Source organism: Melospiza georgiana, chromosome 3, assembly GCF_028018845.1.
Source record: "Melospiza georgiana isolate bMelGeo1 chromosome 3, bMelGeo1.pri, whole genome shotgun sequence".
In the NCBI taxonomy this organism is placed as follows: Eukaryota; Metazoa; Chordata; class Aves; order Passeriformes; family Passerellidae; genus Melospiza; species Melospiza georgiana.
The window spans coordinates 102,009,253-102,297,610 of record NC_080432.1 but is presented as its reverse complement, the minus strand read 5'-3'; the positions used below and the strand labels follow the sequence as shown (position 1 = coordinate 102,297,610).

The 288,358-nt window shown below is 39.6% G+C and overlaps 1 protein-coding gene across 1 annotated transcript; it reads right to left on the bottom strand.

Moving 5' to 3' along the window:
• Positions 1–113,026: 113,026 nt before the first annotated feature.
• On the bottom strand, positions 113,027–281,916 carry RNGTT (RNA guanylyltransferase and 5'-phosphatase). The gene is made up of 16 exons (XM_058021363.1): positions 281,836–281,916; positions 276,214–276,323; positions 270,545–270,648; positions 270,323–270,411; positions 265,622–265,697; positions 262,292–262,541; positions 256,664–256,773; positions 255,821–255,922; positions 239,931–240,066; positions 234,662–234,733; positions 220,070–220,234; positions 203,423–203,491; positions 176,496–176,596; positions 146,947–147,013; positions 118,713–118,836; positions 113,027–115,859 (listed from the first exon to the last, which is right to left on the bottom strand). The coding sequence occupies exons 1-16, from the start codon at positions 281,897–281,899 to the stop codon at positions 115,696–115,698; spliced, it is 1,803 nt and encodes a 600-aa protein (XP_057877346.1). The 5' UTR covers positions 281,900–281,916; the 3' UTR covers positions 113,027–115,695.
• Between the last annotated feature and the right edge of the window lie 6,442 nt (positions 281,917–288,358).

The following is a 288,358-nucleotide window of genomic DNA, read 5'->3' as shown; positions in this document are numbered from 1 at the left end:
CACCAAAATGCACAGACCAAATAAATCATTCAAAATGGATGGTGAGAGGAAGGAAAGGAAGCAATGGAGAGAAGGTAGAGGGAAAAAGTCTTCTCTAAATCCTAAAAAGGCACATTTTTCAGAAATATGTTTACACCTACAGTTTTGGCATCACCTGTGGCTGCAAAAACATGAGTTAATCTGTAAGTCACCTATCTGCAATTCCCTAAAAATAAAGCAGGGAATTCCCTTAAAGTGAAGTCAGGGACACTCCAAACTATCCACAGTGACCAGAGGCCCTCCTCAGAGTGAAGCATTTGTTAGTAAACAGGAGTATACAGAAACAACAAGGGGAGTAGTGCTAATTTTAATCTTGTTTAATAAACAATTATCTTCCACATAGGAAACTTGGCTGGTCCAAGTTTCCTGGGGCTCACCAGTGAGCAAGATGCTTCCACACATCTTTCCCTTAAGCAGCACCCAGGCTTTTTCCTCACCAACGTGGTCTCTCTGCCCCAGAGCTGCCTCATTGCAGTGGGCCACTCCATTATACAATAACTCTTTTTCACTGACAAATCACTTGCAGAACTTCACCCACTTTTGACTCATCAGTATTTATAGATTAGCACACAGCACCCATTCCATGACATTTGGTACTTTGCTTTTTAACAAGCAAAACAAATCCAACATGGCTGAATTTTATAGTTTGCTGCTGTTAGACTCTATCCTGATGGGAGCCTAAACCCACTGGTGCTGTTTGGACCTGAGCTGCTTGGCAGCAGAAGGGGATGAGCAGGGAACAAAGTAGCCCAAATGCAAGATGCTCAGATGTATGCAGAGAATGCAACATGACAAACTGCTAGGTTTGGTTAAATTGGGACTGTTAATTATAGCAGTTTAAATTGGGTTCTGACTCAGATTTTGAATTTGTAGTGGCAAGATGACAGCCTGGAGAAGGTGGTTGTAAATGGCTGACTCAGAGGATGATGATCAGCACGACAGAGCCTTCTGCCTGTGCTAGTACTATGTGTTTATAGGAGAGATGTTATAAGGTGACGGTCGCCAGTTCAGCTCCACCCCTTGATCTGTTCACCAGGCATTATGGAGACTGGAAAGACCAAGAGAGCAAATGGAGGAAGGAGCATATTAATTGGGTGAGTACAAAATGGCAATCTGCCATCTCTTCGGTGCTCTCTCCTCTTCTTTCCATATGTAATGCTGGTTTTCCAGATTCTTCTGTAGGCATTCAGCTGCTTCTGACTTGAGTTGATGAAATGGCTTCTAAGGGAAGGATGACTGGGAGCTTGGTGTCTCCATGCAGACGCTGCCAAGAGGATGGACACTTGGGAGAAAAGCTCTCTGATAAGAGGGTTAGAAAACCTGCTTTAATTTCTGAGCAAATTATGCAAAATTTGAACACTGGTCCTAGAAATACCAGATGCTGACAACTCCAGTGTCTTTCCCCAAACTGCTTTTTTTCCTACCAGTTGTCCTTGAAGTACTTTCAGTCCTGCTTTTATGCAAAATGCAAATGTCCAAGATTCCTTTCCCTGTGTACTAATATGGATTAGCTCAGCTGTTCAATTGTTGAAATTCATTTGCAAGCATTGTAGGTGACTAAGTTTTGTAACTGTGATTTGTGAGTTACAAACGCGGGTCAAAAATCTAATTCCACAAGATAAGTGTAGCTAACCCATGCTTTGATCTTAGAAATCCTTACACCAGTGCTTGGCTGAGGACACTGTCAGCCAGCCTCCGAACAGGGAGTGGGGAGGATTTGTTACCAACTACTTGTGACTGAGCTAGAAGCCAGGAACTACATGCACTAACATCACTTATCAGTTGCTTGTAGAAATTGTATATAGAACCTGAAATTATTGTCTACAGATCTCTAACTCTGATCTAATAATTGCTAGAATTGAGAGACTAATATATTCAATAAATTACTTTTTTCATCCATTGAATAGCTGAGAACAGATTGTGATTCCCCAGTCTATTTGCTATTCAAATGAATTCAACAGATACCTTTTCTAATCTTTAACACTGTGGTCTGAGAGCAAATATCCACAGCATGTAGTGGCTGGTGCTCTGATAAATCATATGCATCACTGCTGTTTTCTGACAGGAACACTGTGCAGATACCTCAGCTGAATCCTTGTTTATGCAAGCATACAACTGGGTTTTCAGAAGAACTTCCATATGAGGCTTTAAAAACTGTTTCCTCTTGCCTTTTTTGTTGTTGTTATTTTGTTACCAAAGATCTCTTTTCCAAACTGTCACTGAAAACAGAAGGAATTTAGATGTGGCCAAAGCAAACTTATTTTAAAATCTTTTTTTTCCCATCAGATATTTATTAACACGCAGTGCATGATGCAGAAAGGTGATTTATGATAGGCATAGCTTTCAATGTGCTGTCATGCTCCCATTTAATTCTGTGTGACTGTGCAAGCAAAAAAAATGAAATACAAGCATTTTTTGGGAAGATCAGGACCTAAGCAAAGATTATCTAAAAACTTTCTGAATCATTCAGCTCCAGTAATCACTATTTGAATAGTACTCCTGAAAGAACTAAGTCAACCATCACAGTTTCACTGTTCTGTAAAAAAATGGAATGTTGACACTATTTCCCTGTGCAAACAAAACAACAAATACGACAGTGAGCATCCAAAAACATATGCAGCCTGTAAGGGGACATGCCCAAGAGACACTGACCCTGGACAAAGGAACAGTCATTGTGAATTTCTCAGAAGTGCCAATGGGATTTTTTACAGTGTAACTTATTTCACCAACCAATGCTTCCTTTTTTTTTTCAGAATAAATTTTACATTTTTTGGAAATAAGCAAGAACATTTCTCAAGGGCTTCCAGGAGGATTTCACAGAGTTTGGACTGCATGTAGCTGAGAGGAGGAGGATGGGAGAGACCTATCAGTCTGAGATCATGTCACCCTATTTATTAATCCACAGCAGAATTCCTGCAGGTAACACCAGGAAGCCTGACTGCTGGCAAAAAGAAAACACTGATCTTCAAGTGTTAACTGAACTGCAATTATAATTTCCACAGCAAAACACACAGCTTCCTGGGAACTATTTTTGTGTCAGGTGAACTCTTCCTGGTGGTTTTTGTGCCACTGCTTTCCAGTCTGGAGTCCATTCCTACAACCAGAGATGCCCTGCCTTCAGGTTTATGTGCCTGCTTTGTAGAGAAGCCATACAGATCCATCACACAATCCAATTCTCAGTCTCTGCTGTGATACAGATGTTCTGAAGGTGGGGAGAAACCCTCTAGCAAAGGAATAAAATCAGTGGAGTGCCTTTCCCCAGACACAAACGTATGCGTAGCCATATGAGAAATGTTCTAACCTACATTTGTGCCTGAAACAACTCAGTTGGAGGAAGGAACAAGGCATAGGTACAGAGATCTGCAGTTTTTGATGTCCTCCAGGGTAGAGATGTAGTGACAGATTGCCTAGTCAGAGAGAAGGCTGGGAGGGATGGAAAGATGAGGCAGGGTATTAGCCCCTTCAGATCAGCCTGCAGTCTGGGTGAGCAGCTCTATTACTGACTATTGCCATTTGTGTATTTTTCTCCTTCACATGCTTTCCATCGAGTTATGGTATATTCCACTGGCAGGTTGTGGTGTATCACCTTCACTTTTCCCCCACCCCTCTGAGTACATTTGTGTCTCTGTTTGCATCACAGAAGACACTCATAGGATATTATAACCAGAGAAAGCCAAGCTCTTCCTCTGGGAAGCTACAATCAACATTGCCAAACTCCAAACTGCAATGCTTCCACCACAGTCGGTAGTTTGAAGGAACCTGGGAATGTTTCCCTGTGCCGGAGCTACTCCTGCCCAAACTCTTTCCGTGGTGGAGAGGGTCCATGTGGTAGAGACCCTTAGAGAAATCAGTTTCTACCTCCTTACTATGGTGAAGCAGCGCAGTGGATGGAGGAGGCTGGATGGTTCCAGAAACTGAATGCTTCTCTGTAGAATAAAAAAAGTCAGGGGGCAAATAAAATAAAATTACCCCCAACACACAGGCGGGCAGTAGGCAAATGGAGAGTAAGTGGCAGGAAGGGCTGGCAGGTGCTGCGGGTCCTGTGAGTGTCGCTGGAGGGCACATTCTCAGCTTTTTTGCTTGTTGCACCTTCTTGGGGCTGATGGCCTGCAGCAAAGCAGCCATAAAACCCGGCATTGTTTCAAAGCAGTTGCTCGGTCATGCTTGAAGGGTTTGTACACTTTTGTTAGAGGTTGCAAGAAAAAAATGTGACTGAAAAACATAAGGCAAGCCCTCGGGGTAGATGTACTCTGTGAGACAGTGTAATCTTGTCCTGCTGCTTACCAGCTTTGCACCTGGTTAACTCTAGGTCAGAATGAAACCATATAGTCAGAAGTGATTATTTGTGACCTCAGACAAGAACATGACCTTTCTATCTATAGACTCCATTGAAATGGCAATACCCTGATTATGGAATATTTCTCAGCTAATTAGGAATGCAGGCTCTACAGGTCACTGGGAGTTCATACTATTCCCTTGGCATAAGCAGATGTGTTCAAGATAAACTTGTACTAAACACATCAACAGCTCCACACTATCTCGTGTGCACTGGGGAGGAAAAAAAAAAAAAAAAAGAAAAGGAAAGGAAAGGAAAAGAGAGACAGCATCTCACCAAAGCCTAAAGAGCCAGATGACTCCAGGAGCTAGATAATAATTTATGAACATTAAGTAAATAATTGTCTTTCGGGTAGTGGCTCCTGGGCTCTACAGCACATGGCTGCCAATATGTAAGCAGGACTTACTGAGGAGGTGCAAATCTGAGGCCAGGAAGATATGCTGCACAGCCTGTAATTCCTGCAGAGCTGTGCAGCATTCGTGCAGGGCCAACGTGAGTATCTGTGCTGTGCTCCCAGCTTGGAGGAGTTAGGGAGCACAGCACATAGGCACTCAGGTAATCATCATCACAAGAGCCTGTGCAAACTTGGTGCAGCGACAGCTTCATTTCTGTTTCTACCTGTTTGTACCTCTATTTTTGTCTTTTTCTTCACTCTATTTCCCCTCCCAGACCCACTACAGGCTTCCTGATTGCTTCCCAGCTGCTAGCTAGATTCTACATTCCGCTTTATATCTCCTTCATCTTTCCTTGCAAACCCACACATCTTCTCTATCTTCTATTGCTCTGCTCTTTGCCTGATCTATTTTCCCATTTCTCATTCAGATGGATGCCATATTCCTGTTGCAAGTTTGTCCAAGATTCTCTTCTACTCATTGTTCTTGCTATAATTTCCCCTCCTATAGCAAAGGACTGCTTTCCAAAGAAAATTGATCATGTTTCCTGGTGAACTTACCTGCCTCTGCCCTGCCATCAATCTTCTCTGTACCAACAGCTGTGATTCAGCTGGCAAGCACCATGCACTCCTCAAATACATGCTCAAGGGAGGAGAGTCCTGCTGGCATTGCAGGGCCAGCAGAGAAGCTGTGTGACAGCCGCTCTCTCTCTGAGCAGCCGCTATGGCTCTACTGTCCCAGAATGACACTCCTACTTTCCCAAAAAATAGCAAGTGTTTTATTTTGTTGGCCAAGCAGGAGAGCTGAATCTTTCTCATGCTCATGACTTATAACTCTTCATGTGACAGGCCATGATGGTGAAGGCATCTGCTTTGCTCTTTGGGAAGCAATTGAATTTCATCTGCTGTATTACAGAGTGCTGTTCAACAAGGTAGCTGATGTTGGAGCTGCTGTCCGAGCCATTTTCCAAGAGGATGATGTACTGCCTAGCTGTGCCTAGCCTGCACAATGAACACTGTAAGCACAGCCCCCTTGTGTGGCTTTATCCTGCAGGACCTGGAAGCACTTGCAGCTGATAGAGATGCAGGATAGCATCAGTGATCCTCATCAGTGATCCTTCAAGTGCTGAGCTGGGATTTTGTCCGCAATGCCCACCTCTATTTTCACAGGAAAAGAGGTGATAAATAACAGCCCTTTATGTGTCTCTGCCTGGAGAGATTCATGGGTGAATCCTCCCCTCCTGTCTGTGGCACTAGTGAGACAGAGATAAGTAGGGGGATGCATGAGAAGCCCCCGAGGGTTAAGGGACATACCTAAAGCCAATGTTGGTTGTGTGCAGTGGGCACGGTGCTTGTGAAGTGGGAAAGAAATTGCCATAATGTTGGAATTAACATTCCTGCTTGAGCTATAAAGCAACCAGGACCTTATGACTTTGTGTGTCATAACAATCCAAATGCTCCTGGTGGAGCTAGGGAAGCTGGCAGGAAAAGATAGGGGACTGCAGAAAGCCATTCACTGCTGCCAGAGTTGAGGTCAAGCAGGTTTGTACAGGCTGATCACCCCAGGATGGATACATGCACTGCCCTTTCCCTTTCCCATGCAGAAAAACCTCTTCCTCAACACAGCAGATACGTCTGCACAGAGCTGGTCGGGAGACAGGAGGGTCAGACAGGGACTTGCAGTGGTACCTGTATTTTCCTTCTCATTAGCAGAAGCACCATCTCTGATTTCTGTTTTATTGCCTTGACTTCCTTAACACCATTGCTTGTGTGAACAATCACATTCTAATGCCAGCAGTATTAAGGCACTGCAGTAAATAGGGGCATTTTTAACTCAGAGCCATTTTTCTCTCTTCACTAGAACACTTTATGTATTGTTCAAAACTGAAAGACTGAAAATACAGTTGGAAAACAGTTTCTCAGTGGCCCCTGTGATGTCTGTGTTAAAATGTGTACTGAAGGGGAAATATCTCATCTGCCATGTAAAAGAAATTCAAAGATACCAGCCTCTGAAAAATATGATGCAGGCATTGAACAGGTCTTATTCTATACTCTCAGATACCTACACAATACAGTGTAGGGGCAGGGCCTTTCCCAATTTTTCTGTCTACATATGCTATCTCTTTAAACATAAACAAATACCTTTCTGCAGAAGATGACTGTGCCTTTCCTTCTTTACTGTCAGCAAAGACAGAGATATTTTGACTGATGGAGTCATTCAGGTGGGGAGGGAACTGATGTTCCAGAATGTGTCATGATGTCCTCCTCACAGTGACAGGTGGCTCCTAAGCGCCCCCAAAGTTGCCTCTTCTCTAGGCTGAGAAAGTGAGGTCCCTCAGCACATCCTCATGGGGCCAGTGCCCCTAACCATTTTGCTGGCTCTCTGAATTTGTCCCATTTACCGGTGCCTTTCCTACGTATCAAGGAGCTCAAGACTGGATGCAGTAACTGATGTGGTCTCACGAGTAAAGAGGGATAATCCCTTGCCTTCAGCTCCCCAGCAGGGAGACACTCACCTGCATCACATGGAAATAGATTTCCATGGTATATGCAAGTAGCAGGCAGATAGATAATGATGTCCCAGTGAATTACTTGTTCCAGTTGTGCCCTCAATGGATTTCCACTTCTCAAGGTCTCTACATATTTTGGAGGAAAGCATAAATGTTTTCTTCCAGTGTCATGTTGGCCTTTGGAAGTCTGACATCACCGTCTGGTCTCCTCTGAGACAAAGGGAAACTGTCTATAAAATCTCTCTCCTTTCTGGTAATAATATCTTAAATAGACTTTGGTATTACAGCAGTAAAGTAGGTTACAATATTTAATATCATTTACCTTTCATAGTGGACCTGTGAGACAGAAAACTAGTTTCATCTTGAGTTTATGAATATGTAAATGAGGCATGGCAAAATGAATAGATTTATAGGTAGAAAGGCTGTCACAGAATAGGAGCATGAACTCATATCTGCTCAGCTATCCTGCTCTGCGTTCTGGCTACTTCTTCTTTCCTGCTTCTATTTTGGTGCCATGTTGCCTTCATGGATGAGGTGACTTGTATCACTGCACTCTGTCGAGATGTGCAGCAAGATGTAATCTGATCCCACACGTCCATAGAAGTGGGAAAACACTTGGGTTAATCTATCAGCTCATCAAAACAGAGAGCCCCAAGGGTTCCTGAACTTTGTCATCTCCTTTTTATCTTATGCTGCCCTGAAATGAGCTAATTTTTCATGCTATAAAATGACAACACAAAAGAATGCAGAAAGTTAATTCTTCAAATGCTGATCCAGGAGTACTAGTGGAATAAACACAATCTTCCTTTTATCTATTTTGCTTCTCTGTTTGGTTTTAGCATTGAACAGTCTCTGTCCCTCATTGCCTTGTTCCAGCGCATGAATCATACATGGATCTCTCCAGCTCCCACTCCCTATTTCATTAAAAAATGGAATATGAAAGGTGTGCAGAAGCCCTGGAGGGAAGCGACACAAACCCAGATGTTGTACGATCTATGTCCCAGCTGCAATGAACCTGCATGTGGCAGCTGCCTTTGTACAGCCATCAACAACAGCAGCTGGAAGGGCTCTGCTGTTAATGGCTCATCCCCCAGGAAGGAGCCAGTGTGAGGGAAAACAGCAGGCTTTATGTACAAGGTATCACATGGCTACGCTTTATGTTTTGGTTTTGTTATAAAACAAGCAAGAACCTAGAAAAAAAGAAAGCAAAATTAGATATGGTCTCTTGCCCTAAAAGTGCCATGAGATTACTCCCTGCCCCCTGATTAAGCCCTTCCCTTTCTGATTCATTCCATAGGAGATCAAGGTATTTATTACTGTATGAACTATTCTAAATACCTTTTCTAAGGCAATAAAAAATAAAAGTGTTCTAAAAGCAAAATGAAAATGAAAAAAGAATCACGAGTTTTAGAGCCTGTCCTGTGAATGCATATTCCTACTGGGATTTTTTCTCATCCTTGAAGAAAAAGGCATATTTTAAGACAAATAAAACAAAATAAAGGTTTATATCCTCACTAAAGATAAAGTAGTTTCCACCTTCATTGTCACTGTGTTTTGATATATGTTTAGTTGTGTTATATCCTAGGATCATCTAATTTCCATATAAAGTATAGCTACTTTCAGTTTTACTATATAGTGTTCAGGAGAGACTTTGATTTGTGTGCCCTAGGGTAGACCTGAGAAATGCATAATTTTCTTTAAGTCCCTTCTGTCATGCACCATCAGTAAATTCCTGTGCAGATTATAACATGGATGTTTAGTCAGAGGTCTGCACTCCCACGGAGGAGAGTGGGAGGGAAAATAATAAATGTGTGGACCGAAGTGGAAAAAAAAAAGGTAAAAGAAAAGAGAGGAAGAGAGAGAGAAATTCCATTAAGAAAGGTTACTGAATCAAGAAGAATTTATCAAAAGTAGACTGGTGAGAGTGGCTCTTGAATTTTTATGAATTTGTGGGGGCACACTAGTCAGTCTGCTTTGGACTGTAATTTCAGGTAATAGCAGAATTGGGACCACTAGGGCATAGTCTGTCACTGTTTCTAATCTCCACTGCTCTGGAACAACAGTTACACATCAATTCAATTAATCACCAGTGATAACAAAAGTTGTTTTTTTCCCACTTTAGAAATATTATTTTTTTAAATTCTTTTTTTTTTTTTTAGTGCAGAACTTTATCAGACACAATTTCTTTTTCCCTTGCGAAGAAAAGCTTATGAAGTTCATTTATACAGAGAGCATAAATCCTATCTCCTACTGTTTTCCCCTGTAACCTAGCATGAAATATGGCTTATAGATCAACTAATTCTCAACATTTAGTGCGAACTGATGAAAGTAGTTCATCACTCACAGGGATGCACCAGGCTTGCAGCAGCACACACAGACCAGGAAAGGTGCATACAGCAGTGTCATGGAGTGACACATACAGTCTCATATATAGCAAAGCAGCCAGGAATCTTCATGATATTCATTGGGGATTTATACCATTAAAAAATGAGTGCTTCCCATTTTACAGCAGCACTGTTTCTCTTCCTTGTCACTCTTCCCCCTCCCCAGATTTATCTCATTTTCTTAATGACTCCCTTTTTTCAATTTGTGTCTCTCTCTGACAGATAATACTTTGTCTCCTTGTTCTCCTGGCTTGGTTTGTGTCTTGCCTTGTTTGCTGCTCATTATTTGCACTATTTATTTGCAGGACGTAGATACAAGAACTTGCCCATAATCAGTTCAATAATTCCACTTCAAAACAAGCCATTCTGCTGCCACATATAATCCTGACAACTCATTATCCACCAGCCCAGGTAGGTCTGGCTATTGCATATTAGCTGTGCTGCAACATCAGCCTGTTTCCCTTGCCTCCTACACTTTAATTCACTATTAAATTCCCCTTGCCAAGTTTTACCTTCAGTTGCATTACTGCAATGGGAAGGGAAGGAAAGGAGCACAGCAATGCAGCAGGGATGGCCACTCTTCCTGACTCCCAAATTACCACTTTTTTCTGGTGAGTACACTTGAAACTGTGTTTTCGGCTTGTGACATATAAATTATTAGAGCTGACATTTTCAATACCTCCCATCTGAAGCCTGAGACATAACACTTGCCAGCCTGGAGGCAGGCAGGCGTGATCATCCCATGTAATGGAAGGGTAAACTGAGGCATAGTGTGAGGACATGAACTTGCCAAAGGAAGTCAGCCCTGCACCTTAGATCAATATGTGCATCTCCTCTATCAGTTGGATGAATGAGACAAAGCTCTGTTGAGACACAGATGCACCCCAGGAGGAATGACTAGGAGCAGAGCAGAGTGATGGCCCCAGGGACCCCAGAGACTCCACGGGATGGGGAAGTTTTCTTGCTGCTGCTTGCACGAGGACCTCATCTTAGAAGATGAGATGGGGGATGTCTCCATGGTGAAGAGTAGTATCTTGCTATGTTCCAAGAGACAGGAAATTCAGACATTTGTCTGTAAGGCAGACAAGGACCTAAGCACATCCTTCACAGAGAGGCAGGAGCATTCAGGTACAGTTCCTGTATCAGTGTGAAAGGAAAATGTTATGAAGTTTACCAGGCACCAAATAGGTCTGTCTTGTCTCTCCCTCTCTTCATCAGTCAGGAAAGAGCAGGTCTATTTCTAGTCATGGAGACCCAACTAACCAGAATGTTTCTTCTTGCGCAGTGGAGGACAGGGAAAATTTCACAGCCTGATTTCTTTCAGATGGTTTGTGTAAGAGTCAAGCATGCATTTGAAGCTGAGCATTCACGTATAGCTCAGAAAATGAATCAGAGTTTTGGCTCTGGTTCCTCTGCAGAGACAGCAGCCCCAGCGATGACCAACGTGGTGGCTCTTGCATCAGCTCCTCAAAGTGACAAATGTCTCTGACTCAGTGCTTGTGCCAGGCCATACAGCACCACCTGGCTCAGCCTTTCAGGTACTGTCACAGCACAGTGTGACCAATGGAAACAGTGGAAAGAGGCTCTGATTTTTTTGGACACTCAGTGGAGCAGTCAGGTAAGTTCATCCACCACTGCCCTGAGGAAGGTCCCAGTCAGGTGTTGTGCACTCCAGCACCAAAAAACATTCAGTGCACACCAAACTGCTCCCTTTTTGTAGCACTAATCTGTGTCCCCCCTCCACATCACTCATTCACTCTCCTGCCTGTAAGGATGTGCTGTTTATTCAGCACCATTCCACACCATCCCCAAAAGTGCAGCCCACACAAGTAGAGGCAGCACTTAGAGCCCCATTTTCAGTGCATCACTGATATGTGACCTCTGCAGCAATGCCGGGGGTGACAGGAAACCTCAACATTCTGACATGCCAGTTCTGTGCAATCCTGAAGGAGGTAAAACAAGCTCCAGGCTTGCTCCAGCAAGCTTTGGGAGAGTGGATGCAGATGGCTTTAGGAGACTTCTTCACACCTCTTTTATATCTTTGCCTTCTGTTTGTTGGCTGCTTCTGGCTGGGTTTGGTGTCAATGCTTAGGTCAGAGAAGACCTGCTCCGGCTGAAGAAATATTCTCAGCTCTTTTGCAGTGATTCAGTTCCCAGCTGATGCCCCCCGGATGGGAGGGTCTGAGGGCACAATAAAACTGATAGCTTGAACAACTGGGCAAGGGGGTGTGTGCACTCAGAATGCTCTGAGGACAGAAGTGCTCAGAGGACAGAAGTGTCTCCTGCTTTTCTGCTTCTTGTCTGTCTTAATCTTTTTGCACCATAGGGCTTTTTTTTTTTTCTCTAATCACCTTCCTAAGTTGTGCCAACTGACTGCAATTTTCTCCATATCATCCCTCAAATTCATAAACCATGTTATCCTGGGTCTCTCTTGTGGTTGCACTTGCATGACCCTTACAGAAAATTTATGCAACAAGAAAGGGCTTTACACAGGAAAAGAGCTGCCCACAGCAAAGGGCAGAGAGTCAGAAGGCCTTGGATGGTCAGTGCAGCTTCACATAAAAGCCAAAGAGGGATATGAAGCAGAGAAGAGAGCAGCAGTGACAGCTGCCTGCAACGACTCTAGCAGGGCTCAGTATGGAGTGGTGGCTGTGGCTGAACATCAGGCAGGCTGAGAGCACTTCACTGTGAGCTGCCCCTGCCTGGCCCAGCCTCTCCTTTCCCACAGGAGCACTGCTCTGTCCCACCCTCTGCTTATGCTGTGGGGAGAGCCCTCCCCAGAGGGACAGGGCTGATCACACCACCAAGACACATCCCTGGCTCTGTGGTTTGGGACCTGCTGGCTCTGTGCAGCCCCAAGGCTGACCACACCTACCTTTGGCAACTGGAAGCTTTTCTGGCACTTTTGCTCTTGTCAAGTCAACAAAGTATATTTTTATGGAAGGGTCAGAACAGTGCTGATGAGCACCCTTTACCACCCCTTGCACATTTAGCTTGCTGTATCTCTTGGTGAAATGCCTCTATCCTACCTCTGTGAAAGTGGTTTCACTAACCTTAATGTCTGATTGAAAATCTTGTCTCTTAAAATCACTGACTGCCTCTGCCTTCCCTGTGCCCCATTCCTGCCCAAGGCTGGGCTTCACAGAGGCCTGGTGTTTTTTAATACATTTAAGAGAAACATACTGAAAGGAGTGGAAGAAATATAAGTACAGGGATGACCCAACACTCTGGGACAGTAATTAATAATCTAGGATCTAGTGCAATAATGGATGAATTAGGGGAGCTATCAGGAAAGAATGAAATATGACAAGTATAGGCTCAGCACAGTTAAGAGAATTGCAGATGCAAATACAAAACAGGTTATCCATGAGTGGACAAGAGTAGTGCAGGGAAAGAACCTGGGGCAATCAGTCATGAAGAAATAAAGATGAGTAGTTAATGAAAAGCCATAATTAAGACAAGGCAAATATGCTCTTGGGATGTATGAGAAGGAAAATAATATGAAAAATATTACCCAGAGTGTTTTGTCAGAGCAGCTACCATCAGCTGAGGTGCAGCTACTAGCAGTACTGGGTTTGTACCTCTCAAAGGTGAAGACAGACATTGATCTTCAGGTTGAGAATACTCAAGAGCTCCCTTCCCTCCCTGGGCCAGCAAAGCCTCTGTTTGTTAACAAACATCCATACAGTGCAAGGTCAGTCAATTTTCAGGCTGTTTCAGGAGCTGAAAGAGCAAGGAGACCTTAAACCTTCCTTTCTGGATCAGATGGCAGTTTTCACATCTTTATATTTGATGGTCATTTTTAAAATCTCTTGTTAGTACACAGTGGGGTGATTCCTAAAGCTATAGCAAACACATGTGTGTGGACGAAGAGTTTATCTCCTGCTCACAGCATGCTCTTGTACACACTGTAGAAATTATACACAATGGTGGCCAATGCAAAAGGAGATGTGACATTGCTGAAATGCAGGTGAGTCTGCTGAGCTGCAACCAGGCAGCATCTATTGTCTGACTAAAATCACATGGTGACTTCTTCACTTTTTCTGAAATTGCTGCTTCCAGCAGCTCCCATTCTGTATGGCCAGCAGCATGAGGAGAGACAGGAGGACAGCTGGCAGTAGGCAGGATGCCAGGCCTCTGAAGATAGCTGATGGCTGGAGGAATTAACAGTGCTCAAAGGTGGGATGTCCAAAGGTCATAGTGGACTCATTGCAAGTGCTTGCCTGCCTTATTGCTTTTGGAAATTTTGTCCATCCACAGGAACAGCTACCCACCTGGGCTACCCAAGTCAGCACTCTGGTATGGTGGGAGACTGACCCATAGCAGGCAGAAAAATGTGACTTAAAGAGAAGATAGCTGCTAAATTCCAAAAATTACAGGGTTATCATGAAATACAAATCACTTGAGCTAAACTGAAAGCAGAATGTGTTATAGAGAATGGGTAACAGGCAAGACAAGCTCTGACTGTGTCCTAAACATGAATAGATAAGGTAGTCTCAGAATGCAACAGAAATGAAAATGCCAGTGGAAATGCCAACAAACACAATGAGCAGAGCAGGAATCTGCTGTGGTTCTTAATAATGGCAATGGAAAACTATTGCTGCCATCAGAGTACATTTCCCAGATGTAACCATGTTGGGCCATGTATCCCTCATGTTTTTCCTCCATGGTGGAACATGAACCCTCTCAGCCCTGTTCCCTGGGCACCCTACCCTGGTCTGACTGTGTCTTGACCTCCCATCCATCACTTGCACTGGAGCTGGGAGGGCACTGGGGCACGGTGATAAAGAGAAGGGCAAGGGTACCTCAGACCATCTTGCAGGGAGGCCCGTGGGGCTGATTTTACTTGGTCTCTTCCTTCCCCCTGTGTTTGCCTTGTCAGGGGGCTGTCCTCTGAGGAGACTGATGGATTGTATGTTGGGATGGGAAATGAAACAAGGAGAAAAACATTCAGTGCTCAGGAGAAGAGGAAATTATGAGGAAAACAAGGTGACTACCTACCCAACTTCCTTAATCCTATAGAGGCAAGAAGTTACTTTAAAAGTCAATATTCCCTCTGTTTCCTCACCTACCTGTCTTTGAAGTGAGCTCTTGCCTGAGTTCCTTTAAATTCTACAAGGAAAGGGGAAGGAACAGGGGTTGTCTTACCTCAAGAAAAACCATCCATGCTGATAACTGTCTGACTTCCCTTTGATGTAGTGAAACTTGAGTCTCTAAGTACCACCACAGTAAAACTGGACATGCTGGGCTCTATGCCCATTTTATTGCCTTGGTTTGCCTGAAGCTGTGGAGGGACTTATATGATCAAAAGTTTGCTGCTAGTAGAGAGGAGGTTGGTCTTGTGCTTCCTGTCCCAGCTGGGCTAGAGCAGCTGACATTGCCATCTTAGTGGTGGCTTTTTGCTCGTTGGATGCAGTGAGTCCCTACCCCCTCTGACACACAGGAGAGAAAACTCCTGTAAGTGTTTGCACATCTAGAAAGCAAATGTGATTCATTATTAATACAGACCTGTTAAAAGTGTGTTGCACTTTAGAGACTTTAACTGATTGACAGGTCCCTGACCTAAGGAGATTTCTTTCTATGTTTAAGCATCACAGGACAGGTAAGCATGGCAAACAAAGGAAGGGTTGGATGGAAGAGGTTGAAGGGCCACAAAATTAATATTACATGCTAGCATGGTTCGTTACACAAAAGTCTTACACACGCTGAAACTTTGCTGACACTAAGAAGTCTGTAAGGTTCAGAAAAGAATTTGGTATTTTACTGTTATGAGTAAGTTTGAGTGGTTTCTAGGGACTTACCTAACTCCAAAACCTTACTGAAACCGCTGGAAAAAGCAGCAGTTTTCCATGAGGAGGTGTTGAGTAAGTGTTCCTTTACTCAGCAGTAGTTATGGGCTCATGTGAAGATCAGGACACATAGCGTGGGGGTTTTAATGCAAATATTTGAGAGCCTACTTTGGGGCTGTGAGTCAGAGGTAAAAAGATGACAAGAAATCCTTTCAGAAGTTATAGTCTAGAAATAGCAGGTGGAGCAAACTGCTGCATGGCCTGGGGCCAAGGCTACAAGTCAGGCAACCTCTTTGGGCAGTATTCTGGCTGAAAAAAGAGATTTCAAATTTTGCTAGAGGAAAATGCTTCCTCTAGCATAGTTATTGGTGCCTAAATAAAAAAAGGTGCTTCAAAGAAATATCTGATCACATACTGATAAAAGTCACAGTAAAGCACAAATACAAGCTGCAGGAATTAACCAAGGATATGTCCAGCTAGCAAGGTAATAAATTCTGGCTGAAGTTACCCCCACATTGCAGCCCCACCTAGGGCTCTTAATCATGCTTTAGCTCCAAATTCCCTAATATTCATATACCAAATCCTTTGAAATCTGACTTGAGCTCTTAGGCTTTCCATGCCTAAAGATATGGCTTAAAGGGGTTGGGCTGCCTCAGACAGCTGGCGTTGAATTGGGGAAACATCTCCTGTCCATATCACAGACTTTTGTAGTGATCGGTGGGGTAACATTGACTCTGATCCTTTCAGTTCTTTCACGCTCCTACCTTGGAATGCATGAACCAGCCTCTGGAGGGGCTTTTCTTCTCTTCATACTGAGACCCGTGGGTGCTCAGCTCCAGTGTCCAATTAACCTTTGCTAATTTGCAGGCCTGTCAGTCAAATAAGGCAAATCCCATTGGAGCTTGGCTGGCAGTGGCCAGGAAACCTTAGTGAATCTGCTGAAGAGAATGTCATGCACAGGGGTGCCCTCTTTCACCCCATTCTGTACATTTTCTGCTCTCTCTCTATTTAGTCTTCTGAGACATACAAGGGCATGTTTTGTTTTCATAAGCACAAACCACTTTTATCCAAAAAACAAATTTACCTTTTATTTAGGTATCCAAAGAAAATTGCACTAGATAATTGTGGTCCTGATTGTTTTCATGGGCAGTACAAATGTGTCTTCTTTGCTTGTTTTGTTTCATTTTAGTTCATTTTTTCTTTTCTACATGCCTATATGACGGGGAAATATTGAGCCTGCACAATGTATGCAAACACAATTCGTGGTTTGAGCAAAAGGAATCACAGTAGGGTGACATTCTGTAATTCATCAAGAGGTCTGACACTGTTATGAAAAGACACTTTTCTGTATTTTGGAAAACCTTTTTCTCAACAAACATTCAAGTACATTGTTTGATAAAGCAATAATAACACTTTAATCTACCTTGTGTATTCTCTTCAAAATAAGAGGTCAGAGAATAATAGTTCTCTCTGGCTTTAAAATGAATCCTTTAAAAAATGGTTTTAGATGCAAAGATATGGTGAAAGGATTTTTCTTCCCTGGAGAATTTAATATTTTACTGGAAGAAAAAACATGTCCATGTAGTCCAAGGTGACAGATAATGGGACTTATTCTTTTGGTGTCACAGATGTGTATCCCACACAGATGTACGGTTCCCCTGCTCTTCAGCAGAGGCACTCTCGAATCAAGGTCCGATGCAGTTACTTCCTCCACTGCTATCAATCACCTCTGGATTAGGCCTTCAGAGGATAAAGGGAGAAGTATCTTATTCTCTTTATTTGCATCCTTAGCCCCTCGTTGACTCAGTATGAAGAAAAGGAGACTTGGCACATGGTAGCAGAAGCTCAGTACCTTGTGCAGAGGGAGTGACACAAGCTGTGAGGTGGGTAAGACATGTGTAGAGCAGCTGAAGCACTGTGGAGTTCACAAAATTCGGCCTCACTCACAGCTCAATGACTCCAAGTGATCAAACTGGTACAGGATTCTCCTATTCCTCACCTGCATGTTCAACTCCTGACCGTGATTGCCACAAAATATTACTGATCTCAAGCACTGATTTAGGAGCACCTCAAATACCTGGATGTTTCTATCAAAAGCAAACAACTTTGAGCAGTGCTTCTTTCTCTTACCAAAAATTAAACTTGTGCTGGGATCCAGTGCTCCAAGATTTGCACCCTGAAAAGACAAGTGCCAGTTCTATCCTAGTTTTCCTGGATATCTTCTTTTGCTACCAGGCAGAAATGGATACTTCCATAGGCCAGTCCATCCCACACATCTTCCATACCTTCTACAGAAATGTAAAGTGTGGGTATTACACCATGCTTGATCAGGATTTTGTTCACTGCACACTGTTAGCTCCAAAACTGCATAGCAAAATTCTTTTCTGTCTTGGCTGTTCCTTTGAAAAAGATTAGATGCCTGGCTGCTTTCAAATTCATTTAAAAGTCTAGAATGCAGCCAGATAGCACAACAGTCAATCATGACTGTTTTTATCAGGACCTCATCTGTTTCAGGATGTCAATGGAAGTTCTGCTTAACCAGCCAGAGTAGAAGTTGCCCTAAGCATTCCCTCCTCCCTCTGGCTGTTATGTTGCTTTGCCAGCAGTTCCTGTATGTCATCTATAGTTTTAGGAACACCTTTTGCTGGAAGTTAGAGAAGTGAAAGCAAAAACTGGAAAGTTAAATTCAATAATAATAAGGATAAATAGGCAATAGTGTAGAAAGACCATTTGTCTGAACACAAAGCTCTGGATATATATGGCCATGTTAGAAAAGGCAACAGTCAATATCATAAGGACTTCTGTAAAGCTAAGGGGTCAAAGTGGAGAGTCAAGATGATATTTTTCTACCTGCAATTTTTAAGCATTTCTAATGACATGGGACTTTCAGAGGAGATGGAGAAAAATGTATCTTTCAAGTTTGCCTGTTTGGCAGACAGTAATTCAGCTGAGCTAAGCAAAATGGAGCTGACAAATGCCACTATCCTTGGTGATAAGGGTTTTTCTCCTTTATTTTTAGTGAATACAAGAAGGACCCAAAATTTTTCCTACAGAAAACCATATCTGGAGATTTGCCAGAAAACTCAGGGTCACTGCCTTGTTTAAGATGGAGCAAAATAGAGCTACCTAAATTTTTAATGAGAAAGTAAGACCTGAACAGAGCACAGCTCCAACGTGCCACGCTAAGCTGCAGCCAAGGCTGGCCATCTTGAGGAGCTGCAGCCATGGGTTAAACCTCTGTGAGCCTTCAGGGCTTGGTGGTACACGCACAGCAGAACCATGAAACATCAGCCTTGGCTGATGACTCATGAGAAAAATCAGATGTTTTCACTCAAAAAGTTCTTCTTTAAGGTGAAACCCAAGTCTGCAAAATTATTTTTCTCTTCATATCTTTTAATAGAGATGAGTAACATTTTTTTTTTCTACTCAAATGAACAGCCATAATTCTAAATTCCCTGCAGCATTTTAGGTAAATTTCCATTCCTTCCTTTTCATGGAATATATACTCCTGGAAGGACCAAGTGGAGATAAGCTAAATAAGTACAATGAATAATTTTATGAAGACAAAGGTGATTAGAAAACAAGTCCCAAATGTTTGTGAGCCTCAGACTAATTTCCACCTCATTGATGCTGATGCAGCACATTGCAATTCTGAGATGGCCTCTCATGTCTCCCTGATGTTATTGATTGGAGAAGGTGCCAAGATGAGAACCAGGCTCTGCATTTCATATTTTAAGGTCACTTTTAACAAATGAGCTCATTTCACACCAAGCTATCCTAGAGCATCTTACCATAATAAACACAATAATTAACAAACCCTCTTGAGGCTTGTAGAATAAGCAAGCCCTCTTGAGTAATTTTCAGGCATGGGGCAGTTGACCTTTTGTAAGAACTTCATGCCTCTCTGCTAGCCCATCCCTGAGGGTCTGTCACAGCCAGCTCTGCCCACAGCCCTGCTGAGAACCTGCTCCTCCTCTTCTGCCCTGTGCTGCCTTGGGCTGCATCCACTTCCTGCTAGCCAGGCATCCATCCCATGGGAATGGGAAAAAGAGAGCACCGAGCTGCCATCTGGAGCTGATCTCAAAGCTCATAAAGCTTCCCCACATGTGCAGGGGCTGAGTAATCACACAAGACCTTGCACGCAGACGGTGCAAAGCAGAAAAGCCCCATGGCACCCAAGGAAAGCCAGGGTTTTTTATATTTCAATTAGTTTATAAGAGCACAGGCATTGTTGAAATGTCATAAATGATGAAGTAATTTGTGTTTAACTCAATTATTTTGTTGTGGGATTCACCAGAGCTCTTCAATTCAGGTGACAAACTGTGTTTTGCTAAACAACCAGGATAGGCTGCGTGTTAGTCACCAGTTTGTCTTGTGGGTGCTTCAGCTTGGCTGGAAAAGGAGGGGGATCTGCACTGTAGTGCCATTGCAAGGAACACTGCCAGCACGATGAGGAAGGTGATCCTTCCTCTCTCTGTGCAGCCCTGGTGAGGTGTCTGCAGTGCTAGGTTCAGGTCTGGGCTCCCCACTGTACAAGAGACTTTGACGTACTGGAGTGCATCTGGGAAGCATCTTCATGTCCCTCTTCTGGACTCACTCCAGTGAATCCTGGAGAAACAAAAGCATCTTATTCCAGCTTCTGCTACAGGGAGGGGGCAACCCAGCCTGAACGTCAATACAGTTTTCTAGAGAGCGTGGACCCTGGAAAGTTGTTTGGTATAATGAACACAATCCCCATTTCCCAGACGGATGGTAAAGACAGAATAATGACTGCTGCCTAAGGAATTTAATTTTTTAGAGCTAAAGGGCTGTCTCTGTTGACAGAATTCTACTCCTCCACCCTCAGCCCCTCAGTGATGCTCCAGGAGAGACTGGCTGGCAGCAAGAGCCCTGCTGCCTCTGCGATCCTGAAATGATAACCTTCTTCCAATGCCAAGATATTCCCAAGCTAGCAGTCATTCAGCTGGGCCTTCCTAGCAAATCAGAACCTCTGAGGTATCCCAAAGCTGCAATGGCTATAATAAACATTCAGAGAAAACTTCCTGGATGTCAGCAGAGGATAGAGCAATATCCTTGCAGTGCTATGACAATTTACCACATAATACTAGCTCTTTCCTAGTACTACTAGGTACTAGGAAAGAACTACAGGTATAGTGGGATGATGGAATCACTGTAAGGTTGGGTAGTGACGTGCAATCTGAACACTTGACAAGACAAATGTTGTCTTATTTGCCTTTGGTTAAAATTATGATGATCTCTATATTTGCTGTATCACGATGAACTTTTTTCCAGTTTCCACTTCCACTTTAGAAGGTGGTCAGTTAGCTGCATTTAAAAAGTGCCAGTCATCCTTAGCTTCAGAAGAAAAAATTCACTGCTAAATTAGTACTATCATGTCCTCTCTTATTAGAGGTTCTGCTATTTACTTGTATTTCTTTAAGATTTCGTTTCTCTTATTGTTGGAATTACTAGAAATATCTTACCTCTATTTGGTATTCCCCAGTTTGGTAATATTAGATTATAGTTGTGGAAAAATATATAACCCCTTGTTTATAAACCTAGAGTCATGCATGTAGGCAATGTATCATCCAATAAATTTATTTGTTTATATTTTCCCAGTGGTGAATCACTTTCTTCACACCACTGTACTCTAACTTCATAATGGCATTCATTATCATAACATATTCAAAGCCTCTGCCTGTGCATGTAGTAAGGATTTGTTCTTATAATCAAGATAAATGGGATGGGAAATCTAGTAGTTAGTGCTGAGTTACAGTCACACTTTAGAATAAGAGTTCTACATTCATTTGTCCATTAGAAGTTTATACATAATTTGGATTAAAACCAGGTATTAGCTTCTGGGCTTTCCCAATTCTGTTCTGAAGGACTGCATAGAATCATTGATCCATAGAAGGGTTTGGGTCAGAAGGCACCTTTAAAGGTCATCTAGTCCAACCCCCCCATGCAATAAGCAGGGATGTCTTCAACTACATCAGGTTTCTCAGAGCTCCATCCTGCCTGTACCTAAGTGTTTCCACGGATGAGGCATCTACAGCCTCTCTGGTCAACCTGTCCCAGTGTTTCACTGCCTTCATCATAAAAAATTTCTTGTATCTAGTCTGAATCTGCCCTCTTTTTGTTTAAAAACATTACTCCTTGTCCTGTTGCTGTAGGCCCTACTGTAAAGCCTTTCCCCACCTTTCTTATAAGCTCCTTTTAAGTATTGAAAGGCCACAATAAGATGTCCCTGGAGGCTTCTCTTTTCCAAGCTGAAAAATTCCAACTCTCTCAGCCTGTCTTCATAGGATAATTTTTGTGGCGCTGTGGCACGGTGCCCCCAGCAAAGATTTTTTTCATCCCAAACTCAAACTTTTCTCTGTCTTGGGCTTTGAGATGTGTCCTACCATGCTAAAATGATCTCTGTGTTTGCTATCTCATGATAGCCACATTTCAGCTGCTGACATGCCTTTCCTGCTGCAGATATCAATAATCCTGTGATTTTTAGCAAAGTAGAAGGGGAAATAAAGGCAAATCAGGCTGCTGAGAGGCTCACTTAAGTAGAAGGGTTTGTTTGTTTGTTTGTTTGTTTGTTTGTTTGTTCATTTGCTGTAAGGAATTGGCTTATGCTGAAGATGACGCATGGAGTGATTTGTTCTCCACCCAGAAAGGGCAAACAGCTTTATTTCAGCAGAGAAGTTTAAGCCATCTTTGTTTTAGCTGGGAAACAGATTATAAAAGATATCAATGCTTAGTAGTTAGGGATGTGTACAGTGTAAGTTCTGGGATCATTTTGCTTTAGGGAATTTTGGTAAGACATTTGCAATAGTAATATAGCAACACATACATACAATAATGATGATAAGGTAACCATGGCAATGATGATAAGACAGAACGGATTCCAATACACACATGTCAGCCACAGAGGAGAGATCCATGAACATAAACAGTTTAAGAAAATGAGTATGTCAAATGCATATGCTCAGGCCTAAAAGCCACTTTTGCAAAGCATAGTTGCTTCACCCATTAGCATATTGTCTGCCCTCTTGTTTCTTTTTTTTTCTTGTTAAACTAGAGACATGATTAACCTGGAGGGTATAAAAGGCTGTTTGATAGATTTGCTTCCTTGATTTTAGCAACAAAGTGAGTTAATAAGGATTTGGGCTTCTGAGGCAGCCATACAAATATACAGTAATAATTTCTGTTTGATTGGACAGGTAAAGCAAGTACAGGACAAAATGTTTGAGCATTTCTACTTTTATCTCAGAATAAACCTGAAGTCAGACTCAGAATTTATTTTAAAATTAGAGGCAGCAGTTTCTGTCTGAGATGCCTGTATTACCATCAGAGGCTGACAATGGAGTGGCAGGTCTGGGAATGGGGGTGATGTGCAGGCCATGTGCTGTGCAGGCCAAGCTCAGGCACATGCACAGCCTCTTGCTTGTGCAGTCACAGGAGCCCAACCAGGCTTTACAGCTCCACTGTTGAGTCCCAGTCTCTCTCAGTCATGCACGCAGCATGTCACCATCCAGGTAGCACAGTGATCTCATGGATGTAAAGAAGAGGAGCCCATCAGGGAGGGTCTTTAGAGATGAAGAACAGTAGTTTTTCAAGCAGTAACCAATCTCATAAACCTGATTCAGAAAAAATTCCCATTGATTTTAGCAGGAATTTTCCTGTGTTGGACTTACAATATTCAGCCTACTGCAATATATTTCACAAGCATTTGATTGCAAATATGGTTCACAGGTCCATAGGCTTGGATTAGCATTGTTAAAGACACTGAAATTTCCACTCCTCCATCTTTCAGGCTTGCAGCTTCATGGCAGTATCAACTGTTGCTTTTTTTCTGCCTCCTTGAAGCAGAAAGGAAAAATACAAATTTGCAACATTACAAATCTGTTTTGCATAAGTCCTTGGGCCAAAGCCATCTCTGATGGAACTCTGTTGCCTGGAGTTGTATATATTTTCTTCCTGCATTTCATTCCAGAAGTGTCATCACTGTAGGCAGTAAGATGATTTGGTAAGAACAATTGCAGAGATTATCCTGATCTCAAACCTAATCCAAATCTCTGTCTAATACTCTTCACATTAAGTCCCAGTTCAATGTACTGTGCAGTAAATGATGCACTTGGCATCTCTTGGACCAGGCAGCAGAAGAAAAAGATGAATGCATAAAACAGGAAATGGATCATGGCCAATTAGTGGTGCAGCAACCATGGCGGGTCATTTCCAAATAACAAATGAGCCTGGCAGGCTGGCATGTATTTGTGCAGTGACCTGGATCAGGCAAGTGTTGAAGACCTTTTCTGTGTGGGCTGGTTTTGGTGCTGCAAGATGAGCTTAGGAGGCCTTGCTAGTCTGCAGGCACAGAGCAGCTGTGTGAGGGAAAGAACAAGAAGAACTTGAGATATAAGTCAAACTTGTCACTGCAAGACACTTACAAATCATCTGAACTGTGGTCCCCATTACTCAGAGCCTGATTCTGTCCAAGAGAGATATCTATCCAGCAGGGAGGAGGAGAGGAAAGTCAAAGCACAGATACCAGCCAATTCCTTTCGCTGTTTTTTTTTTCCCTTCAGTTTTCAAGAGGGAGAAAAGCATCTGAAGAGCTGGCAACTTCTAATCAGGTCATTAGAGATCCATGAGCCTAACTGAGCTCAGAGCCCACCCGGACAGGCAAAACACAAACAAACCATACAAGATGCCCCCTGCTGGAATGGGGATGCAGGATAAAGAAGGGAAAGGCTGGAAGGGGGAACAGAGGCAGAGAAAGATGATGGGATTTGCCTTGGTTTGCTCTTGACCACAGCGGTGGGCACTGACCTCCTAGGAAGAGGTTAGTGACACAACATGATGCCCCCAGCTAATGGCTGTCCTGGTGGGTACCCCCTGGTTGATCAGGGTGGACCCCCAATGTACAGAGGCAAGATTCTGTTCTGATGTAAAAAAACCAAACCACCTAGTAACAATAACACTAGGGTTTTGATGTTTACAGATGTCACTGTTAAATGAGAATGATCAAATTAGTTCACTGAAACTTGATCTCAAGGTGAAATAGAACAAAAGATAAAAGGACCAGAAGCTATTTTTTTTTTTGTGACACCAGAGAGCACATTAGAAGAGGCAAAAAAAAAAAAAAAAATAAAAGAGAAGAAAACAGGGAATAAAGACATTTGAAAAGCTTTCCACACAGCTTTGTTTAAAGGAGAGCTAGGTACTTATATGTACTTAATATTTCTTACTTGTTTTTCAGGCAAAGAACAGGTGAGAACTCAAAGGAATTGCTTCTTATGTCCAATTGTATTTTCTTTCTGTTTTTTAACCTCACTGGCTTTGTTAGGTGACTCAAAAGCATCTCACATCAGTTGTGCTTTAGATTTCTTTCCATCATTAAGGCCTTCAACAAATCGTTTTCTCCACAGAAACATTTGGGGGCTGGATATTAAAAACGGTAATAATTTCTGGAACCTGATGCATCAATTGATGAATAGGTGAAAATGAAGACAAAGACAACTTTCTTGAAAAAGAAGTAGTTGGAATCACAGCCGGGAATTAGGCTGTACAATGTGTATTCCTGACACCACACAAGTTTTACTCATTCTTCTTTCTGAGCTTGTTACTGATGCTATTACAGATAAACATGTTGACAGCTTATCTTAGGAAAAGAAACATCTCATCTCTGTAGAGAACCACCTGCAGGATAGGGTGTGTGTCTGCATAATCTATAGAAATCTTTGGGCAGAAAAACTGCATCTGTCTAGACAGACAGGCAGAAAAATCTTCAATATTATTTTCTAGATCTTCAAGTCCTCAGTAAGAAACCAACCCAGGATCACCAGCTACAGTAGGCTGTGCTGAATTTTTGAGCATTTTTATGTTGAGATTGAAGCTGTGCAGAGAAAAGAAATTCTGATTAATGTGAATTTTCAAGGTCTTCCTGTAAGTTTTCACATGAAACCCTTACGCTTCAGAATTCTTCACAAAAACTTTTTGAAGATTTAAGCTGCTCAAAATACATTTCAGCAATGATACTTCATTTTTATTTTATTTCTTATAAATGTTGTTACAATATAAAGTAGAATACACAAATAAACAACTCAAAGGAACACAATGCCTTTAAAACTAGAAACATTGATATTTAATTCCAAAAAACAGGATAGTTCAAAAGAGGATAGTCTGATATCAGAGCTACTTTTGGTGTTCAGACGGAAATTTGGTGAAATTGTCATGGTTATATAATAGAAAATGGTACTGCTAGGTTTTTTTCCTGTCCAGTCCTCATGGACATCTGCTAAAATGGGTACAAATTATTAACTATTTATCAATATTAACATTTTTCCTTGCTGTGCAACAAAGTTTATCAAACAAGTAATGTAGCTGGTTCTATGCCATACTTTAAAGGGAAAACAGCACTTTGTTTTATATGGAATTTTATACTCCTTACAAACTAATTTTTATTTTACCAACACACCTTTTAAAATTGTACTAAAGGCAACAAACTATTGGCAGAGGACACAAAAATATCTGATTGTAATAAATAATCAAATGACATTTTTAAACATCACACATGTATAATAGGAGATTGACTACTATTCTGTAATAGGGTCATAACACAATTGGTCCTATGGTACAATTGGGAAGTGACTATCACATTGCATGACCAGCCTTGGACATGATAACTGTGTAGACAGGGTGAATGGAAGCTTTAGGAAGAAAAAGATCATTTTAGAGTCCAAAAAAATGCATGCAGAAACCCTAAAAGTTGCCCTTTACCAGGTAGACCCAAGACACTGTTTCTTATGGCCAATGGACTTACAGCTACAAAGGAAGCCTGGGACCCCTTGTGAAAGAAGCTTTCTGAATTTGAGATGGTCATGAACTGGAGCTGTACAAAGGCGCTGAACTTCAGAATAATACAAGCGCCGGGGAAAACAGGAAATTCTGTAAATCAGGAGCAGCAGGGGGGAATATTAGAAGCTGGGAGGCATCACCCTAGGGATGAGGACTGGGTCAGACTTCCAAAGGAGTGGAGGGGCTGTGTTAACTCATGGGCTAGATGAATAGAAACAGAAAGATGTGCAATACCACGACATATGAGTTTATCCACTTAAAAATAAGGCAGCTGTGAGTTGAAGCTTGCTACAGTCGGTTGACCATAGCTATGATATTTCCATAGGTAAACAGGCCAATGGAGCTATTTCCACTGAACACAAATGTTTTGAAGACTTCATCTGGGCTTTTGCATGCAACTGTAATTATTCATGTTTCAGAAGGTAGCTTAAAACTACACCAGGCAAATGAAGCACTCGTAGGAACATCCAGGGAATGGAAACAGCTACAAAAGTGAAGTCTAAAAGAAGTTACATTTATATATATATAAAATATGGTAATGAACCATAAATTCAGTGCTTAAAGTTACAACAACATGATGTTTTCTCAAAAAGATTTATACCACTTCCTGCAAGTTTGGTATCTTTAATCCAGCTGTTTTTACACTGCCTTTTATCAGTCAGCTTATGGCAGAGGTTGGCATGTATAAACTCAGAGAGCAAATGCTGAAAGCGAATCTGATTTCTACGCATAAATGTACTGAGGGTGGGAAAGGGAAAGAAATAGAGAGGAACAGGAGCTAACGAAGCTGCAGGACTACATTGTCACCTGGACAAGAGATAAAATCTGGTCATAAGCAAATTCAGCCAGGAATTCTGAAGAAGGATTTTAACTCTCCAAGTAGCATAGCTGGAGAATGGCTGTGCCGTAGAAAAAGAAGGCTCAGAAAACTTAATTGGTTTTACAGTTTCATCAAACTGAAACTCAATTAATATTTTAAAGGGATTTCATGGCATTGCTCTCTGAAATAATTGAGATCTGGATTAAGTGATCCAGAACATTGCTTCTAATTCTATTTTACTAAAATACAGCTGTAAATAATACGCCCAGAAAACATGAAAGGCAACAACAACAACAAATTCTCTGAAAAAAGCATAATAGGCAAAAGAGAAAATAGGTAAAAAGGGCAGTGTCACAGCTCCAGGAGAAAGAAGAATCTGAACTGGAAAGCAAAAGATACATAAGGAAGGGAGAAAGCACTAGGCAACATATTAAAGTCATCTAGTAAAAAAATACAAAACCACAATGACATTGTTCGTGTTAGAAACACTGTGATTTAGTGTCCTTATAAATATTATAGGCAATATGAGCTGTACACAAAGGGCTCTCACAGATGACCCTGGCCTGGGAGGACTTGAAAGGTGAGTCAGAATATGGAAATAACAGAGTGACCTACTGAGTCTGGGGACATTATGTGAGAAAATAACAAGATGAGATTCCACTTGTAAGCATGAAAATATACCTGAGGCAAAATCCTCCAAAACACTTGTAGTCAATGGCAAACTGCTAGCAGGAATACTGAAACACTTTGCTATGAGAGTGGGTGGCCAATTGAACATAAGTGCACATAACAGTTTAGCTGCAAAAATGCTGATGCAATTTTAGGGTGAAGTTCCCTTGATATTTGAATCAAAGGCAATAGAGATCTATTTTCTACATAATTTTAATGCAAATGCATATGGAATAACACACCCAGTTGGGAGTATGGACTGGGTGTATGCTGTGTATGGACAAATTGGTAAAAGGAGAGAAAACAATAAAAAATACCAGGAATCGAGACAGATAGCCTTACAAAGAAGATTTAAAAGCTCTTTGTGTATGAACAATAAAGGTCCTTTCAGCTCTGTTTTTCTGTGACTCCATGCTAAGCAGGTATAGATTCAGAAGACAGGAGTGCCAAAGGGGAGGTAATACTTTGGACTACTACATAAAATCAGAAGTGCCAAATGGGGGGAAACTAGCAACATGGAACCATAGGCTGAGTAGCAGGAAAATCTTTCAAGATGTACTCAGCTGTAGAAAAGCTGCTGGGGGACCTGGTGGAAGCCTGGTCACTCAGGATTTTTACAAGGCTGGACAAAACATTAGAAAATGTACCATAGGGAGCAATTCTCTGCTGGCCAAGAGCAGTGGAGCAGATGATCTAATAGGCTTCTTCATCTCTAACCTCTACAGTTGTATGATTTCTTACTGTAAAGCACAATATTTCAAGAGGAAAAAGAAATAAATACAAGGTAAAATATTGGATGGTAAAAATCCCCAACAAACAAACACAAAACAGATGGAGAATGAATCAAGTTCTGTCCTTTTGCCTTTCTGTATTTAAAGGAGTTTGCTTCTGGCACATTGTTTCCTTGTCAGAGGCACTTCATTTTCTTTCGTCTCTTACCATTTTCTCTCTCACTACAAAAGCAGAAATAGCCACTTGGGACTGCTGATGTCTTTCTAAGGAAGGATGCTGCTCTCATGCTGTGGAACAGCATCAAGGCTTTGGTCAGTCAAAACATAAAAATCTCATTGTTTTCTTTGAAAACAGATTTCTTTTTAAATCAAGGCCCAATCAATTACATGCATCATGGTATATTCCCCAGCATGGCAGTCCTTCTCACCTTCTGCATTTCCTGCCTCCCCCCTTCCAGTACAGACTCTTATTTTACAACCTTCTCTACCCATTGCTTTTGTGGAAGCTGAGCTTTCACAAGTCCATACTACCTTTAGGGAGAATTATATGTGAACAGCACATCCAAAAAAAAAAAAAAACCAGGGGCAGTAGTTCAGTTTTTTCGGTGTGTATTCATTTGTCCCATTCATCATTAGTGGGGATTGTGAGACCTCTGGTGACTTTGAAATTTTGATCAGCACGCAGGTCCTGATGACAGGCAAATGCACTTTCAAAGGGAATAATAAACTGATTTTCAGAAGTCATGACAGCTTTCACATACAAACATGTCAGCTAGATAGACACGTAACACAAGACTATGCACCTCGGCTGTTACCTCTGTCTGCCCTGGGGCACCTTCACAGCACGTGGTCCCCCTCAAACACCAGGGTACAATCCACATGAGATCAACAGGGTTACTGAAACCTTGAGGCATTGTTTCAAAATGCTGTTTGAGCAGGGGTTTCTTTGCTGAGGTTTGTTTGTTGGGAGTTTTTGTAGAGAAGGAGCATGGTAAATAAAAGAGGGCCATTTGTAATTGTGTGTGTCAGAAAGTTTCCCAAAGCAGGAGCTTCAGCAACACTTCCTAAAGACAGATGCACAATATTACTTCCTCAAAACCTACTTTCAGGTGGCAGTAATAATCTGTGATTTTGGTCATGACAACACCTTTAAATTGGGTGGGGTTTTTATACAGGGAAAAACTCTTTCTATTTCTTGTGCAAATCACACATTCTGTATGCAGACTACAAGTACTTTATCTGTCAACAAACTGCAGCCAGATTCAAGTGAATAGCTGTGATTTACCACAGACCAAGGCTGCACTTGCACCATGAGAAGAGAGCTATTCAGCCTGAATCAGACTGAATCCAGGATCTTAGAGCTTCTGCCTTAAATTGCCATGCACATGCTGGGATAGTTAGCCTGTCAGGACCAGGCATTTCCTAGGGGAATGTCCTCCAGCACATGGCTAGCTTTCAGAAGGTAAGCAAACCCAGCAGAGATGCTGTTGAGTAGCAAGTGGTCTGAAGGTGCTTTGCATCCCAGCTTCCTTCTTCTTCCCTTTGCCATGAGTCAGTCCTTCCCAACCTACTTCAGTCCTTTAACGTTTTGGCTTCTGGAGCTGGTGCCAGTCCCATTGCAGCTCAGAACATGCTGGGGGAAAAAAATAGAATTAAAATCAATCAAAAGTCTGAAGTAGCCTTAACACAGGTTGTGGAAGAGTAGAGCCTTTCTAAAGGCAAGCTTGTGGTCAGAGTATACTTGCCTGGAGTATCTGAGGGAAGGGGAACTGGCTGAAGTGACTGTCTTACAAGACGTGGGGGGAAAGAGATTCCTGTTTACCTTATAAAACTACTGACAGCACATACAGATTTGTCATGGTTTGTGATATTAATGATAGCGATGGGATGTGGGACTTTCAGATTTTACATCTCAGATTCATATTGCTGACAGCTCACTGCTCATCAGTTCCAGTTTGGGGCATCTTCTCATCTATTTTTAACTACCTAAAGATCTGGCATATGGTCTGAGCTTGTCATTTCCCTTCCTTTTAGAATCAGTGGAAAGGGCCATGACTAGGTGAGTTGTCCCATCCTGTCCTGCAGGACTGTGAGCTTGAATGGGGATGTCAAAGTGGGGACAGCAGCGCTGTGCTTTGCTGTGTTTCAAGCAAAGGTGCTTGAAACATACTGAGAAATGGCTTTGCTTACACAATTAGGAAATCTGGTTTTGTGCTCACCTAAAGCACTGTATGTCAGTGAGAGAAGATACGAACCATGTCTTCACACTCAGGCCCAATGCCTTTAGAAATTACAATAGGCTCTCGGATATTTTTATTTGGCATGTCAGTGAATGAACACCCTTGCTTACACAGGGTAATCATGGGGACATAAAAAACAATACAAGCCAGGAACACAGAAACACTTGCAAACATCTCTTCAGACAAAAGAGAAAAGTCAGAGTACTGAGCTCTGCCTGACTTTTAAAACCCTCATTTCCTCACTCCTGACAGGTGTGATCAGGACACCATCCTGTTTGGGAACTGTTTTCTAAAGGAAACACATGCAGTAAATGAACCTTGATTTAAAGTTAGAGAATGACATGAGTCCAAACCATCTGGCTTGTGATCCAGCTTCAGCTGTAAACCCTCTTTACAAAACTCAGGTTCAGCCTTTTTGTGTTGCTTTGAGGACTGCCCTTTGCTCCTCTTCAGGCTATGTGGTCCTTGTGTTCATACAGCCCCTGGGGGAAAAAGAAAATTAAACCAAAGCAAAACAGGCCAAAATTCATCCAAGGGTTAAAAGGAATATGTTGGTGGCTCGTTACGCCATGCCAAGTGCCCATTACTTTTGTGGACTTCAAGGCCGTAGTCACTCACAGAGAACGGGCCGATAATATTTACATTGGGATTTCAAGGAAGACTGCTCCTATAAATTAGTAAAAGGCATGAGTCATCCCAGCACAGTGTTGGATCCAAGAGATGCAGTTATCAGCCCAGCATAACACTCTAGCATCTGTCCAAAACACTGCACACCCTCATTAGCTCGCTATTCCTGGGAGCTAAGCAGGCTGAAGGTTGCAAAGAGGTGCTATTGTTATACCAGGAGTAATTCTTATGTTTTATTGATACCCAATAAACTGTGCGTTAGCCTGAAAGCACAGAGAGAGAGAGAAAAGGAGCAGAGGGCTGGACTAGTCTGTTATATAACACTCAAACACAGGGAGTGGAACTGGACAAATCCTTTTCAATTACTTTTTTTCAATAAATGTCAGGTTTGGGGAGGAGGACCATCTGAGCAAATTAATAATTAATAAGAATACATTCATCCTGCTGTACAGCTGGACACATCACCTATGAATAAATCCCCCAGATAATATATTTGTGGATCTTTATAATATTTTTTCATTCTGCTTTTTTCACCTTTTTTTTTGGTGTCAGTCAAGTCCCAGTTGTCCTAGGATTTTCCTGGAAATCAACTAGCAAGATAACCACTTGAGGGAAAGGGAACAAGCATGTGGACCTCAGGCTCTTGGCTGTTCAGGAGCAGAAGTGATGTTTGCAATTATTAGGGCTCCTGGCAATGCAGGGAACCTGGCTGGTGAGCTGCACAGATTAGGTGATGTGACAGGACTCTGGAAAAGATAGACAAATATGGGTGCTGTGCACAAGCTGGGAATTACTGTGGGTGTCAATTAACCTTGCAGATCACAGGGTTTATTAGGCTGAATTATTTATCCCGAAGATAAAGCACTGAAAGAAAGTAAGGCATCATTAAACAGCACAGCCTTGCACAGAGTTTAGGCAGTGAACCAAGTTTCCGAACAATTTAATTTATTAGGGACCTAAATTGTGCTAGATTATCAAATCAAGTGGAATAGAGGGAGGCAATGCATTTTACGTTCAGTGTTCAGAATGTAATAAGTGTGTTATTCCATTCATGCCATGTCTCAGCCTGAGTTATGAAGAGAAAGGGATATTTCCTCTGTAGGGTAATTTTCCATTTTATATCCATTTTTAAAAACTGTCAAACTGTTGTCATGAAGGAAAAACATTTCTAGTTTATCACTGAAGCTTGAAACCTGTTAAATGTTAATGTAAAATGGAGCACTACATATAGTCCCAATACAATGGGAAGAAGCTTAACTGTTTGAAGTCTGTCTTTGTGAAGATTATACCCTGGCAGAAAAAGACAATAGGAGAGTTTTGCCTTGGGAAAAGGGAGATTGACAGGTCTGCATGTTTTTCTGCAATCAATATTGTAGACAGAGCTCTTCTTACACGGTGGGGTTCAATTAAAGAAAAAAACACTAGAATTTGGGGGAATTCCCTAAAGAGTTCAAATCCTTTCTGAGAGGAGGGAATGTTTTTTTCAAGATGAGCTTGCATGAAAAATTCATGCAGTGGATGGATACATTCATACAAGAAGAAATTTGATAAATAAATAATTGTTTTAATAGTGAGTCACATAACAGTTGCTTATCCATATTGACCACTTCAGTTGCAAAACTAGTCCTTAGTGTAAACATGTGTAAAATTAAATCATCCAGAAAAACAAAATAAGGCAAAAGGTCATACATGTTAACTGAAGCAAGTAGTTCATACTAAAGTCTCTCACAACATCCAAGAAATAAGAAACTGCCACATGCAGACAAGAAACCAGTACAGGGATGAACACAAAGAGGCAGACAAAACACAGCATGAAAGCGGGTGATAAGCAGAGATTTGCAGGCATCAGGAAGGAGAGAAGAGGAGGCAGCTGCAAAGACAGGAGGCCGGAAAAGATAGACGAATTGAGCTGGAAATATATACAGTTACGATAGCGGCTATGAAAGCAATGACATGAAGCTGCAATTAGCTAGCTGTACTCGACTGCTATTCAGCCATACTTGCAGCCCTCTCCTCATTTTCCCCTGTATTGACTGCATGAGAGTCAGTTATCTTTGCTGGAAAAGAGTTATGTATAGAACACCTGGGATGGGCAAATAAAGCGCCAGCCTGGTCTAAGGTCTCTGCATCTCCAGGCCATGGAGAAATTCAAGAGTAGGAGCTCAGGGAGAGCTCATCAACAAGCACAGCCTGCATTTCTACTGCACTCCTTCCCCACCAGGAAAGCAAAATCAAAGAGGGAAAACTGCGATGCTTTTTCTTCTAGTAATTTCTGTGTCTTTGGCACCTGTCAGTTTCTCTCCCTCACCTTTTTTCCATCTTTGCATGGTTGTTTTCTGTGTTGTCTCATATAGTTTTCTTTCCTCAGCCAGTTCTTCCCCGAGATATCTACAGCTCAATGAGCAGTCCTGTAAACCTCTTTCCCTTCCTTTTTTGCACCTTTCTCCACCCGCCTTCTCCCCTACCCACACCCCTTGCTACAAGAAACCCTCTTTTGTGTTTCTTTCACAATCTCTCTCTGCACAGTCATATTCTTTGGCTACGTGATTCTGTCTGCACCAAGGGAAGCCCTTGGATGTAAGATTGAAATGGCCTTTTCTTCAGTCACAGGGTAAGCTCCAGTGCTGGCATGATCCTGGCAAATTAGATTAAATATTCTGTAAGAAGCTAGGAAAAGTCTCACAATCACTGGCCCTTGATCTTACAGGGGACTTCAACTTATCAGATGCGTGCTGGAAATATGAAACAGCACAAAGGAAGCAGTCTAGAAGGTTCCTGCCACAACTGGTGAGTGTGGCAACTAGGGAAGGCAATCATGAAATGGCAGAGATTGTTGGAGAAATAAGGAGGACCAGCAGAACTGCTAGCTGGGACTTCCAGGGGACAGACATTGGCCTGTTCAGGAGCCTGGCTGAGAGAGTCCCTTGAGAGGCAATACTAAGGGACAGAGGAGTCTAGGAGAGCAGGACATTCTTCAAGAAGGAAATCTTAGAGGTGCAGAAGCAGACCACTCCCATGGGCCAAAAGACTAGCTGGTGGGGAAGACCAGCCTGGCTGAACAGAGAGCTTTGGCTGAAATTAAAGAAAATTACCTTTGGAAGAAAGGGCAACAACTTAGGAGGACTACAAGGATGTAGTATGAGGTTGTGCAGGGACAAAAAAAAGGGAGCCAAAACCCAATTATAATTTAGGGCTATGGTTTACTGGAAGACTTGGGGGTGCTGGGTTAATGGTTGGGCTCAGTGATCTTAAATGTCTTTTCCAACCTAAATGATTCCATGATTTATCATCTTTTCCCTTCTCTGAAAGGGACTCCCAAAGACTTGCTCTGAGCATTTGTCTTGAACTGCTCCCCAGTGACAATGAGCTTGGCTTCCTAAGCAGACCAAATAAATGAGAAGAAAAGTCATGCCTCCCATCCTTCCCCCTGTAACAGTAATTATCTTAGAAAAAGAAAATTTTTCCCATTTTTTTAGAAAAGAAGAGATAATTAACTCTCCCTCAGCCTATGGTACTACAATAGCCCATGCTCTGCTTTGACTCATGACTGGATAGTCACCTTCAAGTAAGAGAAGAGCAGAGCACTATGTAGTAAAAAATACTAATTTTTAAAGAATTAACTAAAAACTAGAGGCTGGTGGTTTTTCTTAGTTATAGGATACATCCAAACTGCATTGCTTAGCCACAAACTGTCCCTTACTACATTACATGTTTCAACAAAAAAGAGCCCCTCTGTGAGAGAGGCTGGTGAGCAGACTTGTGCATTACAATGGTGAGGACAGCTTTTGGCAAATAGTGCTTGGCAGACAGCTAGGTTTATGCAAAATAACCTGAATCTCTGATTTATAAATCTGTAAAATTCATCCTTGCAGTAAAAGGAGAAAACTCATGTGCCTGTGCATTTTAAGGTCTTGTCCAAAAGACCCTACTACAGAAAAGTCATTTAATCTACCTTAGAGGGATGAAGGGCTGAGTCAACCCTGCTAGGATTTGAACCTATCACTCCAGGGAGCCTAATTATTGCAAATGTGGCGTTTAAACCACTAAAACCTTCCCTCCTGCTCTAATCACTTCTCAAAGAGTCCGTTTTGATCCCCAAAGTTTACACAGCACCTGTGATAAAGGCAAAGTATTTAACAAAGTCTCTTTAAGCTGAGTATATCATTATTCATATTACAGCAGGTTTAAAAGAGCTGGGCAAGGATGAGAACATTGTGCTGCAACAAAGATCACAGTGGCAGCATCACGAATTGCTTCTCAGCTCCACTCTCACTTTTCTTTCTGCTGCACAATAGAAAAATAGAGAGCGAGGAGAGCTGAGACAAACTGTGTGCGCTCCCTCCGTGCTGCACCCCTAACCACAGGTTTACTTGAAAGAGGTTTCATGTCATGTGTCTTGGCCACAGGCTGGTGCATGGCTGGAGGGTGACAGCTGAATGAGCCTTGCTCCCCTCTGTTCCCACGGCAAGTGTCACCAGGAGCCATGCACTTGGGAATGTTCATGTTCCTGGCAGGGGCATGGCAGGGGCTCCAGGGCTGCAGGAGCATGGGAGCCTCGGCGTGTGGGCATTGGGAGGGCATTGGTGCTGTGGGGTAGCAGGTGATAAAATATCCGTAACAGGAAATGCTAATGACAGGTCCTTGAGGTTTTTGCTTATCTCAGGATGTTGGTAGTATTTCTGCACAGTTTAGAAGGCAGAAGTGGAAGCTGAAGAGACTCTTTTGACAAGGCCCCTTGTTGGAGGTGGAAGGAAAAGCAGAGCTGAAGAATAAAAGGAAGACTTTTTCTTTTCAAACTCTGAGCTTAAAAACAGCCATATTCCATGTTCTTCCTCAGAGATAACATTGCAGCTAATAATTTTGCCTTTTATTCCCTAGGAGAAAAGGGAATTTTTGTCCCCCCTTCCTCCTTCCATTACCTGGAGGGGATGCATTTTTTTCTACTGACATGCAGAGAGACTAAATCTAAAATGCTAATGGACTGGCAGTGTTTGCAGTGGGGTGAACAGTTTTCTGCTGGAAGGCTGGTTGGCAGGATACCGTCCTGCAGTCATTGAATCATTGCACTGAATCACAGCCATGTTGGCAGGATCCCATTCTGAGGAAGTTCACAGTACTGTCAAACACCTGCTGTTGCCATTGAATGGTATTATGCAAGATCTGAAATTCTATTTATCGAAATCCCTATTTGATTTTTTCCCCCTCCTTTTCAGTCACTAGTCTCAAATGACTGCAGCAAAACCTATTCCCAAGAGCATTTTAATTCAGCCTGATGCCAGGATACCAGTTCTCACAGGGTGAAAATCTGCTCTTCTTTGTGCTGATGCAGAGATTCCAAGGTAGCACAGGATACAAAGACACACAATCATTCCTGCAGCATGTACTCTGCACAGTTCCTCAGGTAAGGAGATCAAACAGACTGACTCACAGAAGCCAACAACCTTTTATTTCCCTTGAAAGTCCTAGTTGTACAGCCTGGTGGGAGAGTCCACTGCTATAAATAGGTTTTATCTCCTAGTCTTCTTAAAGATAGTGGTTGTTTCAAGTTTGAGTCACCATTATGAGAAGCTTGGCTTACACACAACTAGGAAGTGAACAATGCCAGGTTATGAGAGCTAGAGAGCAAGTATGCTCTTCTTTCTCTTAGCTCATAAGATACAGTAATTTAAAGGGGTATTTCACTGGCATAACCCATGCCTTCTGTCCTGCTATACATCCCATTTCACCTTGATGTTTTGGGGACCTTCCTCAAAAGCAGTAGCTCTACTCTGTCTCTGACTTGACTCCCAGCCCAGCTGGAATCAAGCACCTCTGGCACATTCCTGCCCCAGGGCAGCCCCAGCCATCCCAACTCTCTATGCAGCCACCTGCATCATGACCAAATCTTCCCCTTCTTTTTATTTCTATGGACCTGCCATTCTCTGTCCTGCAATCCTCTAATTTTGTCTGTTTTGCAAACACCACTCTCTGACTGCCTTTCCTCAACCAGGAAATCTGCTCTCTGTGCAAAAAAGGTCTCTTCTTGTCCAAACTAAAATATCTACCTGGTTAGCAATTCATGAGGGGATGCCAGCAAGTTATGCCAGGCTGCAGCAGAGCTCTTCCTGTCAAAGCCCAGTCTTTCCTGCTGGTTCTTTCTTAAGCAATTGAATAACACTGTTACCTTGCATCAAACTCACAGTGTGTGTGTGAGCCTCTCACACTCATCCCCTAGCTTAAATTTCACCTTTTTAAAACTAAAAATAAAATCTAACTTCCTTATCCAGTTACACAATAAAAGCCTCGACCAGGAGCTCATTACCTGGGGTCTCAGTTCTTGCTGCATCCTTCACTTGAGCACTAACACAATCTTGCCTTGCCAGTATTCCTCTGAGCACCACTGCAAAGATCATTTTTGTAGCCTGTCTGTTTGCTCATGTCAGCTCTCATTGTGAATCCCTCCACTGGCTGCCTTTTCTCTGTTGTGTAAAGATATTGCTTGTCCCTGTGCTGTCATTTTCTTTTTAGCACTTAGAAGATGATTTCTGTCTCCCATTTGCCCATGGCTCTCATCTCTGCTGCCCCTTTGAATCTCAGACAAGCCCATTTTCTTTCATACCATATTCTCCTCCATGATAACACCTGGAGTTTCAAACAGCATGTCCCCAAACAGGTGTAAAAAATGCCTTGTTTTTGTCCTTGAAATCTTCCCTCTACTCTTGCCTTGCATGGGAGAGTTACAAAAGCCTTCATACAGTTAGGCTGGCAATAAGTTCTTCACGATGACCCAGAGTCCTTCTCCAGCTTCCTTCCTTCCACAAGAAGTCACTGTCTTTTCAGCAGATTGTGACACAATAGGATTTAACAACAAAAAAAGAATTCAAGTAAGTTTCTTTAGAAGAAACCAAACCAACAATCAAACAAACAAACAAACAAACAAACTCTATGAAAAACTGCAAACCACACACAGTTTTACACATGTATATTTGAACAGAGCCCAAAAATTAGTTTATATTTGTAGGAGGAATGTGACAGAACCTGAAACTGGGGTAACAGAGATTAGCTGCTGGGATAGCAGTAATGCAGAACTGTACAAAGCCACTTTCTCCCCCCGGTCATGTTCAGAGCCCATGGCAGTTCCATCTGTGTGGAACCCTCTCACACATCCCCAGTTAGAGCCAAGCACTCAGGCATTAATCATCTGCACACTTGCTGTCTTCAAGCTGATACAAGCTATTCACTTCTAAACTAAGAGCTTGGAAGCAATGGCTTTTAAAACCAGGAAGCAAGATAGTAATTAATATGACCTGTCTATCTCCCAGATTATTAAACTGCATTATGAATGCTTTGTTGCTGAAGATTAATTATGTAAATCTTCACAGGAGTCTCACATAACTGAAGGAAATATTAATGTTTGTTCATCAGCTCTGATTTTTAGCTCTCAGCTGATTTCTAAAGGTTGTTGGAGTTCTAGTCTGCTATCAACATCAGACAATTACCATTAGCAGTAGCCCCAGTGCTTTGTGCTGCATGTAGCTAATAGCTCTGTATGCATGTGGTTGACTAGAGCTTGTCACAGGGATTCACATAAACACTGTCTGAACCTACGGAAATGGGAGGTCTGGAGCTGCAGATCTGGCTGTGGTCACATCCACTGTAACCTGCTCCTAATTCCATGACCAAGAGTTGCCAGGTGATTCATGGAAAAAAATTGTTTAGTGAAAAATAAAAGATGAATTTTTAGGACCATTGGAACATTAAATTTCTTTTATTACTTTTTCACTGTGTAACACAGATGCCATTCTGAAAAGCAACTTTTAAGTCTTGCATGGATTCCTTGGAGGTTTTTATGTGCTACTGGCAAGCAAAATCAGCTAAGTATTATTTCTGCTGAAATTTTCATGAAGTTCAATGAAATTACTTTCAGCATGTCCAAAACTCATAGGCTCAATAGAAAATTATGTTTTGGCAAGATGATATTTTGTCAATAGCAAGGTGCTATTGTGAACCTGTGTCTTGAGGACTTTGTGGGAATGTGGTCATGTGTTCAAGCTCCAGCTTTAGTTTTTGTTATCAGCATCTCCACTGCTCAAAGTCACAGGATTTTGCCACCCAAGAACTCTCCTGGACAGAAAGGAAGCTGTAATGCAGGTGGAACACCTCATTACAAAAGCACGGTAAGAAATTAATTTTAAACAGGGAGCAACTCTGCATTTTAAGTTTCAAGGAAGGTGAGCATCCTTGGCCACACAGTTTCAGATTCAGGATTTCTCTTTCGTACTTCAGGCCTCATAGCCATTTAACAGTTTATCTTTGCTGCAGAATGGAGATTTTCTTTTAAAAAATTAATCACTTTCACTAGAGCTAACCATGGGAAAATTATATGGCAAACCTGTGTCTTGTTGATCCCACATATCTCAGTACATTGTTGACCCTGAAACATAAAGGCAGAAATAAAAGATATCATTGATTTTCAGTCCTTCCCTAATGATCATGTTAGCAGAAAAATTCAGCTACCTTGTTTGTTTTATACAATCTCCAAGCACCTCTGTGCCTCCTCAGGAGCCAAACCCAGCACTTATTAACACTCTGTTGCCCCGGGCTCCTTGTGGAACACTTGGTTGCTGCTGCTAGTGGCTTTCACGCACAACTGCACAAAATTAAAAAACAAGCGTGTTAAAAAAAAAAGCATGCAAAATTAACATGTGAACAAACAACAGGAGCTACACAACTGATTATATTTTCACTGTCAAGTTGTATTAATTAAAGGTTCCCATCCCATAATTAAAATGAAGCAGCCAGAGAAACTCCACCATGTTATGCAGGGTTGCTCTTAGGGGTTTACAATTATGCTGCCAGGTAGTGCCCAGGGCTTTGAGTGAAGAGATCATTCTGATCAATGGCATTCAGAGCCTGGATCCCAGGTTTCATGAAGTATAGGCTTGTGACCCAAGGTTTTGTTCTGGCCCCATCTTTAATTAGAACCTGCTTTGGCTTTCCCTAACTCAGCTGCAATACTTGGCATGGACCTCCTGCATATTTAGATGACAACTAATGAGGATTTTTATTAAACTTGAGCCTCGGCTGGGTGGGAAAAGGGAGCAGCTTTTTAGCATCAGATGGAAAATACTTTTGCCTCTGGAATATTTCTCAGCACGGAGCAAAGAACTGGGGGAGGAGATGGCAATAGGAATGCTGTCAGTGCTGCCACTAATGGGGCCTGCCTGGGGCACACTGTTTGGTGTCCCTTGGAAGGTGACCTTGGCTGCTAACATTTACATTTTAGCAGCCATTTGGCATATTTGATTGTGTCTACAGCAGAAAACAGCACAATTCTCTGAGAGACATGTAGCTCAGATCAATGTCTTCAATGCCACTGTCACCCTGTCCTGCCATTCTCTGATCTTTGCTAGCTTGTCTGAAAGTGCAGGCCACAAGAGCACCACGGCACTGCCCCTTCTTATTATGTGGGCAATTGATTCCCTACATCAAGCACTGTCCATACAGGCTGACTCAAGGTACAATCTGCAAATCAGAGCCCTTCTCAAAACAATAAGTGATTGAAGTGGGTAAGAAAAGCATTTGTTGTCCTATGAACCAAACATCTGGCCATTATTATTTGCATTTGGTGTGATTTATCAGGCTTGGACATGTGGGACAGACTGTAGGTGTGTGCCAGAGGTATTGCTGGGTCAGATCCCAGAAAGCTTTGTGACTGCAGCTCCTGTCATTTCCTTACCCCACAGGATCTGTCTTGCAGAAGGTGGAGATTTGACAATAACTCCCAGTCCTTTCTGCCACATGTTTCAGAAGTTCAGCAGATGGCTGTGTGCTCCTACCACGTGGCCAAAGGGTGCTGTCACCCTTCCAAACACATGGCATTAGCACCTCTGAGGGGCAGGCCAACCCACTGATGCTGATGTGCTTTAATTCACAATATCAGGATGGCTAAGAGCACACATGGGGCTAGATAGGATGGCTTACCAGATGGGTGGTAATTTGTTAAGCCGCAAAAGCTTTCAAATGAGTAATCATAAGTAAGGTCTTCAGCCAACATAAAAGTCATCTGGTTTGTCTTTAATATAATTGCAGAAAAAAAAAAAGGAAATTAAAATTTTGGGCCATAGTGTGTGCCAGTCCTAAAAATCTCCCTCTGCCTTCCCTTTCTGCTGCTGAAAGTTCAATCACTTATCAAAATAATGATGCCTTTTGTCCTGGTACATTAATGTAATGCTAAAACATATGTTATATTAAATATTAAGCAACTGCTAATTGCAGCATCATTTGGCCACGGAAAGAGGTGGCTCCATATCATCAATGGTTGTTTTCAGTCTCCTTAGAGATAACAGGATAAGCTAACTTTGCTCTACAGTTAGCTTTTCCTGTTACTACATCAGCCTTGAGCTTGAGAAGCATTGCATGATATCCTGATATCAGTCTTGTGCTCCCTTTTTCACCACAGTTTATGTACATTGGGAGTCTCCATTGTGGGCAATATTGCACAGAGTATGAGCTGATGAAGTGAACACTGGATTTCAATGCAGTTTTCCAACTGTCCTCCCAGATAAACACGGGAAAATCACTTAATTTACCCTGTTTCTCTTTCACAGGTATAAACTACAGGATGAAAACCACGGACGTTTAAGTTATTAAGGTTGTTTTCTCACTGCAGGTCATAGGAAGAAATATACATTGTAAAATCCCATGCTGGAAAATCTATGTTAAAGTCATTGCATCCAGCTATACTGTTGACAAATTCTTAAATATGAAATTGTTTAATTCAACACACCTGGAGATGATGAGTGGCTTATAGCTACAGTTACAGTGTGAGATGAATAACTGTCTGATTAATTGAACGGCAGTGATTTTTCAGAACAAGATGTGTAACACACATTCATTTGCATGGCATGAACCTCAGGCCTTAAAATATTTTCCAGATTTCTGAGCAAAACCAGCTTCTCACTGAGAGCTGCAGCTGGGGCAGCTGCAGGGAGGGACCAGTTGGAAGATCTGCATAGCTTAAGGAACAACAGATGCCCAACCTGCTAGGGGACAGGACAGTGTACACTAGAAACTCTGACCATACTGCAGTTTGGTCACTTTTTATCCTTCCAGCAGGGACAAGATGTAAAAGTTAGCAGTTGGATTAATAATTAACATTCCCCAAGCTTCTTGGATGTGGTCTGGTTTTTGCAGCTTCAGATATACCACACTGGGCAAACTCCAGTCCCACAGACCTGGTCCTACAGCCCATGTTTCCCCAAAATCCTAACGGTACTGGTAAAAACTCTGAGGCTTCAGAGCAGAAGTCAATCATTGGCAACTCAGAGCTGGAAAGAAGCTTTCTCAATAAACAGTTTGTCCCCTGAACTGGGAGTTCTCCTTAAAAAACATTAGGTACTGTCTTACCAAGTTAAGTGACTGGGGTGGATGATTGTTCTCTGTTCCTGCGCTCTTCAACGCCTTCGTGAATGTCTTGGATGCAGGACTGGAAGGAATTCTAAGCAAATTCACAGATGATACAAAACTGGGAGGAGATGTTGACTCACTCAAAGGCCATGAGACCCTGCAGAGAGACAAATTAGAGGACTGGGCAATCACAAACCACATGAAGTTCAACAGGTGCCAAACTCAGTATGTGGGATGGGGCAACCCTGGATATACAGACAGAGCAGGGAATGAAATGCTGGAAAGAAGAGCCACAGAAAGGGACTTGGCATTCTTGGGCAATGGAAAGTTGAACTTGAGCCAGCAGTGCCCTGGCAGCCAGGAGGGCCAACCCTGTCCTGGGGGCATCAGGCACAGCATCACCAGCTGGGCAAGGGAGGGGATTGTCCTGCTCTGCTCTGCACTGGGGCAGCCTCACCTCGAGTGCTGGGGCAGTTCTGGGTGCCACAATATAAGAAAGGTGTTATTACTGAGCATCCAAAGTAGAACTACACAGATGATGAAGGGTCAACAGCTGAAGCTGTATGAAGAGCATCTCAGTACAATTGGTCCGTTCATGCTGGAGAAAAGGAGACTGAGGAGAGGAGTCTAAAACTTCTCAATGAGGAGAACAATAAGCAAATACAAAAATCCCATATTTGTGGTGAAATAAATAGCAAAGGCTGATTCAAAGGAGAAAGCTGAGGAGGGAGCCATGTTTTGACAGTTTTGTGTTCCCCTTGGCATGCCTTTTGCAGCTGCAGTGTGCCTGGAGCTCTGGGCTTTGTGGTTTTCACAGCCCTAACCCTAGGCACAATCCTGACCCTATGTGATGGAGTAAACGGTTCATGGACTAAAGGTAACAGCCTGATGTTGTGTCCGGGGACATTTAGCTTTAATATCAGATGTTTACCCAGATGTTTTTTCTTAACCCAGATGTTGTTTCTACACTGGAACATGGTCCTCAGGGAAGTGATCACAGCAGCAAGTCTAACCAAGCTCAAGGTGTGCTTGGATAATAGCTTTGTGCACATGGTATCATTCTTGGGCATGATGCTGTACAGGACTGGGACTGTGACTTGATGATCTTTGTGGGTCCTTGCCAATTCAGCATATTTTGTGATTTTGTACAAAGTCCTCTACCTCTGAATTAGAAGGAACAGGTATAAGCTGAGCCTCTTTGTATTCACTTCCCTTCTTGCTGCCTAAAGGATGGATGAGAGAAGAACTACTGAGGCACCTGTCTTTGGGGCAGGAGCCAGGGCTGACCCTCCTGGCCATACAGCAAGCTTGGCTATCAACTTTAGAGCTGAGCCAAGGAGAAATGCTGATGGCTGCAGCCAGGAAACAGTGAGGCAGTATGGTCTGAAGAGTTAACTCTAAAAGTTAGAGTCACCAAGGAGCAATCTCATCCACAGAGCCTGTGTGGCCAGATCCACCATTAGTGCGTCTCTAGATATGCTTACTCAAGCTGTTACAGGAGTGAGACATTAAAGATTTGCCTGGACAAGTGTCTAGAAGACTTGTTTTTTCCCTGTCTTAAAGAGCTCAAAAGTCCTGCTCTGTTTTGCAAAGAGTTAATTCTCTGTTAAGAAAAATAAATGCATTAAAAATATTTTCATTGTGCAGGTTTTTGAGATGCTTCAGTGGGAAGCATCTGGGAACTCTCTTTAGGACTGAGTCTGGCTGTCAAATTGACTGCTAGAGGCACAGCTGAGTTTCAAATGGACGAGCAGTGTGCGTGCAAGACGCATCCCAGAAAAGGAAGATGTTTGACAAGTGAAATGTTTTTATTTTATGATGGAGAACGAGCAGGAACATCAGACAGGTAAATCGCCTGCCAAGCATGAGAGTTCCTGACTGACAGGCTCATCACCAGCCCTGCTTGCTCCAGAGGATCCCGCATTCATTCTACTGAAAAGCAACCATTTAAACTGTTATTTGCTGACTTTTCATTACTGATTATAATTGCCATGTGCAGGTTCAGAAGAGCAAAGGGAAGCCTTTGCTTTGCAGGCAAGGGAGAATGGGACGTGATTCTTCTTGAATCAAACAGAAATAAAGGAAGCTGGAGCAAGTGAAAAAAAGCCTACAAATGGTCAGAATAAAAATCAAACAATCTGAGGCAGAGAAGCAGGACTATCACTGATGTTTATGAAAATTTAGTCATTAAAATCACAAAATGCCAATTAGAATATATGTCAAGGATTGACTCCTACTAACATGCTCTAGTAATGTATCTTTTATATAAGAAATTTTGAAAACATAGCCCTGTAATTTGAGATTATTTACTATCATGTTACTATACAAACATGTCTAATTAAGCATTTTGCTGAGTGCTATGATAAAGATGTTCAAATAAATAAACAGACTAGAAGGACAGCATGAGGACATTGGATAGTGTGACATAAATTGTTTACCCATCTGAATGTGAAATGCCTTCTTTAGTCACAAGTGCCAAGGCCACTAGTGAATGTGTCCTTTCATCCCTGAATGGGTGGAGAAAAAACCTTGCAATACAACATCATGTATTTTGTATGGACTCTATTCAGTAAAGTGTTTAAATGTGCGCTTTAATCTATTACTATTCAACAGTTAAGTACTTAACTTTTACTGAAATCCAGGAGAAAAGATATGCTGAATCAGACATTATAAGCTGAATATTTTAAAGCAAAACTATTTTGGGAATGCTTGGAAACACTTTTAAAACTTTATTGGGAACATTTTGAGATCTCTGTACTTCTCAAGCTCTGGTTACTGTAAGGTGAACTGTATGCAGACCATAAGGAAAAACATATTAAACTTAATTAATCCAAAGTGATTCATTAAATGTCTGGAATAACTTTCCCGTACCTAGGAAAAGGTCTCAGCTTTGAAGTCTGCTATTTGGAGAATACTCAGGGCTAAAGACAAAAGCTAAAGATCTTGGCAGAAGTCTTTGATGTTCTCCCTTCCACCACTGTTATAAAGTTCACAGTTCTAATCAGTAAAATTATAAGGTATTTGATCCTCAAGCAAGGCTTGGCACGAAACTGATCCCTGCATACAGCAGCAGTGAAAACAGAATAACCCCAGGAGTGAGAGCAGGGAGGATCTTTGGAAAGAAATAAATAGGCAGGATATCCAAAATGGCAGCAGCTGGAAGCTGCTCAGAGGTGGGATGTCAGGATGAACCCCCTGGGAGATGCGATACTGCACACAGGGCAGGGGAGGAGGTCAAATGTGCAAGGCCCTGTAATTTGTCAGACGGCTAACACCATCATTACCTGTGTGTGTGTGCATGGGGCATGCTTGACAATAAATTACAGTCACAGATTTCCAGGCTAAATGCCCTCTTATTGGCAGCACAGAGCACTGCACCCCCCCTATTAGGACATATTGTTTTATAATGGGCAATAAAAGTTGGCTCACACAGCGTGAGCCTGAAAAAGTCACTGCTGAAATTAGCAGCAATGTCAATAGTTTGGTTTTTTTCTGCATGTTACATTTTTTCCTTTTTCTGACATAGCTGGGAGGAAGAGCATAGGAAGAAGAATGGGCTTGAAAATGGATGTAGAAGTGGGGAAGGAGTCTGAGGGTAGAGCAAGGGAGAGGAACAGCAGAGAAGAAAAGGTCCCTTGTTACCACTGTTACCCAGTATCAGGCACACCAGCCTCCAACAGCAGGCATCAGTGGCAGAAGCCAACATCTTGGCAACATCAGTGGAAGAAAGAAGGTAAGAGGACACAGAAAGGGGAAAATTAGAGTCTTCCTGTTCCCCGTGGAGACAGGATCAAGCCTGTGAGGAAGGAAAACCAGCAGCCACTTCCACAAGGTGACTGTGGGGAGATCTGCCCCATCACCCTGCTTGGTCCAAGAGCAGCATGTGACTTATCACAGTTGTATTGCCCCAGCTTTCCCACAGCCATCTCTGGCTCAGGATGAAGGCTCTCCTTTGCAGCTGACAGGTGCCACTCCCAACACTTTCAGGGCTGGGAACCAAGGAATAGCAGAAGATGCCACTTCTCCAAATTAGATGAAGCCAGAATCCTTGGCAGTGGCACTCTCCCTCCTTGTTTATGGACGCTGTTGTGTTTCAGTCACAGTGAGCCTGCCCAGAGTGGGAATAGGAGAGCAAAAATAACAACAGTGTGAAATTTAAACATGCTTAAACTTTCCTACATAAGCTGTATCTAGTGCTTTCCTAAGAGTTCAATACTCCTGTTTCTCTAGACCCCTGCCTTGTTACTCCCAGAACAGCCATCTCTTTAAACCCTGTTGTAAAACATCAGCTGCTGCACTGGTACCTCCTCTGATAATCAGCGAGGAGAATTGGCATTGAGATGGCAGAGAACAACTGCAAGGTAATGCACGCTGAAAGATACCATTTGAACTACCCATATGCATTGTTGGGTTCTGAATTAACTGTAACCATTTAGAAAAAAACAAAGGTCCAGGCAGATTACTGAAAACTTTGCTGTTTTATGCTGGTCGATATCTCAGACTCTGTGGGGGAGAATTTTTAGTGTTATTTCTGTTCCATTATATAAATTGAAGACCTTTGCTCCATTCTGGTTATTTCAGATTGAAAAAGAGATATGGTAAGAATAACAGAGGCCTGGGGACAGGTGACAAAGAGGATTAGAGGGATGGAAAAGCCAGTGTGTAGAAGAGATTGAGACGTAGGATTTGTCACAGTTCCAGGGTTAGCTGCTCCTCTGACCTCTTTCTACTATAGAGGCATGCTCTGCTTCTTCAGGCCCCTGTGGGAGTCTGTCTATCTGCCTGCTCTTTCCCTGCTAACAGCTCCCTGACAGCTTAGTGAACATGTCTTTCAAGGAACTTGCTTTTTAATGACCAGCATGCTTGGGATCTTTTTACTCCTGGCCTTGGCAAAAGAAATATATAGCTGGATTGTGAAAATAGCATCCTTCCAACTCTGGCTGTTTTGTCATGACCCCTACCATGCTAATTGCTAATCTGGAGGCACTGTGCAGCCTTCCAACTAGTTAGTTCCCTGCTATTAAACTGAGCCAATGTTTACATAGAGTAGTGTCCACTGCCACTCCATCACGTAAATTGTTCTTAGTGACTTAAAAGCAGCCCTGCATCCTCCACGCTCTGGCTCAGTGATGGTGACACACACTTGAAGCTTTTTTCCCTTTTTAAAAATGAGGGTTATGTTTCTTCTTTTCCAGTCATAGGAAACTTTCCCAGACTCCCATGACTTCTCCTCATATGTCAGACTGTGACCTAGCAACTTCCTCCACCAGTTCATTTACGACTCATGGATGCATCCGATCAGTCATGGACTGAATCATGAAATCATAGAATGGGTAGTTTTTGAAGGCACCTCAAAGATCACCTAGTCCAAACCCTCCTGCCACGGGCAGGGATGCCATTCACTAGATTGAGTTGCTGAAGGCCCCATCTAGCCTGGCCATCCCTTCCAGGGATGGAGCATCCACAACTTCCCTGAGCAACCTGTACCAATGCTACACCCTCTGAGTAAAGAATGTTTTCAAAACATTTTCCTTACTCTTTCTTTTATCACTGATGTACCAACAGAAGCTTTTCTTGTTGCCCTTGATGTCCCTTGCCAGATTCAATTCTATCAGGGTTTTAGTTTTCATAACCTGATACCTGGCTGTTTGGACAATTTCTTCTTTTCCTCTCAGGTATCCTTGCTTCCTGTTTTGTGTTTGAGTTTGCTCAAGAGAAAATATTTAATCCGTGCTGATTTCCTGGCATTTTTGTCTGACTTTCTCTTTGTTGGGATGCATCTCTCCTGAGCTTGGAGGAGGAAGTGATTCTTGAATATCAACCAACTCTCTCAGGCCCTTCTTCCCTCCAGGGCTTTATCCCACAGCGCTCTATCAAGCAGATCCCTGAAAAGGCCAAAGTCTGTTCTCTGGAAATCCAGGGAAATGACAGGTAGTAGCAAGGGAAATTGCTCTGCTCTTCCCCACTCAAAGCTGCATGGCTGAACGAGCATGATGAGGAGAAGCTCACTTGAGGCTGTTCTGGTCCCCAGGGAAGGTGGACTTAAATACTCCTGGGACACTGAGAGAAAGCCACTAGGCTTGTTTCAAGCTAACCTAGAGGGCTGAATCAACCCACGTAGTGCCTCTTATTTCCAAGGATGTTTCAGGTTTGCCCACTGCCATCAAAGGTAAAGCAGGCATTGAAGAGTGAAGAAGTGATCAGCAATTTTGCCAATATATGAACCTTCTAGCTCTAAATGCCCTGGTCTGTGAGTGATTTTGTACCCTAGCTTGGTGTCAGTTGGTCTCTCAACTGCCCAAGAGAAAAATCAAAGTGACATAGGTCCACTTTTGGCTCCCAGTTGCTTACACATATCAAACAACAAACTGATGTCACTGAGGTGTGAATGACTCTATTCCTAGAAAAGCAACTAAGAAAATAATCAAAAAAAATCTCCTTGTAGGGGCAACCAACCCCTGTGAACAGTTAATGGAAAGAGCTGTTTCTGTAAAAAAAATTAAGAATTAGTTCTGCCTTCAAACCTTCTCAACTATGGAAATGTAAAAATATCCTCATTTTTCATTTTTGTATTTATAAGCCTGTTTTGCAGAACTGCCCTTCTTTTACACAAACACCACGGTACATACCCTTCCTTCCTTTGCTGTCATAAATTATCTTGTGGATATGCTCTCTGAAGTTACTAACTGTACTTTTGCTATTAATCATGGCTCTAACTTTTTCTAGACTTCACCTCCTCACCAATCCATCTCAGGCAAGAAAGAGAGAACTTTGGTCAGGGCTCTTCTCCCCTCCAGGGAGCACCACTCTGTAAAGTGTCTGAAACAATGCACCTTTTAATGATGCTCCCCTTTGGCTTTTACTGGGCTCATTGCAAGGCTTGTACTCCATTTTCCTGTAATAACTCAGCTGCCACCAGGTTGGTGCTCCTGACAGTTACATCCTTTCCAAGACTTTTCTGACTTGCCCCATCTGGAGCAGGGAGATGCAAAGCGACTGCCGTGCTCTGGGGAAGCGATAAGGGCTCACCTCTTCAGTGACCTGGAGGATTTCCACTGGGGATACGATCAGCAGCAGCCAGCAGAAGAGCACATGAATTAATGCTCCCTGCAGCTCCCTGGGGTGGTGTTATTCACTCGTTTCCCTGCGCATCTTTCTGCAGACCTGAGCACATGTATAGTTTGTGCCATGTTTACCACCCTAACCTCTTCCTTTAGTGGACTGTATCAAAATAGAGTCAAAGAAAATTCATTCCCCATACTAGATGCTAATACAAATAAGAGAACTCTTCAGCTGAGTGAGTTCTGATGGTAAAATAATTGGTGTAACTATACTCAGGATGAATATATGCATGCAGGATGCAGTCAAGACATTTATGTCCTCTACCTCCAAAGCACACAACTCTACCCAATAAAAGCATTTTTGCAGGCTCAGCCAGTGGAAAGAACAGATAAACACTTGAGCGATCCTCATGTATATTTAATCTGGTAGGCAAGAGTGATGGGTGCACACACACACACACACACACATACAAATCCATATGTACCTTCCTCTACTGCTATACAGTATTTCTGATGTATTTTAAAATATTAGAGACTACACAAGCACCTCCCTACCTTGCATTCCAGAATAGGAGGGGCAAGGAGGAGCAGTGCGATAAGGCAAAGGTCATGCATGAAAATGCAGTATCTGGGATTCTGTTTTATTTTTACAGGTCAGCACCTGATTTTGGTAAAATATGTTAGGAGGCTAGTGCCCTCCCACTCCCAGATGGGCTCAGGCATGCCTGCTTCAGAGATGAAGGCAACACCTGCAGGGTAGGATGCAATTCAACAGCAGCTACATCAAGAACAGAAACCAGTATCTTGTTGAAAACAGAATAAAGCCAAACGAAAAATCCTTCCTTGAACAGCAGAACACAGAAATGTGAGAATATCCCTTCCTGAGGACATTCCCTTCCCTTCCCTTCCCTTCCCTTCCCTTCCCTTCCCTTCCCTTCCCTTCCCTTCCCTTCCCTTCCCTTCCCTTCCCTTCCCTTCCCTTCCCTTCCCTTCCCTTCCCTTCCCTTCCCTTCCCTTCCCTTCCCTTCCCTTCCCTTCCCTTCCCTTCCCTTCCCTTCCCTTCCCTTCCCTTCCCTTCCCTTCCCTTCCCTTCCCTTCCCTTCCCTTCCCTTCCCTTCCCTTCCCTTCCCTTCCCTTCCCTTCCCTTCCCTTCCCTTCCCTTCCCTTCCCTTCCCTTCCCTTCCCTTCCCGTCTTGTCCTCATCCTGAAAATTCCTGAATCCACAAGTTTAGTACTAGCAGCCTTTCTCCCCCTCTTTTCCTCTCTCTCCATCATTTTATATAACAATTAATCACCTATATTGCAGGGCATGTTACATCTGACATGATGATATTTTATATATTGATAAAGCAGGTATAACCACATAGATATTCCACCCCTTCCTGTTTCCTTAAATATGAGCTCTCAAAAATATTGAAAATTAAAGGGGTGGGCTGAGGCTGTAAGACCACCATGGCTGACACAGAAGTGCTGTGACTGACTGAAGTCAGATCTCCCTTGCAAGGCCCAGGCACCACCCTCCCCTACTGCATCCTACTAAGCAAGGAAGGTAGTCAGCCAAAAGGGAAATCTAGGAACTAAATTCTAAATACTAAATACTAAAAACAGATTTCCCACTAACAACAGATGAGCGCGTGCAAAGCTGGTAGCCTTTAAAACTAAAGGTGTGTATCCTTCCTGCCAAGACTCAGTTGGCAGCTACAAAGTGCAAATTTTAGGAAAGTGCACCCCAGAAAATTTAGGAAAGCCATTGTGCACTTTGTCATGTTTGAAGAACTTAATTCATTGCAAAGAGGGATCAAATTGCTGATAAGCAATATTCTCACTTAAGGGAGAAAAAACCCCAACACTCTGACAAGGTAGAGTTGCAATAAATAATTGGTAAAATATATTTACAGCTCAAACAAATTGCAGTCTTCTGGGGGAGGCTGGTGGGTTGCTTTTCCCATCACACTGTAACCTTCCCTCTCAGTCTGAGACTATTAACTTCTGACAAGGTGTGAGGCCTGATTTAGACTGATCTGATCTGATGGAGTGACCTATTTCTATTACCTGCTCCCTCTCTCCTCCTGCTGTTCTCTTCTCTGATGGCCACTCTGGCTCACTCCCACAGCTCTGCAGCAGCTTTTGTATTTCAGCTCTTGGAAGAGTCACCATAATAATGAGAACTGGACATCGTTTCTCAGCTCACAGGAATTTCTGAAGCTATTTCTCCTGTCTCACACACACCACAGGGAAATCTTACACAACCCTTTTTCCTTTCTTTGCTTAATGTCATCACTGCTATTGTAGCAGAAATGCCCCTCAAACATGTAAAAAGCTGGCTGCATGCTAGCCCACTATTTCTTGACACTTCTCCCTTCTCTCCATCTGATGCCAGCTGAAGGTCACTTCTCCTGTGGGATCCCCATCCTGGGAACACGGAAGGGCTGCGGGAAGCAGAGTGGAATGGAAGTGTCTTCTCTCTTAACTTGGACTACAGAAGGCTGCACATATTTAGGTAAGTCTTTTTCTAGAGCAACTATGCAGCATCCTCTCAGGTTCTGAACTTGTCCATTCTCGGAGTTCTTTTATGACTCACTGTGAGAAACAAGCCAAAATCTCCAGAATTTGGGGGATTTTGCACATTTTTTTTTTTCTTCAAATTAATATTTTTCTTTTATTTGTTGGTGGGTTTGTTTTTTTTTTGTCTGCACTCTGCAAGCTATTGCCCTTTTCAAACTGCTTGACAGAACACTGCTTCATGACACAATGTCGACAAGCAAAATATTGAATGGTTAAATGCTATTTTCTAAAACAATATGGGACAGCTCACCACTAGGAAATGTGCCATGGCCAGAGACATTGGGAGAAAAAGCATCACGACCTCAAGCCAGTGCTGGCACTTGAGATAACATTAGGGTTCTAATTGTCTTAAACCAGGATATTGTGACCCAAGAGAAATAATGAAAATGTTTAGATTTTTTTACAGCTAGTCTTTATACTAGGACAAGCTGAAAGAACTTGGAGTTTTGCTATTGATTCTGACCTAAAGTGATATTGATATGCATTTTAAATGCGGGTGTAGATAAAGAGGGTGCAATGATCAGTTCAAATATAGTCTATTATTGCTTGTTCAGGCAATTTTGTATTGTGTAACATGAGAAAAATTGGACAAGACCTTATTTGGTTTCTGTGTTTGAAGCTTTATCAGGTATGTGTCCCATGTCTAATCAATACATCCTGGTTTTTTGGATGGGCCCCAGAGTCACTGCTTAAGGACTGATGGAGCTTAAATGCTGGGACTTTTACTTCATTGTGCTGTTTTCCCTTCCATTTCTGTATAATCATTGTCATTCTGGAGAGACAGGTATTGTATATCAAGGAGCATATTCACGGGCCTTTTGTGCTGGCTCTCATCATGATAACAACAAAAGTACTGGTAGTAGCAATAATACAAGCAGGAATAAAAATATACATGTATGTCCTGAATTGCACCCTATTGTGTAGGAGCACAAATCTTTGTAAATGCTGATAACCATTTGTCTTCCTAGAGCTATAAGATGCTTTACTGTTTCAAGATTTTCTGCACAGAAACTCTTTTCAAGGTTGAGGCATTGTTGGAAGCTAACAACATTGGCTTTGAAATATGTCATTTAAGCTGGAGAGCGACAAACACCCTACCCTACTCCTGAGAGAGTAGCTGTGCTTTCACTTAATGAGGTAGCTGAAGACATCTCTGGTCCTTTTCCTACTTTGAGCCCAAATGCCAGAGGCAAAATGGCGAGCTTTCCTTGCATGTGTGCAAAGATTTCAAGCTCTGTGTCTCTATGCACTTGCAGCTGTTGTCACCTTACTGGAAAGGTCACTTTGACTTGCGTAGTTATTCAGTCCTGTCTCTTTTTTCTACCCAGATCAATCCTAGGCCAATGCATCAATGAAGCAATGTCTGATTCTTTGTAAAATGAGGCATGGTGGCAAATGTCATTGGTAGGCGAAGGCAATTTAAGCTTGACTGTATTCTGCATCTCTTGGTGGCAGGGTAGCTGGGTCTCTGTGACCATTATGCCTTTTAGTACCATGAAGGCTAGCAAAGCAAGAGTACAGCTGTACCAGCTATGATAACCACCTGGTTCAGTGGCACCAAACAGAGGCAGACAGAGAAGTATCACTTAGTGATTTTTGCATGCATGGTAACAATGAACTCTCCTTCTACCCCAGAAGATGCCTCAACTTGGAAAGCTCATTTGCTTCATAACAATGGCTGTGTCTTCTGCACTATGTTCTTTACAATATACACTTCAAAAAGGTTTCTGAAAAGAGACCCCATGTAGCACCTCTATATGTTATATTCAGAGCACATGCTCAAAGAGAATTCTTATAAACTCTTCTTCTTGTAGCACTTGGATAACAAGTAGGCCCAACATTCTAAATATAGTGTAAATGTCACATACACATGGAAGAATTCATCCATGATACACATTACAGATTTATGATGCACAACTCATTAGGTTTTGCTATCTGATTCACCAAGTTTTCAATGAAGACAGATTGCCAAACAGGAAAAGAGGCGAAGAAAATCCAGCCAATTTATTGTAAAGGATCCATTCTATCCACGGGACATTGTTTTGGGAGAAGTCTGCTTTAAATCAGGATGTATGCAATTGGTTAATGAAACAGCTTGATTTGATGGTACTTGGTTGTCCTTATCAAGTAGTATTTATTTCATCAAAGCAAAGGAAACATAAACTCATCCAGAAACTGGAAGCCTTGCTCATTAATCTAATGAGAGCTGTCTACTCTTCCCATTTCACTTTCATGCCTGTTGGGGACAAAAAGGTTGTTTGTTTTATCATCATTGTCCATACAGCTATCCCACACTGCAGAATCCATGATGACTGCATTTTTGAAAGAGGGTCTCCCCAGGGACTGTAATTATTCATCTTTCAGGAGACACAAGATCTATAATACACAAGTGCTGCAGACAAGAAGTAGTTTACAGGTTTATCTCATGACTGAAAGTATAATCCATCTTCCCTGGCATGATTTAGGAGGTGCTGCATAAGAAAAGAAAGAAAGTGGGTCAACCCCTTTTCAACTTGCATTCCCCTGTTCACACAGGTCTTATTCTTTTAATTTCTCATTGAAGAGAATTAACGCTTGAGTGAGTAGAAGAAATGGTCCCTGTTTCCTGTATCCTGTATCCTGTAGCACACCTTGTAGCCATTAGGGCTGTGCCTGCACCAGGTTTGGACTCCCTGAGAGCTTTCTTGACCCAGCAGCGACCCAGACTGGCATCTGCTCTGTTATGAGAAAGCAGAAGAAGGAAGCCCTGCTTCTAGTGGAGATAAGTGGCTTGGGATCTGGAAACCTTGACGACTCCATGAGGTAGGAATCAAGCTATTCATAGAGAACTTGAGTGTATTAGTGGAATTTTCCTAATGTTTACATGGTAGGTCTAAGCCTCTGAACAAGAATTTCAAAATTTCCCATGTTTCCTCTAATGAATGACACCTTAAGACACTTCCTTGTGTCTCAACCCTTCCTCTTTTGCCAACAAGTCAGTCACTTCCCGCTATCACCACAGAATGTCCCAGCAGCTATCACTACAACTCCTTTCCCAGGAAAGTTTATTCTCAAGATGGGATTCAGGTGGTTTAAATTTCTTGGAATGCAATTTAGCATCTAAAGACACAAGACTGACATATGTTCGTGCATCTGTTTGGAAGTCCAGGTTGGGTGTTCAAAAGGAAACATGAGCGGACATGGCACCAAACTGAGAATTCATCTGCAGAATAATATGCCATGTATGACTGTGTTGCCTCCTTGAAACTTATTTTTTCACCTCCATCCCCCCATATTTTTAATTTCTAGATCTCCTAAAATCCCCATTGGAAACAACCCGTTCTTCTGTGTTTCTTTTCCCCACACCCTACAATAACCATCTGTTATTTCTAAAGGGTAAACATAGCTTGTCTTTTTCATTGTGACATAAAATGTTACTCAACAACCCTAAAATATTTGCATTTTCTATAAAAACCTTGGCCAAATCTACTTTCTGTGGTCTTACACAGAGTCTTGCCCGCTCACCAAGCAGTAAAAAACCTACTAAAGGATTGTTAACAGAGAGAGCACAAGGTCTCTAGCATTGGGTACATTAGGAAGCAGGCATCAGTCCTTGGCGCTCACACTGCAAACTATTTCAAATACCAGAGTAAGACAGGAACAGCTAAACTGTGCTCCAGACATCTAAATTTAAGGATTTACGTTTCTCCTGATGCAGCAGATGACATTACGAATCTGAAAGCAACAGAAGGAATGTACTGCCCTGCCTTGCTTTTGCCATTAGAGATTACATCAGCTCTGCTGGGTCTTTGCAGATAAAAAACCCCAAAAAATCTCTAAAGAAACCAGTTGAAAATTCAGCAGTGATCTTAAAGGGTCTAAATCCAACGACCTCAATTTTAGATGTAGTTTTTAAATACCTCTAAAATATACTAAGATGGGTAGAAACTCTAAATCTAGGGTTCTTTGAACATATAAATCCAAATATCATTGTTGTTCCTTGAGGCTGTCTCTGATTTTGTTTGGCAGAATTACTGATTTTAGTAAGGAGCCATCCTTTGAAATTAATATGATGGTCTGGGCAATATTTAGGAAAAACATCCCCATCTCTAATATTTATACTCATTCAATATGACCATCTGAAGTGAACTAAGTTAAAAATAAGTCTTATTTATTTTTACCATTTCACATCAATGAGTGAGCTGGCTGATTTATATGATCATTGGTATAAGCATAGATGAAAACTTGCTTAATTTTCCTGGCTCATGTGCACTTCTGTGCAGACTCTGGAAGGCTGCAGACACTGCAAGAAAATAATCATAGGCAAAAAATACCCCAATAAATTAATAAGATAGTTTCCATAAGTCCCAAGTCTTGCAACACAAAGAAATAACCCACAATTAAATGAAATTTAATACTCAGACCATGTTCATTAAACAATATAGATCTTCCAGAATCTTACTTATTTATTTGTTGTAAAAGCATTTTAGATTTTCAGCTCACCTTCATTTTCATGCAATTTTAGGATGGTAAACTGCAGCAGGAATTGATTTTTCTGGAATTTGCTAATTCTCTGTACCTGCCTCCCATGTTACTATAGTTTCTCCCTGACACCTGCCCTTCTGTGACATTTTTCTGGGAAGCTGACCACTGTGCTTTAATTTATTAAGCCCTCCACATGAAGATATCAATTGCCTCCTGGCAACAGGAGCATTCATTACTTGTCTTTGGGGGACAGGCACTTTCAAGAAAATTTTCTGAGTGAGGGACACCACATGCTGTTAGATCTTTAGAAAGGAGGACACTTTTTTACCCTTTCTTTCATCAAAATTATTCAAAGGCACAAACACTGACATTTCTGTCAAAATGGTAGCTTACCAAGAGGTGGGGAGGCGATTTTTGAAATTACATGTATAACAGTTGTGCTCCAGCTTTTCAGAGCAAAAAGAGTCTCTTGAAGGGGAGAAGCACATACACATGGCTCTGTGTCTCTGACAGTTTGTGTCTTTGGCTGTGAGATTTGTTTGAAGCCCTGATGAAGCCCAGACTCTCAGGTCCCAGGGGCATGCTCACTGGTTTCTACATTCTATCACTGGTTTGCATGAAGGAAAACAGCAAACTTAGTCTTACCAAATATTCTAAAGAACTGAATGGAAGTGTTTGGGATATTATTAGAGGACTAGACACTAATTCATAGGCAATGTTCACTTGATGCAAATCTGTTAGTGCCAAGAGGTCCAATCATTGCAGGGCTCAAAAAATGTATGTAAATGACTGTAAATTATAAAACATAATTTTTTAAAGAATATATGTTGTAAAATTGACTCTAAAAGGACACTTCAATTTCTGGGCACCAGGACACAGAATGAGGAATTGATGAGCAGAAAGGAGACAGAAGGTCAGGAATAAGACAAAATGATTTGACACTGCATCTGAAGAATTTGTAATCCAGATTTGGAGTTCATATGAAAGCTTAAATATAAAGTGAGAAAGCTGAGACAAAAATGCCCTGGCAGACATTAACTTCTGAAGCCACAAGACTGCTTGTGCCAACACTCCAGGTCCCACTCCTGTAGAACTCTTTGCACACAAAACCTATCCCACAACAGCCTCCATCGTCCCCTTACTTCCCTGATCTCTTCTGGGAACATCCCCAGGATATCTGACAAAGAGCAGATCTTGTCTGTGCAGGGTGTTAGTCAGCTGCTGGTTTCCCCCCTCCTGTGAATCTTGCAATCAAATTTAAAGAGAAGGCAAGGTTCTTATAATGAATGACATTGGGGAGACAGCAAAGGTAAATTGCTACAAACTCATGCTTTGAGCATGCCCAGCGCCAGAAGTTTCTTCCCATAGCATGTTCCTACAGCATTGAGCAGGATGGTGCCTGGGGTGAGGACAGGACACTCTGCTAAGGAGGCTGTGGTAGTGGGCAGCAGCAGCAAAGAGAGGCTGGAGGAGCAACAGGAAGGAAAGTGCTCTTTCTTGGCAACAGTGCAGTGTGGCAGAGACCATGAGCACAGAGTGGGCAGCACCACAGGGCACACGAAGAAATATCTGGGTGGACAAAAAGAACTGCCTGGAGCAGAAAGCAAAGGTTTGTGCTTGTAGAAGAAAGGAGACTTTCCTAAGAATCTAGAGAGGACCATAAGAAATTCATAGATCTGGAGAAAAACCTGAAAGTTGCTGGACAAAGTGAAGAGTGAGGAAACATCCACTAACCCATTTTGCTTTCAAGCCTTTTATTTAATTTGTCTCACCCATCAGTACCTTGGCTTGTTCCGCTGCTCTGTTCTTGTTGTGGTTCAATTTGTTTCAGGAGGTTGTTCGGTTTATTTGTGCACATCTGTCTAACAAAGCATGGCTTTGGATCTCAGATACCTTTCTTCTCTATTAATATGCTTGCTTAAAAGAAAATGAGAGGTGCATCCTTCTGAAAGTTTCAGCTATTTTGTTAGGCCAATCCAATGATACAACTGATAGAACCCAAATAAAGTCAAATCAAACTGACTTCACCAGGCTGTATATCAAAGAGCATGTAGTAACAGATGAGAAAAGCTTTTCAGCAGCTTGCCACTATGAGTTAACTTAGTAATATACCAAATCTAGAAATACCTGCCATTTCACAGGCTGTTGAATCTGCTGTAAACAGCAGATAACTAGGGAGAAAAGTAAGATGGGATGAGGTGTTCATTCATGCATTTTTGGAAGGGATCAGTTCATGGATATTAAGTCAGTGACCATATGTGTGAAGGTACAGTGAAAGGGATTTTTTTAGGCAAAATATGGGCTTAGATACCTTGCTGACCACCCATTTGTGGTTAACTGAAAGGACATACATCACTGCAAAATATTAATAGCTAGTCTTCAGGGAAAAACAGTGGAATACAGTCAGCATTAATCACATCCCTGACTCTATCTCAGGAGCCAAGAAGAGGTCATTTTTTTTCCCATCAGGAACATCTTGGTACTTAAAAGAAAAAATGCATTCACACTTAAAGGTTTCTGTGGTGTAACCATAGAGATGTGTTAATGTAATAATCACAGACAGCCATGTAGGGGCTTGTGCTGTTTTATGCAAAGGGGGTTACCAAAGTCCAACCATTCTCTACACAAATGCACCCTTCTATAAGTAAAGATAAGGAAATATGTAAGTTTTACAAAAGCAAAGGTTTTATTAAAATTTAATAAACTTAGTTCCCCTAAATATTTACTTTGTGGTCTAAAATTGTGACAGAATCTCTGCATGGTGCAAATAAGCACACCCAGGGTAGCTCCGGGGATTTGCTCCTGCTAAGAAACCAGTCCATCACTTCCTCAAGGCTCTGACATTTCGAGGACCGTGTTACAACACAGAACAGCAATTCTGAAATGCCAGAGCAATCCCACTTTATCGCCACGTGGTCCTGCTGAGTAAAATAACAAAGCTCAGTTTCTCCATGCAGGGTACATTTCAGCATGCAAGTTTATTTTTCTGCAATGACAGTTTTCTTCCTCCTCTAATTTCACCAGGGATTACTATGGGCCTGCATACTCCTCAGGAAATACTGGCTCAGCAAACTGATTTGTTACAACTTCTGGCCAGAATCAAAATTCATTACACTAATCAGATTCTTTGATAATTCTGCAGAGCACTGCTCTCAGGTGTGATGTGGAACCACAAGTACAGATATTCTTGATGTCCAGTAGTTTTAAAATCTGGTGAGATATTTTAATGGACAGTTCATCATCTCTGCTGATGTGTGCACATGTACTGTTAACATTATACTGAGCCATACTGAGCAGGCATAGTAAAACCCACCAGAATATGCTATTTTCTCTATTTGTAAGAAGTGAGCCCACCTCTGTGGGAATCCATTCCCAGCACAGTACAGAGACATCTGGTAGTTAATAGCAAAGCCACAAATCATCTCTAAATTCACCTAAACAAAGCCAGAGATGATCTAATATATTGCTGGTGGCAGTCCTGCTTTGACTTGCTGCAGGTAGCCCCTAGCAGCCCTCTAGCAGTTAACAGGGAAAAAAAATTCCTACTGGACTTGAAAGGAATGGCGGGTGTTTGGGGAGAGGGGTGGGAGCAGCTTAAGATTTTAAAAATTATGCAAACATTTCAAATTTGACCAGGAATTTGTCCCCTCTATTACTGAAAATGTTTCATTTTCAGCTTCCTGATGCATTCAAAAGCATTATTTCTCTAAAAAGTGAGAAGATAATTGCCTGTCTGAGAATGAAAATGTATTGTGATACCTTTAGCTGGTTTCCATTCTGCGGCTCCACAATACTCCTTTGAGTTTGCGATTGCTGATATACACGATGTACTCTAACAAAATGTTATCTTGTTTTTGTGCTACTGAAAGGGTTGTTAGCTGTTTCTTTCCTGAACTGTAGCACCACAATATACATATTGTACTCACTGGCAGGCAATTCTCTGACTGCTTCCATCTTCCACCTTTCTACTGGCAGAGCTGTGTTTCAGCACTCCGCAGACATGCACTGACGGGTGCTGAGCTCGACATCTGGACCTGTCCAGCAAAGGGCAGCAAGGCTCCTGAGAGGTCTGGAAAATATGTCTTTTGAGGAACAGCTGAGGGAGCTGGGGTTGTCTAGTTCTGTCATGGTTTTTAAGTTTTCTTTCTTTACATTGTCAGTAAGAAAGAAAAGGTTGTGGGGGGAGGAGAAGTGTTCTGAAGGTTTTGTTCTGATTTTTATTACTCTTTCTTATAGTTACTGTTAATAAATTTTTTTGTACCCTTTTAAAGTTTTGAGCCTGGTTTGCCTTTCTCCTAATCCTACCTCACAGCAAGAAGTGAGTGCACTGGTGATTAGGCAGCACTGGCTAATCACCACATTCCTTGGTGCATTGGTCAAGAAGTCTCAAAAATAGTGACATCTCAAATATGCGAACAAAAATCACTACACAAAATTGGTGTTTCTGCCTGGTTTTGAACTGAAACCTCCACAAGTTCCAAGTAGAAGAGGCTCAGGAGGGTCTCATTGCTCTCTGCCACTACCTGAAAGGAGGTTTTTGGGGCTGGTCTCTTCTACCATGGCTGCAGTGACTGGACTAAAGGGAATCGCCTTGAGACGGGAGATGTTCAGATTAGACATTAGGAAAATATTTTTCACTGTTAGGGTGGTCAGGTGTTGGAACAGGTTGCCCAGGATGGTGGTGGAGCTGTTCAAGAGGCATCTGGATCTGGCTCTGGGTGATGTGGTTTAGGGGTTCAGGAGTTACAGGGGCAGGGCTGGGTGGAGGGTTGGATCTGATGAGCCTAAAGGTCTCTTCCAGCCTTGATGATTCTATGATCCTATGCAGGCAAGACTGCATTTCTCCATGGTGCCAACTTGTCTGCCCTGGCAGCTGCTGCAACATAGCTCTGAAGTTTGCTTGCTTGCCCATTAGGGTTTCAGAATGAGGAAAATGTGGACAATTTTCCAGAGACCAAGAAGATACCCTACACAGGGGTCTGCCCAGTTTATTCTCTGTTACCCACTATTGCTATGTCCCTTCCAGAAACTTCATTTAACCAAAGTATGTGTCATAAAAGGTAGGGAACAGTCAGAGCTCTGGCTGAGCTGCAGCTGAACGTGTTCCCAGCAGTTAGGAGCAATAAAGAAAACCCTCTTGAGTGCTCAAGCAGGGAATTAATTATTTCCAAGCTGTATTTTCACAAAGGTGTTTAGACTCCTGATAGTGGCACCTGAAGAACTGAAAAACAGAATTTGCTTCAAACATAGACCCATGATATTTGGGAACTTTGTACAGTCACATTGTTTCAAGACAACTGTTTGACAAATGAGAGCACGGTGAGTGCTAAACAAAGGTGATCTGTTCAAATAATGTCACAGCCAGAAATAAAATACCACTATCAGAACCAGTCAAGTGTGCGTCCATCACGACTAATAGCCGGTGTCAGTGCCCCCTGAGTGACAAGCGCTGTGCTCTGGGGCAGGTGGAGCCAGCAGGGCTGTGGGGGCAGCACACCAGCTGGGACCCTCCAGCTGGCCGGGGCTGCGCCGGCCCCAGGGCTGCACAGGGAGCCCCAGGAGCAGGGCTGGGCGGTCACAGCACTGGCACGGAGGCAGATAAAGCACCCTGGAAAATACAGGTCACAAGCCAATGCTAAACTAACATGAGGAACCAGTTCATTTACTGCTTGACAGCTGTAATGGGTGGGGTTGGGGAAGAATGAATCCACGGGTCCCTGAAGAACTCGCCCGGCTGCTGTCCACAACAGCATGGATGGTATCAACACACAAACGAGTATTAATGGCACTGCAATTCTGCTAATTTTCATTTAAAACCCCCAAAACTATCAATCAAACAAACAAAACCAAAAGTAAAGCCTTAGCTGTAAAAAGTCAGTGGAGAATCGAGAATTTCTCTCCTTTTCTTGGTTTAAATCATGCCCAGTTCAATTATATGAACTCATGTACTTTGACTCTGTAAGGGCTTTGTTGTGGTTACCAGGAAAATAGGAAGAAATTACTGTCCCAGTGATTTCTTTTTCAAGTATGAAATAAAGGGTTAATGCCTATAAAATATGAGTGACTTGTACAGAGAATATGTGATATCTTTTCTCCTTGTCCTGACTACTGCCCCTGTAATCATACAAGTAATTGAGAACAGACTGCACTAGCCTTTACAATTCCCCTTCGAGGCACTTAGAAAGGAGGGGAATTCATTCTGTTCCATTTGCAGCCAAACTTTGCAATTCTGAAATTTCCTATCCCAGAAAATCACATTTATGAGGTAAAACAACCATAGGGGGAATGTGAGTCTGATGGAGGAAGAAGGCTGATTAGGTTATTGGTGTGTCCACAGTAATAACATTGTTTAAACTGTAACTGGAACATGGCAATGTCCTTAACAGGCCTCCTTGATCAGACCCTCCAGAAAGAAAGTGGAAAGAAGGGAAAAAGGCAAATCCAAAGAAGGAACATGGTAGAAATAATGTAGAGCAAGGAATATGGGAAGAAAATGCTGCACCAAAAAGCCAGGAATGGACTGCACGTGTTCCCAAGTACCAGGGATCAGTCAATCCAGCTCGTGGTTTGTTCTAATACCCTTCTTAACTGCACAGGGTGCCTGTTCAGAGTAATACAAAATGAGATGTGTTTCTGTATTTTAGCTGAGTTTTTTGAGTTCAAACCACCTTTAAAGTGCGTTAGCAATCCTGTAACACCTGACAAAGAGGAAAGGCTGGGTACAGTTCTTCCTCCCCAATACACCCAGTCTTCTGAGTCACACTTTCTGCCCCCAAAAAAGGCATGGTAAGAAAGAGGCATTCTAATCTTTACAGAGCATTCACTTCAATTGGCTTTGGATTGCTTGAGCCCTCCACTTTTGTATTCTAAAGAAACCAAGAGAAAGCTCATGAAGATCAGAGGCAGCTGAATGTCTTTATGTATAAAATAGCTTGAAAGGTAGGGCTTAACCCAGCAAAAGAGAGAAAAATTCACAGTTCACCTACTCTATCCAGTCACAGATTTGTAATTTTGACACTTGTGATAAAACTAAAAGAAAAAAATGTTAAAATTACATGGGGAAGGGAGGAAGGTCATGAGTCTAAACTAAAAGCCTGAAAAAAATAATTTCAGGACTTCAATTGTCCCTGCAGATTTCCTCTAAAGACTGACAGCATGTGGCACTGTCTTACTCTAATTTTCTCTAAAGGGTAAATGTGACACTGTATTAACATTGAATTAATCAGAGGAGCCAAATATATCTGTATGCAGAATATATCTGTATCTCCCTATCTCAGAAAACTTTCTACCCCAACTGAGCACCAGCTGGAAGCGAAATTCTTGCAATGGAGCCCTTTCTGTTTAATCCCTTAATCTTCTCAACAGTAGGGATTCTCTCTTAAACCTGACTGGAAAGTAACATCTGCACTGTTGAAAGAGAGAAAGCAGCAGAAGGCAAGCCACGGAGGTCTCAGCTCCCTCTCTCCCACTCAGTAGTTTTCTCTTGAAGATGCCTGTTTAAGGACAGTTTACATTTAATGACAGTGACACAGATCAGGCAGAACCCCAGAGGCTGAAATGTTTTCTGTTTATGAGCAGTTATGGCTCCCCATTCTCATGATGTGGCAGGAGAACTTTAAATGACAAGGAGACCACAGAGATGGATTAACCTGCAGAGATGGATTAACCTGCAAGTGTTGTTATTCCCTGAGAGTTACTACCTGTCCTCCCTTCAACCTTCCCTTCTTATTATTTATGGTTGGTATTTTGACAGCTTAGACCACAGGGATGTTCCTGTCTGTAACATGTCCCGACTGTCAGTCCCAGGGCATTATTATGGGTTTCAATGTCTCCTTTAGACTCGAGGTTAAGCAACACAGTAGCACAGATTAGTTGAGTGGCTGCTTCCCAAATGCTAGGTCAAAATTTCGTGGGTCTCCTGGTTAACCCAGCCTTACAAAACCCCATGAAGTCAGGGCACAGAACTCACAATCTTGTTATGTCTTCTTACAATATAATAAAATGGGAAAACACCCATGTTTAATTAGAATTAAGTGTAAATATGTATTAATGTATATAATTCCTATGTATAATGTCTTCAAAATATCAAACCTGATATTTGAAGGGAGGATGGGGGGAAGACGGTTGCCAGAGTATTTTTCCTGGTTTTAAATAATAGTTTTATGGGGACAGGGAGGAAGATAACTCTGAACTCAGGTGACCAGATGAGTTGCTAATGTGACTCACTTCATTCTGTTCCCTCTTTGAATATCTGTCTTGTTTCCTCTCTGCCCCTTTTTCCCTCTTTTAAATTCTCACAATGCTGCAGTACAAGTATCTGTTGCAGAAAGGAGAGGTGATGGCATCTAGCCTTATGCTGTTATACTGGCCTTTTTCTGAAACAGGACTCACAGTCAATTAAAGCAAACTTTTTACCAATGGCCAAGAAAATCTTTACAGAAATTCTTCATGCTTACTTTTTTAGTAACCCTTCAACTTTGTAATAGTAATCACTTGCTCTGGAGGACAGATTCTGACCCACACCATATCTTAGGTTAGAAGCTACTTTTTGGAAGAAATAATGACTCGTGAGTCCAAATCAGGCATACACTGAAAAAGGCAAGAGCACAGTGATAAGAGTGCACCTTTTTGGTCTTCCACCTAAAGTCTGTAATTTATCATAGGTTCCATTGGATATTCTGTGACTTCTGGTGAGGATTAAACATAAAGAATGCTCTACTTTAGCTTTCTGGGCTCAGAATCTGTGACTTGTTTCATGGTTGCAGAAAAATTGGTATGCAGGCCCAGAGCTTCCTTCAGTCTCAGCTGGAAGTTTCTGGCTCCTCTCTAGAGTGAGATCTGCCCAAGAACCAGCAAGTTACTGAGCTGTGGCACCACAAAAAAGATCCCCAGGGGAGACATTTAGATGGCACTGCAGTGGTGGTCCAGGAAGATATTCAAGGGTCTGGGGACCTAAGTTTACAACCATCCCTGAAGCCAAGTGAGCGTGTGTAGGGCATCTTGCCTGTGGGTATTCTCTGTATTCAAGTGATGCTGATAATAGAAAACACCTCCCCTACCGAGCACACCACACTTTCCAGGCTGTCTGTGTCCAAAACAGACCAGAGACTTGAGGCAGACCTTCTGATCGCCTCTCTCTTCCAGCTGGATCCATCACACAGAAGACACAAGAGTATCCCAGACTCTCATAGAATCAGGTCTTAATAAAACATATAACTAATAACTTACAGATAAGTAAATTATTTCAGTGAGGAAAATTTAGGTAAAGTGACTGAAAAAGATGAACTAGAAAGGACAGTAAACAACTTTTCTTCTATCCACTGGGTCCTGGATAGGTACATTCCTCCAGTCCTTGTTCAACTTTCAGTGCCTTCATGAGTGCTAAAAATACCCCACTAAGGTTTGGCAGTAAGCCTGCTTCCCTGTCAGGCCTCCTTCACCTCTCACATGCTTCTCAGTCTGTTCCTTGCATGTTGTCCCTTTTCTCCATTGCCCATCCCACCCTTATTTGGGAAAGCCGTACCATGCCCACATTTTCTTAGGGAAAAAGAAATCGTCCTCCTTTCACTTCCTCCCCAAAGGTTTTGACTTGACCCAGAAGGCAGCAGTGAGGACCTTCTCACTCTCATAACCTCTGCAACATGATGTACAATACACAATAGTGGGCCAGAAATAAAGAGGAGGAATACTTATGTTCCAAGGTTGTGGTATACTCTGCTGCTTTTATGTCTGCAGTGCTCCTGGTGGGGCCCTTTAGAGAGCCAGAGTTAATGCAATGGTCTATGAGTAACAGGGTGCAATTAGTGCAGGCTCCTGGAAGCATGCAAAGCAGGAGAATCGATCTTTGCAAACCTTGGCCTTAGCCTGGAAAGAGGTGGTTTATGAGCATGGTGCTTTTTGACCTGTCAGCATCATGGCAGTATATTACAAAGGGGCTGTTGCTGTTCCTCCCTGGAGCAGTACTGGAAACAAAAGTGGATTAAGGGGCAGAGGGCACTGCACTGCCTCCTCAGCTATCCAAATGCAAAAAGAGATATACTGCATGGCCAAGAAGAGTTTGTAATGTAACAGCATAGTGCTGGTGTTAACACACCAGCCCAGTAAGAATCCCCAAGCTGTTGCATTCAGAAGGTCAGGTGCCTCCCCTCAGTGTATCTTAACTGGGAGGCTCAGTGGTGAGCACTGATTCATGGTCAGCATATTTTCATTTCTGCCCTGACCCAGATTCTGAGCTTTTGCTCCAAACTGGCATGACACTGCAGGGATCAGAGGCCATTTGCTCTATTGTTGGCAGCTAGGTACAAGACTGTCCGGGGAGAGATGGAGTGGAGGTGTTGGAAAAAGGTAAGTCTCAAAAATAGACATTTTTACTGGGGAAATCCTAAAATGCCACTGTGCAATCAGGTGATACCAGGGATATGCCATATCTGCCCTTAGGAGCCAACAGCTCGGCTTTGCTGAGGGCTTTAGTGGAATTGCAGTCGGGTGGTGATGTAAACACACAGACCTCTCACTTCCAGCTCTCTTGATCCCATTGCTTTGAATTGCAGATTCAGGCTGAGCATACAAAAGAACACACTGTAAGAATATGCTTTTCTCTTTCTTTCTTTCTTTCTCTTTCTTTCTTTCTTTCTTTCTTTCTTTCTTTCTTTCTTTCTTTCTTTCTTTCTTTCTTTCTTTCTTTCTTTCTTTCTTTCTTTCTTTCTCTCTCTCTCTCTCTCTCTCTCTCTCTCTCTCTCTTTTTGTCTTTCTCTTATCAAAATCTCTGCAAGTGTGCTGAGAGGGGCGGGAGGGTGTCTGCTGCAGATTATTACTGAGACCACTTGTGACACTTTCTCATTAGCCTGTGTAATGGGAAGCCAATCTGCTGCTCAGGAAGCAGCACTGCAAATTATTTTCAGCCACAGATGATGCAGCCTGGCTTTGAACTGCTTGGGCCTTGTTGCAACAGAAGAACCAGCAATATTCATTTAATGTGCATTGACCTTTTCCTGACCTGGGAGACAGAGACAGCTCCTGCTCTGGTCTTTTTCTATCGCCATGCTTTTTTCTGTAAAGATTCTGTTTGACAGACTACAACTAAAAACACAAAATGCTGTCTGCAAAAAAAAAAAAAAAAAAAAAAAAAACCACCAAAAAAACCAAGTTTTCTTTGGCTTCAGTACAGCTAGGGGAGAGAAACAAATTTGTTTATCTCTCCTCTCCTGTAGCCATGCTGAGGACACATGGCAACTTTTGAACCTTAAAGGACAGCAATATGGAGTGAGGACAAAGGAGTAATCTGGACAAAGGGTGCCTCTAGGGCATTAAAAATAACTACTCCCTTCACCTTCTGTTGCTGCAGTAAGCTCACACCACTTGTCACTCAGCAGGAGATCTGAATCAAATAGGATGAAACAGGAGATGACAGGAAGTTCCTGAATGTAGGCAAATCCATCAAGTCCATGCTTTGGAAATGAAACTCTGAACTACTACCTGCTCTTAAAATGATATCACTTTAATATGCAGTTGTAGGGACACAAGTTTTTCATTATTCATGACAGCAGAAGAGAGACTGGGGATGATGCCTGACCCCAAAGCTTGACACACTACACAGTAGCAGGCCAGCACAGCCATAGGACCAATTGCACCAAAATCTGAGCACCCACAACAGAGGCATAAGTGAGGAGAAGGGGAAACATGAGACAAATGTGGACAGGTATGAAGAAAACACCTCTTCCTTGAAAACCCATCAGAGCTGGAGGGAAGAGATCACAAAAAAGCAGAATACAAGATGAGAGATTACTGTCTGGTCAAAAGCGTAAGACTTCATACTTGATTTGATGAGCCTTTACTGACAACACTACACAACCATCACAGTGCCTGACTGGGTCAGTCACGCCTCAAGACCTGATCACAGAATCTCAGAGTCATTAGGGTTGGAAGGAACCTCTGGAGATCATCCAATTCGACATCCGTGCCAAGGTAGGGTCGCCTAAAGCAGGCTACACTGGAACACATCCAAGTAGGTTTGGAATATCTCCAGAGAGGGAGATCCACGGCCTTCCTGGGCAGCCTGTTCCAGTGCTCTGCCACCCTCAATGTAAAACAGTTCTTCCTCATGTTGAGGTGGAACTTCGTGTGTTTTAATTCATGGCCATTGCTCCTTGTCCTGACATTGGGCACCACTGAAGAGTCCGGCACCCTCCTCCTGGCACTCACCTTTGAGATGTTTCTATGAATTGATGAGGGCCCCTGTCAGTCTTCTCTTCCTGGCACTCACCTTTGAGATGTTTGTATGAATTGATGAAGGCCCCTGTCAGTCTTCTCTTCTCCAGACCAAACAGGCCCAGCTCCCATTGGCTCTCCTCATGAGAGAGAGGAGATGCTCCAGACCCCAAATCATCTTTGTGGCCCCTGCTGGACCCTCTCCAGTAGATTCTTGTCTTTCTTGTGCAGAGTAGTCCAGAACTGGACACAGCACTCCAGAAGGGGGCTCACCAGGGCCGAGTGGAGGGGGGAGGATCACCTCTCTTGACCTGCTGGCCACACTCTTCCTGATGCATCCCAGGGTCCCGCTGGCCCTCCTGGCAGCAGGGGCACTGCTGGCTTAAGGTCAACTTGCCATCCACCAAGACTGCCAGGTTCTTCTCAGCAGAGCTGCTCTCCAGCAGGTCAGCCCACAGCCCGTACTGGTACTTGGGGTATTCCTCCCCACATGCAGGACCATACACTTGCCCTTGTTGAACCTCATTAGGTTTCTGTCCCCTCAGCTCTCCAGCCTATGAAGGTGCCACTGAATGGCAGCACACACTTTGGGTGTATACCTAATGGTACACTTTTATATCATCTGCCACCAGAAGGCAATTTTTGTTCTATTTATTCCCACTCCATTTTGTTTTCTGCCTCCTTGCTCTACAGATTACTCTGAAAACTAAGAAAAACATACTGCAATTTCAGTTGCCTCCTTGGAGGAAGGCCTTTGTATTTCCTTCCTGGCCTTTCTTGTTCTCTGGTTTATGGATTGCTGACATACTCATGTGGCCTTTGTTTTGACCTCTGCACTATATGCCAGGGCTTGAGAGAACTCATCCAAGGAGCAAATAGGCATTTGTCAGAAATATTTATGCAAAGACAGAGAGCAGTGATGTCTGAGAGAGCCTGCCCTGGATGCAAAAGGATTGTGCCACATTAAACTGTTCTGACATCAGTTGTCACCTTGGCCAATCACGTAAGCAAATGTTGGTCTGGCACTCACTTCAAAGCAGCTGTGCAGAAAGATCTCACTTTTCCAAGGTGCAGGGCTGTGAATTCTTCCTCTAACATGTTTGCACAAACTGTGAGGCTTAGAAGGGATAAATGTTCTATTCCAGCTTTTAATCCTGTGTAGAATCAGAAACCCAAAAAGATACAGCCAAATGAATTTCTGGCAATAGAGGAGTTAAAACAAATTGCAGAGTCACAGGACAAAGCCTTGCTGCCTAGAAAGGCCAAGAGGGAACAATACTAGAGCCAATTGCAATTACCTGCTAACCCTGTTACCTCTAAAGCTGACCTCTCATTGCTATTGCTGGCTGCTAATTTTTTACAGCAATCTTGGATGTTTACATTGAATTAATAAACCCCAAACATTTGTGTCATTAACTTCTGGGCTTGGAAATTCTGATATTTCTGGTATTTCTTCTCTAGTGTGCAGAAAGCACTCCCCCCCTCCCTCTCCTCTGGTGTTGCAAAGGCTCCAAGTAGCTCAGTATAATCTCTGCCCTTTGTTCCAAGATCCCCCTGTGGGCCCTTGCCCCGATTCGGGATCAATTTGAATATATCCTCTGACAAAATGACTACACCCCATCTCAGCACACTCCTGCTCCACATTCTGCTAAGTTGATTGTAGGGTAATTGGACACAGGCAACAGAACAATTTAACTTCCCTGGAAGATGACAGCACTTAAATGCCCAGAGCCACTGAGAGCAGCTCTATGCAGGAGCTAATTTTTCCACCTCGCTTACCACAGGCAGCTTTCATGCACTGGAAGTTTTAGGGCGATACTTCCCATCAGAAAAGAAACCAAGTGTTAGGAAGCACACTGCATCAGCCCAGGACATTCATTTTCTCATTCTCTAATCTCTGTTGAGGTGTGCCCCAAATGGCCCTTTTCCCTACTGGGAAACATAAGAGCCAGCAGCATTACAGGTCCTACAAAAAATGATGCAGAGGATGGAGTGAGCCTGCTGCTGTTCACTGAACAGAGCTTTGGAAAATGGGATGAGATTGAGAAGAAAAAAAAAAAAAAAGGAAAGACTGAGCATTTGGAGGAAATGAAGCAGAGGAACAGAGAAAGAAAGGCAGACAAGAGGACAGAGGCCTGTCCTTCAGCTGAGTTGCTCCTTCCTGGACATGTAAAGCTATGGCACTGAACAACTTTGGGAAAAGCTTTCTGGTCACCTGGCAAGAGGCTGCTGGAAAAGAGAGCTAAAGAGTGCTCTTGATATCCCTGTACTTTTGAAGCCTTTCAAAGGAATTGTTTCCTCCTGGTATTCCCATGGGTGTGACAGGGAGGGGACCTCTTTTTAAAAGGTGTTTGCTTCTTGAAGGTCACCTCAAACACTACTCTGAAGACAATGATATATGGGTAAACATTTCAACCTCACCTATGCTCCAGCAGAAAGAACAGAAACTTCTCTGTTTTTGTGGTACCAAAGTGCTCCCTTGTGAAAACGAGAGAGCCCATCTATCCAGACATCTCAGACCATCATGTGGCTTGAGCCCCACCCCACACCTAAGCCCTGTTCACAGCCACCCTTCCGTGGTGGGAGCGGGGCTCTGTGCTGGGGACACTCAGCATTGCCCTAGCAAATGCAACCTGTTGTGCAACAGCATGTCACCCCCTTTGCCAAACAAAAAGCAGCTGGGAGAAAACATCTACCCCTAAATGTAGATTTATTAACACTCAGCACCAGGAAAGTCAAGGTCAGGGGTTAAAGCTTGCCTTTATCCATCACCTCTTGATATGACCTTGGTGGGGCTTTTTGCAAAGGGCAGGGACAGTTGACGCCGTAATGAGCTGCTCTTCCCAGGAGACCCAGCACGATGAAACAGGACAGAACATCCACTTTCATGTACCACTGCAAGGATACAGGTTTGATTGGCAATAAGTTTTCCATTAAAAATACATGGGAATTTACCTCAAAGAGACAGAGAGTAGACCCCACAGGATAAAGTCTTTTCAGCCAGCTTTTAATGAAGACAATTACAGCCATGTATTTGAGGCTTTTCTTCTTCATTCTTCTCCAAAGAAAACAGGCTCATTTCATGGGGCAAAACTAGAATGAAAAATAAATTTACAACTGTTGTACTTTAACTGGGTCAATTACATTTTGAAATCTGAATGACTGTGGTTTTAATACAACTAAGGCAGTCCATAAAAATATTAACTCACATGAATGTGTAATAGCTGCTTTTCAGAATGAAATGGTTTTTAAATTCTGAGGAAATTATTAGTTTCTAAGGAAAGAAGAAAAATACAACTTGGGTGGTCACTCAGACCATTCATTTTAATGAGTTTGCCAATAGATTGAATCACACAAGGAAGGATCTAATGCTGCTTTATTCTGAGTACCTATTGAGGCATTCATTCATCTCTCAATCAAGACTGGATGTCACAACTTTTGTCATTTGTTTGAACTTCTATTCCAAACATGGTAAACAAGGTGCTCTTCGGTGCTCTCTTTCACTATTTCCTGTCCTGTCCCTCCCTCTCCAGGCACACATGGAGAGCCTGTAGCAGTTTGCTCAGTGGATTTGTGGATTTTACCCAGTGAACTATGGAGTTTCCTCCACCTATCAGTATCTCTGAATTTGAACTCCAATCTCAGATTCATAATTGATGTATCTCGAAGCGAATTCACAGCACACAAAATATCCTCTTCTGCTCAACTGATCCTCTGTTACTACTGACACTGACACAGGGCCATTATTTTTATGCAGGTAAGGACAGGGAAGAAGGCCACACAGTCACCAATCCAGACTGAAACGATGCCAAAAATTACTGGTGTTTCATGTGAAATAAAGACAGAAAGACAGTGCACATAAACCAGTTTACACCCCTGTCTGCTAGCAGATCTGATCCATCAGGATTAGATTGTTCTCATCTATGAGCATTTTTCCTTCTGTGCAGTACATCATCTTCTGAGGCTCTGAGGTGAAGTTAGGGGTGCAGATGGAGTTCAAACATCATTCTTAGAAAAGAGAGATGCTTCGGAGTACTCAGATCATGACACCTTTAAAGGTGCACAGCAGGTTCAGAGCAGATGCTGTAAAGAATACCTCTTTTCAAACTGTCTCCAGCTGGAAATCAGAAGACAAATGAAGCATAGTCACCAGCATTTTTTAAAACTTTGGTAATGGTTTAAAGATTTGAACTGTGAACATGGTATCATGAGAACCATAACAGCCTCATTAACTTAAAGCAGATCTGGACCTGCAATTCTCTTAGAATGGCCAGGACACAGGGCCAGTCACTTCTCCACTCACCTCCAGCAGCAGCACTGGGGAAAACAGAGGCACAAATATCTGCCACTCCCATCCCAGGAGCCATCACACCAGATGGTACAAAAAACCATCAGATAGCACAGGCAAGAGCCCATGGACAACAGGGACTATAGCAGCACTGAATCCTGGCCAACTCTAAAGCCAGGTAGATTGGGCAAAAAGGCTCTTCTGTTCACCCTGCCTTGCACTCTGCCCTTCTATGAAGCAGCCAGAGTGGGCCACCATCATGGCACTTGGCTGTGTTCCACTCCATCCCCAGAAGCTGTAAGAAATTCACACAGGGGAATACCCTTTATCAAAGTGCCCAGCCCTGCCAAGACAGGCTTTGGGTTCAAATTACATTAATTTGCAAAATTCTCTGATTCCTCTCTGAGTGTCTTCTGTGTTGTTTAGTCAAAGTGCTTTTCTTAGAGCAGTCTATTTTTTCTCAATATTGCATTTATAAGAAGAATTTCCTTACCCAGAACCAGCAGACACTCCCCCTGCTCCACATTTCCTTATCTTCCTCCCTGTCCCCATAAAACTATTATTTGAAAACAGGAAAAAATACTCTGGCAAACAATCTTCCCCTCATCCTCCCTGCTATCTGTTTAAATATCCTTGACTGCAAGACATTCAGTACAGAACAGTCATCAATTTTTAATTCATTTAATCTCTTGGTAACAGTGTTCTTGTGAACTGAAGGGCCCCTGAGGAAACTTCAGAGAAACCTCAGACGCTGGATCCAGGAATGAAATTTTGAGGATAGAGTGGACTCTGTGACACTGTAGGGGTTAATGGGGGAAACAAAAGATACTTAAAACCAAGAACCTTTCACCCCCAGCCAAATCAAAACACATTGTAAACCAGAGCTCTGTACCCTAACACAGCACAGATTGAAACAAGCAGCAGGGAGAGAATTCCCTGCGTCAGAGATGTTCATGATTCAGCAAACTTGGGAAGGAGCCCTCTGAGTAATCATGTGGGCTGTCTGCGCTCCTGGTCCTGCTCCTGCTTCTTCATTCTTGTTCCAAGAAGCTCAGAGAACATCCTTATATGCTGTCAGTAATTAAATTCTGCCTGCTTAAATGCCCTGGAAGTCTCAAGAGAGGGCAGCTTTTCTCCTTGAGTCTGTAAATGTGGGGGAATCTAATATTGTGCATATCTGCGTTGTTCTCCAAAGAACCGTCACTCAAAAATGGACAAAATGCTACCTGTGTACAACGTGAATGTTAACTGGCTCTGCAGGCATTTTAGGGTAGGCAGCAAGAGAATTCTTGGCTGTATTCAATCATGTCATATAATGGTAGCACTCGCAGGGCCCAGATGTACTGAAGTGTTGCATGAAAACAGGGAAAGAGCAAAACCTCATCCCCAGTACTTTATCATCTCATGAAAGAGGTTAAAAACATCCTATAGATCCAGTTCTGTGGCAGCCAGAAATTATGTGTTTTATCTGAACCCAAGTTTTCTCTTCATAGAATGTATAAGAACTACATTTCTCTGAGAAGGCTCCTTTTGGAAGGAGAAACAGGTTTGATCACATGCTGTATGATACTGAACTTAATGCACACATAGAGCCACATCAGCTGTACAGCACCCAAGCAGCACAAAATGCACATAGCTCCAGACATCCAAAGTGTCTGGATGCCACTGACTATGACACAGAAATGCAGTGCTAACCAGGATGGCAGCAGAAAGAAGCCTAAAGCCTTCAGCCACTCCCCTCAGCACCTCAGCCCTCCTTCTGAGCTGAGATCCCTGCCCAGAATCTCCTTACCTGTAATACCTGGCAAGCTGCTCTGCAGGGATGGGAAGGGCTCAGTCCTGCTCAGCTTTTGGAGACCAATGCTAAATAGCTGCTCCAAGCAGACTCAGTTGTAAAGAGACTGTGGCTGTTTACATTAAATCACAGAACAATTCCCCATCTTTCCACAGGCACCTTAGCGTAACAGGCAGGCTGCTGCTGTATGACAGGCAGCACAAGAACACAAGGCATTACACTTCAGAGCTACTCAGTAAATTGGTATGATTTTTTTGCAAGATTGTGCAGTGTTTAGGACATTTGGGGTCTATTTTTCAAAAAATGGTGACTAGAAAGTCACAATGCAAACCATGGCCTCAATGCTCAGTGCTAAAGTGCTTTCCAGGACACTCACCAGCAGAACTGCAGCTCAGCCAGACACAGAGGTGCTGGGATAATTTGCAAAGTTACTATTTCTTGCAGATTTATTTCTTCCCCTATTTGTGATAACCAAGTTATTTGCCATTTACCAGCAGCACCCTCTGATTCTTTGCCTGGGTACCTCCTGTTCTCTTTGACACTATTAAGAACATTATTTTCTATTCTTCTCTCAGTGGAGTGTGCTGATGATTAGCACTGCAATATCTGGTCCCTTTTATTGAAAATGTTAATCCTTCCTTTTTGCAGGGTTTCTTTAGCCAGGGGTGTTAATACTTGGTTAATAGAATCAGGCTGCCTTTTTCTTCATCTCTTGTGTTGCATGTGTTTTAGGAAGGGAATTCTTTTTTGTCTTTTGGTCAGAATTTATTATAGTCTCTTGTTTGGTTCTCTTTTTTTTTTTTCTCAGAGGGGCTGCTTTGACATTTCTTGCCTTTTTTTTTTTTTTTTTTTTTTTTTTTTTGCTGTGATTATGTTCTAACACTTAGCTCACAGAACACTCATTGTTCTGTGTCTTTTTTGGTTCCTGTAGTCTGTGAAGGGAACTTAGGAGTGTGTCCATCAAGGAGGAGTTACCTGTCTTCATAACCAAGACGAGGACTGAGAGCTGAGAGGCTTCCCTCACTCAGTGCAGTGAGGCTTTCCTTGGCTTCCACAAGCTTCCCTCAACCAAAAGATAATTTCAGAATTTGGATAGTAACTAGCACTCACAAGACTTTTTTTCCATGGAGAGAGTGTGATGTGAAGCTTGGGATACCTATTGTACCTTCAGGAATCACAAATCCTGCCCCAGCGCAAAGGTGAGATTGCCAAGATGCAAACCAGAGATGGCTGCAGAATGAAGTGTAGTAGCCTCAGTGGCATGATCTTTTAATCCTGATCAGGTAGCAGTTGAGTGAAAACTCCTCTTGTTTTGATGTGAAGAGCACAGACCCTATATCCCACAAATTGCTGTTGTGATGATTTTCTTTACAAGGAAAGACATCACCTGGAGAAATGCAGTCACTCAAGGAAGAAAAATGCCAAGTCATCTGAAGCTTTGTCTCTCCTGATTGCAATCATATTTTATTCTCAAGTAAAGAGAAATAGTTTTGGCATGAAGCTAAGAAGCGGTGGATGTTCAGCCTGTGGCTACTGTGGATATGGGACTCCAGGACGATTTTCAAGGTTGCCCCAACACACAGTTGTGCTCCCACTGGAGATATTTCATCAGGCACACATCCTAAAGCTGGATGGAGCTATGGGAACTGGCTGGCTCTCCCTCCATCTATGAAGCCAGCCAGCTGAAGGGGCCATGAGCAATGGGGGCACTGCGGGGCAACTTTCCTTGCGTCTTCTACGAGCCAGACCATGAAGCTGGCAGAGTTCTCCTTTGACCCTTCGCCTCTAAACGGCCGTGCCCCTGCCTGTGCTGCAGCTCCCAGGCACAGGCGGCCCGGAGCGCGCCGGGAGCGGGACCGGGAGCGGGATCGGGATCGGGATCGGGATCGGAATCGGGATCGGGAGCGGGATCGGGATCGGGATCAGGATCGGGATCGGGAGCGGGATCGGGATCGGGATCGGGATCGGGATCGGGATCGGGATCGGCCCCGGGATCAGGATCGGGATCGGCCCCAGGATCGGGATCGGCCCCGCCCGGCCCGGCCGCCTGCGCAGGGCGCCGCCCGGTGGCCGCAGCGCGGCATTGCAGGGGCAGCGCGCGGAGCCCGCCCCGGGGCTGAGGCGCGGTTTGAGCGACAGCCGTCCCTAATTATGGTAATTGCACAGCTCCTTTTTTTTTTTTTTTTTTTTTTTTCCCTCTCCAGAAACCCTAAGGCTTTTGTTTGCAGGGAATAAATAAAGAGGGATTAGTTACGTTTATCTGTGTTTTCCTAAGTCTTTACTGAATAACTGTTACATGTAATTAAGTAATTTGTCTGTCCTTGACCATGCTGATAGCAAATTACCAGACATTACTGATGAGGTTCCATTACATTTTAAGAATAGATTACATGGATCTGGGATTTATTGATTTTTATTTCTTATTTTAGACAGGATCAGCTGGAAATAATGGTCTTACAAAGGTAAAAATACAATGTGCTTTGACAAGTCGCATTTTTCCAGCAGTATTGTTTGGCTATATATGGATGTGGGACTCCAAAACCATTTTTAACATTGCCTCAACACAGAGATATTCTGCCTCCAGAGAGAGTTTCAGCAGGCACACCTGGAGCTATGGGAACTGATTGAATCCCTCCCTCCACCCACCCACCCATCCATCCAGCTGAGGAGCTGTTGTCTTCTCCACAAAGGATCTGCACTGAACCAGCTGCACAGCAAGTTTTTCATTCACAGTTTTCCCCTGGCCACTGTCAAATGTGCTGACTGGATATATTTGGGCAACTTTTGTTAAGCGCAATATCATCCTGGACCTGTCCTCTGTGATCCTGCTGATAGTGAAATAATTCACACTCTTCAAGGATCCAGCTTCGCTGCCTCCCCTATGCTTTGCTGCATCTCAAATCACTAATCCATATACCCTTTTCTTAAGATCAGCTTCCTGTGAGGTTTTCCATATAATTGTCACCCCAGATTGATAGGTTTCTCTTCATGAACCATGAAGCATCGATGTGCAGAGATAATGTCAAAACATCATGTCTAAAAATAGATTCTCTTGTCCAAGATACAGATACCATTTCATTCACTTACTTTGAAGGCACTTTATTGAGCCTGCCAGGTCCTTACAGACTCCCAAGGAATATATTCTCCTCAAAACTGAGATTGGGTACTTCACCTTAGAATTTACTAATCTTATTGCACCTTTGGTTTTTAGGTATATGTTAACTTAGTATAATCACACAAACATACTTCATACTAAACAAATGCACCACTCTGCCAACAGAAGGCTTGGAACTATGTCCACAACTCCTGACCAATTGCAAAGAGGACAAACTCTTCCAAGGAGACACTGCCCTGGTGCATTTGCCAAGAGGCCTGACCAGAAGTGATTACAGCCCACCACTGAGCTCTAGAAAGTGTAGCATCAAGGCTAGGTTTTCAAAACTGAAAGGCAGCAACTAATCATAATTAAAGGGTGTGGATGTCTTTTTCATCCCCTGGGAAGTAGCTCTTGGGGTAAAATAAGAAACTCTTTCACTAAGCCCCATTGTGTGGCTTTGTCTTCCAAACACACTGGGGAAAAGAAGGGGAGGAGATTCAATAAGTGCATCCAGGAGAAACATGGATTACAGCCAAGAGTCGTGATCTGGACAGTGCCAAGGCTGACAGCAGCACAGAGAGGAGGGGTCGCTTCCAAAAGACTTTTTGCAGAGATTTTATCCCTGCCAAACCCTCCTCCCAAGCCTGTAAGTAAGCCATGATGGTTATGCCTTTTTTTAGTACATGCAAAACCTCTGTTACCAGATATCAGAATGCCATTGTGATGCTTCTGTTTCTTGAGGGAATGTCAGCAGTTTCCTCAGGGAAGTAAGCAGCACCAAGGGCAGATGCCAACGCACAGAAAACATTTTAGGTGTTTTTGGTCACGGGCCAGCCCATGCCTGTAGATACATGGGATAAACTGGTTTAGTTTCCTGGGACATGGGATTTCAGGATTTGTCTCTCTGACAGCCTGACCGGGCACACAGGCAGCAGGACGTGCCCCAGGGAAGGCAGCTGTTTTCAACAAGAGAGGGGTGAGAAGATGGGAGTTCCCCAGCCCTGTCTGGGGCAGCCCCAGGAGCCAGAAGCACTGGCTACCCACTGCATTGGGTGAGGTTTACCAAGGTGGGATGAACAGATTCTAGCTGCTCACTGGCATGGCTAAAGGGCAGTCCCTCTCCCTGCTCCTCTCCTCCTCTCTCCCCTGCGTGCATCTGGATGTGTGTCTGGCTGCTTCTCTCAAACCAGCTCTTGCTCTCAGCCTGCCCTAGGTGAACTGATTCAGCTCATTAAACTGGCTGAAAGATAATTAACCGTGCCTGTGAGGGAAAAGGGGCAGGACACTCCTCAGGGACAGGGAGAGCTGGCCCCAGAGACATTTCTCTAGGCTGTGAGTGGCTATTCCTGACCAATCCTCCCTTTCAGACAGGCCAAGGAGGGACAAGCAAACACAACTCTTGCACAGACTGCCTTCCTTGAGGTTTTCATGCCCTGTCCCCCTGCCTGCATCCAGGCTGGCAACCAGGAGCCACCAGGGAGCTTCACACCCCCCTCACACACTGCACACACCACATTCAGCATGAAGGCTCCTCTCCCCTCGCTTCCACCTCCCTCATGCAGCATCTCCAGTCCGTGGATCTTGCCAGAAGTCCACCACTGGCAGCTGTAGTTGTGCCGCCTTAGCCTGAACAGAAATGTCCAAGTTTTGCTCCCACGGATAAATATGTGAGGGTTTTATAGGTGTCCCTGAGGAGGGATGCTAATCATTTTGCTTGTTTTAGGAGTTTTTATAACTGACCTCTCTGTTGTCAGAACTACAAGTCTCACAGATCAGAATATGAGTTACATTCCCTTTTTTCATCAAGGGGAGACAAACTTTTCTCAGTTTCTTTCTTCTCCTCCATGGGGAGATACAAAACTTGTTTTCTCAGTAGCCTAGTCATTGCTCCTTTGTTCCGTTTATATAAAGCAAAATGCAAAGAATCCTGAAGAAGCAACCAGTTTTTGTATTCTTATTACAAAGAACAAGTATGTCAGAAATCTTTTGGCTTTTTCCCTTGAAACCTGTCTTTTTATGTAGGCACTTCTCAAAACATAAAAAATAAGTCCTTAGTTCATTTCCCTTTCCATTTGGAATGGGTGGAGGATTACACAACAGAAAAGGACAGTTCATTTTCCTAAGTGTTTTTCCTGACACCCAACAGGATGTTGGTTACACCTGACACCATCCCTTCAGGTCTCAGGGTCTTGGCCAGGTCACTGTGGAGAAAAAAAGCCCAGCGTGTCTGGATTCCTTGCAACAGCTTTTCTGCTCCTGCTGCTCTTGGCTGCTGCCCCACGCTTCACTGGAGAGCCCTGGTGTCCCTGAGCTGCTCCTCTGCTGCCCGCCCTGCCTGGCAGGAACCCGGCCGGCCTGCGGAGCTCCGCGCCGTGCTCTGCCCTCTGTGCTCTGCCCTCCGTGCTGTGCCCTCTGCACTCTGCCCTCTGTGCCGTGCTCTGCCCTCTGTGCCGTGCTCTGCCCTCCGTGCTCTGCCCTCTGTGCCATGCTCTGCCCTCTCTGCCGTGCTCTGCCCTCCATGCCGTGCTCTGCCCTCTCTGCCGTGCTCTGCCCTCCATGCCATGCTCTGCCCTCCGTGCCATGCTCTGCCCTCTGTGCTCTGCCCTCTGTGCCGTGCTCTGCCCTCCATGCCATGCTCTGCCCTCTGTGCCGTGCTCTGCCCTCCGTGCCATGCTCTGCCCTCTGTGCTCTGCCCTCTGTGCTGTGCTCTGCCCTCTCTGCCATGCTCTGCCCTCCGTGCTGTGCTCTGCCCTGTGTGCTCTGCCCTCCGTGCCGTGCTCTGCCCTCCGTGCTCTGCCCTCTGTGCCGTGCTCTGCCCTCCGTGCTCTGCCCTCTGTGCCGTGCTCTGCCCTCCGTGCTCTGCCCTCCGTGCTCTGCCCTCTCTGCCGTGCTCTGCCCTCCGTGCTGTGCTCTGCCCTCCATGCCATGCTCTGCCCTCCATGCCATGCTCTGCCCTCTGTGCCGTGCTCTGCCCTCTGTGCTCTGCCCTCCGTGCCGTGCTCTGCCCTCCTGTGTGCAGGGAGCCCAGCACTGCAGGCTGGCCTCCCCAGCAGGCAGGCTGACAGGGCAGGGGCTCTGTGCTCAGCTCTGGGTCCCTGCACAGCATCCTTTCACCTCTGAGCCCAGCCAGGCCTTCCCCTGGGCAGCAGTGTCACCCTCAGAGCTGTGAGGGGCTGTCCCTGACCCTGGCTCAGCCTGGCATCTCTCCCTGAGCAGCACTGTGCCAGGTGCCAACCTTGACCTGACTCCAGCCCGCCCCCTTCACATGGGGAAAAGATCACTGAGGCCCAGCTCTGTGTGAGCTCCAGCACAGGTGGAGCTTGCACTGCTCGGAAGCATTCCAAAGGCTCCAAAGCACCTCACTGTGCTTCATCCTTGTCACACAGATCCTCTCTCTCCCCTTGGCTGCCCCACAGAGCACAGCAGTCAGGCGTTAGCTGGTCCTCGTGTCTCCACACTGTCTCTGGAAAGATGCTGTGGAGCAGCTCTCTCTCTCCAGACACCTAACCTGGGTCTCTTTACTTCATTATCTGTGAAATAGGGCCCATCTATAACAGATTTTTTCTTACATCTGATTGCTGACTGTGTGAAAATTCTTGCTGTAATACCTTGTCCCCATTCAATTTTTAGCAGATTCGGACACAATTCCACTTTATTCAGAGATGTATCATCACTCCTGAAATCCTGGAGTGTTTGAGGATAGCTTTTAATTTGGGGTGCTGTAGAAAGCATTGGCTCTCTCCTCGTTTTGAGTTTTTAGCTGGTGCAGGGGACCAGGAAAAAAAAATGTGGACAAACACTGAATTATGTGCTTGCTGAGTGAGACTGTCTCCTATTTAAAAACAGTTTCATCTTAGGAAAGGTTTTCTCCTGACAGAGATTCTTTACTCTAACACCTGTAATGAGTATTTATTACAACAGTTGCATTTGTCAGTCCCTTGTATGCACTGGGCTCTGTGGAGATTTAATGTAGCTAAATGAGACAATGGATTGGATTTCTGGTGAAATATCAGATACTTGTCCTCTCAAAAAAACCAAAGCAACAACTTCACATAGTTTTTCAGCTTTTCTTACATGGCAGCACCCATTCTGTTTTACATGGTGCCAACAAGACACTTTAAAATTTCCTGGACCTTTTACCTTGGCAGCTCAGCAAGAACAGCTTTCTCTGAAACCTCCCTAATCAATTGACTTTGCCAAGCCTTTTGCTTAACAAATCCTGCAATTGCTTCCAGCTTTTTCCCACAAGCAATACCAAATTAATGGATTTGTAGTCTCTTGGTGAGTCTCTTGGCCTTTCATTGTCTGATTAGGCACACTCTGGCCAGCTGGGAGAAATGTACTGCATTGATAAAGAGGCTGGAAGAGGTTCATTTCATGTCCCACTTTCCTTTTGCATTCTTGGATTCATGCAAGTCAAAATGTTACAACGAGCATGGACAAGATTAATAAGCTCAGAGTCCCTCAGTATGGGCACATCTCACACCATGACTAATCCAGTGTCTCAGGGATCCTAGGCAGTCATGCATGCTATTCCAAATCTGTCTTGCCTTTAAGAACTTGGCCCAAATTCATAAGAGTGTATTCTTAAAATGTATTTGGGGCTTAACTGTACATGCAAATGAAATGTTCATACATGTAACCTAAGGACCCAGCAAATCTAACTTTATGCCTTGGTCAAACAACCCAAACCAAAGCAGTATATGAAATTACTACATTTTTAAGCATGGATATTTTGAGCATACAACTGCTTTCGAATGCTATTTTTTCTGTCATATGTTTAGAATCACTGTCCCTAAACAACAGACTTTTCTTAGAAAGAAAAGCAACAAACAGGATTTTGTCATTTTTCTAAACAGTTTCAGCTCTATTTCTGCCTTGTACCAGATATTATTTCACTTCCAGACAATCCAGTAAATCTCAGAAGTAGCTAACTCTTGCACCCCACTACATATGAAAATGCTCACACTTCACTTTCCTCACTCTTCCTTTGGCCACAAGTCATGCTGCACATATAATAGAGTTCAAGTCTTGTTTCACAGAATCTGTGTTCAGACTGCTAATAATCCCCAGTTCTCTCAGTGCCCCCCTAGAACTAGCAGGTTCCTCTGGCCCCAGCCTTCCCTTGAGGACAGATACCAATTGCTGGGCTGGAGAGATGCTCTAGGACTTGAGGATTATGAACCTACCTTCTGCAGCATCCATGGACAGGAATCCCACCCCCAAGCCATTGCACACCCCGGGCAGGAGAGCTCTGCAGTCAAGTCAGCCCAGTTACTGAGTTACAGCCCGGGAGGGGAGAGATACAAAACCCCTGGATTGTTTCTGTTTAAATTCTTTCTGACAATAATCCAACATGTACACAGGAACACAGAATCAGCACTTTAGTTCTGGTCCTCGGTGTAGGTGTCATCTGCTCAAGACAGTCTTGGATAAGACGGGAGCTATAAATTGTGGCATATGTTTGGTTTTGCAGCCTAATCATACATTCAGAGATTATAAACTCCAATTTTAACAGTTCTGTTCTCCAGCAATTTTCTGTCATCAAACTACTTCTTCTCCCCTAAATTTTTGGACTGGAAAAAAACAGGGACTTGAAGCATTCTCAGTTTAGAGAGTTGTAGGGAGAGTATTTGAGGTAAATCTCCCTATTCAGTCAAGAGCTCCTCTGAACCTCGTGACGGTGTTCACAGGGGTTTTCAGATGAGGGCAGAGATTAGGATCTGACTCCATGTTTCATAAGGCTTGATTTATTATTTTATGATATATATTACCTTAAAACTATACTAAAAGAATAGATGAAAAGGTTCTCATTAGAAGGCTTACTAAGAATAAAAAAGACAGAATGAGAACAAAGGTTTGTGTCTCGGCTCTCTGTCCGAGCCAGCTGTGCTGTGATTGGCCGTTAATTACAAACAAGCACATGAGACCAATCACAGATCCACCTGTTGTATTCCACAGCAGCAGATAATCATTGTTTGCATTTTGGTCCTGAGGCCTCTCAGCTTCTCAGGAGGAAAAATCCTGAGGAAAGGATTTTTCATGAAAAGATGTCTGCGACAGAACCTGCTCACCCCTCTTTGTTTCCAGGGTTTGGGAACACTGCCATATCTCAGCAGCTCTTGATACTGCGATACAATTTTCCTTGGGTTTCTTGGGGGGGTTGGGGGTTTTGTTTGTTTTTCTTCTCAAAGGCTTATTTCTCCTGTTCTTATCCCAGCAGTGAGTACCAGATCAATGCACCTTCCTTCCATTCCTTTTTTTACCTGAAGTTGAAGGTAACTTTTGCTGGACTGACAATCCAGGCGATTCTCAACATTTTGTCTAGTAGTGAGCAGTAGGATTAATGTCACTCAGTCTCTTGGAAGATGTCCTCAAACACTTCTCACTAGTTTTGATCCTCAGCCACTCCAGTAATGGTGTCCCTTGAAAGGGACTCAACACTTGATATGTATTACCTCTGACTATTAACATCAATACATTTCTCACATTTTATAACTTACTCTTACACCCATCTCTAATAAATCCTCAGTGGGAATAAAATTTATCCTTTTTTGACAGTACATCTGAAAATTCCTCTTTGTGCCAGTAACACTGTGTGTAATGCCTGTGCCCTTGTTCCCAGCAGGCTGTCTAGGACATTCTTGGTACAGCCCTTGGTTTCAGGTCAACCCATTTAGCATCTTCTCCAACACTATTAGGAAGAACACCTCTGAGCAAACAGGACCTGACACCATTCTCTGTTGACATCATTTACACTCATACTTGGGCAGTGACAGTGTTCAGAAATCACAGTCACATCCAGAAAAATGTCTGGCACCACTAAAGGGCAGCATCAACCCAGGCAGCTCCTGTGCCATTGGGACTTAAGAGGTATACAACTAGGTAAGCAAACAGTTTCACCAGAAACTTCTTCTCCTCCTTCATGTGTGTGAAGGAGAAAATAAAGGGTAGAGGAAAAAGGAATCCCACAGAAGGCATCCAAATGCTCTTTCTGTTGTCATGACTTCTGATTCCTGCATGTTCCAGCAAGACAAGCAAGTCACTGCAGCTCCTGGATGTTTCTTTTCAGTCACTGGCTCTTAGTCATGCCTTGTGCTTTTCCCATACTTCAGGAAGCTCCATGGCTCCATGGTTTTTGTGGCCTTTGGTTTAGGAACTTGCTTTTTTCTTTTCTGGTAAGATATTTCAGATAATCTATAAATCAGCTATGGGAGTATTAACATTTGCCCTAAGCTTCAATGTGAGCTAGGTAGCTGTCCTTTGTGAAAGAAATTTTTGTTTTGTTGTCAAGGGTTAATTATCTTCACAGTAGTACTTCTTTGTTTCCCACTCTTACTGTCTTGGAATTTAAGGGTTTGGGGCAAGTTTCTTTCTTTACAGATAACAAGCTGCTGTTTTACCATCCTCGAAATTACAAGATTGACTGGGAAACCTTAGATCAATCACAGACTATGTTAGGCCTTCACCTTCTCTGTACAGTACCAGTTTAAAAACATACTGCTCATTTCAAGGGCAGTGCAACACTTTTCAAATATTTGTAGCAGTTTCACAGATAACTTTCTCTGTCTGAGTGGATAGAAAATGATTAAAAACACCTTCGGGATCAGCTATTGTGAAAAATAAAGCTGCCTATTGTGTTCTTTTTCCTCTGCAGAGCTGACCTAAAGCTGACTTTGTACTTTCCTCACTTACCTGTTTCCATTTTCCTGAAAACTCAACGCTGGCAGTGCTTCTCTCCGCCTTGTAATTCCAGAAGTGCTGGCCTCATGCAGCTTACTCGTGGTGTTGTGTGCTGCCTGTGCAGCACTCAGAGGCACAGAGTATCCCAGAGACTCCCTCTGCCATCTCGAGCTCTGGCTGGTCAGTGTGGGGTTAGCCTGAGAGTTTGAAGCACATCACAGCTTGTCCCAGACAGTTCTTGGCAGGCTCTCCAAGCCCATAATTTCTTCTTGCCTTTAGTGATCATTTCTTGGTCAGATTTAATGAGTGCTGCCACCTCCAGACAGATTTTTCAGGTATCAACCTCCTCTGATAACATTCACAGTTATACCAATGTAATGCAAGTCAACTCACTCTTGCTGGTGGAGCAAGTTGGTTGATTCATAGCACTGGAGGACATTGTACTAATGGGGACTTGCTGGAGAAGATCCACAGTTAAAAAAATACCAGGAAATCTTTAACAGTTGTCTTCCTGCATTTGGTTTCGCTGTTAAAATTTTCATGGTATTTTTTTGCCCTGTCCGTACTCTTTTGATCCAATAGATAAAATATCTGTAAGTTTGCCCATTGATCCCAGCTCTAGTTACATTTTCAGCCTGACTACAAGGGTTTATGAAATGGAAAACTTCAGCAGACATATTGCGGTGGTTTGACCAGGAAGAAGTGGGAATTCTGGGATGCTGTGGTCTAACCAATGGGTGCTTGGATTTTGATATTGGCACCTGGTGTAGCCAGTGGGGTTTGGACACACCTCCGAGAACACACAGGGGTTAAAACCAGAGCTTCGGGCCTGGGAGATTCTTCTTGGGACTTCGAGGGAAAGAGGTCGGATCGCCCTCCCCCGTCCAGCCCCTGCTGCTGGGCAGGGGAGGGACAGCCATGTGGTAGGCCTGGGCCTGGACAGAGATGGGGGGTGAGGAGGCCCTTGAGGATGGAAGGGTGGAGCAGCCCCAAGAGACATCGGGCAGCCATTCCCCTCCCCCCCCAGGAGTGAGAGAGAGAGGAGAGCCGGCATCTGAATTTGATAGCGGCCGGCCCAGGAGGAAAAGGGGGGGGAATGCAGCGAGGAGGTGCCGGCCGGAGCAGCAGCGAGTGTGGGAGTGCCGGAGCTCTGGGACAGACAGAGACTGAAGTTTTTAACCCTTTTTCTTTCATGATTGGGACCTCGCAAAAATGCTGATCCTCCTCGGAGCTGAATAAGAAGGGAGGTAAGAGATAAGATAACAAGGACCTGGCCCAAAGGATGTGGAGAAGCCTGGCTGAGTGGGGAGAGATGATTGGAGTGGCCTTTTGGCTGGACTTTTCTCGTGTAGCCATAGACTCACCCAGTTTTATTCCTGTGACACAGAGACTGCACTTAGGGGGAGGCAGCGCCTCAGAACCAGGAGGGTTCATTGTGGGGACCCCTCGGCCCCAGGGGTTTGGAAAAAAATGGGGGGGACAGATGTCCCAAAGCAGAGACTGTGCCTTTTTGGAATGAGATAAGGCATCCTTGAAAGACAACCCTAAAAGCAGCTCTGGTCCATGCACGGTGGTGAGAGCACTGGGCATGGAAGGAAGATGTCACAAGCAGCAAAAGGACTTTCTGGGCGGTGCCGAGTGACATGGAAGCACACGAGGTTTCAGCGTGTTTCCAGGGGAAGCCTATGGTGCAAGAAGGACTCCTCTCCTCTTCATGGACTGAAGTTTGAGTATTCTAAAGGGTGGTGCCAGACTGGGCAGTTGGTGATTTGGGGGAATGTATTGGATTGGGAAATTTTTGGTGATGGGGAGGAGGAAAGTGCTTTTTTTGTAAGGTTTTCAATTTTTTTTCCCTTATAGGTTTTTCCTTCTTTTCTTGTAGTTTAGGTAATAAACTTTATGTTTAAGCTGGAGCCTGCTTTGCTTATTCCTGGTCACATCTCACAGCAGACACCAGAGAGGGGGTATTCTCATGGGGGCACTGGCTCTGTGCCAGGCCAAAACCATGACACATATGTGGATATTCTAAACATAAATCCAAAATGGATTTTTCCCAGCATATTTCCCTTAGTATGAAGTGATGTTCTCTTGTATAGCAGCTCATGTGCAGCTCCACCAAATGCAGAAAGACAAAAGTAGATGTTGCTGTCCGTGGAGACGATTTAGCTCATTACCAGCTGATCATACACATGCACATGTCCAGTTCAAGAGATTTTTCCCATTACTGAGCTAGAGAAATGGTACATTATCTCAGCAGACTTCTGAAGAGAAGAACCAATAGCATTTTGGGTTAGATCAACTCAAACCATGTCACAGGACTTTTACACAAAATACTCACTGAAGCATCTAGTGATGATGGTTTGTATACCTGACTTAAAACCTACATTTCTGAATATTCCCTTGCATGGCTTCATGGTAGTTCCATGGAGGTGCAGCACCAGAAAAATCTTATCCAAATGAGTGTCAAGTTTACAATTCTGTAAGTCCCAGCAGTTGAAGAGGTCAGAGAACTTCCAAAAGCAAGTGCACATCCAGTTCAGCTGGCAGCTGCCAGCAAGCTAAATGAAAAATCCCAACCCCACCCCCCAAACATATTCTTTGCTCGACACTGTTATACACTGTAATATATTCCCTTCTATAAGCTTCTGGCATCTCCATGTCTCATCCATAGAAAAAGAATAGTTGGAAAAGTACCACAGCTTCTTTTAATAAGACTATTGTGTTTTTAATGAACTCCAATATCAGGAAGCATTTTTCAAGTGCATCACAGAAAATTAATTTCTTGCAATAATCCTTAATTGAATTGCATTTTAATCTATTGTTTGACCAATAATGCAAGACAGTTATATTTCAGGATTTTCTGTCTCAAAAACAATTCTTTCTCACAGATCCCGCTTCTTCATACCTGTTACACCACATGAATCATGACATCACAGTCATTACCATGGAAAGACACTTACCTCACAGTATTTATTGTGTTATCAAACAGAAGCAGCTGGGTAATGTGGGTGAATAATCCTGTTATATATATTCAGCAATAGCAAAATGAATACCAAAAATTACTAGCAAACTAAATAGCTACTTCTATAAATACTCCCCTTGCAAAAGTTCACCCTATTTTAAAAGCCACTTGTTAAATGCTATTTAGTATATATTTAAAGACTGGTGGATTAAGACCAAAGTCCTTGAAACAGACGGGAAAAATACCTCATTGCTAAGTGTAAAGTAAAATTATCTCTTTGCCTTATCTGTATGACTTTTCTGTCCCATCAGCCAGAAAGAGGCATTTTGCTTGCTATCACTACCAGCTGCTTGGGCATTTTTGGTCTAAAATAAAATTAACAAGTGTACCGTACATCAGTTACCGTAGCATTTCCCACCACTGCATTTCACCCCTCTCAATGCTGAGAGGCAAGATTAAATCCCTGCTTGGATTTAGAACCACCAACTTTCTCCATAAGAAATGGAGGCAAGTAGGTAAGTGACAAGTAGTGAGGGATGGGCGCCAGAAGTCTGCTCTGGAGAGTCAAAGAATTCTTTTTAATCAGTACCAGCAGAAAAGGAAGTGCAATAGAGGTGGAAAATACCACAACAGTTTCAAACCAACCTAATTTGGGCCAAATTTAAAGCCAATACCAGTGAGCAAAGCACCTTGAAAAGAGGCAAATTTCAGCACCCCATGATCTGAGCTGCTTGAGTACTCAGCAGGATGACCACCATGTTGTTATGACTGATGATAGCGCTGTTGACAAAAGAAAAGAGCTCAACAGCATCTGGGTGTCATGATAGGGCTCATTCTTAGAAAAGGAATCCTGCCCTACAAGTGGATAAACTTTGTGCTGCGGAGACATGTCCTGTCCTTGTGCTCAGATGATAAAGCAATACTGTCCATATTGCACACAAAGCCCAAGGCACAGCCCAGTGAGCTGTCACTGAGGCCAGGTCTGTCTGCACATGGAGAGAAAATGTGCACCAAATAGCACTGAAAGCTCCAGAGGAGATTTTGGATAATAGAGCTGTTCCCTTTCCTTCACACCGAAACAAGTAAATGAGATCTCTTTCCCCTCTCCTCTCTTTAAAATATTAGAAATCATTACCAAAGCTTGGCTATTATATTCCCTGTGCTGAAAGCCCCTGTTTTCTTCTTCATGTGAAAAGAATGTTGAATGCATCACATTTGCCACTGAACAAATGCATTTGCCAGTTCCCTTAAATGCCAGCACAATTGCTTTAACAGAGTTAATAAGGGGGGGGGGGGGTGATGTGAACAGCCTTATTTTTGTCCTTAGCGCCCCAAAAGGAAATGTGTTTCTTGCTAATAATAGTGTATGTGACAGAAAATACCAAGTACATGCAACTGTTCTCATTCACTTGCCAAAACGGATAATTCACATCAGAGCTTAAAAAAGTAAAACAAAATAAACAGAAAATCACCCCAAGTAAACAAATTAACCCTTCCCCTTCTACCAGCAATTATCCTAAACCCAAGGCTTGAATCTAAATTATTTTGCTGGTGACCAGAGGGTGAATTAAAGGGAAAAAGAACAGAGATGGTGTTTAAATTCCCTGAGGAGCTTGTAAGAAACCATCCTGTCTGTCACATTTTTTTTTCTCCAGTCAACCGTTAAGCACACCCTGCCAGTGTAAACCAGACCTGTGGAGGAAACAGCTTATTCACACCCAAATTTATTTCTAGCCATCCATTTTTTGTAGTACTCAATACAATTCTGACAGGCTCGAACATTCAACAGTCATAAATTCACTTTCCTCCTGCCTCCCCCTAGAGAAATCGTGTAACTGGGCTTGAAACCAGGGAGACTTAACTGAAATTTATTAATAAATGTTGCACGGTTTTGTTTGTCTCGGTTCCTGATTTTCAAAGCTACATTACTCTCAGTCGCTTTTCCAGGATTTTCTGTAACCACAATGACAAGGGATGACGTTCTTTGCACCCCTTTATTTCCAGTGGCTGAAGCTGCAGGGGGAAAATAAAAGTGAATCAGTATCACACAGCTCCAGATGGAGCAGATGCAGCAGTGCTGCTGCCTTGTTAGTTCAAGCCCAGCATGCTGAAGGCTGGAACCCCAGCACCCTGCCTTCAGGGGGCTGGAAGTGAAAGCCACACCTAATTCCAGGCAACAAAATGGTACAGGATAGTTGGCTGAGGGTATATGCCTGCCCCTCATAAACAACTTGTCTCAAATTAGCAACCAGCCCTCAGAGAGAAGTCTTCTGCTCAAAATGGAATGGATGAGGGCATTCCCAACACAGCCCGGTATTTCTTCCCTGCCTTGGGAGATTTCAGCACAGCAGGAGAACTGTGATGACAGAGAGCAGCCAGGGGAGCCTGTACCTGGGATGTCACCTGCAGTGTGTCACCAGGAGCCTGTTCTCAGGCTGGGCTTGGCTCAGGGGGCCCATGGCCAGCAGGGCAGGGCAGTGGGGAGCTGGGACTGGCCCCTGTGCAGTGCTGATGGGGCAGGGCTGGTGGCCAAGGGGTGACATGGGGTCCGGGGCCTGGAGAGGTGGGGGAGCCCCACGGGGTGGGCAGGGACAGGCAGGGCTGGCGGTGCCAGGATGTGCCATGGCAGGGCTGTGACATTGTCTGGGGCAGTCTGGAGTGGGTCTCCTCTCAAACAGGGGCTCTTTTCCCTTCAGGAGGAAGGGGATGTTTTGGTGGTTTACCACACACACACAGATATCTGTAGATCTATAAAGCCCTCCCCAAAGCCACTATGAACACCTGTATGCAAAAGATTAATTCCTCCCTAAATTAACCCTGGGTTCAATAGGGGGGCCAGAGACTTATAACAAGTACATCAAAAACTGCTTCCTGCTACAGGAAAATCACACTGTGCCTTTTACTCACTCTCTGGCCATAATGTACCACTGAGTAACTGTAGTGAGCCTCTGGTTGAATTCACTTAAGACCAAGTAATAGCTTAGAAGTCAGGTCCTGAAAATCCATTTTTGACAGCCCAGGACCTGAAGATAGATCCTTCCCTTCCTGAGATCCTTCCTTTCCTCCCTGTTGGTGCTCTTTGAGGGCCAGCATTCCCCCAGACCTGGCATCGCCTGCCCACCTGCCCCTAGAGAATCAGTGTGTCCCTTCCTCCCCATGCAGGGTTTTGGCACTGCAGGATCACAGCCAGACCCAGCCCCACTTCTCAGCTCCCTTCTGTGTGGCAGCTGGACACAAAATCCACACTATTCCTCTCAAAGATTTGTTTTATTTGTGCAGCAGGACTTCAAAGGCTGACCAGGTATGAAGCCTTTCTAATTTCTGGTTCCTATGATGTATTTATTCACTGTAGGAACACTGCTTTCTGGTTTAATCTTCCAGGAAAAAACACACCAAAATAAAGTAAGGGGTAAAGACTTACTAAATAAAACTCTTAACCCTGTCTCAATAATCTCCAATAGTAGAAAGCATTATCAACCAGTGCTGTGGAAAGAGCTGACCCAAAACCTTCCTCCTCTCCTTGCTTGGACAGAGCCAGTCCAGGCAGTACTCAAGCCTTCTCTCCTTTCCAAGGCTCTTCAGAAATGCTTGGCTGTGATTTAATGAAGACAGTTTTAAAGGAAACTTTTTCTACATCTTATTTTGCATCTGTCTTTAAAAGTGTGGATCTTAAGGCTCTCTCAGCTTGGCGCACTTGGATCTACTCTGCTACAAGGCCAAAATAACCACTAGTGAAGATTTGAAGGCATGGCCTGCGAAGGTACAATCCCTCTGAGATCTCTTTGGGGCATCCCACACATCATTTTTAGTGTACAATGGATAGAATAAACTGATACCATGTAGACTGGCTTAGCACCTAGACCAGGACCACTATCTAAATAGCAATCACAGTCCAGCAGAGAAGCATCTCCCATCCCTCACAAATGGATTCAGTTTCTATTCACCCTTCAATGAGCTCCAAGAATTAATAAAACCCAGCTGATCTCTGCAGCTGTCTGTATTTTGGGGGAGATGGTGAGGATCTGGGATCCTCAGGGCTAGAGAATTGCCTATGTGTTTCTGCAGTGTTAACAGCCCTTTTACCAAAAAGCATGGGGCACCAAAATTCTGCAGTGAAAAAAAGCCCATTTTTCTTATGTATTTGGAATGACAATCCAGCACAACTGACAGCCTTCTGGGTGCCCATTTTACACCAGCCCTGGTGTATGGATTATTTTCCATGTTATGGTAGAAATGTGACAATCTTATGGCCTATGTGGTAGGAGAAGTAATTCCTTTTAAAATCATTCCTAAAAAGCCACAGGTAAAAACCTAAATATTAACAGTGTTCCTAGCCTTATTAGGCTTACAGTTATTCCCAGTTCATGTATAATGCTAACTAGTCTAATAATTTTTATTGTCATGTGTGAAAATTCAGTATTAAAGGCCGCCTCCTTATTTAAGACTGAGAGTGTGAAATGGAGAAAGTGTTAAGAAAAACAAAACAAAACAAAACAAAACAAAAACAGAAAGGAAATTAAAGCTCTGTATGGCTTTTTTATTATTATTTATTTTCAGTTGCTGAGAATTTTATAGACTCCCTTTCATCTTTGTTCCCTTCAAAGACAAGTCTATTTTTTCTCCATTCTGAAGGCATTCGTCCAGTGTGAAGCAGTGGCATGGCTCCCTGGGCAGAGAGCTGTCAGCAAGCCCAAAGTGCTGCCATGCAAACCAGGCCCACATCAGAACTTGCCACATGTCTCACGAAGCTGTCTCAGGGAGAGCCATTTTCTGAGAAAAATGTTTCCTCCTTTCTCCATTACTTTCACCATACGTATTTTTACGGAGGAGCCCTTTTAGCACAGTATTTATTTCTGAGTCATACAAATCAGCTCCAAAGCTTGGGTAGTGCCAAAAATGGGCTATTCATATTCATTCGTGCTCTTGTGCGCATCTCTGCTCTCATAAAATGGAACATGTGTCTGATGAGCTTATTTACTTTCTAAATGTGTGGCAGGAAAGGATAGAGAATGTGCAGGAGATAATGGTGGAAGCATTGGAATAACATCAATAAGGCATTTGCAAATAGAAGTTTGCCTGATCTCTGCCAAACTCTGTGAAGTTTGGTTATAATGGTGCAGATTTTATTGTTAGGCCCTTAAAATACACAGGCAAACGCTTCCGTCAGTTAATTCCCAAAATAATGATGCTGCTCAGTGCAGCGATGACTCATTCCAAGATGCCACTTGACTGGTTGCTGCTCACTTCCACAGGGAAGAAAACTGCTTAGGTTGTCACCTGTGCTGTCACTTGGAGCCTCTCGGGGGCCAGGGCTTTTTGAGCACCCCCATCTGCAGCAGGTTGAGTCTGCTGTGACTCATCCTGCACACAAAACTCACGGTCAGCTCCCCTACCACAGCCCTGATGGGGAATGCAGTACAGAAAATGCTCGGGGAGCAAATTTCTCCACTCCCTGGTGCACCCGTGGCATAACAGCACCTTGCAGGATGGGTAGACTGCCCCAGGGACCATGGGGAGGGCTCACAACGCTGGCTTGCAGCATCTCTTTCCACATAAGAGAAAAAAGGGTATTATTTTCACTGTAGGATTTTGGTGCCCCCTAATAGGACCCCATATTAAAAGGAAGATGCTCCCCACCCAGCTGTCTTGTGTACACAGGGCAGTGGTTAACTGATCAGTCCTCTCTTTGACAATAAGCAAGTAACCTAGATAAGCCTATGTCTACCAAGTTACTACAACAGAAAATGAGATTCCTGTCCTTTCTCCAAAAATATTAAACATAAGTTCAGGTTTCGCAAGTGTGTTTCTTACCCACATTGCTGACACTGTATCCCCTGTATCACAAACATTCCTATATTTATGCTAAAAGTATGATGGAATTAAAGAGCACAATTCTGAAATATCCTTAGGGAATAATTTTGTAAATATATATTCAGTGCTATGAGTCCACTTCAGCAGTAAAAAAGAAAAAAAAAAAAAAAAAAGAAAGAAAGGAAAAGAGGAAAAAAAAACCTCTCAGCTCTTCAGAAGTATTTTTATGAACCTTGGGGATGAGTCATCTCTGGCAGAGGAGATTTAACAGGATGCAAAGAAGGGCTGATTCCACACCGGAGCAGGGAAATCACCATTCCTTCAGTCTGATGGCTATTTTATTTTAACTAGAGCTTCCCTTACCACCACAAAAAGCCCCCAGCTCCTCATACATGACTGACAGATAGTCCTCTCTGTCTCCACATTGTGCACACACAACCTGGCCCATAACCTGGGCCGGGGGATGTGTAATAACAGGGACAAGAATCCTCTGCTACCTTGAGAAAGATCCAGAAGGGCTGCTTCCTTTTTGCTTTTTTCCTCCCCAGAAAAATGTATCTCCTTCAATAACCACCCTCTCCTTTCCTCACCAGGCATGGCAATTCAGTATCAGACAGAGCCATCTCTAATCTCCCACGTAGCTTTCAATTTTACTTGCTACCAGGGCACTCAGATTCCCCTCTCTCTGTGTGGCAGATAAAATGAGCTCAAAGTTACGCTTTCAGGGATGGAGGTCAGTTCCCTGATATATCTAGACCAAAGCCTCCAATCACTTGAGATTTGTCCAAGTGAGAGCTGTGAATATGCTGCATTTCTAAAATCTACTTATTAACATGATAACTAGTCTAATGGATGCCTTCAGATGCTTGAAAGCTGAAGGCAGAAGCAAGCGTGCATACACATAAGGACAGCTTCTACATTTTTAAGCCAATTTGCTACTTGCCTAGAATTACAAAGAGGATGACAAGTTCAGATCTGCAAAGAGTTTAATGGGAGCTAACAAAGTCTAACCATGGCTGACAGGGCAGAGATGCATGATGTCTTCCCTACTGCAGATAGGATTTTATTTTGTGGTCTTAAATCTTTTGAGTCTAAATTTTAAATACTCTATTATTCTCTACCATTTTGATTTGCATACAGGTTCCTGTAAGAGAGCTGCAAAAATACATTTGGGATCATTTTACAATCAACAGATTAAAAGAAAGACAAAGTGCCCCCAGCTATTCTTCCAATGTATCTAGCATTTCTAACATCAGAAAGTACATTCTAGAAAAAGCCCTGGCCTTGGTGTGGGCTCAACAAAGTTTTCCAATACCTCACTCAAAACAAATTGATAAGAAGATTTTGCTGAATGAAGATTAGAACAGTCTCACCTATTTTGGTGTAACGACCCTTTCCAAATGCAAGTCAGGACCAACTTTTCTATTGTTCTCAGCACTGAATGGCAGTCATGCACTTGGCTTCCCAAAAGTCCAGATTTGACACTGGGCTGTTACCTGCATGATACACTCAATTCAGCTGGAAGGGAAGAGCAAAGATCCTTCCTAACACCAATAACACACACACACTTTGAAACAAACGTGTTGCCAGCTCCACACCTGGAGTGGGAAGGAGGGTCCTCAGTTCCTAAGCTTTCTCAGTTTTAGATCAAATTGCTGCTTCTGGGGTGGAAGTAGTGTCTTTCCTGCCCCAAGCACAGCTATGCAGTGCCACATGAATAATCAACAGAGCAAGGCAAGAGATCAGGGAAATACAACAGGGCTCTGACACCTCGAGTTTGGATTACTTACAAACTGCATCAATTCCTGGCAAGGCTGACCTAACTTGTGATCCTGAGAGCTCGATAAATTGAATTCCACAGAGCTCACCATGTAGTGGTTTTTTGATGAAAACTTTAAAAAACAGTGCTGTTTGTTTTTTTTCCTCTGCACAGCAGTATAGTTCTAAGACTGTTGCATAAGCATCGTGACTTCTCTTTCTGCTTTGAGACAAGTTTCTTTCCGTGCTATGCACTGAGTTCTCCTTGGGTTTTTCTGTCCACCCCAGAGGATGCTGTGCTTCCATGATGTATTATTAAAGTGTGTATGTTGTTTATGAGCTACCCTGATATCCTTCAGCAGGGAGACACAATCTAAATGTAAAATAGCATTACTGTGATAAATAAGGAGAATTCAAAGCTCCGTCATCTTTATTGCATGTATGAGATGTGCCTGGATGCTAAAGCTATCCTCTTTTGCATGTAAAACACTAATACTTTGTAGTTTCTTCACTGAGATCTGTAAGTACAGAAACAAAGTCGGACTTCTAAATGACTAATGTTTGCAACTGCACTGCAGACCTGAGACGCTGCCTCCGCAGCCACCTGAAAACGGCAAGCACTGACTGGTTCATGGCAAGCAGGACGGAATGGCAAGGAGAAAGGCCTGAAGTGGAAAGCTACCCTGCCCCATCAGTTGACAGGGAGCTTATGAGGTGTTTTGTTGATTCATAGCACAAAAATATGTGAGAACTGGGGGAGACAGAGGCTCAAAACCTAGAATGCTTCACTGGCATTAGCAAGGCATCACACGGAGCAATGGGTATAATTCCCTCCCAGAGAGATCTGTGGGGACTGTGTAGGAGAGCCCCCAAAAGTGAGGCAGCAATGACCCCACTCTGCAGCACTCTTTTGACTTAATAGGAACAGCTGGTCAGTGAAGTGTTTGCTAGAAATTTAACAAGGCTCAAACAGTGAGAAACACTTGCCAATAAATCAAAAGGGAGCACGGAGCTAGATGAGTTTTAATTTAAATTTGTACCTAGGGCTGACAGATGAGAGCTTCATGGCTGTTCTGCATTGCATTAGCACGTGCAGGTCTGTGCCACAGCAGCAGCAGCAGCTCAGGGAAGGTGTTTCTGGTGGCAGCCCTGGGTTAGCTGTGTGGCCATGGTGAGAAAGAGTGCATCGCACCCTGGGGGCTGTGGGGAGAGGCCACGGGGATATTCTCCCTAATGGCACAATTTCCAAGCCATCTGAACACCGTGAAAGCCACCTTGGCCACAAATGTTTAGGGTTCTGCTGTGCCCATTGCTGCCACCAGCTTGATTCCACTGCTCCCTATCAGAGCAAGATGCCATATCAGAAAAGGCTGTGGCCATAGGGATAACACTCCCCCAAATGGTAGCTGGGGATAGCAAGGGGAGGGAAGTCAACTAAAATTTCTGTTTCCTTGCCTGAAGAAGCCCTGAGAGCCCTTAGGCCAGCTTTCCCTGAATCTGCAGGATATGGTGGGTGTGGGTGGAAGCCTCTAGAAGGTCACCTCACAGTGACCAAGGCCATCACAGGCACAGTGGGTTCATGAATCCCTCCTGCTTCCCTGAGCAGTTTTCAGTCTGGCAGCAGGGCTGGATTTCAGCTTGAGTCACTGACAGGCAGACTGGGTGCCTTTGATCCCCTGGGGGATCAGGAGAGTCATGCAAGGGAAACATGGGTGTTTGCTGACTGTGCCTGCACTCTGCCACGAGCTCTGCCACGAGCAAAGCTGACTTATTTTCAGGGGAATGCTCACTCACTCCTACTGTGACTTTGGAGAAAAACTTCATGGCTGCTCATGGGCAACTTGAGCATTCACAACAGTGGCAGCTCCACTGCAGACTTTGTGCCATCGCTGAGCCTGTTTGGCACCCATGCCTGCTGGTTTGTCTGATGGAGGCTGGCATCTGATTTCCACCTGTGCTGCCCCGTGTCACACAGGTTTCTGTGCCCTGGGGAAAACTGAATCTGCTGCTGAAGCAGCATTCACTTTGCCAGGAGGTCCTGTGGTGCCATCAGTGGAAATAATCCCTTTTCAGGCTGTTGGGGTAGCGCAAGCAGCCAGTCAAAACCCCATGAACAGGAATAGCAAGTGGGATGGTGCTGCCTCTCAGAAGTGAGAGCACAGCCAGGTGCTGAGGTGACTGCCAGTGTGTCTCCATGATGCTGGGTCCTGGAGCCCCTCCAGGGGCCTCTCCCTACCCTCCCAGGCCTCAGCCCATGGCTGGAAAGCACTGCAGAGGTACATGGACAGCATGCTGTGCCTCAAAACATCATTTGTGCTGCCCAAGGTGGCTTGCTTTGATCTCACAGGGCTGCTGGATTGTTTGCTCACAGCTCAAGATCCAAGATACAGGGCTGGTTGTCCCTTCATCTGGGATGGGGCATCACTGGAGAGACAAAGGAGAGAGAGAAGGTGGGAATGGCTGAAGGATGAACTGCAAGGCGAATTTCTCTGGGCTGGCCTGTCACTGAATTCTGCATGGCTACTCTTTGCTTGAGTTAGGGATTCAGTTTGGCTGTTTGTTTTGTTTTTCCCTCAGACGAAATTAGAGATATCCGAAGCATGACATACAACAAAGGGTACCAGGGGATGTTTCTGGTCTATGAACAAATCTAAATAGATGCATCTGTATGGAAAGAACTGTGATTACTGCCTCTTATACTCATCGATGATCTGACTGGAGGAAACTTCAACAAACTTCTTTTTGGTAATGTTTTGCAGAAGTTTCAAACAAAAGAGACTGAAAATAGTGCAAAAAATTAAAAAAACCAAAATACCGAAAACCAAAACCAAAAAAACAAAACAAAAAAAAAAAAAAAAAAAAAAAAAAAACACAAAAAAAATCACACACACAAAAAAAAAATCACAAAAACACACACCAAAAAAAAAACCAAACCAAAAAAACCCCTCCAAACAGATATACTGGTATATGTTAGCTTTTCATACACAAACTTCCTTGCATGCACACACACATATGTGCACATAAAATGGATTAGATTAGTTCTGAAGCTTTCAAAAACAGCAGCTAAACTTTTTAAAAGCTAGAGGCAGCTGTATTCCCTTCAGAAATGATCTGGTAGGAAAATATCAAAAGCAGAATGTGCAGGCTTTTAAAGAAATGTGTAGGAGCAAAACGAACTCATTTCTGTTTTAATCCAAATTGAATCATATGTCTTATGTCAAAGCTATAAAAAACAAGAAAGGTAAAAGAGGTAATTCATGCACTACAAACTTTTAAAAAATTTTGTGTTACATTGTTTCCTTCTCTTTACACAAAAGAATTTTTAAAAAAGGTGTCAATTCCTAGCAAGAAAATTTCACCTCCTTCCTATCATTAAGAAGGAGCTAAGGAAACACATCCTCTTCTGGCATAGTCTGTTACAGCTCCTCAGGAATGAAAGGAAGTAGGACAGTGTCCAACAATGGAGGACATGATCCTCAGATCTTTAGTAAGTGAAAAAGCATCCTGTCTGGAACTATTTGGGAGAGGAGGCTTATCCAGAGCTAGCTAATAAAATACTTTCAGCGCTCTGTAAAGGAGCTCAGTGGATCCCGAGTAAAAGCCTCTGCCACTGACTCGTGCTGGGGGGAGCGCGGCGTGCCCTGTCCCCGCTGCCAGCAGTGTGTGGGTCACAGGAGCTGCCGGGGGCAGAGCTGCCATCTGTCCCCTTGGACACGGCTGCCGTGATGTCACGGCCCAGACTCGGCCAGCTGAGCAGGAGGGCCTGCAGAAGGAGGAGGGCTCCCAGATGGCAGCCTGCTGCTGCCGGGGGTACCCGGGCACTGCTCCCTCCTCGGGTCCGGGAGCCGGGCAGGGACAGCATCCAGAACGGGGACATGGAGTGCTGGGTACCAGAACCTGCTTCATCCAGAACGGGGGCATGGAGTGCTGGGTACCAGAACCTGCTTCATCCAGAACGGGGGCATGGAGTGCTGGGTACCAGAACCTGCTTCATCCAGAATGGGTGCAGGGAGTGCTGGGTATGAGAACCTGCTTCATCCAGAATGGGGGCATGGAGTGCTGGGTACCAGAACCTGCTTCATCCAGAATGGGGGCATGGAGTGCTGGGTACCAGAACCTGCTTCATCCAGAACGGGGGCATGGAGTGCTGGGTACCAGGAGCCTGCTTCATCCAGAATGGGGGCATGGAGTGCTGGGTACCAGGAGCCTGCTTCTCCCCTGTGCTTGTTCACAGAATCCTCAGATCCTGCTGCAGCAAGGGCTGTGCAACAGACTCGGTTCTGAAAAATTACAGAGAGGCAGGTAACTCTGGAAAGCACCACACACTCTGCATGCCCATCCTGTCTGCAGGGCTCAACACGCCCAGCTGGGACAGCCAGAAACCCCACAAATGGGCCTGAGACTGGGCTGGGACACAGGGAGGATAAAAGATCTAAAGATCCCCCGGCAAGCTGAAAAGGTTCTAGTAGCCTTGGAGCCATATTCAGCTAAAAAACCTCAGGCACTGACGCAACAAGAGGATGATGTGTGGCCCAGAGAGTATCTAGAGTATGTAAATTGGGTTCCTGTAGGACACAGACCTCCCACTGATATTACAGACAGCTTCAGAGCACCCAAGAGGCTGAAGACTTCAGTGGGGAGCCACATCCATGCAAACAATACAGACTCCCTGCTGCCTGCTCAGTACTTGCTTGGAACATGAGGCAGGACCTGCCATCTCTCCCTCCATTGGCACAAGTCCGGGCGTTTGTGCTCTTTTCTTGGGACACGGTGTGGTGGAAGGTGATGCCATTTCAATCCACCACTGGTTTTCACCTCCTTCCCTTCTCAGAGCAGACTGAGAGATCTTCACAGCATGGCTTCTGTCAGTGGGTCCCAGGCCACCATGGGGGCTCCTGGACACAAGATCAGAAACTAATAAAAGAATAAAAATCCAGTAACAGCTCTTGCAACTACCTCCTCCAGCTTCTTGCTTTCTCATCCCCCTCACTCTTGGGTTCTGCAGCAATAACAGCAGCAGCAGAATTTCTGTGAACAGAATAATACTGCAAAATTCAGGTTATCTCTGGAAAATCTTCCCAAAACAGCCTGAAGTGGCCACATGATTGTAGAGAAAGTGGGAGGATGTCACTTTGACTCAAAGGCCAAGATTAATTGCTGAGCTGGATCCATTAATCCTGTCTGAGCTGCACAGGTCTCTGAATTGCCTGCCTCTTCAGGGAACATTGAAATATTAGCAAACTAATACAAAACTATCATCACCCCAACATATGTTCATATTGTGCTAAGAAACTATTCCATGCCTTTGCACAAATTATGTTGGCCTCTTACACTACCAAAGTAGCCTTTATTTAAGAAATTTAATCAGGTTCAGAACAAACAAAAGATCTTTTGGAAGATGAGAAAATTCAAAAGATTTTTTGGATTTTATATAAAAACTCTATAAAATCACTACCATGAAGAGAAAGATGTTTCTGTGCTGCTCTCCCTATTTATTTTCTGCATGTGAAATCAGTCAGTCATTTTGAATGCTTGATAAAATCAAGGACAATTAAACTAAATTGAGCTTTAATTTCAGACTGTGACATATGTCTACGGCTAAGTATTTCTTTCTGAAATGTCTGGAATTACTAACCAGCAGCACAAGCTAAGTTCAAATATCAGTCAAGGTGGGAAAAAGTTCTTCACTGATCAAAAAGCAGACAATGAAAGTGTTGAAATACTTTGCGCTACTCTCAGAAGAGGACAAGGTCAAGCAGCAATGACCCAGCTAATGAGGAGTCCCACCTTTCTGTGCCAGAGGATTAATGAGCCCCACTGAGGGCTGAGCCCTCAGTATTCCTGAGCAGCACCAGTGCCTGTGCTCCCAGCTTCCTGCACACCCAACATCACCTTCCTGAGCAGCTTCACTGAAGATCTGTAGAGAAATGATTCTTTATTGGTGAAGGCACAACTGCAACAATTGTTTTCAATCCCAGTATCAAATCCAACTGTCATATCTTATAATACCAAAACCATTTTTCTCTGCTTCTTTTGTCTATTGTACCTGTGTGTTACAGGGGCTGGCTCTTCTTCTCTGAGCAACTGGTGCTTCCCTGTGAACTGACCAGACAATTGGTCCTCCTGACAAAGTCTGCTGGTGCAGCAGATTTAATTGCCACCCCACATGAACCCTGAGTTTGATCTGCTCCTGCCTCTCTGATGGCAGGTCTAGGCTGGTTCTTAGCCTGGCATGAAGTGCTGTGCCTGCATGATTTTGATCGTGTTCTTTTCTTTCAAATCCTCAGATGACCTATGAGAAGAACAAAGCCTTTCCAGGCTGAGCAGATGGCTTGCTAAGGGATACTTTTTCAGGAAGAGCAGACTGTGTTAATGACTTTTCCAAAGTTCTACCATCCCATTGCCAACAATGTCATTTCCAGAAAGTGAATCCTGTGGCATGACAGCAAGGAAAGATTATTTTAACAACACAGCACTATCTTCTGCCAATGTGAAAAAGTTGTAAAGACTGTTTGGACACACAAGCAGTGATCCAGATGAGTTTTCTGCAGGTTCTGGATGGCTGAAGTCCTACAGAGGGGAGCTGAATGGAGATGACCTGTACTTTCTGGAAAAGTCAAATCAGTTGAGACTGAAGAGACTAACTGAATCATTTCATTACAGACCACATGGATTCAGAAAAGGGGTTTGATTCCATCCAAACCTTCTCTTAATCGCAGGAAGCTACAAAGCAGGATATTACACAGAGTAGGGGGAAAAAATTTATATCTAACTCGTTATGAAGTTTCTCATTTGTGAAAAATCCATCCAGCTCAGTCTCTAAGGCACAATGTCTGGCCTATCAGCAAGTCACTATTCAAATCCCCTCTGTCCAGTGACAGCTCTGTCACAGCAGAGGAGGTGTTAGATATCTTACTAGAGGTTGGCAGAGCAACTTACAAAGGGAACTGTGGATGTTACCATTTCCCTCTCAGCCCCAATGAACACTCATGTCTAGAACAATAAACTCTCCTTTCCTCAGTGACAACTTTGAGAGAAAAATCACATATGAAGCTGATTAAGATACAGCTTGGGTACAGTAAAACCTTCTAATGTCTATTTCTATCTACCTTTGAAATGCAGGCTGCTACACAGAGGCAACCAATGTCCTCGTTCAACCTCTTACGTGGTTATCAAATCAAAAGGAAGAACACTGAGAAATTCAGCAAATCAAAGGCTTCACAAGAGGGTTCAGGGACTTCAAAACAGCCTCTTCTCACATGCAACACTTGGGAGGGGGAGGAAACAGTGTGTTCATCTCTCCAGTCAGTTTAGGACTTACTCCTGTAACTTTCTGACATTGTTTTCTATTATAACAAAACTTAATCCACTTCAGAGGCAAGACTTATTACCGGTTCTGTTTACAGCACAGAGTGCCAAGCACAAAACCTTCTGCAACAATGAAAGTTACCACCTCAAACAAAATCTCTTGACAGCAGAACTCCTTTTTTTTTTTCTAATATTTATTTCTTGGAAAGATATAGAAATGCTATTTGAATTATTAGCTGCCCAAATAAATCAGAGAACAGCATATAAATAGGGTTCACTTGCAAAATGGAGGCAGAGCCAGACCCATGGAATATGTCAAAAGGGAGCTTAATTATGCCCTGATTTTGATGAGTGACAAAACTGTGCCATGAAATCTATAACCGAGGTATCAGAGAAATTTGCAACTCAGTGAAGCTGAAACAAATATTTAATTCTGCAGTATGCACAGACATGGCTGAGAAATTACCCAGAAATTTCTCTAAGAAACATCAAAGCAGTTAACTTCAATCACATTTTGCTGGGGCTGATATTCTCTTTCATTTTCAGAAAGTTTAGGGAATTAACAATGGTCTTGGCAAACATTTATTCTGACAATTTAGTATGCAGTCCTTCTAGCTATAACAAGTATGCTTATTCCCTGGATCTCAGCATACACATCATTTTCTCTACCCACCAGCATTTTGGAACAGAGCCCTGTGTGTTGAGGAAGTTACAGCAATAGAAAATGCTACCCCCATATCCAATCACATGGATGTCATGAAGCTGAATTCTTCTTTATCCGGAGGAACAGAGGAGGAATCAAGAAAGGCTAGACCAGCTCAACTGAATGTCTGTGAGCTGCCTCTGACCCTGCCTGGATACCACATCCTGAACTTGATTGAGCTTCCCTTCAACAGGAGCCGTCACAGCCACCGGGGTTGTGACAGACTCCCCTCCTTCAGGACATTGAAGCCCTAGTCCAAAACGTGGCTACAGAAGGTCTTGCCTTCTCATCACTGTATTTTGATTTTAGATGGTTTGCTACACCTGGAGCAACTGATTTTTCCTCAATACTGAGCAAAACAGAAACAGGCAGACTTTGCGAGCCACCAGAAATTTTGAGTTCCCATTTAGGGAAGGTCAGATGCGGCAATGATTTAGGCATCATAGACATGAAGGAATGAGACTGGGTTCCTATTTGGGAAATTACATTGTTTTAAATATAAGGCTCAGATTGGAGATATTTTTTGCAAAATCATCTTCTAATTACTCCAGACTTTATGCGCTTGTGGTACTTCAGACCTTGTGTCATTGGGAAAATGCAGGAAAAGATTTTGGGATGTCATGGAGGGTAATTTTGTACTCTGTCACAGGACCATGGCTCAGCAGAGAGAAGCTGTAGGCTTTGCCATGGAAATGGCATTCCAAACAGCAACTCCTCTGACTTTTTATCCCCATTTGCAAAACAGGACAAGAACAATCTTGCAGGAGCATAATCCAGTGTCAGTGAATACCTTTGTGACCTCAGAAGGGAGGGTACTCCAGAAACACAGAATGTTATTTTAAGCATTATTGCCAATGAATGCATTTGTGACACCAATTAAAAACCTCAAAAAGACCACCTGCTTGTAGAACTTTGAGGTGATGGGCATTGACAATGGGCTTCTATAGATGCTATCCTTTAGATTTAATCTATATGTGCTGTATGTGCACATGAGACACTGCACGACAGCTGTTCACATGTTAGAAAGTAATTGTGGTATTCTGGATGATGATTTGTTGACTAGTTAATTGCTGCCACTGAACCTACTGTATGTACATTAGCTGTCCTGTTTTAATGAGAACAGAACTCTTTAATGTTCCTCTTCCAACATTTTTTCACTTTTAACATGCAATTAAAAAATTACAAATGCAACCCTCAGAAGAGGTTGGACTAGACAGTCTCTGGGGGTGTCTTCCAATCTCAGCTATTCCGTGACTTTAGGAAAATATCTTGGAGTCTTTAAACAGCATCTGGGGGAACATCATCACCTGTGTATGAACAGATACTTGAGACACCAACATGGCTGGTAGCACAAACGAGAATGAATGAGTTACTTTTATCTCACACTGCAGCAGAAATGCCTTCATTGCAAAATGTGAATCTCAGAGCTCACTGAGTGCCACTTCAGATAGGTGCTAGTCCCATGTAATTTGTTAATATTTCTCCTGAAAGGCAGGTATCAAAAGCCAATATCTGGCTACATTTCAGCTGGTCCCATCTTTCTGCACCTTAGTCAACACCAGCACAAGGAATGTGTCTCTCTGTAAAGGACTGAAAGAAAATTCCACATTGCCATCAAAAAGAGCAAAAGGCTGTGCCTTGGGCATGTGTATCCCTGGGGAAGGTTACACACACATTGCTGCCTGACCTTGTGAGTCCTTGGACTAGTGTGACTTGTCACCACAATTGTGGTGGCACAAACTGGGGTCTGAACCTGTAAGTTCAGGCTTGGTGTTCCATGGCATTGTTGATGCTGACATCCTGCTCCACAAAAGAAAAAGCAATACTCCACTCTCCCCTGTGGTTTCATGAGGACCACATCTACCTAAAAGGTACCTTGGTTTTTGCTTACCCGGATTTTTGCTGTGCTGTCACTTTCTGTCAACACTATCACCCATGTTTCATGGAGTTAAATCTGAACAAAACCTTCCATTATATCTGCTAAACAGAATTTCTGGTTTGTGACACAAAATGGCTTAGCTGGCATCCCATGGCCTAGAACAATACGTGCAAGTTTGTGTTGGAGGTCACCTTTAGCTGGGATTGTGGCACTGATTGCCCCCCTGAATGTCAAAATGAATTCTGTCACTAAAGCCCCTGCAGCTGGGCACAAGGGAGGTGATGTGACACTCTGGTACCATTTATTTTAACGAACATAAGGCACTCTTTGAATGTGAATTGAGTTCCATTGCCACTTAGAATCTATCCAGGAACTTGAAAACAAGAGTCTTAGCACTTCCAGTCTCTGGGCTGAAGCAATTTGCACCGAGTATTGCAAGCTATTTTCAAGACTCATCTAACAAAGATGAAAAAATTCAGTTTATGAAAAGTGCAGAAAAGATTTCCTGAATTCTGCCTGCTGACCCTTGTACTGAACAGCACATGGTGTGTGTGGATAATCTGGACACTGCATTGCCATTGCTGATCACCATTTACCCCACAGACTAGCTGGCCAGCATCTAGCAAGCCAAGAATCCTTGCATGCTTTTTGTAGCACAACAAACCTGGACTTGGTGAGGACCAAGAGAGAACCTGAGAGGTCCTAAAATAAACCACTTTAATAGTTTTGTGATTCTAAGGTACATCACAAGAGGTGACAACCCCTTCAGCTGTCAGTCCATTTGCTTTAGCACGGTGGAGAGAAAGGACTAGAACCAGTTCACTTGGGAAAAGAAGCCCTGCTGCTGTGAGGGGGGAGGAACCCATGGTAAGAAATTACTTCTCAGGAAAAGAGCATAATTGTGAGACATTTTGTAGTTGTAATGCCTCACGGATAGATTTGCATTTGCATATTACACACTAACCAGTCCCTTGTGTGTCATTTAAACTCTCTTCACACAGGCAATGCTCTGTCAGTTTTCATAACCCAGCTGCCTGTACAGGAATTGTTCTGTTTTCCCTCCTGAAGCTGTATGTGAAAGCAGAAACATTCTGTGCTCACAACTGGCTTTGTGGAATAGGTATTTTTGTCAAATCTCCACAAACTCAGAAAATATTTTGCCCATGGATTGAACAGGAGTTGCTACATAATGCAGTAAATTTTGAATTTCATAATCAGTGAAAGCTGATCTTTTTCCTCCTTGAAGTTATCATTAGCAGATGTTGCAGGCAGTTGGTATCTGCTGCACAGTGCTCCACAGAGACACAGGTACAAACTCTTTTCTCCATCAGTAGGGTGAGGAGTCCCAGTGTCACAGGCTGCTGTTCTCATTCCACTTCTCCAAGCCTCATGATCACTCCCTGTTCCTTCACAGCTCTGGGCCAGCATGACCAAATCATGACGAGCATGTCTCTAATTTTCTGTGAAGCATCAAGAAGCCTCGGTGGCACAAACAGATTTCAAAAGGACAACAGTTATTATACACAAGTCCACAAGGCCTTAGTGCTTGTGTAGCCACTGTGTCAAGGGCTTTGTGGCTACTGTAAAGTGAAGACAGAGGAGTTACAGGAGTTGGTAACTACAAAGCTGCAGCTGAAAGTGATCTCCTTTTGCTTCAGACCTGTGTGCCTGCATACCTGCTACTGATGGACTGTCAGCCCATTTCCACCAGTCAGGATGACCCAGCCATGTGCTTCACCTCTCACTGGAGCCAAACAGCCTCCCCTGTTCCTCTGGGATCAACTTCCCTGCTGATAAAATGGTGCCCTTGAGGGAAAGGAAGAGGGGTATTTTGCACTTCCTTCAGACACCTGTGCCTTTCTCCTCTAAAGCCTCCAGCCCCAGCCCAGGTGACTGAGGAGCATTGCCAAGCCGTATGATCCAAAGCTGTGCAGGGGGGAACACACACAAGCCTGTCAGTATCCAAATGTCTCAGCTCACCTCCATGGGGCAACGCTCTTGTAAGGCCATGATGGAAAAAGGCAATCTGTACTTTTGCAGCTACAAATGCTGGAGGAGATTGGGCTGGAAAGAAGGGTGCAACAGCAGCCTTCTCCCTAATGCAGTCACACTGCTCCCGCTGTGCAGCTCATCCCACACGGAGGGAGAGTCCAGCACCACTTCTAATGGGTGCAGCAGGCTCAGCAACAGGAGTCACCATCCTCATTTAGCTACATGCACTTTTGAAAAATGACTTGGCTGTGACACCAGAAGCAAAGGAGGTTGTGTTTTTCTGCTTGACATTTGTAACAGGAAGCAAAAGGCCAGCTGCTGGTTACACTGGCTGGCACAGGCTCCTCTTAGTTTCAGGGATAAAACACACAGATTTGATGAAAGCAGCAAATGGTGAAATGCACAAAGCCAACCATGGCTGCTTCAAACTACAGCATTTACCTGCTGCAGATTATTTTTGCAGAATAGCAGCAGGTCACTGACTCACATGGATAAGTATTACCTGGCAGCAGAATTATCATCGATTTCATACAATTGATTTCTCAGCCAAAGAGAACATACTAAATCTTTTCTGTTAAAAGAACAAGCTGCCATGGCAGGAGAAAGTAAATTATTCTGGAAGACCACAGCTTAAAGACCAGAAAACCTTTCAGAGATGTTTTTCACTGCCTGATGGAGGAAAGAGACTTGTTTTGCTCCTTAGTGCTTTCCAAGCAGTTATTTTATGGGTCTCAAACCTCCATGTTGTCAAACCAGAATTCTTCATTAAAAAGATCCTGCCTTCAATAGTCTATCAACCAAACCAAAGGAGATTATAAGTACTAAAATATACAATGAAACAGGACTGACTGCCAAGCAAACTGACAAGGGGAAATCAAATTAAGATTGCTTTTCTATTGTTATCTTACCTCATAAATCAGAGCTTTTGTTTACCCTGGAAAGAGACATGTTTCTGGTTTTGCACTCCGTCTGTGCCAGCCTGAATGTGTCCCCTTGTTCTTGCAAAGCTAAGTCTCTCAGCAGACTTGCTTTTTTCTTGGTCCACTTCATCAGAAATACTACATAGCCATGTTTGTGGCCCATTTATGAAGCTTCTTAATCTGGAGTTCACCAGAACAGTATTTGGCAAAGACAGCTGTCTGGTATTTATTCTTTTACCTCTCTAGTCCTGGAGTCTGCTTAGTTCTTCATCTGAAATTAATACATTCAGAGGTAAAAGGTGTAATCCTATTGGCAAGATATGAGGTAAGGGGAAAGTGGAGCATGCCCCAACTTGAGAGTCCAATTTGCCCTTGCCATGCAGCCAGGGTAAGCAGCAGGAAGGCCAAGGCCATACCCAGCTGCAGCAACAGTAAAACCTATCACAGAGCTCCACCGGCTCCGCACGTGGGTTTATATAACACAGATTTACCCAAAAAGGGCTCAAAAGTGCCTGCATGCTCCTGTGCTCTGATGCAGAGATGTGTCTCACATTCACTGTGCTACTCCTGGTGATCTGTGAGTGTGCTCAAGCCCAGGGATGTAATTGTAACCCCAAGCTTTTGGAGCTCAGGAACAGCTTAGCTGTGAGAAGAAAAATGTCTTACCTGTGACTCTGCTCTTTTAGGACGTCATCATGAACATGCTGGCTCTTGGTCCTCCCTCACTGCTGCCAGCCCTCTCTCCCAGCAGTCTCACGGCTCCAGGGTAGCTCCTCACCCCTCACACCAGCCCTTGCTCCTTCTCTTGTTCTGCTTCCCCCGCTCACCAACTTCTTTTCCTCTTTTCTCAGTGGCACTGATGTCTGCTCTGCTCTCATCTTTCCACTGAAGTTCCCTACTCCTAGTGCCATCTATTATTCTACCTCTTCCCTTCCTCTTCCATAGAATCAGGCTTGGCTGCCTTTCATGCCCCTTTCTCCACAAGACCAAACTTGTAGCATCTGTGTGGAGTCCTCTGTATTGTTGCCTGGTCTCCAATTGCTCCCACTGCAAAGCACTGATTTTCTGGCCACAGAAACACTCAGCATCCCCTTCTGCACCCACAGCAGTCTGTGGAAATTTGTATTCTTCTTCCAAGCTTTTTCTGTTGAATCATCTTACCTTTTTAAATGGAATTTTTTACTATTTGGATTAAAGTTTCCCATGCATTGATGATTAAATTAGTTCAGAAACTTTTGAAGTATGTTTTAATAACAAAATACTGTTTCTCCAGTGTCACGTACTTGGCATTTATACAGACCTATTTCATATGATAATGCTATCGTCTCCCCACATTAGAGAAAGTTCTGAGTAGAAGAGTTAATCAAAACTTAATTTTCTCAAAGTATCATAGATGAATGCTCCTGAACCCAATTAGTATGCTTTCTGCTAGTCAAATAGACACAAAGATACTGAGGGTGGAGGAAGGAGAATGGAGAAATGAACAGTATTTCTGATGAAATAAATTCCTATAATGGGAGTCGATTTGACTATAAATTGATTGAAAAATGTCTATTGTTTTTACATCCAGTGCTAAGAGAAGTGGAAATGGTTTGCACTTAAGTTTTACTTTAGCTTTCTTTGCAACCCAAAAAAAAGTATTATTACCATTCCCTCATCAAGTTCAGTCTTGTGTATTTTCACACTTTTGGAAAGGTTCAAGCTCATGTGCTCCCCCCCATTGCTGACTCTAGATTGAAACAAACCAGATTAAAATGAGCCCTGACTGAGGGAAAACTGTTTTGTAAATGTCTCAATCAACCTCCAGCCTCAGCCCTCAGCCTCAGCAGAAGCTCAGCAGACTCTCACCAGGGAAGCAGAGAGAGCGCTAACCCATACTCCCACTGCAAACATTAACTAATTTATCCAGATGTCAGTGTAAAGAGTATGTCTTACCTTTATTTGTACATGAAATAGGGAGATGGGGTCGTGAGGAAGGGAAGGGGAAATGGGCTCCTTGCTCATACTGTAGATGCTGCTTTGATTTCCCTGTGCAAGCCTGCCTGACAGGGACAGCACTGCCCTACCATGGATCCTCAAGGCTGGCTCACGCAGGGATGAGCGTACAGGATCCAGTGGAGCACTGCCCTCAAAGAACGTGACTGGGGGGTCAGGCACAGGGCACAGGCCGCTCTCAGCCTCACACCTCATCATAGGACAACTGGAGAAGCAGGCAGGTAGATGTAAGGAGGAACCCTAGCAGGGGGAACTATGCCAGAAGCACAGAGTGTAGAAACTTGACACTGAAAACAAAGGGGTACAGGTGAAATGCAGCCCCTGCAGGGTTTGTGAGCCTTGGAAGCTGCAGCAGCCCCCAGGCAAAGTGAGAGCAAACTCTGTGCCGTAGCACAGGACAGAAGTGGCCTGGCTATTTAAGGCATTTCAGCTGAATGTTTCTCCCATTCAAGTTAGCAGGACTGCCTGGATTGAGCAGCAGCTGTGTGGGGCTGGGCTGCTGGCTGGGGTTAAACCATGACAGAGGGCTAACAGAAAGCAATATCATCTATTGAAAATAAATAACTCTTGAACAACTAATTGGATATTTTTAATGACCTTATAAATTTAACTGACACTGCAAGAGTTTCAATGCTATGAAATAAAAATATTTAACACTTTGCTCACAAAATTCAAATAACACAGGGGAGTAACATATAATCACATAATGTGACACATCATACTGATTGAGAAAGAACTGAGAGGAAGCATTGAAGAGACAAAAATCTGCATGAGAGATGCAAGAGGAACAATTCTGATTTCAGCTCCCTTTCTCTCTCTGCTGAGTACAGATGAATCCCAGGAAATTACCTAGCTGTGCCATTACCTTTGAGAATACTCTGAGGTTGTAAGAGACAATTATGCCTTACACATTATGCAAATATAAAGTCACACCTCTTAGGCACAGAAGTGAAGAGCTGCCATGCAGAGGAGCAGGATCCTGAAGGACTGCTCCTGTGAAAAACCAAGCCAACAAAAACTACACAGTGTGGTGTGCTGGCCCAGGCACATCAATCTCCCTCCTTAATGCTTGCAGAGCAGAGGACTGAGCAGGGGATAGAGAAGTTACCATACCTCTCCTGGTGTGCTCAAATGTCAGATCTGGTTTGGCATTTGCACTGAAGCACTGCAAAGTCAGAAATGGTTGAGAGAAGCACCACAAGAATTGTACACATAACAAGAACACAAGATCAGTGGAGGCAGGATCTTAATTAGAAAGAAATTATAAAACATCAAGATAGGCTTTTTAGCTCCTGAAAAGTGCCATCTAGACAGCTGCAGCTGGAAAAAGGAAACTACCTTACTACAATACAAGTCCAGGGGCTGATCCAAGTAGGTGGGCTACCAGCTGTAGGGTCATGCTGAATGATAAATTGTCAGGGAAGACTCCTACAGACCTCTTGCACAACTTTTCATACAGCTGCACTTAACACTGAATGGGTAAGCTACACAACATTAGCCTGTCATAGAATATGTATTTCAGGCACCAATTGGTTTCCTTCTGGCTCTATTTGCAGCAAAATCAAATTGCACTTAAAAAGGGCACAATGGATCATGGCCACCACTGGGCTGGAGGGCTCCTGCCTCAGAGAAAAGCTGCTGAAAAACGTGGAACATTTTCTTGGAGGACTAAACAACAGTAACACTAAAGTACCCTTGTACTTTGCACTGGTACCACAGTACCACTGGAAAGGCATCCGAAGCAAATACATCTTTAGGGAAAGTATTTTAAACCATTGACTTTATTAAAATACATAATACACGGTTTTTAGAGGAATGTACTTACATTTTCTGGAAACTCCACTGAACCCAAATTTTAATTATATATTTAACAAATGACAAAACAGTGGATGAAATCATGCTGTACACCAAAGAGTAGACAAGTTAGGGTATTGTTTTTCATCATCATCATCATTATTTTTCCGGCACAGACTCTTCTTTGCTTTTTAGCTTCAATCCCTTGAATAGCTAGCAGCAGAGAAAGGAGGTTTAGGTTTCTCACGGCATTAAACCCATCTGGTCCAAGTGAAAGTCTACTTGTTTTCACCATCTTCATTCAAACTTTCCCCAGAAGCCTCCCCTTCCAGAAAAGCAAAAGTGATTGACCTCTCTGAAAAGCTACAGGTCACAGTGCAAGAAGAGTTTGACAGTCAAATGTGAACATGGAGCTTTGTACCTTCTCAGAATCATTACTCCTTCAAAATATCCATTTCAAACCGAGAGTGGGAAAAAAGACATTATCAAAACACAAGGGCCAAAACACATACATGGACTTAGTGGAATGCACATGGAAGACAGCTTGCAGTGCTGCAGCTCTGGAGTAAAAGGTAAATCAGAAGCCAGGTCTTGTTGAAATACAAGATGCAAGAGCTGGGAAGGAGAAAGACAGAAATAACCTGGACACATTCTTAAAAAAACGAAATGTCCTAAACTCACGGAGAAGGCTGTAATTATCATACACACTGCAATTGCCATGAACCATGGAGATCAGTGACAAAGTGTATGTTATGACAATCTCACTGACAAGTATAATCTGGGGGAAATTATTCATACTGAGCAAAGAAATAATTAACTGTGTGTTTCAATGCAAGATGCACAGAGGATGCATAGGTTTTCACATCAAATTTATAAGGCTCTTTTTAGGAGATCATTTTGCAACCTTGCATAGGTGATATTACATCTTTTCAATAGATAATGTGCAGAAACTATGTACAGTTGAAAAAAAAGAACTTTGATGAAAGCATTTTTTCCCCTCAAGTTTTACCATAGTATAAAAAGTAACTTATATAACTCCTTCAGTTCTCTAAAACACATCTGGAATATCCCAGAAAGAGAAACCAGGAACACCATCTAAATGATGCTGTGTGCATTTATACAACAGGTTGAAACAACCAGAGAAGCCACCACAAAGCAAAGTCAAAAAGTTTTCATATAGAAAAAAACCAAAAAAACAAACCAGGAGTAAATTTTGTTTACAAACATGAAAATCCATTTAAACAGAAATGCATTTTAGTTATAACAAATTAATGACCTTCACTATTCAGACTACTGAATGCATGGATGACTCACACACTAAGTAAATGATAGAAAGAGCCAATTCAATCCCTGCTTGATAAATGGACAGTAAACTTTAAAATCTGCATTTGGTTTCCAATTAATCCCAGCTCAGAACAACTCCTCCCTTAGACAGCCAGACGGCAGCTTCTCAAAACTAATATTATGAACATCTGCCAGTCTGCTGCAACAAAAGCCATTAGGGCATTCATGTGCTTCTTCATTTGGTAAGAAAGAAAGTCAGCCAGAGGATGAGCACAGTGCCACAGGACAGCCAACCCCATCTTTGAAAATGAGTGTCCTGCTCCCTGGGACACTCATCCACCACCCCAAAATTACTTACTTTTGCCCTGCAATTATGTCAATCAAGAGACTTCCTGTCTGATTTGGCTCTCTTCCACTGAAACTACCTTCTCCTTTACACAGGAGCTGCCTGGCATTTATTTCACCATTTTGTGCCTGGATGCAAGACTTCATTATCAGCGCTGTTTATTACTCTTGTGTATCACAGTGATGTGTACTTTTTAGAAGTATTTACAATGGTATCACTGTGGAGGACTAAGCCCTGCACTAGAAACAGTCTCCTTAACAGAGACCTTAATACTAAGGATTTCTGATCTACAGATAACAAGGCAAAGCTAAAATCAGCCCACTATACATTTGGCATTACGTTCAAACATGGGGAAAAAGCAAACATCCAGCACATTCCCTTGTTTCAAAGGGATGCTATTTACAAGAAGAATTCGCTTTTTTAATATTTCAACAACAAAAACCCAGCTAATTTTGAAATTAGAGTAACCTAAGGCGGCTTAGTTTTTAATCAACAGAGAACACAAACAACATTGCTGTTTGTTGTTAAACACAAATCTCAGAAATGCAGAGAAACTATGATCTGTTATACTATGGGTGACAAATCACAGCCAGTTTAATAACAACAGTAAAAAAACCACTTCTGCTTGTTTTAAACACAGCTCCTAAAAAGTACGGCATCCCAGTATTTCCTCAGTTCCAGACTGTTGACATTATAAATGAAAGGTGAAAAGAGATCCATATATAAACAAGGCAGCTTCCCACTGCCGTCATTGTACTTGGTTCTTGTCTAAACCTTTGGAAATTTAATCTTCAAATACCATAAGGTAAGGTTGAATTTATCAGTTACAAAACAACGTCCAATGGTATGCGGAATTCAGAAAAACAAAACAAAACGAAAACCAAACTCAGAAAACACACAGAAGTATTTAGAGCAATCCAGATCTCTGTTTTCCCAGCCTCCACACTTGCGTGTCACCTCCTGGAGAACTGTACACACACACTCCTCTCCTCCATGGAGCCCAAGGCCCTATGTTATGGTACGAGGCCTTTTGGGCGGCGGGGGTGGCATGAGTTCAGTGTCAGGGTCAAGGTGGTGCTTCCGTGCCTGTCCTTGGGAAGCTGCTGCACATCTGTCAATGAACTCAAACAGCATCTCCTTCGTCACTGGATTCTGGATGCTGTTGCAGACAGCTGGGAACAAAGAACACATTCTCATGTAACTAAACTGATTTGTTCTACTCGACACTTCAATAACTTCAGCCTCTCTTGGCAAAATAACAACATACTCTGGCTCAAGTATTAAGCCTTAAACGCACGCTTTGACAAGGTGGTTGTGTCTGGAGTCACGAATCTCTGCTCTGCCCCCCAGAGAGCAAAGCAATGCCTTGGGCCTCTACGCTCATGGGAGTCTCTCTTTCTAAAACAAACTGAAGGCATATGTGTGTGTAAGGCTTCCTGAAGCAACTATAAAAGCACCAAGAACTGACATCCTATTGAGGCAAGGAACAGCAACGAGGGCCTTGTGAGACACAGCTTTGAAACACACATCAAATCCAAGTAGATGGAAACAAGACTGGCTTCTAATATTGAAAATGTCTGAATTATGGTAACTTATTTTTTCACCCGTAAGTACTATAAATACCCTAAACTTGCAATATGCAGTCCTTTGGGGTTTTTTTAACCCATATACCTCCATGGGGCAGAAAGACTTGACACCAAGCAAATGGCACGTCTAGACCACCACACCGTACGATGGAGGAGCAGCCATGGTGCTGTGTGGTGGCCAAGGCACACATGTAGAGGCACTCTTGGGGTACTTAACACAACTCCCCAGACCACAGTTTGTAAGTCATGGTCCATGGGATTTTATGGAACAAATAAACAGGCTTACTTCACTTTAAACAAATGAAATGTTTTTTAATGCCTTCCTATGTAACTTTGTATTCCCCTAATTAATCCTCCTGAGAGACTTAGAGGAGAAAAAAAAGGAAAAAAAGGAGCATGAAATTAAGTGGGAATCCTACAACTATCTTGGAAGAAAGCACAAAATGATTAGAAGGTAATTGATAGCATGTAAGGGCTGGCCACAGTAAGGATGCAATTTCCATGCAAAACAATCTACTGATCCCCTAGAGTACTAAGCATTAGAACTCCTTAAAATGTACTTGCAATGTAACATTGTTATGAATAACAATGATTCTCAAAAACGTTCCTTTCTTTTCTGCAGAACACCAGAACCAAAGGATTACTTTCCAATTAATAAAGCACCTTTCTAGAATTATTTTTAATTATTTCACTATTTTTGGTGAAAAGGTGCTTTAAGAATGGCACAGTATTTGACTTTAGCAGTTGGGAAGCATTATGATTACCAGTAATTTGGGAACAGAATTCCAGTCTCATGGCAGCTGGTGTAACTCATGTAACTGGTATATCAACTGTTGAGCACTGCCTTAGCCTAATCACACAAAAAGACCTCCAGTTTTCAATTTGAAAGGTAACAAAGTCCAAAAGCAAGAGTCAGACAGATACTTATTTTGTTGCTATTTCAACTATGGGGAAAAATAAACAGCATTTTTCATCAAGAGAAAGCTAATAGAGAGGAGAGGATCTAGAGAAAGAAGTCTCAAATGATAAAAGTATAACTTTTGGAGATTTTGAAAAATGATCAAAAATGAAAACTCAAAGCCAAAAGAAAACTTTCTGTTCAGAAAATTCCTATAGAAAATTTGATATATATCTTAAAAAATCTGCCTGTAGCATTTAATTTTCTTTTAATTTTTTAATTTTTAGGAAATCCACTTTGTTTTGGGAGACAAAAGGTCAGGAATAACAAAGCTGATCTACAAATGGAGAAAATGAGAGGAGAAAAAGGACAAATACATATGCTCTTAAGAATGAAGGAAAGAAGAATATGCTATCCATTAAAAAAAAAAAAAAGAAAAAAAAAAGAAAAGAGAAAACTCCAGGGAAAAGTAACTATTGAAACACTAAGGTGAACCAGAGAAGAAAAATTTAGGTCATGGTCACAAAGAGATGTCGTACTTGTATGACTTTTGTGGTCCATTCCTCTTTCCTGACAGGACTACTCAGAGAGTATTTCAGCTACATTTTGTGCTGGTTCCCTAAGGTGCCAACAGATTTATAATCTCCTAGCAAAATGACCACATTGTGTTTATCCAAGAAGATCTACTCACTGCTCAGGCAGAAATACAAGTAGAAGGGTCTAGAGAAAATCCTACATCAGCCCTAGTAATTAGCATGGTCTTAAATATGATTAAATTTCATTTTGGCATTTAACAAAAGTCAGTATCAATATGTTTATTGCTACTCATCCTTGCACACACTTCTACTCAAACTCTTACACTTTACCTCAAAGTAAATATCATTCTTTATTCTACAATATTTGGCAAAGTATTTTTTGGTAGAGGAATATAAAAGTTTCACAACTCTGCATAAATATGCCCCCACCTTTCATTAGTTTCCCTGCTTCATTGTTTGTGTAACTATTGTTGAAACTCAAGATGACACTTTTCTCCTATTAATTTTCTAGCCCATCTGCCAAATAATGGTTTTGGCATTCTAATGGATTTTTTGTTTAACTAATTCCACTCATAATGTGCCAGTTTGCATTACGTCCCAGCAAGCCAACACAATGCTAGGCACTGATGTCAGCTGAAGCAATGCTATTGTAAATAAAAACTTTCTTGGCTCTGACTTGAAAGGCATGCCCTGCCATTTAAAGTCATCTTTGCACAAGTGTTTGCAGTTCTGCAAAGATTTGGGCACTTGATTCTTGATTCTGTGTTACCTGTTAAATTCAGGTTTGACTGACTTTATCAAATAACCCTGTAGCCAGAGGATTCATGCTATCTAAAAACTAGTGATGACATAAGCATTTGCAAGATGAGGCATTACTTTAATAAGTTATGGGAGTCAGGACCCAGAGCTGAAATAAGAAGTGTGCCTTTCCTACTTAAAAGAGAACAGAGGTAAAACATTAAAATTTTAGCCTGAGAAACTTCTGAAGCAAATTGTTCTACTCACCCATGGCAGTGCTGTAGGCATTTGGAAAGCTTTTGTCTATCCTCTGTCTCATGAAGACCCAGCTGTTGTTCTCAAACTTGCACTCTATAATTTTGTTGTCGTACTGTTTGAGTTCTTTTGTCACCTGTATAAAAAAAATTCTTTAGGATAAACAGATTTTAATTTTCAATTTTTTCTTTCTTTTAGGCATAAATAATAGAAGATCAAAAGCTGCCCTGCATTTTTCAGCAACGTGCCTCCATCCTACACAAAAAAAAATTGCACAGAATACATCTCCATTTTACATATGCTCAGCTACTTAACATTTAAAAAATACTTTTCAAATTTGCTGTCAATATTCAGCAATTATATTATGCTAAAACATCAGCAGTGCTAACAGAGGGGGGGAAAAAAGTCACTTCTGGCCCAAATGCAAATAGGTTTCCATGGGAATAAACTGCTTCCAGTTTAAGTGCTACTGCCAGCCTAAGTGCACGAAATGTATTATCCATGTTTCATCAACCTTCTTTGTTGAAGGTCTCACAGCAAAATGTCAGATTTCAATACAGGAAAAAGCTTACAAAAATAATTTCACTCTTTACATGACTGAGGTTTTTTCTTCTCTTCTCTTTCTTCATTTGTCTTTAAAAACTAAGACTGCAACTTCAAAATAATGCAGACTTTCAAATGGCATATATTCTAAATCTCCTTCAGGCCCCTCTTTATTGATTCATAGATTTGTCAGCAGCCAATATCCTGAGCTATTTGTCTTTCTATTTGGCAACACCATGTGGTTTGGAAATGTAGTTTATATGCATTGGACTTTGTAGTTGTTTTGGCTACTTCATCCTATGCATCCTAATCTATGATACAATGCAAAAATTTTCATGTAACCATGGTAACTTGAGAACCTTATCTAACGCTTTAACAATTTTACCCATATACTTCACTTTGTTCCAAAGAGCCTCTTCAGCAGTATGAAGCTCTATTTAACTGCTAGCTGCATTTAGTTGCTATAGCTTACCAATAAAAAGCTGTACAAGGTAATGTAACACTTTGGATTCAGGATCTTATGCATAAGCGCTCTCATAAAAAGGAGGTGGTTATTGCAATTCATTAGCATAATTTTTCACCTCTGTTGTCTACTTGCTCCTGAGCAGTGACATGGGAATTTACTACTGTCAGAGAGATGCAGATTTGAAAAAGGCCATAGCTGTCTCCAGACAGCTTAATAGCACATACAGTGGAAAAACCCATGAACCCCTTTTCCATTAACTCCCAGATAAAGACAATTAATTAAGGAAATGGTTCTGAGCATGGATCAAGTCCTCCTATACTGCACAGTACAAGATTTGATAAGCAGAATCCTAACACTGTTGGTATTTAATCTGAATACTTGTGTTCACTCCTGAATAAGGAGCCCTAGGATTCTACTTGTCAAGTGAACATGGGACGTAAAGAAAATGTTGTAAAACTTGCTTACAATTGAGTGAGTCAGGTTTTCATGTCACAAACTATTCTTTATCCATTCCAGCACCTGCAAAGAGTTTTTTCCCTCAAATCATTTACTACTTAAGTGAAGTTTGTGTCTTCTGTTGACCATTAGATTGCTCAGATTAGCAACCTTTTTCCTTTGCAGAATGCTCTAAGCAGCACTGCACCTCTTCCATCTGCACTGAAAAGCTACATGCAGTCCAGAGGTTTGACTGACACGTGTTTATGGATGCATTATGTTTCATTAGGTGTATGTAGGAAAACACAACATTCTTTTCCAGCATACTATGGATACATAAACCCAGGAAGAAACTCCTGGCTGTGCAGTGCCTTGGGAAGGTATATTATTTTGAAAACAGCTGCTTAGTGGAAGTGGGGGCAGCAGGGGGTATGGCCACATGTCTGATTCTCTGACAAAGCAGGGAAATATTAGAAAGATCACCTGATAGAGAAGGAAATGTATAAAACTGCAGGTAATGACTTCAACTAAACACCCACCTCATAAGGTTTTCTCATGGCTTATCATTCTTCTAGTGTTCAGATGCTGAGAATAGCAATAAATTAGATGGCAGCTTTATCTGACTGTGGCAATTAAGCAATATTATTAACTATCGAGAGACTTGCTTGGCCATTCATTAGCAATCTGGAAGATGGATCTTTCCACAAAATATGAACACCTGCCAAAGCACTGACTTAAATGAATTTTCCCATTAGATAACCAATGATCAGAGCCTTTAACAGTTGCAAGTTGTAGTAATTACTTTACAAAGGAAGAAATACAGCACCTACTATTCCCTGTACTTGTTAAGTGACCTTAATCTTACATAGGTACTTATTCTAATATAAAAGAACCATTTAACAACTGCTGGGCATTTGATTAAAACTACACATATTCTGAGCAAACACACTTTCAGCATTAAAAACACTCTTCCACTATTGCATCTTAGTAAACTTCTAAATGGGTATTGTTTATACAAAGGACTGAACAAGGCCACAGTGATTCTTGTATCCATAATTCACACCTTTCATCTACCCTTCCATGCACATGCTACTTTGTGGTATTTCAGATTCAAAGTGGGACAGGGAAAACATCAAATTTAACTGTCTAGAAATTCCTTCCCTTTGGGAACTAATTCTGAGCTCCTTGGCACAGTGTCTTTTCAATTCTCCCTTTGCAGTGTGTTCATCCTCCTTCTCCCCTTTAAGTATTACAGTGCATAGCAGTATTTGAATAACACACCATCACTTCTCTTCCTGAGAGGTACTTCTTCTAGCTTCTAGTGCTTCACATGAGGTCAGTTAGGAATGATGGCAGTTCTCAGCCAAAATGCTTATCCTCAGTGCCAGTGTTTCTGCCATGCTGTTGATAAAAGGCCTTGAACCAGCATTCAGCAATTTCAAGACGGAAACTGCCACCACACTAAGGACTCCATGGAGCCTTCCTTAATTAAACATTTATTCCTTAGCCTATTTTCGGACAGCCAGTCAGAATTAGAATCCCAAAGGATCAAGTCTTGGACATGGGGCTGTGTGCATCAGAACAGTGGCACTGGTCTGGGCGACAACTGTGTCCTAGGCAAGGACAAACACCAGCTTGTACACATTTCTTTTCAAGAGGAAGGAAATTGTTCAGCAGCAGCAATGTTCAATGGTCCTGCCCATACTTGATCTAATTATCAGGAACCAACCTATTTGCCCAATAGAAGTAATTTCCAAAACCACAGAGGAGCATCCTTTTGGAAGCTGATTCACTACATTACTGCTAGTCTGCAAGGTGTGGCTGGAAAAAAATGGGCCTCAGCTGCATCCCCATTTCAGCAATAGTTCAGTAACAAATCAGACCAATACAACACTATTGCCTAAGAATGTCAGATTACATGATTATATCTTCTCCTCCCTGCTGAGAAAGGCTTCCCCCACCATCATCATCTGGGCCTTTCACTGGGAAGAACTTCAGTGGCATAAGCTTATTTCTTTTTCTAAGAATGAAGACAGTTAAGGCTCAGGAAATCTCTCATTTTCCAGGCTCCCTCTATCCCCTATGTTCTGAAAGAAATTAAAAATATATTTAAAAATTTAAAATATCTAACCCATTTCAAATTTTCTTGCCTGGATGAATAATGGAGTCATTTTGAGATGAATAACATGCAGCCAGAATTTATGTTAAATTGGAGCAAAATGTGAAAAAAACCCTAATATAACCAGTTGAGAAAGAGAAGAACCCATTTAAATTGAATGTAGTTAGCTCCAGTCTCAGGAAGATGCCTTTACTATCTCTGCTCCAGCCAATGCTTTTCTGTGTCTGTCCACAGGGCACTTGACCTTCAGACTGGTACATCATTCCACTCAAACATTAGACTCATCACCCTTAACCCCAAAGGAGAATGAAATTCCTCTGCAAGCTTCGACTCTGCATAAGAGGCACTAACAATGCAAATTTAGGTTTTAAGGTAATTAAGTTAATATTTCAGAAAGCATGTCTACAATGGACAGGCCTAAACTTTACAAATGCATCTACTTTCCCCATTTTCAAGTTCTTTGGAAAGAAAAAAGTAGATAAATAAATGGAGACTTGGCTGAAAGAAGCCTTATGTTTCCATACGCATGTTTTTTTCAAAGCAATTGAAATTATTTTATTTTAGTAAATAATCCCCTTTAAAAAAGTGATGCTTGTAAGCAAAATTTTAAAACATTCTATTTCAAATTCTTTTATCTTTAAATGCCTTTTTGCTGCACTTTCCCCCCTATTACCAAGCATAGATAGAAAGACATTCTTCAATTCACCCATTTCTATTCTTACGCCATACCCCTAATCATCAGCCAATTTTTAACGTCCCAGAAGAAAACATCATAATAGTAGATGCAGAAAACCTTCACTTCCATGAGAGAATAAAAATGAGCAAAAGCAGCTGTTGAAGTCTTACAAAATTTAAAACATCGTTACTTTCAAATAGAGAATTAAAAAGTAAAAGGAACCGTAACATAATGGCAAAATGGATTCTAAATGCAATGGGTTTCTATTTTCTAAGAAGAATCTGCCTTTTTATAGCTAGCATGAACAATGAAGGCATTTCCTTTTGATATGCTCAAATACACAAACTGTTTGTTTTCTTTTTTTAAACATAAGTTCCAATGCCTGCAGGCGAGAAAAGTTTAGAGCAGCTACATGAGGCCTAGAAAGTCATTCCTTTTCTTACTGATATCATAACTACATTTTCTCCTTTAGGATACACTACTGCAGCCAAAGTGAATACACAAGTGAAAAAGACACATCCCCAAATAAATTATCAGCTGTGTGGTCATGAAGGAGAAACCTTTTGTTTGTTTCCAAGTCTCTTCCTGCAGAACTGGAGTCCCACACCTCCCCTAGGAGGTCACCCAGCAGAAATAAAACACATTCTTGTAAGAACTGTCCAAAACCATGACATGTGTGAGCTCCCTGTCCTGATTCAGCCACAAATGACAGTCTGGTAAATAAAGCCTCTATAGCAAAACACCACATATCAAATTCCAATTTCTGCATTAGTCTCCAACGCTCTGACAGGCACAACTGCAAAGCACAATAGACTTTATTTCCAAACTTCTCCAGTGGTGTGGAATGCCCAAGACAAAGGGAGAATTAAGCTGCCCACTGGTACTATGACTCCACAGCAGTAGAGTAACATCTGAAGATCAGGGAGATGCAATCACAACAGTCAGGGAACAAAAAGAACAATTACATGGGAATTTGAGGAAATAAAGAGGCAGGCGTCAAGACTTCTGAAGGAATAGGATGGAGACAGAAAAAATCAAGAAGTAGCAGTAATAAAATAAAACAGCTTCTGAAGATAGCAAGATAAACCAAACTCAAAGCAAGATCTTTTTAAAGACCAAACACTTAAAGGTGATGAACTCCAAGGACGTTCATGTCAAATCAAGGCAATTGAGAAGAAATGAGGTGTAAGAAACAGGGATCCTTTGAAAGCACTCTTACTTTGATTGCTGGTGAAGTCATGAATATAAGTAATACTAATTATTTGAGTTAGAACATCTGAGACAGTCAGTAGACATGAAGTTATTAGAGCCCCCAGCACTTACAGGGCACAGTCCAGCATCTAACACAGATCCCAAGCTGTTCATTCACTGCTTCTTCCTAACTCTGGACTGTTTGTTCAAATGCTTTTGAAGAACTTTTTTGCCCATTCACATAAAGTACCTCATGCTTTTCATTGTCAAACTTCACAAAGAATAAAAAATTGCATGGTTACTAAATGCCGTTCACATAAGTCGTCCACTGAACCACGTGAATCCTGTCTGCTGGAAAAAGTTAATCAGTTAATCTGCTTTGCATTTTTACTCAAGCCCAAACAGATTTTGTAATGCAGCTTAATATCTGTTTCTTTATACTATTCAAGAGATTATTTTATCAAACCATAGATTTCTTGCTAAACTAAACATACTGATTGTGTTTCCTTTTTAAGGAATGTTTACCCAACAAATGGTTATGAGCTTGGGTAAACACAATGCAGTTGAGATGGTTATTTAACATGAATAAATCCTTCTAAGTGCAACTATGCTGCTTCTTATGTATATAGGAGAAGGAAATGCTCCAATTTTGAGACGTCATTCCTGAAAAAGAATATCAAGAAATGTAAAATTTTCGCACTTTTGTTCATGTTCATTAAACCACAATATTAACACCAAGCACTGTAGAATCACGTGAAAAGCAAAGAAGAAAAATCATGTTTCCAAATTACAAGAATGATGCTGTTTAAAATTGTGGATTTTGTTTGTTTGTTTTTCACTTCCAGTGCCTAGCACTCTCAGTTCATGATTTAGTCTTTCTTTCTAACATATAATATTTTCTCAAAGAACCTCTCATTCTTACGTGTAGTAATTAAAAATATGGATATTGTTTTCTGATACATATAATGGGTTGGAGTCCTGGGGTTTTCCTGGCAAGTGACAGATGGAAACATCAGAAATAAAAAGCTTTCCTCTTACCAGTGATATAACAAATTTAATGACTTTCAGTGCCGGCTGGAAATAGGTTTCTTAATGCATCCTGGAAGGTCTCCTGTACACCTGACCTTGCAACACCATTTGAACTATCTGCAAGAAACCAATGTTTTCCTGAGCTTTGCTTCTGACTCTCAGAGGAACACACTGGTATCTATGAGAAGGCAGGTAACTGGTAACTCCTAAGACCAAGATGTGGAAATAGACATGTGTTTGCACAAATGTTTTCCTCAATGATCACTCTTCTAGATTTTTTTTTTAATATACTTTTTTATGTCTCATTTTACTCAATGGTAAAGCCATTTGCCAAGGAAAACCAATAAACTCTTTGCACACTTTTAGGCATTGTAGCTCAGGCATCTACATGACTCAAAGAGCAGCTGTCCTTCCTGCTAGACATTGCCATCTCCACCTAATTCCTGAGAGAACTCTAAAGCTTTAAAAAATCCTATTTTCTTTTAATCATCATCAAGAATGGGACGCAGAGATTTGGGTGTCCATATATATCTTGAACAGTTAAATGAAACAAAGTAAGAAATTATTGTCCTTCTAGATTGATATCCCTTTCCCCTGCACTCTAATCATCACAGGTCTCTGGATTTAAGAAAAAAAATCTGTAAATCTCCTGTAAAAATTGAGAAACTGAAGAATTCTGTGCTGAGGATTTGTGAACTTGGCATAGCTCTGCTGTGATGAGTTCTTAAATAAAGTCTTATTTAAAAAGCAGCTCATATAATTCTGACCCTCAGCATGCTGATGAAAGAGCAAGAAACTCTCAGGGGAACTGCAGAAACACCCAGGCATTAAGAGAGCAGCAACAGAGCTCTCAAAGCAAGTTGCCAGTGTGACCTTATTGCAGAGAGGATGTGCATTTGGTGCAAACAGAGCTTCACCTGCTCTACAGCTCATGAATTTGTAGGAAGAGGTAAAAACAATGCTCTGCAAGCACCTGGGGTAACTTTGCAAGGCCTACCTTGGTTTTGGCACATCATAAATAATTGTGCTAATAATAATACTCCCTGGAGACAGTGCTGAAGCTTGAAAGTGTTTAAATTTCAAAGAAAAACAGGCAGATATTTTTGTAGTAAAATGCCACAGCAAACTGCAGAACTGTTCAGCAAGTTATGCAAAAACAAATAAACAACAACACAAAAAAACCCCACAAAAAACAAACAAACAACACCCCCCCCCCCCCCCCAAAAAAAAAAAAGGCAAAACATCAAAACTTTTCAATGAAGGACATGGAATTCACAGGAGGTTTCTGAAGAAAAAGCCACCCCATCAGAAAGTTAAGCAACTGTACGAGGGGGAAGAGAACAAGGATATACAGTGCCATCTGGCAAAAAAAGCTGAAATAATAATATAGAAATTATTCTGTGAGAAAATATGTCACTCACAGCCTGATACATTTTGAGGACTGTACCTCTGCTTGCCATGATCTAGCTTGTGAAAGCCAGTCTTAAAAGTCTTAAACCCCCATTTGTGCTTTGTTGACTCAGACTGCTTTTGCAAAAGGGAGCCTGCCCCAAACAGGGAGTGCTGCATAATGAGACACAAAGATCCAGGAGATGACAGTTATACATTACTAGTGAAGAATATAGTTTGAAAACACCACTTAGCTCATTCATAAATTATTAATTCTTAAGGCTTATTATTCTCAGTTTGCAAATGGGGAAGAAAGAGATAGTTTGTGGCCACACCACAGGGAAAGCATTTACCCCCCATTAGGTTCTCTAAACCCAATCTTAATTACCCCTCAGGTACTTACACTCATGCTACTAAGAAATCTTGTGACACAGGGCAGCTGAAATCTTGTTAATAATTTATCAGTAGAAACCCAAACAAGTCTTCCAGAGACAAAGCAATGCTATCGCTATTTTATAATCACTTTGGCAACACTATTCCTACACCTCTAAAGAAATGAAAGAGAACTTAGATGATTGTGTGAGAATAGGATGAGGAATTTTTCTGACATTTGCTGCCTTTCACATGCTGGAATTCACCTCCAATAGGATGGATTTCCAGACAAATGTTTGTGCTTCTCACACACAGATTTTACAGGATACTTTCTCATATTACTATTTTTCATCTGTTCATCTGTACCCAAGCTCTTGCTATTTTAGGAGTCTAAGTTAATCTTGTTTGACCTGTACTTCTTACACCATGCAAGGGATTCTGTCACTTGCTGTCACACAGCCAGGGATGGGTGAGAGGGACACTCCACAAGGCTTGGCTATCACGAGCTTCCCAGCAGCCTTTCTATGGAGGGAAAAACTACTTTTACAAGTTCAGACAGTATCTGATGGCTACTCATCTGGGATCCAGCTCTACAAGCTCTTATCCTTGTAAATTATATGCCTTTGAGCATCAGGATTGGGCCTTAAACCTAATTCTCATTATTTCCTATCCGGCTTCTGAAATGTTCCCTAGAAACCATGGGTTTACATTCTATCAGAAAGATGCCAAATCATATCAGAATACATCAACAGAAATTTAAACTAAAATCTAAAGTATCAAGTGATTGCAAGTAAGTCTTTAAAATCCACTTTTACTCGTAACAACACACAGCTTTCAATTTACAGCCATTAAGAATCATAGTCTTTTCTTCCATTTAGATCCCAAACAACCACTTGCCTAAAGTTTTCTCCCCATAAATCAAAATTCACCACTGAGAACAACTGTGTCAACACTATAAGGAAATTTGTTTGCTGTGTTAAATTGAGCTTCAAAAGCATGAACTGAACACACATTTGTACACATTTGTGATCACAAGTAATGCCTCTTCTTATATCCATTCAAAGTATTTACCTTATTACAGTTTATTATAAATGTACTGTCTAAAAGGCAGCAGCATGACTGTTCCATTTCCAGGCCCTAATTTTATGATAATCATATGTAATATATTCATATGTCTTCTTCACTGCCTAACAAAGCCCAAACTGGTTTCTTAGCAGATCTGCTTCCCCCATGGTTCAAATTTTTTTGCCTCAGAATGTTACTGAAAAACAACATTAAGAAAGATATAATCAAAATTTTACTTTGTATTTTGCACTATGGTAGGCAAACAAAGGAATATATCATTGGAGGCTGAATTTGGCATACTGACTTTATCAAATACTGGTATCTAAGTGGTATGTAAATTATTAAACATGCTATGCAAGCATTATCAGAAAAATGGGGGTAGGGAGCAAGATTATAAATTTATAAATGTTTTCAACATCTAGAAACCCTATTAATACTTGAAAACGTTGGGAATGTACAGAGAGAATGTGCAGATAAACTAAGACCAGAAATAGCAAACTTGCTTTTAATCTCCCATATTTAATATGTTTCGGTTTTTGGCTAGAACATATTACAAAAAATAGTAACTTCTTTTCTTCATAAATTTCAGAGGCAATTCCTAGTTACTCACAAATCTGACACTAGAACACAGAGAGATTTACAGAACTTGTAGGAAATATAAATTCTTTTCATCCCCATCTACTCCATTAGACTGAATGGTTTGCCATTAGCCAAGTCTTCTAAGAACCAAATTCTTGAGTGAGAAAAGAGAGCTCAGTCTTGCTCATTGCAGCTTTTACACATTACATGTAATAGTTTTGTTCAGAACAATGTCATCTCTTGAAATCAGAGAAGTCTCTTAAATGCAGAATGCAGAATTAAAAGAATAACATCTTTTAATTAAATTTTCAGGTTTTGTACTTATATTATATACTTGTGCTGGTTTTGGCTGGAGTAGCATTAACTTTCTTCACACTGGCTGGTGTGGGACTGTGTTTTGGATTTGTGCTGAACACAGTGATGATGATGTGGAGACACAGAGCCAAGGCCTTTTCTGATTTTTGTACTGCCAGGCTGGTGGGGAGGGCACTGGGGGGAGCTTGGGGGGTTGGGAGGAGACAGCTGGGAGAGGTGACCCAAACTGACCAAGGACATTCCAGACCATGGAACATCATACTCAGTACATAAGGCAGGGGAAGAAGGAGGAAGGGGGGGAAATTTGGGATGATGACATTTGTCTCCCCACACTGCTAGGTGTGATGGGGCCCTGCTCTCCTGGGGATGGCTGAACACCCACCTGCCCACAGGAAGCAGGGAATCCATTCCTTGTTTGCTTGTGTGCATGGCTTCTGCTTCTTTCCCTATAGAACTGTTTCTATCTCAACGCAGGAGTTTTCTACCTTCACCCTTCCTATTCTTTCCCAGGTTCTGATGCTGGGGGAGTGAGTGAGTGAGTGAGTGAGTGAGTGAGTGAGTGAGTGAGTGAGTGAGTGAGTGAGTGAGTGAGTGAGTGAGTGAGTGAGTGGCTGAATGGGGCTTGGCTGCTGGATGGACTTAAACCATGACAATAATAAAGTGCAAACTTTTATTTTGTAATACATGACAAGAATGTCAAACTACAATGATTTTTAAAACCCTGCCATTTTGAGGAGGCATTCTTACACCTAATTGTTGAGGTTGGACATCACAACTCTGCTGATTCTACCTCTATTTTTGTAAATAATGAGTTTTAATAGGATAAGTTTTAGGTGGCTGTTAGAACCACTTGAATGAGGAAGCTGATAAATGCCTTGATGGAACACTGCAATGATATACAATGATATAAAGCCAAGAGGAGCCAAACAACGATAACAACAACAGAAATAATCTCAGCAGTGCTTTGAGATCAAAATAATAAAGCAAAGACGTGTTGGGAAAAAAGCTGCTAAACTCATGTTAGGGATTTTTCCTCCTTCTAAGATTTCAATTAGAAGGAAAATGATCCTTTTTTCCCATTACAGATAATACACCACAACAAAAAGATTAATAGCTGCTGACTTAACGCAGACTTTTAAAAATTAGCTTTGATCAAAGGAAGTGCTGTAGTGAAAGTCAACTGCCCTAACCCACTTCTCATCTGCCTTTATAGTATTGAGATGGCATGAGCTCCCTCCCCTTTCTTGAATGGTTTTCTTTAAACTTCAAAGCTTAACTGGCTTTGAGGCTTAAGACACAGAAAGCTTTTTCCTTCTTCTTCAAAAGCAATTAATGACATGATGTATAATCTGACCTACAATCTAGTATCTAAGCACACAGATCTTCTTGATCACTGTGGGGCTACAGAATGTAAGGGGCTCGACAGAGAAGTTAATCGTGGCTCAGTAACTGCAAATGGTTTTAGGGTGCCTGCCAGCTGATGAGGTCAGCCTGCTGAAAGAAAGGTAAGCAAGGGCTAATCTATCAATGGCACAAATTTGTCGATAAATGAGGCTATGGAGGGATTGTCACTGCTTTACCTTTCATTGAAAGCTCTTCTTTCCTTTCCATGCTTTGTTATTAATGAGCCTGCAGAGTTTGGAAGCCAGATTTCCCAGGACACCACGGTAATGGATGTGGGGTGGGGCAATACAGACTGTAGTAATCATGAGGCAGAGAAATGGCCAATATTCATGGACTTTCAAGAGTCACAACTGGCTACAGAAGATATACTGGATTTTGCAAGATCTGGTTGGAGAAACCTATAAATTTCTTGGTCTGTTTGGGCAGCAGTGTTTCCAGACAAATGAATAAAGTCTGTATAGGAGTTTTTGTTTTACTGTCAGATAAAAGGGATTGCAACTTTGAATGGTAAATGCTGATAACAGGAAATAATTAATGGTTTAATAGCTGGTCCTGCCAAAGCCCTGAAAGATAGGAAATCTGGGAAAGCCCACTGTACATGAGCACACTTTTCATGGCTTCGTCCATACATTTTGTTATTATATGTGGAACCAATAACAAAGTAAGTGAGCAACAACATTTAGTCTTCATTCTTATTTCACGAAATGACTTCACCCACTTAGTCTGCAAAAGCTAAGGCAAGAAAAGCCAAGGAAAGTCTCTTGAGTTTTCTAACCATATGATGTCTCCAAAAAAACCCTTGTCATAAAGCTGCTTCCTGTAAAGATCTCTGCATGGGCCAATTCTTAAATTCCCCAGAATTCTGAGCCTAATTTGAGTGCTGTGCTCAAGTGCTACACTTGTGTTTGAGCTGCTGTCCTCCCCTACCTAAGGCCCAGGACAAAAACAGCTTTAGTTCCCTAACAAATACAGCCAAAAACATTTGTTTTGCTTTCCACATGATGTAATAGTATTTCAAGTAACATCATAAGCACTTTCTAGAGACAGCCAGTGACACTAAGACTTCCCAGGAAAAAAAAACTACCCTTGAAGGCTCTTCCCTAGAAAAACAGAAACAAGAAAAGAGAAAGAAAAACAAAGTAACAGCAACTCTCTACATCTGTTATCCAACAATCTCAAAGTGTATTCTTATACATTTGTAATGTGTATAAGTAACTTGTAATGTTAAACTCATTTCATTAGCATGCTTTAGAGAAAACAGCTGTATGTAGGTAATTCTGCGGTTGAGAAGTCCAAGGTAAAAGGGAGTTGATTTGTCAAGCAACAGTGCACACAATGGAGAAATTAATGAAAAAGCCTTGGTTTGTAGTTTCCTGCTGTAAGTACTAGCACTAATTACTAATTACTAATTAGTTAGTACAGACTTTTCCTTAAAGTTCTGAATTAAATATTAACAAGGTAGTAATTAAGTAATTCACGGTCTGTTTGCTTTAGTGTTTGCATTACCATTAACTTTAGTATTGTAAATCCAAAATCTGACTCACTGATCTATAAACATCCTTCTAAATTAATCAGATACATCCTTTGCTTTCCTTCTATTGAAGTTAAATTATTCTGAAACCCCTTTCTATGCATTAATGGTATCCAAAGTGTAACAGGTGGAAAGAGAAGGTAGTGATGTAGTAAAATGCACTAATTGTATGTAATGCATTATTTTCTACAAGAACAAAAACATTATTGTCTCGAATTCCACTTTTGCATATTCCTTTAGATTGCTTCTACTACAGACCAGCCTCTTCCCTAGACCCCAGCAAGGTTTAAAAGAAATGCTACAGCCTGTAGTTAATCTGCTCCTGCAATGATCACCAATCAAGCATGGCTAACCATGACCCACTAACCAAATGAAGCAGAAGCTGGGTTGCACTTGTGTGTATTACTGTTAAATTACACCTGGGTAGGTTAATGTACAACACTAATGGGGCATTTTATTTCTTGTGTGGTGCAGCAGGAGCGTGCAGGCAATGGGCAGCCGCTCAAGGCAGTGGGGGCCATGGTCAGCATTAACCACGTCTGCAAGGGGCAAGAGGTTCAAGAGCTGTTTGGCTAGAGCCTCACTGCCTCCCACTTAAAGCACCATCAGGTCTTGGCTGACCCAGTCAGAGTCCATGGATGACTTCTGCACAGTTGAGTGAGACAACTGGCTTCCAGCAGACCCCAGGTCATTAACTCTGTTCTGAAACAATGCTGACTCCCCTACTTCATGCATGAAAAATAGAGAAAAATCTACATCATTGCTGCTACAGAATCCAGCACAGCATCTCATGAATCTACCACTGAGAACATGCTCAAATATTTTTTATTACAACACATTAAGCTAAAATCAATAGATTCATTTACTGAAATGGATTTAGTACTTCAGCGAACCAAGGGAAAGTAACACTTTTTAAAAGGAAGTGACATTTCATTACAGCATTTGGTTGTAAACTCACTGGCAGAAATTTTTCTGTATACCAATTAAACAGTAACTCACTGAAGTTAGTAACATAAAAAGCAATATTGCGTAGTTACAGTTCCCTTCCCAGTAAATGAAAACATCTACAGTTCTCAGCAATACAAATAAAGTCTCTGCACAACGGTTCTAACAATGCTGCCACATTTCTGATCTTTTCAAATATTTCAGAACTATTTTCCCTGAAGATATAATCTGCTATTGTCTCTACAATCAACCTTTTTTCGTTTGGAGAGAATCAGAAGTGGCAGTTTGAAAACTTCAATTTGCTGAAATATAATAGCACCGCTGAGTTCTGTTGTTCTTCACTTTCATTCTCACTTTATGCTAGAAAGATAAAACTGCAGTGGCTTTACTACTGTCAAATAAAAAGTAAATGAATAATGGTTTTGTTGACTATTACATAACAAGATATTGCACCACCATTAGTCAATTGAGTTTCAATATATATTTCTCTCTCAAAAGTGAAACTTTACCAATCCTATAATCATTCTGGAAAACTGCCAAGGAAAGGTATATGTGACCCTTGCAATATTAACTGTGAAACCAAATTTGATGAACAAAGAATTTATATATTTTAGTGTAAATGACATAAATAGAGAAACAAATTAACAATTCAAAAGGAAATAATCTTACCTGATTTACTGTTTATGTACAGCTTCATTTTCCCCTAGGATTAGTGCTTTGTAGATATCAAGGACATTTTTTGAATTTTACAAGTGCTATTTATCATTTCCTTGAGTAGATCAGCATCCTTCTACTTTTACTAGTATGAAATCTCATCTTTTCCCCTACAGGCCAGTCTTTCATGGGCATAATCTAGTTTAGATTATCTTCCTCCTTATTTAGAAAATCTTCCTCCTTATTTGCTAACCTTCTCTAAGAGCCACCAACTTTTTCATCAGAGCCCTAACAGACCCTAAACTTGCAGGACTTACCTGGTTTTTAAGACTTCTATTATAGGAGAAAAGTGGTGAAAAAACAGATATCTGAAAATCAATTACCAGTAGCTGGAGTGACAACTGAGCTATGGGACTTGTCTGTGGTGAATACTGTACTGGAAACGCTAACTTCCAGTTACAACAGATGTACAATAAGAATGTGGTTTTACTCCAGCCTTTAATCTCATACTTAGAGAAGTCCAGAGAGAAAGGCAAGAAAAGTATTTATGGCATTATATTAGTTACTTAAAATTCAGCTAGTTTCTATATGTAATTCACAGAGAGAGGCTGGCACCTCTAGAAAGTGATTGAAAGATTCAGTGGGGCAACCATCAGGCACTTTTTTAGAGTATCCCAGGCTCACCCTTGGATTCCACTGTTTTCCACCACCTACACAAGGAGCCTGCAGGGTCTATGGTGGCTGAAATTAGATCACATGACCTTCTTTATAGGTATTCTAATTAGACAGGATATTATCTACAACCCCGTTTCCTTTCAAGGCTGATATCCTGCATAATTATCTCATTTGGTATTTCTTCTACCTTCTGTGTTATTGTTTGCAATTCTATTCTTCTTCATTTATCTAAATTTAATCTGCATTTGCCTTTTACTAGCCCTAAACCAGCACAGTACCTCTCAATACAATAATTTTTGCCATCAACTGCTTTTTCGCCAATGTTATCAGTATCTGACATTTAAAATATTTCTCATTCATGATATTCACTATTCATTTTACATATACTATAAAGAAAGGTCTCAGAAACAATTTCCTAGTCTAAGAATTTCCCTATTATACCATCTCTCACCTTTTGCAACTTCAACATCTTGATTTATTCATGAGTAATTTATTTTAAAGACATTATCATCTGCATTTCGCAAAGGTACTACAAGTTCAAGCTCATTTATCAAGTTCAACCTCATTTGTTCAGTTCAAAATAATTCACCTCTAAAAAGCCTAATAAATTTAGATACTCTCTGCCTATAAACTGTACAGTAACAATTTGCTTTCTTTCTCCCCCCTCAAGCCTGATCTTGGCTGATGTTCTCATTTTTTAAAACAATAAACAACTAAGAAATTGTAAAAATGCCTAAAACATCTTTTGTTGTCCCTTTCAATTAGAATTAATTTCTCATAGAGTCTGACATTTATAATTTTACTTAGAATCTACTTTTTTATTTATTCTTTCTCTTTGACTGTTATCCATCCCACTGCCTTTATTTTGTTTGCTCCACTACCAACAAAAGCCTCTAATAGAAAATAAAAGATGAATAACTTATTTCAAAATTCAGAACAGATTTATAAAGAACAATTATGATCACAGACAGGGTATGAGATGAGTATTTTTTGATGAAAACAATAATGACATACAAATTTAGGGCACTACTTTTTCTGAGAAGACAATTATCTACAATAAGTTTCCTAAATTGCCTAAAACTCCTAGAAACTTGAGCACACTGCCATACTGTCTGAGTATTATATTCTAGTCAAAAGAAAATGCAAATGCAATCACATTTATGGAAACTAAGCGTGGGGATGTCTACATCAAAGGAAAAAACAGTCCCTACTGCCACTCACTCAAGCATAGGAGCTGGCCCCATAAACAGCTGCTGTCATCAAGGTATCCTCAATTATTCAGAACAAATTACACTCTCTATGTGCAGAGGCACACCCAAACCAGGTTTGACAATGCAGTTATAACAGAAGAACAGCTGCAGCAACAAATTACCATGTTCAAGAGCTTAAAATCATCATGGACAAATCATTCTCTCTGCCAGATGATTTTTGTAAAACATAAGAAAGCAAAACAAAAGACGCTGCCAACCCCAAATCACCCATGTATAGGAGCCAGAACACTCTCAAACACTGAAGCTTGTGAAATAACAATGTGACAAAGAGGACAAGGACAATAGCAAAGCACAACTTGCACTACAGCACAAGAAATCTGGCAGTTTTACAATGACTTGATCAGTTATTCCACTGTGGCAAGTACGAAGGCTCAAGGCAAAGCAGATGAGAAATATCTGCAATATCTATGCTCATCTATTGCTAAAACAAACCCTTCATTTCCAGGATCTTTCACAGCAATTTTTAGCTGGTAGTGAGCAATAACTTTATGGTTCAGAAACAGAGCTTAAGCCTTTTGTTTTGCCATCTTTTCAAAGTGGAAAATAAACGGTCTATTAATGTGATATTATAATGAGACATAATCTGCATGTTCTAATGCTCACATTTATCACAGTATGTTTCCATACCGCTGGCCACAGGAAAGCTACCATAAGAGCAATCTCTTTACCATTTTGAAAATCCAGTTTTCTGTTTGACTGTACCTCTCAGAATGGAATCTGTAGGGGGTCACTGGTAAATACTTGGAAAATTACCAGTAAGGTAAGAAAGCAAATGAATTCAAGAAGGAATGCTGAGACAAAAAAAAAAAAAAAAAAAAAAAAAACCACAAAAAATAAAAACCAAACACCCCTAATCTCATGACTTATCAAACAAGAGGAAATGGGAATCTCCAAATCAAACATCTCTAATGTGATAAAAAATGATCTTTGGCTTAATCTTGTGGATAGTATGACAAAAGTACCCCAACCAAAACCACTGAAGAAGAAATTATATTGGTCTCAGGGATTAGTTCTGGAGGCTTTTACAAGAGGCTTTTTCAAGGGGGTTGCTGCTGGAACAGGGGCCACAGACAAGACTGTAGGGGAAGGGAAGGTATGAATGTTAGATAGCCTGACTGACGGCCCAGCATATATGCAAGTGTTGTTTCCTCAGGTATCCTGTATTGTAATGCTGTTGCACACCCTCTTCCCTTACTAATGCACAACACTTACAAGCCATTTGACACATTTACAAAGTCTCTTGGCTCATTTACATCCAGCAGCTACTCACAGGCAGCTCTTCTTCCAGCCCTTTACTCCTGAGCTTTGCTCCTAATCTAGCTATTGCTGCCACTTTCAATTTCTTTTCTTCTTTGCTATATTTCTTTTTAAATTAGTTATATGGCTCTGAACAATCTATAAACCTCTTGAGTTTTAGACACATTCCTAAGAAGACCAGCTTCTCTCAGCTCCAGTTAGACTCACAAATTTTTAGATTAAGACAGAGATGCTTTATTTTCAACATATACCGCATACTCCATTAAAAAATCCATACTGTCATTATGGGGAAACAGCTGCAGAATGACTTCAAAGTAAAACACCCATCTTTCTTCTTCTAAATAAACATTTTAGTGAAGAAAACACAGCATGTTCTTCGAAAGAGGACCATAGGATCTCTGGAATATAATGCAATTCTAACTCTTAATGGAAAAAGAGTGCATCTTTTTGTATTTTTTGTGTTATGAGAAAAAAAGACACTTTCAAGGTAAACATATAACAAGAAAGATCCCAAGATACTGAGAATGGAAGTACTGAAAGCCTTGTATAATGCAAGCTGTGGTCACAGCCATCGGAAAAGATAAGAAGGAAGAACTGACGGGAATACTGCATGCTGAAATTAATTAATGTATGCTATTCAATCAGTAACAGCAGAGGTTCACAAACATCCAACTCTAAGGTTTCCCATAATATATCCTTATGAACTAGTTAAGTTTCACAGCAGTGACTGCTTATACTTTAATGTGCCACAGAACCTGAAAAATTCAGGTCAGAAGGGACACCCAGCCAACACCCAATCCAGCCTCCTGATCTAGGCTGGGTAACTTCAAAGATGAGTCAGGTTGCTCAGGGTCTCTTCCAGTTAAACTTTGAACACCTCCACAGACAGAGGTTTTACAGTGTCTTCAGGAAACCTGCTGCTGTGCGCCACCAACTTCAATGCAAATTTTTTCTTACATCCAACTGGAATTTTCCTGCTCATCCTTCCCCAGGCACCTCTGAGAAGTGTCTGACTTTCCTTTTTTCTGCAATCTCACTTCAGATGAAGGAGGATTGCAATGAGTGCCCCCTTTACCCCTCTCTCCTAAGCAAACCCTATTTCTTTAACCTCTCCATGCAGGCCATATGCTTTTCCCTTCACCATGACCCCCGCAGAGGTCACTCCAGAGGGGTGCCTTCTCCTGCCCCAGGGAGCCCAGAGCTGCGCAGTTACCCCAGGCATCTCTCAGAAACACTTGAGCAGAGAACAGGGACCTTCCTTGGGCTGCTGGCAATGCCCTGGCTAAGACAGCCCAAGGTGTGCTTGGCCTTTCCCAGGGCCACTGCTCGTGGCTGGCTCAGCTCAGCCTGTGGCACTGGGACCTTCAGTGCTGCTCTGCAGAGCTGCTGTGCAGCCACTCCAAGGCACCAGCTCACTCTGCCCCTGGTGCACAGCTCGGAATCTGCTGCTACTGAACTTGCTGAGGTTCCTTTCTGAGCACTTGTTTTTCTAAGCTTTTTGAGAAACGAGGTATGATCATAATGATTTTGTATGGCTAAGATGCATTTGTAAGCCCAAGAAAATGGAAGGCTTGAAAAAACTGCAATCTGTTTGTTTTTACAATACTCATGAAAAGCATTTGAAGGCTTTTTTTTTTTTTCTCTGCAGAGTTAACATAGAGGTAAATAGAAAACAACAAAAAATACCCAATAAATTGAGACCTAAAATCAATTAAACTATTTTTTTAACCTTTCCAGAAGGCTTAATTCACCCCATGCTTGCCAAGAACAAACTTGGATTTCTTTTCAAAAAACACTACTAGGAGCTGAAATAACAAAACCTGCCCCCAAAAACCCAAAAATTCAACAAAAAACCTCAACAAAAATCATATTCCTAAACCAAAAACAATTATTCTATGTTTCTCGCAGCAACAAGAGGAAACTGCAGAGGTAATACTCCTAATTCTGTGGACTTCTATAGAACACTGCATGCTTTACAGAGAACAATTTTTTCAAATGAATTCATAGCTTTAATCATAACAAAAAGCAAAATGGGGCCTGATCCATCAGAAGAGAGTGAATTTATAAATTATAGCTCATTAACATTTTGTTCTTAAGGGCAGCAATTGTGACAGCATACAGAATCACTGCTTCAGTTTTAGCAGTGCTAATGCAGATTTTATAGTTATTCTCTTTCTGTTTACATCACCAGTTCTAAGGCTGGATTTTTTTAAAAAGCATTTTATTTTTGCTCTTTAATATGTCTGCAGAGAATAAATATGTCCACTGACTTTTACTGTAATATAAATGCAAATATATAATATATTAATATTTATTTCTATTATTGGTGTCTAACACTCCTAGGCAGGACTGAGAGCTCTAATATTCCAGGATCTGTAGAAACACACAGGCAGTCAGGACCTCTTGCCCTTAAGTGAAGCAAATATGATTGAGAAAAGCTGCAACAAACAATGTCAAGATGTAGAGAAAGGTAAGGAAGAAATCAAGGGATAAAGAATTAAGTCATATGCTTTTTTCTTTCCTAATTAATTCTCAAAGTAGTAGTTCAAAAGTGCCTTTTTTTCAAAATGAGCTAAATTCTCTACCTTTAACAAACATGTAATTTAGGAATGAGCAGTTGGTGATTTTTTGCTAGCACCTTACATTTTCTAACTTGCAGTTTGTTCACTACATTCTCCCTAGCACCTCCCTCACCTTCTTTACAAGATATCAACTGTGAGGGTAGGGCAGAACCTCCCATGGATTCTGTTACTGCTCTCATGTATTCAGAATTCAGTTATTGAATATGTTCAGATTATTGTTTAGGACACAAAGAAAGGCATTTTGAGCTTGGGACAGAAGATTCCAAGATGTCTAAGTACTCTAGGTTCCACCAAGTTCACTCCAAGTCCTACGGTGTTCTCCTGAAAACCACCTTGCTGCTGAAAATTATTAACTTTATCTTTAATGTAAAACTTTTCATCATTCCTGCCAAAGGCAAACACAGTCCACAACCCTATGCCAGGTAACTTTTCATGTATCTCAGAGAACCCTGAAGATAAAAAAAAAATAGACGCTGAATTTGACCCAGTACTGTGGGTCAATGATGTGGAAATAGTGCAGAACAAAGGAAGGAGTGGAGAAGGACAGGTTCAGTCTCCAGAAGGAATTATCTCAGCATTGTATGACTTCCCATGAGTTGGAAGTGCACTGACCCATACAGACTTCCCACAAGAGTGTACGTTGTCATTCTACCAATAAACATTCGGACAAAATCCTAAATCCCCACTATAATGAGAAATTTATTTTGACATATTATCTCTCCATCAGCCCTATTTTTTTATGTTCTGGTGCTAAAACTGTTTCCATGTGTTGACTTCTGCATGACACACAAGTATAGGTGGTTACCACAAAAGACAGAATAATAAAAACAAAGAGAAGGATTTCCTTCCATGGTTTCTCAACAGCCCAATACTAGCATTTCCAACGATGCCCAGTACAGCTTCTGGAAGAAGCAAGTAGCAAGAGGATATGAAAATCCTGCTGTAACATCCCACAACACTCTATAAAACGTAAGAGCCACCCACCAGTTCTCTTGGAAGACTGTTAACAGTAATAAGTATATATAATTAATGTTGATTACTTTGTCCTAAAGATGCAGTTTGAACTTCAGTAGAGGCAGATTATACAGCTTTATCTTCATCCTGTGTGTTTTAATTTAGAGTGACTATGTTTAATGAAATGTAGGGACTCAGATTACCTGGATTTATCTTCTTTCACAATTACCAAATAATGTAATTATCACATTCCTTCTCAAAACTGTCAAGGTATTTTCAAGGTATTTGTTCCTAGTGGAGGTTGGATACAGATCTGTAGCTCTGAAAACATTCCTCAGCTTTCAGAACAAAATTATTTCTGTCCAGGATAACACATTTGCTGTCCTATCATTACTTTCCTAGCTAAAAATAATTTTCTCACATTTTTCTTCCCCTCACTGTCCATGTTAACTCTGGTAATAAGAAGATGAAACAATCCTTCTCTGACACTATCTTGCTAAGCTAACGAAGGTTACAGCTATTTGTCTTTAATTTGACAGGCCACTGTTCAAGCTAGTGATGTCTCTTTCAGTTTGAAATTACTTGTCTTCAATGTGAACAACCAGAACCAAACACTTAGAGATAAATCAGCACTTCTGTTTTCTCAGGAACACCTCACTTCAGAGATTCTAGGGCTATACCATCTTCAAGCTGAAGACATGATTTCCCTAGGTCATATTCTATGGTATTTCACATCACATAAAACACAGTAACAGCACAAAACAGTAAGAAGGGGAGATAGACTACAAAAACAAAATTCAGGGTATGACTTGACCATGATAAATGAGAAATTCTTTTGCTCTACTATTTGCTCTGGTAGTGGACACAAAAATCTCTGTGATTATGTATGAAAGTCCAGTAAGCAAAGCATCAAAAAATTAAGACAGCAACGTACTCTTAGTGGCTGTCAGCAGGTTCAAAAGGAAAACTTTTAAACATTTTTTGCTAAAAAACTTTACAGACCACACTGCTACTATGGAGCTGTGTCTGGACAGCAATTTATTGCATGGTGAAAGTTGGACTAATCCTCTCTCTACATTTGGAGTGGTCTGAAGTGCTGTACCCTAAACAAGGGTATCCCAAGCTTTGGGATCACTCATTCCTAGTAGAAGCCATTATCACTCAGGGAAGAAAAACATGCTAGCTTCAGTTGAGAAATCAGCAGTTTATCCTACCTTAAAAAAATAACCTCTTAAGAACAGCGAGACCATAAATTCATTCCTGTTCCCTCTTCTTCAGGAAAGGATTGTTTGGTAAATTGTGGCCAATCATTTCAGTAATCAGCTACAGAGGTTTCACATTGCTGCAGGAGCCATGAATTATGTCTGACCTGGTTCTGAGACATCAGTTCATCCCAGGTGTTTGGACAAAGGTAAGGCAGCTACGTTCATGAGGTTTCAGCTCATGGTTCAGCTCATGGGAACATTACTGTAAATTATCTGAGGCGCTGAGCTATTGCCTGCAGATCTTAAAGTGAAGGTAGATGGATTTGTATCTGGAGAGTCTACAGGTTCTGATTTGATATGATCAAAGAAATTATTTTGGGATGATTACCTGCTGTAAGGCCTCTCTCTGGCAGAACTTTATAATGCTTTAACATGTTTTAAGTTAAAAGTGTATTTGCTGAGGGAAAATGAGGCAGCTGGACAAATAATAGCTTAGAACCAAACTACAATTCTGGAGTGCAGGTGGTCAGCTTAGCTGTCTCAGCAATCAACAACACTGTTCTCAAGTTTAATAAAATCACAGATTAGGGCTATTGACGTGCAGGTCAGAGCAGAGATCTTGATTCCTTGCTAGTCCTTGACAGCAAGACTGTGTAACCACAGCAGCAAATTCCCCAGAAGCAAACTTAAAACTCAGAATCTTTCCACTGGGATCCTATAATAAAAAACAAAATACTAACAACACATTATTATTTTCAAAATATTCTTTTCAATATAACTGTCCTCATATTCTATCAAATCGAACAATTCTATTTTGAATAAAGTAGTAGTTACTATGAAACTTTTAATAACTACTCTTAAAATACTAAAAATAAAGCAGTAGTAATTAATCTTTATTTAAATGGTAATTTAATGTGCTAAGAAAGCCAAAAAATGAAACTAGTCATTAGCTCATAGTAAAGACTGCCAGAAGCCTCATGACTTATTAATAATGGAGAACACAGTGTACTGAACCATTTCCCCTAACCCCTGAAGCTACTAGGAACTGAACCACAAAAACTGACAATCCTAATACATTGATCAAGCAGTATGATTTTCTTTATAGATATAATTACTGCATATAGTGTAGCTAGGTTTTCATTGTAATCTATTGATCAACTCTCAAGTTTAAAAACAATGTGTCATAAAACCCCAGTAACATCCCCTTCCATTGGGCAATTATTATGTATACTGAGACAATAGATTTAGTTACGTCTATTAAACACAAAATTTCTATGATAAAGTTTTTGCTTTAATAGCATCCCTGTTAGCAAAAAAAATACTAACAATATTTAGGGAAAAAATATAAAAGAAATATAAAAAGAAAGCTTGCCAGTTAATTCCAGCTGATGACAATACTTTACCTTCTTGATCAAGATTATTACTTACAGAAACCTTTTTCATTACATCAAATTTTCAAGAGGTGTTTAATAAATAAGAAAACCACTGGTCCTAAACCACTTAAGATCCAAAGAAAGCTGCAAACCATTGCATTGCTCCAGACATCTTTGAAAGAAAGCAGAAGTGACAGTAACCACCACTATTACTACTACTAACATACCTTAAATGGGAGAAGATACTGAAAGCCAACATCTATGGTGAAACTATTCTACAATACCATTGAATGGATGTTGGAATGAAACAATAACTTAGAATAATTTTATTTAGAAACAAAATTCAATTTTTAAAAGTAACTAGCCTCTATTAAATTGATTCCTTCAATATAACTTTAAAGCACATTCCCCTTGGGAAAAAAATTAGAAGCCGTTACCATAGCAGAATTTTGAAATAATTAATTGTCTCATAAGCTAACTGAAACAGTCATCATTTATACAAGTCACTGAACTTACTGAAACTCACTAAATATTACCCTAGAACAAGAGCAATCATAAACACTGTGCAAAAATGTAAATGTTCTATGATAAACTCTGTTCAAAATAGCGACACAAAAAATCTCACAATACCAATGAACTAGCAGATTATTAGAAGAGTTAAGTTCCAGGCAGATCCCTCTAGCCAGGAAAACTCTTTTTCCCCATTTCTTCTATCCATCTGCTACCAGATGCAAGATTCAAAAGCTCCAGGAGTGAATGATTCACATTTCTCTTGCATAATGAAGTACAGATATCCAACACCTATCACGCACAACTACTGATACCACTGAAAGCAAGTTGAGGAGGAGGATCAGGTAATTTCAGTTAATCTTATCAGTTCAGCTATGTCTCAGAAACATTATAAATATTAATATATATTAATGAATTATTGATATAAGAAAGAAAGACTTGGAAAAATCATCCTAGAAGAGACATTACTATTTCAAACTCTTTTCCCAGAATCACCATCTACAGTTCTTCATCATCAAAGACATTGCTACAATTATCTCCTGCAGTTTTGGAAAGTCAAATGTGTTTTCCTTTTGGGAAGGGATACTTTGATAAGGAGCTTTTCTTTTTGCACTTTTGTAAATGCATATAAACTGAAACATGAATATATGAGCACTATACATGACTAGTATATATGAGTTTATATGTTATTATGAATATTTCAAAGACCTGGTAACATTCTGACTTGTCCAACTGAAAGTACACTAAAATGCACTGGAAGTACTGCTGTCTAATAATGGTCCACTTTGAGTAATAAATCTACACTGGCAGAGGACTGTAGTGGTTTGGGGCATTCCTTAATGCATATATTTGGCAAAAAATGCTGTGTCTTAATAGAATACGTAATACTTGGGATGTTTGAAAATGAACATGAGTGGGTAATTTATACAACAAGAGGGACCAATCTATCACACAGTGTGTAAAAGCATATTTGAACTAAAAGGTTATAGAAACTCTGCCTTATATATATTCAAGGACCATACGTAGTTCCCTGGTCTTTTAACTGATGGGATCATTAGCAACAGCATATTAAACACCTGAAGAAGTGCTGGGGGCAGAATGAAAGAAACCTGTGTCAACAGTTATGAAAGACCATCGTACATCTCCAGAGTACATAAACTTCTTTTTGCACCACAAACTCTCAGTGTGAGTTATTACTCCCTTTTTCTTTTTTTGGTGTTGAAGATCTCTATAAAGGTGTGACACCATCACTCTATACCAGTTCCTCCTGTTGCCATGCAGCAAAAACCAATCTAGAATCTCAAGCAATCAGAGAGAAGCTTCAATTTCAAAAGCTTTTTGTCTTTGTTAACTACATGCCATTTCCCAGTTCAAGGTAATAATAATCCACACCAATCAGCTCACCACTGCAGCATTGTTTTTAGCACCAGAAGCAGAGCAAAGTAAAGCAAAGCAAAGCAAAGCAACAGTGTGCAAACATACATCCATATACATCCCTATAGCTCCAAAAATAAGTTATATTTTATAGAGTGCATCTTGTGGGATTTGCTTATTCAAACTTATCATTGTAATCTCCAGTAATTAAGTGGAAAATAGGCTTTGTTTTTCAAAGGCAGCAACTGAAATTTATTCTGATTATCCACTTAACCTATTCTGTGGCAAATGCAACATTTAGGATGAGACTACACGAGTTATATATTACCAGAAAGTCCAGTATTAACTTACTCAAATTAACTGTACGTCAGGTATTTACCAAGCATGGTCCCATGTATAAAGAACTGCAGACACAAAAAAAAACGCTATTGTGCCCATATCTTCAACAGTATGCCATCCCCTATTCTAAAAAAAAACAACATAGAAATACAGAAGGGTATGCAAAATACAAAATTGATCAGAGATACAGGTAGGATTTCAGGAGCAACTAAATAAATTAAGTTCCTGTGGTCTGGAGGGTGCAAGACTGGGTAACGTGGAGGGGATGATAAAGATCAGGAATAGAGAATGGCTGCTCATCACTTCTCTTGATATAAGGGCTAGGTTGAACCAAAAAGAATAATTTGGCAATAGATTCAAAAGATATAAACTAATACCTTAACTCACAATGATAGTATGGCTTTGTATGTTGAAAATTTAGTGGAAAATCCTCAAGCACACTGAGGGAGGGAAGTCCAGGTGAGTTATTAGGCACCAGGATGCAGGTACCACTTCCAGCAGAAATGATGCTGCATGCCAACTGCAGGAAGCTGTCAGCATGCTCTGTCTTTGTCCTGTTAGTGCCCTCTTTCCCTAAGCATTTGCAAGTGGCCTGCCACCCAGTCCTGCAGCTGGATCCTGTACAGCATCTCTGCAGCTCTCCTGTGAGCACAAGGGCCTCTCCTTGGCCCAAAGTATTAGGAGGGGTACCACTGCTGACTGCAAGCAGCAGAAAACTAATGGGGTATTCACCTCTTCTCTCTCACTTCCACCCAGGGAACTTAAACTCTTCCCAGCCATGGGAAAAAAAAATCCATTTTGCTACTTAATATTCTTATAAGCAGCTGGAGCAGGCAGAAAGGATCCTCGTTTAGAACAGGAGAACAGTTAACTCTTATAAAGCTTTTAAAGAAGCACAGGTCTGAAGAGGTATCAACAAAAGTATACAAGGTTATTTTTGAAGAAACTTCTAACAAGCTGTTTCATGCAAGTAACATTTTAATTGTTTGGTTATTAGCCAAACTGAATAATACACACGTAGGAACTGGGGAGATGAATGAAAGGGAAATAGGAAGATGAAAAGCATGCATTTCTTATTTTAAAATACTTTTAATACAGTATTAAGGTTTAAATTGTAAAATGTATTTGCTAGATACAGTTGGGAATACTGTTTAGTAACATAATTAGGGATGGCAAAAGAACACATCTGAGTTTTCAAAATTAAGTTTCATTTTGATATAAAACTAAAATAGGGTTTTTAAAATTCTGAAGCACAAGCATATACACATGATGGAGGGAACAATGCAGCCAAGAGTAGCAAAATATGTAATAATTACAGGTATCATCTAAGACATGGGAACATTTCAGCATTCTGAAACAGATAACACATTTCCACATTGCAGTGTAATGGATGACATGCTAATGCCTCCCTCTCTTTGTTCTAAGGAAAATAGCAATGACACTCATCACAATCAGTCCATATATACTTGTAGAACATTTTTGTTTGCAAGTGACATGGCAATAACTAATTAGCAACTGGCAATTAGAAACAGGAAGCTATTATAGGTCCTCTGAAGAAAAAGAAACAGTAAGTCATAAAAAGCAAATTATTTTCCAGCAATTGTATGAGTCTTTCATAATAAATCTAATAATACTGGGAAAACAATCTGTGCTTTTTACTGCAGTGCCTTCCCTGTCAAGGATCACTTAAAGAACTACAGGGCTTCAAAAGTAGCTTTGCTTTGAAATATCTCTGACAAGAAAACCTTCTGGTAATTAAACCAGAGTCAAAATTAATCAGAAGATGATTGGAAACACTAAACTTCTTTGACAAGTTAAGAGTACAGATTAAACCAAAAGCAAATCCAGAATATTGTAAACATAACCAAAGCAGCACTATTTCCCATTGTTTTTCCTGAAGCTATATTGATAACTTGAAGTCCTGAAGTTCTCTAAATCATACAGAAATGAAATAATTGAAACAGCCCCCTTCCCCCCAGCTTATTATTCATACCTTAATTTGTGCAAAAGGTCTGTCAAAGTTTCCAACATAAAGAAGACCAACATTCTGGGTGAGTAGCCTAAAAAATGAAAAGAATCTTTTAAGATATCACTTTACATCCATAAGTTTCTTCTGCATCTGCAGTAATTGTTACCAAACCCTAGCAGGGCACCAATCTTTACCACGATAGCAAGAGCTACCCTTGCAAATCTGGTTACAAAATTCTGTGTGAGCTACTACAAAAAAGGAAAATTTGCATTAAAGATGGATGCACACCAGTAATTTGTGTTTATGTTCCAAGCAGGTCTTCAAAAAAATCATTTCATAGGCTTCTTTGTGATGGATGCCACTCAGTAATGTGGGAGAATGGCAGGTATGAGCTTTTACTTTTTATTAGAAACCATTAGAGACAAAGAGAGAGCAAGAGAAAAAGAATTATAAACACACATTCAGAGCAGCAAGCCCAAGAGTTATAACAGATTAGGGCACATAAAAGTATGCACAGTAATACAAAAATGATGTCACTACAAGTAGAAAAATATGAGAGAATCTCTGTAACATTGCCTAATGGTTTGCTAAATAAAAAGAGCCCCAGATACAGCTCGAGCTTACTGTTCTCTTCAAGTCTTAATAAAGTTGTTGCATACACCACCAAGATCCAGAGGGACAGTTGGATAAGTGTCTCAAATGCCTGTTCATACTTCTGGAAAAGGGTTTGATTTCTGCAGATATTGTGCAAGTCAATGTTATCACTACATAAACTCCAAATTCCAGAGGAGCGTTAGGGCACTGCTGTTACAAACAGGCTGACAAGAACATCACTGGCCAGCAAAAAGGGCAGGAGAGCACTGTTCTGTTCTGACTACATAATTACAATGTTCCTCTTGCTATGCAAAGGCCCAGCAATCATTCCCTCCATTTTAAAGCCTCATAAGCATTGCACTGAAATACAGGTTCTTCATAATAATGAGAAAGTTTTTGGTTACAAACCCTGGAAAGAGTTTCTGTTTTGATTAACAGGGACATTGAAAACCCATCATACACCTCAGTAGCCCCAAGTTTTCATTAAATGCTGGTTATTTTCTATTTTCTTTCAATTTTACATCCCATTCCCTCTAGCAATAGGGCCTCACAAAAGAATTAAATTAAATAGTGAGAAATAAGTATAACTGTATGCATCAGTCAGTTAAAGTGATGAAGTGATGACATTGAGGTATCTCTTTCTTACATTATTAAGCATATATATATATATATATATATATATATATATATACACACACACACACACATAATTAATACTGAGGGTTTTTTTTTAATAACTAAGCCACCTGTCATTTTCAACTCATTTCTCACCATTGCTAGGCCTGTTTTCACAAACAAAAGAAAACAGCCACTTAGATGGCAACAAATAATTTTGAGCCCACAGAATGTACATACCTTAGTATGACCCTGATTCTTCCCAGTTCTGACAACCATGTGATATATATGACTTTAAACTGATTGACCAACAGTGGGAACTGGTGGGACTCAGCAAAATTACAAAGTCAAAAGATTCACGCACATAAAACAGTTAAGTAAGAAGAGGTGTTGAACTATCACTCTGCAAAAACCTTTCTGTAATTAGATATGGTATACAAAAGTTTCCAGTGCACTGACAGAAATACCCCAAAAAAGAAGAGACCAGTAAGGATCAGACCACATCAGCCACAGTACAGACAGGAAAGTGAATTCCTCCCTTTCCCTATCAGTGTGCCAGTCTCCACCAGAAAGACTTACATTGTTAGGCAATGGTTTAGCAAAGGTATAATATGTACATCAGGATAAGCATACTGAACTCATTTTCAGTCACAGTAAGCCAAATTTATTCAGAACTCAGGTGTCTGAAACTGGAAAATCCAGCATATTGAGCTAACTTTCTCCTAGAGCTATAAAGCAAGATCAGAAAATATTTAATGGTTTTCTAAATAGAAAGAAACATAAGGGAAGTAATCAGCAAAGGTTTTAAGAGGCTACCAAAAGAATTCAAGGTAGGACATCATATTTCAGAGAGAGGCACCTTAAAGCAACAACTGCACATAATTATCATAAGACAGAAAAGAAGATAGTCTACTAGCTGTTTTTCTAGTAAGGGACCTTAAAAAAGACAGGACATTCAGTGTGATAATTCCCATGTGGTTATACTTCATGTTTTCTTTACCAAATAAAAATGCAGGACTATTAAAAATCAAAGGCTTTAGGATTGCTTTAATTAGAAGTAACAAACATCCAGGGAACCTTAAGACTGGTCTTTCCAGGAGACTGCCCAGCTGTCTACACAGTTTTAAGATGCTATCACTGATGTATGCTCCAAATGAACTGCAAGACTTGGCCTCCTTAATAAGACTGATATTGACACAGTACAAGCTGATTACTATTCATTCATCTTTCACTGCCTCTGCTAAAAAGTAATTTACTTACACCTTTTTATTTGTACTCACGTGGCACTTCAAAAAGCAATGTTAATGCAATGTTAGGAAAATGTTTAGAAGTTATTTGTAGCTCTCTCTTCCTTAAATAAGAGGTTGCATTCTGTATTTCTCTAGTTTGCACATTCCTATTGAGTTCTGTAGTTCAAAATTATACCACCAACACAAAAACAGTTTCCACTTAAGAACTCAAGAAGGTTGAAATGAGTGCCCCAATATGAAATATCCATGCTTTATGCCCCTAAGTGGTCTGAGCAATTAAAAAAATACCCAAATCTCATCACTAGTCTAAGCTCTTTTAGTCTGGGTGTTTCTTAGTAGCATAATCTCTCTATTTCAGAGGTTGAGCTCACACAGAAGAGCCAGGAGAAGTAAGCAGGATGTGACAGGAGTCACCACTGAGGCTCTGAATAAGTCAAGCTAGTGCAAGAGTGTTACCATCACCACAGCAGCCACCAGTGGTAGTACCAAAAAGCCATGTGCCATTGAGGAAGTGGGCAACAGAGAGGAGTATGTGCCAAACTCCATCTCACCCAGAGAAACTCAGCACAACTGACCTCTAAATGACACTTAGATGTACCTCCCACCAGTCAGAAAGTTCAAACTATGCATAGCTGGTTTTGGAGTTCTTTACCACGATACCAGAGTGTACTTTTAAGTACCTAAAATTAACTTTCGATTATAAACATTAATGTGTCTCAATTGATACAGATATTCTCTCCTAATACTCTCAACTAATTACCCTTTGCCTTTAAAGGCTTCCCAATGGTAAGCAGGGTTGGCAGGGAAGCACTTTTATGCCAAAGCTGTCTTTTAAATGTCACTCTATTTCTTACTTAGCTTAACAATTGCACAGTTCTGCTCTTAAAACACCATCAGCAGTACTCAACACCAAACCCTGACAAAAGTTGGACATCACTTTTAATCAGCTAAAATCAATACCAGGCGATGAAACAGTGATGACAGCTTCACAGCACAATTATTACCTTTGAATGTCACTTCAAATAACGACCTTAAAATCATGAGGAACAATAATCAGAAATACAAATGCTTTCTGGCACTTCAACACATATTATTTTTATTGATTTTTATTTAAGAATATGTAGCAATATACAAAGTTGCCTCGCTTACAGACTGTCATATATTTTATTTGTAGTCTCTTCCATTCAATACATTATCCATACAATTCCCATTTTTTTCTGTACATTGAAGGAAAGAAACATGACTCCAAGAAACAGTAGCTCTTTAAGATGTGCTGTCCATGTTACATAACACTCCATGCTTTCTTCTCCTATACACCCAAGTGAGCAGACCTCTAGCCCAATATGCCAAATATGTTAGGGCTGCAGAGTTATATTTCAATGCAAACTACATAAATACCCCAAAAGTGTCAGGACAAACCATTTCAGAGTTTTGACAACATAATATCAAGGTCTTAAAGGCCCACCCAGTACCAAGAAAATGCTGCTACATAGTTATCCCTAAACTTCCCTAGATTTGGTCTTTTCTGGGATATAAACACACACAATGTTTTCAAAATCCAAGCTGCAGGAGCCAAGTACTGCTGTTTGTGGGGGAAGCTGACAATAGGAGTAGGCACGGTCAGGCCAGGTGAGCCAAAAAGTGTGGTGGCAACAATGACAGTGGTTAATGCAAATAAACACAGGAGAGGATAAGAAATTGGGTAAAAAGAAACTTGGAGTAAGGCACTGTTGGGACAGCAGGGGATGTAGAACACAAGGGATGAGAAAGGTATAATGGAGTGAAAAAGCAGCCCTCTGGGTTAGAAAGCACTGGGGTAGAGCTCTGGGCTGGAGACCAAAGGATTAGAGAATGGGAGCAGCAGAAACTGATCTACCAGAGAGTTCATCCTCCCTGAGCACAGCTGACCTTGTCTGGGGGCTGGGACATTGCCAGCACTATTGCTCCTCCTGCCTCTGGCCATGGGACTGACCCTTGGCTGTGGACTTTATGAGGGCAGCACGTTTCAAAGAAGCCTGATCATTTCTTCTTCTCCACACACTGTCTGTTCCTGCTAACTTACTAATACATGTTAAGATGAAGGTGGATTACCCCTTTAGTATCTAAAGGGGAAGGACAATAACAGAGCTAGAGAGGAACTTTTTACAAGGGTCTGTCGTGATAGGACATGGGGAAATGGCTTTAAACTGAAACAAGGCAGATTTAGATTAGGTATTAGGAAGAAATTCTTTCCTGTGGGGGTAGTGAGACACTGGAACAGAGAAGCAATCCATCCCTGGAAGTGTTCAAGACTAGGATGGATAGGGTTTTGAGCCACCTGGTCTAGTGGGTGGTGTCCCTAACCATGGCAGGCAGTTAGAACTTTATGACCTTGAAGGTTCCTTTCAACCCAAACCATTCTGTGATTTCAAGATAATACTGACAAAAAATTCAGGAACTGCTCACCAAGCCACCAATGCTCCAGCCCTTAAGTAGTATTTTGTGAAGGCAGAAAAGCAGGCGCCAAAGAGTTCCTTCATTTTTTTGGGGAGGTGTACCTTGAGGACACCACTACAGCTTGATCTGTACCCCAAATGCCCATCCCTTCCAACTCAAAAGCTGCCTTGAAAATCCACTCAGGTTATCTAAGAGGACCACCCAAACTAGAGCTGAACACATTAACTTCTGAGTGGTTCATACACAAAGCAGCGGTGAGTTTGCCTCTAGGCTACCTAACACTGCTCTGCAGATTATGGAAGGAGGTTTCCAAAAAGGAGCAGAGCATAAGGAGCATATGCTTCCATAAAGCAGCAGAGAAATAAAGGTGCAGGGAGGAGCCAGGAGCCTCTACCTCTCACAGGAGGAAGTTACTGCAAATTAGCTGAACACGGTAATTTGCTCCTGAGCGAGGCAGCAGCTCCTGCGCTTGCTCTGGTGAGTGCAAGACTGGTCACACATTGTGCAGGGACACAGACAGACCTGCAGCTCTTGCCAAGAGCACAGGGGTCAGAGCGGCTTGAAAAGCAGGGAGTATGGAGTGAAAAACACAGTGTATGCAGCAGGAGGGCTGAAAAGGGGTAATTGGCACTGGAAAGGTGGAATGTGTGGAAGGAAAATAATGACCAATGAACAAACATATGGCTTGGGGTGTCTGGTTTCTCAGGAAGAAAGCTGCCCTGCAACAGGCAGTGGTGGGCACAGAGCTGCCCACAGCAGTGCTTCAGTTACTCACTAGCCCTAGGAAAGAGAACATTCAACTTCTTTATATTTCAACAAAAGCGCTCACAAAATCCCAGAACTGATGACAATTTATCAAAAAATAATGTCTTGCAGTATTTTATTAAGCAATCATAAAATTTAACTTGACAAACAGTATGTTTGAAGAGTAGGTCAGTACTCCACATAAGTCAAGCAGTTTCATACTTTAACTCTAATGGTTTATGCTTGCTGGTTTGCCTGTTTCACCAGCCGCCCGAGCACCTGACCCTAGAGGAGTTTCACTCTAGCTAAGTTTGTGTTTGTTTTTAGGAGTTTGGTAAATGCTATAGCCTGCCACCAAAGCTTTGTTGGATGCAATAAAACTTCACTGTTGTATTTTATAATCACAAAGGTATTTGAGGGCATGCAAAACTGCAGTAACTTCCAAAACTCATCTTGATGCTGTGCATCTGTCTCTGCTTGTAATGACAACATGGATGGAATTGACTGCTTTCTGCAAAGGATGAGAGGCAGCTTCTGCTGCGGCCTGCTCTCTTACCTGAAAGAACTCTCTCCAGATCAGACAGGTTTTTTCTGGTTTATACAAACAGTGGATTGATACCTGAAACATCCTTGGTGTCTGCTTGGAGGGATCGCATTCTATGAGAAATTATTAAAGAGGAATTCCACTGATGAGATGATGAGATAAAGGGATTAAAACACATAGACTACGTCCACTTTACAGGCCGAAGCAGCAAAAAGCAGCTACACTGGCACTGGGAACTGATGCAACAACTTCATCCTTTTGATGCTGTGGGCAGATTTGCACTCTTCACAGAGGTTGGTAGTGAAAAGATTTCAATCCTGAGAAGATGTGTGCCAAAACTGGAATAGTTGTGAAGCAAAATGGAAAGAAAAAATATCCTGACACCCAGTTGGGTTATTGACCTTTCTGCACATCTGCATCTTTATTGCTAAGACCACCTCAGTGTACAGATCCATGATTGATTAGGGCCAAAAATGCAACACCCTGTTTTGAATATAAATTGGAGAGTCAGAATATAATTTTAGGAAAATCCATGTCACCACAATGACAGTCTAAGTTCCCATATTTACAATAGCTATATAATGGGGATTAATATTAGTTATGTGTCATTTGTGTGATAAGCATATATAAATACTATACTGATATGCTCTGTATGTGCTTTTAACTGTCTCTGAAAATCAATCTGGATGCATTTGCACATTTTGGGCAGACATGACTGACAGAAGTCATGAACACAGATGAACAGCAGCCCTGACAACAGAAGTAACACCACTGTAAGTTAAGTAACTGTATTTTCAAACACTGCTTGAATGTTCTTCACGTGTAGCTTTGAGGATAAAGGTTCCTTTCATACATAACTTCATAAATTTTGTATTCAATTGTACAAAGAAATTATTCCACTGTGTCATTATTGCATATGATGACCCGAAAGCACATGATGACAAATAAAGCACTATGACACAGCAGAAAGGCCACCATAACCATGTGATGAAGCTGATGTCCTTTTACAAGCATGATGAATATTCTGCCTTTATTCTGTGGTCACTTAAGCTGGGAGGGGAAACTGCAATGTGCTGCAGTATCATAACCATAGAAAGAAAAGCAGCTTCCTAAGGAGTTTCTTGAAGAATCACTTAAATTCTATTACAGTGACATTCCAATTATATTTTGCTTCTTGCTTATGATAATAATTTCCTATTTGTTTAAAACTCTAATATGTATTTTCTAGGAATATAAAAACAAGAAGAAAATCAGAAAAGAATAAACAGAGAAGTATGAAAAATGATGTTAGGGTCAAAATAAATAACTTTCTATATTTATTTTTTAAGATCATTATTTCATTAATGTAATTCACTGACTATTGTAAGAGTAACATAGTGAAAATACTAAACTAGGTATTTTAAATATATAAATATTTTTTTTAAATATTAAAAAGGAAATATTTTAAAACAGTAATATTTTAAAACATATAAAAGGATCCAATACAAGTTATGAAAAAGGCTAATAACAGTGCTTGTAAATTTAAACTGGCATGCATATATGGTCTGCAAACAACATGTATTTCATCTTTTTCTAGAAACATAAAGAGTCAAGAACTTGACAGTTCCACAGAAGCAGTGCAGTCAGAACAAGGACAATGGCAGCACACAGGCTTCACAGGTGAGACAGAAGAGCTGTCTCCTCTGCTTTCCAGAGTGCATTTACCAACCACCTACGAAAATATTCTAACAGAAATTGTTACTCATCAGTCAAGCAAGAAAACATATTTTTTGTGGACAAATATAAGCTATTCTAGTATAATCATCATGGTAAGGAATAGGAAAATAGACTGTATATCTGATTTAGGACATTCTTCTTCAAATAAGAGCGCAGACTCAAGAAAGTTGTGAGGGAACTGAAAGAGATATTATGCACTGCCACTTACAAAGTAAAAATGCAAAAATCCCTGGGCTAGAACATGAGGGTGGAAAAGGTTGAGAAGGAATATATTAAAGTGCAAAACAAGAAAAAGAGACCATATAGTTTTATAATACCAAATTAATCTCTACAAGAAACAAGCCTGCAGAAATGTAAGTAAGCCTCTTTCATTCCATGAATTCTGAATTTGCAGAATAGTCCAAGTCAAGTTAATGGTGACTGCAATTAACATAAAAGTGTATTCCAAACAACATTCCCAGGGAAAAACGCAGTGGGTAGCACAAACTACAGACTTGAATTTAACACCCTCAGCCCTCCCACAACAGTACTACAATAGCCTGTGCCATTTGTCATATTAATAAGCATGGTGCTTTCAAGCACATGCAACTCAGGCAACAATATCAATGTTATGTGCTAATTGCCCTCCAAGCTCTTATGTGTGGTACTTGAAAGGCTTCACTGCACTACCTCACTCCCTACAGTAAATCACTACCTGTCACTGACTATTGATAATGGGAATCTTGGCAGTAACTGATCCCTGAAAGACATACTTCCACTGAACAATGTCACCACTGTTATATACCAAATAAAATAAAAATTACATTTAGAGGACCTGAAACTGCAAACTGAAGTGACCTCATATCTGAGGTAATGGTGATTCTAGACCATCAAAAAGAATAAAGTGATGAATATGAAGGTTTACTTTCAATTAGTAGGGTTTAATTTGCACCAATTTTTGAAAAAGTGTTTTGCTGTGGTGTTTTTTTTAATTTTTTTTTTGGGGGGGGGGGGGGAGGTGGGAGCGTTTGTACACAAATACCTTCCTAGAGACAGGGAGATTTTTTCAAGGCGTATTTGTGCACTTGATAAATAAAACCACAATACCAGATGTTTCCAAACAGCATTTCTTTTTGTTTGCTGTGTTGATGTCTAGTGCTGACAATATTTTAATATTTATCCAAAGCATGTTTGGCTTTGTTTTTCAGGCAAATAACATAAAGAAGCATTTTGACTACATTTACATATAACCTATACATAAAAATAGAAAGGAAAACTAAGTAGAAACAAAAAGTACCTATTAAATAATCATGTCCATTCCTCCACCAACAGAATATTACTCCCTGTAGTATAATGAGCAATTTGGCCAGGCTGGCCATAAATTATCTGGAAAATGAGGCTGCTTGCCTTTTCCTTTGGGAGGTTATTACGTAGTTCAAGAGATTTCACTATTAGAATCTATTTCTGATCATAAACATCAATTTTTCTTTCTGAATATCATCTCTTTCATCTCACTGAAATATAGGACAGGAGTTAGGAACTATTCCAAATTTGCTGGAAGAGCTGCCTGACACTGGCTGTGATGCAACTCTGCCCAGATTTATCCATGTATCACAAAGTGAGAGCACTCACACAGCTCTGCAGTGGCCTCACTGGAACACCATAAATCCACATTCTAGTCTATGACCCCAGAGGGTCCTTTCACCTTGGCCATCTTTTAAAATATAACAGACACCACAATATAGCAAATTCAACCACCAGAATTAAGTGAAGAATTGATTTCACAATGTGAAGCTCTGTATCACAATACTTCAATAAAATACAAAGTCCCATTACAATTTTTAAGTCCAAACAAAGTCATTTTCAGTGTTTCAAGAGGTACTTAAGAAAACCAGATTTCTAACAAGAAGTAAGATATAGAAGAAACAAATGAGATAATGAAAAAAAAATCTTAAGCATAGCCAAAGTAGAAAACTGTTAAAAAAGTCATGTGGAAATACAGGATTCTGTGAAAATACAGGAAGCAACCAAGAAAGACAGGGAGACTGAAGAAGTTGAAAAGGTAGTGGATTTATTTGTACCCACCAAAAAAATAAAGGCATTTAGTCAGGAACATGGGGTTTCTTAGTCACCAAAATGAAATCCCTGCAGAAAAGGGAGGTACTAAAAGAAAAGCTCTGGAGTTATATTGATAATTAAGGTGAAAGCAATCACCAAATTCTGACATTTTTTAACATAGAGGGTCTGAATTGCTATTTTAAAAAAATCCAAGTCAATCCTCTACACAGAAAAAGGGTATTGTCTGCAAACTTCCCAGAGCCCCCGACGTTTAGCGCAGCATTGTTCAGCACGCCTACCTTGGCCATGCATGGCAGTGCTGCTCAGGAGGCTGCACATCCCCTGCACTCACACTGTGGCTGCATCTGCCTCTCTTTTGATCATTTTAATGAAAGAGTGCTTGAAGAGTAGTGGGGGACGGGAGAGGCAGCAAGCACACTGACATAATCGATTCAGACTGCCAAAAGGCATCTGTTACACTCTTACTCCATACTAATTTATTTTTTAAAAACCATAAAACTAGGCAGTAAGTACTTTCATGTGGAAGACACTGCTTACTGTTAAGGACCAAATCCTGCTTGAGATTGGACAGGCAGAAAAAATGGTGAGTTTCCATCTTGGCAAAGGCCAAGTGACTATTCCATTTATATAACAGACTGTTTAGTATATTTATTAGTAATCAGAAAAATATATGAACAGAGAAAGTCTGCTGATTAAGCAAGTTATGAAGCAATAGCTAGCAACTTTAGCCAGATTACAAAGTTCATCACTTTGAAAGGAAGCTGATGTTGTATTTAGTATCACTCATACCACCTCAGCATTATTTTCCTCTGAAGTGAATGATGTGCACTCTTTTGTGTATGAATGAGGGAAAGGTACTTACACCATTTAACTAAGGGATGTATCATAATGTGAATGAGCCTGTCAACTAGAATTCTGTTATTTCCTAACATTTAAAGGGTTGACTTCAAAGCTCACTGAATTTTCTTTCTGTGTGATGTTTTGTCATTCCTTTGTTCTTGGTCCTTCTAATGAAAAAAAAAAAAAAACAAAAAAAAAAAAAACACACAAACACCAAAAAAACCAAAGACAAAAACAAAAAAAAAACCCCCCAAAAAAAAAAAAAAAAACCACAAAAAAAACCCAACACCCAGACTTTTGTCCCACACAACTATTCTAAATTGTAAGAACAGAGCTGGAAATTTGAATACTCTGCAATTGTAACAGGTTGTTACTACTGAAAAACCATGACAAAGAACTGGCAGGGAAGGTATGATGGGGTGATCTCATCTGGCTATAATTTCCCTCATTCTGCCCTTCATTTGACAGCACAGATGCTCCAACAGTTTTCTGGTTTTCCCAGTGCCCTGCATGGCACACCAGTGGTAGCAAGACCTCACTGGTACCCTGGGTAAGGCAGTTGGTAAAGGAGTATCCATGAACAATGCAGGGCAAACCAAAGACTGATCGAGTGATCTCTATTTAATTCTTGTAACAAAAGAATAAGGAGTCATTGAATTAGTCCAATTGAATGACAATTCAAATATGATAAATATTTAAACACAAAACACATAATTAAACTGGAGCTCATAGATGCTGCTCTGGTGCACAAGAGAAACAGAGATTTGACATGCATGTGCATAATAAAAACACCTAGAAGACTAAAATTTTCCCCTTAAAATAAAACAGAGAATACAAAATTCACCTGTCTACAATAACCAGAGATATAATCAGTATGAAAATTCCCATCTTCTTATTAAAGGTCCTCCATGGGAAGAGCACCCTTAGCCATATGTATGCACACAGCTTGACCACTCCAACTGATTTCTTTTCCTTCCTGTTTCTCCACGTCACTTTAATCATTTATTAAAAATGAATACTTTATTAATTAATCATGAACAACCAGAAAAATGATTGAATTACAGTCTAAAAACCTTTTAGGTATGGGTTCATGGGGGACCATGCAGATTGCAATCTCAAGGTGAAGCCTGTAATGAACAACGAATTGTTTGTTTGGAATATAGGATATGGACCCAGCTGCTGCTCTATCCAAACCCAAGTGCCACCAGCAGAATGCCTGAACAGCCATCTGCTGCAAACAAACCTACCACCCAAAATAAGGTAGGAAGGCTGTCAGAGACGTCATGAACACTACTGAATGCTTCAAGCTCATTACTGAAACCTTTACGGATGGTGCCAGATTTAGTTCCTCTGTCAATTGTAAAATTAAATCCCTCAGCATAGTCATACACAAACTTATAAATGAAATTTTTTTACAGAAATTCTTCAGGTAGTAAGAGACATAAATGTAGTATTCCATATTCTGAAATATTAAGCAATGTAGCTCTCCTGGGTGTCACAAAATAAAGGACTATTGTGTAATATCAACTAACAACACTGTGATACTCATTATTGCATCCATAATCTACAAGGCATTTGCAGGAAAGCTGCTCTGTGTTTCTAGTGTGTTACTCTGCTTTAAAAAAAAAAAAAAAATTGTATCCTGACCCACAAAGCTCCTTTCTCTATAAGGGAAATCACTTCTCCATATCAGAAGTGCCACATCCCCTTCAGTAACCCCTTTATCCATTTCTCTATCTTTCCTTTATTTCTCACTCGAATGTTCAGCTGCTCCTTGGTTTTGTTTTCTACAGACTTCTAAAGATGGCTATGTCCTCTCAGCACATTCCACCCCCCCCCGATCTTCTACCCCAACTCCCAAATTTAGAGGGGAAGTCTACTTTTACCAGAGCCACCAGGAGGGGAGTGGGAATGCACTGGGACGATGGCAGCTTGAACAATGCTAAGAAATGGAAGGCAGACAGGATTAGGAACAAAAAACCCCTTCTGAGATGCCTCTGCTCCACACACAGCTCCAAGGTTCACAGCTACAGCTCCAGTTTCTCCTGAGCAGCCTTGATCTCCACTCCAGTTTAACCTGAGGCAGCTACTGAACCCACAGAGGGCACTAGGCAGGCCCCTGGCACACGGTCACACCTGAACTCACACCCTGAGAAGTCCCATGCAGCCAGACCCACCTCCCTGTGTGAGGAAGAGGACCAGGAGGCTCCATCTTAAGGAGCTGCTTCTAAAAAATATTTTGCCCAATACAACCATTTTGCAAGCTCTTCATATGCTATCAGTATTCTTCTTTTCCCCATGCCAGCTTTTTAGACTTTATTTAAAATTATTATTCAATTTTGTGACACACTGTCTAAAAAAGTCAAATAAGCTGAAGTCTGTGTGATAAGCAACTTGCAGAAATGTATCTTTTCTATAAACTGTGGGGAAAAAATGAATTCTTTATTAAAATTTCTGTGTTACTATTACAGAAAGAGAGAATCTTTTCATTTACTGTACTGAATGATTAATTTTTATTATGTAGAGTACAAGTGAAAGAGCAATTATGATTAAATGCAAACTGCATAGGACAAAAATTGATTACTTCCAGACCCTGGTTGATAACCACTGATTTAACTGGTATCAGGATGACCTGCTTCGTCTCTTCTTTCACATTTTTCTGAGAAGATTTATGTAATGCAAATTATTAAGTTATTAATTAACAAATGTATAGTAAAGCAGGGGCGTTTTTTCCATTTCACAGTCTGCCTCCAACACATAATTTTTTTACTCCAAGCAGTTTTGCATGTCCTCTTGGACTATAATTTACCCTTGCTTAAAAAAAAATGAGTGCAACATGGTTAGTACATTTTAGTTTTTCAAGCAGAAAATACTCACTGTGGTTTTTAAGGTACCTGGATAGATAATAAGCATTTTAAAGTAATATAGCTGACTGCAACTATCTACTGGTATTACAGAAAAAAAAAATTCACAATGTTCATTATAAAAATTGTGAACTTAATTCAGGTTTGATTTAAGGTAGGACAGCCTCTATGAAAAAGCAGTATGTTTTCTTAGGCTAAGCAATACAGTTAGAAAAAACAAGGATGGAGCATGCAAGTTAATCTCAAGTATGAAGAAAGACTTTGATGTCTAGAAATTTGGCTATTTTTTAATATATCTATGATAAGCATAACAAAACATAAGCAATTGGCTTTCCCTACATACCAGCTACATCTTCAGACCATCAAAGAGAAAAACTTATCAATTGGCATACAGGAATGAAATTTCAGCTATTTCATGGAAATTCTATGCATTTTAACCAGGACTTTAATCACTTTGGAGTAGTAACAGAAAAAAAAGATAATCACCTTTACTGGGAAACCAACCCTGAAGACTCACATGCAAATATGGGTGAGAGAAGTATAGGCAAATGAATAAAACTTCAGCAGGAACACAAAATTGAATCTATCTGGGAACTGTGACACAGTAATGAGAAGGCACAGAAGAGAGAAAAGGGCAGACTGGTAGAGCACATATTACTGTAATAGATGATGGGAAACCTGCATTTTAACACACCCCTGCTGTCAAATTTTATATCAGCTGGGAAACCCAAGAGCTGAGTGCCCCATATCTTCTTTTACAACCTTGTTTCTTAAAAGAAGTGCAATTTAGGAGTGGTCAAAGTTACTCTGTTTACTCAGCTACTACAGAGATCTGTGCTCTGGTTCTGTGCTCTACCCCAGTACAGCCCCAGGAGTCAACTCTTGGTGGAAGAATTCCATTTCTTTTGGACATTCCTCTGCTACATTTTACATGCACAGATTAGTGACAATGGGATTACACTGACAGTTCACGCAATTCTACTTTTTTTGGTCTAAATATTTAATTCCAAATTCAGAATATTGCTGTAATTTTTCACACATGGCATTTACACTGTAAGAAGTCTTATCCATGATTGATTTAAAATGCACAGAAAAATAATTACCTCTAAGTTGATGTTATATGCAAACACATTCCTGAAGCAGTAAAAGAATATCAATCAGACAACTAATACAAATACTGCAAAATCAAATTTCAATTGTTCCTTCAGAGAAATCTTTATCACTCCTTTTTTGAAGTTACATTCAATACTACCTTGTTATTATGGCAGAGAAAATTTATTATCAGAGAGGAAACAGGCATTTCATTCAGATATAAATCACTCAAAGCTAAGATAGAACATAATTACTGTATTTGACATTTGAAAACTAAGAGAAAGGAAAATTAAATTGTTTTCCTTAGGATCAGAATGCAAGAAGGGTTTTTGGAGAAGCTAGAGAATTCTTGTTCATGAAGTTGTTATGAAGATGACCAGGCTAAAATAGTCTGAAGGAGGCAAGAGTGTTCAGTCTTATATTTGAGAGCTTGTGGGTAAGAAATAACTTTGCAACTCTCAACTTTCTCAAGCTTGCACATATGGTACAAGCAGATTTTCTGCAACTGTCCCAATATCCCAGCCAGTTCTGTAAATCCAAGTTACTCTGTCTGTACTGCAGTTGAAATGATGGTTATTCCCTTCATTATATCTTCACTTTCTCCGCTTTTAATAAACCTCGCTTTTGTCTAAGTTTATCAGTGGTCTTGCCTTACATAGAAAACTGGTTAGTATCTAGAGAAACTCAGAGTTATGGGGATTGAGATGTTCTTACTGTTAGTTTTGTTTACTGATATCAAACTTGAGTAGAAAGCTACCACAGGTACCCACAAATAAATAAAAGATTACCTAAAATGAGGGTAGAAAGGGAAGCTCACTAGAATTAGGTTTCCTTCACCCAGCTTCTTCCAGCCACTCACCTTTCCCACAGCTAATATCATTCCATAACTTCAGTATTTCTGACTTTTCAGGTCTCCTTATTAATTAAACTTGAGGATAAGACTTTGTCAAAAGAAACCAAATAAAACTGCCATCAGCTTCTCTCTTGACAGAATTGCTGTTTTAGATGTTCAGAAATCCATTCCATTTTTTAAAGTTAAATAAAAGAACAATATGTGATTCTGGAGCTATTACATCATAGGAATTAACTTTTAATAATTACCAAATTTTTGCCCTTCTGTCAGAAACCATGCATTTTGTCTTGTAAGAAATTTATATGAAGTCAAATTTAGTGAATGAAAGTAATAATTCAAGCTGAGCAATAACAGAGATACAGAGATTCTTCTTAACAAGAAGACATAACACGAAACAAGATTACATAACTAGATCATACTGCTTAAATAATAACCTGGTAAAAAAAAAAACACAAAAGAGAAGCAACTGTGCAAAGTTTACATCTATAGCCTCTTTATGCTATGCATTCCTAGACTGTTTAAAAATCTTTCTGTATTAAATTTTCATTCTAAAGGAGTCATCAGTTTCATAACTCAGCTTTCAGCAACAAATAATTTTGGGCCAAATGTTGTACAAAATCCTTGGGGAAGTGAATAACCCTCAGTCTATACAGGGGAAAGCAACAGAACAGCCAGCACTGTATCGTTTCAATATTTGTTCTTTTCTGCAGTCAATAGGGTTCATAGCTCTTCCTCAGGCTTGTCCAGTAAACTTGTCGAGTTTTTAAGTAATTGGTACAGGTTATACTGTGCTTTAAATAAGAGGGACCAATTTACTTTCACTCAAATGAAAGTGTTTTACAAATCTAAAACAATGCCCCCTCCTCTTGCCACAGTCTGGACATAGGCATGCCTTTTGCCCATAGAGGCACTATCAAAACACAAAATTTGCCAGCCAAATAACATAAAAAACTTAACTTAATCTCTGCAAAAGGCATGATATCATCTTCAGAAAACACATGGAAAATTTCTACATACTGCATGTATCTGAATGTTACCAAAAAAACTGGCATATGATACATGAAAAAAAAACCTAAATTGTGTAATAGTTTCCTCTTATTTTTAATATGAGAGCAAAACTAAAGTAAACAACAGAGAAATTATCACTATGCAGAAACCATTAATCATATGTTATTAAATGGCTGAGCAAAAGAGAAAAATGACCAGCTTTGAACATTTCGTTTTGGTGACATAATTCAAATAACTGAAGCTTAATACTTCTGCTGTTAAAGTAAGCTGTGTTTATAGCCTATTTTAGCTGGAAGAATGCATTTGCATGCCATACCATTGCCTCTCCTAAAACCAGAAAATTATTCCAGTTTATCATAATAAAGAATTCACCTCTTGAAATGCAATTTTCTTAACACACAAGTAACGTATGAAGATTTTTTAAAAAGTGAGCATTGTGCAGAAACCAACTGCAAACATTCTGCTCAGTGGGACTCCAGCAATTTCTGCTTCTCTTCCTGAATGAGACCAGAATGATCAACAGTCAGTCCTGAGTAGAACTGTGCTCAGATCATTTTAATTGCAAATTAAGAAGTCAGAATGTTAACGATACTTAGTTGAGGAGAGTTAGCCATGTCCATAGGAAATCTTCCCTTTCAGATCAGATCCTTCATTAGGAGATATCCAATTCACTTCTGAAACTATCTGTCTTAATCTAGTCCACAAATCCAGAGATTTCCTGCAACTGAATATTCTCTTTCAAGTAGAATTCTGTATTCCTGAGAAAAAAAGACTAAAATTCTGATAATTTGATATTTGGTGCTTTAACATTCACCAAAAGAGTGAAGTGTTTTATAAACATCTGAGCGAAATGATGGTTTTGACATTTTCCCATTGAGAAGCAAAAAGATAAAATAATCAAATTCACTATCCTGTTTCACTCTTCTCAATCCAACCTTCTCTATCCTATACTTAGAGATATATACATTAGATTTAATTTATAATACACTGATAAATATTTGGTCACAGTGCAATATTTTGATACTTTGTGAAGAAAAGGCTTTAAGAGTGAAAATAGCCAAAGATTATAGCTTTGAAAATATTTAGTTGTTATAAGGGGGAAAAATGCCATCTGCTGGGTACAGCTGAGGACTGTCCTTTTCTTCCCAACACACCATGCTGTCCTGAGAGAGTTTTCTCTCCACTTCATAATTCATTTTCCCATCTTGAAAACTGATACAGATACATGCATTGTTTTTGAGGGAATGTAATAAAAACCTGATTAAAACTCCATAACAAAAGCTTCTTACCATATACTTCTTAAAGGCTGGAGGGCTGACAACAGATAGGATGACTAGCAAAGGAATGATATTGCTATTAATCTTTTAAAAACATTAGAACTGTCTCTAACATTCCTCCCCACACTCCCAAATACTTCACATACTTTTGTATTTTCACTTATATAAACTTCACTGTTAAGTGATTTATAAGCCATGGAACACTGATTGGTGGAGTACAGGTAAAGAACCATTCGGTTACTCAGCTTAAAAGCACAAAACCAAGGCACTGAAAACCTCCTTAATAAAGTATGGAAAAGAAGTGGAGAATGTCCAGTTAAGAAATTTATTTGTATGAAGAGGGCAAAAAATTAATATGAGAAAAACCCGATTTAATAAAATAAATAAGCTTTAAAATTAAGAAGTGTGATAAAAGGTAGATAGGGTTTCCCTATGTTAACATGAAGAAGAAAACAAAAGAGTTGCTTTGATTCATAACAAACAACGGGATTCCTTTACATTTTTGCTTGTTATTAATTTTACAATGTAAAATGTAACAGCCTGTCACCTATGTGTGCGGATACACATATGCATATAGGTATATTTATAAATTTAAAATTCTGATTCATCTCATATGAAGCTGAACCAGCTTACAGTTTTGAAAATCTGGGTTTCAAAGTTAAAATAAAGGCTTATTTTTCATCTATACAATGATGCTAAAAATCATGCAGCTTCTGTCATGTACATATCTTTCTTTTGTTTAAGATAAAAGCCTTGATTTCAGAATAGAATTCAGTACCAAAACATGCTTGTACTTCACATTCATTGTCATGACTGCTTTGTAAAAAGACAACAAGCATAAAAATAATGAAAATAAGGAACTTTGGCCTTTTTAAGATCCTCTAGCAAGAGGACATGTTGTCAGATGGACCCAAAATTCTACTGAAAACTATTAAATGCTTTTTACAAATTCCCACTCAAAGTACAATATGTGCACATGCTCCATACACCACCATTACTGTTCTCTTCCCTATCACTCAGGTAACAACATGGATTCTCCACTACCCCTGACTCATTAGGCCCTGATTATGCAAACTGATCTCCCACTGACAGATACATGCACCCATAGCCTCACTGATTTTAATGTGCTTCTAGAGCAGGACAAGCATCTTCCCCCAGAAAAAAAAAGCTACAAGCTGGGTGTTAGTTAAAAAGAGAGCAAATGTGAATTACCAAACCTATGGCACATCCCAAGTCATTAAACAGATATCAAAAATCCAATTTATTTCCTCAAAATGAAAATGTCCCTTAAAATGCTAATTTTTAAAAACTCATTCTACACGTACATAGTTTGTTTAAGTCAATCATCACATCTTGAATCCCCCCAAAACCAGAGATACTAGATAATTATCCTGAAAAAGGATTAAGTAGGTTTCTTTTCTAATGTTTCTGAAGTTGTAAGATAAGCACATGTACCAAGAATTTTTCTTTGCTATCAACGAGGGAAGGTGAAACTGCTGATAATCTCCCTGTATTTCAGAAGCCCACAGTTGCATGCATACCATATTGATAACACTTATGGCAGAAATGCAAACAATCTGCATCAGGGTCATTTATTTTGTTGACACATTTTGCTGATTCCAAACTACTTGTGAATTCAGTAAGACACAAAAAGCTGGGCTTCTAATTCCCAAACCAATTTCAAAACATTCTGATGGTATCAGAGCAAACTGAATCGTAGTCTTGGAGCTACGACTGTCATGAATTATTTTTATCTTTAATATATTCATTATTTAGTACTTGTATCTGTTCTTTTATGATTTCTGAGTTTGGTGTTGTCAGTAAATTAAGTAATAAAATGCTCAGAGTGAGACCTATGAAGAGTAAATATATGTACAATATCATTTTCTGTCCAGAATGTTTGCTCTATTCTACCATGGTGATAATTTCTTTTTCCTTCTTTAAGCTACACCACAGAAGGAAAGGGAGTCATTTGAGCTGAGGTTTTTTCCCTCTTAAATGCATGTTTCATAGAATCACAGAATGGTTTGGGTTGGAAGGGAACTTCAAGATCATCAAGTTCCACTCCCTGCCACAGGGACCACCTTCCACTAGACCAGGTGGCTCCAAGTCCCATCCAACCTGGTCTTGAACAGCGTCAGGGATGGGGCATCCACCACAGTTCCTCTGGGCAATGCATTCCAGTGCCTCACCACCCCCACAGCTAAGAACTTCTTCCCAATACTTAACCTAAATCTGCCCTTTTTCAGTTTAAAGCCACTCCCCTTTGTCCTATCACCACAGGCCCTTGTAAACAACCCCTCTCCAGGCACTGGAACCTTTCCTGTCTCTAGGCTGAACAAGCCAAAACCTCAGCCTGTCTTTGTAGGAGAGGTACTCCAGCCCTCTGATCATCTTTGGAGCCTCCTCTGGATTCATTCCCACAATTCTTTAATTTCAAACACCAGGAAAAACACTTATTTTTCAGACCTGTAATAATCCTATATTAATGCTCCTTTCTGAATATAGTTTCAGATGTATAGATCTGTAAGCTCAAGAAAACAGACAATAAAATCTCATTAAGCAACAAATTAAAACCACAAACACGTACCACAAAAAAACCCCCAAAGCAAACAACTGAATATTAATTTGTACTGTAAACAATTAATGGAAAAAAAAATATTCTAAGTTAAAGTACCATTCATGACATATTTAAAAATCTAGAAAATACCTCTTGTCTGAAAATGACCACATAGTCACTACATGTAAAAATGCAGAAAAAATGCATTTCTTACTAAGAAGCTCACACCAATTTCTAAAATCCATGTAAAGCACTTTGAACAAGATGTTCACAAATACTCTCTAATAAGTCCTATAATTTAAAAAAATTATATCCACTGATGGAAAAAAAATATGCTCACAACTGAGTTCCAGTAAGTTTGAGAGCAGCATATCTATTTCAAGCTATAGCAACAGGAAGATTAACATTTTTTTCTATGTAAATTAGATGGCTTTTAAATTATGCAAACCTTTACAGTGGCAAACCTTTACAGTGTATAACACAGAATAATATCAAATCCCTGTTTATAAAAATTTTATGTTATTTTACTTTGCAACTTACAAATCTTCTCAAAAAGGACAATCACACAATTTGCAAATTAAATATATGTACAATAAATATTCTTACTCTAAGTACTGTACTGTAAAATCTCTATTTACAGTAAAGAAAGCATAAAGAAAGAAAACAAAAAATGCTTAAAATACATATTAGTTTAAGTGTCTAACAATTCCATGTTATTTGCAAAATATTTAACACCTGATCTGCAAATTATCTTAGAATAAGTCTGATTGGCAAGGACCATTACATGTCATCTGTCTCAAGCTCAGGACTGGGTCAGCTTCCAAGTTATATCAGGGTATACTCACAGGCTCATCTAATTAACTTCTGAATGCTTCCAAAGATGGAGACTCCACAACTTGCCAACCTACTACAGTGTTTGACTTTCATCACGCTGTTTCTCCTCTTGACCTTCTACAATTGGTGTCCTTTGCCTGCCTTTTTTTCAACATCAATCTCAGAGCAATGTGGCTTCATCCTATCTATCACCTGCTGTTAGGAAGTAGTAAACAGCAGTTAAGTATTACACAGCCTTCTCTTATTTGGACAGAGGAAACCCAGTTCTCTCAGCCTTTCTGTGTATGCCATGTTCCCCAATCCCCTCACAGACTTGGAGGCGCTCCACTGAACTTGCTCCAGGGCATCAATGTCTTTCTCAATTTGGGGAGCCCAAAACAAGAGAAGTACTCCAAATGCAGTCTCACAAATGCCAAACAGAATTGAAGAATCATCTCCTCCTCTAAGGGCTAACTCTTGCTCCAGTTTCAAAGTTTTGCCTTTCAGTATCCTGAGCTCCAGTTTGCCTAAGTAGTTCCTAACTTCAACTTCCCTGCACTCTGCCATAAGATTCAGGGACCCCAAAAGCCTGAGAACAGACCTTACCAAAGCAAAGGCTGCAGTGTGTACCCTCAGCATTTTTGCATCTTTTCCACTGTCTAGTGCTGCGTCAGCATCACACCATTTCCTTAAGTCTACCTCCCATTAATAATAGGTCTGTCCCACCTACAGACACCAGTGACTTCGCTTCAATTCAAGTGCAGTTTTGCCTTTCCTACATCCTTCTCTCTACACCCAACACTGTTGTTACATTCTTCATGGAGGTCTGTCACTATTTACAGACTCCATACATTTCACTGTTTGGGTGAGTTGACTTAGGAATTCCCCATTCAAGCAAGCTGTACCTGTTTGCCATACAGGCTTGTCTTTCTGCACAAGGAAGAGTACTCCTTGTGCATTTGAAGAAGCTGTTCTTGAAGATCAACCAGCTGTTCTGAGCCTCTCTGCAGTTCAAAGGGACCTGACATGGGTTTCTACCTCTATTACATGAAAATCCAAAGCAAATCATTCTGAAGTCCAATATAATTTCTTCACTGCCTCCTTCTCTCACTCTTCCCAGATTATACCACTTTACAGTAGTTTAGTTGGGGGTGGCATCAGCCCTCCATTTCCACATTCACAAGTAGCAAGGAATCTAAGGTACAGGGACAAATAGGAATAAATATCTATCCAAATGTAAATTAGAAGAGAGAAACACATGGGAGGTATGAAAATTTTGGAGATGTTTTTCTTCATCTCACTCAAGAGATAGAAATGGATCTTAACAGAGTGGATAACCATGATGATAACTGACACAAGCAACTGGAAAGACTACTTTAAGGCAGCAGCTATTTCAAGAAAAGGGAACAGGGTCCATAAAACATACGAGACTACATTTACATTCCAATTTGCTAGCATATAGAGATGATATGAGGCAAAGCTTTTAAAAATCTGGAGAAATGAGTAGCTGAAGTAGAATAATTATCTGACAGATGGATATTGCCCAAGACTGCCACTTGAACATATAAAAAGATGAGACTGACTTCATTTTTGAAATACAACATTAGAAATTCCGAGAGCATCCTGAGTATTAGTTGTGGAAGGTACAAGATTTTATTCAGTGTACCAGAGTATAAATAGAGGTTAGATTCAAAGCTTTACTTTGAAAATAGTTTTTAAAGCCTGAAGCTTTACAAAAAGATTTTAAGTACCCTCACATAAGCAATATAGCATACATATTTACAGCATAGTACTTGGCTAAAATGTCTGTCTACCAGTTTCCTTTGCAATGCCAATGTTGCAGCTGCACATGCACATTTCTACCATGGTGGCATTTGGGCTTCTCCTTCCTGCGCCACTGCATTGCTCTTTCTACACATTACATCCTCTTCAATCTGTTGGCACAACCATGCCCCTGCATTTCCACTTCAGAAAGTCAACTCTAGTAACAGCTGAATGCCTGAAGGTAATATCTAATCAAATTACTCCTTTACTTCCTCTAGTAACTCTCACATTTCCACGAAAAGTAACCAATTCCACAGCATGCATGCTTCCTTTAACAACAGTACAGCCATAAACACACTTAACACATTCAAACCTGCACTCAGCCTGCTGCCATCCTCACATGGCACATCTTTGCCTCTATTTGCAACATCTTGTCCTTATTTATTTCATTATTGTTGCACAACTTCATCTGCATTCTGCTTCATATCTCCACTCTACCCAACAGCAATGCAGCCCCAACACTGACTGCGGTCTTTGGAGAATAGGGGAACATGGGATTACTGTTTTTATCCCCAGGGTATTTACTTGTAAAAGCCCCTTTCTGTGATGGATGGCACATATAAGAGTCTGTGCTCTCTGATAATGGACATTCTGCAAACAGGTGAGAAGGCAAAGATTTCACAGCCCAAACTAACAACTTTAGTATCACATAAAAGTGGGAATGGGAAGAGAGGAAGGAGCACCAACACCCAGGGCATGCAAACTATCCCATTAGTCCTGCTATCTTAGCTGATTCAATTAACTCATATGGTTTTTCAGCCAGTTACTAATTTTTTTAAAGCAGAAGAGTAAAAAAGACTAGCTTATAAAAAGAACAGAAACATAACTATATGAGAGCAAATCAAGGATATCACAGACATTTTGAACCAGTTGCAGCTCTTCTTCTCCCCCAGTCCTTTTAAATTTTTAAAACAAAAAGGAAAATACCACTTCTAAAAAAAAAGACATCCTCTTGCCTGTAGTATGGTATCTATATCTGGTTGTTGGTTTGTAATTTCCAGTGGATCCAAGGATATCCCCACTATCCTTGAATGAATTGTATTTTATCTTCCATTTTTTTATTACTTGACAATGTCCAAGCTAAACAGAACTTTGCCTAAACACTGTTTGGGGTTTTCCCTGTACAGTCTAGTTAATAATGAATACAATAAAAAATTACAAACTTAACACTAATAAATAGTTCATGTCTACTTCAAATTACTACTTTTTTAGAGGAGTACAACTTCAAAGATGAGTAAAACCCTTGATGGTTTTTATCTAGTACTTCAAGGTACTAGATAAAATTTATATTATATTGTGATTTGAAATGGTATCAAATTGACCCAGTAAGATATTAATTCAAAGCAAATAAAGCCAAAAATTTGCTTGTAATTTGATTTTAGCAGTCTGATACAGATAAAATTAAGGGATTTGCAAAGGCTAATTAAAAATCTGTAAAAGGAAGCATGGACATTTAAGAAATTCTGGTTATGGAAGCTACTAGAAACATGGTACTATGTGACATTTTCAGTCGATATTTGTGACATTTAAGTAAGGCTCAGAGTTAGTTCGGGGTGTTTTGGCTTTTTAAGAAATATTCATACAGCCAGACATTTTGAGAAAAAGCATCTCTGCTATTTAAAAGCAGTCTTCCCTGCAATGTAAGTGAGAATCTGCACACAGCAAATAAATATCCTTCACATTCTCTACTTTTAAGGTTATTTAACTTGTAGGTAATTAGGAAAAGCAGTTAAAGTGCTTGAGACCCTCTTATTTTTTCATGAGCATCATCATCATTTAAGAAAACACAAGGTATACTTGCGACCATTGTTCTAATAAACCTGAAATGAAAGAGAAGTGCTGGGAAGCAGGTCAGCCTTTTTAAAACACATGTAATGTAAGGGCTTTTCAGTTCAACTGCTTGTTTCACAAGAGACAAACAACAAAGTACTATCTTGTTTAAATGATTCAATGAGTGGTTGGTTGTTATTGCAGGGGTTTTGTGTTAGGGGGTTTTGGTGGGTTTTTTAACTAGGACTAACTACTTTGATGTAATGAGAAGAGATTGAGAGAGAGCACAAGCTGAAATTCTTGCAAATACAACACAAGAAGAGTTAATTTAACCATCATCCTGATGCTTGGAAAGGCTGGACAATGATAATACACAGGAGACAATTACCAAGGCTCAGCTGATAAGATGTAACTCACTAAGGTGCAATAATGCAATTTCTTTCAAATATGTGCACTGAACAGGAGTGTCAGTATTAGGTCACTGAGGTTACAGAAACCCTGCCTTTATTTGGGATGCAATGGTATCATTTTTCTTTATGTTTATTCTTTGTTATGCAGTCTTCATCTTTATCAGGCTTATTCTAAAAGTACTTCACAGATCATAAGACCAATCCTTTTAAATTCAATGGCAAAACTCCCTCCAATATCATATCAAGAATGAAATAACTGAAGCCCAGATAAAAGCAATTGGTCATTCATCCGTAACGGGACTACATCTGGGGTGAAACAGCAGCTATTTTGCAGTTAACACTTCTATTGCAAACTGATCTATGGAGCAAAATGCTCAACTCAAAGCACAGGGGAATTTACATAGATGGAAAATAATCACACTGACTAGAATCTGGCAAACTCCCCAGAGGTAACTCCTTTATTCAGATGAAAAATGCACAAGATTGTTTACAATTGTTCAGGATCTCAATTACATATGCTATCTAAAAGACATGTCCAACAGCTGACAGAACTCCAGTCTCGTGCTACTGAATAAATAATGCTCCTATATGGGGGGTTTTTTTCACTATTTGAGTGAGTAGGGCACTATAAATGCAAGGGCTGCATGGTTATAGCTTTATGATTTGGTTCAGTTTTTAACACTACTGCCCAGGCTGTAAACTGTGATAAGATCACACACTACTGCAGCACAGGTTTATTTATGTCTGCATTTCAAGATTAAAAAATGAATCTGAAAACCAGAACAGAGGACTTGGAAATTACAGACAATTCCTGTTCACATTGTTTCAAGCTGTTATGTGTTTGAGATCAATATTTTAACTTGGGCTCCTTATTTGTCTGTAAGAGATCAATACAAATGCACACCTTCTATTTCTGTAGATGCTGTTTGCCTATCTGTGTCGAAACAACGTGCAACTTCTGTAAATTCTGTACCAGTACCACAGCCACATCTGTAGTATTTTGCTGTCAAATGCCCAAGAGATTCACTGGCTGAATGGCAGATCCCAGAGGGTTGTGATCAGTGGCGTCCTGTCACTAGTGGTGTCCCCCAAGGTTGAGAAGTGGGCCTGGTATTGTTCAGTTTACTCCTCCATGACTTGGATGGAGGGGCAGAGGCCTCCTCTGCAAGTTCACTGATGACACAAAGCTGCAGGAGTGGCTGATACCCCAGAGGGCTCTGCAGCCCTTCAGAAGGACCTCAGCAGGCTGGAGAGAGGGGCAGAGAGGAACTTTCTAAAATTTGTCAAGGGAAATGTGCATGGTCCTGCATGTGGGAAGGAATAACCCCATGTGCCACTACAGGGCTGATCTGCTGGAAACCAGCTCTGCAGAGAAGGAGCTGGGGCTTCTGCTGGAGTACAAGCAAGCTGTCCATGAGCCAGCAGTGCCCTTGTGGCCAAGAAGGCCAATGGTATCCTGGGGTGCATTAGGAACAGCATTGCCAGGAGGTTGGGCGAGGTGAATCTGCCCCTCTAATGTGCCCTTGTAAGGCCACATCTGGAGTGCTGTGTCCAGTTCTGGGCTCCTCAGTGCAAGAGGGACCTGGAGTTCCTGAAGAAGGTCCACTGCAGGGCTACAAGCATGACTGAGAGACTGGAGCATCTCTCTTACAAGGAAAGGGAGATGGGCCTGAGGGAGCTGGGCCTGTTCAGCCTTGAGAAGACTGAGAGGGGTGGTCCTCTTCAATGCCTGTAGGTATCCAAAGGGAGATATCAGAGGTTGGAGCCAGGCTTTTCTTGGTGATGCCAAGCAACAGGACAAGAGACAATGGGCAGAAACTGAAGCACAGGAAGGAACTGGAACTGATGTTCCATCTGAACAAGAGGAAGAACTTCTTTGCTATGTGAGTGACCAAGCACTGGAATGGATTGCCCAGAGAGTTGGTGGAATCTCCTTCACTGGACATACTCAAGAACCATCTGGATGCAACCCTGTGCCATGAGCTCTAGGATAACTGCTTGAGCTGGGAGGTTGGACCAGATGGCCAACTCACTGTTGTCCCCTCCCAACCCAACCCATTCTGTAGCGCTGTAATTCCTTTGTGGATTACTGAAGAAGAATATTTTCTTTATCTAAAAAGTTGAAACCTATATCAATGCTTGCTTTTAATCTCAGTGTGGTGGAAGGAAGCAGGAAGCCCAATGTTGTCACATTAGAACTGCAGTAGCAAGACACTCATTTCATCAAATCAAACTATTTTAGTTTGTGCTCAGAATTCAGGAACTGTCTTTATGTGGTCTAAAGTTAAAAAAGATTCTTTTAAAACTCTGGTTTATTCCAAAGTAAATAAAACCTGTTTTGTTCCAAAGTTTCTTTGAATGGCTTTAGATTTTACCCAAAGTAACAACTGAAGCAGACAAACCAGGAGTCTTTCATTCACAGTTTGTGTTTCACTGAGCAGAAGCTACTATTTCATAGGACATTATTTAATACAAATACCTCTCTCCCACGAGTCCTAAGTTATTATTTTCTGCCCCATACTTCATTAAATTTTATTTTTGTTGGATGAGTGCACTTAGTAGCAGTGAATTGTCATGTATGATGGAGTAAAACTTACCTGCAAGAACTGTACTTTTTTATGAAATATCAGATTTCTAGGATTTGCTGTATGCATGTAAAAGCAGCATAAACACTGACATATTTAAATATTACATTATTTACAGAGTAATTCAAGTAATTATTTCCATAATACAAGAACTGCTTTCATTTTCACATAGCTGAAACATGATAGAACTTATCTAAATGCCAGAAAGTTATTTCAATTCTACAATGGACCAGCCATTCTTTAGTAATTTGTTATTAACTGCTACTAACGTTTTAGAAATAGCATTTTTGCTGGCTCATATTTTATAACCTTTTCATGTTCCAATCAAATAGTCTGTGATGTAATATATTAAACATAACACAACAGCACTGACAGTTTGGTGTCTGAAATCAGAGATAACTAATCAACCAATACTCCTTTATTAATGTGAAATGAAAAATGTGTTGCATTTTGTTTCTGCATCACATAGTAGTACTGTATATGTGTAAACTCCAGCAGAAGTCATAAGAATACTCTTATAAAAATAACCTTCCTATCAAACAATGGGCTATTTTTAAAAGAACTTTTACATAAATCTTTCATATTACATTATCCTGTGACTTAAATAAATTGCAAACAAACATAAAATGCTGTAATGAGCTGATTATCTGAAGTAAAATGAAGTATTTCTGTTATTCTCTGAAATAGTTATGTTGTCACTGAAGACTTATATTTTCAAACACAAAAATTTGAACAGATAATTCTGATCTCATGAAACACTGAGAACTTATCAGTTGAGTATATTTTGCATAAAAACCCCATATCCTTAAGATTATCTCTATTCACCAAATGTTTTTATTAATGTGACATGCAGATGTCTGAAAGTTAAATGGGCCATTATTAGCACCCTGGAATATGCAAGCAATATCTGAATTAATTGTTTAATCATATTGAGTTGCCTGTGGCACCAAGAAAAAGAAAAGCCAAATGTCAGTATTTCACACCATCAATTGAAATGAGTCCCAGATGTTAAAACACTAAGCAACCTAAAAATTATTAATTTCATTTTAACCAAAAACTTTTCCAAAGCAAGCTTAATCTAGAGATTCAGTCTCTCCCTTCCCCTCCCCAGCACAACTAAACATGGAAATAACCCCTATTTAATACATGCAGTGACTGAACCAGGCAAATCACAGGACCAATGTAAAGATCTTCATGTCTTCTGCCATTAAAACTCACTGGTTTTGATTAAGATTTTAATTGTTTTAAAGACAATACCAAAGGATCCAATACCAATTTTACTTGTTTACTAACAAGCAAGAATGCCAGGCTTTGTTTTTCTCTAAGAAAACAAATACTGTTTGTCATTGTGCACAATTCTAAAGTAGAAGAAAGCTTTGGTTGTTATCATTTTGTCTAAAATCAATGAAAAAAGTTTTAGGAATTTAAGCTAATACAGCCTGACTACTCTCAAAAACATACTGCCAAACTCAAATGGGACTTTTTTTCAGAAATTTGAAGAAACTTAATTTAAGAATGAATAAATTCATAATATAAACATCTGCCATTGTTTTCAGTACAACACTCATTACAACAATTGCTTATATTTTGAATGAACAAGTTCTAGAGAATATAGAAAGGCTTAGCCCCAGGAAGTGCCAAGAAATATCAGAGGACAGATTAACTGCTCAGGGACATTCACACAAGTGCTACAGATTTAAAAAGGGAAGAGATTACATACCCCTCTCCACCAATTCTTGTTATCTTTAGACGAAAATCAACTGAGTTCAGGCTGGGTGGCTTCCATTTCAAAATATCATCACATCGACCAGGCTTGTATTTCTGAAGTAAATTAAAATGCAGTTTAATTATGCTTATTGGTTTTCACTGGTTTTAAAAGTAACAATTCAGCCTTTCAGACTCTATTAGCTGTCTCTAATGAATAACAATAGTCAGTGACTGAAACAACGAATACCATTATCATGGAGGTAGCTGTGCTTCACTACTTTGCTTCTCCCTTTAAAAACTGCTTGGCACTGTAGCTCTGCCATTGCATATAATAAAAAGCTGAGAATGGAAATAAAAATTAGCATACTTCATTATCTCTCTCTGGCTAATGGAAAATTTCAAAAAAGAAAATAAGACAGCAGAGAAAGAAACAAAAACACTCATAGGACATACAGAAAAAAACAAATTTAAAGTAATCTCAATGTTTTGGAACTATTTAATGAAAAATACTTTTGTTATCCATGCTGTTGGCTGACAAAACACAAAAAAGGCAAAAGCCATCATACTGCCAGCTCTCAAAAAGACTCATCAGAAACACGTTCTTTCATAGCAAAGGAATTTAAGTTATGTAAAAATTAAAGAACATCATGATATACCAGAACATAAATAAGAGAGCATCTCTTGCCAAAGAGAGAGGGTACACATTTGAGCCACAAGTTGAAAGGAACAATTTTCTATTAAATTAGAGCTTTAGTTTCTCATGGTCTCTGCTATAATTTGCTTTCATTTACTAAGCTTCCATTTTGTTCATCCTCAGCTATCACTGAGAATTAACTTGTTGACCCCTTCCTTACCAAATATCTTTCATAGCAATGGAAAAAAATCTGAATTAACGTGAATAGGGCAAAAGAATAATCTGTAAATGCACAGAATGAGAAAATTTACTTCCTTATTTATATAGTGAGAAAATTTAAGCAATTTCATATGAAAAATAAAACGAACCAAGAATGTCCACTGTCTTTTGGTAACAGAACAGTCATCAGCATCACACTGCACTCATGCTGTGCAAAATATTTTCAAAATACAGACTTTACTGATGACAAACATAACAGTTCTAGATCTAAAATGAGAAAAGCAAATTAATTTTCTGTTTTCTGACGGAAGAATGTAAAGTTACTCCTTCCAAAACAAATGCAGAGTACCTTACCTACCATTTCTTGATGAAAAGATGGTAATTTAATTCTTAATGATGCAAAAAAGGATGGACCAACCTCTCTGAGTCACAGCATTGAAATTCTGAGGAAAAGCTACATCTGATCTAATAAAAAACCTTCCTCACTAGAGCTCTTGTATCCTGACTCTGACAACAGCTGACAGCATGTGCTCAGGGAAGATGAAAAGCAAGGCCATTATATATGATATTTTCTATTACTACTCCTTGAGAAACTATCCATTTTGAAGCTCAGAGACTTCCTGATGTGGATATGATTCAAATGTGATTCCTAGATATTTAGTTATTTTCAGTTTCTCTGCAGGAACATAGATAGGCCCCCAGTAAGATCATGTAAACCCCAATCAGCTGTAAAAGCCCGTGACACCACCTTTCAAGCCTGATTACCTTGCAGGAATAAAATCACTATCTTTTGGCTTTTTGAACAAGTTTTTGTTGTTTTTGAAGACTCACACTTCCCAGGGCTCATACTAAGAAAGATGCTTAACAATCAAACCCATTGTTTCCATGCACATCATAGTTTCATTTGCCTCTATATGCACAGAAATGCACTCAGCTCAGAGGCTATAATTTTATATGTACTGTTGCAAATTTTTTTTTCCACATACATTACTCTACATTTACGTACATAAAAGTTTATGCACTCTTTTACCACTCTGCCACCCAGTCTTGTAAGAGCTTACTATAATTCTCCACATTTAGGACCAGCCCTTGCTGATCTATCAAGAAAACATCACTGAATGGTTCATCCAATTCTCCTGCTTGCTTACACGAAGTACAGGTGGCTCCCTTCCCTTGTGAGGACTGAACAGTACCCCACCCCTTTACTCCTACTCTATAAAGGTAACCAATTAGATACCTCTGCAAGAACTTTTTAAGTCTCACATTACTTTAGGTTTTTTCAAGAAAATTTTGACAATAGGCTTTGTGGAAATCTTAACAAGAAAAACCACATAATCCTTACTTAAATTACTTAAATGCATTTTGAACCCTTTGCGGGAGAGACATAACATTCCTTCCAAAAAGGTATGTAATTTTCACCAACTATATAATTCATGTTCACCCAGATACCAACTGCTATATTCCTTATAGTTTCTATTTCTTTGTCCAGTCCAGATAACAAGCTTACAGGAATTATTTATTTCCTGATCTTTCACCATACCTATCACCACCTTAATTTTTTTAAAACTGGTATTGTATTTTCTACCTTACATGCTTAGGTACTAACATAAATTTTTCACATAGCATCTACTATCCAATTTTTTCAAACTCTTTTTCATAGACTGACAAGTTACGTTCTACAAAAAGTTAGTAAGAAACCAATATCACAAGAGACAGGAACAACTATTCCAAGATCAGTAATGAAAAGCAATGCTTTGACAGAATATATCTGCAAACCTGTAATTACACTGTGTGAACTACAGTTTTGACTCAAGTTTAAAATTAACTTGAAGGGAATGGGGGAGGATTTGCTCATTAAGATGGAGATTTTTTTTTTTTTACATTGAGAACCAGCATAGCGTGAGACGAGACTCAAATAAAAATTTTATTCTATTAATAAAAAAATTATCTCTAGCACACCTCAAGTTAGTCAAAGATATCTCACTTAGAAAGTATTAACAATAAATATACCCTTTTATATACTTTTGACTATTACATTTAGTTTTTACCACTGTCAAACAACAGACTTCTCACTTCACAGCAATTTGTTGATTCCAAACACCTGGTAAAGGTAACAGGTAAATTACAGCTATCTTTCAAAGTTACAAAGCCTTAAAGAAGCCATCAGAATTCAATGCTCATACAAGGAACAATTTATGCAGGTCCTTCCTGGCCTCCCCTAACTTCTTCTGTTACCATGAAAGACAGAAGTTCACAGAAGTCTGGCTCAAAAGGAGAATTCATTCAAAGGCCATATTAATAATCCCTAAGAAAGATTAATTTTTAACAGGTGAGTCCAAACACATAAGACAGCACTAAAAAGTTATTGAGTTTGAATGCTAAGTGCTAAATCAAATTCTTTAAATATGAGCTGAAGCCAAACAAGGATTTTGCTTGTTAAATGCATGGAAACTTCACCTTAGATGAATCACTGCGTACTGCAGACCTGTTGTGCGTGAAGTTACTCTTTATTTTAATTCCAAACCAAAATGTGAAGCAATCTGTTTGAGATCGAACTACACCCTAGCATTTTAAATATAGCATTCATAGCAATGATATCCTCATCACCACTCCCCAACAAATACCTATGTACATGACTACTTCTAAAACATATCAGATCCCCTGTCATCTCAAAAACAAAGTTCATGCTTCAATCTGAAACCTGTCAACCTAGTCTAAGCACAAAAATTAGAACTCCACACCAAAAAGGTACATTGACAAGTCAGAAACTATCTCAAACAGTTTTAAAGGATTGGAACTAGGTGGCCTCCTGGAGTCCCTTCCAGTCTAAATTGTTCTGCAAAACTGTGTCTCTCTTTGTTTGCTTGTTCTTTCAGCAGCCATATTGGGTGCATTTTAGTTTGCAAAAACAACAAACATTCACAATAAATGCCCCAGTTGTTCCTATTTACTACATTTTAGTTGTGATAGCTCGGCAGCTCTGGTGCACACAAACTGGATTCCATTAATGTAACACCAAATTTGAAGTTTCCCTTCAGGACACATCTAATGCCCTTCACTCCAAAGTACAGACACCAGAGGCCAAGGCAAAGGCCATTCCATTGCATTGCTACCTTGCACCTACAAAGCACAAACAAACCTAAGCTGTAAAGGTACCCTGCAACATCCTGAACTGCTGCTTCAAAGAAATAAGGGTATCAGTGCCTTCAGTTGGCTATGAACCCTAAGCTCTCCAATTTCTACATTTTTTTACATCTTTTTTGCATCCACTCACTATCTATCTTTTCAGTAGTAGTAGTAGTTGTATAAATGCCCTATCTTCTGTGGCCATTCTCTCCTGGCAAAACCTCAGACCCTTCTTACTTTCATGAAGAAGATGAAGATCAGGGACAACAGATGTGTCAGAAGTAGCATTGCAAATGTGCCCTGTGCACATTTGCAAAATGACCCTAAAACTCAGGTGCACATCCAATGCCCTGGGATGAATAATCATCACTGAAGACAACTCAACAGAAAGCACATCCTCTGGCATCCCTCTCAGGCTACTAAACCCATTGATTTCTCACCTCAGACTCAATTCCATAGGCACAAGTGGGTCCAGTCAAACCAATAAGAGGGTTTTGTTAGAACCATTTTAGCACTGCAGGGTACAGTTATGGGTTGTTGGTCATGTTGAACCTCAATCCCCTGTCCTGTCCCAGAGTACTAAGTCTAGTTCCCTCCTTCCTCCACAGCTGCCCAAAGACGGGGCCACTCTCTTCTCATCTCCCATCAGATCAAGAGAATGGCCCTCAAAGCCTCAGGTTCTCTCATCTTAACTTTTGCTGACACATTTCTGGTCAGTTGCAGATAGCCTCACATACAGGTTTGGGATTTGCCTAAAGCCATGTGTCAGCATTTGCATTCAATGGATGGCACAGCAGAAAGCTTAAAGCCTGGACAATGGAGATATCAGAGGCCCACAAGGAGGATAAACTTTAACTCCAAATAGCTGCTTTCACATGCAATAGATGTTTCTGCTTAGAATTTTGTAGGAGGAAGAGCGGGGTTAGTTTCTGGGACTGCATTCTGGGCAGGCAGTCTGGGGTGTGGGGTGGTGTTGACTCACCATGAAGACACCCACCTGGAAGGCTGAGTGACTTCAGCCTAAAGTCTAGACAAAACAAACAATTTCTCCTAGCGACTGAAAAAGAAGAAGTGGTGGGATGATCAAGAGAGAAGTTCGTGTTTCATCAAGAAGAGGAAAAGAAGGTTTCCTTTACAAGGGTGGATGTCTCACTATCCTACAAAGTCTAACCAGCCAGCTCTACCTCCCATAACCCTTCTTAAATACCATCCTCCTGAAGTGCAAGCAGCAGCTAACACAGGCCACCTTACATTTCCTTCCTCCATATCTTCCCTCGCTCCTTCCAAATGACACGAAGCCAGCAAATAACCCAGCTCTTCCTTTTCTCCTAAGTGGCACAGAGCTGCTGCTTATCAGCTCTGATTTCTCCTCAGTAGACTGGTCAGACCTAGCCCTGCAAAGTATCCAAAGGCTGCAAAGCTGGCAGCTACGGGCACACACCAAATTAGAAAGAAAGCTAAAATAAAGGGCACAGAAAGCTCAGGGAAGGTTTGTTTGCATTGTCATGCTTGCACAAGAGGTATGAAAGGTTGGGTACCTTTGAGGAGTGATGGCAGAGCAGGTGGGAGGGGATGGGGTTAACCAAGACTGGGAATCTACTGGAGCTCTTTTAAATCATTAAATGTAGTTTGCCACATTAACTATGACAAACCTATAATGACAACAGATCTACTCCTCTTACAATGCAAAACAGTGATAAATATTTTATCTGAAGAGCATTACTTAATTCTGAGGCCTCTTAATCCACAGGGCAGCTGCTGGCCTGCCCAATATAATAGCTGGTATTCAGCTGGGTAAACATAAAGATAGAATCATTACCCAAAATGTGTTTTTATTTTCTTGCACTACAGACCCTGGATCATTTTAAAGAACCAAAAGGATTGATTATAATCAATCATTTCAGACTAGACTTTATAAGGAAATGAGCTGAAGACACAGAAGTTGCTAGCATTGTTGACAGATTATGTGAATAAATCACAACAATGGATTGAGAAACCACAAGATCAAATGCAATCATTGAGTCAATTGTATATTCATAGATTTTTAAGACTGGAAACCCTTACTGGGATCATTGAGTTGGTTCTGTTGCATAAAGGACAGAGAACCTGGAACAATGTTTATATCAAGCTTATAACTCCTATTCAAACTACAGTAGTGTTTATCTCAAGTTAATAATGCCTATTCAAAATACAAGACACCTTTATGAAAAATACCACATAATGAAGAAATCATAACATGTATCTTAGAGAAGTTACCACAGCCGTTTATTATAGTTGTGCTTAAAAATGCTTATTTCTACACTGAGTCTTGTTAATGCCTTGCCTTAGACTGAAGCCTGGCTCTCCATATAATTACTTCCCTTTTTAAAATAGAATGAGTAAGTCTGAGTCTCTCTGCATGGATAATTTCCCCATTGGTTAACATACACATCATCATAGTATAATTTCACAAAAGCCTTTAGAAGAGTAGGCAACAGAACTGAATCTAATATTCTTTTCATCACTTACACATACAGCAGAACTCAAAGTATATTTGTGTTCTTCTGCATTGCTGTGAAACATGTTGATAACTAGCTCAAATAATTCTTTTCAGATTCATGCCTTTAGCTGGGACTTAACACACTCCTGGAAATACAGCCCACATTTGCCTGTATTCAAGCACCAACACAAGATCAAATGATCCACCTTAGCCTACATGATTGATTTTTCAGAAAAACAAGTAAGTTTGCTGAAAAGTTCAAAATATTAACAACATGACCATAAAAACATAAGCAAAATCCCAACATTATCATTAAAACCCTTTAAGTCTTCATGGTAATGTACTTCTTTAACTGTCACAAAAAATCAAAACCAAATACAAACAAACAAACAAAAACCTCAAAATTAAAAACAAAAACAAAACAAATACAACCAAACTAAAATCTACTTGAGGAAATAAGTTATGTCACCAGCAGTTAAACTGCAACCCTTCGCTCCTCCTAAAAATTCTGCCTTCTCTCCCTTCAGCTTCCCTTCTCAGTTCCAATTCCTTCTGCTCCTCAAAGTGCCCGTACAAACAACCTACAATCTCCCCACAGTTCCCACAGACCACCACTGTAATTCCTCATGTATTCTATTTTCTTTGCCAGGGAAAAAGCTAAGCAAAAGAGAATGTGGCACCGAAAGTTTCTTGGCCATTGATGGATTAATGCTTGTTCATGCTGGATATTGAGCAGGACTCTGCGAACTGGAAGAAAGGGATGTACCAGTCTGATCATAGGCCCACTGCACTCCCTGGCTGAGGAGCAGAAAGTCCAGCTTTTCTTATTGATGCCAGAGCCAAAGCGGTTATCTGAAAAAACTGCTTTGAAAGCAGCAGGATCACCTCAACTCACATCCTCGGAGGGGAAGGCAAACAGTGTTGTACACTTTGGCATTTGTGGTGTTTGGTGGTGGTCACTGGTCATCAGCAAACCAGCTTCAGAGATTATTCATCCCACCCACAGAGAAAGCTACTTTGAATGTTGGTGGTCTGGGAGAGAAAGGAGAACAATGTCCAAGAGCAAACGCCTCCAGATTCAAACAACAGGGTGTGTGACTGATACACAGAAAAAGTAAATAAAATTAGTTCTTTGATCTGAAGAGGACATTGGAATAAACACCTAGACAACACTGTCTACTTAGACCAAACATCAGACAGTAAGAGAAAAATATTATTGTTCATTCTTGCACTAAACCATCATATTTACTTCCTATTTAAAATACATAAGAGCTGGCCAAACTGACTATCTGTCTTCACCAAATAAATTCCACATACCACAGAGGCAGAAAGAGAACTCTTAGAAAGACTGAAGAATTCAGAGGCATCCAAGAAACGTGTATGAATGAAGGGAATATATGAAACTTTTGACAAATGCATTTCAGCAAGGGAAAGATGCATAACTTCCAAAGAAAAAAGGTGCTTTAAGAAAAACTTTTTAATTGGCACTCAGTGTCTCAAAGATTATCAGGATTCCTTTGTTCTTTAAGAACCAAATCAAATCAAATGTACTAAATACTGTACCAAATTTCTTTCTTTGTAGAAATTTGACATAATTTCTGTATAAACTCTATCAATAGTAAAGAAGGCATTTCTTTTAATAAATGTGACTCAACTGTTCCTGTACTTGTAAAGGAAATACAGGGAGATGTGATTTGTAAGTACCCCTGAGAGTGATCAGGCTAAGAGAAACTCATGGATAAATATTGGTACTTTCCAGACACCTGTCAGTTCTGAAAGGCATTTTCATAGTTGAGACAGAACACAAGAACCTAAACACAGAATGGAAAATATATAAGAACACAAAATGGCTGCAAACTTCATACAGCTCCAAAACACAATTCAACTGCTTTCCAATTTCATGCAAACAGTTTTCATATGGTCTACCAAACCCTCCACCAAGCACATCGTGTATCTACACTGTGGAGAGACAACCATGATGCCCTAACTAAAAGATGACCAAAAAAAAAAATCTAATTCCTTTCCTTCATAAAACTCTTTTAATGAAAAGAAATTAATAAATGCTGCTTTTAATGCTTAGTGGTCTAAATTACTAATTCAAACCATCTGAACAATCAAAGAGCTGCACTTCTCACTAAACATCAGCTTTTTGCCTGGTTCAGTGATTTGATCACAATAGACACACTGAAGTTCAACAAATATTTGATCAGCTTGAAAATAGGACTGTTAATGAATTCCAGACATTATACAAAGTAATGTCGTCACATCGTTGAAAGCAAATCTGTAACAGTAACTTTAGAGACCCAAAAAGATGGAGAAAAGACAAGATCCTTGGCAAAACTCAAATAATATAATGTCCATGTTTAAGCCAAAAGGATGATAGAGCCAACTCCAGATAACACAGTTTTAACAGTGAAGCCTCCATGCTGCTTTAATTCCATGTAGTCAAACAAATTTGTGTTAATTCTTCCATTCCTCCACTTTAAAAATCAAAATAAGGAAAAATTAATGTGTTTTAAGACACAATCACATCTGTATTCCAGAAATTTTTCCTTTAGAAAGTTAAAGAATAAAGTAGGAATGACACTTTTTAATGCACTAGGACTGGTTATCTGTGAATAACTGTTTTGGAACATCTGTTTGAGAAAATGTTATTGTACCACAATTTGTCTTTTATGAAAATGTGACTTGAAGCTATATGAAGTAGAATGAAAACTATTATAATCAAAATTACCTATGAAATATTAAGCTTAACTGTCATACCAGACTAAGAAGCAAAACATGAACCCATTTAATACTGTTAGATTATGTTTTATACTAAGGATTTTAACATTTGAATGCAAATCAGGTTTAGAAGGTTAACCTGTATGGAGAAATTATTTTGTTAATATGTTAATAGAAAACTTTTTCCAAAAGTGCCTCTGATCCTCAAGCTAATGTAATATTTATATTGGGCTTCTTTGGTAATTGGTGGGCTAAACGTCTTCTCCTCTTGCACTTTAATTTAGATTTATACCTCCAGCTTCATTAAACATCTTGTTTCACAGCCATACTAATAGCTTTTCTCAATATTCCATTAAGCAAGGAGAAAATATGAGGACATTTTATTCATAACTAACATCATATTAATATTTGATAAATGTAATTCAGATCACAGCCAAAACTATATGTTTATAGCAATCAAAATATAGCAGCCACAATTTTTTTCCTCCTCCCCCCAGCACATTAGTATGAGCAGCAGAAAGCTATTTTTGATCATTTCTGTCCTTTCACTGGATATAACAGTCTGCACCTAGAAACTCCAATACATGAGTTTGAAGCAAAACCGAAAAAAGTAAATGGCTTCAAATCATTGGCTAATGTATATATGATTCAAATGGACCAAGAGGTGTCTGCCTTTGATTATAAACTCTACTTTTGGCAAATTAAGGTAACTGTTGAAGAGCTACATGGTTCTACCTTTGTGACAAATAATGTCCTGACAAAAGAACTATAGTGCCCATTGTCAAAGGAATTGGTGATGGCCCATGGTTTTTACTTAAGACATTAGATTTATATTGCTATTGATTATTTTGTAATTTTCTTATTTTTCACCATCACTAACTTCATTTATAACTTCATTGCATATGTGCTATGTAAGTCTTCTGAAAAATTAACACAATAATAGCAACACCCAAGATACTTCAATTGGTCTTCCACTGCTGTATTTAACTCAATATTGCACTTTCCATCCCTAAGTTAAACTGAGATGGCCTCAGCATGTAGCAGCAGTGTAAACTGTCACCAGGAACTATTGTATTTACTTCTCCAGATGAAATTTTGTTTCAAATTCAGCTTCACAACTCATTAACAGCCTAAACCAGAAATTAATACAATGGAAAAGTCCATATCTATATAACTTTTTCTCAGCCATACATTGTTAATTTCTACCTTTCTAGAAACACACATAAACAAACCCAGAGGTAAGAAGCCAAATGGCTTAAAACAGCTGTCCATAAACTGTTGGGAGAACCAAGACAAAACAGAAGCACCCCTGGCTCACTCCTTTACTGGTTTTTCTTTTTCTCTCTTAAAGGTTATTATTCTTCTCTCTGCCCCAACAACAAATCTTTGAAAGACTCTTAGGGAGATCATCTTCTCTCTAATCTTCCTTTCACACTTTTACTGTGAAAAAAGCCTTCATCACATGAAGCCAGTAACATTGGAGAACACATCAATTTTCACTGTATAAACTGATGTGTAGGTGCTTCACTGCATCACTTGTTTTATGAGCCAAACTGTTTATGTCTCTTTAAAAGTTTAAAGTGTTGTACATACCAGCCAAATCCTTCTCTCATTTCTCAAACCCTATGGCACCAATCTCTCTTCACCTTCTGCCCTTTCATTTTTACCACCTCCATCCTAACTCAAGCTTAAGTGTAGTCATCACTTCAAATTTACATCAGAGAAAGAAGGAAGTCAGTCTCTCAGAGGACTTCTTTCTTTTTGGCTAGTTAATTTGTAGTCAAAAGCTCCTAGAATTCCCACAAAAATTGGGTTGCATCAGTGGAAAGTATTCAGTGCTCCAAGTCTGACAGCATAATGGTACAACAAAAGAATCTCCATGAACTGAGCAGCAGTGCTTTTGGCTGACTCACTACAATAACCCAATTTGGAAGCTGGGTAATTTATCAGTATTAGAGGCCACATTTGCAGAAGCTCCAACCTGTAAATTTAAGGCTTCATTATAACATCGCTTTTGTTGACATTTTAGTAAGCTACGATGATAATCAGTATACCAGGAATAACATTTCAGAAAATCCCCTCAGAGACCAGGAAGATTAATGAAAACTGTGAAACTTAAACAAAAAAGATGCAAAAATATATTTCAAAATACTTCTTGAGGAATGCAATCTTGAAAAAAAAAAGAATGCAGCCTTACATCAAAAGGCAATCAGTAGGCTGGAACTTTTAGCTAGTCTGAACATAAGGAGAAATGTGCAAATACTAAGAAATTGCAGCATATTGGTCTCAGACATAGTTCAATTTCTCTTTATAATTCAAATGATAAAAAGCCCTCGAGCTGAACAGATATGCTTGAAAGATGATGCACAGAATTGCCAGCAGGATTTTTTTCTACATGTTGCTAAATGCATGCTACACAAAATTGTCATTAAGGGCTAGCTTATTACACCTTACAGGGCTACAAATCTCCTTGAATTAAATATTCATGAGTCTTGCATGGAATACTGAATCCTGTGGTATTTTACAAGAAACAATAGAAAGCAGTCTTTTCAACTCCATATTCTAGTACACAAATTATAAAATTGTGAGTTTCAATCATATTAAATTCATCATTAGCCATTGACATGCAAATAGCAAAGCACATACTTCACATCTTTATTTTCAAAAGGAAACATTCATACAACATGGGAGTTAAGTCCCACCAGTAGAACTCAGCATGTGCTCTGCAGTGCTTTCACTTGGCAAGTAGCAAGCTGATGTGCCCAGAGATGAAAAGCAAAGTGGGGAAAAAATGTATATTGAAAGGAAATCAGTACGTACTTTCTCTTATAAGTCTCCTACAAGACTAATACAACTTAAAACTGCATTTTCAGGAGACTAATTTGGATAATGAGCAGGGGAAAATCCTCATCTAAGAAGAAAAAATATACCATGCCAAATGAGAAAATGAAGGGATCCTGCCCACTCTTTGTGTGAAACTAAACCTTGCAGTTCTGACTTAGGAACAAACAAGTCAGTGTCTCTGGGTAAGAACAGGTTAAATTGAATAGGATAGCTATTTGCTGAGCACTCTAAACAAAGAGAAAAGAAATATAGGTTGCATTTTAAGAACATTACTCAAAAAAAAATACAGTTACTGTGAAATTAGTTGCTATCCTTCTTGGGAAGGACATTCTTCCATTAAAAGCAGTGGCTCCAATGTAAGTTGTTAATATTGCCTTGTAACCTAACAATAGTTACAGCCACATGAGATTTTTTGCCCCTTCTACAGAGCATGACCACACCAACACCCATCAGACATGCACACAAAATCTCTGGCTTGAATACTGGGATTGAGCAATTGCCATGAAGAACCTGTTCCAACTTCTCTGCTGCTGGCAGGGAGCTTTCATTCTGTTACTGGCAGAAGGGTTAGAATCAGACTTTTTCCTCCTTTCCCGTTTCTTAAATGTTTCTTCTTTAATTATACCAAATGTTTAAATGTTAATGTAGCTGTGCTTCGAGCAGACAAGCAGCTGAAGGGCCAAAGAATTAGGGGAGGGGGTAAGTGACAATTACCTTTTGCCAAAACAAATGTCATCAGGTTTAGCTGCTATTTAACAGTTTAACATTTTAACAAGGGCGAATAGAAGGAGTAGTTAAGGACAACTTTTCCATAAACAAATGTACAAAGTATTTAAAAAACAGAATTATATTTCTAAAGAAAGAGAACTGCAACTCATAGTGCCACATTACTAGCATCTATCAAGTGAATTGAAATGTCTGATGTGCAGTCACTGGGAAATTCTGGGAGAAGAATGCAGACAAACCTGAGCCAGTTCAGGAGAGCTTTCTCTCAAATCTGATTTCTCTCCCATGCATCCTTTTTCTTAATATCATAAAAAGACAACAGTCCTTTCCTTAATCTCTAGAACATAAAACACAACTGAGAATGCCATAGGAAAAAAATAGTATCACTGATTCAAGCAAGATTCTGTGATGATATTTGGAAGACAGTTTAAAAATCTCTTCCAACCTGCAAGATAAAGTGAGTTTATCACTTCAATACAAATGTAACTAAAATGCTGAGATAATGAAGAGCATGGTAGTATGAATTCTGAGCTAATAAATTAGATCTCTGTGAGGCTCAATCCTACTTGTGAAACAACTTCAATAGAATCCTTCAAAAACTTTATTAAAGCAGAGTGAGTGGTACAGACATGACAACAAAGTGAACAAGCTCACCAGTCATCAATTCAGCAGGAACTCCAGAAAGAATCAGAGAGCCATGTGGAACTACATCTCTCTTGACACCAAGAACAGTAAGTACCATGCTCATTTTATGAGCTGTCTTGTAAAAACCTTTTCTCTTGTACAGTACAGCCTCAACAGAAGAAGAACATGGCTTTTATAAACCAAAATCATTCAACAAGCTAATTGTTGAAATTAAATTCTAAAGCTGAGACAAAAAATATGATTCTTAGCAGATGGGGAGTCAGTGGTGTCGGTTTTGGGGGAAAGACCTAGAAATTCAGTTCAAGTGGAAATCAAAGATATTTTAGGTAAATTGAGCTATAACAATGTTTACAGTGAAAGCTGCATTTACCAAAATACTAAAATAGATGGATCAAAGTTTTACCTGCATTACATAGACAACACTTAGGTTCTTAGGCCTTTGAGCACATTTTCTCCTCAGTTGCACATGTATATTTGCTCTTTCAAAATGTGTGAAATTGGGAAAAGCTCAGAAAAAAAATGGGATTCAAAAGAGGGAGCAGTTCAGGTTCTGACAACTGTTTATAACTGTTGCAAACAGACATATTACAGAATAATATGCTCCAAGAGGGTACTATAAAGGATCTAAAGCTTTAAACTCCCCCTCACAACTGGGGGTAAAAGAGAAAGACCATTAAAAAACAAAACCACTCTAGGACACTAAAACCTAATTAGAGCAGAAGAGTGCTGTACAAAGGGAACAACAGTCAGCTGTTCATTAGGAACAGAAGGAAAGCAATTTTGTCTTCGGGGTGGCATAAGAATCCTTAATGGTGTTTAACTCCCTGCATCCCTCCTGCCCAGCACCCTTTGTACAGGAGGGAAGAGGTCACACGGTGGTGTTCAACAACCACCATTGTTCCCTATCCCCTTCTATTCCAGCACCTGGGGATCTCAGCCATGTGCATTTTAGTGCAATCTTGCAGAAGAGAACTGTGAGTATGTGTGACTGCAGTCAGAAATGCAAGAGAGCAGTCAAAAGCTGCCTGCAGGTGACCATGACATTGCCCTAACAGTCACTAAAGAAACTCCCCTTTATGAATAGCTGCCAAGATTTTCATATCTCAAAAACATTTCTTTCATCTCAAGAAAAAAAGTTTTGTAATTTACCCCTAAGCCAATAACTGCATCTTAAATAGTGAGCAATATCATGACTTGAATTAAAAATTTACTGTTATTCAAAATTCCCCTCCAAAACAAGGCAGTTATCACAGTATAAAGTCATTAGACAGCTAAACATATTTTTTCCCTAAAACCAGCAAAACTCTACTTTACTTCTTTAACAATTGTTGGCTTTTTTAAGCAACCAAGATGTGTACAAGCCGAGCAGTATACCCAGTTAAAATCAAGCTGGAATATCTATTCCAGTAAAAAAATATTATCAAAAACTTGCTTTCTGCATGATCAAAATTTTAACAACTTTTTCCCCCCTCAATTTTTTTCCTGGCCAGTCACCATTAATATTCCTAAGAAATTAATTCATATATATCTGCAGTGAGATTTGATTTGAGTGTGAAGTTTCAGAGGTAATGGAATAACACCCACCAAATCTGACAGAGGACAGAATCCGACTTCTTTTGAAGGCCTAGGACAATATGCAAGCAAATGTCATGGAAACAGAAGCTCTCTCCATAGTAACACCGTTTGTGGCACTGTAGCTAACCACTCTAAGATGCTCCAAGACATAGGTTTATTAGCTTAAACCCAGTTTTCATTTAGCATTTGTTCCATTAACATTCCATATATCTATCAGCCATAAAGATTTATTAAAAACACTAATAGTTCACAAGAATGCAGTAACAAAGTCAAACATAAGTATAAGGGCAAACTAATCAACTGTGATAAAGCAAGTCTGAGTAACATTGTCTTTTGGGAAAAAAGCCAAGAGACTGATGGCACTGTAAAGAATAATTATATTACAGCTGGTTTCTACTACAGGCTCTGACTCCGTGCAACAATTGTCAGATATGCAATAGCATCTTACATGAAACACACAGAAGGAGCTACAGAGTAAGACATAAAAGTAACATTAATTTTTTAAGAATTAATTATATATCATATAAAAATATATAATTAGACCTAAGCAACCCTCGTTACCTGCTGTTATACAAAAATTTAAATTTTTTATCAACCAACCCAGCAACCAAAACCCTCAAAACCAGCTGAACAAAGACTCCAACTAGCATTGTAGCTGCTCTCCATGGAGATGGACCAGCTTAGTGCATAGCAATCAGAGCCATGGGAATGATTTTCAATGAAAATTTATTTGACAAATTCAGTCCTGTTTGTAAACTATCTGTATGCAGTTCATTACTCTGACCAAAAAAAAAAATCTTTATTAATTTTGTGGCAATACTTGTGGGCCCGTTTTTTGATCTGTTGACCAATGCAAAGTTTCAATTCCCTGACTGTTACTAGATACAAGGCCCATGGTACTGTGTGTCCCTTCCATCCAAAAACTGAAAAGGGTCAGCAGTGCACATGGGTACAAAAATACATTACCTCTGACATTTTTGCAAGCAAAATACCAGGTCTTGCAAGCATAGAAAATAGAGCTCATCTTGTAGAAATTTTTTAAAATGTCACAAATAATCACAAAAATCATTCATCTGGTTGTTTATATGCAAATTATGAAAAGCTACATGTGTTTTTTATTGGTTCAAATACTTAATGAAATATAAAGTTTAAACTGAATCCTGTAACAATGAAAAGCATTGTGACTGTATTACTGTAATACATAAGCTGTCTGAAAATAAATGAAAAATAACTTTACCAGTCTTTGTACATGGAAGTAGTCCCATGCTCTATACATATTTTAGAGAATACAGCTGACTCTACTCAAAAATCAAACATATTTTTCCAAAACCATGCTAGTGCTTCAAAAAAAAAGCTCTTAAGGTTTCCAAAATATATCCAATATGGTTCATTACATACAAGTTTGCCTGTCTTACAGAAAAATCTGTATTACTTAAAACTGATACCTTTAAAAATATTCTGTAAATAACAAACAAAGCAAAAATGCTTTTGTCTACTGGCCTTAGAGTCAGCTCTGCTAGAAGAGATGGGGAGAGGAATCCCAAGAGCCAAATATTAATTTGCACTGCTTGATGCTAGTTGATGGTAAGACTGCTCCAAAGGAATAAGCTGCCTAAAAACTAGCAAATACTGACCTCTGCCAGTCTCTTCTTCGACTAAACTCACATTTTTCCTCACCATCATATGCATCAGACAACTTGCAGAACCGGTTTAAGTAAGAAATTGGAATTTTACATTTTATACTTGAAGACAAAAGGAACAACCTTGAAACTCTTATTTTGTTAACCACATAGCAAACTTCTTTTTTCACCTGTTTTGAGCTCTGAGCACTATGAGCACTGGATCCTGTAAACAATCTACATTTGTTAAACAGTTGTTTCCAAAACTATTTAGAATTATTCTTTATTCTTCTGGTTCCTTTTTCTCATTACTAGCAGAACAAGCCATATTTTCCTTTAAAAATGGCAACATCAATTCACTGCCTGACAAGTCCCAATGATATACATTTCAATTGCTCTCATAAGTTAAAAGTTCTCTAGAGAATCTCATGTTGCTTAAAACACGTTTTGTTTCAGTGGTTGGATGAATGTACAGATGCAAGATCTCCCTGGGATGTCTAGTGATCACTGTTTGGAAAAAAGCAACCTCCTGTTTGTCAGTTCAAACTTGTCAAAACTTTCAGACAGGATGTAACAATTGTACTAACTAGTTTTTAAAGAACAATTCAAAGCGTACAGAACATCTGCATTTTGGAAATCTGAGAAAATTTCCAGCTAAGACTTCTAATCATTTTCCCCTTTTGGAACAAACCAGCAGACATGTCATAGTTGTACATTCCCCTATTTCAGTGGAAAGCTTCTAGAGTAATGTGGAAAAAAACCTGAATTTCATGTCAGAAACACAACTAGCACCATAAAAAGAAAATAAGCTTTTGCTTTATGACTATCTGCACTAATTACATAGGAAAACTTCATCAGATTTCTGATCTCTGACTCCTACAATCAAGGCATGAAGTCCAGCACTGCCCTACTATTCTGTACGTAATAGGCCTGTATGATACAATCACATCTAAATTATTCACCACACACCTCATTGTGGCAGACAATGAAATTTTCATAGAAGCAATTTATAACTTTCACATCAAGCTCAAGACTTGCATTTTTAATCATCTTAATGGATTTGGTTCACTATTTTTGTAATATCAAAGGCTACGCGAGCTGATGAAAGGAACAGAAAGTACAATTACAACTGAAACTAAAGTTACTGTCAGTCAAAGGGAGACTGAATTATCACACAGTGTTCTGTTGCACCTCTTCAGTAGAGAATCCTATTCCACAGGTACCTCTGAGCCTTGCAGAGTACTGTTCTGTACAGTATCATGAACATGTTTATTTTAAATGTGCAGTCACCAATATGCACACCGACATTCAAAGATTTATCTAATAATATATGCTAGCACCTAAGAAAAATATTCTTATAATTAAAAAATTCAGTTACCCTTTGGTGATATTTACCATGCATTTTCAAAATTGCTGTTTATAAGAACACTGACCCAGTAAACATTCCAATTTACAAGTAACAGGGTAACATAGAATTAATTGTTCTTCTTTAAAAGAAAGTGTCTCTATATGTTTTGACCATCCAGACACCACAATGCAAGTGCTGATATTCCTCTGAAAGTCATCCTGTTTCATCACATCTCAGGTATATACACCATTTTTCTGAAATGCCAGGCTACTGATTACACTAAACAACAGGATGGAGATCTATCTAAATATTCTGTTTATCCTGATACCACTATTTTTGTTTTACTGCTGTGCTCCTGCCTAATAAAGAATATGAACATTTTATGAAGAATTTTCATGAAAACCTGAAATGTTTGTTGGCTGTCTTGTTTTGCCATGTACAAGAAACAGAACTGGGAGAAAAAATCACAGCCTAGCTCTTCCAGATACTTTGCTAAATCTTTTCAGTTTGATAGAAAGAGTACAGAGGGACCATAAACTAAGTATTCTGTTTATAGATATCTACTCTGATACAGAGAGAAAAGAGAGTATTGACAAAATACTTTCTACTATATTGTTCAGTTTCCAAATCATTCCTGATCCATCAGCTTCTTAGTCCTGGAGAGATTGCTACAAATTTCAGGATGAGTCGGAACACTGCTATGAAGACAAGTGACCACTTCATTAATCTATTCAAGAGCTGAATCAGATGATTCAGTAAAGAGTTCTCACTCTTTTGATTCAAATAAAAAACTCTCCTCGATTTCCCTATGCAGCTATAAAAGAGATTAAAAAAAAAAAACAACTGATCCACAACACATAGAAATCAATGTAATTTTTGGAATACAGACCTACTTATTTAAAACCGGTATGATTTGCAAAAGCTGAACCATTGTATTGGTATTCTCACCTGAAATCCCATTACAGTATATATTCTGAATATTTAGCTATTTATTTTAGTTAGAAAGTACATGCACAACCATAGTTAGAAGCATGACAACAAGTGCACTCCACAAGTTCCCTGACAGCCTGCTTTGAGACAAAGAAACTATGGAAAACCTATTTTTGAAAGCCTTCATTATTGATGATTTTATCTACAATTTTATTTTCCCAACATTTAAAACAGTAGCAGGCAGAGCAAGTGGGTTTTTTTTGCTTTTCCTAAACAACACATGCAAAGACACCACCATATTAATGTCAACTGACAATCCCAAGGAACACTAGTACATATAATATAGGAAAAATCTTTCCTACTGTCACTGGTAGGCAGAATTATTAAACTGCACAACAGAAGTTCAAGACCCCATTTAGATAGCACCCATAAGTGCAGTTCACTGCCTGAGAAATCAGAGAATGTCAGGCAGTACAGGTTATTAGCAAGCAAATGAGACAACATTCCAATTAAGACCAACACTCTCCTTAGGTAATCAGACTCAAGGCACTGACATCTATTCAGGCTGACAGAATAAGGAAGTCAGGTTAAACAATTCTAGCAAACAGCAAATAGGTTTGCATTTCAATCTGAATGTACCAGAGGACCAAGAGCAGAAAGTTAAAGAAGAAAAACTTTTGCTACACCCCAATCTTATGATATTTAGAGCTAAAAATTATTCATAAAGGGAAAGAGGGAAAGGTAGATATTTTCTTAGGTGTGAGTTATCGCTCGTACTTGGAAAGTAAGTGGAAATCATAAAAATGTGCTACATTCATTCATGGTACTTGTATCTAGGAGTCTAACAATTTAATTAAATAAGGTGTAATTAATTTAATAAGACCTTAATTACTGGTGTTGGGTTAGCATTTCTTAATTTTCTAGTTTTCTGATTTAAAAAGAAAAAGTAGAAAACAAGTCACCCCAAGTGAGCAAAGACAAACTTGAATTGGTATAAAAGTTTTACTTGCACAGTCACAAAAAACTCCTCAAATAAATATTGTGTATTGCTAATATATTTGGGTATGTTTGTAAAGCATATGAAAAAAATTGTGTACTTGAGATAGGAATAGCTACTTAAGAGATGAGTTGCAAGGAACATTGCCACAGAAATTGAATATAACAACTATTCATAGGCAGAGAACAGTTGCAAAGTTCAGTGGCATTTCAGGAGATTGACAGCAAGTTCTCTGATATACAACTGCACAAAAAGTGCACACTGATATGACAACAGCATCCCCTGACTAGCAACAGATTCAGTCAGGAACATTACTCTTTCAGAAGAAATCACATTTACCAAAAAGATACTCTGAAGATGAAAGGTTTCAGTAATGTGGATCAACACAAAGGACTGATGAAAACTATTCTCTCCAGATTCTCCTTTGTTCTGCTGCAAACTCTAGAGGGAAAAAAAATCAGGTGATCTTAGCATCTCTGTTAACAAACTGATGTTGTGCTGATGTCTTCTTCCAGAGACAGGATGTGTGGGAACAGTTCAAAGCTGTGCCAGGGAGCTTTTAATTGGACATCCAGATGTATTTAAGTACTTGAGAGGATGGTGAAACATTGAACAGGCTTCCTAGAGAGGTGGTCAATGCCCCAGAGGTGTCACTGTTTTAAGGCTCAATGTGCTTAATAACATGCCTAAATTTTTGGTCAGCCCTGAAGTGATCAGGCAGCTGGACTAGATGATCACTGTACGTCCCTTACAGCTGAAATAGTCAGCACCATTCTATTCCGTTCCATTGCCTCCAAATCTTACATGAATCACTACAAAAATAGAAAACTAAATCCAGAAACATGTATTTGTTGGAAGCAAAAAAAAATCTATGCTATTATATCATTCTTCCTGAGCCTTTATATATCAGCTTTGGTATTGAGAGTATATTTGGTATATCTGAGTCTGCCTGAAGCCATTACTTGCTATTGCACCAGAAATGCATGACAATAATTGTTACCCCATCACTGATAAACAGGATATCTGAGCTTCAGAAATAAGCCAGCAAGTGACTATGCCTATGATTAAAGATTTACACACCATTTGATAAAATATATACTGTGGAAGAAAAGGCTTTCCAATTATATAGAATTATTTATGACAAACTGGCACTGCTTAATGAAACAAATCATGGAGATATTTTATTTGGTGGTATCTTTTGGAGATATTTAATTCAGTTTTAACTTCAGTGATTTTGGAAGAACTTTCACAATGACAGAAAATAACACAGCCTATTATACAATGGGAATAGCACAAATAATTAACAGGCAACCAAGCATTTCAGATCACCACTAAGTCTGCCAAGGGAAGGGAAGGAAGATATAGTAATAACTCATGCAATGTTATTCAGTTATAAAAACCTATTCATTATTCTTTCATTTTAAAGGCTAAGCTTTCCATTAGTATTCAGTATGGGGAGTTACGTGTTAAATAATTCAGCTGTTCTTTAAAATAACATTTATCTTAGAAGAACAGAGCTCAGCAGCTGCCCTTCGTCCTTCCCTCTAAAAATCCCAATTCCACACAACTGGACTTTATTCCTCATCCAAAATGAGAGCATGAAGGAGTACCAAACAGAAATCAGCCTGATCCAATGCAAAAATGTAACAGAGCTCAGGAGGCAAACACAAAGCAGAAGATTTTAAATTTTGATACATGTTTTTCACAGATGTTCAAAAGCTGTCCTTAGGCCTTCCTAACTGATGGCCAGTGAGTCTTTGTTTAGTTGGCTAAAGTAAGAAAATAATTCCTACATCCTTTCCCGAAGCAAAGGAAACATAATAGTTTTAGTCAGCAAGAAAGCTGGTTATTAGGAGATTACTAGCATAAAAATTAGACAGTCTGAGATGTTTAGCAAAAGTACGATTTACAAGGTAGACATGAAAAGTAATTTCACTGATGAGTGGGCAGAGGCCAGAGAGCCAATTCTGCCATCAGAAAAGGCCATTTCTGAGATTTTCATTAAAAACATACAGGCTGCTAAACTGCAAGTGTTCTAAAACAAATGTAAGAAGTTTCCTGTTTTGAAGCAATATTTCAAAAAAAAAAAAAAAGACTGAAAGCTTCCAGTCTTTACATAAGCATTTGTAATATGTAAATAAGGCATGTGGCTTTCACATTTCAACTAAGTCACTCTTTGTCTGGGGCATGATCCCAGGGTGAGATCCCTGTCCATGACATTTCCTGCTGCTCGGTTTTACTTATGCTCAGTACTTACCTTTGGGCCCTGTTCTGCCAACCTGTTACAGGTACAGGAACCAGAAAGTTGATCAGATGGAACAGAGCTGATTTAGGCATATGGGAGTTATAGTGAGAGGACCTTAAATGGATAGGCAATGATGTAAGGAAAAGAAGTGTCAGGGAGAGGCAACAGAGAAGTGAAATCAAAAGGAATGAGGAAAGGGCTGCTGGATAAAGAGAATGCATGAAGAGAAAAAGAGTACAGGAAAGAGTACAAAGGGAAGAAGAGAAGCAATAGTAAGAAGACATTTGTCTCTTGCAATGGAGCTGTTAGGAGTAGGATATGTTAATGCAGAAATTGTGTAAGAACCACACATCACATCAAGCTACCTACAAATCATTCTTAAATCATAAACGAGGCAAAAACATCCATCACATCCACTAAACACACTCTTCTCATGATCTGTCAAAGGGAGGAAATCTGAGAATCTCATGATCTGAGAAGGGAGGAAATCAGAAGATAGGATGCCTCAGCCATTGCCTTTCAACAGTCACTGTGAAAGGAAAGCTTTTGTATACCCTGAGCAATAACCAATATAAGTAATTCAAGTAAACAATGAGTTAGGAATAATAATGCTCAGTTAGTCTGATCTCACAAAATAAACAAACCTGTACAGGCAGAAAAAAAATCTCCTTACTCCTTAATGTTGTTTCTACCATCATGAATCACAATGCAAAATAATTTCTACTTCAGTATAAGAACCCTGCTATTCATAATAAGAATTTAAATAGGAATACTAACAGAAGAAAACAAACCTTCTTACATCTAACTGAAACCCTAGATTCAGTAGTAAAACTTTTTCACAAATCCCTTCTCATTAAAGCATACCAATTTCTCAAAACTGGACTAATACAGAGGCACTTGATACCAAATCTCTTCAAACCAAAGAGAAAAGTGAGAAAACTAAGAGCTCTTAAAGGCTAAAAGCATATTCACAGATAATTTTGGATATTTTGAGTTTTATTGCAAATCAGAATTAAACCAAACTTCAAACTAACAAAATATCCTTTCTCCATCCATTGACTCCCAGTACCAGTGCTGCCTGTAGCTAGCAGGTGTATGGGTTGCCTATATGATGCTTTTATCCCCAGTTGTCTCTTCTGCTGATGCTGAATAATACGTTTTGCACGTTTAAGCCTTGTTCCAGAGAGTGAAGGGGGGAGAGAAGAAGCACGTTGTTTGTTTTCAGACACTGCACTCACTCCCCCACATTCCTGCTCCTGGACTGTGTTGTCTGCGGACGGACAGACAGCGGGACAGAGCTCTCCTTTGTTTTAGTTAGTTTTAGCCAGCTGAGGCAAAGAAGTTCCCTGGACTGTGTTTTTTTTTCTTTTCTTTGGACCTGTTTAAACCTGCTCTGGACTGAACACCCAGCAGAGCACCAGCAGCTGCACCTGTGGCCACCGGGCCTGGGCCTGGGCCGCGGCATTTCCAGCACCAGAGGGACTGATAAGAGACTGATAGAGACTGATAAGAGACTGATAAGAGACTGAGTGAGCTGAACTGCAACCCAGGGAGGGGACTTTCTGAGTTTGTCATCTCTTTTGGAGCAGCAAGTGGTTTTATTGTTTAATGTTGTTTAGGTTTCATTGTTTAATAAACAGGTTTTTTCCACTTTTCTCCAAGGAAGTATTTTCTCCTGGACCGGTTGAGGGGAGGGGCCGATTGAATCTGCTTTTCTAGAGGAGCCCCTCTGGGGGGTCTCTCCCAAATTTGAACCAGGACAGAACCAGGACAGCAGGGAATATCCAGGTCTGGATGCCTTTGTCTGAGACCAGACAACAAGAGGAACACCTCTGAGTAAAAAAGGGCAGAGGGGAAGAGAAATTCAGAAAAGACTTTCAAACAATATGAACTAATAAGCTCAACTGTCCTTGTATTAAATAGTTAACTTCTGCATTCATCTTCACCTAGCAAAAATATAGTATATGTGGGCAATTTTCCCCAAAGAATTTTCTGCCTGTACATGTTGACATTCTGTTTATCCTCCTCTGCTGCCACTTCATTCTTCTTTGTGATTTTGCTTCAATTCCTGTCTACATTTGTGTACTCCTCAAAACACACAGTGGATTTCAGGAGCTCCCAAAAGATGTTCTTGAACTTCCCTGATCTTCTAACACTCAGCTTCATTTCTGTCTATCCTTTTTTTTTCTGCAAGATCAATTGTGTCAACAAATATGGTTCTTAATTTTCTTCTGGATATGTTGTGATCTCTTCACTTGAGACAAACAGGTTTTATAAAGGTCTGTAACCCTCACAATAACCAAAGTTCAGGGCTTTACACCCCAATCAGCAACAGGAGGTTGTTGTTTTCTCTCTGAAAAGATCTAATACATCATGCATTCAACTACAACACAAAAATTATTTCAGCTTATATTTTCAAGGGGTCATTTATGCACTGTTACACTGTAGTTCTTCCATTGTTGCCTGTTTATTTATTCCCTCTGTATCACATAACAAAAAAGCCATCTCTATCAGCTTCATCCTTTTCAGTTATTCAGCTTTAATGCTTCTTTCCCAAGTAACAGGTCTACAATAATATTTTTCACTCTAAATATATTACTGTAGTGGAAAACCAGTACATATACTTACTCAACTAAGAAAGTCATTACACTGAGAAAACTGCATATTGCTTCATCAAGGAAAATCAGCTTAATAACAGAAGCAACAAACTTACATTCCATAAACTCAAAAACAATATTAAAATTTGAACATTAATTTAAACAAATACATTAAAGATTAATAACCTTTATAAGCATTTATAAAAGAAAATTGGTTTAGTTGGGTTATAAATTTTTTGGTGTGCTAAGTCAGAAAACACAAGTTCTAGAACCAAAACACATCAGAAATTGATTTCCTGAAACAGTGACTAAGAGATGCATTCTTCATCAAGTTCATTTCAAGCAGAAAAGGTAATTTCAAATTTTGGTGCAGTAACTTTGCTTAGCTTAACCTCCAATTTTCAGGGAAGTGCTTGTGAGAAACTTTTACAATTGCTTTAAATTCTAAATGTATTCTAAGATATCATCAGGATTTCTTATGAAAGTGTGAACTCTCTTTACTCTAGTAGTTCTGATTTAAATTGGCAACAGCTATGAAAAGAAAAAAAAAAGGATGTGGCTTAATTGCTTAATTATGTAGAACTTGAAATAGAGAGGTGTATCTTATTTCCAGATGGGAGTGTCATCATCCCTTGCTAAGATCTACAGTATAGGAAGTAGACCAGAAAAAATATGTTTCAACTGGAAAAGTATACACATGTACTTTCCACGAGTAGCTGGAAGGGTAGAAATATCTGTCAAATTTGAAATAATTGAAAACAATCCCTTACTTGATTCAGTCAACACACTGAAAGGAAGGGATGCTATCCAGAAGGACTCTGACAGGCTTGAGGTGGGCTTGTGCAAACATCGAAGCTCAACACGGCCAAATGCAAGGTCCTGCACCTGGGTCAAGCCCAAGCACAAACACAAACTGGGTGGAGAATGGATCAAGACTTTCTCCCTGGGGAGGAAGATTTGGGGGTGTTTGTGGACCAAAAGCTCAACAGAAGCTGGCAGTGTGCATTTGCAGCCCAGAAAGGCAATCACACCCTGGACTGCATCACAGGAACCGAGGGCAGCAGGGCAAGGGAGGTGATTCTGCCCCTGTGCTCTCATGAGACCCCACCTGGTGTGCTGTGCCCAGCTCTGGGACCCCAGCACAAGAAAGACACAGACCTACTAGAACAAGTCCAGAGAAGGACCACTGAGATGATCTCAGGGCTGCAGCACCTCTCCTACAAAGACAGGCGTGGAGTTGGGCATGTTTAACCTGGAGAACAGAAGGCTCCAGACAGACCTTAGAGCAGCCTTCCAATATCTAAGATGGGCCTACAAAAACAGATGGAGAGGGACTCTTGACAAGGGCGTGTATTGACAGAACAAGACAGAATGGCTTCAAATTGAAAGAGAGTAGGTTTAGATTAGATATTCAGAAGAAATTCTTTATTATGAGGGTGGTCAGGCACTGAAACAGGTTGTCCAGCAAAGCTGTGGATGCTCATCCCTGGAAGTATTCAAGGCCAGGTTGAGTGGGGCAAAAGGTGTCCCTACCCCCCTCTGGCAGGGCACTGGAATTAGATGATCTCTACAGTCCCTTCCAACTCAAACCATCCTATGATTTACAAGCTAAGAAAAAAGTCAAGATGAATGTGGCTACAGCCATGATCTATGCCAATGCACACTGCAGTGTATCCACTGTATCTGATTCAACAGGAGGAGTAATAGAATAGATGAGGCCATGCTAGCTTGAGAACCACTTGCATTATTTTTTCTGGTTGTCTGCAGTACTTCTGGTAACTTCTCCCCAGGCCACTCATATACCTTTACACTGGCAGACATGGCTCAAGAATTTATCATGTTTCAATTGCACTAAAACAACATGAGTCACAAATTTTAATGAAATTTTAATGTGTGAACATCCTTGAAAAAGCAAAATAACGTGAGAGCTCAAATTAATGGTTGAAAGATTCAAGGAATGCATGCAGACAGAGAAAATCCTTCATTATTTAGCAGCACACATCCATAGTACATACTCTAAAAAAACATGAGATGATTCCTGACACTACCACTGTTAATTAGTAAGAGATCACACATACTACAAATGAGATAGCAACTAGTCAGAAACAACACTGCCAAGTAATCCTCACCAAAACAAAGATTAGCTAGCTAGTAGATGGATGAGTAAGGAGGGAGAGCAAGAATTTCATCTGGAACTAAAGGGAGAAAAAATCCATTTTTTATGCTACTTACTCCTGTAGGCTGAAATATTAGTCCATCCACTTCATGGCTAACTTCTCTGGCAAAGTTTCCTTCCAGGAGCTGTAGAACAAAAGAGAAAGAAAATCTTTTTCCATAGAGAAATGCACATCAAAGTGAGCAGTAGTGGATTATATGCTACTACTGCAATCGTTTGCCAATAAACAGCTTATTTATGGTTTAGCGTTAGAGCTTGGGAAATGTCAACGTCAACAAAGTAGCAGTTTCTACAAAGAATACTCAAGGCTAGAAAATCATTTGTCCAAAAAGAAATACTTAGAAGCCAAGATGATTCTATATACTAGAAAACTAAGGAATATCAATTCTAATACAGGACACTACAGTCATTTGTAGGCAAATCAAAAATCCATTTGCCATTTTAACACACAAGTAGAACTTTAGATTGAACTTATTTCCTGAAAAATACTTCAGGGCATCATTTGAAATTCATGTTTGACAGACTTCCTAACTAGGGCATAAGCCAGTAACACAGCTACATGACTGTAAAACCAACTCTTTGAATTAATTTGTATCTTGAATATAAACATTGAATATTCTATTTAATGCTTTCAATGACAGTGAATTCTGTATGGAGGTAAATATATCCATCAAGATGAATTAACCACAGAAAAACCATCTAATTAAACAAACTACTGAAACCAGCTAGTCAACAGTTCTGAGAATTGATGATATACTTCCATATTAAATTCTGACTTGCCTAAGGAAAAGCAAATAACTAAGGAGAATTACAACTGACAAGTAATAGCAAAAAATTAGGAGAAATACCAAAATACCTCTTTATTAATTTCAATTTGTTTTACTGTTGAGATGAAGACTCTGTCCTGAAGTTGGAGATACTTTTAGTAATATTTGAAAAAACTTTGGCGTAAAAGTAACCACATGGTGATAAAACATAGCAAATACAGAATCAGTAAATCACAGTCAGTTTTAAAAGCATCATTTTGGCCTGGTTCGCTAATTTTGTACAATTTCCTTCCTAGAGCTACACTTAATGACCTGCTGACCAAATTATGACTAAATTATTCAAATGAAGTCAATAAAGTATGAAAGGAGCTGAGAATTAACATCTGTATCCTACTAAAGCTGTACAAGTAAAGGCAATGCAATTTTATGTTTTGTGGATCAAAAGCTTGTTGGCCAAATACTTCAAACAATAATGATTCAGCATATTTCACTTAAACCTGTAACTGTTTGCACAGAATGACTGATCATTTTCCTATAAAAAACTAGTTTTTTCTCTTACCCAGAGATATATTGTCCCTATATCTCCAACAACAAGGAAGGCTTTCACTATTCAACTTTTAGATCTAATTTAACTGGAAAAAAACACACTATGAGAGTACTCTCAAGTGGAAAAGTACTTTAAGAATATTTAATTCTGATGAAAACAAATTGTTCAGAAGAGAAAAGCCATAATTGAAACTTGAAGCTGCACCTTGCTGCTAACTTGTTGCTATCTTGAAATTCATAGCTGAAGTTCACAATGTAATGCATCTGCTACCATATGACTACACAAAATAACAATAAAATAATTCCAAATTCTTTCATAAATCCACTGTTGGTCTCTGTTTTTATTAGAGCAATGAGTGCACTGGAAAAATATTTAAACACATGTCAAAAAGTTTTTTAAATAGTGGAGTTTTTAAATTTCTACACTAACTAAGTCTTCCATGGATCACTTGCAAGTTACTTACCAAAACTGACTGGCCAGTCATCTGTGATAAGAGTATGCTTCAAACTTACAAAAATGCACAAGACTGATTTCATTAAATTCAGGTACCAAAAAACCTCTCACTAAATAATGTTAATATTAAGGAATAATGATATTTAAAAAACAAACAAACAAAAAACAAGCAAACAAAAACAAAACAGAAACTTCTAATTAGTTAAGACTACTTTTTATAAACTTCTGAGAAACCTGTCCAAAGGCATTAACAAAAGTGGCAAAGAGAGGAATCAAATCACCTCCGTTTCTGCCTCTGTTTTTGAAGTTGTTAAGGAAATTACAATTTGAGGAGACAGTTACTTCAGTGTTGGAGCTTACAGAACTTAATTACGTATTCCATCCCAAAATAAAACTTAAGAATATAGAAACAATCTTCAAAGTTGGAGTATGTGCAAAAGCAGAAAATAATTATCATTCTGGTTGGCCTGCAACTCTCTCCACTCTGGTGAACATGTAGTTTTAGAAAGAACTTTACATTCAAGTACTATTACAACTTGATAAATTGAGATAAAAATATAAAATCAAAATTTTTCCATTTCAGAAATACATTCTGATACTTTTCATTCACTACTTAGCCAGAATTACAAAATGTAAAGGAATCTGTCCAATAAATCTCCCACCCAGTTGCAGAGTCAAACATGTTCTGTTTGGAGGCCCATGGTGTTTGCACTAAGACAGCTCCTCCCAAGTGTAAATTAGACAACAAAGACAAAAGGATTTTAAATCCAGAGCAAGCCTCAACAGATAACTACACTTCTTTGTACTCCCAGTTATTCTGCTTTCATTCTCATTAGATCAATTACATGCATTTGAATGATAACACTCTCTCTAGAAAGGAATTTTGACCAGAAGGGATTATCAACTGGGGGGAGGGAATTGAGGAAGAAATGTACATTTTCCCTGGCATTATTCCCATAAAAATTTTCTTGAGAATGAAACTATGTAAAGTTGTCTGTGAACAGCAGAATACACAGATATTGAATATTGCAGAAGGTTTGGAATGACATGGAAATGTGCAGAAAAAGAATGTCTGACATACAAGCTAGTATTTTTTACTCTAAAAAAGTTATATTTTTCAGTTTATGAACTTCAAATGAAAATATCATGGTTCATCTTTTAAAAAACATTGCTCAACATTCCACACATTCAAATTTCTAATTAACTTGAACAGAATGGTCTTTTTTAATCAGGAGCCATGATAAATGGCACACCTGCTTGACTGGGATGACTGCCATGGATCAGAAAAAGTGCAATGCATCTCAATGACATTTTATAAAAAATGGGTAAATGATGCATGTGAACCAGCTCTTCTGGCATCCAATTCCATGTTGCCTCATGACATCTAGTTCCACCTGAGATCTCCTTTGTTCACTCCTTTCAGCTTCCTTCTTCCCTATGAACACTGCAATAAACCACATACTCATATTACAGTTTATTATTTAAAACTTTTTCTTTCATACTTTTCAACTAAATTTAAAATTATCCCTACATCTAATAACACTTCTCTAAGGAAAAGAATGGTATAATTGCATGGATTGAGTGGAGCTGTACGATGAGTAACAGGATTTCTCCTTGCTCCTTAACCACTGAGAAGAAGAGCAGCAAAAGAGCACTAATAACTTGCTGAAGCTGATTTTGCTAAAACACTGAACCAGTCAGCAGTTCTTCTGTGGATAATTGAAAATTCACGCTTTAGAGATCTCTCTGTACTTATACCAACAAAGAAATCACTTTGCTCCTTCAGCAGGAAGGGGAGAAAATTTAGGTGCATACAGATTCCACGCAATGCTAGTAGGTTTTCATTAATGTTCAATGATACTACATTATTCATAAAATAAATAAGTCCAGCAAGTACTACTATGCCTTTTCCTTCCCCTTACTAAAAAAACCTCATGGAAACACAACACAATGTGAGTTATGAGGATTCTAAAATATAAAGATGACTCTGCAAAGTCATACTGACTTTCTACAAAATAATTTTGCTAAGATCCTTGCACACACATCACAATTATTGATCTCCTGTGTCACAATATGCAAATACTGCTAACCATTTTGTCTGTATTTCTGATTCAAAACTGACACTGCTTGCTAGCCTCCTGAAATACTTAGGGATACAGAAAAAACCCTTTGAATGTAATAATACAAGAAAAATACATGTCCCTTTTCCTTGCTTTTTTAATTTCAGAACTGCTATATGCTTCACTTCAAGTCAAGATAGAACAACTCTGCCTGCAGTCCCTGTGGTGTTTTCCAGACCCATCTTCAAATCACTGATCATCTGGATCTGTTCACTCTACAGAGTTGTAACAGGGAACATACTTCACTCTAAAGTATTAGTTACAAATAAACTATTAATTGAATTGTCAGTCAGCCAGAACATAAAACACCTTCATACATGGCCCTACTGTCATTCCTAACTTCACAAAGCGAGCATCTTCACCATCTTAGGTTCTAGTCCAACTTAAAGGACCATCCCTTTCTCCGAGGATGACAGCCCTCTCCATCAGCCTCAAAGAAATTCTCACATCCTGACAACCGCTGAGTTTATAAACATGAGTTCATACATCTCTGTAGATAACCTACTACATAAATCTTCATAAATCCTGGTTTTGAATGACATCACAAATCCCACAGAATGATGTTTATGCTAAGATCAGTTAAAATAATGCAAAAATAGTCTGGCTCAGCTTCATCCCAGCTATCACATTTCCCAAAAGTACATCAGTCTGTATCAGGCAATGATGGAACTATCATCCAAGCTACTAACATTCTACACTCCAGCTTGCAAATAGTATATTTTTAAAAGGAGGCCTCCTGGAAAAGAAGTAAGCATGTATTTGGTGGGGTATAAGCTTCCTTTCAGATGATACACAGGCTGCTGTGCGATGCTCCAAAATACTATCAAATGCAGCTTAATGTCAAGTGAGGGAAGTGGTCCTCCAAGCTATGGCTGTAGCTCCTTCCTCCTCACCAGAATCTTTCCAGTTTCCCCTGTCCTGCAGCACCACTTCTTCTTTGGTTTGTTCTGTGTCTAAAAGCAGAGAAGGTATCAAGAACCAAACAGCTGCTTTCAGTCTCAAAGCAAAAAATCATCAAACCTGTGAGTGACTATGTCATAGGGGAGAAAAGTTTCATATATTATTTAAAAATTAAATCCAGAATCTCAAACTTTCCACAGATAGAAGTTGGCTAGATCACATTTTAAAAGAAATAGAGCCCAAGCCAAAGTGTTCAGAGAAGTTTTGACTTCGGTTCACTGACTGAATTACCACAAATACATGGTAAAACTTTCAAAACAAACTTTACTGACTCCCGGGAATTCATGGTTTTGGGGATTAAAGGGAGCACACACCTTCTGAAGTATAGATTTAAAAAAGGAAAAAAAAAAAAAAAACCCAAAAACAAACACATGAAACTCAATACATGCAGACTTTTATCTTTTTCACATCCAGGATACCAACAACTCCTCTAACATTGCACTGCAAGTAAAACAGCTGATCTAAACAAACCTAGGCTAAATTAACAATCTGAGGGTGGGTGGGAGAGGATCAAAGATACATCTCTGGCAGTTTTATTGCTTCCTACCCTCCCTGCTCCAAACCAGACATGATCTGGATCACCATTTCATACTAACTTTCAGACAGATATGAGGATGAAACCATCTCCTCTCACGCATATTTAAGTTCCTCTTCAAGAGATATGCTCAAGTGCCAAGTAATTTATTTAGAAAGCTCTGCAATCTCAAATTACAGCATGCTGTGATGGATAATCACAATCTTCATTAAGCTGTCCAATGAAGTACAGCCTTTGCAATTAAAAAATTAATTCCTATTTCTCAGCAATTTTTTCTTCCTTCTACTTTTCTTCCTTGCTCCTCTTTTTAGATTCTGACCAAGACATCTCCTAGAGGTTTTTTTTAGAAACAAGGTTCACATTTCAAACATTTCACAAGGAAGCAGATGTAACTTTCAAAAATTTCAATGTGTCCTCAAAAGATATCCCACAGATACAATTTTTTTATCAAATGAAACGTGCCATTTAGACTAGACAGAATATTCCAGAAGGGCCACAGCAGCAAGAAAAAATGCACTCCCTGTTCTCTTCCACAGGAGTCTCCTTTCAAGAAGATCTCTGCATCCTTGAGCACTTGCCAAAGTATTTGACCAGCCAATTTGACTGGGCACTTGCCTCAAAGTGGCTCCTTCCAAGTAACTCTGAAGATCCTGAAATCACAGCCCGTGGTCTCAGGAGTGTGATTTAACACATGGTCATAAAGTAAAGATTTCTGCTTCCTTGTTAACATTCATTTCCCTCTCAAAACCACAAATGATCTCTCATAAACATGATTTCAAGTTTTCCTCCAAATGACCTATAAAAATGCTGAAAAGCAGACTTTCAATAATGTAACATGACCCGGTTTCCCCTGCATCAGTCTCATTTCCTAATCAAAATATGATATGCTACCTTACATCAAATAAACAGTGTAAGAACAGTATCAGCTGAAGTGTATCTGCATCAGGGTAATGTCCAATACTATAATGAATCCTCCTTCATTAGTCATTGTATTGAGCTATATTTATCTTACCAGCAATAAAAGGCAAGAAAGAAAAAGCATCATAATAACTGAGAGTACAGTCAGAAAATTACAGCTTATACTAAATATTCTAAAGCTAATATGCTAAGAAAAAATTATGAAGTAACAAAATATTTCCTGGCCCATGTCAATGATCTAAAATATGCATAAAGGAAAAGTAGGATCAAAAACTGTAGAAAATAAATTAAAAACTGAGCTCTCTAAGAAGTAATTGCTTAAAGAAGTTTCCTATGCTAATTAGGAACCAACACATATTGAAGATAACTGCTACATTTTTAGTAAACCAGTGAAATTATCTACTTTGCCCTAACTGCATAAGGAACACAAAGTATAAACTTTTCACTTACTCATTACTTAAAAAGAAATTTCATGCTTTTGGGCTGTAAAATCAGGGCTGTAAAACTGTATGAAAATCCTTTAAAAAATTCATGCTTAAAGCTCGAATCCTAGCTTTCACACAGCCATCCAACTCAAGATGCTAATTCTAGACAAAACCAGCGAAAAGCTGCCAACATTATTATGTCTGTATGAACGCGTACATATTGAAAGCACTTGATGTCAACCAGTAACTCAGTAACTAAACAAAAAGAGTAAAAGTAAAATCCCAAGGTTCACCTGTTTAACAAAATCACCACTGTTTTGAACTGTGTAATCTCTGGCAACAGCTGAATCATATGGTGATGAAAAATATACCAAATGACTGTGTAAAGACACATGGGAATTTTTCAGTTGATAAGATTTTAAAATATATATTTTTTATAAAATATTATTTCATGGAAAACCTTTCAATTTGTTAATTTACTAGAAGCTCTGAAATCAATCATACTGAAAGACTAAAAATAACCTCTTTACCAAGTTAATCATACAGAACATTTTGGCTCAAAAGATATGAAAAACACCTAATTATGGCAATAGATTTGTTCCCTATAAGAATGAAAGCAGATAATGGCAGCATTGTGAGACTGATGTTCACTAATATGATCAAGAGACTAATTATTATCCATGAATCATTTGTAGCATTCAAAACTTGATTAATGTCAGGTCAAGTTTAACATGTGATAGGTTTTATTAGTAATGCTCAGCTATCCCACAGCTTGTCAATGTACACGAGTGCCATCTGTTAGGTGTAGGAATAGCCAACAGCCACAACAAAAACACATTGGCAACAACTGGTCACTGAAGTATGTTTTAAAAATTCCATAAGGAATACCCTAATAATTTTAAACACACTAGACCAGAATCCAGCACTACAGACTTGCTAAAGATAGGAAACTTGCAGCCCAAAAGAAGTGAGCGTGCAAGGCATGTTTCTCTCCTTTGAAAGGTCAGTCAAAGGTGTGTTTAATAATACTGAATACTTCACAGACTGACCAGTTTCTAGCAACAAACATTTGTTTTGCTAGAGGAATATGTGTAGCTTCCTGTCTACACTCCTCCATGGATGTTTAGCAAGCATTGCTGTAGAGAATACACTGCTTTACCCTTTTGAGCAGCGCTCATGGGATTCAAATACATATGGTCCTAACAGCTCATCTAGCAAAACACTGTTAGAGGATGCTCAATCTGAAATTCATATTCCACAAAAAGCCATTCAGTGACAGCCTTCCATTTGTTTTAATTACAGATAATGGCAAGAAGAAATCCTTTAGTGGGAGGGTTACTTTCTTGTATTTCCCAGCACTTTGTGGAGGTCAGATTTACCAGGGGTCACCTCTCCCATGTACAGCCCATGACAGCAGGACAAGAAGTCACCTGGGCACTTCCAGTGAACCTCCACAAGCTCTGCACTAGTAACAGTGGGAGCAGCAAAGTTGAAATAACATGAAGTGGCAACAGACAGGTGCATGCACAGAGAGGAAGGAAGGTGACCTAATTCTGGGTTTGCTCTGGCAACTATGTACTCCCTTCTGTCTACAACTAGTTAGAAACCCAGTTCAATGCATGAGCATTGAAACAAACACTTATATATCTAATGGGTACAACAGCCCTCTCAGATGTATTATAAACATGTTCTCATTTGATGGCCCTCTTGCATTCCAAGTGGATGAGGCTGAAAGGCTGCAGATGTAGGCTGCCACTGGTACCTGCAGCCTGCACTTTGGCTCCAAGCAGTCTGTTTCCTGCTGAAAAGTGTGACGTGCAGGGCTCCCAGACTCCTTTGTGTCAAAGTCAAACATGTAAAAGTCAAATATGCTGAAGACTTAGTGCTAGTCAGCAGACCACAGACCAAAAATAACATAATTTCAAGAACCACAACCACTGCAGAGTGTCTTCCTCAACCATTTGCCCATATAATTTCATAGTCAGTGACTGACAAGGGCCCAAACTACTAATGACTGGTCATTAGCATTCTAATGACACCGCTCTTCATTACCTTTTAGAACAGCAATTCTGCAGAAAAGTCTTCACTGGAGCCCATATATTTTTTCCAGGAGAGAAAAGCAATAGAAAGTCCAGTTTATACTCCAGTTTATTTATGTGAGAGGGAATGAGCAACACCTCCAAGCAACAAAGCCAAAGACCCTGTAGCTTGCTTTGTGCCATGAGGCACCTCTTAGGAAAAAGCGCGTTGGGATGCAACCTTGGATGTGAAAGTCTAAGTACTACATTAGCTTGATTTCACTACCCAGTCACATAGGAAAAAAATGCTATTGTGGACAAGAGAAAAATACGTTGTGAGGGTGGCAGGAAATCAAGTTTGATGGTTCTTATTTTTTTTTTTTATATCCTCTTGGCTTTGCAGCTAATTCACTAACAGGACTCTTCAAATATGCTAATAACACTAGCTGTATGCCATATTTCTTAATCATTTGGAGACATCTTAGAAAAACCTAGAGCATGCTACAGTAAGAGCCCCACTGAGCTGTCACCCATGTGCTGGTTCTGAGTGAACAACTCCAAAGGTTATGCACCTAATATATTCAAAACAATACCCAAGAATAACATAAGCACTATGTGTGTTCATGCTTAATTTGACAGCACATCTGCATTCCTGAATTCAAAATAAGCATGAGGCATTTCTCACTGTCAATCTCGTCTCAAAAACACAATTGAGAAACTGACATCAATTAACTACGATGTTTTCAAATGCTACTTTCAAATAACAGAAATAAGCTCCTCCAAGAAACTTTGATTTTTGTGATAGCCTCAATATTAGAGAAATGTGAACTCCTTGAAGCTTTGTGGGAATGACCCTGCCAAACAGCAATATTTCATATTTATTTTTCCTGACAAACAAACAGCAATATATTTCATGGCTTGGCCATTTCATGTACTGTGCTCTTCACAGTTCTCTGTTTCAAACTGCATGGTGCCTTCATTTTCTTTCTTTTAGGCATAGGGATGTCACCCACATCACTCTCCCCACACTCTCCTGCCTGGCAGAACACACCCACCTGAGATGACAGTGTTGCTGGAGCCACAGGAGAGTCAAAAGGCTCCAGTAGCAAATGCTTTGATCTATTTACACATTAGCTGCAATCTATGACACTCCTGAATGGTCGAAAGATGCTCAGTAAAGTTTGTAATGTCTTCAACTGAGCAAGGCTCTCATGACACTGATGCTTGCAAGCTCCCTAATTCTCTATGTTTGACCAAATACTACATTTAATAGTTCTTCTGATTTCAAAGGAAAGAATGGCACTGGGTTGAGTGCAATGGGGTTGAATGATCTTCCACTGTTACATACTTGATAAGGTTTATCTGTTGCTCAGCCCCTGTGTAAACCTGTTAGCCAGCCCCTGCATAAACTGTTCCAACGTAATCTGGTCTCTGGTTGCCAAAATCATGGATAGGTCTGTTTTAATTAAGTCAGATAATTGAGGATTTTATTTTATTAAGCATTTCTAATAAGACTTGTCAACAAAAACAAAACTGAATATACAGTTTATACAATAATTCAGTCAGACACAAAACTGATATACAAGAACATAATGTTTTCATACATCTACTGTTCCAAGTCCTGATGCAAACTGGGCTAATATTTTATACCGGGCCTGAAGCATAGATTTTAACACAAAAATTACGGTTTAACTTTATATTCTGGATGTTTAAAAAAATCAGATTCCTCTGCTATGCAATGGTACTTCAGGGCTTTATTTGCTACAAAGTTGAAATCAAAACTGTAAAGCCATAATAGTAAAATGCTAAGATTTTGTAATTTCTTTATTTTAAAGATTAATTTTGTTCAAGGTCTGGTTTGGGGTTTTTTTTTCTCAAAATTGAGCATATTACAAGAAAAGAAACAGCTAGCAGCAATGTCCTATAATCTTGCATCATAATAAGTTGCTTTAAATTTCACCCCCATCTTTACCATTTTCTTTGTGCTTTTATTCATTTTATCCAAATTAAGTGCATGTCTCTTGAACATCATTCCAATAGGAGAAGGCTGATGGCTTCCCTGTGGAGCTGCATTGCCAGAAGGCAGTTTGGAAAATGACAGGCTGTGAAGTGGCACAATGGACAATATTAAACAGTTGCCCCTCAATTAATGAGTGGAGTGACCCACTTAGTCACCACAGCTGAGTCTTCTAACTAATTCAGAAGATACCAAATATACAATTCAATTGTCCATACTGGCAAACCAACTGGTAAATAGGTCCAAACAGATTTGCATTTCCCTGGTTTGGTAATACACCATAAAACTGAAATAAGAAATCATTGTTAAAGACATTTTTCCTACTTAGAAAGGTATATTGTATTTCCACTGTACAAAATACAGAAGAAATAATTTACAAAAATGTTAGAATGTTCAAATCTAATGTTAAATTGTTAAAAACTAAGCTGAATATATAGTGTCCTGATGTTTAAACTTACAGCGTGCACCAAGTAGAATACTTCACCATACAGCTTTATTTTTCCACGAGTTTCAATGCTTTCTTTCTCATATGATAGTTTGACAAGTCAAAATTTAATTACATATTCCACATCTGAATCATTCTACATTAATTTATTTGTACCACTAGCAATATCTAACATGGGCCACAAGTTATGAGAATAATCCTTCATGGAAATATCCAAGGCTGTTTGTTTTAACTTCAGTAGATCACTTTCTGAAAAATGTGACACGTAACTAATGTGTGAATAATTTCTTGAAGAAAAAGAAAAAACTTCTTTCCTAACCAAAATACTATTGTACTGAAATATTATATTTGACCTTCAACATCATAAATAATAACCAAAAGCAAGTAACCTAATCCTATTCTGTTTACTCCAGGAAACAAACACAGATTCTTCTTTGTGAATGGGTCTCCTTAAGTGACTCCAGCAAAGCACGGAGGCTGAGAAGTTACCACAGCTGAGTCAGTGTTTGCCCTAGCTTGAGGGAACCCAAATCTAAGCAAGTAGCTGATGCTTCCCTGTCCCACAGAAAGTCAAGGAACAGTCAGAAGCAGCTGGGCTCCCCACCACTACTGGCCTGCAAAGCCTCTGCTACCCCCAGCCTCCCACTGACAGAAATTATATTTACCGAATAGTATTCACATCACTGCAGTGCTGCAGCAGGCATGAAATAGCTGCAGTGCAAGCACTGAATTTCAAATGGCAGTAACCCACATTCAGCTCAAATCTGCAGTTTGGTCACCTATTTCATCTTACAATTTACAAAGCTACCAGTTGGGCTGATTGGCTGTACTTACCTCTACAATTCATGTGGTAAAATAACTTTGAACAATCAGGCTGAAGTACTACATGCTGGGATATAAGACAGCTGCCAAGATTTCAAATTCTAGTATAAGAATAAGGTAATATCTTTGCAGCTTCTTATTCCTTATTTGTTTACTAAGTTCCTCAGGTCAATGATTATTTGTGTTTACAGAAGAAAAGCATGCCAAAAAGAAGATTTAAGTGATGGTTACACCAGCACAAAAGTATCTCAGGGTGAAATAAGGCAATACTGCCTTTACACCAATAAACTTTCCATTCTTGGGGAGATGGAACACGAATAAGTGAGGAAAAAATGTAAGACATGAAAAACAAAAACAAACAGAAACAAAATGGTAGAGGAGACATGGGTTAGAAGACAATTAAAATGTGATTAGATGATAAATAGGCCAAAACCTTGGAATAGAACAGATGGAGTGAGGAACATGATGTAGGCCAGGCATGAAGAATGGCTGCCAATCTAGGTCAGGAAATGCAGGATTGAAAGGTGAGCTGATTAAACTACTCCTGAAGGCATAGAAAATGAAAACAAAAATAAAAACAGAGGAAACAAGTCTTCTTGGCAATAGAAAACCTCCATATGGTAACATTCTCTCTCCACTGAGATGGGGGTTTCAAGACCTTCAATAGAGTATTTGACACCTCTGCAACCACCATTGTTGCCATGCAATTCCTCAGTCCCATGACTGCAAAGCTCCTCCTCGTGTTGTCTGTAGGCAACTGGGAGATGTAAGACAGGGCCTTGTCATTTTCAGTCAGTTTTGCTTAACAGCTCTCTTGGCACACACGGATGAGCAATGTCTGCATATTCTACCCTTTATCAGGGTTCACACTTTCAGGGCATGCAAACACTAACTTACAGCTGCTCAGCTGCCTGCAAAATACATGAACAGCAGCAAAGTGTGCACTTACACGTTCTCCTGCATCATCAGAAGTCCACAGCCACTTAATTTTTCAAAGCAAACCATCTCAACAGGAGCTATACCTTTATTGGTATAAACTGATATACCAATATACATTCCACCTCTCCTAACTACAACAAAACCAATTTTAAAAAGTAAAAATAAATTCCAAATGTCAAATAAACAAGGAGAACAAAGTAAATCACCTGTCAGTTCAAGATTTGACTGAAAACTTTTAAAAGGATCCTAGACCATTTAATCTTCCAGCAGAGATTACCTTCACTCTAATCCCTCTAGGACAAGCTGTCATTTTAAAACCAGATAATAGTCTAAAACTGACAAGTCATTGACATACAGTGTGCTAACATTTGCAAAAGGTTGTTCACTTGACCTGTATCATTATTTAACCTTTAGCCTTTTGTTCCATTGAGAGTGATGGGCACAATTCTCCATGGGACCACAGACTGCACAGAAAGGAACTTTTTTCCTACTCCTGCTAGACAGAATTTTCACTAGACGACGGGCTTTAGTGATGACATCCAGATTGAGACTGTCCACACAAAAAAGGCTTGCAAGAGAACTGTGAATTGGCTTAAGCAAGGAAAGCCAAGAATGGACCACTTCCAAGAATATAATTATTTCTATGCACCTGTACTTCCTGCTCAATATAATGAAAATAAAGTCTTGCATAATATTCCTGTAAATACAAGGCCATGGTTCAAAGCCTAAGAGTATGAAGCACTTAAAGCACCAACCTAAAACTCAGCTTCTTCCACTGACTGCTGCATTCCTTACACAATGGGTGGGAGAATTTGACCATATCATCTCCTTGAATTCTGATGCAAACCAATAAATGCAAAGAAAGCAAGGTATGCAACAGAAGTGACCAATCATGCAAATGTAATGGCAAACACCAAAATTTCAACTTTGCTCAAAATGTCTAAAAGTACCTGGAAGTTACATCAAAAGGAAGTTCCCAGCTAACACTAAAATACTAATCTGTGTTTAATTGATTATAGAGGGATTTAGTGATACAGCTTTCTTCATCAATATCAGAGTTCAACAAGACAATATTTTTAGAGACTCTGAAAATATACAACCTGCTCTTCACTGATTGTTCGTTTCTTTGGTCTTACACTAAAACTCAGTCTTACAAAAAATAACAGTCCATTCAAACATCTTAAAATAACCCTGAAGGCAATATTATAAAAACACAGCTTTTATTTCCAAAATCCAAAACTAAATCTCAAGACACAACTACAAACACTGTCATACTTTATAATTGCACTTTAAAAGTGCATTTCAATTCACAGGAAATTGATTTCCAGATTAAAAAAAAAATAAAAATCAGTCAGTACCTAACTCTGGCATTAAGTTCCAAATCCATAACTCGAAGAACATTTTCATTAGTGGATGTATTATATAACACAGCACAAAGTTTACTGCTGTTTCAAATAATTACTTCCCACTTTTTCACTGAAAATAACTAAGTCTACATGGAAAACACTCATTTTTTCTGGTATAATTAAAAGTTTTTGTGACTTTTTCTGCTATTAAATATAGCATCGAGGCTCCTGGCCTTTTGAGTAATCTTCCTACAGTCCACACAATCTAACACACATTTACTGATACATTATTTTTATTAAAAAGAATGGAATGGAATGTCTTAACTCAGATCATAGAAAAGAATGATGGAGGGAGGCTGTAAAAAAGAGATCTAGAGCATTCTCTTGTGAAGTTCAAACTGCATCCTGAGAACATGTTTCAAAAATTAAAGCTTCTCAAAACAAAAATGTGTGAAGTACACTTGATTCTTTTCTTGATCCCAAGCAAACCCCAGCTACACTGGAAAAAAAAATTACGCCAAGCAACTCCAAATCCTACTCCAAAAGTTTTGATGAAATCCATTCTGACAAGGTATGGGTTTTCCACCTTTTCACGCTTGAATATGCTGGTGCAGTGAGAGAGCCATCCTATCTGTGACCAAGGACTGCTACCCTCCTTGATCTTTGACAACAACAAGCCTTGGGGGTGTCTTAAGAAGCCACATCTTCTCTCAGTGAAACACACTGCGAAGAAAGTAGGGAAGAAACCCAGGCTTAAAAATATCACAGCTTTTCTGAGACCACTCAAGGGTGTAAATCTTCAAGGGTCTTGTAATGGTTTTACCCCAGCCAGCAACTAAGCACCACAAAGCTGCTCACTATAGTCAAGAAAGGAAGGATCCTGTTAGATCCTTCCTAAAGATGAAAGAATCCAACTGTTCTTGGAAAAGAAAAGAAAAATGTCCAATTGAACATAAGGAGAGGATCTACCAATGTAGCTCCCACTTGTCGCTCTTTAGGATCCATTCAGCAGCACCTGTCTCTGGAGAGGGATTGATGGATATGAACAGACTTAGAGAACAGAAGGAATTCCTTATCTTTCTGCAGACCTTGCTGTCCTGCACATAGAGTTGGCAAGCCCTCTCAAGACATTCATCATTGATGCAAGAGGAAGTCTGCTCGCTTTTTCAGCTATACTGATGAGGCATTCATCATTACGTTTGTTGCTATAGTTGCAGAGATGACTAAATAAAAATAGGATAAAGATCCTTTGGGTAAAACAATACTATTTTTAAACAGCCTTTTTTCAGGAAACGGCAGTGCTTCAATAGACTGGACTACTGTTTATAGTCTATTCTGACCATACATAATGAAAAATTCACAAAGTTATGATGAATATGAAAATGCAAGGCTTTTTTCATTACCCTAAGGAAGTGTTACAGGAATCATACTCATCAAGTTCACAGAAGTAATGAAATGGAAAGGGTATTTTGAGGTAAGTAAGAGCAACAATAATGCTTAGTTTATATATTGATCTTTTGAGAATATATTTTTAATAATACTATTCTTTTGAGCAGATACAGATTTGAAATCTATTTTGAACCAATAATTATTTCTCTTAAGTGTTTACCAATATTGTCATAGATAAAATTCCACATCAATACTGGTACTGCTACCTAAAACTCCTTACAGTTATCATAGGGGATACAAACAATTCTCAAATATTGACATAAAACTTCTTGCTTATTGAAAACAATGACCAGATTTCAAGCCTAAGAAGCTTTCTGCTTTAAGAGCAGTAAAAAGAACATATTTCACTAGGTAAGACTGATTTAAATGAGGACAAAAATACCCTATAAAGTTCATTGTACAAAAAGAAAAATGAGTAACCTGAACTCCAAAATGTAGAAGGCTTCAGAGTCTGTCATGATTGAGACTTAAAACACCTACCTCAAACCAACAAAGAAAAAAAATCCAAGGAAAAAACATGAAAGAAGCCATACATCAACCCCAAATATCCCAATAAATTAAAAGTATATAGATATTCATATCTCAAAGATGCTTTTAAGGTGGTGGAAACACATTAGGGTAAAAAATTGTTGACTGAACTAAATTTGAAACACAATCATCTCAAATGCAGATTAAAATGTCCCTAAACTTTTACCTGGTATTTTAGATTTATTGATATCTTCAAAAACTGTTTTCTAAAAGCGTGAGATAAGTAATAAAACCAAAAAACCCCACTTTTCAGAATCATCCCAAGCTGCCAGTCACCCCACAACAATTGCTGAACATTTGGTTAGCAAAGGAACTCACTGGAAGACACAACAAAAATGCTGAGGGAAAACCTATACCTACCACTGTTATACAGCCTCAAGTACCACAACATAAAGCAACTGAAATCAAGCTTACCTTTCTGGAAGTGTAGATGTCAAAAAATGGTTTGTTTCGAACACTGAAGGGTTCCTGTGCTTTGTCAATGAGACCACTTTTCATCTTTTCATGTCGTGGGAATATAATCTCCTTCTCTATACATGCAAGTCGAACATTAAAATCACAGTCTCCAACAGGCTGACCCTGCCAAATTACAAAAATCAGCATTAAAATCAAACACCAAATTATTTGAACAATTTAAGTTTTCCTAACAAAATATACAGAAAACTACAGATACATAGAACTATCAAGTTACTAAATTTTTCCCCAAATGTGTGATTTTCAAACATTTTTTCCCGGGTTATAAGAGATTTAACCAAATCAAAGTTCAAAGAAAGCTAGAAATCTGTAATATGCATTCAAGCATATATGAATTAAACACCCACATACCTTTAAAGTTAAGCAAAATAATTGAAATACTCCCTAATTATAGCATTTATATGGCAGCTATACTTCTCCACATAGCTTTCCTCTGAAGTAATTTAGATAATTTTGTTCACAATACTTTTAATGACAAAGCTATGAGATTTACACATTTAAGTGAATGCCTTGCTCTAAGTGCAGGATATTTATGCCTTGAAAGAAACATTAATTAATGTTCATTTTTCTGCCATAGAAAAGAGAATAATAGGTGCAGTTGGAAAATGTGCCAATTAACAATGGCTACAAAAACCTGCAAGATATTCGAGGGCTCAGTCACTAAAAGGCAGTAAAACACTTCACTAAGCCTCAGCAGCATATCCTGACCTTTCAAGATCTGAAATAAACCAGCAGCTTTACATTGCTCTTTCTACATTTGGTGCATTGCACCAGATCAGTATGAGCATTCAAAATGCGCATTTGTCAGATTAGTAACGGCTTGTAATGGAGTTCATTATATTTTGAGCATTAGATGGTGAGGAAAACACGCTATGGATATCACTAGAACAAAACAAGCAACTGTCAACTAATGAATTCTAAAGCTCATTTCAATCAGGTGTCACTTTCACAGCAATGAGACACAAAATTCATAGATTTGCACTGTTACAAGTGTGATTAAGGACAGAAAGTTATTTACATGTGATCATCCCTCATTTTGCCATCCCATTCACAAAGAAAATAATTTTCAAAACCCATTCCTTTCATGGCCTATAGGGAATAAGCTCACAGAGCCTTGGCTTGCAAACCAGAATTCTTCAAAAATTGAAAGTAATGAGCAAAGGAAACTGGGGAGACATGGGATTCAAATCATCAGTGGCAGCGGTACAGCTGAGCAGAAGAACTGGCTACCAAGTACCTTCTGCACTAAAGGCAACTCAAAGGAAAAAAGCACTGCTCCGATATGCTTCAGAGAGGATCTGAACTGGTCAACTGGAAAGAAGGCCAAAAAAAAAAGGCAAAATGACATTCTGATGAGGCACACAAAGGTAAGAGAGCAAGAAGTATCTGAACGGGTATCTCAATTAGGAGAAAAACAGAGTGCCTATTTAAATGACATGAATTTAATCAGTGCTTTCCAAAATCATATTGGCTTTCACCAAAACCTTTGACATTTCATGTTCCCAAAGCAGCATTAAGCTTGTCTTATATTTCTTTGATAGCATTAGAACCTACTAGACCTCTATCATAAGTCCTCGGTTGTTTATGGCAACAGCTTTAAGAATTATGTATTGCTCCCATACCACATGTAACTCACAACCACTTTCTTTCAGGACTCTGCTTCAGTCTACACAAGAGCAGGCAGCCCAGCCACCATCAGTCTGTGGGGAAGCACATCTTGTAAAAAGCCTGTGGCAGACACCAGGGGTGAAGTGTCTCCTAATCTCCTAATCTCGTGAAGAAGAAAGCTCAGCGGGCTGTTAATGTTGCCTTCAGTGCTGTCCTCCTTTCAAACATGAAGGTCTTATCAGTAAGGAGCCATTCAAATGAATGGAAAATTAAGAATATGGAAAAATCAAAGGGGCACGAGAGTGGTTCACTCTTTATTCACTTCTCACAGAATACAGATGCATGATCTACAGATTTTTAAGTGCCACAGACAAAATGCTGGAAAATCAATCAATCAATGAATCAATCAATCAATCAATCAATCTTTCCTTCCTTCTTTCTGCCTTCCTTTTTTTCTCCCCCTATGTAGAGCATACTTGAGTATTCATCTATACAGTTACTGAGCTTGCCCTGGTTTGTACATGTAATTAGAACACAGAAAACACATCTCAACCCCTGTAACAACTGATTGAAGAACTGATTGAAGAATTCTTTCCTGGGAAATGTGTATATATATTTTTTATCACTTCAAAGAACCCCCATAATTCTCTAGGTAGATTTCAGCAAGATCTAGTGCACATGCTCTCTTCCCTATAGTATCTTCTCCACTCAACCACATTTTATTAGTAGGTCTGAAAAAGCAAATTAACTAATTAATATTTCATACATTTGAGCTTCCAATAAGCCAATAAGCAGTTAGGTTATTTAGAAAGCTTTTTTACAATGACTCTTTCAAAAAATGGTTTTGTACAGTGATTTATATTTCCATCCATAAACAATTAAATTAAAAGCTGAGGCAACTTCATATGCACCATAAACCAGCTGAATCACTTCCTTAAAATATTCCTTTCACTTTTCTCATCTACTTGGAACTAATTATTTCATGCAGTTCTGCCAATCATATATTTCTATTTTAAAGCTTGTTAAATAGAAGGGTATATTACCACTAGGTTCCATCAAATAAAGGTCAAAGCTAGGTTGACATGAGATCATATGAGAAAGGAAAACACAGACAATGCTGCCAAGCTACTTCTTCATCAGACTAGTAAACTAAGAAGTCAAAGAGTATTTCATTCTTACAAAAGCACAGGACATTAGCAATAAGAAAATAAGACATAATTGAATTTAACTCAAGGACATACCGAATAAAAGCAATATTGTAGGACAGTGGCTCTTTCTTTGTTATTAGACATTTCCCATAATTACAAAAAGGTGTTGCGAATCTACTACACATTTATCCCAGACATAGCCAAAATCTTGAAGTGATAAAATTCTTAGCTTTAGCAAATAAGTAGGAGGGCAACGTAGGCTGTAATAAATAATTCAGAGACCTTGACAAAACCAGGAAGAGATTATTTAGTGTATAAAGCACACATTTAATAATTGTCAAAAACCAAGACATTGATGCATATATAATCTAAATCCAGGCATTAAGTAATAGCATGGTTTCGGCAATACAGATGTTTCACTAACTTAAGCATTCAGATAATTAAGATCTTATTCCAATATGTAGGCTTTTAGTCGTCTGAGAAGGATGAGGGTCACCACTGCTTGACAGCCTAGTTACTGAAGTACATAAAATGATAATTCCTGCTCTAGATGTTTTTAACCTAAAGAAAGTGTGTTAGCAAAGGGTAAAACAAAATTAACAAGTAGCATGTATCTCCTACCTATGCTAGAAAGTTACACTTCCCTCTCACTGTAAATAAAATGTATCCTAAAGCAAAATATCATTTAGACAAGCCTTAACAGAAGAGTCATCTGTTGAATCAACACCTCTTCCTCAAGTAGCTGAGCTTTCTTCACCTGTTGAAACTCTGCGCATTGCACTAAGGTCACAGCAAGGAGTGGGTTTGCAAAATATGGTTTTGATGCTAAAACATCCTCCACACAACTTCAAAAACTAACATGAAATTTCTACTGAACTTTGAAATCCACCCAGGACTCAACATTTCTAAATTTAAACTCCAGTTATTTCAAATTAACTTCTCAACAGAAATCATATATAACAAGTCACATATGAATCACAAAAATAAATGGATTTAAAACCACTGAAAAACAGGGTCTGCAGCTTATTTAATATCCATTGCCTTGAGCAGATGGGGGAAGGCAATTTATTTGCTGAATGGAGATTAGAAAAAAGCAAAGGAAAAAAAAAAAGAAAATTAAAAAATGTTACCACCAAAAAACCCCACCCACCCAACAAGACCGGTCCCTCTAACAATGCTCCAAATGGGCGCCAGAAGACAGAATTTGGACAAGTGTCAGGCTGTGCTCCTGCCCTCCATCCAGTTCACAGAGACCTCATGTTGAAGTCACAACCTCATGCTACATCAGGTGAGGAACTCAAACCCCAGGTCACTGCATCAGCAAGATGGCAGGAGTGGCTGAGACGGGGATAAGAGGCTAATGTGATTTCTGCTGCACATCCAGCCTCTCCCTCCACAAGGAAAAAGGTATCCCTGAGGATTTACCACCATCACCCTCCACATCTGAGTTTCCCTTCTCCTATGTCTCTAAGGTTACCTCGTGGCCACAGCTCAGCAAATTCCATAGTCCTTACATGGAAAGTCCTTTACCTAGATGGATGCAGTGAACACACTACGCTACACAGGCACCAAATTCCATAAATGCACTTAGTCTTTGATTTTGGCATTTACGTGCCTTTTTCCACAACGCAGCTATAGCAAAAAGAATAATGCCTGGGCCTCTGCACACAGCTGATAACCACCATGGGCCAGGATAAACTGAGAATATTTCTTCTTTTCCTCCATGAGATATGGCTGAAGTGTACCCACCAGCAAAGCATGCTCCATTTGCTTCTCCAGAGCAGGACCTGAGACATGAATAATTCAGCACACACACACAGATATACGTCCATGCACATCTTCACTTACTGAGCCAGAGCACAACATATGTCACAACTGTTTTAGCTTTAATGATTTTGAGAGAAGAATAAAAATAAGCTTAGCCTGATATTCTACCCTGTGTTTAACATTATTACTGACAATTCAAGGCACCCACAGCTGACATCTGTATTCCCAATGAAAGCCCATTATTAGTTCTCCCAACTTCTGAAGACCATGCAGTCTAATCTTTTTAGTTTTATATTAATGATCTGGCACATATTTCTTCTGATCATGGTTTTATAGATGCTGCTTTTTCTGTACACACAGCTTTATATACAAACAATTCAAAGGTACTGTTTGAGTTTCCAAATAAGATTATTACTACATTCAATGCCTAAAAGGCTTTTCTCATTTCCTATGAAGTTTTCTTTTTCAAGCAGAATAAAAAGTAAAGTATCAGAGAAAAGAAAAAATTTATAGAAATATGACCCTTAAGTTTTTTATTTCTAAAAGGCAAAAGGCATGACAATCAATAAAATCTAAAAATTCATTTTAAAATTTTGGCAGTTATCTAACTTTAAAATTTTGGGGGGTCTTCTAAATTTTTTCACTCAAATATTCAAAACATGTATGACAAGGGCCAGGAATTCAGCAGTTTCAAAAGATTTCTAAAGTTTATCTTAGCATCAACAAGGTATAGCATGTGAAATACTGTTTCAATTGTAATAATATGACCATTGTGCTGCAGAAACATGATTACAATTTATATATTGCTGTTTCTTACAATGGAATATTGCTCTGATTTACCATAGAACAAAAATAGTTTGAAGAATCAGACCTATTAAAAATATTGCTTTATTTAGAGCAACATATAGACATATATTAAATTACTGGTATTTCCTTAAAAAATAATCACTGAAAATAACTTTTAAAATGTACAAAGGAAAGAAGTTAGTAGTCAAAGGACAACATCAAGGTCTAACAGAATGTACAAATGTATCTCCATGGGGTTTTTTTATTAGTAAACATAACTTGAACAAAACAGCAGGACTGCCAAAACTGTGACTAAACAGATATGACCAAAACAGAAAAAGTAGATTGTACTACAACCATTGCTCTGTCCCTTACTCTTCCTGGATTGCTCAAAACTTTAAACAAATTCACAATAAAAACTACAAAACTCTGTAATTGAAACTGGATGATAAATTTGCAGCACCAGTATAAAGGTAACATATACAAAGCAGAATATTTACCTGTTGAAATGACTGAATTATGATTCTCATCACCAATACTGGCAATAAAGAGGCAGAATTATGGAAACAAGCATGTAGCACAGATGAACACCTAAGCCCTCCCTTTTGAAAACAAAGCTCCGGTTAGGCACTGAAAGCTTAGTAGTTGCTATTTTCAGAGAACAGACAACTCAGTCAAATTCATTGATTGCATGTACAGTGACTTCATTTAGAAATCCTTCTGAGCCCTAAAACCCAGAACTCAATAAGGGAATTTTACTCGGACGTAAATTATTAAAACGAAAAGGAATCCTGTTCTGTCTAGACTGGTTGCCTCCCCTCAGGTAATTCGAGTAGATGAACTTCCCACTTCAATTACAGAAGGAAAAGTCATAGTTCTAAAAAACCCTAATTACAGAATAGATATGTCATTATCACCATGGGATATTTACACACAAAAAGACTGCATATGGGAATATAAGTTTTAATAATTTATTTTACACTGAATTTAGGCTATCTTCAAAGTCAAACACAGGATTTTATTGCTTCAGTTTTTTCTAATTATTTTTCCTAGTGCTTGTGTTACATGCAGTATGGAGGTATTCTTACCTTATTTGGACCACCTAGCATGTGTTGCAGTCAATATTTTCTCTTTCTACTTCTACTCTGCTCACACTTTCTTCCTTTCTATCAGCCATTCACAATGACTCTTCATAGGAATAGCTATTGCTGGGTTTTCACACAGCTGTCTTTATGAGAAAGAATTATCACTGCAGTGAATTAAAGAACCGTGGGAAAATTCCTTCATCTTGAAAACATTATTCAAGCCATTTCATACTTGAAAAGATTGTGGCACTAGTGTTTTTAGAATATAAATCACTTCATAGTATTTAAAATAAGACTGTCTAGTACAGTTAGTATGAAGTCTTGTAAAAACTAGAAATGAGGGGGGAAATAGTAGTACAATCAGCACTTATTCACGACGACTTAGAAAAGGAACCACCTACGTTGCCTAAACCATGATAGAACTAAAAATTAGGCTTGTAGCACCTGAAGACTTGCAAATATCTATCATTTCAGTACACAATCTGTCTTTAGATATCTAGTTCATTGTGGACATGGTTAACTTATGAGTAAGAAACACTGAAAATGTAATACTCATTTCAAGAGAAAATTATATTCTTCTTCATATTTATTTTAAATAAGAGAAATATTTTTAAAAGGATGAAATTACAGCTTTCACATTCTCTCCTAGACCATAGCAGTCAGTCAGGCTATTCAAACATGTTAGAACCATAGAATGGTGTGGGTTTCAAGGGACATTAGAGAGATCATCCAGTTCAATCCCCTGCCATGGGCTGGGACACTTTTCACTGGATCAGACGGCTCACAGCCTCACCCAGGCTGGCCTTGAACACTTCTAGGGAGGGGGTATCCACAACTTCTCTGGGCAACCTGCTCCAGTGCCTCACGAAGCTCACAGTGAATTTCTTCCTACTATCTCATCTAAACCTGCCCACTTCCAGTTTAAATCCATTCCCCACTGTTCTTTCACTACAGGCTCCTGTGGAAAGTCCCTCCCCAGATCTGTTCTAGGCTCCCTTCAGATACTGGAAGGCTGGAATAATGTCTTCCCTAAGCCTTCTCTTTTCCAGACTGAATAATCCCAAATTTATCCCAATTAAGCATGAAAAAGAAAACATTAGTGAGGTCCTGCTTTCAACCTCCTAAAAACAATCCTGAAATATACAGTTATTATATTTGCTACATCCTTCTGATTAACTTTGACTATTTCTTTTTCTTTAGTTCTTTTCCCCTAGAAACAGGAAAAAGATGGGAAGAAACAGGGAGAAAAAAGATGGGAAGAGACAGGGGAAAAAATGAAATATTGTTGCTAGATTAATTGTAAAAAAGGAGTAATTAAAACTAAGTTAGGGAAATAAGACATTACAGCATGTAAGTTGTACAGTTGTAAGACAGTACAACATAAGACATTACAACACTCACTGCTTCCATGTGACATTTCCCCAATACCCTATTTTGCCTACAGATTTTTTTGTTTTGAAATATGTCAGAAAAGAAAAGCCCAGTTTGAGACTTCATTGCCAATACTGAGAAAACTGGACATGATAATGCAACTGGAAAACCTTCCCCACTGTAAAGTATTTCACACCATCCACTTCAGCTGTGATTACTGCCACATTTTTGAGAGATCTGAATACTTGCTTGAGACAGAAGCTGGATTTAAGTCCACTTGGCAGTACCTATGGGAATGACTATCATAAACTGTGAGCTGGAGAAGGACACAGTTTTTCTATTTAATCATAAGTTTCTGTAGTGTAAGAAGAAAAAAAGAAGGTAAAAAGTGAGGGATTTTAAAGGTTTGAATCATGAGAAGCAGAAAATTGTTTAACAAAGATACTGAGAAAAGCTCTTGAAGGAAACCTCCTAAGAACAAAAAAAATTGGTTTTGGACTTCATTCTCCAAATTGTATTTCAGGTTTAAACTATCTCAGTTTACAATCCAACTTAAACTTTCAGGTGTGACTTTGTATTTTTTTTATAGCAAGTTTCACGGTTTGCTGAAAAAGTACCACATCAGAGTAAGCAAGTAAGAGTACAGACAACAAAGACACAAACAACTGAAAAATATAAAGGATTTAGTATCATGGTAACTTCTAAAGCTACTCTTGGAGAACTACTTGTCTTATTTTTCTCTCCCAGGAGCAACGCTGCCTCTCTTCCCCTGACAATTAGTGATAATGTGCCATTCAAAAAGTTTCTGGAAAGATGTGCTTCATGTTGAGGTATAAGAACACTTATATTCTGAGAATAAAACAGGCGTGATAGAATTTAATTAACTCACTTTCACTTATATAATACTTTATTAAGCCTTATTTTGGAAAATATGAAAAACAAACCACCTTCACTGTGACCCATAGTGCCCCCTGGGTTGGGAAAAGGAAGATAAAAGTAATAGATGTAAGGGAAAGAAATAAATAAATGGTTATTGTGGAGTTTTTTTCACACAACCTAACCAACAAGTAAAACAGTCAAGCTTCAAGCTAATTACAACACTATAGAATGCTCCCCAACAACAATAGCTTGTTAGATAAAAAAATAAGAGCATGAAAACAGGAAATACATCCTGGTCAGTATGTACTAATTATCACTCTTCAACAACAATCTAAATTTTGCATGCATCAGAGCAAAGGACATTTTTTTTAAAGGGATGCAGGAATAAACAGAAATGTTACTTTTCAGTTGCTGTGCACTTCACTGAAATAGGAGTAACAGTGAAGCAAATAGGAAGTGCTGTGCACTTCACTGAAAAGGAGTAACAGTGAAGCAAACACAAGGTAGCTGTCTGAAAGTTTACCAAAGAAATAAGATTTTCAAATTCTGGTGTTCAGATGTACAAGTCAGGTTTTTAATTCTAGATAAAAGGTGATCAACAGGGAAGGGGAATGAGGCAAGAAAGACTTTAAAATAACAACTAGCTATGATACATCAATCCTACTTCACAGACCCAAAAGCTTCTGCAGCATCACTCCCTTACTGTGTTGATTCTCTACCCTATAAGACACCATTTGTTGCTCTTCTTATACTGTAAAAATGCTGCCCTTTTGTAATTTCAGAATACTCAAATCCATTATCTGACCAGGCTGCCCTTGCTCTCAATAAACAGCACCATAAAAACTGGAGGAGGAAGAAAAAGCAAACTTAATGCACCTCTCCCAGACTGAACAGCAGAAAGCAAAGCAAGTCAGAACTGAGTGGATGGTTTGCATTTCATTTACCTGATAGCCCTGAGCCATGAAGGAATGAGGTGATACATATTGAGAACATAACACACAGCACGAGCACCAGTACAAGCATTTGGGTGTTTGCTAGATAAGTCTTCACAAGAAATAATCTAAAGGGTGCAAGAGCAAGAATATCCATAGCACACTTACTGCTCAGAGTTCTATTAGTACTATTAGAAACAAAAGCATTTTAAATGTTTAAATATTTTAAAATGTAAATGTTAAAGTAATTTCAGGTGATACCATTTGAAAAGAATTCAGAATCAAAATTAAGGGCAGGTGATTGGCAGGCAGGTGCACTTGTCACAGAAGAGATGCAATTAAACACTTGCATCTCTGAATTGTGCCCTCAAAACTTTCACACTATAAGTTTAAGATAAGGTTAATAGACTAATAAGTGAGACACAGCATGGACTGTCAGCCTTACATTGCTTTAAAATGAGGTTTGTAACAGAAAAGTCAGACATGGTAATGTTTTACAGGGATTTAAAACAAACACTTTTCATGCATTAATTCAATGAGTACATTGGCTGTGGGCAGGATTTATGACCAGGATTTCTGTTTACCATGACAAATTTTATCAATAGCAACAGCATTGCTACACATAATGACACCCAAAGAAATCTTGATCTTGACTTAATTCAATGCACAAAGTATTAGCAAATTTAATCAAAATTCTATCTCCTTTCTAAGCATTCAAATAATTATTCTTTTTCAAGCATTCAGTCTATTCTTACCATTGCAATCTGGTCTCACAAAAACTTGGCTAGAGTTTAAAAATTTAAAGGCCAGGGTTAGAAAGGAAAAGGAAAGTTGTACTCATTTTCAGCATCTTTGCTAAGAATGCATTAATTAGATCCTACATCGTGCCAGTGTTACTGTTTGTTACTTAACTAAGGAAAAAAATAGTTGCTGAAGTTCAGTGTCCATACATTTACAAGTAACTACTGAATATTATCTAAGAAAAAGCTTCTCAAAACAAGGCTTTTCAGGAAGAGCTGTCTCCAGGATAACAGGAGAATGAAGCCACATTTTTCATGGACTGTTTCAGATGAAAAGGGATTTGGATTTGCTTGCATTTGCTTCTGGGGCTATTAATTATTCTACTGTTAGCTTCCTCTGTTCTATTAGAATTATCCACCAAATTTGAAATTGTAGCTATACAGCTGCAGTTACTATAATGATGGACTCAACCACACACAGACACAAATCAAGAAGCTGAAAAGCAACCTGCACTGCAGGGATTTAGCTCTGTACTCATTAAGACTAAACACTATAAGTCTATTACTTTATGTTCAGAGGAATATGAAAAATCCAGATTTCTTGTGTGTGGAGCTCATAAAGGTCGAAAGGCACGCTTATTTCACTAGGATACAGCTTTCTTTCCATGAATTTGACTTTAGCAGGTGAGATGAAAGCAGTGAGACAGCAATGTCATATTCTGAGGTGCTATTAACAACAATCAACGCCATGCTTCAGACTGAAGAAAATTACAATAAAAAATCTTTTTAAATCTGAAGAATCATTTTTCTTGACACAAACATCTCTTGCAACAAAATGGGATATTATAAGCTTTTAGAAACTAGATGTCACAGAAACAGTAACTCAAAGAAATAGTCAGTGTTCTATCAGCATCCTTGAAGACAGACTTTTGCAGCAGCTATACATGATAAGCATCAAAATTTATCATGGAAAGAGACAACAAAACCAACTGACATGTTTTGCTCAAGAGCTCAAGTATAGGTTTCTCCCAACCACTGACACGAAATTTTTAAGTTCTCTTCCTTCTAAGACTTTCCTGTAGAGACATCCATTGCCAAATATACACTATGTATGTCAGTCTATTCTCTTAGTTCCTTTTGCTTCTTTCTAGAATGCTGCTAGAGTTTATTCCTGACACACTATACAGCAAAATCAAAAAGCAAGTCACAATAAGCCTCACCAGTAACAACATGGATTAAAATCTGTAACAGGTAGGTGCTTATCCACTCACTTTCTCTGCATTATGAATGCAACTTTTCAGAAGGAATATTCTGACAAAGCTAGAAAACTCTGAAATGCTTAGCTAGCAAAATAAGTCAAGCACTTGAGAATAAGCTCAGCTAAAAATATCTTAGTTCACGAGACTTGACTAAAAGATGAGGTTTGCCTGAGCAAAGGTGTTTATCAATGGGGTTTGAATGTGCATTTCCCCAGCTGCAAAGCTGCATCCAGAGCAGAGAAAGCTGAGTCTTGTTGAGGGTGAGACAGGGGACATGCTGAAAATCTTGTAACTCATGATGAACAGCAATACAGTAACTCCATCATTCACCTTCAAGACTCAACTGCTTTCCAGATCAAAACAAACTGCCAAATTCCAGAGCCATTTCTGTTTTGGGGAATTTTTTGAGTTTGGGGGTTGTTTGTTTGGATGGTGGGGAGTAATGTTCTGGTTTTGAACAGGACTGATACCTTGTGTAATTATTTTATTTGAAGATCTGCTAAAAAAATGAACAAAAACCTAACTTACACAACTTAAATAGGAACTTACCCTTTCTTGCCATTTACAAGTTATATTACATTTACCTCTCTTGGTGATAAAATTCTGTTGATCATTTCTTGCCAAGCCAAACATCCTTGGGTGCCCATTTTTATAATTAAGCTTCTAAAATTAACCTAAAAACAGCTGTGCTTTTTAATCTTTATAGTAGGCCACTGTTAATTACTTCTTGCAGCTAAAGCCCTGCTTGTATTCATACTGATAACATTATCTTAATTTGTCCTTGACTTTAAAAAAGTATTACATGGTAACCAGCTCCTCCTCTCATTCCCACAGCTCTTAAAAACCAAACACTGCCCAAAAGAAGTCTTTTCTTAAACACTGGCAATCCCCTGGAAACCTACTGATGATTTTTCCTGTTTGCCAAGCGGTATTCATCATGTTAAGTCCGGACACTTCACTACAAATGAGGGTTTCCTCCCCTTCCACCACAAAACAAAGCTTAACCAAAATAATTACGACTTTTAAAAGTGTTATTTTGCTCTTTTATATGCACATCCCAAACTGAATGACTGTACACTTCTAACATTACATGTTTACTTCAAAGGAAATGTAACAGCAGTGAATGGCAGGTTAGACTTAAAAGGAGAGCAGAGAGAAGGCAACACATGAAGGTTAATAAACATGGAACCACAGCAGGTAAGAAGATGTAAAGAAAAAATGAGAACCCATGAGTGGTTATAAAAGACTGTGTTTTTCAGAAGAGTACATGGAAATCTTGCTTAGGGAAAAGTCTTCATGGTAGGAGGGATCCAGGAAACTAACACCTACTTTTCAGAAAAGGCTAGAGAAAGGACATCCAGATACAGAATTAAAATGTGTTAACAAAAAGCTTCTAGTCCTAATCTAACACATCTTCCCCACAAACTACTCCTTTTAAAAGCAGCCGTCCTAAGTCACAGTATGACTATGCTTCCAAGAATACCTAAGTAATTTCTGGTGACTGGTACCATGCCTACACTTGCAATTCCCACTTACACTGAGTGGCTGAGCTGAGTAGTACCTTACTCAAGACTGGAAGAGTCAACTGTAGTTTAGAAAGGCTGAAATGTCCTCTGGTTTACTAATACTGCTTTTGTCCTGTTAGGTGCACTGAAACAATAATTTTGCTTTTCCAGAATCATTAACACCCGTGTTTTCTCCATGGGCTATTTTGACTAAATTTAACACATTGTTGTGGTTTAAGTACAGTAGGTCCTAGACCTTCCACAGCCAGTCACTCCCCTGGAATAACATGAGGGGAAAGAATCAAAAGGGTATAAGTGAGTAAACTCAGGGTTTGAGATGAAGAGAGCTTCAAAGCTATAGCAAAAGCTGCATATGCAAAAAAAGTAAAGCAAGAAAGCCATTCATCACTTCCCATAAGCAGGCAGGTGCTCAGCCATCCTCAGGGCAGCAGGGCTCCATCACACATAATGGTGACTGGGGAAGACAAACGCCACCACTACAAACATCCTTCTTCCCCCAGCTCTGTATGCACAGTACAACATGGACCCAAGGAATGTCCCTTGGGTCAGCTGGAGTCAGCTGTCCTGGCTGTGTCCCCTTCCCTACTCCCTGGGCACCCCAAGCTTACTCACTGGTGCAGCAGGGTGAAATAGAAAAGGGCTTGAAGCCATCCAAGTGCTTGAGTGCTGCTCATCAATAACAGAGAGTGTCCCTGTGTTATCAGCACTATTCCATGCTGATGTGCAAACCCAAAACACAATACCATGTGGGCTACTATGAAGAAAACAATAACAAAAAAAGTCTGTAAATGACACCAGCAAGAGCCCCTTGGTGATATTCAAACCCTTACTGTATATGAAAGCTGGTTTTATAGAAAACAAGTTTCCTATTTCCAGTACTGTTTAACAGCTCTTTCTTGGGAACCCAACCATTTTATTCCTACACTCTATTCTCCTTTTCCACAACTTCTGCAATATATTTCCTTATTATACATTTTCCCTACAGCCTGTGACACCAGGAGACCCTGCTGTGGAGGACTTAGCAGAGGACCAGTTGCCTGGTTTCAAACAGAAAACTGAGGAGGAGTTGACAGAGCAGCCCAACAAGTACTGTGAAGCTCTGCAAACAAATACACCAGGTTAACTCCACTGTCCCCTCTTGATTTCACTGCCTAAATAGTTCAAACATGCTGTAGAAATGGGAAATTTTCCAACAGTGTCTAGCAGACTGTTTCAAATGGCCATCTTTTCTTGAGCAAGTGGAAGTAAATCAACATATGTTGTAAGGCTGCTTTCAGTCTAAATTCTGATACATCGCTTGTTATCAAGATGCAAAATACTCAAATGATTTTGGTGTTTATATTTACTCTGAAGCTCTTACTTATATAAAAATATTAAAATTGAAATAAGAATTAATAACTTGTAATAAGCAATAAAACTGAAAGTACTTACATTAAACTTAATAATGTCATATATCAAGTACCGCGGGACAACCTGTCCATTAACCTTGTCGATGATCATTTCCTTAAAAGAAAAGAGAAAGCATTGGCATTTTTTTCATAAATACAGAAGAAGAACGTTGACACATTTACATATGCATATACCTGCAAGCATGATGCAAACACCAGCCACGTCTTTATTACAAAAAAATTTTACAACAGGTCAAGATTATAAAAATAATATTGTGGTCTTAAAAGTCTCTCGGTAAGCATTCAACAAAACAAACACCAGGAGGCTGTGCTAGGGCTTCCCATTCAGATTTGCAACATTTATTCATTAGTTTCCCCACAGCTTTCAAAGTCTTGAGTGAATAATGAGTTATAGAAAAGAAACCACAGTAAGAACTGTGATCCTAAGCCAACCAAGCACTACTGGAAATCTTGCCCACAGTCAGAAGCACAACAGTGAGGAAGTACAAAACAAGCATTCACATTCATTGTCTATGCTCAGGTTGGATCTTTTAATTTTGAAAGTGTCCTAGGCAGCACTGAGAGCTGCAATTTGCTTGAACGCTGTTGCACTGTGACTAAAGAGGACGGCTCCTTCAGACACAAGTATCACAGCCACTCTCTGCACCACATGAAGCCAGTTAACATTCAATATGTACCAGCAAATCAGACTGAAAACAGGCCAGGTGGGGAAAGAACATTATTGATCAACATCCAAACACAAGTGTGTTTCCTGAACTTAATGGTATAGGCAAAAATACAGACTCCTTACATGGGGGCGTTACATCTGTAACTCAGGCTTCCTATGACAGGAATTAGACATAGTATATAGAGTTTGATGAATCAACAATGAAGACTGAAAATGTTAACAGTCAACCACTGGTAGATGTTTTCCAGAGACAACTCTGAAATAACCACTTCTCTAAATGCAATCCATCTTCTCCCTACCTCCCTTCCCTACCTGATTCTTGGCTAATAAGTGGTAACAGCTACAGATTTTTTTTTTTTAATTAAAAAAAATTTAAAGTTAAAAGTTAAAATTCCAAATTCACAAAAACAACATAAAACAACTAAAAAACATGAAAATAGTTCACTATGACATGATGAGAGCAAAATCAGGAGTTCAAGAATTATTCCAAAAAAAGAACATTACATCAACTCTATTTTTGTTTAGTTAATGTCTTGCTATTTTTATGTCTTACAACCTTTTAATTTCTCTCAGAATCCATGGATGCTACAAAATAAACCCAAAAAAGTCTGATTGACTTATGTAAGATTAATTTTCAGTCTGTACAACAATAACAAGATTCTTGAATTATACCTAGCATCTAACCACAACTTGCTTTGAAAAAAAAACCCAAGCAGTTCAGTTGTAAAAACATAGATTTGGTTTAAAGCAAACATAAAGCTTGAAGCACTGAAAACTGAACTAGAAGACATGAACATGTTGTTCCCAAAAACCACTGTGAAATCTAAATTACCTACTTAGTATTTTGGAACTTCTTCCTCTGTGAACACAACACTGAGATGGAGACTGGGATTTCAAAGCCATGTGCAGCATGGCTCCCTGAGTTGACCTTACACATCATTCCACACAACTACTTTTTTAAAATTAAAAATTAAAAAAACATGAATCCAATGAGTGGAAACTATTCCCTTGTAATATTACAATATTTTCCCTCTCAGGATTAAAAAATACAACAAAGAGGACCAAGAACTGTTTTTAAACATCCTTTGAAGTGTTTATTTTTAACTTTTTCTCTACTTCAGACATGTATACATTTTTATTCTATTACTGATCAAACAAGCCTTTTTCCTCATCTCCTCCTTTCTTTTATTCTTCCCCTGCCTCCTGTTCTCTTTGACATCCTGACTGAAATCCCAGCTACCAGAGCAAAAAACAATAGCACAATATGCCTTAGAAGATGAGATGACAAATTCCTGCACTGCTCATCTCCATCATGACAACAACATTGCCTGCTCCATTGGTTACGCCAATACAACTGTCATAAGGCAAAAGCTGCAAAGTGAGCATGGGAATGGTTCCGATTAGAAATGCTCTAACACATCATTATTTTACAATCTGATTTCAGAATCTTCCCTGAAATTATCAGAATCGAAAAAACACACCAGGGAATAGACCCCAGAGACAGCTTCAGAGAAGATGGGAAAATGTAGTATTTGTGGAATGACCACAATTAAACTCACTCATTCTGACCTGAGTAATAACCTGGTACTATAAGACTATATTTAAGCCAATTTTTAGATAACTAAAAACTTAAACCCAAACCCTCTCACATGACATGCTAATATAACATAAGATTATCCCTAAGGCACACCTGCGTCTCTGCAGCTCCTTCTACAGACTCCATGCAGATTTACAGCCAGTATTGTGCATTTCAAAATTGCATTAAAACTGTAAAAGTTACTCCAAGCCTAAGGATGACTCTGCATTTTCTACTCAACTGTTCCAAAGCTAAGCAGAATGCCAAGAAAGCTCCTGAAAATAGCTATTTAGCTTTTTTGCATGACAGCCGAAACATTTGAACAAAACTCTGTGCATTCCCTCAGATAGCACTATGGATGCAAAACACTTGGCTTCTAAAGGAATAAGTCATACTAGTCACCTGTAGGTGAAATTTAAATTAGCTTTAATGAGCTTTGCAGAAAACTTTCTTCCATGACTGAACAATTGCAACTGAAAAGCTGGAGACGAGCACAGAGTGGGGCAGATCTGTCATCACCCAAGACGTCACTGATCATATAAGAACTGTTTGCAAGTAATTTCAGCCCAAAATGAACAACAAATGCATCTGAAATTCTCAAAGACAACCACATGAAAGGCTTACACCAGAGGCCTTAAAGCAAGTTAAAAGATCCCTGAATGCATGGAAATTGCCTTTATGAAAGTTTCATGTATACTGTCATTTTAAATAATGTTAGGGAGATATTAATCTTTTGTATTCTTAAAACCAGTAGCATTTTGCTACATGGCACTGATATTTCTGTTTTCTGTTTCCTTTTTTCTCATATTTTTAAGAATACTCTAAAGCAAAACCAATTGGACCACCTCAATCTATACTTTCATTCCCTGAAAGAGAGAAAGCTACTTCAAGGACAGGAAGTATGAACTACTTGAGCCTGTAATTAAAGAATTCATTTCAACAGCCCTTCAAGCACTAATTAGCAAAATATGTTAAAAGAAAAAGCCAACTTCTTCCCATGGATTTAAAAAATAAAATAAAATCAATCATGCATATATCTAGAATAAAGGACCATTCATGGAAATTTTCATTTGGCATCAACATTAGGCAAATATTCAATTACAAAGCTAAGTTCTTCTGATGCTTCAAATAATAGGCAAGTCTTATCCTCAAACCTGTTAAAGGAATTTCAGTTGAAAAAGAAAAAATTCCAGCAGCATCTTTTTATTTAATTGACCATACCGAAACAAATTTAGAAATTTGTACTATGAAAAGTATTTATCCATTGAAAGGCTTTAGTTCTGTCTCAGGGTACTTCATTCAATCAGTACTTGTTCATTTCATGTCACTTTGCTTTTCACTTTATTAAAAAATAATGTAGGAGGGAAAAAAAAAAAACACACTAAAGACTGATTTTATTCCAATAAAGTGAAACACCAAAATGCACTATTAACAGTCAAACTTTTAAAGAACCACAAATTAAGCAAAGTTATAGTTCATGCCCTGTGGGTACCTGAGAGAACTTCAGTCATTCTTAAGAGACTTAAACCATAAATCTGGGGAACACAACACACCAGATCAGAGACTCTCTTCCATGCCCCACAGCTACATTGTGCACTTATCTCAATATCCCTGCGTTCCACTATATACATATCAGCCACCTTCACTAAAACATCTGTTTGAAATAAAGAGAATAATTAAATAAACAAATGAAAGAGCAGCCATTTCCCTCAAGAACACCTAGGACTGTACCATATGGACACTAGCAAGTCATTACTTTCTCAAGAGCCTTAGAAGTAGCAGGGGAAAAAAACAGCAATACCAGGCTTTTTATCTCAAAAGCATGGAACCTAATGTATGCCATCAAGAATAATATGTATATCATTCAGAAGCTGCCTGGCTGAAGAGGCTCCTACCAGACACGACAGCTTGTGCAACCACTTCTGAGCTGACAGCATGGCATTTCTTGCATTATGCTCTCAATTTTTCAATGAAGCAGAGGTGGTGGAAAAGATTCCATTATCTGCTTCTCTGTCCCTGAGACAGCACATCGTTCCTTGCAGTAATTATCCTCACAGACTCAATTTACACACGCTTCACATGTAAATGTGTGCTCAGTAAGACACATCACTCACAGAAGTGACATTTCAAGTAGAATACTGACAACAAGAGCCTGAGAAAGGAAAGAAAGTTAATAAAGACAATATGGCTGAAAAGTGCAATAGGCTTCAGAGGATCAATATGGAAGCTATCTCAGGTACAAAAATACTTCATCAAGCAGGAGTTACAGCAATGGAGAGTCTCTAATACTACTGAAACTGCATAAAAGGAAACTGCATTGATCTATTAGTGTAAGAGCTAGTGAAATTCTCTCCGTCATGTGAAATGGGACAGTCAAGAAAGAAATAATTTCTTCTTGTGGCTACAGTTATGAAAAGTTTGCCACCAGCCCAGCCTCCAAATACACAGTTCTATATGTTTTACAGCTTGGTTTACAACTGGCTCAAAAAGTTCATTACCAAGTTTACATAATTTAAATTAGCATAGCAACTTAGAAATGTTTTAGCCTTAAACAAATACAGCTAAGCCATTTCTAAATCATTCAAAAGTTCAGATCAGCTGAAAATAAAGGTGACAAAAACAGAGACATCAATTCACAAAAGCGCATCAAAATGTCATGAAAATTTTATCAAATTTTAGAAGTATTTCCATAAGCTGTATAAAATTGACCATGTTTACTATTTCAAAATATAAAGCTGTAGGAAGAGATAAGTTCTGCAATAATTTTTTAGATTTTTCTTTAAGGCTTTTCTCATATTCAGAGAATGTCATCTCAATACCTTGATTTATTTCAAAGACAAACAGCTCCCCCCAGAGCAGTCATCAGTCCTATTCTGTAGGTTAGTAATTTCTTACAAAAAGCAACTCCCACATTCAGCCAGTGACTGAATTTATATTCCTCCTGAAATCCTATGATTCACCGATCCAGGCCTAAAAACTTGGCCTTGTTTATGAACAAAAGCAAACATCACTGAAATAGTTACAATAATTATACAATATGTTCCTTACCCCGTCTAGAAGAGTGTTTGTTAGATGTGAGCGAAGATCTTTACGAAACGGAAACTCCAGGTTGGATACATGAAAAATAGAGTTGTCTCTATCAATCATATAAACTTCATTCTTGCCATCAATCAGCATCATATACCTGCAAAGGCAGTGTTAAGATATTATAATTATAGGTAAATCCTCAAAATCTCTATTATTTTGTTTTATATTAAGTGTTAAAAAAAGTAATCATGACAGATATTATTTTTGAAAATATTTTCAAAGTACTTTTTTACATTTGAAAGTTTAAACCTGTAAACTACACAAAGGGATATCTCAGACCATATGATGCTGTTCTCAGCAGCAATAAAAAATGGGAGAAGGAGGAGGAAAGAGGTGACATTTGGATTTATGGTGTTTTTCTTCCCAAGTCACTGTTGTGCACCATGAAGCCCACCTTTCCTGGAAATGGCTAAACATATGCCTGCCAATGGGAACTAGTAAAATTCCTTATTTTTCCTTATATTTATCTCAACCCCTGATTTTTTCCACTTCCACCCTTCTGATTCTCTCCCCTATCCTGCTATGGGATCTGTGAGCTTAGTTGCTACAGGAGTTAAACCAGGCCACACCTTAGACCTTCCTTTCACAAGGACAAACACTGAAGAATTGGGCTGCAATTCTTCAACTGAGTCCATGTAACAGGCCTCTTAAAGCCCACAGAGAATTTTCATGGGCATTCTGTATGGAAACAAAGTTTTTGTTAAGCATACCTCTCTGCATGCCATCTTCCTTCATAACTAGATGATCTGGGTGGTCCCTTCCAATCCAAATCATTCTATGATCCTATGATTTCTATGATTCTGTATCTTACTTCAGAGAGATGCTGAGAAGCAGCATATGCTGACTTTGAAGACAGAAAAAAAATCTCATCTCAGGACAGTGAATTACTTTCATGTAAACCCATGTGTCTGGGTCTCATGGTAATATACCTCTCTAACTTAGAATCTGAACAAGTTCTCTGCTTGAGAAAGACATTAAACTGATCCAGATACGTCTTATTTCGAATTTTTTTTCGAGGTTTTTTTAGCTGAATGGCTGAAAACTCCTCTACTCTCTCAATTTAATAAACTATTGAAATAAAACTCTGAATATGGTCCAAACAACAGAATTTATCAAAATTCTAATTACTATCAACATAAGATGGAAAAAAATTGGTCAAGGATGGACTGAAAAACAGAAGCGTTCTATGAGCAGCTAATAATTGAAAACGGGCAAGAAGCAAGAGACAAGCAAGGTTTTGGTGAAACTGAATTTATAAATTAATGAGGGATTTGAGCTGGTTGGTTGGTTGAGGTTTTTTGTTTGCTTGTTTCACTCAAAAAGCTTAAGTTCATGTGCTTAATGTCAGGTTTAAAGTTTTATCCAGATGACACTACAATCATTCATGGAGAAATCTTTTGGACTTCTGAACAGCACATTTCTGAATATTATTTCGATGTACCATGGCCATTTATATTTTAAGAAGTTAATTAAGGTATTAGGAGATAAGCACTTACACCAGAATAGAGAACACGCCTCTGGGCAACACCACAAAGGCAAAGAAAGAGCAATGATTTCTCAAACACATTCACTAGAGACAGAACACAGGAACTTAACTGTCACACATTGCACTGCCCACTGTGAACACTACTTGCTATTACAGCTGTACATTTATTACTAATTACCTCTATTGTGTGAGCACCCAAAAGCTCCAATTAGTAACCAGGCCCCATTGTTTTAGATTCTGGGCAAGCACACAAGATGTCACGGTCATCAGATGGCTCAGTCCCAATGTAAAACCAGACAAGTGAATAAAATAATAAAGGCAGGGCAGCGATAAGACCAATAACACAACTGCTCATTCACCTCTGAAAACTATACATGGAAGTAGAGGATCATATTTGAGCTACAAACATAATCTCTCAAAACTGTCAGAGCAATCTCTACAAACCAAGAAATTCTGACAAACAGAGGGACATGATGTCCATGCAGATTAATCTCACAAGCAGATAAAATATCCAGTCATAGAAATGGTAAAATCTAAAGTTTCATTAGAAGCTACTTTTCATTCACTTCTGATCCTGAGGCAAGGTCTGTTATTAATTCTAACTGGACAATATTATTAACAAAATAATTCAGGAAATAGGATGAAAATTTCATTTGCAGAATGACAGTTCTTGGCATTAGACAAACAGATCTCCAAACCACCTACCAGAGTATTAATAACTTTAATTTTTAAACTTTAAAAACCATGAACCATCAACTAAAGTTTTCCCTTCAGAAATCAATTATTTTTAGCATACCCAAATAAAGGCAACTGGATCAAAGGCTCATTTGCCTCCTCCAATATCCTGTATCATGCAATCCACATCAGTTGGGCCCCAAACAAGCTAAAATAATTACTAGGCTTCTATTTTCAGTTAAGTTTGTTTTGTGGCGGTGGTAGGTTTTTGGTTTTTACACAATTTTGAAGCTGACATGAGCTACACTGAAAATCCTAAGTTAAAAAAAGAGGTTTCTCCTTTATATGCATTTCATTAAATTTGAAAGTGCATTTCAGGAAGATATTACTTAATGCATAAAATAAGGTAAATTTCTTGGTGTCCATCAATATATGGTCACTGAGATTAAAGAACAAGAACAGAACTGCATGTCCCAGTGTCCAAATCCAACACTGTACCCACTGGAACACGTGGCCTCTGCCCTCTTTTCCATATTATTATGATTCACAAAACTGGATTTGAAAATACTCCCCCAACACAGCACCTCACTACACATGGTGTAGTGCTTGCCAAAATATATTTACCACAAAATTGATTGCCTGTGTATTCACAGAAGTTTTGCTTCCGACTTCAATTTTGTGATGTGCTTTATTTATGTTTAACTTTCTCTCAGCCAAAATGACAGCAGCCATCTCAGCAGTGAACTTACATATGTTAATTTTGTGCTTTATAGGAGTTTTAATACCTTAAGAATAATATAAAAATACAACACAGCTTCCTCAAACATTAAGATCCTATCTTCTGAGCTTGAGTTCAACACACAAGTAATTTTCTGAGAAAAAAATCTACAAGTAGCAAATGGATTAGAAATATTGTTTCAAAGGAAGCTTAAAAATTCAGCTCCTCTAGGAGCTTTCTTTGCCCTGCAGTATTTCTTTAGATAGGCATATCAAAGAAGATTATTCATTTTGACACAGTGCTGCCATTGCTGCTTTTTTTTCATTTTACTTTTTAAATATGCCTGTGTCTGTATTATCACATTAAAGAATGCAAAATAGAAGAAATTCCATCATCAACTCTAAGCACGAAACACACGGCAGCTCTCCATTCCGAAGGGAGTTCATTATACAGCCTGGAATTCAGCCTTGTGCAAGTGCTGCCCTCCCACACAAATAAGCATTACCCAAATCTGAATAGCAATTAGCATCTCTAATATGCTCACTGACGCAGAGGTAACAATGAAATCCTGCTACAGATATGATTTTCAATTCCTTAATTTCCCTTTATGATTGGCAACTTCTCAAAACCACGAGCATGTCACCACTCTAGATGGATCACCTAAGATGAGGCCAAGTCACGCAAGTGCTTTACATTGGACCCTGCCACTCCCTCCTGGCAAGAAGGCATCAACTTCTGGCCAGATGCATCAAACACTGAGGAAAAGGCCAAGAGAATGAAAATTAATGGCTGCCCTTTATCCCCTGACAGTAGGAGATCATCTATCTGTGTCACTAAGCTGCTGCAGTTCCATGTCCTGACCTGAATCCAGACTGTGCTGGATTCAGAGTAACTTTAAATTAGAAGTGTTTGAAGCTGGCCTGTGGCACATGGAGCAAAAACCCTAAATCCCAATAAATGGGGAAGGCTCAGCTTGCTTTCTTCTATGAATTGCTGCTGGCAATGGTTACTGCTTTAGAAGATGTCTCCTCAAGGATGACAAAGCCTGGACACAGGGACACTAACACAGGAACTTACAAGAAGACTTCCAGTATTATTTTCAATGTGTAAACAAAAGGAAACAATGCCTTTTTAATCAGCACACTGACAGTTCTATCACAAACACCTTCTTCAAAGATGTACACATGCTGTCATTTGCATGAATACACAGCACACCAGCCAGCATGAGACACTGCTTTCTACATGCAGAAGCTGATGCAGAATTACGTATTCAACAGTCCAAATTCCAAATAATTTTTTAAAAAACACACACACAGACCTTTGGAAGTTAGTCTGCTCTGACTGTACCAACACTTTGTATTTCTCTCGCTTATTTCTAGATTAAAGTATGCCATCAACAGTCTCCACAGTATTTTAAACCAAAAAATCCCTTAGATTGTGACTGACAGTCATTTCCAATTAACAGCCTCTAGCTCCAATATTTCTCATTCATGACCTTGCATTTTCTACTACTAAATATCCTTCCAGTTTTATTATTCTACTCCTCAGTGAATTCAGTGGCTGATCTCCCTCATTTGTTTATCAGAACATACTTGGATTGTGCTTCAAAATACTAAATGATACAAGAAAATTAATATTCAGATCTCTACTTGTGTCTTTTTATGCATTTTCTTTCAAAACTATCCATTGCCATTTTCTTTCAATCTATTCTTTACCTATCTTAGAATTCTAGCAATCTTCTTAGCCTCATTTTCTCTAATAAAGGGCAATTTTGTCAAAGTCCAGAAGCATGAGATATACCAGTCTTTCTAGGTCAAAACCACAATTTTTTCCTTATACGAACTTCTACCAAAATGGTTGAACTCAGAGGAAATCCCAGTCCTCATCTATACTGCAGACTGTGTTCCTCAGTCAAAGTAATTCTAGGTAATTCTATTAACTACTGCCCTTAGGGCAACCAAATCTGTCATTTAATAAAGGGAAAACCTGCATTTTTTATCTATTTTTACTTCTCATTTCAATAATAATTATTTAAATGTTAAGCAAAGCCTTAGCATGATTGATCCAAACTTAGCTTCTAAAATCAAGACTTTTTTTTTCCCTCAGCATTAAAATACTGTTACTGGGCTCTTGTTTAGTACATAAATGTATCTTGTTTACCTCTTGCTACACTCAGAAGCACCTGGACGTGTCACCTGTTGAAATACTCCACCAATTCTCCACCCTCATAAGAGGGTAGAAGTCAGCTTCTGGTTAACTTCCACAATTTTAAGGTGTCTCCATGGGGTGAAATGACCAGTTCAAAACTGTCTTGGCTAAACTCTTATTATGGAGGTCAAGGCACCCAGCTTGCATTAGATGTTCAAGTGTGCTCATCATGACAACTCTGATCAGGCATCTCCAGCAGGTCAGGTTCAGCAGTAACTCAGAAGTTTTCTTCAAAAATCCTGTAGGAATTTTTTTTTTAAATCTGAACTCTGTAAAAATTTTTTTATCCTTCAGTTATTTGGAAAATAAAATGTTATTCCTCATATTTTATCTTGCATCTTTCCTAAACAAAATGAATGCTTTCCTATATTTATGTTATAATCAAGAAAGTTGTCCTAGTTCATCTGCTACATCATCTAATTTAGTGAGAAGTCAGAAGGTTTCCAACAACCAGCCTCATGTTCTGAATCATTAGTTCAAGATACCACTGCCCTGACAATGCTAGTAGAGGAAAAAAAACAACTTTCATGTCTTATTGATCACCTCATATATCACAATGGAAGGGCTATGCTTGATTTTTATATTCATAGCATCATTTCAGGTAGAAAAGACTTTCAGGACACTTAAGTCCAAATGTAAGCCTAATACTGCCAAGTCCACCACTAAACCATGTCCCGAAGTGTCACATCTATATGTCTTCTAAATACCTCCAGGCATTGATGAATTGATCTTCACCAATCACCCTGCTTATTTGAGAACAAAGAATTTTATTTTCACAGGATTTGCTGAGGTGGTATTCCAGATAATGAAGTAACCTTGTCAAGTCACCACTCTAAATTGAGATACCACACAGGTTATACAGCTTTTCAGTCTCCATAATTTTTACTATTCATCAGTCTCCTCCATAGTTACCACACTCAGCATCAAAACCTTATTCTTGCCTGCCACCACTGTCCTTTAAACTCCGAATGCAAGTTTCCCTTTTCATTTGTTTCCCTTGACAATGCAAGGTCCAGAGCAGTTATTTTGTGACTGTTATTGCCCTGAACATCATCACAAGTGAGTGGATCTGCAGATGATATTTACTATAAAAATATTCAATATGCCCAAAACTACAGCAACAAACAGTGCAAGTTTTGATATCCAAAGGGTACCACAGCCAGGAGGAGGAGAGACGTGACCACACTCCCCCACCTTACAAGGTTCTAAATTAACTGTCAGCAGAAAAAGCTCATATAGCAGCTACTCTTTAGGGTTCAGTGAGAGCACAGAACAGGAGCTGCAGCCAAACAAGCAAACAAACAAAACAAAACAGCAAACAAATAATTAGATCAAATAATGAACAGGGTAGTGAAAAATATAGAATAACGCTGCATGATTATACAACTTTATGGTATCCTCTCACCTGGGAAGTTTTTCAATAAAGGAGACAATGGCAACACTAAGGACCATGGAAAAATGCATAGGAATTGTGGAAACTACTATAATTTCCCCTGATAAAGCATTGCAGTTGAGACTGAGCTCAAACTTTAGCTTTTCCTGTTTTATAAATCAAACATAAAGATACTTTAATTAATTTAACAGATGGCAAATTCAAAACCAGTGTAAAACTACATTTTCTATCTAAAGTATTATTAGACTGTGAAACTGCTGGTAAAATGAAGAATTTAGCTAGGTTTAAAAAGCCTATCCAGTTACAGTGTTTTTCTTGTCTGTCTTCCAGGGTTTTAATTAAGTTAGAGTGCAGTGGGGGTTTTGTTTCTTTATTTTTAGAAGGATATTAAACTTTATGGGTTAAATTTAAAGTTGTCTTGTAATCATTATTTACAAGGTAAACAACAAAAGGTAAATTAAACTACAACTACTACATATTGAGGAGCTCCTATAGTGCATTGTGACGTGATTTGTCTGATGAAAAATAAAAGAATTGTTAACAAGCTGGAAAAGATATTATCCAGTAACAACCTTTATACTAACAGAATAATTTAAAATATTAGATTATCTTTGCTTCACCCAAATTTTCATGATACTAAGTGCATTTCTCAATTACTGATAGGAACACTGTTGAAAAACAACTGCATAGTATAATGTTCTGATTACTTTTTTTTTAAAGCTTCAAGATTAATGGAACAAACTATATCTCCAGTTTGATAGAACTCTTGAATTGTTTCATAATTTTTGCTGTTGTTGTTATTATTATTGTCTTCATTATTTATTGCAGATAGATTTTCAAGTTTGCTTGATCTTCTTTGGCTCCATACCTCTCCACAAACCTTTGTCTGAAAATATCTTGGAGGTAGGTCTAAGGCAAAATTCATGCCTGAAGCAACAGGCTAAAAAATATATATATAAGAAAGAATAACAAATTAATTTAGCATTAGATGACAAGTAGTTACATTGTTTCTTTCCCAAGCAAGTGAACCATAATGTCTCTCATGGAGGGCAGTTACAGAGCAGTCATGAAATGAGTAACACAGCTCTGAAAAAGGAGATCCCCTTAACCTGGAACTGATTTATGCCAGAGTGTGTTCTGGGTCAATTCCACCTGCATCAGTGGCACGAGCCACAGCAGGAACACAACTGCCATTTGTGCTCACAGAGCAGGTCAGCTCCAAGAGAAAGGGGATGCCCTAGATATCTCTTCACAAACTGAATGTCATTCTTCCCTGACTGAACATAAGCCGTTATGCTTCATGGATGTGTCTGTAATCCCCCCTAGGAGAACCAGCAGCCGCAGAATGTACTGTTCCACTAAAAGTGGTCTGGGAGAAAGGAAAATAAAGAAATAAGCCAGCAATCACTGATACTGGTTGCTTGAAAAGCAGATACACATGCAGGCACACCCTTTATCTGGATCTCATTAGAACATTTCAGGACTACAGTTGAAAACTCTAAGATCAGTATTCATAGCACAAGCTACATAATAAGTTAATGCATTAACTATTTATAAATAAACAAAAGAGCTTGCTTATAAGACAATCTGTCCAAATACTCAAATAGATACATATGAATAATCAGTTAGGTAGCATTGTTCAAAGAGCCCAGAACTGTGCCAATAAAACTTTGTGCGCCAAGAGGCTTCAGAACTGTGAAGCATCAGCCCTGCTTCTCCCCAGAACAGACTTCCTGTATAGCATCTCATCAGAACTGCTCCTCAAACACTCAAGGAATGGACACAAAACCCTTCTTTCAGAGCCACGACAGGGTTGTGAGCATATGTAAATGAGAAACCACAACCTAGAGTACGAATGCTTTCTTTGGCCATTCAAGTAAATTTAGATCCACATGAGGGATAATGGGTTCTGTCACACCTATTTATTCATTCCTCTGCATTGACTCAATGACTGTAAAAAGAATAATCAGGAGATGAAGAAGCAACAAAGTGATATGGATGTGCCTTAGTAATAAATACATAAATACACCATCACCAGCCCACTCCCTCCCCAAAAAAAAAACCAAACACAAAACCAGACATTTTTTTATATCCAATTGTTCCATATATTAGTCCAACAATTTATGACATTCTATGCTGCCTCATTTGACTTACAGTCTCCCAATCAAAAGAGATCTCTCCTGGTTCAAAATTAACAGTTAAATAAAATGAATGAGATATCTGGAAACAGCCACAAGTCCAGCTATGAAATCCTGACAGCTCCTCTTCTGCTGTCAAAGTCTGCTAGCCAAAGCCTAAACATGTCCTTCTTGCCTATACAGTAGGGAAAACGGGAAATGGACAACATGGCAAAAGGAGGAGATAATGAGGCCACCTGGTACTAGACCTTCCTTGCCCTGAACTAAATAGCTTTACCTAGAGACTGGGGACATGCTAAACAAACCAAAAGTGCCTTTAATCCAAACTCAATTTACAAAAGTTTTATTTTTACGCTCTCAAATGAAAACTCAAGCAACCATACAATACTTATGGGTTCTCATGCTGTGGAAAAGAGGCAAGTATTAGTCTTATAATCCTAAATTTACTGGCCAATCCAACTGTACAGGACAATTATTAAGCTGCAGAGTGAGCAACAACTCACAGCTCCTGAATCTCCAACTCTCTAATGACAAACACACCATTCCTGCCTCCCCACCCCATCTCCTCTTCCTCTCCTACCTAAATGTAGAAAATAAAACCATCAATTAGGCATTTGCTTTTTAGAAAATTAAGAGGAATGCTGTAGAGTGGTTAACATCTATGAATTGCTCCTTTCAGCTATCATTAGAAAGGCATTTTATACATTTTAATCCTGAACCATTTATGTGATTTTTATATACTTTTCCAGAAGCATCTGACATTATATTATCATTACACGCTTCAAAGTTAAACTGCAGGTTACTAACTACTAGTACTGTAGTTTATAACAGCTATTTATTTAGAGCTTTTAATCTTGATTGGAAGGGAGTAAAAGCTTTACTGCAACCATTTCAATAACTTTCACAACTTTAGTTTCCAGACAAAATACATACTATCTCCACTTAGATATATTATTCCAAGTAAAGTCAGTGAAATAAATTCCACATGGATTGCAGCCCCATTCTCAACCAAAATTCTTCCATCTACAGAGGCAGATGTACAGAACTAGTTTAAAATGAGTGAGTTGTTTTCTCTTAAAGAATTGTTAAAATAATTATGGAAGAAGGACCACAAAGGACAATGGCAAGTAAACAAAAACTGCAGTTTTTTCCCCCATGACCTCAAAAACTTATAAAAACACAGCGTGGTGATTGGAAGACTGGACTAAAAACAGTCACTTCAATCTTTAAAGAAAGGTTTTTTAAAGTAAGGTTCCAAATCTCTTCTTTAAGTGTCACCCCATTTTGATAATTTCTTACAAATAATAATAGAAAAACCCTTACAACTACTTCTTTGAGCCCTTCAATGAAAATAATACAAATGTCTGAAGACTGGCTGTCCTATACACACAAGTGATGTGTAATTACCAGTTGAGGTTGTGCCCATTGCTGATAGTTATATAAGCACAATTGAATCGAGCTCATTTAACTTGGAATCAAATAACTTGGGTTAAGCCCAGTTGTTCACAAAACCTGTCACTCCTATAAAAAATCCATTTGGTCCTGAGGTGTCTATTCAGCACATGCCCAATGGTGGAATATTTCCATCCTTTAAAATTTCCCACCACTGAAACGTGTCACAGCCACAGAGAAAGGAATACCAGATAATGGTGCAAAACCGATTAATATTTAAGTCTATTTCTTAAGATAAGTGGGGAGAGGAAGAAGGAAAAGGAAGGTGTGGTTTAAAAGTAGCCAGATGATTCTTGTGTAGTGAAGAAGGAAAAGGAAGGAGTGGTTTAAAAGCAGCCAGATGATTCTTGTGTGGGTTCTTCACCCTATCCCATATTAGGAGGCCAACATTCCTTCCTTACTCCAAGGCCACAAACATATATTAACTCTAAACACGACTCAATGACAAGACACTCAAAACAATTTGTAATAGTTCACCTTCTCAGTAGCTATCTGGGTCAGAAGGCAAGGTGCCCAGGGAGAGAGTATTCTTACCTTGAGAAACATTATTTTACTCATAAATGCTTTGTTGTGATCAACAGCCAGCCCTTAACTTCCCTGCTAACACCATTTCTGAAGATGGCTGAAAATCTCAACACCCTACATTTCTGTCCCTCTCCTCTAAATTAGGGAAGAACGCACTATCAATTTTGCAAACCTCTATTTCAGGAACTTTCCACTACTACGAAGAAAATTTCACATCCATGAGAATTTGGTCATGTAATTTGTACAATCTGAAAATTAATCTATGGCTTCTTTCTCATTTCCAATAGCCTCCTTCAAGTTCAGCTCCACGTTAATATCTTTGCTCCCAGGAGCCAAGCTTTCCACTGCAAACCCAGGACACTCCACATCTGCTTTCATGACAATCTGGTCTCTTGTTCTTAATAATGAGTTCTCAAGTGTATAGATTTGAGATTTAATTGGATTAGTATTACTCTCCAATCTTCTCTGTCCTCCTTCATTCTCATTATTATCTCAACTTTTTCTCCCCTCTCTCTGAGGGATAATAGTTTTTCCATGAGCCCATTCAAATATCTTTTCTTTAAGCCTTTACAGACAGGCAACCATTTTGCTTCCTTGCCACTTAATTTTGGCTAGTACTTTTTACCTGCTAATTTCTAAAACAAACATTTTTCTCAATTTTCTCCCTTTCTTTTTTTAAGAGTTGTTCCTTAGCAGTGATTATTTTTTCACAATTTACTCTGGACCAAATTACTTCTGGATAATTTCTCATATTAGGAATTTGCAATTTCAGAGTTATGCAAATAAGCTTCATCTCATTGTGTAAAGGATCAAAGAGTAGGGAAAGAAAAATTATTGAGTCACGGAAATCAGAGAGAAACTTCAACCTTGTTTTCATGACATTTATAGAAAAGTCATCTTAAAATATACAGAGCAGACTTCCTTCAAGGGTCACAAATGTGTTTCTGAAAAGGCTGCAACTGCCAAAAAAAGAAAAAAAAAAGAAATTTTTTTCAATTTCTACAAAAAGCTGAATTAAAAAAAAAAGGAAGCTATCACAAGTTTGATAATATAGCAACTAAATCAAAATAATTATGTTCTCTATATATAGATATATTGATTTATTGATTGATAAATCAAACTGATTAATAAACAATCAAAAAATGCCCATCAGTTTTATCATACAATTAAGCATACATTTGCTATTTTTATTTTGTATTAGGATAACAACAAAAAGTTAATTACTTAGAACAGGACTTCCTTTTAATGTAAATGCAATTTGCTAATCATGAAAGAAAAACCAACTTCAGAGATGTACCTATTTTGTTACAAACTCGTTAAAAAACTAGCAGCAATTCTCAAAGAGCTGTTTTATTCTGCATCTACTTATTCATATTTAGATATCTTCAAGTCATCAAATTTGCATGAAGATTTTTCAAATTTAATAGCCTTTGGCAAGAACTACCTGTTCTCATTTTTTAAAATAGTTGCCTTAACATAATTGAACAGCCATAGTATTGTGATCACATTTATTATTTTTCACTAAAACTGCACGCGTACAGATGTGAAAAATAAAAAAGCTACTCACAGAAATGCAGGAAAATAACTTACTCCCCTTAATAGGTTCCATTTAGTGCAGGTCACATTTTGCCACCGTAAAACCTAGTCCTGTTTGATTGTATTGATTTGAATTATTCCACAGCCATTTTTAAGCTTCTTATTATTCTTAGTGGTGGCAGTCTTCCCTTCAGAACTGGTGTCTCATTACTTTACCCTGCCTGAACAGTCAGCTCCACTCATTAGAACAGGCATCTGCTACAAACAGTATTAATGAGATCCATATGAAGGGATACAACAAGCCATTACCCACCTGGCTAATCACTTTACAGTACAGAGCTGATAATGCAGAGTCATCCAGCAATGCCTTGAACATGCTGTTACAATTACCTTACTCAGACAGGAACTACTATTTTAGAACAGGGCGCTGCAAAATTGGATACATTTGTAAAGATGTATCGACTTTGCAGCTACTGTTAACATACAACATATATTTCATCTCAACAAAGCCAAGAGGCATGGTTTTACTAGTGGGAAATTTGCCCTTTGGCTTTTGAATAAATTAGCATTAAAATTATTTATGAGACACCAATAGTTTGACTACTGTTCCAATAAATATTGAGAATTTACACCAAACCAGTCAGAATAGCTGCAGAACTCAGTGACTTTTATTTAAATAATAATAATTTAAAGCAATATAATTTTAGAGATGGTTTTCTTCAAAACAGCATGAGTTTGCATACAGCATTTACACACAACCAAGTAGCTGGCACAAAGGAAATATTTCACCAAAGAGTGCCAGTGCTAAATGAGCTTCACAGATCTTTCAATTTAAAGTTCATTTCTCTAAACCTAAGATACAAATACGCACATCTTTATACATTGGCATTTACAAACATGAGGGGAGAAGTATTTGCTCACACTGTGTTTTTCCCTTTGGGACAAACATAGTCCAGAAGGAATGCTGGAGCAGAGCCAGGAGGGGTGCCCCACTGATACCTATGCAGCAAGGGCCCTGGAAACCAGGCACAGAGAAAGCAAGACCACAGTGAAGGCTCAAACTCTTCAAACCACAACAGACCAGGCTAAGCAAGGCTAAGTCAAAAGATTTTGAACTCAGAACCACAAGAGAGCAAAGGAGGATGAGTTTTACCCAAAACAAACTCACAAACATACAAACATATGTAAGATACTACTCCAGTAAATCCCACAAGATATTTATTTTATAGAATCACTATCAAATAATTTAACTAATCAATTTCACATTGTTAGACAACATTATTTGAGAAATAACACCCTTGAATTTAGGGAAATACTTTCTCTTTTTCTAAAATTATGTATAGAAAAATACAACAATACTAAGAAACTAAAAAAGCATGCACAGTTCTACCACTGGAAAAAAGCCCCAAACAATGGGGAAAGGGGCAAAAAAAAATACCAACAACAAAAAACCAAAACCAACAGCTCTTAAAATACAGAACGAGAGGTTCAGCTCCAATTGCAATCTAGAATTAGCAAATGTTTTTGAATAAAAGTAAAAGTAATTAGTGAAGTTACTGACACTGGATATCAACTACAAGAATGTACCAAAAATGCTTCAATCATGAAACCTCTAGGAAAGACTGCTGCTGAAGAAATCAAATAAGGGGTAGTTAACAAATAGTGACATTTAAGAAGTTTGGCTAATGTTGTTATTTTAGCTAAAATAAAACTTTTGTTTCAGTGAGAAAGTATAAGAGAAAGTTACTAGTTATGCATCTGCTTTTCTTTAAGTCCAACAAGGTCAACAGAAGAGCAGTGCTTTTTAAGCAAAGAGAGAGAACAAAGCAACAAAAGAAAAAAAGCATGCAAGCCTAATAATATTCTCATAGGCAAGGTCTAGACTGATGCATCTAAACCACTTTTAACAGAATAGCTTCAGAGATATTTGATGACAGGGGTTCCATCTCCAGATAATGGAAGCAGGGGATCCATAAATGGGTCTCCACTAACTGATGTCTTAATATTAAATTCAAGAAGGTCACGCCTGTCAACACAAGCTTTCAGAATAACTAATGAAAATCTGTTTAATTGCATATGGAGTCTGGATCACTAGAGAACAACTAAATAATTAGAAGAATGTCCAATGTAAAAATGATCATAATTTTTCATTGTTGATTAGGATACATATCATGCAAAGTCTCTAAATGTCCAAATAATAGCTCAGGTTTTCATCTTTAATCTCACTTTCATATTACTTAAGGTGAATTTCATTAACACTGGATCTCTGTAAACTCATTTTCTTCTCTGAATATACCCATCAGTCTGTGTATCTTCATAATCTATTACCCGTTATTATGTTTTGAAAAAAATTAAAAGAGCTATTTAGTTCCTTCAGTTTTGTTTTTCCTCCATTCTGTTTTCTCACCAGAGAAACTAAAAACTAAAAACAGAGGATAGAATATTCAAAATACTGAAAATTTCAACAAGAAATTGCATGTACACTTCAATTTCTTTCACAAAATGCAGTCTTCCAGGTACACTACTTTGTTCTAATTGCTTTAGTACTGAGAATGTGGGCATCCCATCCACACATTTGAGTAAGAAATGAGAATATTACATTAAGACATCAGTTTTCCAAATTAATAACATAGGATATGACAAAGACTCCTCAGGTCAGTTTAAGCTGGCTGACTTCATTTGTTCAGGGTCAGCAGCTTTGGAATGCCCTATGCCCTGTACTGCCCTGAGAATATGCCTTGACCTCCCAATACCCCATTGCTGTAACTTCCCACCCTGAGAACACCTGCACTGCAATATCAAAGTGCTTGTGCATACAGCCAGTGTTAGTAAACCAATTATTCCCACACATCTCTTAATGCTAGGTCTCCATACTGACTGCAAGCTTACTTTGACTTTTCACACCATGCTCAGCCCAAGCTAACAAACCCTTGAAGTGTGAACTCCACAGAGGAGAGACACTTGAAGGGTCTGGGGCTGTTTTGTACAAGACAGCTTAGTTCTGGCTGAATTGTGATGAATCCTGACTGACTCCGTGTGGAGCCACTTGGCAATGCTCATAAGACATGCAATTCCCCATATTCTCCAGGATTTTCATTATCTAGGATGTTCTATTATTAAAGATAACAAACCTAGCAAAATAAAGAACTCAGGAAAAACTTTAGAATATGTCCAATAAGTCCAATTAGGATGTAGTTTGTTATTAAACAAAAGGCACCCCTGCAATGAATGTAAGAGAACAGGTGAGAGAAGATAAAATGACTGAGTCTTTAGCTGACATGAACTATATGTCTGAACAAAGGATCACAGGATCAATTCTTAAAAATACCGCTACAAATTTTCTGATACTACCCAGTTTCTGAAGGATCAAGTAGAAGTTTTAATTTTGCTTATAAATAAAGTCCTCACCTTAGCAAACTCTCACTGCTATGTAAGATTATTCTACGACCTTGGTGACAAGTCATGACTGACAGACAGGCAAGGGTTATGGAGAATAAAGGTACCTGCCTTTAACAGTCCTTGTGTAGAACAGCTGCTAGAAAGAAACTTGGTCACAAACTTCAGCAAATGTTGGGTACCAAGACAGAATAAAAATTAATCTCTGGAGCCAGTTTTGTTGCCGTGCTTTGTCCTTTGTACAAGCAAATTCACTTTCCTGAGAAAATACAAACTGTCTACCGAATTTACTGTGTTTTGCTTTTTCATTTAAAATGAACTTACCGGGTGCCGTCTGCTTTCCAGCTAACTTTGTATGGCTTCTGCTCCAAAAATTTAATATTTTGCTTGTCCATGGAAACAGGCTGTGCTCCAGGGAATCCAGTCCTAATAAAAATAACCATGTTTATTAATGGTCCTGCAATAAATAGTCATACAAGTAAATACATTTTTCACATCAGACTCAAGTCCGTACCAGACTTGCTGCAAGGTTAACTCTGAGTTAGAACATGTTCACCAATAAAGTATTTTGCAATAGAAGTCAAAAGTCTATCTCATAGGAACAAAGTTATTTGCTTATGACAAAACACTAAATTATGTGGAACTTCAAAGTTTTAGCTTTGCAGAAAGAGATATTTAAATTAAAAATTACAGGCATGATAAGCATTAGGAAGCGGTGTGGATCACCAACTTTGGAATGGAAATGTCCAGAATCATAGACACTAAAACCAACATTTTCATTACCATTGGTAACAAATCCAAGTTGGCTGTAAAAATGAGTATTATATCTCCATATTTAAGTGTAATAGCAATGGTATAAATAAATCTACTGCTTGAGAAAGAACTAAGCATTTGTAAAGCTGGAGTAGGCCACATCTGGAATTCGAACAACACTGTTATCTCAATGGAAAAGTAATTCTAGAATCTTGTTTCTTAACACCAAAAATTGATCATTCCATTTCATTGTACAGTGCAAGACTTTCACTGCCCAGTGTGTTTGAGCCTTTTTTTAAATAAAAAATCCATGGTCACCTTTTTCCTCATTTTCAAAATGACCAGTTTCTTTCTGCAAAATACAACACTTATTTCAAGAAAGCATAAATCAGTAAGTTCTAAATATTCTCATACCCTTCCCATCCACAGAACTGTTGACATTTTTGCTGTATTCCTCCTAATTTTGGTTGCGTTGTCACCTGGGTCACACATTTAACTGTTATTCCTTCCAAGAAAATTGCACCCTAAAAAAAAATAATTTAGTATTAAAGCCCCCATAAAATCAAAACAGAATATGTCAAGATTAAGACTGTTTTCACAACCCTCTAGAGCAATACAAGCTTAAACATTCCTTAAGGATTTACCCCCAAATGCCAAGATATATTAGCTCAGCTTTGCCAGGAAACTCACAGGTAAGCCATATTATAAAACCAGGAACTAAATGAGTTATTTATAAGGAAAAAATATAACTTAAAAAAGGCAATAAGGATAAGGCAAAAGGAAGGGATAGCTAGTACTTAGATGCTTACACTACTTAGCTAATACTCTCAAGAGCATTGATCTAGGACAAACTTAACAAAAGAGAAAATATAAACAATGGATTTGTAACAAAATATTTGTATAAATATATTTTTATAATTTTTTCTCAATCTAAACCAGGTTATTAAAGTGGAGCTGCTATCCCGAAAGCCCCAGAAAAGCTTATGCAGGATCACGAAAACCAATCTAGAAGTAAAACTCTAAAATAACTTGTACATTCTACAAAAACTTTGATGCCAAGAGGAATAAAAACAAATCTTACAAAGATTTCTACGGAGATCTCAAACCAACCAGACTTAATTCAACAGAATCTCAAATAAATATTCAATGCACACAAAGAAGATCAAACCATGACTATTCACCTGTTGAACCCTGCATGTGAAGATACAAGTATCTCATATCTGTTCTCTAAAACACTTGAAAGTAGCTTTAACAAATCCAGGAGTAGTATTTTTCTCCTCTGCATTTCCACATGCTGTGGCACCCCTCTGTTATACACTTGAGCAAGTCTAGGAACTAATTTGGCAAAAATAACATCATAAATTGGTAATAATTTTCTGCCAAAACAGTATCCTAAACTAGCTCACCATAGGGTAACTCAGTACTAGTGACAGCACAAAGGAAGCAAAAGGGAAAGCAGGGAAAAGCAGGACCACAGTTTTCAGCACAGCCTGCAGTTAATTAAGAATGGCTCAGTCACATCACCAAATCACATTCTGAGAACAGAACATCCTAAAGAAATATACTGGTTGACAACCTTAACTACCTTGAGCTCCACAGACTGTGTGTCTCACTCACCCCATACAATTTACATAGGCACCAGCCAGGGCAACAGCACGCAGGGGAGTGGGCAAGAGAGGCAGACAGCTCCTCGTGCCTGGCCAGCACATTGTCTGCATTCTGATAAGTGCTGAAGAGCACCAGGAAACAAAGGAAGATGGTTCTGCCTTGCTTCTGGGAATAATGGCAGAGTGGAATGCCAGTACAACTGCTAAGATTGAATTAACAGGCAGGGAACGGGAAAGATTTTCCAGAAAAGAAAAAGTAATAAACACAAAATTCGTATTGAAAGCGTTTCTTGCAGATTATCTGCTGCAAGTATAATCACTAAGGCACAGCACTGAAAACAAGGTGAGTCACTTGGGTATTCGTGCTTGGCTAACTTAGCACTTCAGGTTTCATGAGGACATTCCTTGGATAAGGTGCTAAAACTGAGCCAGATCCATGCAGTTTTTATCCTACTGTTCAGCTCCCAATGCCTTTGGCAAAAGGACACTGGAGACCACAGCGCAGAGACTCCAGAGAACTCAGATCACCAGGAGCACATCGACTCCTCAGCATTGAAAACTACATGCACTGGTATCCACACTGTGCACAACCTTCACACCAGCTGTACTAATCAGCCTTGCCCCACTTGCCATGTATTTCTCCACCCATCACTTCAGCTGAAGAAGAAGAGGCAATGTGGATCATCCTGTGTTGGTTCATATCCTAAACACCATCTGGAAGAGTGGGGGAGTGGGAGCAGCCCCAAACACACACCTTCCTGACCCTAGTGGCTATCACCAGGCCCCAGTGAGAGCTGTCTTCAGCTACTCAGACTTGACTGTGTGCCAATATGCTCAGAGACTGCCTCCCAGAAGGCAAGAAACATTCCAAACATGTCAGGAAGAGATATCTTCTAAAATTAAGGAAGTGAGAGACAGAGAGTTACACTTACCAGCTTAGATTTAATACCTAGAAACACAGGATCAATCACAGTAACTGCCTCTTGGCGTGTACAAGCAAAAAAGAACACAAAATCATACTGACTGTCACTCAGTAGCAAAGGTGTTCCACTAAACATTTGGTTTTCATAATGAAACAGGCTTCACAGAATTGGCATTGCATGCATTTGCCTTGGTTTGTTTTTTGTTTGTTTATCTTGTCCTCATCGAGGAACTCAGAAAACATGGGGCAGATGCAACTTCCATAAACCAGAAGTGTAACCTGTTTCAAAACCAGGTTCAGAGGAGTTAGTGTTTCTCTAACAAAATAGAAGAATCTGCAGGGTCTGGTTTAGGCATAAGATAATCAATTTATTTCCACTAAACTTCCTATTAGCATTCTTATTTTTGTGACATCTCTGACTTTATTAACAGGGATCCAGACTGGGATGGTAGTTTAAGATTCACTGTTATCCTTCATTTTAAAAATAGGCTGGAAATAACACTGTGCAATTCAGCATAAACAAAGTTCTACACTTAATAATGGATAAGAAATTATACAAACACACACTGGTAGATAATTAGAGAAAAATACATGGAAGCAGCAAGAGACCAAAAGCTGAATTAGTATTGTTCTGCCTTGTGAAAGGCAATTATGTTGAGATATATAAACAGAAGTATTAGCCTTAAGACATGTGAAATTAATTTTTCCCTATTAAGCCTTACTAGGATGGCCTCAACTAGAGGCTTGCATTCAATTACAGGCACCACAGCATCAGGAAAACATGAGTCAACATGACAGAGTACAAAGAATAACAAGAAAGGTCAGTAGTACAAAAAAAATATACTGTAAGGAAAAAGCGAGCTAATAAGCATTTAACATGGAGAAGGAAAGGATACCCATACTCAAGCACATAAAATGGTGCTGCCAAATCAAAAAATAGTATTTTTCCCATATCCTTCAAGATGCCCACAATTGGCAGAATAAGTGCAAGGGTTAAACTTTGCAAAACAGAGTTGGTCAGGCAGAAAAACCCCAAGTCACTAATATTTAGAATAATTGTACTGTGATAGTTAACTAATAAATATTATCCTCATTACATCAAATCAGTTTAATTGCTTCCTTCTGTCTCACAGATGACCACAAGACACCTGCACTGAAAATCATGAATTAAATCATTAACAGCCACCATCCCTTCCAGTTTAAGATGTCACCACTCATTTCAGAAGCACTGCATCTCACACCCCATAAAATGCAACTTACTTGGGACTAGAAAAGACAACATTCCTAATAAACAGTAAAAGTTTGACCCATGAGAGGTTTGTAGGTTATGGCTCAGAATTACAACTTTTTGTCCAATTTGCAAAATGAAATATTTTTTTCCTGAAGTGAGATTCTAAGTGTCAGTTAATAATGTTGTTTTGATGCTTACTGCATCAATACTGCATGCACGGACAATGTCAAAATTTGTTTGGATTTCCTGTGTGGCACCTCAGACTCCAACAAGCTCATTTCCTGGTACCTGTCAACTTCCTTCAGGTGATGACAAAGGAAACTGTAATGGCTTTATGTTCTAATGATTCTGTAGTAGTGTAGGAAAGAAAGGCTGTCAAGATTTTTTTACATCAAAATATGAAGTTTTAATGAAAAATGCTGCAGTAAAGTTTCTCACATCAGAGTTTCTGAAATGGACAGCCTATTAACTTCATTTCATGTGCTAGCTAGAACTTATTTCTGACTATTCATTACCCTAGCAAGATGCCTGGGAGCTGTCTCCTCCTCTACTACTAAACCTTTCTTCTGTCTCCACAAAGATTTGGGTCAAAATGAGAAAAATTCAGACCATTGCCATCACTACAGCTGCCTCTAGTTTTACACTGCCTACCCCTAGGCTTTTAAGATATGAATTATAAAGATGGAAACATCTGTTGCAGGAAACCAACATAATACTGAAAATGTAGCCCTTTAGACAGTAAAATCAGAATATCTGAGCAAGAGGTATTTACCTGATACTCACTCCCCCTGTAGACCGCATATTTACAAGGAATCACAAATATCCATCTCTACTGAGTTAAGCAGCAGTCCCATCTGCCAGCCAAGAACCTTGGTAAAGAATTCTGCCCGTTCCTCCTCTTCGTGTCAAAGAATGTTCCTTCAGAGCTGCAAAACTGAATTATACGAATATGCATATTAACTAGATGACTTTTTCTTTCACAAATTATCTAACTCATAATTAACTTTTAGTCATTAATATGCTTATTCGTATAATTTAGCTTCCAGCTTTCAACAAAACTAGGGTGGCAGACAAGAAAAAGCCTGGGAAGCCAATACAATTCCTGTTAAACAGACCAGTTGAGTTTTATGCGTGATGAAAAGAGGCTGTCATTGTAATTCATCATAACACCTCAGCTTCCAATGCATCAGAAGACACATCAAAGAAACTCTAAGGTTCCAGCCCCTCCCAAAATATTTAGATATCAATGTTTTACTACAAGGCTTATGGAGGAAGTGGTGATATCCCATAAATATACTTTTACTAGGTCTTTACAGTGTGGGAAATTTTTTATTCCAGATGAGGGATAATTTGAAAGTTTTCAAAGTTCATCTTGCTTCTTTAGACTGGATTTTGTATTTCTGTCAGGTTAACATTTTCCATACTCCACCTGCAAACCTTGTTGACCAGCTGCAGTAACAACAAAATGCTTTTTTGCAGCCTATTTCAATATGAGGATTTCCAAATCTTCCCAAACAAACACATCTCAGCACACAAGTAAAATAATTCAGTATTATGAAAAAAAAAACTATTCTTGCACCCAGTCTAGCCTACTTTATTTGCAAATAAAAAGCGAGTCAGGAATTTGAAGAGAACTAAGTCATTAGTCTTCAGATGATACAAATATATTCTGTGTACCTGAGTATTAGTTCCAGATCATGGCAACTACAATAACTCATTTCATCAGAATGCAGATGTATGTCAGAAATCACAGTAAGTGATCAGCTGTATTCCTTACAAAGCTAAAACAGCTTTGAACACATTATGATCCCAAAGTTGCCTTGGGTTTTTTAAGCTCATATTGCTTTTTGCTAATCCAATTTTCAATCACACAAATTTTCCAAAGAAAAACTATTTACTAAAATGAGCACTGTATTTTAAAAATTCTGAATTTCATCCACATGACTACAAAAAACAAGAGCTGTTTCCATCCAACTCTAATTACATTTCATCACCAAAGACAGACTGAATAACTAAAAAGCACTTTACTATCTCAAAAAAATTGTTGTATTATAAAATTTTAAGTCATTTTGAGGTGTTGAATATTCAAGTTCCCAATTCACATAGGAAATACAGAAAGTTTACAATGTATCTGCAACTTTTTCCAGTTACAGACAGTGCTTCCAGTCCCCATTTGTAAGAGCAGTGACACATGTATAGCATGTAGGATGAGGTAACTGATGGGCATTAGGTTATGAAATTATGTTTAGCAATTCAAATATAAAATTCCAAATCAAAATTACCAGTTTTAGGCGTTCTTTTCTCCTCTTGCCAAAGGAAGAGCTTGATGATCCAGGTTCTGATTCTGGGCCTCCAGTTTTACCATTATCCTCATCCTCTTCTTCATCTTCATCAAAGCACCACTCTGGAAGTTCTGGTGGTGCTGGTGCATCATCTTCATCCCCATAACGACGAAAGAGTTCCTTCAAATAATCACCTTTATAAATACCCGGGGGTCTGGCCTGAGCAAAAGTAGCCACAGCAGCCTCAATACTGTCAAAAAAAAAAAAAAATAAATAAAATCACTCTGGATGCTTAATTTACATGTCTTAATCATGTCATGCTTTACCAAACATAAGAATTATTGGGACTGAGAATCAATACAAATTCTGAAGTGGTAATTGCAAAAACATTCCTTATATTTCCAAGTCCATGCTTAGATCAGCCAGGTAGCAGTTGCTATTGCAGAAGATTCTGCATAACTTTGTGGGCACTGGAAATGTTCCCAAGTAACTGCAGCTGCTTTGAGACCTTATTGCAGCTCCTAGTTTTATCACAGATAAAATGTTTTTTATTGCTACAGAGAAGCAATGGGTGACATACAGGTAAATACCTGAGGACTGCACAAACACAAAAGAAGACCAAAGAAGCATATCAACAAACTTAATGAAGAAAAATGCAAATGTTTAAATTCAAATATGGTTACATTTTTCTCCACTAAGAATTATCTTTCCTCTCATTAGCCATCATACTGAGAAAAATCACCCTAATCTTTTAAATTACTTCTCTTTCCAGAAGTTTCTCATAAAAGGATTGTGGTTCAGTAGCCTTTTACTATGAACCTAATACTTAATCTTGCTCAAATAAATTAGAAGCTGGACCACAAAAAATTAGAAACCAAAACTAATAGTGATGCATCTTTACCAGCCAAGGAGAAAACTCTCCAAAACATACAACAGTGAGCACAACACAGAGGTTTTATTGTCGCCATTTTCATAGTTCCTATGAAAATGTTTAACTAAAAACACTGGAGCAGTAAGGTTCCAAGAATCAACATTTTAAAATCTTACTATATAGGGAAAAGGAGAAACCACAAAAATAGAGAGATGTCCCTGTTAGGCTTCTTGAGAAGCACGTGTCTTAAAACTGGAACAAAAGCACATACTATGCCCTGTAACTTTTTTTTTTTTTTTCAGATATTTAATTTAAAATCCTTTTTTCTTTTTGTCTGATCTGTTCAGTATGGAATGGAGCCTGAGAACTTTAAGAGGTTAATTTTCCAGAATAGACAGAAATAGTGCCTAAGAACCAGTAAGGTTGATTCACTCCTCTGATCTTTGTAAGAGGAGAAAACATGACATTCTCCAGAGTGACACTATCAGACAGTATCACTTCAAAAATGATAGTTTAAGAGTCTGAGTTACTTAGAAGGACCTTTCTTCCCCATTCTCTTCTAAGACTCCTAATTTCTTTCTCACAAGACATTTTTTACTTTGCTATCTTTCTTAAATTGTTTCACATCTTCTGTAATGAATGCCACTGAAAGGACAAAAAAAACCTAAAAGTTATGGGGTCTGAAAAATGCTCAATTTTTTTTCTGATATTAGAAGAACTCTATAATCTTCTGGAATATATGGCCATGAAAGCCAAAAGAGGTGGCACAGATCTCAAATATAGAACCCTAGCTGAAAAAAACCCAATTTTCCAGGTTCTAGAAACACAGCAGTTTTTGGGAAAAATGAGTTGTTGAAAAGAGAATCAAGTAAGCTTTCTGACCTTACCAGTTAGAAAGCTGAAGAGCTTTCAGGTCTTTCTCTAAACTAACTATAAAATATATCCCACTGTACACAATACAGCAGCAACACTCCTACATCATACGCTTAAGGAATGAACTCGGATGGATTTTTCCATCAGGAAGATCTTATTTCCTCATTAGCAAGAAACAGTGCCTTGTTTTAAAGAATGATGCAGCAAATTAGATTTATCTCAATACAATGGTCAGCATTAACCAGCAGCTTGCCAAAATTGTTTCCTTTGCTGTGGACATTTTTTCCTACCAGGGAACATCTGGATGTTCTATTAAAATAATCTGACAGAGATTAACAAACTTGACACAGTTAACTACTCAAAGCAAAAAAATAAGACATGGCTGTTGAGTTTTAAGGCTTTCCCTACCATGGTTTGAAAACAGATAGGCAGCATAAAAGTAGGAGATCCAAAGAGATTCAAGAGCCTTTCCTCTTCAGAACAAAGGATCAATTCTAAGTCTAATTATTGCATGCCACTTTAAAATTGTTTGATTAAAAGCATACAATCTTTCTAACTCATAGAAACAACAAGAATCATACTATAAAGCCATTTGTGTCTGTGTCTACTTCCTATACACAGCTGGGATCCTGCAAAGACTCAACCACCCATTACTAAAGGTTTTCCATCTCCATTACTCCAATATCTTTATTCCAGATTTACTAACAGACAGCAATGACCTAGTTCTTTGCAAACAGCTTGCACATGTATGCTAAGCATAATAACTGTACGTCCAGTCACAAGAAAATCCTGCAGCAGGAGCAGAATTTTCTTCACTTAAAGGACCACACATAAGAAATATCAGAATGTTTAACTGGCTTGTCAAGAAACATGACTTTCACAGGACTCTGTCAAGAAGGAAATAGTGTTTTGTAAATACTACAAAACAAAAGCTATGCAAAAGTTAAGTCCAACAGGATGGTACAGACATTGTTTAGGTTTGGGGCTTCTTTTAAAACTAATGTTATGTAAAAAAGATATTTACTCTGTATGAAGGAACCAACGTTTTTAAAAGATGGAAAAAGGATGAGTTTGTAAAGAAGCATGCTGTAGACTTTAGTCAAAAAACAAGCTGGAAACAAGGACTTTGTTTGCCCCCAATCCTTCAGAAGTATGTATGCTACTCTGCTGTTGCTCTAGTTAATCTCTTCAGATCTCAAAAAAGCCCAAAAACCTACACCTACACAAAAAAGATGAAAATGTACGAGAAACAATCCTTCAGGAATCTCTGAACTCTACATTCTTATTTAAAATGTGAGACATGTCATGGGAAAGAGACACAATGTGATACATACACTGCTCAAGGCCCACACAGCAGGTACAGTTGACTTTTGATCTACCAGACCTGGAATTCTTGACTACAGGCTAAGCTATCAAGGGACGTTACAAAAAATGTTAATATGGGCTGTTTACTCAAGATTCTTAGGCAGCTATAAAACAAGAAATAGTGAATACATTAGCACAGCTGACAGGACAATGAGTGAAACACACTGAAGAACCCTTTGGCCACATTCCACAAAACCCCAGGAACTAACACACAAAGTTACCTCCAGTCCATCTTCTCGACCAAAAAGGCACAGATCAAAAATCCAGTTCTATTGAAACCATGTGTGCAATGGACACCTAGAAAAGACAAAAAGAGGGCAGCATCCCTTACAAGTGCTTTTAACAAACATAGTTAGTATCAAAAGTGTGGGTTTAGATCCTTCCACCTTCATCTGTAACATTAAAAGGTTATCTCCCTTCCCATCACAGCAGTACAGACACATAAGGTACATAAGCCTGAAAGGCAATTTATTACATTCTTTCTGCAAATTAGCAGCAGCAAGGGTATAGGGCACTTCATCACAATCAAGAGCACTAACTTAATTTGACTGAAATATGGCTAATACAGATAAGACTCACAGATCTGCTCACATGCTTGTCAGAAGGCAATACAATCTAATTCATTAACAGAGCTTTTACTGGATTCAACAAGCATGACATTCATTTCATACCATCAGGCAAAAAATCATATTCATATTACCCTACCTCAAAATTGAAAGGGGTGCCAATAGACCATAATTCTATCTCAAATTCAACATAAACATACTAAGACCAGACTTATTAATTTTGAAAAAAAAGAATGCACAAGAAGAAAACTATACAACAGTATAATCATCTTGAATTACTTATCTTTTCAATGTGAAAAAAAGAATTAAGTCTTCAGCCTCTGTTCTACTGAACTCATCCCTTAGTGAAAGGAGGGATACACTGTTAAATGCATCGCATTTTTTTTCTCTCAAGGCAACAGCACCATCTAGTGATAAGCAGACCAGCCTGAAAACTTGTGCTATTAAAAATATCATGAAGGATTCAGACAAGATGTTGCCTCTTCCTCCTACCTAATTTATAATTATAAATACCATTAAAGTTTCCACTAACATCAAGAGCAATTATTCTTAACATTTTTCACTTGTTACCATAGAATCATAGAATTGTTCACGTTGGAAAAGGCTCTTAAGTACTTTGAATCCAACCATTAACCCAGCACTGCCAAGTCCACCACTGAGCCATGACCCTAAGTGCCACATCTACACAGCTTTAAATACCTCCAGGGATGGGGACCCAACCACTTCTCTGTGCAGTTTGCTCTTGTGCTTGAAAACTTTTCCTAATGCCCTAAACCTCCTTGCGTAACTTCAGATCATTTCCTCTTGTCCTGTCACTGGTTGCCTAGGGAAAGACACCAATCCCCACCTGGCTACAACTTCCTTTCAAGCAGTTGTAGAGTGATAAGGTCACCTCTGAGTCTCCTATTCACCAGGCTAAACAATCCCAGATCCCTGAGCCACTCCTAATAATACTTGTGCTCCAGACCCTTCACCAGCTCTGTTGAGCTTCTCTGGACACACCCCAGAACATCAAAGCCTGAGCACCAGGGGACAATCACTTCCTAATCCTACTGGGCATTGGCCTCCCTGGCCACCTGGGCACACTGATGGCTCATGGTCAGCAAACTCAGCACACCCAAGCCCTTCTCTGCCAGGCACCTTTCCAGCTGCTCTTCCCCAAGCCTGCAGCATTAGCCAGGGTGGTTGTGACCCAAAGTGCAAGACCTGGAACACAGCACCATGCAGCAAGTCACTTATGCTTTAATTAATTTGCTCATTTCTCTACCACAGCTAATAAAGCAAGGTTGGTAGCAATTCACTTGATGTGTATTCAAACAAAACGTGAATATCTATCTTTTTTATGCATTCCTCTACACTGAGGAGTAGAACTTTTTCAACTGGAGAACCAGAGTACCTACAAAAAGTAGACTGATAAAAAAAAAAACAACTTTAGGTGGGTAGAAAAAGTATGTATTAATTGTAACAGGATTGGGTCTTGTGCCTGCCCCACCAAAGTTTCCTTCTTGATAAAGCAAGGTAAAAATTATCATGAATTTTTTGGATTCATCATTTCTAACCATTTAAAAATACTAAAAACTGTGTAACTTGCATCATATTAAATGAATTTTAGCTTTCTTATATAATTTATTCCTAACAATCATTTCTCCTTTGTTTTCTGCTGAAGCAAAATTTTTGTATGTCACCTCCTGAAGGTTGGCAGGCATAATGCTGTCCTTCATGCTGCAAAAATAGTTTCCTTCCTATACTGCTCTAGATGAATTGAAAATTTTGATCACTTAACATTCACATTTCAGTCTCTTTTCACATCTAATCATGACACTGAGAACAAAATTGAACACAATTGCTACCACTAGTCCTGCAGCTGCTACTGCTGCCAAAAAGGTTAACTCAATAATTTTATACACATGACAAGGAAAAGAAGCATCTCAGCATGAGACCATATGGCTCAGAAGAGAAAGATCACACAGGGTACAGTACTATCATGGCTCTAGACCTCTTTCACTTTTGATAAACACCCTCGACACCACTCCCTCTGATGCCCTGTCAGAAGAAACAAGTGCCCAAAATGACAAATTTCAGTAATTCACAAAAGGCAAAATGGAAAATTCCAGCATTTCTCTTTCACTACAAAAGCCTAAACATGTTCTTCAAAAGTTTAGTCAATGTACTACTTTCTCCTTGCCTCTTTCTAATTGACTTTTTTCCCCTAAAGAGGTGAAGTGTCTAAATAAAGGAAAACCTTCCACAATTCATCAAAGCCAAAAAGTTACTGACTCAACACTAAAAATAGCATTTTATAAGTTGAAACAGCAACTAAATGGGTCTGCTACTTATAGGATATCACCATGCTATCCATGCACTTTTTAAATTGCTGACCATAACCACTATTTCAAGTTCTAAAATATTATCGGAGGACCAAGTGAAAGAACTGCAAAAGGAGACTGAAAATGAGGAATTGCTAAAAGAAAAGCAAATGGGATCAGTCACCAACAATGTCTGGCATAAGTTTTGAAATGCTGTTGGTGAACTGGTTCTGCTCACTCCCATTTAGTAAGTTGCTCATCTTTTAAACCATGCAGCTGTGTTACTGTTCAGAGAAGAACACACAGATCTCTGTCCTGGTTTCAACTGAAGCAGATTCTTAATTTTCTTTACAGTGGCTGGTGTGGGGCTGTGTTTTGGATTTGTGCTAGTTGATGATATAGAGATATTTTTGTTATTGCTGGGCAGCAAAGCCTTTTCTAATTTTCATGCTGGCATGCTGGTGAGGAAGTTAGGGGTGCCTGGGAAGCCGGGAGGAGACACAGCTGGAACAGTTGACCCAAACTGGCCAAAGGGATTCTCCAGACCATAGAACATTCAGTGCATAGACAGAGAGAAAAAAACAGGAATGGGGGGACATTTGAAGTGATGCCATTTTTCTTCCCAAGTCACTGCTAGGTGTGATGGGGCCCTGCTCTCCTGGGCATGGGAAGCAGGGAATTCATTCCTTGCTTTGCTTGTGCATGGCTTTTGCTTTCCCTATGGAGCTGTCTTTATCTCAACTCGTGAGGTTCCTACCTTTACCCTTCCACTTCTCTCCCCAGTGCCACCAGTGGAAAAGTAAGGGACCAGCTGTGTGGGGCTTGGCTGCTGGCTGGAGTTAGACCACAAGAGCCTCGAAATAAACGGCATTCTGTGAGTAACAAAGCAGCAAGCAAGCATCTAAAAGAAAACTAGGTGTAAATTAAACCTCTCAAGCACTCAAAAAAAGAAAATTCTCAGTGGTATCACATCCTGCAACAGAACAAGAAGCAATGGCTACAAATTGAAATACAATAAATTCTCTTTCAACATGAGAAAAAAACACCTGTGTATTGTAAGAACAAACACTGGAAGAGGCTGCAGAAAAAGTTGTGGAGTTTCCAAGCTTAGAGGCTGGTCAAAAGCCAAATGGGCATGGTCTTGAGGAGTTGCTTTAGCTGGCCCTGTTCTAAAGAAGGGCAACTGAGTCGCTGATTTCCACAGGTCCCTTCCAATAACTTCAGCTATTCTTCCATGTATCCAGATCAATCCTAAACTGCATGAACATACCAGCTTAGTTTACCAAGCTCTTAGCAATGATACCTGCACAAACAACTGTTCCATGTACTCATAAGTTGCACAGACACTCAGATTCAAGAAGGCTGCAAAATTACCATCCAAGAAGATTGAGGATGACACCCATTCTGACTCTGGAAACTCACCTGCAAAGTAACTTCTTGTCTCTGATCGTTTGCAGATAGGGATGAACATTAATATGATTGACAAAAATCAGAGTAAAACAGTTTTAACTAAAACCAGAAGAGATGTAAAATAAACTCAGAACTTACTTCTCTCTGAATAAAAGTATGCTCAGAACATTCAAATATTCACTGCAAGACTGTATACCACAGAAGAAAAACTTAGCCTAGTATCTACTACCAGTTTTGTGAGACTTGCTAAAGAATCCCTGATAATTCAGTTACCAAATATGACTTCAAGTAAATCAGACCAAATATATAACTTGCATTTGTATCAGCAGAAGTTACAAAACCACAGTGCAAGTATCAGGAATTTCTAGACAGCTCTTGGCCCTATGTAATTTTCTGCATTAAGCCAACAGCTGTTATCAAACTGATGGATGCAGAAACATACTACTTTCTGTAAAAAAAAAAAAAAAGAAACATATTCGTTTTGCAGTAAAAGCAATCAAATTTGTAATATGCATAAACACTGTACTGAGGAAATTCCTTTGCTGAGACTTCTAAGAATAAGAGACTGCAGTTACAAGCCAATATAATACAAACTAAGAATAAAAACTAATGATGGGCATAAGATGGATATAAGATGTACCTATAAGCTCTGAAGGATTCTTATCACTGAAGTGTTCACATACACGGATAAATGTTTCGGTATTCTCAGGTGTAGGGCACTCACCATGCCTGAAAAACACAAGAACACATGGATTAGGAGACACCTGGGAGAAAGGCAAAAAGAGAAAAAAAAATTAATTGCTTCACTGTGATCTTTCAAATTAAAAGCCACAGAAATAATTTTAAAGAGCACACAACTTACCCTTTACATTGGAGCTTTATATATTTAATTCCCTCTTTCTCTATATCATTTCTGTCATAGAATCTAGTGGTGTTGGTTAAGTCTACCAGCAAACCCATTTTAACCTAAAAAAAACCATAAAAAAACAAAAATAAATTTTTATATGTGGTTCAAATAGCTGTCCATAAATACTAAATATCTAAAACCATAAAAATTAAAAGTGACCACAGGCTACAACTGTAAGTTTAAAAAGCATTAAATATTGCATTTTTTTGTAAAATCTGTATTTTACCACCATTACAGACATCTGCATTTCTTTGTGAAAGCTGGCGTCTAAATTAGCACTAGTCATCATTCAAAAACTTCAGTTTGCTCCAACCAATGATTCTAAATAAGAAAATTCTGCTAACAGCAGGAAAATCTGGTAAAGAATTACTTTACCATGCTAAAAAGACAAACATGATGGAATCAAGGGCTCTTATGCAAAGCAGAACAATAATAAACACTGGCACAGTGAACATACTGTAAGAAACATTAACTACTGAGACTTACACATAAGTCCGCTCCCAGAAAAAATGACTCATTTTAATTTACCTATTAGAGTGCAAAACAATGCAAAAGAATGAATACATTATCGAGTCTAAAAATTAATCAAATTAATTAAATTCTTAAAAACATCTTATTTAAAGCTAAAATGCAGAACAACTTCAGGTATTCAAACACGCTGTCAGCAGCTAAGGTGGCAGTGTCAACCACTCAGATGTTAGGGCCTTCCTGAATCCAGGATGCCTTGCCCACTCTACCCTAATATGTTACCTTGTGCATCAATTTATTTTTTTAGTGTTTGTTTTTACAGCTGGAAAATGGGTCTTTTAAGGAGCCTTGTGGAAGTTACTATGTTTTTAAGAAGGATGGAAAGGAGGAATTCCACTGGGTGGCACAAAACACACAGCATATCAAAGTATATCCCACTGATCCTTGTTCCAATGTGCAAAAACAGCTCACTAACACACCTGAGCAAAGAAAGTATCTCTGGTTTCCTGTCTTGTAAGTGCAAGCAATTGCTTTTGGACAAAAAACTCAGTGTCATGCTTTCAGGCAGGACCAACAGACTGGCAATAACTTAGCAGTGCAGTTGGAAGAATTACAAAGTTAAAACACCATTTCCACACAATTCAGAAAAGGTAAAATCCAATTATAATTAGAATACAGTTCAAGAAACAGCCATTTCACATGAATATGTGAAATATATTTTCCTTTCCCCTAAAGGAAAATTTCCAATAATCTACAGATGGCTCTCCAAGATATTCAAACTTCTGATAATATATGTTTGTAATATTTATATACTTTCATATTACTCTTATTTAATAAATATTAAAAAGCATCATGATATTACATCAACAGCATTAAAATTTCTACAGTAATATCCAGATCAGTTCTGAATTTCTCATTGTCAACTTTGCATATTGTATTCAGTATACTTTTTTTACTCTTATTACTGTGTTTTGCAGATAAATAAACCGCCTCACAAGGAGGTCCATCTGAAAACAATGTTATATCACCTAAAATTTCAAATATAAAGTGTCAATTAAGTTGCTAAGCACGGAGACTGACGGCATCCTAAACAGTGATTAACTCTGTAGAAATTATACAAAGGCAATTAATTCAATGATTACTTTCTTCCCTCTCCATTCCCTACAGCATTTTGCAAACGTCTCCAAGACTACTTAATTCAGGCCTGTAGGACTTTTCACTCACTACTCTTTTGCCATTTTTGCATATAATTTCAATCATATGCAAGTGAAGCTCATGCCAAGTGACACTGTTCCTCACACACTTCATGGGGCAGTACAGCAAATGGGCATCAAGTGTAATTTATCCAAAGCTATAAAAGCATTTATGGCATATAGAATATATAAGACCTGAAAGCAGTTTTGCTGCTGTACAGAAAGCCCAATCATTTGCATTTTCAATCCATGGGATTGACTGCACATAATACATTACAATTTAGAGAGTGCAAAGCACAAGAAAGTGATAAAAGAATTTTTAAAGAATAGGAGGGGTTATACAATATATCAAAGTATACAACTATGATTTTCAAAAAATCCATGTCAGAAAAACTACCAGTACCACTGGAACAAAATAAAAGCCTTCCCCTCACTTCCTCATTTCAAGATATCCCCAGCTATTAATGCCTTATGCATGCTCTTTTCTGCTGCTGTGCAATAAAATGGGCTTTGTGAGGTTCCCCTGTATGACCCTAGAAGCTTCTCCTTGGACACTGGAGATTGAAAACATCCTGCCCAAGGAGAGATCATACTACAATACACTGAATTCACTCCAGTCTCAGCAATTTTCTCTTGAATTTCTTATTTGAGAAAAATAGTTTAGATCAGTGATTGAATGTATCTATGAAAACAATAATATGGCCGAAAATTGGTAAGCAGTTTTACTAATAAGAATTCTGCAATTCTGTAATTGAGCATACTAATTACTCAAATATTCTTTTGAGTTAACTAATGTCTTAGCTCTTTGTGACAAAAATAAATCTACCTGTATAAAGCATAAACTGTATACTAACCTACCTTCTCAAGAAATTAAAAAAAAACTTATTCACGCTCTCACCAATTGCTCCTGCAATTCGTTTAAGAGAACATTAAGATACTATGCCACTACGGGCAATCACAAGAAAAATGGGGCTGGCATGGCTAATCAAATCAATTTCTAACATTCAGATTTTCAACAACTCAGCTCCCTGAGAAAAGGAATCCCACAGGAAGTTTGTTACAGACAGTTCTACCTGTCTTAAATGCTAAACCAGTACCTTCAAAGATCTGTGGTAACATCAAAATCTCTCTATTACAGAAATCCAGATGTAAACGTTTCTGCTGAAGTCTTTTAGTTGGGAGCTAAATTATATGGACTTGAGTAATAACCAGTTTTCAGAAATGAAATATTAGCAGTAAAAAATACACTACAATAAAATTACAAGAAGCATGCAGAGTGAGCTGCTTTCACCTCGAGTGGGAAACCTCACTCTTACAGAACTCCTCAATTTCACACTTATTTCATTGCTGGCTTGTTAGTAAATTGCTAATCTACAAATGGTAAGTAACCACTACATAATTTGGCAAATAAAAAAGAAATATATATTTTCAAATATCAAACACCCATCAACAATGTCCAATACAACGTAAGAGATTTGACGAGAACAGAGAGTTTGAGAGAAATTCTATGTTCAGCTGGTTAATCAAAATTACCAAAATATAAGTGGGGATCCTCATGCTACTAATTTTACTATCAAATTCTAATAATCTGATATCACTCAAGACATGAATTTGTAGCATTACAATAGAACTGACAGATGTGACTACTGGAACAGCTAGAGTCTCACCATGATTTTTTTTTTTGGTGGCAAATCAATGAAGAGGCAAGCATTTAGAAATTCTGAGTAAGGTTATGAAATTCTCTATAACTTCAAAATATACACAGAATTTTAAATTACTTTAAAACATTAATAAGATTGGTTTGGGAAAAATTCCAGGTATACCTATCAAATCCAGAGTCAAAAATAACATAATACGTAAAAGAAGAACTCAAGTAGAATTTAGATGCACATGTCAGAGACTGAAATTTCAAGTTTATGGTTTAAACATTTTTATTAAGGATTTTTGTCCATTAAAACTGTATCATGAAGCTACACCAATAAGAGCTGCATCACCAAAGCCCACTCTGAATGGGCCCCCTGGCTGAGGCCCTGGCCTGTAAGCTGATCTGAGATGAGGTAAAAGTGACATTATTCCACGTCTGGGCTGGGGGAAAAGAATACTTCCACAGGAGAATTAAGCCCAGCAGCTTTGGGGTGGAGCCACAGCCCCAGGCTTATCTGCTGCCAGGTCTGCACAGACTCTCCCCCAGCCCAGGAGGAGGAGAGGGTTTGGGTGTTTAGCCTCCTTCAGCAGAAGTAGTGAACACCCTACACAGAGCAGCTGTGGGGACCCCACCCAGGAACGCCACATCCACAGGATATTCACGTGAAGGACAGCAGAGGGGGTGTCATGGTCCATCAAAGGCCCCCTGAACAACCCCAGACCCTGCACCAGAGCACTGCATGTAATGCAAAATGATGCAACTGACACAGAGCCTTGCAAGGGACAGTGACAACCTTCCCCTTATCAGGGGAGGCACCTGGGCATTCCCACCTGACCCAAACATATATTAATCCACTGGATTCTATACTTTGTGGTGAAGGACCCTCCCCACCAAGACGACCAGATGGAGGGGAGCAGCAAGATGTCATTGGGACCCATGGTTTCTATTTAACCTGTCCCTGTCACTCTTTCTGTGCCCCACACACCTCTTTTTTCTATTTCCTTCTCTGTTTCTTTTACTGTTAAATAAACTATATCCATTTTTTGGTATCAACGTTTAACCTCGTTTGGTTTTAATCCTTTAGGAAATACTTTGAACCTCGGGATTCTTACCAATTTATTCACAGAGAGTTCTGTTTGATCTTCTGTGATTAGAGTGGATCATAAAAGCACTCTAACAAGAAAATCCTACCAGTTCAAGCACAGAGAACAGGCACATATGCTTCAATGATCATACTTTCTCATCACATTACTGCACAGCTACTCCTACCACTGCTACACTGAGTAGTTCACTATCTACTTCATACCTATGCCTAAATAAGATTAATAAAACGAGGATTCCCATCTTTTAGTCACCTAATTCTTCTGATATTTCAGGTCTGATATTGTCAAACAAATTCAGAATTTATTTAACCTCGATCAACAGCAAAAAATAATGAAAAGACCCACAGAAAAAACAGCACTTGCATGATTCATGTCATAGACACAATCAAAACAAATGGCACTAAACTTCAACAGAAAGTTTAATAACCCATTCAATTAATTAGGTGGTAGATCTTTCTTTGCCTAGCAGGCTCAAAATCCCATTTCCCATATGGGGAAATGCGCCGGACTGGCCACAACACTACAGAGACCTACATGAAAGGCTGGAAAGGTCCTGTTCCCCACCTCTATTATCACAGTTGTGCTACAGTGCAGAACATGCAAACTGGAGAACACAGATAGAAATGGGCAAAACAGAGGATGAAGAAGGGAGCCAGAACCACAAGCCTGTAGTGGTGGATGCTACAACGTTTAATAAGGCAACTGCAGAGTCCTGTCACGGCAGCCCAGGCAGTGCTACAGGCAGGGGAAGGAGTGGCTTGAGAGGCTCAGTATCAGCCCACACTCTGCTGCCCAGGAGGCCAAGAAGGCCAATGGCACCTGGCCTGTAGCAGCAATAGCGTGGCCAGCAGGAGCAGGCAGTGATCATCTCCCTGCACTCAGCACTGGTGAGGCCACACCTCGAGTGCTGTGCTCAGTTCTGGGCCCCTCACTTCAGAAAGGACATTGAGGGGCTGGAGGGTGAACAGAGAAGAGCAACAAGGCTCATGAAGGAACAGCTGGGGGACCTACTCAAGAATTTTAACCTGTAAGAAAACACTTTCGAAAATTTATTAATTGCAGAGACCTGGAAATGTAAACAAACAAACAAAAAATTTCTGCACAGCTGTTCCAAACAAAGCTATCAACAACTTTTTCCTTAGATCTGAAAAGCAACACTTCAGTAAATATTAATAATGAAAGCAATGTTTCAACTATTAGAAAATTTAACCTTACCTTCAGACTCTTTAAGTAGTTGGATAACATACTTGGGTGAAAACGATTTTCTTCAGCAACCTGTTCATCATATCTTGGTCCTAACATTGTCTTCAAAGGTAAAAACTTCCCTATGAAAGATAATAAAATTTTGCGGTATTTTATGTATATGTACAGTTACAACCTAGCATTTCAAACCAACATGGTGAGCAGTTTTACACATTCACCTTCAATAATAAATAATTGCAGAAATAGTACTGTCAACAGTAAATTGGAATATTTTTTAGTTATGAGTTCTCAGATTTCATCAGTAAGTTTAAGTGTTTAAAGGAAATACAGGTCAGTTCATCTGAAACAGAGCAATTAAACATTTTTAGATAACCTTTTGTGTGATTTAAGTTGGGACAGCTACAGCACAACAGAATACAGAAAATTTAAACTCAGTACAATTGAAAACATTAAAACAGCATTTAGAAATAACAGTTTGTCATCCAATCATGTAAACATCAGTTCTGATTACCTGCAAATATACAGTAAGGATCCCTGCAAAAAAAAATTTAGCAACACTCTATGTAGTCTCAAATAAGCATCTACCTTCCATGAAATAGACATTAGAAACCACAGAAGACAGACAGATGTGGAAATTACAAAGCTCAGGTTAGATGTTAGTGAGCAACATGAGAAACAGCCTCACTTTTCCCCTGAGACTGTTCCAAAATTTACAGCTAAAAGGAGAGTTATTCTGTCATACAATCAACATCATGTTAAATGGTAATATTTTGTAGTCACTTCAACTTACATGACTGCTACAAAAATTTCACTTTATTGCCCTTTGCCTTTTCATCCCAAATTACACACCCTCCATCCACCCTGGTAAAGGCTGTTGGGTTGGAAACCTGCCCACCATTTCCTCATTTCTATCTAATTTTCCTGCTTCTTTGTGTTCCCTGTCACCTTCAACACTACCATTTAGCCTCTATTAGCCCTTCCACTTTAACTTGCAATACTCCTCTGTACAGACTGATTATGAGAATTCTAGATTTACATGATCTAAACACAAAAATCTATCATCACCATAATTTTTGCAAAACAACATGGTGCTTGACAGTTTTTTGCCTTTGCCACTTGTCACATCCATACAGACATATCTACTCATTCATTATAGAACATGAAGAATCTAACTAAGCTTTCTCAACCCATGCACTCAAGGATAGGAGCTACACTACAGAAGAGTCAATGATTACAAAAGAAAACCACCATCCTTTACAAGATGCTGGGAAAAAAGAGTTGAAAAAGACAAATTAGTCTAGTCAGCATCCCCTGCAGCATTCGAATACCTACAGACACCTGTGGAAGTGATGAATATTTCATATAGAGCCCATTCACTATGACTTTCAAAGCTGAAATACAGATGTTTGGAAGTATTTAGGTGCTCAGCTTCTGTAAATTCCAGTTTCTTCTCTTCTACCTGGAAAATCTGCAATTTGGTTTTTGTACAGATGCTTGAAAAAACTTCTTCCCCACATGCATACAAGCCTCTCATTAAGCATCATCAAGCTACTGAAAATCTAAGCTTGAATTCTAAAAAGATTTCTAAACTTTTTGAGTAATATGGACAAGTATAAAGGAGGCAGTAGCTAGTGTCTCTCCTACAGTTCTGCCTTACATTTTGTGCTAAAGAAGCGATGCAGTAACACCTGATTGCAACTCAACTCAAGCCTCCATGCATAAGTTTTTGAAGATTAAAAAATCATTTGCTGAATTAGGTGATCCAACAGTAACAAAGTGACACTTTACATGAACATCAAAGCATCCCAAGCCATTCAAGTACCTCAACTACATCTAATTGTAACTCCTCAACAGAATTTCCAAATTAACTTCAAAATGTTACTGGAACCCTGACAACAGATTATTACCTACTTCCACAATTATGATCAAATTTTTCAAATAGTTCTGGAAAGTGGCTACTAGAAACCATTTTCCAAATTAGTTACCTGTCTAACAGATGGTATTTCTTTAGGCTGAAAAACAGGTAAAAATTCTAAAAATAAGAGCCAAGTATATCAGAGCACGGACATCAAGCAGATATATCTGAGGGAAATCAAAGTGAACAATGTAAGCCATCACATTTTCTCCATGTACATGCTCTAACTTTGTCACTTTTTTTTGTCTTCAAATCTAAATTCTAGAGATACCAGTGAAAAAATACTCTTAATTTAGCATGATTTTCTGTGACATGAAGCTATCAACTCAAAACATGACACACATGATTATGAGTGACCATGGTATGTTTAGATTGAGCATTGATTAGGAAGGTTAGATTGGGTAAAGTCTGAGGTTAAGAGAATAAAATTAAATGGTAAAATCCACAATTTGAAAAACACCAATACCACTACAAAGTAACAGTTTTCTGATTCAAGAGAACTATGCTGGGTCAAAGCACCCATTTCACCTACATGTCATCACCAACACAGGCCAAGAACAGACAACTAGGAAAGAAAGTGAAACAATGACAATCCATCATCCAGACTATTCTCCCCAGCTACAACAAGTCATAGCTCAGAAACTTCCTGAACCAGAAGCATTACTCTTATTTAAGGTGCTTTCTCATGCAATGTGGATGCTTTCCATAATATCCCAGAGTTCTGCATGCTACATGTGTGTCTAGAACAGGATTTACTAATATGCATCACTTGAAGAAAGCTGGAAAACACTGCTGAGACACTTCTCATGCCTTTTCTTCCGTATCTTGCTAGCACTTGTCATGGCAAAATTGCCAAGGGAATGGGTTTTCAGTGCTCATGAAAAGCAGATACCTGCTGAGATGGTGCTGCCAAGGCAGTAAGGCTGAAGCAACCTCATCACTTCAGATCTAAGCGTTCAGAGAAAGCTCTTGTCATCAAAATGACTGAAGTTCTACCGCAATGCAACAAATGTGAAAATGTGCAATTCTGGGGATAAAACCAGAAAGTGGCAGAAAACTACCAATATTTAAAGATGTGAACAGGAAAATAATGGGAGACATAGATGAATTCACGTTGTCCAGGATAAAGAGCCCTGTTAATCTGAATGAACTCTATCTCACAAACAGCAGGGTTTCAGGCCTCATTAGTACTTGTCTTGAGGTCATCTAGAAATTCTAGATGCCACAAGCATGAGACAAGAGCACCACAATCAAATACTCAATGAATATGAGTCCATAGAAGCCACACGAAACTTGCTTAGCAATACTACTACTTATACACTATCAGATGGAAATAAAGTTGCATACAGGTGCTTAGGAATCTGATTTAAACACTAAAACTAGAATGTAACGTATCTGGGAGATATACCAACATCAATTAAACCCTAAAAATCATCTCCCATAAAACTGCAAGATGTCTTTGAATGTAAAACAGCAAAAAAGGGAAGAAGACTGATGGCATACCATTACTTTTGGTAAGTTGTTCACACTAAAAAACTAAAAATCAGGTGAAAAAGAACACATCCTGATAAAGCACACAAAGAAATGAGCCAAGCACTTGCAGTTTTTTTACTGTGCATTAACTTCCTGTGCATGGTTGCATGGAATAGAAAAGAATTACCTTGCAGTTCCTGAATAAAAAAACACACAAGCAGTGATGGCACAGCAGATGACACACTGATGACCCTCATTCCTGCTTACTCTAGGTTGCTATTTCTGAGAAACCATGGCTCAAAAGACAGACAAACAAAAGCCACAACTAACAGAGATCAAGAACTTGCTGAGAAGAAAGACATAGAATAAAGAACCATTAGTCTGTTTTTGTCGTGGTCAAAGGCTTAGGCTATCAAATCTGTCTCATTAGACACAAAGTAATGCTTATGGCCACGGTCAGGAGAAAGAGATAATGGACATGAGCAATCCTACAATACTGTTATTTAACAGTGCCAAGTCCAGAGAAGTATAAGGAAATTGACGGAAACCAGTAACCCACAAAATTAACAACTGATGTTAAATACTGACAAATGCCAAATAACACATATTGATGACTACCGAGGATTAAACCAACTGAGATGTCTCACCAGGTTCTAAATACAGTCATCACTGTCTTCCATTCCACAAGCAGCTGCCACCCAAAAATGTAAGATGATGTGGAAATGTGGGACAGAAAACACAGGAGTTGCAACTATTAAGTAAATCATGGTGCAGTGCCAGTTTAAATAACACACGGAGTAGCACGTGTTGTGTTTTGAAAACATACCTTTACATCATCACAGAGAGGGATATAAAAGGAGTGAAAACTAGAAAATATTGGAGAAATAAAATATAACTGGAGGCTGGAACTGCTTGCATTATAAAGAAAAGAAGAACTTGAGAAAACTGAAAAGACAGATGTTTGTTTACTTTATCTACTACCAGGCAGCAGAGGAAACATTGACCTGAAGTCAGTATGATAGCTAACACACAATCAACAATGTGCATCTAGATGATACTGAATTCACTGCCACTATATGCCAGTAGACTAGATACTGAGTAACAACCAAGACAGTGCGTTACGGGCAAGAATATCCCAGCAGACAGCAACCACTGACCAACCCTGAAACACAAGTGTGACACTGGAGTGTTACACTCTAACTCATTTTCCAGCTGAAGAACTCAGGAGCACATTGGTGACTGGAGGAGCACTGTCAGTCGGCAGAATGACAAACTGACACTGACAAGACTTCAGAGCATTCAGGAAAAAGAGAATAAAACATGAAAGAGGCTGCACAGAGAACTGGTATCACAACACTGGTCAGGGTGGAGGGGATCACAGGAGGTCATCTGGTCCAACCTCCCTGCTCAACAAGAGTCATCCAACAGCACATTGCACAGGACTGCATCCAGATGGCTCTTGAGTATCTCCAGGAAGGGAGACTCAACAATCTCTCAGGGCAATCTGTTTCAGCTCAGTCACCTGCACAGTAAAGAAACCTCATGTTCAGGTAACCATCAGCTTCTGCCCCTTGCCTCTCGTCCTACTGCTCGGCATCATTGAGAAGAGCCTGGTTCCATCTTCCTGACACCCTCCCTTTAGATATTTATACACATTAATGAGATCCCCTCTCGGTCACCTCTTCTCGAGGCTGAACAAGCTCAGTTCTCTTAGCTTTTCCTCCTAAGAAAAATGCTCCAAGCCTCTCATCAACTTAGTACAGCACCTTCTGCATGCCTGGCTGTCACATCTCTCATCGGATGTGACAGACAGGAAAAGTTTCAGCTCGAAACTGAAGCAGGGCAAAGTGAGAGCCCAGCACTGCGGCTGCGGGGGGCAGGAGAGGGCCCGCAGCCTCGCACCTCGGGGCGAGCCCGGGGCCAGTCCGTGTCACACGGGGCACAGGCCGAAGGCAGGGCAGCCCGGCGCTGAACGCAAAGCGCTGCTTTAAGGAGAACAGCCACCCAGCGGGAGTCAGTCCGGGACAAACACCGGCCTGGAGCTCGGGGTGCAACACTGCACAGCCGGAGCCCCGGGACAAAGAGCTCTGGGCAGGACAGACGGACAGAGTGCGAGGGGCCGCGGCGGCCCCCGGCAATGAGAAGGAGCGGGACGGGCGGGCAGCGGAGCGCCGCAGGGGAAGGGGCCGGGGCCGGGGCCGCTGCCGCCCCACGCCGGGCAGGGCCGGACTGGGCCGGGCGCTCACCTGCCACGGGCTGTCCCCTCCTGGGGCAGTGGAGCCAGCGCGGCGGGATCTTGTTGTAGGACATGGCGGGGCCCGGGCGGCCCCGGGGGGGGAGGGAGGGAGGCGGGGAGGGGGCGCGGGGTGCGGGCGGCCCCGGGGCGCTCAGCGGCCCCTCGCCCGCGGCGCCTCCATTCAGACCCGGCTCCGCCTCGGCCGCCGCCGCACACGGAGCGCCGGGAGCCGCTTCCGCTTCCGGGGCTCCGGGACCGGGGGTGGTGCCCGGCCGGGAAGAGGGCAGCGTAACCCGGGGCTCCTCAGCCTGGGAAGCGGGGTAGGCTCGGAGGGGAGGCGGTCACCGACTGCTACAGGCTCCTCCTCTTTGTGCAGAAAGAGGCACAAAGCTGGAGCGCGAGTTCTGTAAGAAGCGCCTGACGGAGCTGGGGGTTTTTAGCATGGAGAAAATGAGGCTCAGGGGGAACCTTATCGCTCTCTATAGCTGGCTGAGGGAGGGCTGCAGCCAGCTGGGGTTCGGCCTCTTCTCTCAGGCAACCAGCAGTGGAACAAGAGAACAGTCATAAGCTGCCCCAAGGGAGGTTTAGGCTGGACATGAGAAGGAATTTCTTCACGAGGATGATTAGGTTTAGGAATGGGCTGCCCAGGGAGGTGGTGTTTAAGGAAAGACTGGACGTGGCACTTGGTGCCATGGTGTTTGGTCATAGGATGGACTCGATCTCAGAGGACTTTTACAACCCAATTGATTCAGTGATTCTGAGTGAGCACCTTCGAGCCACTACAGGAAAGTGACAGGACCTCAGCTGGAAGCAGCTGGGGGCATCATTTGTCCAGGCACGGGAGCAGTCAGCAAAGGCTGCTGCAAATACAGAGTGTACACAGATCTTGGGGAAGCCTGAGCAGGTGCTTCACAGAGAAGGTAATCCATGACTACTGAAGTAGCAGGCTGCATCAGGTTTGGGAAACAGCCTGAGCTGAAAACAGCTGGAGGCTTGGACAGACATAATTCCTCAGCTTTTACTTTTTGCCAGATGTTCCCTTATAGCCCGAAGTGGATGTGGAAGTCGTTGGATCCTTCTAGTAGTGCTGCTTGTTCTAATCAGGATGCAACAGGCTTGCTAGTGTGGCAGACATACCTCCGTCCTGGGCCTTCTGTTTCTTTTGTGAAAAAACACACCCAGAAAGATGGCATGCAGAAAGAAAAAAAAACTTTGTTTCCATACAGAATGCCAGTGGAAATTCTCGGTGGGTTTTGAGAGATCTGTTACCTGGACTGAGTTGAAGAATTTTGGCCCTGAAGTGTTTGTTGATGTGAAGGGAATATTTAAGGTGTGGCCTGGTTTAACTCCTGAAGCAACTAAGCCCACACAGCCACTTACTTTCTCCTGCCTCTAGCAGGATGGGGGAGAGAATCAGAAGGGTAAAAGTGAGAAAGATCAGGGGTTGAAATAAATATCATGAAAAATAAAGAATTTGTTTACTATTTCCCATTGGCAGGCATGTGTTTAGCCATTTCCAAAAAGATGGGCTTCGTCATTCACAATGGTGACTTGGGAAGAAAAACACCATAACTCCAAATGTCCCCTCTTTCTCCAATTTTTTTATTGCTGAGAACATTATATGGTCTGGGATATCCCTTTGGTCAGTTGGGGTCAGCTGTACCAGCTGTTCCAGCTTTATGCCCTGACAGTTTCCTATGCACCCCCAGCCTGCTCACTGTCAGGGCAGCATGAGAAGCAGAAAAGGTCTTGATGCTATGCAAGACCTATTCAGCATTAGCTAAAGCATCCCAATGTTTCCAATACTGTTGTGGTCACAAATGCAAAATGCAGCACCCTACAAGCTACTATGAAAATTAACTCTCTCAGAGATGCCTGAAAGATAAGCTGGAAATAAATCCCCATAGACTGATGTTTATAGAGCAGGTATTTGTTTATTGCAGCACTGGTGGTGAGCGGGATATCTCCACCTAACTCACCCACCCTTGTCTGTGCTGTGGTATACTTATACAGTAAGTGTTGCTATCACTAGTCACTACAACATCATAAGTTAGTATCACTATGTCACTACAACATCATCACATATGTGCCAGAACTAATTTACATAGTATGATCTCATGGTTATTAGATGGTTCTTTTGCACTGTGCTTGCATCTCCTCAACTTGGGGGTTGTCAGGGGTCTTTGATGAAGGTCTGCTTGCATCTGAACTTTTCAACTTTGTCTTCAGAGAATGCACAGTTATGGTGTTTCTTGGTCTGTTAGGTCTTAACCAGCCTAAAATCTTTGTCTTGTGGCTAATTGGCTTTGCACTTGCCAATTTCTCATTAGTACTGTATTTATCCATCTCTACGGCTATCCACCTGGCAAGTTTTTTCTTCTCTTTTTGTCGATTCAAAATTAAGCAACTAACTAACCATATACTAGCCCTTACATTGTGTAAAGTTATGATTCAGGTTATATAAGTATCAGGTTATACAGATATATAAAAAGTCATGATTTAGCTTAGACTGATATCAGGTTATATCAATATATCAGGTTACACTGATATATAGAAAGTCATGATTTAGCTTATACTGATATCTTATAACTCACGTTATATAAACACCTTGTAACTGATCTAAGTTACATCGGCATCATCAACCAAAACCAGTACAGATGGCTTCAGTGAAGCATTAGGAAACAACAGCAATAGCTTATTTTTGTACCTAATTTTCCAGTTACTTACATTTCAGTACTGTTCTGTCCGCACTTTCTGTTTTGCCATAAGCCAGGTGTGCTGCCTTTGCAAGTCAGTAGGTGCCACAGCTTGCAGAATTAACCAGAGTTGTGTGTACAGATATAATAGGAAGCCCTTAGGTTCTGTGAATACATTAAAACAATGAAAATAATTTTATCCATCTAGAATTTATCACAAATTTCATTACACATTTTCCTCCTGCATTTTATAACTGGATTTTATTAGACATAGTTTCTTCCCTAGAATATCCTCTCGGAGTAATTGAGGTATTCAGTTAGGTAGTTTGCATAACTGAGTCATTAGGTTCTTATACTGTGTTAGAAGTTTCTAAATTTTGTCTTCTAAGGCTTTTGTCATCATCAGATACTAATCTTCTCATCCTAGCTAAAACTGAAGGTGTTGCTACAGAAAAAGACTAATCATGTTATTTTCCCTCACTGCTAAATGCACTTCCATTGTAATGCTACTTTATGCTGTTTGAAATAATTCCCTTTACAGAACAAACAACAAGTCAGACACTAGGTGGTGCTGAAGATGGGCCGGAAAAGAAAGTGAACCAAGTGCAAGGCATGCCCAGAAAGAGTGAGAAGCAAAGAGCAGCAGTAAGATACTCAGTATCTGTTCCAGTAAATTGAGAGCAAGTAATGACAGCAGTATGGCAAAATTAAGAACTAAACTATTTGAAGAGGGGAAGATTAGTACAAAAAGATATCATGAATCAGCAGTAATCTCATTACCTAGATTTAAGATTCTGATATGCTTTTGAACAAGTGTAAGAGCTGCAGATCAGAAATATCATGTTTTAGATATATAATACATAGTTGAAACGGGAGGGTATATTTCATTTAGCAATGCACAAGGCAAACAATTGTTTACAGCTGATGTTATGTGTTATATCCATATATATGGACTTTGCCACATTAGACACTTTGAAACTATTTATGCAGTCATCTGGTGATGTTTGCATGTGACATCAAACACTCTTTGTGAACAGGCATGTCCTGCTTGCCTTTATACCAACAGTTAATCTGATTGTTCTGGTGTGCCAGCAGAGGAATCCAAGTCCCTGATGTCTTCCTGTGATGTTCCAAAGCTGACATGGCTGTGTCTGAACAAGAGCTGTGAGGGTGGCCATAGTGGTCATTTCAAGGATTGCTTTGAAAAAACAACTGCAAAGTGTTAATAGTCAATTATATAATACTCCTCTTTACTGCATGTCAATTTTCTTTTTATCTTAGAGGTACTTAGATGCTTGTACACTTAACTCTGGTTTCTGCTCACCAATTTTAATCCTTTTCCTGACAGAGCAGACACTACAATAATGAAGTCATTTTCCCAGAATGCAGCTCATCACCTGTGCCATGGGTATCACTGCTTTGGTTTCAGCTCAGCCGTGTTGGTTTAGGTAGCAGGGAGCTGAGTTTTTGTTCTTCCTTGACTTTAAACCATTAAAAGAATACCACACAGGAACCGCACAGACACATTTTAACTCTTTTTCCTAATTACATACTGGACATTTTCCCAAACTGTTGCTGGTGAATAATTTCACCCTTTTAATGTAATAAATTATGTAGCAATTTATAATAATAATGTGACTTGTTCACAGAAAAGGAATAAATTAGGTACTTCTCCTGACAGACCACATGGTATTGTCCTCTTTTATAGTGAAAGAGGTCAATGACCCTATTACTCCTCTGCTTCAGTATAATTTTCCATGTGCTCATAAAGAAATAATGAATGTAATAAGAAAAACAACCCTTGGGATGCTCTATGAAACACTTCTGACTCTATCTAGTAAATACATTTCTTGAAAAAAAAACAAGCAAACCCCCCCCAACAAACAGATTAATAGCTAAACTGAGATTGCAAAAGGATTTAATTAAGGGAAAGTAACTGTGAAAGAAGCTAACTGTATGCAAACATGATTCATATAATATTATTTTTCCACTTTGTGGTGTAGGTTTTTACTTGGAAGGAGACTCAATGCAATAAGCTCATAAGTACATGGGACATAGAAAAATATGGTCTTTGTTTACTGATTCAATTTATTTATTCCTTGCTTATTGGTTTTAATGTTCATGGCAAACTGACTTAGGGGCACAGTGCTCCTTTATGACTCATTTCATCATGCATGAATCTTTGTGGGGATGGGTGAGTACTGGTGAATAAATATTTTAACTTTCTTACTGTAGTTGTATTTTATTCCAATAGTACTTACATTCTAATGGAATCATAAGAAAAAAAAAAAAACCCAACTGAAAATAGTAACATTAAAGCACAGTTTTAGATTTCAGTGGAAGTTAATATTATGATTGCTTGTGGTTATATTCTCTAATACATATATAGGCTTCTAAATTTAAAAATGTATGAGTATGCACTGACTCTTAAAAATCAAAAGAAAATTCTAGGAATACAACATTTTAAATTGATTCCTATTTGTTTGCTATCAACAAATATTCAAGAACCTAACTTCTGAGACAAATTATGTTTTCAGGTTTGAAAATAAAAATTAAGACTTAAAAAGAAAGTTGTTTTATTCCTTATGTGTATACAATATGAAAAAGGGAAAAAAACTTTGTTGAAACAAAGTTTTGAGTGCCACAATATATTTGAGAAAATAAAATGTCATTGACAGTGTTGTTTCTACAGAGAGCTTTGAGAGAAAGTCAACAAATTTACCAGTCTTTAGTTTTTTTTGACATTAGGGGGCATCACAACCTCACAGACTGAGAATGATGTAAGATAAAGTACAGTTACGTTTCCTGTCCCAAGTAAACAGGGAACAGCATAAAATAGCAAAATCAACTCCTGGAATCATTCCCTAGTGCAAGGTTATGATACAGGTATTAATAAAATTTCAAACAGAAACAACCCAGACATTCAGTAGAATATAAACTACACCCTCCTTTTCCTAAGAGTAATAAAATGAACAGACTAATGGATGCTATATATGCAGCCTCCTCTCAAGTCTGTTTAAATCTTGAAGCTTCCTTTCAGCTGAAGCCTCTAAGGTATCACAGTGTTGGTTCAATCAGTGGAGTGAATCTCTGGGCAGGGAGCACAGAGTGAACTTGGAACAGAGCTGCTTTAAATCCAGGTCCCTGGACTGGCTATCATGCTTTGGGTAATCACCATAAGCTATCAGTCTACACCACCAAACACGTGTGCTGCACTGATGACATGCAAATCTCACACTGCAAGGGGGAACATTGCCAGTCTTAGATGAGACGTGCAGATGTGGCAGATGATTTACTTGGTAGATGATTTACTCAGCAGATCTATCCAGGAAGAAAGTGTCTATGCAGAGGGTTGGTGTGCTTGAAGAGAGACACCAGCTGTGACTTCATGCACTGATTTGCAGGCCTGAAAAACAAGATGCCTTGCTATTGATCCTCTGCAGCTGAAATGATAGTGTGTTTGATGTATCAGAGATAAGAAGTTGGACAACAAGCTCATAAGCAAGATGCCTGTCATTCCTAGAAGACTAACACTGGTCTCCCTAGTGTTCTTAGACTTTGACCTAGGCAACTGAGGCCTTACTTGCATCAGCTCTGAAGGATGATTTTCAATGGAAATCCATACTGTAAAAAATACCCACGTGTAACATTGAATCTACTGCATAAAATGAATCATATGATAGCAGGGTGCTTTGAGTGCGGATGAAGTAATCAAACAATTAAAATGTCACGATGGCAAATGACTTGTAGTAGGGCAAAGTATGGCATGATATATGAGAAACTCATCTAATTTAATTAAGTGGAAAGTATGACTCATAGTCTTTGGAGCTGGGCTGG

Coding starts and splice junctions, on each gene's coding strand:
- RNGTT (XM_058021363.1), bottom strand. CDS start 281,899: ATGTCCTACAACAAGATCCCGCCGCGCTGGCTCCACTGCCCCAGGAGG. Junction 270,649..276,213: donor ACTACTTAAAGAGTCTGAAG/GTAAGGTTAAAT, acceptor GGTTTTTTTTAG/GTTAAAATGGGTTTGCTGGT. Junction 176,597..203,422: donor TAATATTTCAGCCTACAGGA/GTAAGTAGCATA, acceptor AATTTACTTCAG/AAATACAAGCCTGGTCGATG.